The sequence below is a fragment of the Nyctereutes procyonoides genome, unplaced genomic scaffold (assembly GCF_905146905.1).
Source record: "Nyctereutes procyonoides isolate TBG_1078 unplaced genomic scaffold, NYPRO_anot_genome, whole genome shotgun sequence".
NCBI classification, from domain to species: domain Eukaryota; kingdom Metazoa; phylum Chordata; class Mammalia; order Carnivora; family Canidae; genus Nyctereutes; species Nyctereutes procyonoides.
Genome location: NW_026575032.1, coordinates 17,193,365 through 17,481,722, shown reverse-complemented (window position 1 = coordinate 17,481,722; position 288,358 = coordinate 17,193,365). Strand labels below are relative to the sequence as shown.

At 41.1% G+C, this 288,358-nt stretch overlaps 6 protein-coding genes and 1 non-coding gene across 11 annotated transcripts in view; 5 read left to right on the top strand and 2 right to left on the bottom strand.

Moving 5' to 3' along the window:
• The window catches only part of TBC1D9 (TBC1 domain family member 9), a 114,371-nt gene extending 63,662 nt beyond the window's left edge, over positions 1-50,709 (top strand). The window contains exons 4-21 of the mRNA XM_055316983.1: positions 5,560-5,788; positions 6,217-6,478; positions 8,416-8,623; positions 11,795-12,001; positions 12,917-13,087; positions 13,899-14,049; positions 16,951-17,165; positions 20,026-20,143; positions 22,139-22,424; positions 23,329-23,458; positions 34,164-34,262; positions 34,411-34,479; positions 38,165-38,405; positions 43,480-43,545; positions 44,818-44,904; positions 46,994-47,068; positions 47,164-47,267; positions 48,554-50,709. Coding sequence (XP_055172958.1) covers positions 5,560-5,788; positions 6,217-6,478; positions 8,416-8,623; positions 11,795-12,001; positions 12,917-13,087; positions 13,899-14,049; positions 16,951-17,165; positions 20,026-20,143; positions 22,139-22,424; positions 23,329-23,458; positions 34,164-34,262; positions 34,411-34,479; positions 38,165-38,405; positions 43,480-43,545; positions 44,818-44,904; positions 46,994-47,068; positions 47,164-47,267; positions 48,554-49,276 — 3,441 coding nt within the window. The 3' untranslated portion in view covers positions 49,277-50,709. The remainder of the gene's footprint in view (positions 1-5,559; positions 5,789-6,216; positions 6,479-8,415; positions 8,624-11,794; positions 12,002-12,916; positions 13,088-13,898; positions 14,050-16,950; positions 17,166-20,025; positions 20,144-22,138; positions 22,425-23,328; positions 23,459-34,163; positions 34,263-34,410; positions 34,480-38,164; positions 38,406-43,479; positions 43,546-44,817; positions 44,905-46,993; positions 47,069-47,163; positions 47,268-48,553) is intronic.
• Positions 18,121-18,227, top strand: LOC129504439 (U6 spliceosomal RNA). The gene has a single exon (XR_008663358.1). It is a non-coding gene; the product is annotated as a U6 spliceosomal RNA (small nuclear RNA).
• A 19,561-nt stretch (positions 50,710-70,270) lies between the features above and the next one.
• On the top strand, positions 70,271-78,952 carry UCP1 (uncoupling protein 1). 2 transcript variants are annotated; one of them, XM_055317031.1, is made up of 6 exons: positions 70,271-70,441; positions 70,813-71,017; positions 74,862-75,056; positions 75,156-75,257; positions 76,231-76,411; positions 78,286-78,952. In XM_055317031.1, the coding sequence occupies exons 1-6, from the start codon at positions 70,316-70,318 to the stop codon at positions 78,398-78,400; spliced, it is 924 nt and encodes a 307-aa protein (XP_055173006.1). In that variant the 5' UTR covers positions 70,271-70,315; the 3' UTR covers positions 78,401-78,952. The 2 variants fall into 2 exon arrangements, with proteins under 2 accessions (XP_055173006.1, XP_055173005.1); XM_055317030.1 differs by having other exon boundaries at positions 74,856-75,056.
• Positions 78,953-82,616: 3,664 nt separating this feature from the next.
• Positions 82,617-111,241, bottom strand: ELMOD2 (ELMO domain containing 2). Of its 2 annotated transcripts, none has more exons than XM_055317046.1 (9): positions 111,133-111,241; positions 110,164-110,328; positions 107,862-107,890; positions 98,055-98,152; positions 97,673-97,802; positions 95,152-95,285; positions 90,407-90,475; positions 89,291-89,424; positions 82,617-86,192 (listed from the first exon to the last, which is right to left on the bottom strand). In XM_055317046.1, the coding sequence occupies exons 2-9, from the start codon at positions 110,303-110,305 to the stop codon at positions 86,047-86,049; spliced, it is 882 nt and encodes a 293-aa protein (XP_055173021.1). In that variant the 5' UTR covers positions 110,306-110,328; positions 111,133-111,241; the 3' UTR covers positions 82,617-86,046. The 2 variants fall into 2 exon arrangements, with proteins under 2 accessions (XP_055173021.1, XP_055173023.1); XM_055317048.1 differs by having other exon boundaries at positions 82,617-83,262.
• Positions 111,242-125,508: 14,267 nt separating this feature from the next.
• Positions 125,509-174,962, top strand: MGAT4D (MGAT4 family member D). Its single transcript, XM_055316980.1, has 12 exons — positions 125,509-125,794; positions 136,535-136,693; positions 138,821-138,958; positions 144,303-144,436; positions 147,183-147,229; positions 153,544-153,657; positions 155,344-155,419; positions 156,968-157,082; positions 159,708-159,838; positions 165,053-165,160; positions 166,431-166,598; positions 174,719-174,962. The coding sequence occupies exons 1-11, from the start codon at positions 125,509-125,511 to the stop codon at positions 166,443-166,445; spliced, it is 1,323 nt and encodes a 440-aa protein (XP_055172955.1). The 3' UTR covers positions 166,446-166,598; positions 174,719-174,962.
• Positions 174,963-180,835: 5,873 nt separating this feature from the next.
• On the top strand, positions 180,836-227,309 carry CLGN (calmegin). Its single transcript, XM_055317015.1, has 15 exons — positions 180,836-180,924; positions 197,528-197,680; positions 199,796-199,869; positions 200,534-200,592; positions 204,406-204,547; positions 208,289-208,370; positions 209,884-210,076; positions 213,111-213,300; positions 217,776-217,889; positions 218,061-218,211; positions 220,223-220,438; positions 221,650-221,775; positions 222,000-222,159; positions 223,181-223,281; positions 225,292-227,309. Exons 2-15 carry the CDS (start codon positions 197,537-197,539, stop codon positions 225,370-225,372), a joined length of 1,833 nt encoding a protein of 610 aa, XP_055172990.1. The 5' UTR covers positions 180,836-180,924; positions 197,528-197,536; the 3' UTR covers positions 225,373-227,309.
• Positions 227,310-231,773: 4,464 nt separating this feature from the next.
• On the bottom strand, positions 231,774-273,556 carry SCOC (short coiled-coil protein). 3 transcript variants are annotated; one of them, XM_055316986.1, is made up of 4 exons: positions 273,486-273,556; positions 235,462-235,533; positions 235,047-235,130; positions 231,774-233,376 (listed from the first exon to the last, which is right to left on the bottom strand). In XM_055316986.1, exons 1-4 carry the CDS (start codon positions 273,553-273,555, stop codon positions 233,234-233,236), a joined length of 369 nt encoding a protein of 122 aa, XP_055172961.1. In that variant the 5' UTR covers position 273,556; the 3' UTR covers positions 231,774-233,233. The 3 variants fall into 3 exon arrangements, with proteins under 3 accessions (XP_055172961.1, XP_055172963.1, XP_055172962.1); XM_055316988.1 differs by lacking the exon at positions 273,486-273,556 and adding an exon at positions 241,651-241,733; XM_055316987.1 differs by lacking the exon at positions 273,486-273,556 and adding an exon at positions 237,987-238,189.
• Between the last annotated feature and the right edge of the window lie 14,802 nt (positions 273,557-288,358).

The window sequence follows — 288,358 nt, the reverse complement described above, 5'->3', positions numbered from 1 at the left end:
CAGTTGGCACCTGCTAGTTTGCCATCAGCAAGAGCTCGCTTGTCATTTATTCATCTATCTATTTTTTATAGGGACTCATGGATTCCCCCGTGTCTTCCAGTTGTTTGTTTCATTACTGGACTTAGTTATGTTGGTATTCGCGCTCCCCCAGGTTTAGCGAGAGGAAACACCTGCAGCTTACCTCCTCCATCCTTGTGACATGGCCCTGTTCCTTTTTTGAGCGCTTCTGTACTTCTGCCTTAGCAGGCTGTCCCAGGCTCCGCTTGTACTTTCTCTGTCCCCGTCCTAGAAGCAACCCTTTGTTTCAGTTTGCTTTTCAGTTTCAGGCCCTTTCTTCTTTGTTGCACTGTCGGCTTAACTTTATTTTTTGCATGCAGAAAATATTAGCCTGCTTCCAAAAGTTTGAATTACCCCAAATGTTACTCCCTTCTGCATCCTCGCCACCCTGTTCTCCCCAACGCCTTGCAGTTAACCAAACTCATTGTTATCTGGTCTAGCCTTCCCGGGTTTCTTTTTTGTAAGAAGCAGATATAGATATTTTTCTTACTTCTTTTTAACTGTTACATGTAAGGCTTCAAGTACATATGCTTCTCTGCATTTGCTCTTTTCACTCAATAACTCTTGGGTAACGCTTCGTATCATTTCATAGAGAGGTTCCACATGTTATGTTTGTTTCTTTGTTTTTTTTACAAAAGTATTTTAATAGTTTGGTTTTTATTTTGAAATATTAATGTTTAGATTTACAGAAGAACTGTAGAGATAGGACAGAGAATTCTCAGAGACCCTACCACTCAGCTCCCATTGATGTTAACATCTTCTGTAATCATGGTATATTGATCAAAACTAAGAAGTGAACATTAATGCAATATTGTTAACTACAGGGGGTCCTGGGTGGCTCAGTCAGGTAAGCGTCTGACTCTTGGTTTTGGCTCAGGTTGTGATCTCATGGATCTTGAGATGGAGCCCTTGCATCAGGCTCCACACTCAGTGTGAAGTAGATTTGAGATTCTCTCCCTCTTCTCCTTCTGCCCCTCACCCTCGCACGTGCACCTGCACGCATGCACCCTCTCTCTCTATCTCTCAAATAAATAAATCTTTAGAAAAAAAAGTGTTAACTACAGACTTTATTTAGATTTTACTGGTTTTTCTACTTCATGTCCTTTTTTTCTCCATGGTTCAATCCAGGATTCCACATTGCATATAATGCCTAACTCTTTTTAATAGGTGCATATTATGTGTGTATGTACTGTAGAGAATTCAGCACTCTCCTACACTTGGATGTTTAGGTAGTTTCCAATATTTTGTGATTATAAATAATTATATATATATGTATATATATATACACACACACACAAACATAGTATATGCATGAATTATAATTCACACATATAATAATATACATGGTGTATGTGTGTGTGTGTTTGTGTTGTGGGGATCTATCTTTTTTTTTTAAGATTTTATTTATTTATTCATGAGAGCCAAAGAGAGAGGCAGAGACACTGTATTTGGTGATCTATCTTTTTTTTTTTTTTAGATTTTATTTATTTATTCATGAGAGCCAAAGAGAGAGGCAGAGACACAGGCAGAGGGAGAAGCAGGCTCCATGCAGGGAGCCTGACGTAGGACTCGATCCAGGGTCTCCAGGACCACGCCCTGGGCTGAAGGCAGCACTAAACCGCTGAGCCACCCGGCTGCCCAGGGATCTATCTTTAAGATAAACTGGTAGATGTGGGATTGCCAGATTAAGGGGTAAATGCATGTGTCATTTTGCTTAATATTGGCAGATTCTCACCCACAGAAGTTGTACCATTTTACATTCCCACTGCCACGTATGGGACTCTTTTCCCACATCTTCACCAGAAAAGTAGATTATCAAGCTTTTGAAGTTTTGCCAATCTGATGGGGGAGAAGTATTTTAGTGTTGTTTTAATTTGCATTTATCTCACTTATGAGTGAAGTTAAACACCTTTTAAATGTTCAATGGCCATTTTTATATCTCTGTAGATTATCTGCTCAAGTCTTCACCCATTTTTCTGTGGGACTTTTGGTCTTATATTTCTTTAATTTTTAAAAGTTCTTTTATATAAAGGCCATTAGCTTTTTGTCGGTGATACATATCATGGACATTTTCCCTAAGTTTGTCATTTGTCTTTTGACTTTGCTCATGATAGTTTTTGCCATGGAATGTTTAAATGTTTTATTTAGTCAAAATGAGAAATCCTTTCCAGATTTTTAGTCATAGTTAGAAAGTCCTTTCTTTACACCCAGGCTAAGGAGGAATTCTAGGAAGTGATCTGATAGTTCGCTTCTCATTGAAATTACACAGGATGGTCCATTTCTACTTGATTTCTTCTCTTTCACTAAACTTTTACATGAACAAACAGTAGTTTTATAATCAGAAAAACAAGTGGAATACCACTGCTTTTTAGGGTCTGATATTTTGGAGGGAGAGAACTGAATTTTAACTAGACCACATAAAATCAGAGAGGGCTGCGCAGCACAAAAGCACGAATAACATAGCACCGTCTCCGTTTCTCCCACACCTTGCCCATCAAGGTGGATACTTTTCACTGCTTCCAGATGGTGGGTTTCAGTTTTTACTCCATGGTCATAATTAAAGAAACTAGACAAGTAGTGAAGAGGGTTAAAAAAAATGGGAATGGGGAAGATGTTGGGAAAGATCAGTTTGGGGCTCATGGGTGGCTCAGTCAGTTAAGCATCTGCCTTCAGCTCAGATCGTGATCCCAGGGTTCCAGGATCGAGTCTCGCTCCAGCTCCCTGTTCTGTGGGGAGCCTGCTTCTCCCCCCTTCCTCTGCCCCTCCCCTTGCGTGCTCGCTCTCTCTCTCTCTGTGTCAAATAATAAAGTAAAATAAAATAAAATAAAATAAAATAAAATAAAATAAAATAAAACAATAAAAAATAAAATAAAATAAAATAAAATTTTTAAAAGGTCAGTTTGAAGCTGGGAGGAAGTGGGAGCTTCCAAACAAAAAAGTGTTCTCAGATAGCTGAGAGCTGTTTTATTGACAAAACCCATCCGATTTTATGACTTCTTCATTTCATTTCTGAGTCATGTGTCTGAATTTCTGGGAAGTAATGGAAACGGGGAGGGTGTGAGGTTCCTCATTTGACTGAGTGGCAGGGGGGCAGCTGACTGGGGTGGGGCTGGGCGGGAGGCCTCTTTCCCATCCGGGAGCCACCCGCTGCTGAGGTTCCCGGTTAGGTTCTGCTAGCCCTCCCTCGGATGGCAGGGTCTTGGGGCAATAGACACAAGTAAGAGCTGTAGGAAGAAACAGATGCTTAGAAGTGGCAATAGCCAGGAGGAAAACAAAAACACACACAAAAAAAACAGAAAATAAAACAAGGACCAATTATGTCGAATAGCCCTTCGTCTCACTGTTTTTATTACATTTTATTACATTAAATGTCACATTTAATTCCCCTGAAACCAATTATGAGGAAGGAATTGCTGTTAATGCAATTATGTGTGAAAGAATGTCATTCATGTGCTAATGAATGGTTTAAGCATTCCCAGTTGTCCAGTAATGAAGGGAACCAACAAATTTATTTGTTTTGAGACTTAATTAACTTTTATAAATTATAAAAGTAATAATTAACTACAGAGGCAACCATAATTCAAGCCCATAGGTAATGTTTTGTATATTTCTAGATTTCTGGAATGCATTTTTATCATAATAGAAGTCTTACTGTGCGTATCATTTTGTATCATGTCTTTGTTTCCTTGACTGGCATTGTTATAGAATTTTTAGTTGTTATTTTAATAATGGAATATCATCTCACTATTGACCTGACTATTCCTCTCTTTCTAGAAGTCTCCTTAGTTTCTAGACCAGTGGGGGCAGGCACCAACAGTTATATAATACGGTGAACACTTCTTCATATAAGTTTTCCTATAGTTTTTGTTTCTTTGCTTTTGGATAGATTACAAAATGTCGATTACTGAGTTAGTTGACACATTTTTAATGGACCTTAGTAGAGATTGTCAGTATATTAGAATCCCTGTGCAGCTACACCATTGCTCGCTTTTTAGCATTCTGCTTGTTTAAATGATTTTCCAAATTTAATAGGTAAAAGTTGGGGTCTTATTGTTTTAATTTTCTGTCTTTGATTATGAGGTTGAACGTTTTTTTAATGTTCACAAAGTTATTTTTACTTTTCGTGAATTCTGTGTCCATGTCCTTTGTGTATTCAGGTTTATATCAGGCATCCGAATGTTTGGGATGTTTGTAATAATTTTTCAAAGTTATGTGGAGCTGTTGCCTGGAACCAAGAAAACCCATTTTATGTTATGTAGAACATGAAGGAAGGAGATAGTCCATCCCTGTGTTCCATCACCCAGTCCACCTGCCTAAAAAAATTACAAGCAAACTAAGGAGAGGTTCTGCATTCTGGATCCTCTCTTTTCTTAAAGGTGGGGAAGTTGGGAGTTGAATCTTATGGGAACTATTGCCTTTACTGTTGAAATTAGTCAGCAAGGTCTGGTCTGTTGATACTAGCGTATTAGACCCTCGAGTGTTCCAGAGTTTCAGTTCAGTTAGAAACATTTCTGTTTCTTAAATTTAGAGGAGAATTCTAGGAATGTGGTATTTGGTAGACTTTGGATAATGCTGTTTGAATGTTTTTCCACTCAGAACATGGGTATCCTTTGGTTTGTTATGCATCACTCCCTCCTAATAGAACATTCTCCTTATTCTGACTTCAGGTCCAAGCCCTGCTAAGTGGTCTGGGGGAACAGGTATTAGCCCATTTGGAGGTCTTCAGGCTTACTCAAGTTGATTGGCCTTTGGGATTGCCTAGAAACCCAACTGCTACTACTTATTAGTGGGTTCCAGTTCAGTCACTTTTATTTATTCATTCATTTATTTCTTCTTATATCTATTTTTTTATTCCCCTCTAAAGGCATTGATAACTTTGAAATGTCGCATAGGCTGTAGGTATATTTGCCAACTGGGAAAGGTTTTACCATCCTTCTTCTGAACTGGCAACTTCTCCCTACCCAGAGGTCCAGTGCCCTCGTGCTATTTCATGGTTGTCTAAAGTTCCCTAACGTAGCACGCTACCAAAGCCTGTTCCCCTCAAATTAGCCTCAGTTCAAAGTGGATCTCCCCTGGTCTCTGTGAAAGCCAACCATCTCTATTCTCTTCGTGAAGTAGTAATCTTGAGAAAAGCAGAAATTGACCTTTGGGGATTGTTATCATGATGAGCTAGGAAAAGCAGTAGAATTTGCAAAATCTTTACATCTCCTCATTTGTAGAACAAAACTATGGGCTTCATTCTGAGTGAACTCTTAAAATGATGAGCTCCATTAAACAGATCATCAAATCGATTGTTACTTGGGAGATCTTTTAGTACACAAATACTCTTCGGTAACAGCCTTAGAATGTGTGGGGGGGGTGTCTTTGAAAATAGTCTATCAATTAAAAAAAATCTAGCATTAGAAATTGTTTTTTTTTCTTTTCCAATATTTACAGCATGCAGAAAAAAGCAGCTCTAGTCCTATTAATACTCATCACGTGCCTCGTTTTCTCCTTCTTTAGGGAATCATTGCAGAGTATAACAAGATCAATGATGTGAAGGAAGATGATGACACAGAGAAGTTTAAAGAAGCCATTGTGAAATTCCACAGGCTGTTCGGGATGCCCGAGGAAGAGAAGCTCGTCAACTATTATTCTTGCAGCTACTGGAAGGGGAAGGTCCCCCGTCAGGGTTGGATGTACCTCAGTATTAACCATCTTTGCTTTTATTCTTTCCTTATGGGAAGGGAAGGTGAGTTGTCCATAATTTCAGAGGGAAGCTTGGGAAAGTCTGCTGAGGTTGGCCCTAAACTCACAAATCACATCAAAATGCCAAAAATAGATCTGTAGTTACGACGTGGTCTACACTGTGTTTTAACTATGCAGCAAGCAAGTCCATTATTTTTCACCCAATATTTGTTTAAAAAAGAAAAGTTTATTAAGTAATAAAGATTCCCTGAAGTTATAACCCATGTAGTTGACATGACTTAAATCCATACTAGTGATGAACTCAGAACTTATGTGGTCTGAATTTGTCTCTTAAACAAGCGAAGCAGTAATAGGTATGGATGTGAAAACTCAAAAGGAGTTCAGCGAGATTGGAGGTTGGGTTGTGAGATGGAAGGATCCTTAGGGGATTTTAAGGAGCCAGGTGTTGACCAGCTTGTTCCTTGTGCTCAGCCAAGCTGGTAATCCGGTGGGTGGACATCACACAGCTCGAGAAGAACGCCACGCTGCTCCTGCCTGATGTGATCAAAGTGAGCACGAGGTCCAGTGAACATTTCTTCTCTGTATTTCTTAACATCAATGAGACCTTCAAGTTAATGGAGCAGCTCGCCAACATAGCCATGAGGCAACTCTTAGACAATGAGGGATTTGAACAAGATAGATCCCTGCCCAAACTGAAAAAGAAGTCTCCTAAAAAAGTGTCAGCTCTAAAACGGTAGGTGACAGAGACAGAGTCTTAAACGCTTGAGAAACAGGAAACCCTTACATTTCTTTTATGAAATGTAACCTTTTCTGAACCACTTCAAGGGTTCTGAAAACGTTTCTGGGTATAGGTACAGAACTGAAAAAGGCCGTCTGAAGCACTCAAAGGTCAACAAGTGAGGCAGACATGGCCAGCTCTGGCACAAAGTGATGGGAACTCTTCTGGTCCCAGGGGCGGGGTGCCTAGGGGCGGGTGCTGTGGGGAGATGGCTCAGGGTGGTGGGAAGGGCCCTCAGTGGAGGCTGCTTGGAGTGGACTCTCAAGACGTAGTAGAAGCTACCCATGCAGATTCAGTAGGATGGATATTTCAGGCAGAGGGAATAACGTGGTACAGAAATCACAAGAGAAAAGCACAGAGGGAGTGAAGTCCATCAATGTCTGGAAAGTGGTGCGGCGTGTGATGAGGAGAGGCTGCAGAAAAGTCTGGAAGTCCGGATGTGGGAGTGGAGTTAGGGGGAAGGTGAGGGAAGAGTTAATGCCCTCCAGTGTGAATGTGTGCATGGAATCGTCCTGAACTGAGATGAGGAATGAGAGAGGGACAGCACGTCCAAGGGATGTGCTGGCTCAGTGTTGATCATGTTGAGGAGTTGTCTGCAGAGCATCATATTGAAGATCAGCCCAGTAACATATATGGAATGGAAATCGCTGGCAGGCAGCTGGTCATTGAATCTGCCAAGAGATCGCTGCAATTAAGATGTCTGGTGTTTCAGTAGAGTGGTTGAGGGTGAATGGTGTCGCTGCAGTCGACTGAATAACAAATGAAAGGCAAGGAATGGGAGTTAGGCAAGTACAGACTGCTTCTTCCAGAAATTCAATGGTAAATAGGAGGGATTGCTCTTCTTAGAATGTAAAAGATTTGAATATAAGATAGAGAAGGAAGAGTTTGTGCTGAAGGTAGGTGTGGGGAAGGAGGGAGCACAGAGCTAAAAGTATAAGAAAACCGATCATTTGAAAAGTGACATCCGATAGCGCATGGAAGAAAGATGCTTGTGTGCGCCCATAGCTCTGCCTCTGAAATGGGAAGGAAGTAAGAGTAGGTGAGGATGGAAGCAAATCGGAGGTAAAAGGGAGGGAATGATGTGGGGAGCTCCTCTTTGCTCTGTGAAGCCAGAAACTCCACCACCCAGGGGCTGAGGTGGCCTAGAAGCTTGGGAAGAGTGGTTTGAACACCTGACTTGATAAACCAAAAAAAAAACTGAACTAAGGTTGGAATCTCTAGTCCAAGAGGTGACTTATTCCTGTGTTTCTGGCAATTTTGTTGTCTTTTTAGGGCAGACAGTGGTAGCCAGCAGATTCATGAAGCTTGTTTGTATTCTCATTAGATCTTTCTTCAAAATAAGTCCTCGGGATCCCTGCATGGCTCAGCGGTTTAGCGCCTGCCTTCGACCCAGGGCGTGATCCTGGAGACCCGGGATTGAGTCCCACATCAGGCTCCCTGCATGGAGCCTGCTTCTCCCTCTGCCTGGGTCTCTGCCTCTCTCTCTCTCTCTGTGTCTCTCATGAATAAATAAATAAAATCTTAAAAAAAAAAAGATAAGTCCTCAAAAGTGGCTTTGGATAAGTGTGAATACGATAATCTCTTTAGAAATTATTGTATTCCTGCAGAAAAAGGATGAGTTTCCTAGTCAGGCCTAGTTTCCTAAGATTCTTTAACATTTAACAAAGTTTGATTGTAAAGTGACTGCACACGGGACCTAAATATATTAAAGTAATTTTATTATGCTTTTGGGTCGTGGGGTGGAGGTAGCTCCCGTAGAAAACCAGGAAGGTAGGGATGCGTCTGGCAGGATTGAGGAGCGGAGAGGTGGGCGGGGGGCCTCCACTGTTGCATCCTCTAGGAGGCATCGAGACATCGCTCTTGGATGAAGTGCCGTCGTTCTTGCTTTCCAGCGATCTTGATGCCAGGGCAAAGAGTGAGAGATACCGCGCACTTTTCCGGCTGCCCAAGGATGAAAAACTAGACGGCCACACAGACTGCACCCTCTGGACTCCATTCAACAAAATGCACATTTTGGGGCAGATGTTTGTGTCCACGAATTATATCTGCTTTACCAGCAAGGGAGAGAACCTGTGTAGCCTCATCATCCCGCTCCGCGAGGTAGGTGTCAGGTGAAAACGGGCATCTCAGGAGTCTCATCAGCAGTACTTTTCTATCTGGACTATGGATATTTGTCACCAGCATTCGTTGGCTTTTGGCCATCGGTGAATGTTCACAATTCTTTGGTGGCACTGGCCACACCCTTTGGTGTGTTGTCGTTGTGTCATTGCTCTCTTAGTGAAGCTGCAGATGAGCAAACTGCTTGTTGAGACCAGGATACGTTGCAGGGGGTGAATTCTGTGGTGGATAATTCGGCAACTCCTTACATTTGGCTCTGGGATGGATTTCATAACTTCTTCCAGCAAATGTACCTTCTTTGCCATAAACTGTCACTAAACGTAGTTTTCTTCAAGTGCCATCCCAAAGCAAGTTATCCTGCAACAGCTGGGGAACCCATTCCAGGATTAAGGATGTGCATTTGTGAGTCTGAGCGAGTCGTCGCTCTGTTTATCCAGAGGGAGATACGGAGTGGAGAGGGGTCGGTCGTAAGCTGCTGTCAAGATGCCCACTCGCCCGTTCACCACCTGCAGCTGGCTCTCTTCACCTTTCAGTGCAGTATGCAATACAACAGTGAGCGTTAGGGCAGCTGAGAGAATGGGGATTGATATTCTCCGCCCATCTTTGGCTTGCTTGTATTCCCCAACAGGTGGTAGAGCAGAAATAATTTAGTCGTATTTCAGGGTAGATCAGAGGAGGAGCAATAGTGGAGGTAGGAGCATGGAGAAATAAAGCACGTTGTGGTTGGTGGCTGCACCTTTAAAGAAGGCAGCCGTGTCCTTCGCTTTAACCCGATGAATCTCCAAGATACATGAACGATGGTTCCCTAATCCCACCCAAGGGAAGAAGCAAAGGACTCGGTGTAATCTTTACAACCTTTACCTTAGTGACAGAAAAGTGATGATGGGATGGGCCCCCTCCCCTCCCCTCTCCACCTCATACCTGGGGTCTGAGCAGAGAGCAGTCTGTCCGTGAACTGGGCACCTTCCAGAACTTGAGTTGAGCTGATTGATGAGCAACAGCCTCCATGGGAACATTACATCGTACTTGAAATGGCCACTTTAGGATTCTATAAAATAGGAATTGTTTCATTTAACTGTTTTTTTACAAATAAGCTAAAATATTGACTGGAGATTGTTAATATATATTCCACAGATAGACTTAAGGTAGATCAAATAGACACAGAATCATGTTACTACAGATTTTGAAGAAATTCCTGAGGCAGCAAAGCTGGGGAGATAGAGTGAATCCATCAGGTTCCTCCTTAGATAGAGATTTCAGAGGAAGCCTCTCTCTCTCTTTTTTTTTTAAATCATAAATTACCTTGCCAATATTACATAGTGAACATCAAGCTTTGATTAAGTTCCAGTTTATTTTTATAACCCAAGTTGGTAATGAAATGTGTCTCATTAAACTAGAATACTCAAATGTAGCTGTTACTCTTTGCTGGTGTCACAGAGCTTTTGGGATCGGATTCTACCAGAAATAACTTGTCAGCCAAAAATATTTTGTAGTGCACTTGAGCATTCATATGTTTTATGTGGGAGCTTCTGGCTGTTTCTGTATTCATGATGTAGCTGGAAGACTTTCCACTTTGACCTCATCAAGATCTACATGGTTATCTGGGTTATAGGTGTGGAACTTGAACCTTTGGTTCCCTTGACATTTATCATTTGGTCTGAGTCATCTGCTGACCAGAAGAATCAGAAAAAAAATTGTTGTGGGAAAAGGAGTTTTTATAGGTCTTTTAAAAATGGGTATCGTTTAGCATGTTTTAAGTGCCGTGGGAAAGTCTTTTTCATGAAAAGGATTTTTTTTTTCCTTTTCTCCAGCTTTTTTTGCATTAGGAAAAACACATTTGTGTGCAGCTCCAAGTACCTCAGGGGATTCCTTTAAAAATATATAAATATATGTCTAACCATATGTAGTGATAAAATCTGAGAGTAGAAGTCCCGTCCTGCAGTTCTCCCTCTGTGGATCCCAGTTGTCCCCATTTTGCACTTGGGGCCGTTCGATTTTTTAGGCAACTCCGAGAGGTTTCTTAGCCTTGAAGGGGAATTTAAAAACCCTGCTTTGGAGAAAATGTTCCACATGAAATGAAAATTCCACATGAAAATGTTGATGAAGAGGTTAAAGTTGAATCTGTCTGGGTGGCTCACAGGTGGAAATGAAGAGTGGAAGAGAAACTGAACTTCCAGTATATAGTCAGAGCTGCGGCAAATAACCACTTTATCTAGGTAGGGCTTGCCTTGAGATTTTTTTTCCCTAGTGTGCAAAAGAAAAATATTTTTATGCATGTATCCTAATTTCCAGTCGATGAAAATCCAATGATAAAGCGCCAAATGTATGTGTCAGTTCAGAGCTAAAACAAACATCCCTCTTCCCTGCTCGTCTCCTCATGTGGTAGATTTAGGTCCCCACACGCGTGCACGCACCTGCACACGCAGAGTCAGCCGGTGCAGCTGGGGTTGCAGTGAGGCTGTCTACGTCATGTCCGTTCAGAATTGAGCCTTTAAAACATTCAGGTGGTGAGAGGGGAGGGTTGCAAAGCCCTGGAATTTGGATGAGATGTTTGAAAGATTGATGAGGTTTTGAAAACCATCCCCACATTAAGCTCAGTAAAAAGGCACCAGTGTCACGGGTTGTTTCCGTCTCTTAGGGATGCAGCGGCAGCTACGAGTCCTCGCCTTCGTGACTCTATGAAATTTTCCTGAAAATCAGGGAGTTACTTCACAACCAGTTTTCTAAAAACCCATGGCCCTGTTGGCATCATGGGCCAGAGTTTGTTGGGGGCCAGCTGTCCTGTGCACTGCAGGCTGTTGAGTGGCATCCCTGGCCTCTGCCTACGAGATGCCACTGGTACCTTCCACTCGTGGTGACCGGAAGTGCCTTTAGATGTGGCCAGATGTCTCCAGGAGATCAAAATCACTCCCGAAGTGGAACCGCTGATTTAGAAAGACCAGCCCATCAGAAGCTGATATGAGCTCCAGTTTGAGTTGTTATGAGCTATTTTATTTTCTTGGAACAGAGTCAAAGAATCTCAATTTTGCCTCCGTAAAATATGGGTGGTTCCTAAAGATTATAAAAGTGTTGCGTTCCTCGTTTGGTGCTGCTCAGAGGCTGCTGTTGGGTAATCCCTGGAAAGTAACGCTCCTCGTTTCGTGTTTCTTTCAGGTGACAATTGTGGAAAAGGCAGATAGCTCCAGCGTGCTCCCTAGTCCTTTATCCATCAGCACCAGGAACAGGATGACCTTCCTATTCGCCAACTTGAAAGATAGAGACTTTCTAGTGCAGAGGATCTCTGATTTCCTGCAACAGACGACCTCCAAGATATACTCGGACAAAGAGTTTGCAGGCAGCTACAACAGTTCAGATGATGAGGTCTGTGGGATTCTCCTGAGGGTGTTTGCGTTCATCCTATTACTCTGCCCAAGAGTATTCCCCTCCTTGTCCGCTTTGTTTGATCCTTGAGCTTTGCAGCTGTGCTAAGATAAGGCACCTCCCCTGATGCCCCAAGCACTGTCTCAGCAATGGCTCGTTTAAATCTCATGGAGTTTGTATTGGGGATCACAGAGCTGGACGGAGCCCTGTAGATCATCATCGGGCCCAACTTTCTTACTCAGCAGTTGAAGAAATGAAGTAATTTGTGCTGTTTATGCAACACGCGACTCTGGTCCGTAGAGTCACGTTGTTGGGAATGTACAGAGGTCACTAAATGAAGTCTCGATCTGAAATGCGACATTATGATGATAATTTTATTATGATAAAATACATCCTGTGTCCCTATTGAATTAGGCCCCGGACCAACATCCGGGGAAATGGGAGCCCAGGGAGATGGGTGACCAGCTCAAGTGATAAGGCAGTTACGGCAGCTAAAATGTTTTGCGAAGACGGTGACCTCCCAAGGAACATCCCAGCCCCTGTCCACCCAGTCCAAGCTCACGGGGGCATCAGAGACTGGAGCAGGCGTGAGGAGCTGGCCCCATAAGCAGCTGATTCAGCCCACGCCGTGCTCTGCACGCATGCTGACCCGAGACTAAGGGCCAACCAGTTGGTTGCAAAATGCACCTAAAATAAGAGGGAACCTGTTCTGAGCATGGAAGCCTCATGGTCTGTGACCCATGCACCTGTCTAGTCTGCCAAAAAGCCAGCTTGCTGCCTTCCTCCTGGGTTTTCAGGTCACCAAGAGACATGTTGGGAACCATGGCACAGCTGTTGGTGTCTGAACAGAGGACACTGAAGGAGTTGATTCCACAGCCAAACTCTTTCAATGTCTGTCCCTCTCTGCCTCGGCAGGTGTATTCTCGGCCCAGCAGCCTCGTCTCCTCCAGCCCCCAGAGAAGCACGAGCTCCGACGCCGATGGAGAGCGCCAGTTTAACCTGAACGGCAACAGCGTCCCCACAGCCACACAGACCCTGATGACCATGTATCGGCGGCGGTCTCCTGAGGAATTCAACCCGAAATTGGTGGGTGCCGCCTCCTCCTGCCTGGAACTTTCTACATTAGAACAATAACATTAAAAATATATATATACATATATATATATATACACACACACATATATTATTTTTTAAAGATTTTATTTATTTATTCATGAGAGATGCAGAAGCAGAGACACGGGCAGAGGGAGAAGCAGGTTCCCTGTAGGGAGCCTGATGCAGGATTCGATCCCAGGACCCTAGGATCACACTTTGAGCCAAAGGCAGATAGATGCTTAACCACTGAGCCACCCAGGTGTCCCCAAAATATTTTTTTTAATTAAAGTAAACTCATAAATACCTATAAATACCTATGTAAATATTTTTCTATAAGAAAAGCAGATTCTTCTCTCATTAGATTTTAGAATGGCTTCTTCACAGAAGAAGAGGAGTTATACGGAGTACAGGTAACTTTTTTTTGTCTTGTTTTTCCTTTTTGTTTAAGTCAGCCAGCAAGTATATAATTTCTCAGCCCACATTTAAAAAATATCAGCTCACTTTCATTTGGAGATGTAGGCATAAAGCCATAAATATAATTTGCATTCTGCTGACCTGTTTCAGGGAAGTGGAGTTCTGATTCTGGTCCAGAAAGCTTCAAAGCAGGACCACAGGCTTCAAATTAGGTTCAGGAGTCCAATTAGGGCAGGACTCGAGAAAATCTGAGCTCTTTGTTCTTAGGTTCTGTCCAGAACATAACCACTCCATTCACCAGGGGAACTACTCTGACTTTTGCACCTGACTTCTCCCTTCCATCCTCGAGGTGCTTTGGGATGTTGTAATGTTTCATTATCCCTTTCAGGCCAAAGAGTTTTTGAAGGAGCAAGCTTGGAAGATTCACTTTGCGGAGTATGGGCAAGGGATCTGCATGTACCGCACAGAGAAAACACGAGAGCTGGTGCTGAAGGGCATCCCGGAGAGCATGCGGGGGGAGCTGTGGCTGCTGCTGTCAGGTACGGCCGGCTTGGGGTGGGGGCAGTGACCCCAGAGGACCTCAGCGCTCCCCTTCAGCCTTCCCTCAGGCATCTGGGCGTTTTCATATATCAGCCCTTTGGTTCAAGCACTGACTCTCCTTTCCTTCCCGGACCCTTGAAGTCCCTCAGCAAAAACACAGAACACATATATCACTGTCCAAATGTTAACACCATCCCCCAAGCCTGCATAACCCCTTCCATCCCTTCACCTACACTGTTTATGAGGAAAGAAAACCTGAGGGAAAGAGTGTAATTCTTTGTGATTTGGGGAGATTTCTTTTTCCCTCTTCCTAGCTCCGATGAGAATACCTCTCATCGAGAATGTGTAAGGTGTGGCACATGTTCAGGGTCATCGTTGAGGCAGGGGAGGGAGGAATGAGAAAGCCTTGGCGTTGGTTTTTGCCACCTCCTGAATTTACTTGGAGATGGGAAGGAGAGGCCAGAATGTGCACCAGGACCAGAGGCCTACGTAGATCACAGTTACACTCCAAGCTAGAGATGCCAGGAGGGACAGAAGGGGGTTGTCAAGGACCTACGGGAAAGATGTGCCCACCTCACTGCTCCACAGCCAGGCTCATGCCCCACAGAGCCCTGTGGGGTCAGGCGTTTGAGTCCTGCTGGAGACTTAGAGGTTCTTCAGGCTGCGTCTGTCTCACCTTCCTGCTGGCCTAAAGCATCCAGTGCATCCAGGGTCTGATCTGTTGTGAACATCCACGGCATTTTTTTTTTTTTTTTGGTGTCACCAGTCTATATAAATAAGTTGCTTCACCTGGTTAGAGGCCTGAAATGTAATCACCTTAAATAAGCTTATTTGAATATTTTTATTTGAACCTAAGATGATCCAACACAAGTGCTGCTATCAAAACCTTTCATTTTAAAAATGGCATTAAAATGAAAAGAATAGTTGCCAGACTTACAGGAAAACCTTTTTTTAAAAAAAAAAAAAAAAGCCAACCAGGGATCCCTGGATGGCGCAGTGGTTTAGCGCCTGCCTTTGGCCCAGGGCGTGATCCTGGAGACCCGGGATCGAATCCCACGTCGGGCTCCCGGTGCATGGAGCCTGCTTCTCCCTCTGCCTGTGTCTCTGCCTCTCTCTCTGTGTGTGTGACTATCATAAATAAATAAAAGAAAATTTTAAAAAAAATGTTTAAAAAAATAAAATAAAAAAGCCAACCAAACAAACTTGAAGCTCTTTGTAAAAGTAGATATAAATGGTAGTTGTCTGTAACAAGATGTATTAACATCTCAACAGTTGGGGGATAGAATCCTGAGGAATAATTGGCTTTATCCATTTCATGCAAAACTAGCTTGTTCTATCCTCATTTACACGGCTTTTTCATTTTCTTTAAGTAGACCAGCCTTAGCTCCTCATTTAGAAATCCAAATTGGCGTCGAGTGATCTCTGATTACAAATCCAGCCCAAGAGGAGCCTCGGCGAACTAGTCACCTTGAAAAAAAACTGATTCGGATCACTGATAGAGTCAATGAAAAAATTCCATTTTCATCCTCATTCAAATTAGAAGTTGCTTACAGCCACATTTTGGATGAAAATGAAACTCAAAGTGAGAGCCAAGAAGTAGTACACAGAGGTACACAGCGCTCTTGCAGAGACACGTGTAGAGCTAGACTCAGTCTTTTCTCTAATGGTGATGGGCTGAGTGGGGCCAGGGGGGTGGAGCGGTGGACCTGCTGTACCTCCGTTGGGTAGATAACAGCCCAGATTTCCACCTGGGGCGTGGGGGGTGGGATACAGGTGGACGCCAGCTTATCCATGGGGAGACCCCGCTCCTGGTAGGCAAGCCCTGCCTGGGTCCGGCTCTGCTCCCTATGACTCTTAGGGCCACCGTACCAGGACCTGGCTGGTGTACCCAGTGCACTGAAGTGCAGGCCAGATGGTAAGATATCCTTGCAAATCTCCCTTGAGAACAAAGCAAACGCCAGTGTTAACTTGCTGTCAACCAGATGCCTCTCCCAGGGTAAGGGTAACGCTGCCTCTTCTGGGTGGCTATCACTGACAAGGCCCAGGCCAGCCCAGGGACTCTAATTTCTAGACTGTGAAATACAGATCATTGTATCCTGTCATTTAGTGTGTGTGTGTGTGTGTGTGTGTGTGTGTGTGTATAGAATTTATAATTACGTAAGTTCTTTAATTAGATTTAGATTTAGTAGTTTCATACAGGGTTTTCTGTCTTCAAGTGCAAACATCTCACACCAGTGATCTCAACCCATTTCTCCGTCCTCATCGCCGCCGCCCGAGGAACCCCCAGCCGTACCAGTCCTCGCTGTGGGGAATGCCCACACCCACACCGGCCACTGCCCTTCTGAAAATCCCTGCATATATTCTAACGCCGCCTCCTCCTCTGCAGTATGGCTGTTGGAACTCCTCAAGGCTTATGCTAGCGAGCGGTTTTCAGACTTGTTTTGGGAGGCATAACTTTCCTTTTGAAGTAAAATCTTAAGGAAAACCCCAATAGAATGCCAGCAAAACTGCTATGGTTGCAGGGATGCTGAGACGAGGAGACTTTGGCTTACTCTTATTTCTTCTTCCTCTTCCCCTGAGTAGCCCCCACCCCCACCCCCCAGGATTGTCTGTGGAAGTTCTGGGGAACATTTTTAGCTTCCAAGCTTCTACCTTAGGAACTTTTAAAATAGGTGGCTTCCAGTGGGGTTGAAAGAGGGACGCGGGCCACAAGTAAATTTACCAGTCTAGCCACAATTGCAACAGCCCGCCTCATCTGTGGACTGTCATTGGTATTTTCCCAGGTATCCCTTGAGCTGGGTAAGGAATGTGAAGGGATTCAGTTCACTTGGTAAGCTGTGTTTGCAGACCGGGGGCAGGGCCCGCACCTTTGGATGTTGTATGTGTCGGGTATTTCCTAGGTGCCATCAATGAAAAGGCCACGCACCCTGGGTACTACGAAGACCTAGTGGAGAAGTCCATGGGGAAGTACAATCTCGCCACAGAGGAGATTGAGAGGGATTTACACCGCTCCCTTCCAGAACACCCAGCGTTCCAGAATGAAATGGGCATCGCGGCTCTAAGGAGAGTCTTAACAGCTTATGCTTTTCGAAATCCTAACATAGGATATTGCCAGGTAAATGACACAGATGGTTTAGATTTTTTGTTTGTTTGTTTACTAACCAGTGAGAAAGTAAGAAGAGGAAAGAAGAATGGTTAACAGAACCATACTGCACCTGTGTTTCTTGACCTCGGCACTGTAGACATTGTGGACTGGATCATTCTTTGTTTGGGGTTGTCCTGTGCTTTGTAGGATGTTTAACAACCTTCCTGTTTAATAACACATTTCATAACATCTATCCACTAAATGCTGGTCTGACTCCCTAGTTGTGACAACCAAACTGTCTTTATTTTTTATTTTGAGATTTTTTTTACTTATTTATTCATGAGAGATACAGACAGAGATAGAGACGTGGGCAGAGGGAGAAGCAGGCTCCCTGCGGGGAGCCCGATGCGGGACTCGATCCCGGGACCCCGGGGGTCACGACCTGAGCCAAAGGCAGATGCTCAACCACTGAGCCACTCAGGTGCCCCAAACTGTCTTGAGACACTGGCAAATGTCCCCTGGAGAGCAAAACCTCTCCTGGGGAGCAAAACTGTACTGAGCAGAGGAGCTAGGAGACAGAGTGCCCTTTCTGGATCCACCACCTCATAGCTGGGTGACCGTGGAGTCGCTTCTGATTACTCTCTGAGCTACTCCTCCTCCCTCCCGGAGGTAAAAGAGAGCATGCCTGAGCACCAGGCCTCCAATTCTGGATTCTAAGTTCCCCGGTGCTCCTACTTTGCATCGTAAGTAAGAACATACTTGAGGATATAGCTTTTATGTGCTATGATTGTATTTTAATATACATTAAAATAAATGCTTGGTCTGGTATTAAAAGAATGTTGCCCCCATCCCGACCAAAATTATCTCTTATACTAGTGCATATGCCACGATTTGGAGAGCTCCAAGATCATGTGATTTTAGATTTAAAGGCCACATATTCAGAGAGGCGTTCCCTGACCATCCAGCTAAAAGCTAAAGCAGGCTTGCGCTCGCTTTGTCAGCACATACACTAAAATTGGAACAATACACAGAAGATTAGCATGGCCCTTGCACAAGGATGACACGCAAATATATAAAGCATTCCATATTTTTGTGGGAGATACAGGCTTCCAGTAATGGAATCAGTAAGTGATGGGAATAAAAGACATAGCATAAGGAATGTAGTCAGTGATATTGTAATAGCTGCGTATCAGTAGATCTGTGGAGACAGATGGTAGCGACTCTGTGATGAATGTAGCATAATTTATAACTTTGTATCAACTATACTCAAAAAACATGTGAAAGGAAATCACAATGGAGTATAACTTAATGTGTTGACAAATACTTCAAACATCCCCCCAAATCCAGAACAACCATGGTGTAATAGATTTTTTACTAAATGACTGCTTAACACAAAAATGGAGAGATAGAGGGAAAGAGATAGATGATAGATAGATAGATAGATAGATAGATAGATAGATAGATAGATATAGATTAGATGGATGGATGGATGGATAGATTAGATGGATGGATAGATTAGAAAGATTAGATAGATTAGATGGATAGATTAGATAGATTGATTAGATGGATGGATGGATAGATAGGTAGATAGATAGATATTGGATGGATAGATAGATAGGATGGATAGATTAGATGCATAGATAGATGATAGATAGATAGATAGATAGATAGATAGATAGATAGATAGATAGATAGATGCTAAAGCAGAGTTAGTTCTTCTACACACACACACACTGTACAGGTCCTCTATATACCACATTATTTTATCTTTTTAGTAGTACTTAACTTAAATACACCCCAAATTGATCAATTAACCTTTACATCTTTAATTCTCTCTCTGACATCAACATTAGAGTCCTGGGAGACTTGTCACCCCTCCCATCCCCTAGTACTTAGTCCAGAGCCTGTCACAAACCTACCTTGACTACATGACGAAGGCACTAACTGCGACCCTGTACTAGAATCTGCAGGTTAATTCTCAGGTGGAATTTTAATAATGATTTCACTTGGGAAAATATTAAGACTTACAAGAAAAAGCTTATTAGACCAAAATTCCTTTCTCGGTATTTACATGGTGGGAGTCTGACGAACAATTACTGGTTCGTAAAAGATCAAAAGAAGTACAGGAGTTAGTTGGCTTCTACAATTGTAGGGTTCATGTTTATCTTTTGATCTTGCTCTTTTTAATTAAGAGGACTATTAAAGTAGTTGAGCCTTGAGTGGTTATGAGTTATGTGGTAATTTCTTTTAGTAAAGTAGGTTACTTTAGAATTTAAGTCACTGTTACTTATCACTGCCATCCTTATCCGGATGGAAGTAGTGGGCGAGGACTCCAAGTTTGAAAGGTTTTATTGTTCTCAGAGGAGAGCCTCAGGGAAAAAAAAAAAAAATGAAGAAAGAAAAAGGAAAAAGGAAAAAAAAATTAAAAAAAAAAGGAGAGCCTCAGGCTATGTGTACTTGGTTATAAAATCCATTATGGAAGATTAAAAAGGGAAACATTTATCTTGTGGATTAAGGATTAGAAACTGAGATTTTAGCAGTTAAAAGCTTGGTCAGATAGCCTTCGGGCAGAGTTTTTGAATGAGGCCTTGCCTGTGTGCGGGGGCTCGGTGCTTGGTGACTTGGTGTTCACGGGGACCCTTAAGGGTTACAGGCTCAAGGACTAATGGTTCGTACATTTTTAAGGGGTTCTAAATAACAAAAACTTAGAAGAATATGGGTGTGTAGCCTGCAGAGCCTTTAGATTCTTATCATCTGGCCTTTTGCTGAAAAAGTTTGCTGGCCCTGGGAGACCAACTCAGTAATTTTTTAGGTCAGCAAACTTTCTTAAGTTAACATGTGTTTGATGTCCGTAGAGGATATTTGATGACGCCCTTTTTCATTCCTTTAGGCCATGAATATTGTCACATCAGTGCTGCTGCTTTATGCCAAAGAGGAGGAAGCTTTCTGGCTGCTTGTGGCCTTGTGTGAGCGCATGCTTCCTGATTACTACAACACCAGGGTCGTTGGTATGTGGGGATGTAGTTAACATTTGAACCCCATGTCTCCTAGCAAAGATGTTTCTGGGGCCGGGACGCTGGCTGGAACACCATCTCCGGTCACCATTAGCCAAAGGAGTTTCCGACTACTTTAGTTTCCCAAACTAAACGGGAATGAGAGGGCTTGATTTAATGTGGCTGGGACACCGAAGAGCCCCACGGAGCATAAGAGAATACACGTGTATCACTGTTAGAGAAATCATCTTAGAAAACTTTGATGTGGGTGTCAAGCCGCTCTGTGGCATGTGAGAACCGTACCAAACACGTCAACTGTCAATTAGGTTTGACAAAGGTTTTCATGAAGTGGATGGAATCTATGGACAGCAGAAGTATGCAGAAAAAAAAAAAAGGAGCATATAAAAATTTATCAGAAACTGAGTTTCTACAGTTTCTTTTTCAGAACTGATTTCATTGCAAGACAAACAATGATTGTAAGCATTTAAATAAATTATTATTTATTCCTTTAAGTCCTTTATTCCTTATAGTCCTCCCAAGTGTTAGACATTCATTTTAGCAGGACAGGCTTCATGTTGCTAGTGTAGTAAAACGTATGCTTTATGCTTCCCTCTTGTGCTCTTCATTTCTAAACCTTTTTGCACTAATTTGATTCATTGGATGTAATTCTCCAGAAATGTCAGTAAGTTGATCCTGAGTGTGTATGTACAACCGGGAGTGCCTTTTTTTATTTAGATTTTTTTGTATATATATATATATATATATATTATTGGAGTTCGATTTGCCAACATATAGGATAACACCCAATGCTCATCCCATCAAGTTCCCCCCTCAATGCCCATCACCCAGTCACCCACACCCCCCACCCACCTCCCCTTCCACTACCCCTTGTTCATTTCCCAGAGTCAAGAGTCTGTCATGTTCTGTCTCCCTCACTGATATTTCCCACACATTTTCTCTCCTTTCCCCTTTAATCTCTTTCACTATTTCTTATTTTCCCCAAATGAACGATACCATATAATGTTTGTCCTCCTCCGATTGACTTACTTCACTCAGCATAATACCCTCCAGTTCCATCCACATCAAAGTAAATGGTGGGTATTTGTCGTTTCTAATGGCTGAGGAATATTCCCTTGCATGCATAGACCACATCTTCTTTATCCATTCATCTGTCGATGGACACCGAGGCTCTTTTTTTTTTAAGATTTTATTTATTTATTCATGATAGACATAGAGAGAGAGAGAGAGAGAGAGAGAGAGAGGCAGAGACACAGGCAGAGGGAGAAGCAGGCTCCATGCACTGGGAGCCCGACATGGGACTCGATCCTGGGTCCCCAGGATCGTGCCCTGGGCCAAAGGCCGGCGCTAAACCGCTTGAGCCACCCAGGGATCCCCGAGGCTCTTTTTAAAGTAATCTTACACTCAGTGAGGTCCTCAAACTTATAACCCCGAGATCAGCAGCCTCATGCTTTACCCACTAAGCCAGCCAGCCGGGCGCCCCTGGAATGCTTTTACATTTAACAAACACACATTAAAAAACAAAAAACAAAACAACAACAACAACAAAAAAAAACCCCACCTCGTATGTGGGGACCACGCATCCAGAAAAGCAACCTGTTTTCTAAATAAGTTTGCCAAGAAATGGAGCTACTTAGATGTATAGCTCGTGCCTGTCCAAACGATTGCATATCATGAAAACTCATTAAACTGACTTTTCCAACAACCCTCGTGGTTGTGTTATTGCTCTTCTGTGGTAGGGAAGCAGGGAAGAGAGGAGAACTCAGGAAAGAGAGGAAACACCCAGCAGTCATGTGCTGACCGCGCTGTGATGACCCCTTGGTCCAGTAACATGGTGACTGGTAACAGGGTCGCCGCAGAACGGTCGGAGAAAGGAGCCGCCTTGTCTCAGCGGCAGTTGGGAGCTGCATCACCCAGTGGAGCCGATGGGTTGGGAGCCCCGGTAAGAAGGTGTGCTGGGTTCACCCGGGCCTTCTGTGCCCCCTGCCGCAGGCGCGCTGGTGGACCAGGGAGTCTTCGAGGAACTGGCCCGAGACTACGTCCCGCAGCTGTACGACTGCATGCAGGACCTGGGCGTGATTTCTACCATTTCCCTGTCGTGGTTCCTCACGCTCTTTCTCAGCGTGATGCCGTTTGAGAGCGCCGTCGTGGTCGTGGACTGTTTCTTCTATGAAGGAATCAAGGTGATATTCCAGTTGGCCCTGGCCGTGCTGGATGCAAACGTGGACAAACTGTTGTGCTGCAAGGACGACGGGGAGGCCATGACTGTCTTGGGAAGGTAATGCACAAGGCCGCACTGGGTTGTGGTGGTGGTGGTGGTGAAGCTTGTATTTACTGATTTGAGAGAGAGAAGGGAGCGCGTGCACGCACAGCAAGGGGGAGGGGCCCAGGGAAAGGAGACAAGCAGAGTCTACCCTGAGTATGGAGCCCCACATGGGGCTCGATCTCGGGACCCCGAGACCACGACCCTGAGATCAGGCCCTGAGCTGAAACACTCATTCGACTGGGCCACCCGGGGGGCCCCTAAGCCTCACTCGGAAACACCTCTGCTTTCTTCTCCAACCTTGCCTCTGTCTCCTTAGTTTCAGAGCCTTCATTGGCTTGACTGTAATCATAATGCCCACTTCCGTCTGTGGCCGAGGATTTATTTTCATATGCTGTGTCTTTTTTTTTTTTTAAGATCTTATTTATTTATTCAAGAGAGAGGCAGAGACACAGGCAGAGGGAGATGGAGGCTCCATGCAGGGATCCCAATGTGGGACTCGATCCCGGGTCTCCAGGATCACACCCCAGGCTAAAGGCCGTGCTAAACCACTAAGCCACCAGGGCTGCCCCATATGCTGTGTCTTTAGAAGGAAAATGCCATCCTGTTCTTTTTTTTTTTATAATTTATTTATGATAGTCACAGAGAGAGAGAGAGAGAGGCAGAGACACAGGCAGAGGGAGAAGCAGGCTCCATGCACCGGGAGCCCGACGTGGGATTCGATCCCGGGTCTCCAGGATCGCGCCCTGGGCCAAAGGCAGGCGCCAAACCGCTGCGCCACCCAGGGATCCCTGCCATCCTGTTCTTAAGGAAATTCTAGTCTTTCTGAAGATGCAGGGTTTGCAGAAAATGGGTAGAGCACTGTAATGGGAGAATTCCGAAGTAGCCTCTGGTGACTATGGTGCATTTCTTTGTCCAGGTATTTAGACAGTGTGACCAATAAAGACAGCACGCTGCCTCCCATTCCTCACCTCCACTCGCTGCTCAGTGATGATGTGGAGCCCTACCCTGAGGTAGACATCTTCAGGCTCATCAGGACGTCTTATGAGGTGGGTCTCGTTTCCTGCCTGAGTGTTACCGCGCTCTGAGAGGGCTGGGAGGGCCTCCGCCAGATGTGTGGCGCCCACTTCCATTACTGACTGTGGGTACGCCTGTTTCCTTTTACCTCCTGAGAACTAATTACCAAAGCAAGCAGCTACCTTCCAGCTGACAGCTCTGAGCTCCAAAGATGGGAACTGAACAGGGCTTAGGACTCCCGCTGGATCCAATGCCATAAAGCAAGTGGCATGACACGCTCTGGCCCCCTGGTTCTTTGCCATGCCCACCTTCACGCCTGATCAAGGAGCAGCTCACATCCCACTCTGGGTATATTGAGGAGGGGCTGTCGAGAGCAGGTGTGGGGAGGTCGACCTGGACACATCAGTTCACTTCCTTTCCCGTGCCAAGTACGTAGATCTTCTCTGAAGTAGACAAGCCGGTTCTCTTCAGTCCAAGACACATGGAAGAGCCTGTGCCATCCTAGAGAAGAACCAGAGTCCTAGTATTTCTCTAGAATTGCTTGGTCTAGCTGGGAGAGGACGTCTCCTGGTTCATGATCCTGGATCTAGGCTTGAAAGAGAATGAGTTTTCTGCTGAGCGCACTGTACCTGCACAGACGCTTTGGAGTTACGTGACTATGATTATCAGCATCCCACCTCCTAGCAGCCTGGATTGAGAGAAATAGTGGGGAACAAGCTGAGGTCAGAAAGCCTCTCTTAAAGAATGAAAAATTTGGTGTTTTTAAGAATATTGGTATAGATCCTGAAACCTTCTCAGAAGTGTGTGTCCATTCACTCTTAATGGGAGTGAGACTAATAATTTATTATTATTATTTAAATATTTTATTTATTTATTAGAGACACAGAATGAGAGAGAGAGGGAGAGAGAGAGAGAGGCAGAGACACCGGCAGAGGGAGAAGCAGGATCCATGCAGGGAGCCCGACGTGGGACTCGATCCCGGGTCTCCAGGATCAGGCCCTGGGCTGAAGGCAGCGCTAAACCGCTGAGCCACAGGGGCTGCCCAATAATTTATTATTTTTTTAATTTTTCACTAACACTCAATATGTATTGAAAACAAGACATTTTTTGTATCTTTTAGAATCGTAAAAGTAACGCATGTTTAATTTTAAAAAGTGTAGAAACTATGGAGAAATATGAGGGAAAACAAACTATTCTATAAATTACATTTACCTTACTTTCCCTCAAGTATGTTTTTATATTTGCAATATACACTTAAAGAGACTTAAAGAAATAAGTCTCTACTAAAAAGTGCTTTGTAACAGCCTATTTTTCACTTAAAATACAGCACTCTCTGATATGTTAAATATTGTTTAAAGCAATAATGTGTTTTCCTTTTTTAAAAATTTAAATTCAGCTAATTAACGTACAGTGTATTATTAGTTTCAGAGGTAGAGTCAGTGACTCATCAGTCTCGTATAACACCCAGCGCTCATCCCATCACGCCCGTCCCCCAGTTGCCCCGTCCCCCAGTTGCCCCGTCCCCCCACCCACCTCCCCTCCAGCAGCCCTCCGTCCGTTTCCTATGATTAAGAGGCTCTTGTTTTACTTTCTCTGATTTTGTCTTGTTTTACTTTTCCCCTCTCTCCCCCTATGATTCTCTGTTTTCTTTCTTAAATTTCACATATAAATGAAATCATATGATAAATGTCTTTCTCTTACTTCACTTAGCATAACACCCTCTAGTTCTAGCCACGTCGTTGCAAATGGCAAGATTTCATTTTTCTTGATGGCTGAGTAGTATCCATTGGATATATGTGCCACCTCTTCTCTGTCCGTTCATCCGTCGATGGACATCTGGGCTCTTTCCATAGTTTGTAAAGCCATAATTTTAATAGATCCTTAATATTCTGCTTTGATGAAGTCCCAAAACTTATTTAACTGGTCACTTTTGTTGGACATTTACTTTGAATACTTCCAAGTTTTCAGTATTTTATGGCAAACTTACATGGTATGATTATATATACTCTATATTCTGTGATAAACTTGTATGCAAATATCTCATCTCTGATTATTTTCTTAGAGTCCATGCTAAGGAATAGATGTATAGCAGTAGATCAAAAAGTATGAATTATTTCCAAGCTCCTAGCACATACGCTGTCCAATTTCCATAAAGATTATCCCATTTATGTTTCCACCAATGGAGATTAAAGATGGATATTTCACTTCAGTCTCTCAAAAACTGGTTATCATCATAATGCAGTAAAGAAACATCATCGCCCCAGGACTTTTGGACAACACTGTTGGAAATTTGGGGTGATTATTTTTGGATGGAGAAAGAGCCCACGTGATTAAGGGCGATACTTGTTATTATAGCTGTGGGTTGTTTTTCTAAGGGCATCCCCTGAAACCTTTATTGTTAAGAAAATTCTGGACCAAAGTCATAAAGCTTAATATGTGGAAACTCAGCTTCATTCTTGACAACAGATAAGCTAACAACTGCTGAGGTCAGCACTTGAGCCATTTTTAAAGGGAAAGAGGAGAGGATGGAGGCAAGACCAAGGGCTGGTTGCCACTTACATCCTGTCCGCCTGATGCCTAGTGGTGGCCCGTGGGCTGCCACACATCCTGTTGCAGGATACAGCGGCAGTTTCCTTCCTCTGCCTGCAGGGACGACCCCTTTTCTTTGCACCCGTGCTTGGATTACCTGGTCTTTCAGTGCATAATGACTGGTTTTCTGTTTTCTCTCCTTCGTGTCACCGCACTGCTCACAGGTTTCCAGGGGCTCCCCCGTGCCTTACCGATCAACCTAAGAGGCCACCACAAACTCTCACTTACCTCTTTTTTTTTCCTCCTAACCGTTAGATTGGTAGTTCTCCATCTCACCTGTGCATTAAAATCGCTTACAATTTTTTTTCAAAGTCAGCCTTTTAAAAATGTGAATTCCCAAGTTCCATTCCAGACCCATTAAATCTGTATCTTTGGCATGAGGCCTAAGAAATAAGCTTTTTTTTTTTTTTTTTAAAGTTCCCCAGACGCTCCAGTGCCCGGTGAGGGTTGCGAATCACTGCCTTAGATGCAGAATGGGGCCACGGGTCGCAGAAGCTGGTGATAACCTACCTGGTTTGAGCTAAGGCCTGACACCCGTTTTCTGAGGCCTCCAACACAATTATTTCTGTGCTTCAGGATAGGTAGCCAGGAAGATAGAAAAGTAGGAAAAATCCTGAAAGTCCATTCAGCTTTCAGGTCTCCTCAGGGACCCTCCCCAGGTTGCTGGAGGTTGGTTAGATATTGATCAGATTTCTCTTGATGAGATAACTTTATTCATAAATGCCTCATGGAGAAATCCTTACTCATTGTTAAGTTCTCCCAAGACCCTACTGGAAGGAGTCATATGGACAGTTTGAAAGAAGACAGTGCTCTTTTTTGCAGGCTCTGCAGTTTTGCAGTTGGACGGAAGTGAAAGACAAAGCCCAGCCTTCAGGTGTGATCCATAGACCCAGATGACCCTCCTCAAAGGCACAGGGGCGCATGACCCCCACAGAGTCTCTTCATGTTCAAGACAACCCAACCCAGTGGCTTCAACCTGAGAAAAGCAGGGAAAGGACGTGGCTAATAAAACACAGGGGGAGTTTGTGCAGGCCGGGCAGTCATGTAGGTTCTGAATCATGTGTCGAGCTTATTAATGATGACCCCAAGAGTTACCACTCACGGAGAGCCCACCTGGTGTGGGCAGGGTGCTGGGTGCTTCGTAGACAGCCCCACCAGGTCAATGTTAGTCCATTTTAAGGTGAAGATGTAAGTTGAGAGAGGTTGAGCTAGTTTTTCCAGGCCACACAGCCAGAAAGTAGCTCTCTAGCATTCACGCTAGAGCCAGTGGGGTTTGTCTGGATAGAATCAGGTGGAATTGTAAATGTACATACGGACATGAGTCTGTGGGTCCAGTAGGGGCTGCTTAGTGGGGATTCTTAAAGCCACTGATTGCTTTGCAAGGCACTCAGCAGCCCGCTGGAAGCTGAGGAGTTTCTCTCCAAGTACATTATTTCTGCTCCTCGTGCAGCAAACTGGAGTGGGGAGAGCCGAAGGAATAGACTAGCAAAGAAGATTCTACGGCTGGGGCAGTGGGCGGAGACTCGGAGATGCAAGAAACACTGCTTGATTGTCCATTTATTGGAAAAAAAAAATCTTTGTTAAAGATGTTACAAGTGCCTATCAGGCATCGTGCTCAGCCCTGGGGATACGTTATCAACACCTGCTGTGATTTTTTTTCTTTCTTTCTTTCTTGATCTTAAACAATAGAAATCCAAAGGATAACCTGATGCATTTCCATTAACCCATCACACAGTCCGACAGATACCAACATTTTTCTGATCGCTTTCATCAAAGTCACTTTTTTTTTTCTGGAATATTTTCAAGCAAAGTCTAGACAGCAAGACAGCATAGTATTTTACTTGTAAGTCCTTCATCATGTGTCTCCCAACAGGAAGGCCCAGGGGGCTTTTTTTTTTTTTTTTTTTTTTTTTGCTGATGCATAGCTTCGGTTTCCAAGTTGAATTCTTAAAAGGATAAATACGTCCCTCAAAAAAGAACCGTAGACCACCGGTTGTTAGTGGAACCGTAGTGATCACATCAGTTCATTTTGCTAGATCGTTGCATATGTGCTTTTTTCCTCCTCCATTTGCCAACACAAATTGGTCATAAAATAGGGGTCTGCTTTCTGACAAGGAGTCCCGAAGGTGTTGCATGGACTTGAGTGTCGTCCCGAGCTGAGAATCCCTTAGAGATCAGAGGACCCTCGAGAGGCAGCCCGTTCGGCAAACCTGCGCCTCCAACAAGCGAGGTCTTGGCGCCGACTTCATACCTGATTCCTTCTTCCCTTCTCCCTCCTCATCCTCCTTCCCTCCCCCTGAATATTGCCTCCCCCCCCACCTGACACGTGGGTGCGCGGGACACACGGATGCCAGCACCGTGGAGGGAGGCGAGGGGGCGTGGGGGAAGCACTCCCTCAGCTGTGTGGACGTCTACACCCATCCCCTGGTCGCAGCCTCCCTCGACTTTATACCGTGTTCTCTAAGTCCAGAGGCCACATCCCTTCACGCCTCCGCTCACCCCCACCCCGTCCTCCAAGGCGGAGCCTCACTCGCCCAGACCCTCGGAGCTTTCTGGCCAAAGCAAGGCCCCTGGGCTGTGAATGGCGTTGGGTCCTCTGAACAGGAGTGAACTCCCTCCTGCACCCCAGGAAGATGAATAAAGAGACATTTCAAGGCGCTTATGAGCAGAGCTGCAGTGAACTACTTTTACGTAAAAACGGAAGCTGTAGAGTTCTGATTTCAGAAACGCCACCTTCTTTTTGTTTCAACAAAGGTCCCCGCGGCCTGCGCGTTTGCGCCGATCACCACCCCGTGGACTCACGGCCTAAGTGGTGTGTGCGCCTGTGATGTGTGTGTGTGTGTGTGTGTGTGTGTGTGTGTGTGTGTTTGAAGCTGCAGCGTTTGGATAGTTCTAGGCCCCTCTGGAGGATTTAGGAAAGGAGGAGCTTATGGGACTCGGCGGGGACGGGCCCTGGCGATCTCCTTCTGAAATCTGTACCTGGTCGTCGCCTCCATCGTCCCAGCCACGCAAGGGAAAGCGTGGAGGGGTGAGGGAAATCACAGGGAGGCCGCCCGGCGCGGCACGGCAGGAGCCCCTGTCCCCCCAGGAAGGATGGTGCGGGTGGGAGAGGCCCGAGGACTGAGCTGGGGACTTGAGACAAGCTGGTCCCCACGTCATGCCTTTCCCTCAGCCACTTGTCCCTCGTCCCAGGTCTGTGCGGCCAGGAGGGGACGTCTGCGCACAGCGAGGTGACGGGGTGTGAAACCAAGGGCTGGGACCTAGTTGTTAGCCGCGATGGGCAGCCCCAGGGGAGCGGGGCAAGCAGCAGGACCACGAAGCTCTGCCTGCCTTGAAGAGGCCTCCCAGCCCACGCAGACCTCCGCAGCTCCATCGGACAATTAGAAACAGGCCACAGGGCAGCCCGGGTGGCCCAGCGGCTTAGCGCCGCCTGCAGCCCAGGGCCTGATCCTGGAGACCCGGGATCGAGTCCCGCGTTGGGCTCCCTGCACGGAGCCTGCTTCTCCCTCTGCCTGTGTAATTTATAAATAAATAAAATCTTAAAAAAAAAAAAAAAGAAAGAAAAGAAACAGGCCACAGAAACATTCAGATAAAAACGGAGTTGGAAGCGAGATGCAAATGAGATGGGTTATTTTGTCTCTTGTTTAAGGAAGGGTAGATTTTAGAAAATGAAAGGAAAAAAATATTAGGCTCCCTCACCCCCATCACTGAATTCTATTTGTTAGAAAACAGCACTGTTGTTGCTTTAGTGAATCAGCTGTCCTCATGGGACTGAAATGCGCGGTGCTGGGAGCCGGGCTCACACCCGGGCCCTTGCTCTGGGTAAAGGGAAACGTTGGCTCCAGGGGGTCCCGAGCCACCTTCGTTGGCCCTGTTTGTAGCGTTTCAAGTGGTGGGAGAGAAAGGGGGAGCAGGGGAGAGACAGAGGGACCTAGTCAGTGCTCATTTTCCTTTAGACATCCCCCGGAAACAGCCCGTCAGGAACGTGGAGACCGTGGCTCCCTTGCAGGTCGGGACTGTTTGCTTCTGATGGAAGAGTCGCTGCATTTTCCGTTCCGTCCTTTGTGTTCTGTCTGCGCCCAGTGCCGGAGGCTCTTGGAGGGTGAGGCTTGGGGCGAAGTCATCCTTTCTTTAGCAGTCTGCAGAGATTGTCAAGCCAGCGTTTAGTATTTGTTACTGTTACCGATACTTTATTTTTTAATTTATTTTTTATTTTACTTAATTTTTTAAAGATTTTATTTATTTATTCATGAGAGACACACACAGAGAGAGAAAGAGACAGTCAGAGAGACACAGGCAGAGGGAGAAGCAGGCTCCACGCAGGGAGCCCGACGTGGGACTCGATCCCGGGTCTCTAGGATCACGCCCTGGGCCAAAGGCAGGTGCTAAACTGCTGAGCCACCCGGGCTGCCCTATTTTTTATTTTATTTTTAAAGATTTTATTTATTTGTTTGAGAGAGAAAGAGAGAGAGAGCATGAGCCGGGGGAGGGGCAGAGGGAGAGGGAGAAGAGGCCCCCGCTGAGGGGGGACCCTAATGTGGAGTGGGACCCCGGGGCCCGGGACATGACCTGAGTCGAGGGCAGACACTTAACCGCCTGAGCCTCCCAGGTGCCCCGGTTATTGCTGCTTCCCATTAATACATGCATCTCTAACAGCACGTCCACGCGGACAGTTTGGGGGCCTCGTCTTACAGAGAAATAAACCGAGGTTCGGAGGATGCGACTGGGTTGTGTAGAATCACGACAGCCAACCAGTCAACGTGAGTTTGAATCCCATTTTGTCTAGTCTCAAAATCTGGGTTGTCATCGAGGACACCGGGAAGAACTTACTGTGGGATCGAATGGTAGGTGGCGGGTTCCAGAGCTGGAGTCTGGGCCTCAGCCTTGTAGCTCAGCCCCTGTGGAACCCTGGGTAACGTCCTCTACCCCTCGGGGCCTTGGCTTTCCCGTCTGTAAAATGGAAGTAACGGGACCAACGCCCGGGGTTACTGGAAGGAGCCAGTGACCGATCAGATCACGGGCCTGCCGCTGTAGCTGCCGTAAGATTTGGCTTCCTTCGGTCTCACGACCAGCGTTTTTGCGTCGTCGGTCGAAGGCACACGGTGCACCCGTCTGATGGAAACCCCGTCCTCTGTCTGTAGCACGGACTTTGCAAGAACGCTTCAGCGGCAACGCGGACTTGGGTGGTTTCTGTTGACTTCTGAGGCCTTGTCTCTGGAATGGGGGAGAGAGAAAGCACTTCCCTCCTGGTGTTCCCAGGGCCTCCGGCACCGTCACCACCCTCCAGCCTCGTCGGAGCCACAACCGGCTCTCACCGGAGCCCCTGAACTGCTCTTGCTTCCCCGAAGCCTGGCACCTTTATTTCTCCCCCAGAAGCAAGCGCGTCCCTCTAACAGGGGGGGCAGAGGACACTCCTTCGCCTGAGCTCCAGGGGCCTTCCGGCTCACTCGGGGGCAGACTCCAAGGGCTTCCCGAGGCCTCGGAGCCCCACACGCGCTCCCTGCTGCAGCAGCTGGCTCTCTGATCACCTGCGATCGCCTGCCACCGCCCCTTTCTCACCCCCCTCAGGTCGCAGTGGCCTCCCGCCGCTCCTCAAAGGGGTTGTGCAGGTTCCACTGCCTGCGGGGGGACGTGGGGGGCCTGGGTGCCACCAGCCGCCCCTGCCTGGACGTGCTTCTTGCAAAGATCCGTGTGCTTGCTTCCCCGTGTCCTTTGTGTCTTGGCTAAATGTGACGTCACCTGAAAAGCAGACCTCCAGGGAACCAGCACATCCACTTTCTAGCCGGCTGTGCTGCTTCTTACCGGAATGCGTCATCTTACCTTGTGTTTGGTTTGTACTTATGAGACTACCCCGCTCCGCGCCCCCCTGCTTCCCGTCTCCCTGATGAGCACTCGCCTCTCCAGTTGACCGTCCTGTTCCGTCCTGACGCTCACACCGCAGTGACAAAGCCCCTCTTTACAAACAAAAAGACCTTTTCCTTAGACGGAATTATAGCTTCAAGGAGGTAGCAGAGAAGGTACAGAGTCAGGTGCACGCCCCAGGCCTTCACCCGCTCCAAGTGAGCATCCCAGGCACGCCTGGTAAGGCTTCAGCAGCTGCGTGTGCATTCTAGGTGTGCGTGTGCAGGTGCGTGTGCAGGTGCAGGTGCGTGTGCAGGTGCAAGTGCGCGCAGTTTTGTCACATGCCTCGCAGAACCACCACCACGGTGAGATACTCCCCTGTGGGTGCTGCTCCCCCGGGGCTGCCGGATTGTCCGCCTGTAGCCACAGCCACCCTTCTCTCACCCTGTCGGGAGCCCCCCTCTCTAACAGTAATCTCATTTCATGATTACCACATAAAATATGCGCTATGCGTTCTTTTGTGATTAGTCTTTTTCCTCATGACTTCTAGGAGATTCATGCAAGTCACTTTGTATAAAATAGTTGTGTTTTTTTTTTCAAGATTTCTTGAGTAGGAGCCTGTGGTATGGATGTACAAAGCCTCTGATTCACGCACCCCCATAACTGTTACCCGGACCAATGCCAGCACCCTCGAGATGCCCTTTGCGTCTCCTTCCTGTCACTGTACTTCTCTCCAAAATTAATGTGTCAGTTGTGTTTGTTTTTTGAACTTCATTCATGAATGTATGATTCCACTTCTCCAGAATGAACTCTTTTGGTTCTGGTTCCTTTTGCGTAGCGTTATGATTGTGAGATTTATCCGAATGGTTCATTTTCGTTGCTGTGTGATAGCACTACGATTTATTTATCCACCCCACTGTTAACGAGCATTTGAGTGACTACTTGCTTTTGGCTAACAGTAGCACTATGAATATTTTTGCATAGAAAAAAATAAACACTTTTGGGGGGAGGTACTTAGGAATTTATGTGTGTCACTGGTATATATTTCTCTTCAGATTTAGTAGATACTGCAGACAGATGTCCCAAATGGTCGTACCAACTGATACCCTGAGCAGCAGCAGGTGAGGGTTTTGGCTGTACCTTGCCGACACTTGACACGTCCGTCAACTATTTCTTGACCCTTTGAATGTGTTGAACCATCGCAGCACTGCTCACTGCTCGCACGGGTCGAGCTTCATGCTTTCAGCAGAATTGCTTTGTTTTCCTTTTGTACCTGTAGGAGATCGAAAGCTTTATATATATTCTTTCTCCACCTTCAGATTGAAAGACTCATTTGGCTTTTGAAATTTCATTCAACAAACACCCAGGTACTAGGAGGTGTTGGACCCTGGCTCACGGGTGCCAACGTGTCCCGGTGGACGCCCCAGAGACCCAGACCCCAGACAGGCAGATGCAATTAGCAAGAGGGTTTATTGAACGTTTGCGCAAACGGGCTCTCCGCCTCCGAGGAGGAAAAGAGCCCCGATTAGCAGTTACAGGGATCTTTTAAAAGGCAAAAGGAAAGAAACTTCCTAAAGACAAAAGAACCGCGGGAGTCGCATGGCATCCAGGTTGATTTTGGGGAGGGTCAACATGAACCTATTCAGGGACATTCCAATCAGGGTGTGTGGGGGGGGAAACGGTTTTCTTATTGTAAACAGAATGCTTTTAGTTGCTAAAATTTCAGGAAGAAGACTGGATGGGCTGCCTCTGGGTTAGGGCTGGCCCTACTTACAAGGGGGGAGGTTTCTTCAGAGGCATTTTGGAGTTTGGAGACATAGCTGGCCCACAGTGTCTGCCATCCAGAGACGACGTGGGTTCCTCAATCGGGACAAGTGCTACTGAGCTAGGGAACAGGAACAGGGAGCCTCCCACAAGCACTTCTTCTGACCTCCCAGGCTAATCGTGAGCCTCAGATATTTCCTTTCTTCCTGTCGAGAAAATCCTTCCTCTGAAGCATTTTCATTCTTACGTAAATGGCCCTTACAGCCTTATCCAACGTTTTCTTCCCTCTAAACTGGTTTATTGATTCCAGCGAGACTCATTTAACTGTGAAATTTAGCTCCAGCGTTAAGAAGCCTGAGAGTCGCCTGTTACTTACTTAACGGCTGCTAAATTGTTTTTAAAATAAAGGTCTAGTCCAGGATGCCTGTTATTTCACAAGAAATTTCCTCTATGTATCCAGCTTGTGTCTCCGTAAGTCTTGCAGACATGATACTATGTACTTGCAGCAGATTTCTCAGAAATGCCAATATTGCTCCTTTCTAGAAATTTGGAACCATCCGGGCAGATCTGATTGAGCAGATGAGATTCAAACAGAGGCTGAAGGTGATCCAGACCCTGGAGGATACTACGAAACGGAACGTGGTAAGTTCTTTGCAAAATAGCTAGCGGCCTTCTTGCTCCATGAAGTCCTGCTTGACAGACTGAGATGACTTAAAAGAAGAAAATCAGGTACTTTCCCAACTTAATATCTTTTGAGATTGTGAAATCCATTGTGTCCACCTTCTTATAGGTCCGAACTATTGTGACAGAAACGTCCTTTACCATTGATGAGCTAGAAGAACTTTATGCTCTTTTCAAGGTGAGTTTCAAAGTAAATTCGTATAAGTATATTCAGGAGAATAAAAGGGTTCACTTTAATATTTTAGTTCGTTCTAGATTTTTCTGTTAAATTGTTAAGAGACAACATGAGTATCAATGTGCATAAATGTGTAGAACTGAGAGTATAAAAATGAAATGCTCAATATGAAAAATAAGCAACTCTCACAACTCAGCTGAAGCTGATATTTTAGCTTTGTTCCACTCCATAAAATATTTCAGCTGTCTTCTTGGACTTGACAAAAAAGGGTATTACTTTATAATACTCATTGGAACAATGGCAAGTGAGTCTTAAACGCTGCCTGAAATTATTGTAAATTGTTAATTTTTTTAATATTAAGCTGTTTTAAAGCACCCCTAGAGCTCTTCTATATTAAGCTATGCTAAAGCACCCCAAAAAAGAAATATGTAGCTAGAATAAAAATAAAGCTGTTCCAATGTCTAAGGAAAAGCCTGATAGTTTAAACTTCAGTAGTTTTCATCCTATAACTCCGCCCATACCAATTTTAATCCTGAATGACAAAACATTTATTAGTAAATAAAGCCAAGTAGGGGCACCTGGGTGGCTCAGTGGTTAAGCGTCCGCCTTTGGCTCAGGTCAGGATCCCGGGGTACTGGGATCGAGTCCTGCATTGGGCTGCATCTCCCTCTGCCTGTGTCTCTGCCTGTCTCAGTGTCTCTCATGAATAAATAAATAAAATCTTCAAAAAAATTAAAAAAAAAAGCCAAGCAGAATGTTTTCTTCTGGAAAAAAAAATGCTTTCGTCTTAACTATCACAATCAACCTCATAGGGAAAAATGTGGCAATTAGCAGGACTTAATTTTCAAAAGAGGTCTTTTATGCTGAGACTAAGTTTATCCTGATTTCTGATTGGGTAGCTTCTTATATTTAGTTCCCTTTACTGCCAGAGCTGAACATGACTATTTGGAGGACTGCAAAGATAGCAGGAGGCACCAAAGGACAAACAAAGATCTGAGTTGCATACTAACAGGTCTTAGAATCGGAGGATGTGATAGCTGGGAATGTCTTTGCTAATATTCCCACGTGCTTGTTGGCTACTGCAGAGCACCAGCAACTTACGTGTTCTTGTGTCACTGGTGTTTACGCGAGCGTCTCTCCCTGCTAGGTACTCTGCACATGTGTGCTGCATACACAGGTAAATTAGTGATGGCTTACCCAGCTAGCACAACCTGTGCATATGTCTGGTGGGGGTACAAAGAGACTGAGCTTTCATTGCTGCTTAGTTAGTGATGCCCTGCGTGCAGCCCAGCAGCGTGATCAGCAGAGTGGACACCACCACCCTCACCAGCCTCCATTCGGCACTGGATGGCGAAGTCTTCATAGCGTGCCAGCCCATGCGTACTTCACTCACTCGCTGTAACCAACTGTTCAGTGTAAGGTGGTTGTTCATAACAGAAGGGTCCCCCCTTGGTTTCATAAAGGAAAAATACAATGATCCAAGAGATACTGTGGAACCCAAGATAAAAACTTCAGTTACAGGGACACCTGGGTGGCTCAGCGGGTGAGCATCTGCCTTTGGCCCAGGGCGTGACCCAGGGATCCTGGGATCGAGTCCCTCATCAGGCTCCCCGCAGGGAGCCTGCTTCTCCCTCTGCCTGTGTCTCTGCCTCTCTCTCTCTCTCTCTCTCTCTCTCTCTCTCTGACTATCATAAATAAATAACAAATCAAAAAAAAAAAAACTATACTCAAAAAAAAAAAGTTAAAAGTCAGAAGGAAAAGGTGGAAAGGCTGCCACCTTGAGGCACATTTGATGGAAAATGTAGTTCATGGACTCTTTGCCCCAGTTTCTCTGGAACTCCCTAAATTAGTCCTTTGGTCCATTTTGGACGTCCGGGTGTCAGGTCCCCGCTTGGTGCAGTACGGGGCTTACCAGCGAACAGGCTTGTCTTTTCCGTGAAAGTGCCCGGACCCACATTCAAGGCTGGTTCCAGGTTAACCTGGACGCTGTAGTTGGGAGGAAATGCTCTGCACACCCTTCATCCGGGACCTAGCTCAGCTAAGGTGGCCCCCTCCCAGGGACCCATCACCAGCCCCGGCCTCCCTTCCCGGGGCTGCTGGGCGTCACCTTCGGGCTCAGTCCTTGCGGCCTCTCTGATCTCAGCCTCCCCTGCCTCCTGCCCGACGTCCCCGCTCCGACCTCACCAGGCACAGCCAGGAATGCAGCCCCAAAGCCCTGGCGAACTCTGACCCGCATCCTTTATTCTCCTGAGGCTGCACCCCAGAAACCTGGCTTTGGCTCTGCTCTCCACCTCTCCTCCTCCCTCCGTGCTTCCCGCCTACCCCCCTCCTCCCTCTTTCAGTTTATTGGCTACGATTCCCAGGAAACGATCGGGATAAAGCCATCTGGGCTTTGCTCCTTTCTCTAAGTGAGAACGAAAGTGAAACACCGCACAGGCTGCTGGCTCCCCGCTGACACAAGTCCTAGGCAAGGGAAAAAGATCTGCTTCGAAAGTGCTATTTTTTTCTCTTGCAGTATTTGCACATTACTGTAGTGAAATACTCAGACAATGCAAGAGGGAACAGAGTGAAAATGAAGTCCTCCCTTCCATGCCCCTCCCATCTCTCCCATCTACCATCCAGAGCCAAGTGTCGGGGGAGGGTGTCCTTCTGGGCCTTCCTAGGAGGAGTTTTATCTTGTGGTCTTCCTAGAGTGAGTGCAAACATCTCCCAGAATCGATATGGCCTCATGACTAAGAGGCTGCCTTGTTTCCAAGGACAGAAGCAGGAAGCTTTTTGTTGTTTCCAGATCTCTGTTCTCGCCATACTGGTTCCTACTCATAATTTTTCTCGGGCCGTTTTCAGATGTGCTCAATAAGAACACCACGCGTTCGTAGCTTGAACAGTGTGACTCTGATATTTATGTCATTTCAGTGACCAAGAGGCAGGGGGTTTATGGGACCCTAAACTAGGAATTCAGAAACACCCCCGATGTCATCATGCTTCTGTTCTGAGTAACTGGTTGGATGACCTTGGGGGAGCCGCTCAGCTTCGGGCTTCCTCACCGTCACCTAGAAAACAAGGTGGTCACATCGCCTAAATAACAGAGCCTTTTCAGGTTAACATTCTCTCTTTTTTTAAAAAAAAAAAAATAAAGATTTTATTTATTTATTCACGAGAGAGGCAGAGACCCAGGCAGAGGGAGAAGCAGGCTCCCTGCGAGGACCCCGATGTGGGACTTGATCCTGGGACCCTGGGGTCACACCCTGCACCGAAGGCAGATGCTCAACCACAGAGCCACCCAGGCATCCCCTGGATTAGCATTCTACTTAATTTTTTTTTAAATAAAAAACTTTTGTTTATTTTCATGGGAGTTATTTTTTTGAGTGCTTTGTGAGTGTGTATGTGAGGGGGGAAAGCATGGGTGTGGTCAGGGATGGGGGGGGTCCCTTCCTCCACCTACCTCCAGTTATCAAACTGGACCTTTGACACCAGATGTGAGCTGCAGAGGTGGTTGCCGTGGAGTTAGTGGGGTGGTCTCGGCGGGGGGGGGGGGGGGGACAAGGAGCCCTTAGACCAGAACACCGCCCCAGGAGAGGCACACAGGTTGCCCGAAAGCCTTTTTCCCACTGTCAGTCGGGGCCTTTTCTTCCTGGCGTTTGCCAAGACGTTGCATCCGCAGTGACCCTCCTGTCCTTTCATTTTTCAGGCGGAGCATCTAACCAGCTGCTACTGGGGCGGGAGCAGCAACGCGCTGGACCGGCACGACCCCAGCCTGCCTTACCTCGAACAGTATCGCATTGACTTTGAGCAGTTCAAGGGCATGTTTGCTCTCCTCTTTCCCTGGGCCTGTGGGACTCACTCTGAAGTGCTGGCCTCCCGCCTATTCCAGTTATTAGATGAGAACGGAGATTCTCTGATAAACTTCCGAGAGTTTGTCTCCGGGCTAAGTAAGCACCCGATGTCGTTGCATGAGTTTGGAAGGGGACCCTGGGGCCGGAATACCTGCCCCTCTCCTCAGGGTCCTTAGAGCTGCCCTCAGGGCCCCAGCTGCCTCCAAAGATTGGGTTTGGAGGGCAGAGGGGCACATTGTAATGTTTGCAAACTGCTGGTGACGTTTTTTCTTTTAGTTCATGAGTATACTAAAGGATTAAAGCCTTGCCTTCTACATTAGTTAGTTCTCAGCACTAGTTAAGAGGCCTTCTCAGAGAATTTCCAGGACAATGAAATGCCAGCTTAAACGCTGAAACCACAGACTAGGATAACTTTACAAGGGCAAAATATGTGGGTGGGTTGTTTTTCTTTGACAAAAACTATATTTATATTATATTTCATAAAATTCTTTAAAAACATTTCATAACGGGCTGAAGAACCCACAGCAGCTCTGCAGTCTAAATGGAGGTTTTCATCTCTCCATTTGGCTTGGGGGCAGGACCGTCCATCATGAGCAAGCCACCCCCACCCAAAAGCAGCTCCTGGTCTCTGCCCGCCAGCCTCTCTGACCGTTATCTCTGTAGCAGGACTGCCCTGTGTTCTTTTGAACTCTTGTGCCATTTATAATTGAGCAGAAGAGCCAAGGGGAGTAGAGCTTGGCCTGCCGGATGGGAGGTGGTGGTCGTAGCAGGTATTAGTCAGGCTGCCAGAATGAGAGAAGCAACACAAAACTGTTCGTTCCAGTTGTGCCAGTCTGTGACCTTGGGCCGCGTACTTTAAAACAGCATGCCCCCCCCCCAAAAAAAAACAGCATACCCCAGGAATGATGAAGGGATCAGGCACAGAGCCAACCGTGATTCCAAAAAGTGCTCTAAGTCTTTAAGAAGAATTACTAGAAGGCTTAAAAGCCAGAGGAAGCTGATGGTTTTTTAAAAAGGCAAAGGGGATATAGATGCGGTGCTCTTAGGAAGGAAAAAAAGTATTTGTATAAAGCACTCACATATATGTTTATGGAGGGAGAAGGATGTGTGAGAACTAGCCCTTTTCTAAGTGCAGACGCTGTTCGGAAGCTTCAGAATTTATACTTTATCACTAAATCCACACAAAGCCATTAGAGGGGGATGTAATGATAGCTAACATTTCTTTTTTATTATTTTTTAAAATTTTTTCTGTTTTTTTTTCTTTTTTAAAGATTTTATTTATTTATTCATGAGAAACACAGAGAGGAGAGAGAGAGGCAGAGACACAGGCAGAGGGAGAAGCGGGCTCCATGCAGGGAGCCCGAAAGGGGACGCGACCCCAGGTCTCCAGGGTCACGCCCTGGGCTGAAGGCGGTGCCAAACCGCGGAGCCACCCTGGCTGCCCCATAGCTAACATTCCTACAGCATTTACTCCGCTCCAGGGGCTGCCCTAATGCTGTGTGTACATCGAGTTTGCCTAAAGCTCACAACTGCAAAGTTGGTGTTTGAACCCAGGCACTCCAGGGGCAGTATGTGCTGTTACTATCAGGCTTTATTACCCACCTGCTGACTCTTAGTAGCTCCATTTGCAGTTAAAGAGATGAAAGCTCAGAAACGTTAAATAACTGGCTGGGACGTTAGTTTTGAGGGAGTCAGTACTTAGTCTGTCATTGGACTGAGCGGCACAGTTAGTGCGTGCTGGGCCCAGGATTCGAACAAGGGCTGTCTGGGTTCGTCGCTCACCCTGTTCTCGCTACTCTGTGCTGAGGATGGCAGGCAGGGTATTTTTTTAGGGAAGGAGGAGCTATCCATTTTTATTTACACAAGTAACACATAAAGTACCTTCCACCTTTTATTTTATTATTTATTTTTTTTTTTTTTACCTTCCACCTTTTAAAAAAAAAGTGAAACGATCCAAACAAGGCTAAAGATCCTTTGATCCTGTCTTAATCTTTTCTGCCCCCAGGTAACTTATGGCCAGATGGGTGGCTGTCAAGAGGAGATTTCAAAAAATTATCTTTGGGGGAAAAAAATTCAAAAAAATAATTAAAAAAAATATCTTTGGGCGAGAATAAGGAGGAGGAAAAAGAGACCGGTTCTGCATGTAGGAAGTCATAGAAATAAATATAAACATTTAATTTACTGAAGTTCGGTGATTCCAGTACGGAAAACGCTCTTCAAAATCTTCAAGAAAAGAGAGGAAAGGGATCCCTGGGTGGCGCAGTGGTTTGGCGCTTGCCTTTGGCCCAGGGCGCGATCCTGGAGACCCGGGATCGAATCCCACGTCGGGCTCCCGGTGCATGGAGCCTGCTTCTCCCTCTGCCTGTGCCTCTGCCTCTCTCTCTCTCTCCCTGTGTGACTATCATAAATAAAAATTAAAAAAAAATTAAAAAAAAAAAGAAAAGAGAGGAAAGTTTGCAGTCCGGGATCATGAAAAACACTGGGAAGGAGTATTTAGGCTTCTCTGAAAGCAGTCAGGTTGTTGAGCAAAGTAAGCCTCGCCCTGGATCCTGGGAGAAAACTCAGAGCTGTCGTCAGTCATGTGGGTCAATTACAGTTAAGGGAAAAAAAAAATTACAGTTAAGGAGACAGACAGACAGACAAAAAAGAGAAACTCAGTCCAGGCTTTAAAAAACTAAAAAATGAATTCTGGAAAAGATGGATCGGTAGTTTTCACGGCAATCCCCACAAAGCCCCGTCTAGAAATTCATGAACAGATGGTCTGTACGGAATGAGAAATGAGGGATTAGTAGCAGAGGCCCCGGTGAGCTGTGTCTCCTTTCCCAGTCATGTTGCCGAAAGGCAGTCTCTCAAGATGTCATCGGTGTCGCGATTCAGGTGGTCGTTGGACAGAACTCGTTATACATGGAAAAGGTGGCGGTATGGATGGTGATTGGGTGACTGACTGAACCCTGGCCCCCAAAACGGGCCGGTTAGGGAGTCAGTTTCAGTGAGGAGGTCTCTAGTACTTTGGGGCTTAATATTTTACCTCGGATCATTTCTTCTTTTGCAAATGAGTTACCGTCAGGATCAAATGAAATATTTCACGTAGAGTTCCTGGACCGGTGCCTGACTTAATAAAGGGTTAGTTCCGATTGTTACTACGATGACACTTCATCCCCCTCTGCTGGCCTCAGTCAGTAAACTGAAATCATAGAAAAAAGGGGAAGGCCTACTACCAGATGTGTGGGCTACACGAAGCTGGGAAAGAGCCAACACTTTGGATGACAAAAATGAGATTAAAAAGATAGGACCGGAGGAAATGGTCGGCAAAAACGAATTGGTAAGGATAAACCAGAAATCCTAAGTTTTAAGAAATGATTATAAAAACAAGCAGGGACACCTGGCTGGCTCAGTCTGCTGGAGCGTGCGACTCTTGATCTCAAGGTTGTAAGTTTGAGCCCCAGGTTGAGTGTAGAGATTACTTAAAAATAAAAAATCTTAACAACAACAACAACAAAAAAAAAACCTAGGGTTTTTTGCATATGGTATAGTGGGTTCAGGCATGGGATCTAGGGTTAAACACATCTGAATCCAAATCCTGGGCTCCCCACTTAGGAGCCTATGACCTTGAACACGGTCCTTACCACCAAGAAGCTCAACTTTCCTCAGCTGTAAAATTAGGATAATATTTATGTCCATCTCATGGAATTATTGTGAGAGAAAAGCGAACTACACATGTTAAGTAGTTGGCATGGGACTTCGCACAGAGCAAGTCCTTAGTAAATGTCATTATTTTTGGGATGAATATTCGTTGGTGTGCAAACATCTGGGGGTTTAGTTAACCATGTGGTCAGAATGAAATTCCAGAGCGAGAGTATAAACAATCGAACGCAGACTCAAGGCTGTCCTGGTAGAAGGATCGAGAATAACTCCACTGTTATCTGAAGTAGACAAGAGGCTCCTGGAACTCTCCAGAGAGATGGTGACGGCTGACACCTAAGGTAGATGTGAGTAAACGTAGAGGCGTGTATAGACTTGCCTTGAAAAGATAAGCTTGGGTTGGGGGGGAACAGGTGCGTTGTCCCCAAAATCTGAGGAGTTGTTGCATTGAGGCAGCAGACCTATTCTGTTTGGCTTTTAAGAGTAGAATAAGGGGAAGAAGAGCGTTTCTAGATCTCTTTTTTGAGTCGTGGACTCTCTGGGGTTTATTAAGGACTGTGAACACGTTCTTCCCCACGAAATGACACACGCACGCAGAGACGACATTTTACATTTTCGGGGCTTCCGGGGCGTTCTGAAGTAGAGATTGCAGGTTAAGGATCCTAAGACTAAAAAATTGCAGAAGAACTCTCAGTGTTTAAAGAACACATGGGTGGAATGAATGCCTCTGGTGGTGATGAGCTCCCTGTCTCTGAGAGTGTTCAAGCAGGTGCTAAACTCCTGATTTTCATGGATGAGGGGAAATGCCTACATTTAGCGGGACGTTGGACAAGACACCCCCCCCCCCCGATGTTCCTGCCAACCCAGATTCTATGATTCCTCTTTTCCCAAAGCTGATTAATCTTCAACTAGGTGCTCCGAGGCTAGATATTTACAGAGGATTTTCTGATTCCTAAAATACACACGGACTTCAAAGGGAAAAAATAACAGAGTTCTTTGGATTGAAGTGATGGTGATACGGTGTCAGGTATATTAGGATGAATTAAACTGGAGAGACGTTTAAGAGACCCCAAAAAAAACAACCAAAAGGGATCTCTACAATGAGTAATTGGAAGCGATCGCAAACCTGTTTTAGGATTATTTCTGAATTCTGTTAGAGTGTTGAGACTCAGTCATATGGTTTTTCTTATTAACGCATTTATTATGTGCCGGACACTGTTAGCACATTTAGTTCTCACAGTCCTCTGATCCTGATGTCAAGACCACCAGTAGAATCTTCTATTTATTATCTGGCCTTATATAGAGGAAACTGAGGCACAGAGAGGTTAAGTCTCTGAAGGGCAGATAGTAAGGGAAAGGGGATTTGGTTCCAGAGCTCTTAGCCCAGATACGTCCTGGCCTGGGTGACCTTGTGTCCCCCGATGTCTTGATTTCAATTTGCAAAAAGAAGACCTCCCAGGGGAGTGCTCAGCCTGGAGGGTTAGTACCACACACAGTACATCCCACATTGGTGCTTGTGTGATTCTAGGTGCTGCGTGCCATGGGGACCTCACGGAGAAACTCAAACTCCTGTACAAAATGCACGTCCTGCCCGGTAAGTGAGCTACACGGAGGAGCCCCTGTGTCTGTAGCCGCGACCTGGTTTGACCTCGCTCTCTTTTTTTTTTTTTTTTTTTTTGATTTACAAAATCATTCACTGGTCACTAAGGAAGAACTGAATAGTAATTACCTACGAGCTTCCTGGCTCAGTATGTGCTTGATCCCGGGGTCGTTCACTTGTCCGAGGGAGGAGCTGTAATAGAAAAGAGCAGACCTTCTGCGAGAAGGAGAACAAATAGGATTTGGTAACTCATAGGACACGAGAGCGTGAAAGAGAAGAGAGGACCCTGAGATTCTGAGTTTAGGAGATGTTTTTTGGTTAATATTTCATCCATTTAGGGACGCCTGGGGGGCTCAGTGGTTGAGCATCTCCCTTGGGCTCAGGGCGTGACCCCTGGGGTCCCGGGATCGAGTCCCATGTCGGGCTCCCTGCAGGGAGCCTGCTTCTCCCTCTGCCTGGGTCTCTGCCTCTCTCTGTGCCTTTCATGAATGGATAAATAAAATCTTTTTTAAAAAGATTTAATTTTCTAGAGAGAGAGCACAAATGGGGAGGGGAAATGCAGAGGGAGAGGAAGAAGCAGAAGCAGGCTCCCCGCTGAGCAGGTTGTCGACGTGGGGCTCGATCCCAGGACCGAGCGGCCCAGCCTCCCCTAGAAGGAGCCGTTTTCACACTGACAGAAACAAGTGGGAGAGATGGAGCTCAGGTTTACAAAGGTTGCCCTATAAGCCGGGATATATCTAGCAGAGACTTTTTAAAAAATGAGAGATTGGCATTAAGGACAGACGCAGGGTAGATTGTACACTCGAGGATTATCTTTAATTGCATACGGTTTCCTAGAATTTGGTTTGTGAAAGCAGCATTTCACAGTAAAATTTAGGAAAATCTCATAAAAAGGAAGATGTAAAGGAACACTTTGGCGTGAGGTTGTTAAAAAGGAAGATTGAGTGAGCCCCCCACCTCCCAAAGGCTTTGGAGGCAGCGGTTGTTCAGGGCCCCTGGTGATATGCCGCCTTCTTTTTTTTGTCTTTTAAGATTTTATTTATTCATGAGAGAGACAGAGAGAGAGGCAGGGACACAGGCAGGAGAAGCAGGCTCCCTGCGGGGAACCCCATGCGGAACTCGATCCCGGGACCCGGGGGTCACGCTCTGAGCCCCCGGAGGCCCCTCCGCTCCACCTTCTTACCTTCAGCGTCTCCCCGCTCCCCGTGTCACCTCCGCTGAGTCCTGCTCTGCCGATGTAAGACGTCCCTCTCCATCCCTCTCTAGAGCCATCCTCTGATCAAGATGAGCCAGATTCTGCGTTTGAAGCAACTCAGTACTTTTTTGAAGACATCACCCCGGAATGCACGCACGGTGAGTGGGTCTCCTCCCCGGGGGGCCTCTGCCACTGGAAGGAGTTGCCCCCAGGGCTAGTGAGGTGGACACGTGTACCGATCTGGTTCCCTCATGTGTGACTTTCTGTTCACACTGGTGAAGCCCGGCAGCCGACGGTGGGGGCGGGTACTTCCCACTGGGGGAACCGTGGACACCGTGTCCCCCGGGCTCAGAGAAATCATGGCCCGTGGAGCTGCGTGTTTGGCTCCCGTCTCCCGGCCATAGTCAGACTCCTTAAGCATGTCGTCCTGTCATCACGCTGCTCTCCAGAATCAGGACATTGAGGCCAGAGTCCTCCTGTGTCTGTCTTGCTCTGCCGCAGGTGTCAGCAGACTTCGGCCCGTGGACCTAAGGTGGCCCGTGGTCTGTCTGTACAGCCCGTGAGCGCAGAGGGCTTTTTACCTTCTTAAACATTTTTTTTAGAAATCAGAAGTAGAATAATATCTCAAGACATGGGCAGATTGGATGAAATTTTAACTCGAGGGCCTATAAATAAGTTTTATTGCAACACAGCCAAGCTGTTCATTTATGCAGAGCCTCTGGCTGCTTCCGGGCTACGGTGCTAGAGTCAAGCGCGGAGAGGCAGCACGGCCTGCAAAACCTAAGATATCTACTCCCTGGCCCTTTACCCCAAAACATTTCAGAAAAGGATCCACCTGTTTCAGAATGCTTTAGCAGCGTTCACGTACCAATGGCATGTAATAATCACTAAAAGTTGCTCTTTTAAAAATGTTTTTTTCTAACTCCAAAATCACAATTGCTCTGTGTTGAAATCTTAAAAATATGGAGGTAATATACAAAATAAGCTAAAGGTATCTTTAGATTTTGTAATACAAAGATAACGGTATCTCGAAATATTTTTCTGTCCTTTTAATTTGTATAACATGTACCTATAATAATATGCAGGTACATATCGTAAGACTGGGATCAAACTGCACATACAATTTTGTATCCTACTCTTCTCACTTAAAATCCAGTGAGCACGTCACCCTGCCATTAAACATTCTCTGAAAACATGGTTTTTAAATGGCTGTATAATATCTATTGCACAAACTTACCATGTATTAAATGTTTTTTTAATGTCTGTCTCCTAAATCGTTTTCGATGTTAAGAGGAGAAGAGCTCCTCGGTGACATAGAGTACACCGGTCACGCTGTGTCTTAAACGCTGCTGAGATTCACCCGACGCTAAATTCAGTGAGGGTCACACATCTGGCAAACCAGCCACCTTCTGGATGAGGGAAGAAGTTCTGGAATGCATTTTGACAGCGGACAAAATGAATGGGAACGGGGAGCGGGGGTTGTAGACCTCTCCCTCTTGAAGTCCTTCTATGCCTTGCGATGTCCTGTTTTAAGAAAAAGGAAAACAGAAGTGGTTTCCTTAAAAAAAAAAAAAAAAGAAAAAAAAAGAAGTGGTTTCCTTGACAGTCCTATTTCTGAAATGCCAAATTATGAATGTGAAGGAATTTTGTAGGATTTTTTTTTGTTTCCTTTTATCAACATAGATTTCAATTTCTTTTCTTTTCTTTTTTTTTTTTTTTAAGTTCTTGATCTTTCGCAGGGCTTGAGGGCAAACCAGTCTCAGGTATGCAGAGCTAAGATGATAAAGTCAGAGAGGGTGGGGAGGGCCACATCATCGGGCCAACACTACCATGTTTTAAGCACGGAAGGCCACGTGACATCGTTCCTTTCATGCCTAATTCTGCACTCAACCCCAGTTGTGAAAAGTAATTCTGGGGAGAAACCATGACCGAGAAATAGGGTTGTCCGATGAAATATGGAAGGCCTAGTAAAATCTGAATTTGAGATAAATGAAAAATCATTTGTTTAGCCCAAGTACATTCCGTGTGATATTTAAGACTCACTTATGCTAAAACGTGATTTTTTTATTTATCTCCAATTCAAACTTCACGGAGTGTACTGGGTCTTGGTATTTGCTTTATTTTGTTTGTTTTACTGACTCAGGCAGCCCGACCTAGAGGCTTTTCTGTTTTCTACTACAAATGCTAAATCTGTGAGTTTATTATATAACATTGCATTTTTTTTTTCTTCTGAATATTTCTTGGCAGTGGTTGGGTTGGATAGCAGACGGAAACACGCTGCGGATGACGGCTTCGTTACAGTGAGTCTGCAGCCAGACAGAGGTAAAGGCGTCCTCCTCTGCATGTTTGCCTTACTGCAGGTGGAACACTGGTTTCTTGACATCCGAATGCTTAATTTCTTGACACTTGGGTTTTAGGGAAGAGGGCAAATTCTCAAGAAAACCGTAATTATCTGAGACTCTGGACTCCGGAAAATAAATCCAAATCAAAGAATGCAAAGGATTTGCCGAAATTGAATCAGGTGAGTGTTTAACATTTCGGTCTATTCATTTCAAACCTTGAAGTTCTGTTTTTCAGTCATAGAAAGATGTAGAATAAGTACCCCTCAAAGATCGTGGTAACTTGGGATATCTAACTGGGACCTGTTTGCACGTTCTTGTGCATCAAAAATGTGCTCAGTCATGAGAAGTCTGACCCCCTCAGAGAAAATGTGAAGCACAAAATATTCAGTTTTGAGAGACGATGCATTCTCATTTCAGTCATTAAAAATACCCTCAGATACTCAGAAGACAAGCTCGTGCTGTTTTCAAATCACTGTGTCCGGCTATAAAGATATCTAGCACATTCTCCTTAAAATAAAGCTGAAATGTAATGAGGCAGATAAAACAATATAAATAATTACAACACAGGATGACAATGCTGAGTCTCCCAACAGGAGAGACGACACATCACGTGGGTGGGGAGCGGAAGGCCTTACTTCTGTCCAGGGACACCAGCAGATGTGACATGGGACAGGGCATTTGAGCTCACCTTGGGCTGAATACCGAAGTATGTAGACGTGAAATGAGACGAGGTCTGGGATTTACTTAAAATACCTGAACAAAGGATCCCTAGGGGGCTCAGTGGTTGAGTGCCTGCCTTCGGCTCAGGGCATGACCCTGGGGTTCTGGGATCAAGTCAGGCATCGGGCTCCCTGCAGGGAGCCTGCTTCTCCCTCTGCTTGGGTCTCTGCCTCTCTCTCTCTCTGTGTCTCCTGAATAAATAAAGTCTTAAAAAAAAAAAAAACTAAACAAAGGCTAAAGGAGTTAGTGGAGGGACGCTTGGGCAGTTCAGTGGTTGAGCGTCTGCCTTTGGCCAGGGCGTGACCCCAGGGTCCCGGGATCGAGTCCCGCATCGGGCTCCCTGCATGGAGCCTGCTTCTCCCTCTGCCTGTGTCTCTGCCTCTTTCTCTCTCTCTCTCTCTGTCTCTCATGAATAAATAAGTAAAATCTTTAAAAAAAAAAAAAAAGAGTGGAGCAAGTGTCTGACAGTCATTCCAGACTCTGTGACAGGTACATGAAGATTCATTATTTCATTCTTTCTACTTTTATGGATGTTGGAAAAGTTTCCAAAAAAAAAAAAAGAAAAGAAAAAAAAAACACAAGAATAGACACGAGTTAAGAGGCTTTAACAACACGTGAGTTCATCCGACATATAGGACTTTTCGGGAGTCTTTGGGGAGCCGTAATAGTCGGTGGCTTTGCAGTTCGCAGCCTCCGCGCGTCCCCTGAGGTCCCATCCTTGGTGTTTGCCCACGTCCCCCTGCAGGGCCAGTTCATCGAGCTGTGTAAGACGATGTACAACCTGTTCAGTGAAGACCCCAACGAGCAGGAGCTGTACCACGCCACGGCCGCGGTGACCAGCCTCCTGCTGGAGATCGGGGAGGTGGGCAAGCTCTTCGTGGCCCAGCCTGCGAAGGAGGGCGGGAGTGGCGGCGGCGGCGCCACCTGCCCCCCGGGCATCCCGGGCGTGCTCTTCCCCAAGAAGGGGCCCGGCCAGCCTTTCGCCGTGGAGCCCGCGGAGCCCGCGCCCGCCAGCCTGCCGGTCGAGGCCGAGGAGCACTCGCTGGGCGGGCAGATGGAGGACATTAAGCTGGAGGACTCGTCCCCCCGGGACAACGGGGCCTGCTCCTCCATGCTGATCTCCGACGACGACACCAAGGACGACAGCTCCATGTCCTCGTACTCGGTGCTGAGCGCCGGCTCCCACGAGGAGGACAAGCTGCACTGCGAGGACATCGGCGAGGACACGGTGCTGGTGCGCAGCGGCCAGGGCTCGGCGGCGCTGCCCCGGAGCGCCAGCCTGGACCGGGACTGGGCCATCACCTTCGAGCAGTTCCTGGCCTCCCTGCTCACCGAGCCGGCCCTGGTGAGGTACTTTGACAAGCCCGTGTGCATGATGGCCCGGATCACCAGCGCCAAGAACATCCGGCTGATGGGCAAGCCGCTTGCCTCGGCCAGCGACTACGAGATCTCGGCCATGTCGGGCTGACCCGCGCCTTCGGGCCGGGGCAGGAGGGCTGGGGCTGGCGGCTTGGTTGGTTGGGTTTTTTTTTTTAACGTTCTGTGTGGGGGTTTCTTTCTTCCTTGTAAATTAAATATTTATTAGCACCCAGCTCGACGCCTAGTGTTTTCATAATACGATACAATGAAAACTGTCGGAGACACATCTCAACACCTCGACGTAGGTACAGCTGTCTTGGGGGGGGTGGCGGGATTTACCAGAATACAATTTATTCAATGATTTCCAAAAAAAAAAAAAATCTGTCCGTGATATGTGTGTATTTTAACTCCTTAATCTTGCTGTTGAGCTGTATACATGGTTCTAAAAATAGTGCTGTTTAACGCTCAATAAGGCGACAGCCCTTTGTGTATTTGGGCTTTCTAAATGAAACTAGACCCGCAAGGAAAATGAAATGCCGTGAATGTTCCCAAAAGGAAAAAGCATTGTCAGGCGAGGGAACTCGTATGCCATTTTAGGGAGCATTCAGAAATATTTTTTAAGATTTGAAATATATTTCATAAAAGTCCTCTATTCAAAAATCATTTCAACAGATGTTTCCTTTCAAGGAGAAAACACTTGAGTTTCTAAACAACTGTGGAAGCGTAAGTGATTTTTACATGATGCCAAAACAACACTTCTATTTGATCAATTCAGACCAATACCAGGCTGATTTTGCATTAAGAAGCTCTTCTGGTTATTTAAGTCAGCTGACCAGAATTCAGGGAAAATGAAAAAATGAACAGTCTCTTGTTACAAAGAATCTGAAAATGATAACAAAGATGACGGAAGGCTCGGGGAATTTTTTTTTTTTTTTGAAAGAGTAAACGTTCTGACGCTTCTGATCCTGGATCTTCAGCTTCTTGTTACTCATTGCCAATAAAGCAAAAACTAAAACAATAAACTTTACCATTTCTATACTCTACATAGATTCAAGAAAAGTTATACCATGTATTGCATATGATCATCTTTCCAGTTAAATCAATGTAAAGTAGAGATCATGTAAACTGTAAAAAATATCTGCAAGATAACGTACCTGAATGTTTTAAAGCAGAACTTGTCACTTTATTAAAAGAATAATATGCTCTATCTATTTCCTGAAGGGATGTGGAAAAGAAGACTAGCGCACCTGCACTTTGGATTCTTGCTTTTTTTAATCATTATTATTTTGTTACTTTTACAGTTTTGCCTTTTACAGACGTTGAAGGGTCTTCTTCTTGTTGAATCACCATCATGGTCACATTTCTGTCGCTTGTTCGGTGTTCCTTTCGACACATTCCTTTATGATGCATTGTGTTTTTTATTTTAGCTCTTGCTGCTGTTTTTTACTTTTGTTTACAGAATGATTTTTAAACTGTCCAATGAAGTAGTGTTAACCTCAAGTAGGACAAATGTGAACAAATAAAGTACATCAGATATTCAGATATACGGCTTTTATCTGAGTTCCTGCCTACAGGCGATAATGGGATTCTTTGGACAACGTCGCGGGGCGGCGGGCGGGGGGGGGGGGGATTATATTTAGGCAACCATTTTTGACTAAGGAAGCCAACACTTGGAGGCAAATATTTTGAGATAGGAAATACAATGTGTAGTGATGTGTGTGTGAATGGGTGTATTTAAAATAAGGAAGAAAGGCTTATGGGTCATCTAATTATTTAGCTTATCCTGCAGAAATGATAAAAGGCTGAAAATCTCTCTGTTTCATGCTCAGTAGTACACTGTAGCACCATCTGGTGCGTGTCTGGTTGAGTAACCGTTGATTCGATTTCACTTTAAGATGGTTCTACATCATTCCATCGTGTGTTTCTGTCTGTAAAGTCACCTCGGGGCACCTCAAGAAATAACTGTAAAGGCTGGCACTCCTGCCCAGCCCTGCCTTGCCACTCTCAAGGATGGATTCGGGAGGGGAATGAGCATGCCTTTAGGCGTGTTGTCCTGGGGATCCCTGGGGGGCCCAGCGGTTGGGCGCCCGCCTTCGGCCCAGGGCGTGACCCCGGGGTCCCGGGATCGAGTCCCACGTCGGGCTCCCTGCATGGAGCCTGCTTCTCCTCCCGCCTGTGTCTCTGCCTCTCTCTCTCTCTCTCTCTGTCTCTCATGAATAAGTAAATAAAATCTTTAAAAAAAATCAAAAATAAATAAACTCTCCCTACCCTGTAATAAGCCTCCGATGAACATTAGTACATCTGCACGAACATCACATAATAATACTCAATTATTTTGTTTGCTTCTTACACACGAGTCACACGCAGATGCAACAATTGAACACGAATACCCAACTTGAACAACAGAAAGTCATGTGGAAAGAAAGTTTTCCTTTATTAGCACCTCAACTTCTACTTCCTACAAGGAGGTAAGCGCTATTGATAGGTTAAAGCTTATTTGTTCTATGAATTTACATACATATCTATGAATGTGCATTTTAAAAAAAAAAGGAAAATGAGATCAAATTAAAAGTTATTCTGTGATTCCTTTTTTTTTTTCACTAAGTATCAGAAAGAGCTTTTCATGTTGGAATGTGTAGATCTACCTCCTTTATTTTCATGGCAGCACAATATTTCATAGAAAAGGAACGTCCCATACCACACGCCTACCTGTCCTCTCCTAGTTGACGGACTTTCACTGTAGTAGAGTCTTCTTGTTATAAACCCTGTGGGAGCGAATATCATTGTGAAGACATCTGGGTCATATATAAAAATATTTCTTCGGGACAAAATCGAAGGAGTAAGCTGCCCATTGAAAATTGTAACAAATATCGCCAAAACACCTTTCAAAATAATCTACTTGTGGGATCCCTGGGTGGCTCAGCGCTTTGGTGCCTGCCTTCAGCCCAAGGCCTGATCCTGGAGTCCCGGGATCGGGTCCCACGTCGGGCTCCCTGCATGGAGCCTGCTTCTCCCTCTGCCTGGGTCTCTGCCTCTCTCCCTCTCTGTGTCTTTCATGAATGAATAAATGGGGTCTTTAAAAAATAATAATAACAGTCTACTTGCTCACACTCCCATCGACAGCCAGGGCTCTCTTCTCACGTGCCTTCACCAACATTTGAAGCTAACGACCTTGTAGCTTGTATTAATCTGATCAGTGAAAGATATTTCAAGTTTAATTATTCTCAGAATGGGGCTCTTGAATATCTCCTGAAACGTTCACTGGCCCTTTAGATGTCTTCTGGATTTGTCATCCCACTTTTGGTGGCTTGTGTTCTACACGGTGTGTAATTTCCATGAGGTCAGATCTGTTTGATCTGCAATACGGTTTCTGGTTTTGTTTCTCTGCTTCTCACGTGCCGCTCATTATGCAACAACAGGAGGCTAAAATGAAAGACGGTGAGCGGGAGCAGGGTGGGAAGCATAATGAGTGGCTCCACCTCCTGGGAAGGCTGCCGGCTCTCCGGAGCAGGAGGTGGTTTTAATCGGCGTCCGTGAGAGCCGCTGTCCTTGCCGCAGAGCACATTGGACGCGTGGCCTCCAGTGACACCTGCGCGTTTGCATCCCACGTGGGCTAGTGGTGTCTGCTGTGTCGCTTCCCACTGGAGAGTAGTGTCAGGCTAAAGACCGTTCCCTGTGCTGGGCCTCGAGACCCACATTTAATAAATTCTGGTTAGGGCAGCCCGGGTGGCTCAGCGGTTTAGCGCTGCCTTCAGTCCAGGGCGTGACCCTGGAGCCCGGGATCAAGTCCCGCGTCGGGCTCCCTGCATGGAGCCTGCTTCTCCCTCTGCCTGGGTCTCTGCCTCTCTCTCTCTCTCTCTCTCTCTCTCTCTCTCTCCCTCTCTCTCTGACTCTCATGAACAAATAAATAAAATCTTTAAAAAATAAAAAAGATAAAAAAATAAATAAATTCTGGTTAAAGTCTCACTTCTCCGGTCAAAACTAAAAGGAAGGATGCATTTCCCATCAACGCTCAAAACATTTAGGGCAGAAAAGGAGGGCAGAGCCTTGAACCCAAGTGTGAGTGACCCGAGAGTATCACCACGAAGAGCTTGACAGGGGCGCCCACTTGGGCCACACCTGCAGACAGTGACCCGACTCGGTTTCAGGCTCCACGGGAGCCGGGGGGCCAGGGGAGGAGGACGGCCTGGAGAAGACAGCACGCCCTCCAGGACGCCAGCGTCACCCAGCACGGAACAGTCGGCGGCATTTTATTTGTGCTTAACGTGTCTTGTCCTCTTGGGTTCATGGCCTTAAACTGGCTGAGTTTCCCTTTCAGCCCTGCCAATGCCAGCCGGTCCCACAGGCCACCCGGGCCGCCCCGCAGCCACCAGGAGCTGGGCTGCCACGCAGCTGGCCTCCCCCAAGACTCATAAGCTCAGGACACAGTGGGTGGGAGCCCATCTGCCGCCCCAAACCATGACTCCGGGCGGCCCGGGGGGCTCAGCGGTTGAGCATCTCCCTCCGGCCCAGGCCGTGACCCCGGGGGCTGGGATCGAGCCCCGCGTCGGGCTCCCTGCATGGAGCCTGCTTCTCCCTCTGCCTGTGTCTCTGCCTCTCTCTCTCCCTCTGTGTCTCCCATGAATAAATAAATAAAATCTTTAAAAAAAAAAAAAAAACAAACCACGTACTGCAGTCGCGTACCCAGCACGAGCTAGCACGGGCCACGCTTCGACCTTCCGTGTGTCCCAGGTCACGGCCTTCCGTGGCTCACGTTCTCCCTTCTCTGCAAAGGAGACAACCCCAGCTGCTCTTACGGAAGCTCCTTCCAAAACAGGAACAATCTGAAGAAACTGAAACAAAGGTCAAGATGAAAAATCTGAAGAAACTGAGACAAAGGTCAGGTGGAGCGGGGCGTGCGACAGCCGGCTGAGGAGTGCAGGGTGCTCCTTTTAAAGAGCCCAAGCCTCGGGCGCTGGCCCAGGCCGCGGAGCTGCTGAGCCGAGCCCGCTGGGCCCGCGATGGACGTTGCCAGAGCGCCGGGGGCCGGGGGGCAGGGGGGCAGCACCAGCACGAGCGGGCCGGCTGCTCCCCGGCGCGGTCCGGGCGACAGGGAGAGGACCGCGTGGGGACGCAGGGCCCGAGAGCAGCGGGCGGAGGCGCGGCCCACGAGGGCCCCCTCCCCATTCCGAGGCCCCGACGGGAGCCGGGCAGCCGCAGGGGAGGCCACACCGCCGGGGCCCTGGGCAAAGGGAAGGGCCGGGGGACCCCAGTGCGGGCTCTGCGCCCCAGGGACTGCCGGGGCAGGGGTGGCCGAGGCGGGGGCAGATGGGGAGCCACGTCCCACGGGAGAAGACGTCCTCCCGGCCTCTGCCCCTTCCAGGCTGAGCCCTCGTCGCGTCCTCCCGGCCCCCAGCTGCCGCTGCCATTCAGATTCCTGTGAGGAGAGAGCTACCGGCCCTCGGTGACCCCCGGTGTCTGAGAGGAAGGGGGGAGAAGGTTCAGGAAAACCCCTAGAGGAGCCACTGTGTGCGCAGCCTCTTCCCCTGACACTTGTCCTTCCTCTGCCTGTATTTAAAAATACATATTATTGGGGCCCCCGGGTGGCTCCGCGGTGGAGCATCTGCCTTCGGCCCAGGGCGTGACCCCGGGGTCCCAGGATCCAGTCCCGCATTGGGCTCCCCGCATGGAGCCTTCTTCTCCCTCTGCCTGGGTCTCTGCCTCTCTCTGTGCCTTTCATGAATGGATAAATAAAATCTTTAAAAAAAATAAGTTATTGAGTATAATGCTGCCTGAAATGCCATGACTCAGCCATTTGCGTCCAGTACCGGCCTTAGACGTGGGCACCTGCTGACCTGGCCTGGGCCTCACGCTTCGTGGGGCCTGCCTGGCCGGCCCTCTCAGGCTGCGCAGCCCCCCACTAGCGCCCCAGGAGGAGCACGGACACCGGCCAGCGGGGCTGCAGCGTACGCTCAGCGTCTGGCCCACAGTCCAGGCCGAGGCCCCTCATTCCAGGCCCACACAGCCCTGAGCCCCGGACGGCGTCCTGCGGACCTTCGGCCCATCCTCCTGGGAGCAGGTCCGGGGATCCTAGTCGTGGGCGTCGTGGAGCAGAAGGGCGCCTATGAGCTGCCGGTTGGGGGGCTTGTTAATGGAGCTTGTACGTATGAGTTGGGGCGCCACAGCGTGTGCACAAGGCCACTGCTGGTAAGACACGGGGTGCGGGGGTGATAGCCCAATGTGGGACTCGAACCCAGGACCCCGGGGTCACGCCCTGAGCCCAAGGCAGATGCTCCACCACTGAGCCCCCCAGGTGCCCCTACAATGGAAATTTAAACCTCTCTGCTGCTTTTTACTATTTACAGTAAAAAAAAAAAAAAATCCCTGTTTGTTTTTAACTGGCAGCAAAAATTGCCCCATATGTACAAATGACCTCAAGTTACGACCGCAGAATATAGTATGGTCAAATTGCTTTCATTTGGATTTTGATTTAGGACGCTTCATATATTCAAACAAAAAATTCAACGAATGCATGTAAAAGGACATGCTTTACTGATTCCGATCAGTTGATGTCCTTCGGGGTTTCCAGTAGAAATCATTTGTTTGAATTCAGATAAACTATTTTAGGTTCAGAGGTATCAGTCTATTCTCATTTTTGTAGTTTAATAACGACTTTCTAACACCTGAAAGGTAAAGCAGCTGCCCACCCTTCTGTACTCTGCTTAAAGAACGTCATTGAGGACACCTGCTTCTCGGTAAGATGGACTAGCTTGGGTCAGACCAACTCTATTGCAAGAACAGGTGGAGAAGCTGGGTGAAATACCAAAAAACAAAAAACAAAAGAAAATCAAATAAAAGGAGGCAGCTAGGACTGCAGGGACCAGAGTCCTGGGAAAAGGAATATGCACGGGGCGCCTGGGTGGCTCAGAGGGTCGAGCGACTGCCTTCCGCTCACGTCATGAACCCAAGGGTCCTGGATGGAGCCCCACATCGGGGAGTCTGCTTGCCCCTCCCCACTGCTCACACACACACACTCTCTCTCTCTCTCTCAAATAAGTAAATAAAATCTTAAAAGAAAAAAAAGGAAGGAAAATCCCACCACTGCTCCGTTTTTCCCCTTAAGGAATCTGTCCGTCACTTATCAGGGAGGGTCAAGAGGCCGAGAGGCCAAGCAAAACGAGGTGGCAAAGAGGAAAGGTGTTGAATAAAGCACTCAGTAGTCTCCTGAGGCTGGAGAGACAAAATGGGGGTGCAGGCATGACACGGCAGCAAGGACATGAGGACCCCAAATTCTGGAGACAATATTAGCAAAGACAAGTAAAGTCTACGTTGTGTGCTGCTCACTGCTAAGCAGCCCAGGACCAAGAGGTTAAGAAGCTGAGCAGAACATCAGGCATGCTCACGGAGCAGGGCCACGAAAACCAGGAAGCTCGAGTGGACATCCCAGAAGGATTTGTTTTTAGATTTTTTAAATTTATTTATTTATTTATTTATTTATTTATTTATTTATTTATTTATTTATTGAGTATTCAAGTGGGCAGGGGGAGAGACCCCCAAGCGGACCCTGAACCCTGCCCCACCCTGACGCTGGCCTGATTCCAGGACACCAAGATCACGTCCGGAGCCGACATCCAGAATCAGACACCCAACCAGCTGAGCCAGCCAGGTGCCCCTCCAGAAGGTTCTTCAAACCTTGACCCCGTTGCCGCACCATTGGTAACATGGGTATCACGGCCTCCCGCTCGCCATCCTCCGCGATGAGATTCAGAAACAGGCGGACAGCTGCGGGGGCCGCGGGGGCCGCGGGGGCCTCAGGGGCCTCCTGCTCTTGGACGGGCCAGTGGTGGCTCCCCGCGGCCGGAGGCGGTCACAGCCCTGGAGGGGAGCCTTCTGCAGGGTCCTGGGAAGACAGGCAGGGTGCGTGGTGCTCTCCCAGCCCCCTCCGCGGCCCAGGCCCGCGGCCTGCTCCCTCCTGTCTGCCCGGCCCAGGCCCACGGCCTGCTCCTGCAGCCCCCTCTGCAGCCTAGGCCTGTGGCCCGCTCCCTCCTGTCTGCACAGCCCAGGCCTGCCGCCCACTCCCTCAGCCCCCTCCGCTGCCCAGGCCCGCGGCCCACCCCTCCCGGCTGTCTGCATGGCCCAGGCCCACGGCCTGCTCCCACCTGGCTGTCTACGCAGCCTCACTGTCCTTCCTTCCCTGCGTAGTTGCTCAGGAGGGTCTTCGCCAGCAGCCGCCCGCCCACCTCCACCTGTGGCGACAGTAGTAAGGGCCTCCGCGCAGCGTGGGCCGTAGCCTGACATGCGAGTCATTCCTGACCTTGCAACCACCTGGCGAGGCGGGTGTTTATCAGTCCCACGTGACGAAAGGCAAAGGTAAGGCGTGTTGCCCGCCCCGTGTAGTAGGCGACTGAGTGAGGCCAAGCTTCGGAGTCAGACCCTTCTGGCTCAGACCCTCCGGCGGCAACCGGGACCTCGGGGGTGGCAGTCACAGCCCTGCAGGGACACTGGCCGTGCACCCTAGAAGCCAGGCCAGGCCCAGCCTGGGGGCGGAGCAGTGCTGGCCACTCAGAGGGCCCTTCACTCTGCACCCTTCGGGCCCCCCTGGGCCCCCCTACGCCCCAGGAGAGGGGCCCTCACAGGCAGGCCGCCTGCAGGGATGCAAGGCGCCCAGGGAGCTCTGTCACAGACCCGGGTACCTGTTGTTCCTTCTCCCAACCACTTTCCTTGGGTCAGTCTACACCTGTGGACGCCCCCAAATCACAGGGACTAACTCAGGCCTTTATGCACAGTCATTTCAATCAAACTCCTTGAAACATTTCCTGCAGTCGGCAACGGAGCCACTGTGCTCTCCTGCCTCGCTGGCCTCTCCTGCTCAGTCCCCTCGGCTGGGTCCTCTCCTCTTGATGCCCACATGCCGATGTGCCCAGGACTCAGGTTTGGGTCCTCTTCTCTTCCCGGTGTGCACCCACTCCACGTGGTCCCAGAGAGCGAGCACGAGCAGGGGCAGCGAGGGCTCCATCCTAGGACCTTAGGATCATGACCCGGGCAGAAGGCAGCCACTTACCAGCTGAGGCCCCCCCGGCCCCCCTAAGTCCTGTGTTTTCAATACCATCTCCATGCTGATGACTCACCCTGAGCCCAGAACCACCTATGCAGCTGCTTGATTGAAATAACTCGGATCCCGAATCGATGAAACTCGACAAGCCCGAAGCTGAGTTCATCACTCATCCCTCAGATCTGCTCCTTCCACGTGACCCCCATTCTTCCAACAGCTCAGGCCATAATCTCTTGGGTTCATTACTGAGTCCTCTCTCGCCCCTATGCGCCACATCAAATTCATCACAGAGTCCTATCAGACGTGCCCGAGTCTCACCACCCCTGCCCCCGTTACCCTAGTCCAGGCCACGATCACAACTTACCTGCATTTTGCAAAAGCCTCCTAACTGGTCTTTGTGCTATAATTATTGTTCCCATACAGTTATTCTTTTTAAAATGTAAGCTACTAAATAAATAAATAAGTAAATAAGTAAATAAATAAAATAAAATAAAATAAAATAAAATAAAATAAAATAAAATAAAATGTAAGCTACGGGACACTGGGGGGCTCAGCAGTTGGGCATCTGTCTTCAGCTCAGGGCGTGACTCTGGGGTCCTGGGATCGAGTCCCATGCAGGGAGCCTGCTTCTCCCTCTGCCTGTGTCTCTGCCTCTCTCTCTCTGTGTCTCCCATGAATAAATAAATAAATACAATCTTTAAAAAACAAGATAAAATGTAAACTACATCACTTGTATTCTCAAACGTTCAGTGGCTTCCCATCGCACTAATAATTCCAGAGTCGTCATCATGGCCCAAAGGATCCAGTCCTGACAGCTGCTCTAACTCATTAGTAACTGTCTACAACATCCACCTTGTCCCCTCTGCTCCAGGCACATTGATCTCTCTTTGCTATTGCTTGAACACGTCATCAAATTCTTACCACAGGGCCTTTGCACTTCTTGCCCCCTCTGCATAGAACACACTTCTCTCAGATAGTAATTTTCATTCTGGTCTGTTCAAATGCTACCTTATTAATAATGCCTCTCTTGAGCCCCATGCAGGGCTCGATTCCGGACCCTGGATCACGCCCTGAGCCGATCACACCCTGTATCATAAACAGCAGTCCCCAACTCTGTGTCCTCTTATTCTGGCTTATTTTTCTTCACAGCACTTCTTGTCCCCTGTGATATTATCATATCGTCATTGCCTTTATTTGTCCATTATCTCTAGTATGCTGCTCCATAGGGCCCAGGATAGTTCTTGAAACATACAAATGTTGAAATGTATTTGTTTAAAGAAAAGAAAAAAAGAAAAGTGTTTAATAAATGAAATGCACATCGAGCCCTGCTTAGATAAAGCGCTATGCTGAAGGAAATATGAAATAGATATGACAAAGTCCTGTACTAATTGAATTTATAGTCTAACCATAAATGTTTAAAAAGATGGATGGGTCAGATACATTCTTAAATCACACAAGGGAATAAAAACAGCAGGTGACTCCAAGGCATCATATTTATTTATGTAGTTTTAGGATCCAGCCCCAGACAATGACCAAGATCCAGTGAGGCCTCAGCCAGGTCAGGGACAGGGCAGGCCAGGGAAGGCGTTATCCTAAATTCCCATCCCAGGAGTACCTTCCAGGTGGAAGGTAAGGCGTACCTGCAGGCCCAGAAGAGGTAAATATCCCAAGTGTCTTCTCCCACACATTTTCAGCTCCTCTGGGCCACTCTACTCGTGGTCAGTGACGATGCTTCAGGTGGCAAATGCATCGCTTGATTTTTTTTTTTTCATGAGTTGATTTTCACTAGAGAAGGCAAGCTTAAATTCTAAAAATCACAGTATTTAACTCTTGTAAAACAGAACATATAATTTACAGGGCAGAGAATTCCTTTGAGGAAGGACAAGAGGAACTCAGACATTTGGAGTTTAAGAAAATGTGCTAGAAAAGAAGGATTCCTCTTACCTTCCTGAGCCTAGGGTTTTCTCTTTCTTTTCATTATAAGCCGTGTTAATAGGACACTCTATAGTTAGTAAATTTCTACAGAATAGCAGCTCTAAGTATTCCTTCCCAGGCCGGCAGCTCCTAAATTATGAAAAATTATGATTTATATTAGTTGAAAATATGGGTTGCAGCTTAAAGAACTAACTAAATCTTTCAGTCGATTAAAATTAAGAGCATATATGACAAAGTCTATGAGCAACAGATCTGGATCCTAAAACAACTTAGAAACCAAGAGAATCCAATCCACTGAAGAGGATCAGAGCCAAGAATCTCTGAAATAGTCACCGCCAGTTATTAGTTAGCGCCTACTAGTCCCAGTCAAGTTATTTATCTACAGAGATGAGTTCATTTGAAACACATACTGTAATTTTTTTTTAAGAGAAGAAGGAGAGAGGGGCAGACGGGGGAGGGAGAGAGAGAATCTTAAGCCTGACGCTGGCTCCATCTCACAACCCTGAGATCATGACCTGCGCTGAATCGAGAGTCCAAGAGTCAGACACTTAACTGACCGAGCCTCCCAGGTGGCCCAGGCTTCCTTCTTAAACCTTGATTATGAAAAAAAAGAAAAAAAAAACCTTGATTATGCACCCCCAATTACCCCTGTACTGTGAATGTCAACTGATTCGTCTAAGTAAGCACTTTTATATGGTTTGAATTATCCTTTTCTGGATATTTTACAATTTTTTCTCTCTTTTGAATGCAAAATATTTACACTTGGCCTCCACCTATTTGGATAACAGCAAACTGTTGCAACCTATTAATGATCATTTTTTATCTGGTTTCCCATTTATTCAAGATTATGGACTTTAAATAAGACAAACTACATTTAGAGCTGGTAAATGGATATATATATATATATTATATATTATATTTGCATAATCTATATATATATATATATGTCCACGTATAATGCCTGGTTAATTTACCTTATGAAACCTACACTAGTAAACTGTGAAAATGAGAAAATTATTGATTATATAATTAATATAAAATAATATATATAAAGATATATATACAATATATAAAATATCTTAAAATATTTATATATAAAAATATATAAAATATATAATTAATATAAAACACAGTCAATGCTCATCTCAAGATAAAGTCCATACTACTAGAAAAAAAATATATTATTATCTCAAACAGTAAATAGAACGCCCAGTTTCCAAGAAACAGGTAATAAACGAGGGTGGATTACCATATAGGATCACATCCGAAATAAAACTATGGCTAGGCTCACCCATGTGGGAAACTATCTTCATCCTGTGTACCAGAGTAACAACCTCTGCCCGGGCGATTACGGAAGCCGTAGTAATGAAAATCATCCCACGATAGAAAAGAGATGGATGAAAGTAGAGCTTGTATGAATTTAGGCTCTGATAGGTAACCGGATCTTCTAAAAGAAATATAGGGAATTGCACAGCGAATTATTTCATTACATAATTAAAGTAAAATTATTTTACTGTAAGAAAATAAAGTCTGTATAATGAATATACGGATGGCTGGCGGTTTGGGGATAAATCTGCACAACAAACCAAACAATTTGCTATAAAAAAAAAAAAAAGCCACAAGTAAAGGTAGTAACCCGAGCAGACAGTCATTTAGTGACTCAAGCATAAAGATACAAAATCTTGAAACAGGATGTGATGGATAAGTCACCCAAAGTGAAAGGTTGATGAACGCTACTGAAATGCAAAATGCTCCCTAACGCGTGGGCATTTTTTCACATTCCTATCAGAAAGTTTTCATTCTGTTTCCCAAATGTGACCTCAAGAACACCAGGCAGCTATCGTGGAAGGGATGGTTTGTTGGATGGCTCCGGTGCTGGATGGCTGGTGCTCCAGAAACAGGCACACCCCACTTGTTGAGCTTTGGAAGTCCTGCTGAAATCTATGTCTCTAGCACTAAATGGCTTTATTTTTCATGTCCCGACTTCTCCGGCAGGGGTTTCTCACCCCACAGCGCGGCATTTCCTCGTCCACGATGACTCGATTTATGTTCTTCTTCCGCTGATTCTCTTACTTGTCTCTGTAGAGGTCGAGGTTGCCGCGTTTGAGAGCTGTGGACAGGTAAGGCGCCAAATCTGTGGGCTCCTCCTTGAGCGGAGTTGGCTGGGGGGTCCCTCACGAGGCCCAGGACCTCTGCACTGGGCACCGGGCATTGCGGGAGCTGAGCCCAGGGATGGCTCACTTACCTGCCCACAGGTAGTGCAGGCAGGGAACAAGCACCTCACCCCCACCCCCAGGTCCTACAGCATAGGGGCCGGGATGCCAGAGCAGGCAGGGGGCCAGGAAGGCCACACGGCCCCGGAGCCCTGGGGGGGGGGGCTGCTGCTGTGCTCGCCCAGGGAGGCCCAGGCTGCAGGGAGCCTCCTCTGCCTTCCTTCTTGGGCTCTACATTTTGGTCCATCTCTCCAGGAGCTGGCCTACCTGTTCAAGTAATTCTTACCAGAGTATCTGGATATTTCCAAGCCTTGCATATCTTATAATTGAATCATATTCTCTTGTTCATGTTTATCGTATCTCTAGTCACCTTTATTTTCCTGCCCAATGTTCTCTACGTTCAGGAAGCTATGTAGAAATTTGAGGTTCAGCTTGCCCTTGGTTTGTTCTCTAATCACTGATTGCATGCCGTCAGGGAGTGCCCGTAAGACGTCGGCGGGTTCACGGATGCAACTTCATTTCTGATTCCCGTTCCTTCCTGAAGGGCTGGGAGATTTATTCTGGATTATTCCAGGCCTTCTGCAGCCTGGGGTCATGCTGTGGATCTTACAGGGTCAAGGGTGGGAGAAGACAAGCAGCCTGTCTCTGTGGCCTTCGTGCCCCACACCTGCAGCAGGGAGCACTGCTCTGGAGCTGCTTTTCTCTCCTGGGGTTTGGTGGGGAGTAGATATGAAGGAGGGAGGCCAGTCCGCTCTGGTCCCGCAGTTCCTGGAGGCCATTCTGCCTCTAACCAAACACCCTCTCCCTTTCTGGGACTTGGGTTCTTGAAGACAAAAGCTGGGGAGAAATTTTCAGGGCAACCTGTCCATTCCATCCTACCTTAGATCTGCCTCCTAGAGCACGAAGTGTAAAGTCAGCGACCTACTTGAATGGGATAAAGGCCAAGGGGAAAATACAGGGAAGAAAAAAAAAATCCCTAAAATAATATTTGGAACAATTAAGTAGCCCCATGGAAACTGTGTATTCCTTCCACCAGACCAGATTTCCATCTGACTATTGAAATTTTGATTTCTCTGCCTTTCTTTCTTATCTCCTGTGGGTCCCTTTTCTTCTCCACTTGTCTGCCTCTCATCCTTTCAATCTGCATCTCAGCATGATTTCCCTTTGGGCTTTCTCCTCCTTTTTACTTTCCGCCCCCCCCCCCAAATTCATGTCTTCTCTACATCTTTTTTAATGGGTTACAATATTTGTCTTACATTTTCTTCTGGCTCCTGAAGAGAGAAGCTTTCTTTGCCATCACATGTCCTCTTTGTTTTTCTATTTATCCCTCTTTAACCCAAGGGTGACTTCTAAGACTTAGATTTGCCAAACGAGGCCTCTGCAGCTTGTCACTGGCACCTGCTACCGGTTGAATTTTGTCCCTCTCCCCACCAAACTCCTATGTTAAAGATGCAACTCCCAGCACCTCAGAGTATGACTTTATTTGGGAATAGGGCTGCTGCAGATGTAATTAGTTAAATTAAGGTGGGGTCATTAAGCAACAGAGATGAACCTGGAGGACGTGATCCTCCGTGGGATAATCCACACCTGGAAAGGAAAAACTGCAGGAGCTCCCTTAGAGGAGGACATATAAGAAGTCAAATGGGCAGAAGCTGAGGTTAGAACAGTGGTCACCAGGGGCAAGGAGGTGGGGGAAATGGGGACATGTTGGTCAAAGGGTACAAAGCCGTAGTTCTGCAGGAGGAACAAGTCTAGACATCCAATGTGACACAGCTGATGATATTGTATTAAATACTGGAAATTTGGGCAGCCCGGGTAGCTCAGCAGTTTAGTGCGGCCTTTGGCCCAGGGCGTGATCCTGGGGTCCCGGGATCGAGTCCCATGTCGGGCTCCTTGCATGGAGCCTGCTTCACCCTCTGCCTGGGTCTCTGCCTCTCTCTCGGTTTCTCATAAATAAGTAAATAAAATATTTAAATAAATAATAAATAAATAATTAAATACTGGAAATTTGCCAATAGTAGATGTCAGGTGCTCTCCCCACGACAAGAAAAAAATGGGAACTATGTGAAGAGAGGTATATGGTATTAGCTTGGGTGTAGTATTTCACTCTGTATATGTACAGGCGTAGCCCGTGTCACTGGGCTGTCTTTTATTGCTTCACAGATACTGCATTTTTTACAAATTGAAGGTTTGTGGCAACTCCGCGTCACCAGTTTCCCAGTGGCATTTGCTCACTTTGTGTCTCTGCATCACGTCTCTGGTAACTCTTGCAATATTTCAAACTTTTTGATTATTATTGTGTTTGTGATGGTGATCGGTGATCACGGACTATCACTGACTACAACTTGCTGAGCGCTCAGATGCTTAACATGTTTTAGCAATAAAATATTTTAAAAATGGGGATCCTGGGCGGCTGAGTGGTTTAGTGCCTGCCTTCTGCCCAGGGTGTGATCCTGGAGACCCAGGGATGAAGTCCCGCATCGGGCTCCCTGCATGGAGCCTGCTTCTCCCTCTGCCTGCATCTCTGCCTCTCTCTCTCTCTGTGTGTGTGTCTCTCATGAATAAATAAATAAAATATTTTAAAATAAATAAATAAATAAAATATTTTTAAATTAAGGCGTGCACATGAATTTTTTAGACCTAATACTATCACAGACTTCATAGACTACAGTGTGAATGTTAACTTTTATATACACACTGGAAAATCAAAGAAATTAATTTGACTGGCCTCACTGGGACATTCGCTTTATTGCAGTGCTCTCAGACCCAACCCGAAGCATCTCTGAGGTGTGCCCGTATATGAATTATCATGTCATATGCCTTGAATATGTACAATTTTTATTAGATGAAAAAATAGATGAGGTCCTTGGGGGGAGCCTTAGCCAGCGGGGCTGGTATCTTTATAACAGGGGGAAATTTGGATGCAGACCCAGACACACACACACACACACACACACACACACACACACACGCAAGCAGAACATCACGTAGAGGTGAAGGCGGAGATCAGGATGGTGCTTCTACGTCCAGCAATCGGCAGCAAACCCCCAGGAGGTAGGGGAGGGGCGTGGAGCAGAGTCTTCCTCACAGTCCTCAAGGCTTTCACCCCAAAGCCACATAAATCTGTCTGAAACATAAAACTAACTTTGTCACTTGCATGTTTAAAACCTCCTGGTTAATTGGAGATCAAAGGCTCCAGGTGTGCCCCGCCTCCCCGGGCTCGCCGTCCCTTGCTTTGCCCCAGCTTGCCTTTTAATGGTCCAGAAAGACCAATAAGCTTGTATTTATCCGACCCTACGATGCTGTTCCTTGGCTCCGCGCGTTGCTGTGCTGCCTCATCTGCCTGGCCTGACCTTGCTGTCTACGCGTCCTGCCCGGGGAATTTCCACTCACTCTTCAAGACTTGGAGCCCGTCTGCAGCCTCTTCGGGAAGCCTCCCAGATGCCCCCAGTGGGGGTCAGATGCCCTCCTCTACTCTCCAAGCACGTGGGTGCACCTCTAACACTGCACTGGGCGTATGATATGGTGATCGTGTGCCAAGGTGTCTGTCCCCTCAGGCACATGCATGGTGCATGCAGTGGGTGCTCAATAAGTGCACGTAGCATCGCATGCGTTGCGTGAACAAGTAGAATGGTGAGACAGGCAGAGCGGCTCCACCCAATGACTAGATGTGCCCCATTGCCAACCCCCTCCCGGTGCACCAGGCGACGCTGACCAGGAGAGCTAGCAGACAGGGAGCCGCCCAGGAGGCCCCTGAGGGGGCTGGACGCCAAGAGGGGGGCTGCACGTGGACTCCGGCCGAGGGCCGCTGCCCGGAGAGCCAGCAGGGGCCGATCCAGGGGGCGCGGGCACTGACGCGGGGGAAGCTGTACTTTCTGATCTGTGCAATTCACCCTTTAAAATCCGTCCCGTTCGGGATCCCAGGGGTTGGGTGCAGGAGAGCGAAGTGCTGGGGATGCCACGCACACGGTCGGATTTGCACCCGCTACCCGGTGCACGCGCCCCAGGCGTTTGACCTCATGTCGCTCCCCGGTCCAGCACCCCGGGCACTGGGCCGTGGGGGACGTCGGGCACCCTCTGCCACCGGCCCCTTGCACGTCACCCGGCAGACTCCGTGCAAAGCGAGCACAGCTCAGGCTGCCATTAAAACTGTCATTAGGGCACCCGGGTGGCTCAGCGGTTGAGCATCTGCCTTCAGCCCAGGGCGTGACCCCTGAGTCCCGGGTTCGAGTCCTGCATCGGGCTCCCTGCAAGGAGCCTGCTTCTCCCTCTGCCTGTGTCTCTGCGCCTCACTCTGTGTCTCTCATGAATAAATAAATAAAATCTTTTAAAAATTCAAAATAAAAAAATAAAAGTCATTATTTATGTATATTTGTAAATTAAGTTTATAATACTAAAATGTGTGTGTAAATGTTATTATAATTTTGGTGGAGATGAGGTATTAATTAGGTGAAAACCGCACATTACTTTACTAATGGCATTGAATATACGCCCTCTATTTTTAACATTCGTCTTTCTCCTTTTATAAATGGTCTTCTCTGTCATTTGCACGGTCAGGTCACCTACACAACTACACGGCGGTATTTCCTGCTGGGGATGAAGGAGAGCATTAGGGGAAAGGGTAGGACACTATTCAAATGCACAACATCATCCTTTTTCCTTTAGGATGGAGACATCTGGTTCAGTGACCCCTGACCACGGTTTGGGCAAGTACAGCCGTAAGTGTCGCGCTACATTTTCAAAGAGGAAACAGGACTTTAGTGCAGGGGGGACCTGTGGCCACTCCTTACCTACGTCATGGAAGGTCTGTTACCCCTGCTCCTATGACCTCTCCTTTACCTTGGCTTCTCTGGGCCAGAAGAGCGGTCTGGCCCTCTGGGGCCGCCACCCTCTACCCTACTGCTCCCGCCAACCTGGCACAACCTTTCTCCTACTTCCTCGGGCCTCTCACAAGGGCTGAGGTCGTCGGCTTCTTGGAATCCAGAACCGTTTTCAGCATCTTGAGCTCCTGTGACCCTCCTCTGGGGGGAGGGGGTCTCCGCACGGGAGGATGTTCACGTCTGCTGCTTCTTTGACCCTCGGGATTGGCCTCATGCCTGGACGTCTCGGGTACCCAGTGGCCGTCGAACTAACCCGACGCTGTGTCTTGCAGGGGTCACTCCCTGGCCACGTCTGCTGAAACCCCAAGGGCTCGGCTGTCATCCTTCCTTGTGGTCTCAGATAAGTCAGCCTCTTCATCCCGCCACGGGCCCCCTCTCTCTACCTGTTCTCACCTACCGGAGGCTCTCCTATTTCTTTTTTATTTTTTTTTAAGATTTTATTTATCCATGAGAGCCACAGAGAGAGAGAGAGAGGCCAAGACACAGGCAGAGGGAGAAGCAGGCTCCGTGCAGGGAGCCCGACGCAGGACTCGATCCCGGGACCCCGGGGTCACGGCCTGAGCCAAGGCAGATGCCCAACCCCCGAGCCCCCGGGCGCCCCAATCTTTCCTGTTTCTAATGGATCCTTTCCACATCCATTCTTCCCTTCTAGTGGCTTCCGTTTCACCCGCTGCTCCAGCTGGTCACGTCCCCCTTGGACACATGGGAACGTGCGCCTCCGAGAAGCAAAAGGACTTCAGCTCACCCGGCGCCTCCTCCAGGAACCTGCTGTCACAGTCCAAATCCGAAGTGTGCGGCCCCCATCTAGAAAGTCTCTACCCACTCGCTGCCCCCAACTCTTCCTCAGGGAGCTGGTCTTGGAAGAAAGGGTGCAGAGCATGCATGCACCCCAGAGTTCTCAAAAAAAGTGCAGGAGCTGTTCCCACTTAAAGCAGCCGCCGTTGCCTTGAATCTCGCTATTTCGCGGGTCAGAAGTGCTCCTGGCTGCACGACTCTTCTGAGGGACCCACGCGGACAGAGAGGGCAGGGGGGCTTGTCTGCAGAATCGGGTCTGGCACCTTCCGTGGGGCCTCTCCGGGTCGGCAGCCTCGGAGGGGCTGCACCTACCTGGTGGCCCATGAGGCCTGAGTGACGGAGACCGGCGCGGGAATGACAGTTGCCGTGTGGCTTGGGAAGCCACAGAGCGTCGCACGGCCTTGCTGTGCTGGCCAACGTGTGCCCAAGGCCATCCAGGTGCAGGGTAGGGGTGGAGGCCATAGTGCTGGGCACCAACACGGATGGAGCACGGCCACCGAGGCCGATTAGGGCCGGGTTGTGCTTGGGGACCACAGGTGGCCCCATCCTCGACGTTGGGTCGCACTATGCCGGATGTTCTCAATCTCTGCTTAGCCATTGGCGCAACCTAATGCCCCCACACAGTGTGCTCCCTGGGAGGACGGAGAACGCTGGAGCCAGACCCTACAGGCTTTCCCCTATTCCTGCCCTCTCTTGCCATTTCCTCTAAGCTTCCTACGAGTCAAGACCCCACGCTTCCTTAAGGCAGTGTCCATTGCTGCTGCTCGGGGATGACACACGCCCCTGGGTTCACCTCTGACCAGGCCGTTCCTCACAGACCATGACCTGGGTCCCCCACGTCCTGGCCCCCTGGTTCCTGTCCCTCTTTCGTCCCATCTGAAAGGGTAGCTGGTACCCTACCAGCTACTGGGGAGTGGTGGCTCCCACTTATGATCCCCTTTCCTCAAAGAATTTCAAGCTCTGAGAGCTGATCTGGCCTTGGGGCCGCGGAGTCACCTCTGCCCCCTGAGCCTACTGCCCCGGTTCTCAGACTTTGTGCTGTCCCTGAGAACGCTCCGTGTCCACCAAGGCTGTGCTGTCCACCCGTTAACCGCGACTCGTCTGTGTCACATTTACAGCCCCGGGGGGGGGGGGGGGCTGTGCCCGTGTGCAGCGGTACCACCACTGAACCCACATCCTGGTGGGACCTTCAGGCTCAGCCCGTCCAGTGGCCTCATTTGGCTCCGAGGTGCAGCCTTCTCCAGCTTGTTACCCCGCCTCGGTCCTTTCCCGGCACCCAGTTTCCCGGGCAGGCCCACGGGGCGCACCCCCATGCACTCGCCCCGCTGCCCCCGTCTCTGCCTTCCTGCGGGCCTCTCCGGCTCAAGTGCTCCTTAATTCAGCAGGTGTTTGCAGGGGAGGGAACCTGCTGTCCCCTCCTTCTCCTGCTTACCAGGGCCCTTGGTCTGTGGCCCTCGTGGCCCGGGCGCGGGGCGGCCTCTTGCCGGGCTGCACAGGCACCTCCCGCTCTGCCGGGCCTTCGGGGACTGTTGTCAAACGGTTCTGTATCCCCTGCCCCCTGTTCTGGAACCCAAAGGGGAAACCAGGCCCCCCCGCGGCGGGCGGCGTTCACCCCCCAAGGCGGCGCGGGTTTCACACCTGGGTGTCCCGGGCAGGGGAGCGACGGCGGGGGGGGGGGGGGTCAGCACGGCCGCCCCGAGGCCCCCCTGGAAGCCAGGCGCGGTCACCGCCCTCCGCCTCCCACCACCTGCCCACGGGCCGCAGCTCCTCCCGCTCTGGGCGCTGGGGCTCCGCCCGGGCCTCCCGCCGCCATCAGCCCCCGGACACGGCGGGGGGGGGGGGGCACCCGACGGGACGGGCCGCACCGGGAGGGACCTTGCACCCGGCCAAGGTCGCCGCGGTGGGAGGGGGGAGGGGGCTCCCCGTGCGGCCCGGGGCGCGGCCGCGGGGTGCGGGGGCAGGGCCCGGCGTCAGGGCGACCCCCACCCACCCCGGCCAGGTCCCCCCCGTCGGCTCCCTCCCCCTCCCCCTCCAGCCCCCCCAGGGCCCTCCCGGGCTCCCTCCCCCTCCATCCCCCCAGGTCCCCCCCCCGCCGGCTCCCTCCCCCTCCCCCTCCCCCCCTCCAGCCCCCCCAGGGCCCCCCCCCCGCCGGCTCCCTCCCCCTCCCCCTCCCCCCCTCCAGCCCCCCCAGGGCCCCTCCCCCGGGGCCGCCCCGAGCCGCCGCCTCTTAAGCGCGGCCGCCAGCCGGGTCCCGTCCGGGTGCTGGGTGCTCGGGCGCGGCGCGGCGGGCGGAGATGCCGCGGGCCCCGGACCCCGACGCGCCCCCGACCCTGAGCGTCCGGATGGCCGCGGCGGCGGGGGCGGCCTGCCTGGCGGACCTGCTCACCTTCCCGCTCGACACCGCCAAAGTGCGGCTGCAGGTAGCGCGGCCTCGGCGGCCCGGGCTTGCTGCGCGCTCGGCGGGGGCGCCCAGGGCGGGGCCCGCAGCGCCTGGACGCGGGGGCGGGGGGAGGGAGCCGGTGCCTCCGGGACGCGCGGGGGGGCCGGCGCCTCGGAGCCGGGGAGAGCCGAGAGGCCGGCGCCCGCCGCCACCTGTGCGAGCCGAGCAGGGCGGCCGCCGACGGCAGCCACGGGGCTTCGGGAGGGAGGAGACGCGGCCGGGCGGGCCTGCAAGGAGGAGCCCAGGGGGCAGAAGCCCCGGCCTGGGGCTTGGCGGGGGCAGCGCCCCCCCCCGCCCCCCCCCCGCCCTTGGCGCCGTCCCGGGCCGCTGACCCGCGCCTCTCCTCTCCAGGTCCAAGGGGAAGGCCAGGGCCGGCCCCCCCGGGCCCCCAGGTACCGCGGCGCCCTGGGCACGGTGGCCACCCTGGCGAGGACCGAGGGGCTGCAGAAGCTGTACAGCGGGCTGCCCGCGGGCCTCCAGAGGCAGGTGGGCTTCGCGTCCCTCCGCATCGGCCTCTACGACGGCGTCCGGGACTGGCTCAGCCCGGGCCAGGGAGGTGAGCGGGGCCTTGGGGCGCTGGCCAGACGGCTGCCCACCCCAGCTCGGCACCCACTGCTCCCACTGGAAGGGGGCGCCAGCCACATCCACCTCTGGGGGCAGATCTGTGCGTGCAGCCGTCGCCCGGGGAGTCGTGGAGAGTTTGAGGCCCAGTTTGGACACCTGGAGAAGGGGGAGGGGGGGGCTGCAAAACAGTGTTTGACCCGAGCTCCCCGAGCAGCACAGTCTCCCAGGAGCATCTGCCCAGCATGCCACAAATCCAAGAAAAGAAAGCTAGTAGTTGGGGATCCCTGGGTGGCGCAGCGGTTTGGCGCCTGCCTTTGGCCCAGGGCGTGATCCTGGAGACCCGGGATCGAGTCCCACGTCGGGCTCCCGGTGCATGGAGCCTGCTTCTCCCTCTGCCTGTGTCTCTGCCTCTCTGCCTCTCTCTCTGACTATCATAAAAAAAGAAAGAAAGAAAGAAAAGAAACCTCAAAGAAAGCTAGTAGTTCTAGGGTGCGTGGCGTACCCAGAATTCCTGTCCGTTTAGTGGGCACTTGAGGGCCTCTTATGTCCTGGATGCTATTCTAAGAGCTTCAGATCCATCACCCCTGGAAAGATGCTATTATCTGTATCTTTTAACAAATGGGGGAAACTGAGGCGCAGCTTTTTTTTTTTTTTTTTGATTTTTTAGGACTTGCCCAAGCTCACACAGTTGGAAAGGGGCAGAGCACCAGCTCAAACCCAGGCGGTCCGGCAGCTAACCTCGGTCTCCTAACCAGAGCCGTGGCCTGGGCCCCGCAGTGTGCGTGCGATTCCGTGCGTCGTTCAGTCACTTTGTGAGATACGAAGTGTTAGCCCCAGAGGCAGGTAGGGAAATGATGAGAAAAGTCAAGTAACCTCAAGACCACCCACCCAGCAAAGAGCAGACAATCCAGAGAGAAGACAGGCAATGACAAAACGACTATGTTAAGTGACTACCTGGGCATATTCCATCATTTCTGCTTGAAGTGACCTTAGAGTGGATGTGAAGGTGATCTGGCTGCGACATGGGTCACCCCATTGGTTGCCAGGGTTGCTCTGACTGATGTGGCCGCCTAGATGGGTGTCCCCTTCCTCCCGCACCGCTCCGTGTGTGTCCATCCCAAAGCTGCACGCTCTGTCAGGGGCGGTGGCCTTCCCCGAGAGAGGAGGACCATTCTCTGGCCCAGGGTATACAAGTAGCTGCACCCCCTGCTAGAAGCTGCGGACAAGCTCCTGAGGCCCACTTGTAGGAGAATGTAGGGAGCCAACCTTCCAGGCTCCAGACACATCCAAATGAGGTGCTGTCTGTGGCAGTCTGCCCTTATTATTATTTTTTTAAGTGACCTTAGGATAACATGACTTTATGGGGCAAGTTATAAGTATTAGTTATACAAACATTACCTTGAGTTTTTACACAAATAGTTTCAAAGTAAAGTCTAGATGTTTTGAGATCAATACCGCTCAATATCGATCGAATTGTCCTATTTGTAGATGTAGCATGAGAAGACTCACTAAGGATGTACAGCTGCCCATTCTGGTCGTTTTCCTCACAACTGATTGTTCTAACCACTTGTTGAGCGGGCACTTTAGGTACTAAATCAATAGGACATATTTTGGCAATATTCTACGTTATGCCTATTCCGTGCATTTCATCAGCATTTTTTGAGCTGCCGTGTGCCAGAGACTCTGTTAGACGCATAGATCAGGGGTGTCTGTCCCGGCAAGAGCTATGGGCTGCGAACGGGTTAATAAGATCACCACGGACTATGACTCATGCTCTGTTAGAATTACAGGATGTTGGGACATGAAAGAGGACTGTTTTATCTAGTCTTGGGGGCAGTTGGTGTCTGATTTGAACCTTGAAGGACCAGGAGGCGTAATAAGGTGGACTAGTGAGGGAAGCACTCCCAAGCAGAGTGAAGGTCACGTACAAAGACTCCGGGTCTTTCAGGCAGGAAGGAGCCAGAGCGCAAGGTCCCTTGCAGACAATGCTTAGAAGTGTAGATTTTGTCCTTACAGTGATGGGAAGTCATTGAAAAATGTTAAGCAGGAAAGTGGCACGAGCCATTTCATATATTTGAAAGATTACTTTGGCAGCAGTATCTAGAGGATACGTAGAAAAAGGGCAAGAGGGAGGTTAAGTTAGAAAGTGCAAAACGATCAGGGTAGGCTAAGGCAATGGCAGTAGAGGAGGAGAAGAGAAATCAGATGTAGGAAGGGCACCTGACCACCGAACTTGCTAGGCAACTGGCAGGTGTAAGGGAGGGGCTGAAAGGGGAGATGGCCTCTGAGGTTCTAAAGGTACCAGTCGTGGGGGGAGGGAATATGGACACCGGCTTGGGGGGAAGGTAAGAAATTCACTTGAACATGTGTCAACAAGTAATGTCCAGGCAACACATGAGCTTGGGAGAAATGTCTGGGCCGGACTGCAGGGAGCTACAGGAGGAACCATCCAGAGATGGTCCCAACAGAGCAGAGAGATCCAGGGTGGAAAGGACTGAAATGTGACTGAAGTGCCTGACAGTAGGAGCCCGGGGGTCTCCTCCGCAAGAACATCCAAGGGGCGGTAGCCGAGATGAAGCTGGATTGTGCAGGATGGAGGAGGAAATGGGCATCAGAAGTGAAGACAGGAAGCATGGCCTCTCTCTCAAGGGGCGGGATGGGGGAAATGAGAAGGGGCCTGGGGCCAGGAGGAGTGCATCGGAGTAAGATCATAAATGTGGGCCCAGGGTGAAGGGTGTGGTCAGCATGACCTTGCCAAGTAAAAGATGATGATCTGGTGTATGCTCAGCTCCTGGACAAGCATGATGAGAAAAGCGTACGATCATAAGGTCAGGAGAAGGATTTCTGTACTTTCCAGATGCAGGACAGTACGTTAAGTGCTTTATTGATATTAACTCACACAGTGACTCTATGAGATAGATATTATCTCTATTTTATTTATTTATTTATTTATTTATTTATGATAGTCACAGAGAGAGAGAGGCAGAGAGGCAGAGACACAGGCAGAGGGAGAAGCAGGCTCCATGCACCGGGAGCCCGACGTGGGACTCGATCCTGGGTCTCCAGGATCGCGCCCTGGGCCAAAGGCAGGCGCCAAACCGCTGCGCCACCCAGGGATCCCCGATATTATCTCTATTTTGCAGATTCGGAAACAGACAGACTGAGAAAGTCCTTGATGAGTAGATGTTCTTGATCCCTACTTTAATGATAGGAATTATTGATATGATAGGGGGAGGGAGGCTCCAAGACTATTTATAGTTTATTAAATATTATCTGTCTTGAGTACCCTAAACTCATTTTTCAGATTTTCAAATCGAAAACCACTTTCTTCACTCTTTTTTGGAATTTTTCTTCCTTTTGTAACCTGTTGTAGCCTCATACCGCTTGACATCCCATACGAAGGCAGTTTGTCCACTTGGGATTCTCCTAAAACCCCTAAGTCTGATAATTAACATTACCATTGATGAGAGGAAGGCTAAGCCTCATTGGCGACCACGAGTCCCTCGTCCCAACTGGAAAATACTGAAAAAAAGAGCTAAACCTAGGAAAGAACTAAGCACTGTTTAGATAGGCATTGTGTTTTCTTTGTCCTTGCAAGTTTTTACTGTTTAAAAACATTCTAATCAACTTTGAAGTTTCTAGCCCTAAAGTGATTTCGTGCATACCTAGTACATGATCATCACGCGCGCGAGCATTAGGGAAATAGAAAAGATATGAGCATACAAAAATAGAACCACCAAAATTAAAAAGGCGTAGAATTGTACCCTGGGTCTTGTTACAGATATATTTTTTTCATTTTTGCTTGGTAAAAATCTTTTCTCTCTGGGTAGCAACAGCTAGTTTAGGAAGCAGGATCTCCGCTGGTGTAATGACGGGAGGAGCAGCAGTGTTCCTAGGGCAACCCACTGAGGTCGTGAAGGTGAGACTTCAAGCACAGAGCCATCTGCATGGCCGCACACCTCGGTACACCGGCACTTACAATGCCTACAGAATCATAGCCACCACGGAGGGCCTGACGGGCCTTTGGAAAGGTAACTGACTTCAAGGTGAAGTTTATCGTTATTAAAACACGTACACCCTGTGAGCACCTTATCACATAATGGAGCTATTAAACATTCTCTTTTTTCTAGGGACTACTCCCAACCTGATGAGAAATGTCATCATCAATTGTACGGAGCTAGTCACGTATGACCTAATGAAGGAGGCCCTTGTGGAAAACCACCTACTAGCAGGTAACGTCCGATTATTATATATAGAAAACCCGTTGGTCTGCACGTTTACAATTTCATCTTGGAGCTTCTCTGGCCACATTGTACTGAATCCCTGAATTGTAACAGTTAAAAGATTAAGTGATTTTGAGTGCTAGATACAACTTTGAAGCAAAAACAAAAAACAAAAAACAAAAAACAAACCCACAACATTAAGTGTTAGGAGTTTGGCTGCAACGAAATTTTTTTTTTTGCGACAAAAAGTTTAACTGTGATTCTTACATCAGCATAATTCTCATTTAATACTAATATATGGGACTTTCATGAGCATGTTATTCTTTATACAGCCTGACTCAGGGGGTGAGTCCATCCCACACTGTATCCAAATGGGCTGGTTGTGTAAGGAGCTCAGCAGTGTTTTCATCCGAAAAGTAGTAGCATTGGTTAGGTCCCTGAGATATTCTAACAGGTTCTCGAGACATTGAAATGCTCCTTGGACAATGACTTTAATTCCATAAAAAAGTATTTGTGATGCCTATGTATCAGGCATTATGCCATTCCCAAAGGGCACAGAGAAGACTGACAGATTATTTTCTTAAAACATAATCCACTGTGCCATGTACTGTTTGTCATCTTTTCTGGTAACAATAAGTAGAACCTTCCTTGTTGTAATTAATTAATTAATCAATTAATTTTTAAAGATTTTATTTATTTATCCATGAGAGACACAGAGAGGCAGAGACACAGGCAGAGGGAGAAGCAGGCTCCATGCAGGGAGCCCGACGTGGGACTCGATCCCGGGACCCGGGGTCACGCCCTGGGCCGAAGGCAGGTGCTCAACCACTGAGCCTCCCGGGTGCCCCGTATTTTATTTGCTTAGAAGACATCCACACTGGTCTCCCGATATCATCACGTTTACAAAGATCTAATAGACAAATAAAAGCTAGAAGCTTCTTCCAAAAGTCTGATGCTAACCTGTTTCATTGATCCGTTTTAGATGACCTACCCTGCCACTTCCTATCAGCTCTTGTTGCTGGATTTTGCACAACCGTTCTCTCCTCTCCGGTGGATGTGGTAAAAACCAGATTTGTTAATTCTGTACCAGAACAGTACACAAGTGTGCCCAACTGTGCAATGACAATGCTCACCAAGGAAGGACCATTGGCTTTTTTCAAAGGGTAGGATATGGTCTTCTCTCTCTATGATGCTATCTTTGGGGTATCTGTGTGCCTTGTCTGAGTAGTTTGACCAGCCTTAGACTATGCTGTATACTTAGTGTCTATTTTTTCTTGCCCTAACCGTCTCCAATTCACCAATTCCACTGGGCCAGAAAATCAGAAACTGTAATATTAAAATTTTCTCAACCTTGATCAGAGACTCACTTAAATTCAGCGACCTTTTGCTTGGTCCCAACCTATTGGGAATGTGGACAGCATTTTGCCTTCTCAGGTCTAGGGAACTCTAAAAGGAAGGGAAAGCATAATAGAGGGCTACAAGAAAACAAGATGTGATTTTTCACTATTAAAATTTTTTAAAGTTTTTATTTTAATTCCAGTTAGTTGATTTTAGTGTTGTATTAGTTTCAGGTGTGCACTACAGTGATTCCACACTTCCGTATATCACCCAGTGCTCATCACAACAAGTGCCGTCCTTAATCCCCATCGCCCATTTCTCCCATCCTTCCACTCCCCTCCCCTCTGGTAACCATCAGTTTATTCTCTGTAGTTAAGAGTCTGTTTCTTGATCTGTCTGTTTCTCTCTTATTATTCTTCTTTGCTTGTTTGTTTCTTAAATTCCACATATGAGTCAAATCATATGGTATTTGTCTTCTTTGACTTACTTCATTTAGCAAATACTCTCTAGCTCTATCTGCATCATTGCAACTGGCAAGGTTTCATTTTTTTTATGGCTGAATAATACATTCTTGTGTGTGTGTGTGTGTGTGTGTGTGTGTGTGAGTGTGTATCTTCATCAATCAGTGGACACTTGCGCTACTTCCATATTTTGGCTATTGTAAATAATGCTGCTATAAACATAGGGGTGCATGTATCCTTTTTTAAAAAGATTTTATTTATTTATTCATGTATCCTTTTTTTTAAAGATTTTATTTATTCTCTCTCATGAATAAATAAAATCTTAAAAAAAACTAGTATTGTGTAGTAGACCACATTTTCCATTAAGCAGTCATTTATTGGATACTACCTTCCTAAGAAAATGCAGAATGAATTAATTCACATATATACTCTATAAGGATTAAACTAGGATAACATAGCAACCTCTATAACCCTTTAACATCGTAAGGCAAAAAAATAAAATAAACTAAAATAAAATCGTAAGGCAATGCCTCAAACTTTACAAAATAAGCATAAATGCACCATACATTTTATACAAAAGGTTCTCAATTCATCATAATCAGCATTAATGAGACATTAACACAAATGAAATACATTATAAAATTAATTTAGAATGGGATCTCAGTTATTAACCGTTAACCATTTGGTCCACTTTCTCCTCTTCTTCTTTCAATGGTCTCCTACCTCCCATTCAGAAAGCAGAGCAAAAGAAAGCAAAAATTTCCCCGCTCTTCTAAAAAGGTATTTGGAAATGCCCCTTCAAAAGGGACATGTGCTTTGGTTTGTTGGAAAAGCAGGCTGTTTATGTATTTGGGTAGATGTGATCATCTGGGTTTTTTTTTTTAACATTTTATTTATTTATTCATGAGAGACACACAGAAAGAGGCAGAGAGACACAGGCAGAGGGAGCAGCAGGCTCCATGCAGGGAGCCCGACGTGGGACTCGATCCCAGGACCCCGGGGTCGGGCCCTGAGCCGACAACCATTGAGTCCCCCAGGTGCCACCGGATTTTGTTTTTGAAGCAGTATTAGACAGCCAGATGAGACATTATCACAGGCATAAGAATAGGTTCGTATATCATACGAATAGGCTCTAAGTGCCTTTATTTGAGAAGAGTGGTGCAACGGGAAACATAAGCTGTCGGTGCAATAATAACTTTAAGAATTCTAACAGACAATGACGACCTGCACTTTTCTAGATTTGTACCTTCCTTCTTGCGACTCGGATCCTGGAACGTCATTATGTTTGTGTGCTTTGAACAGCTGAAGCGAGAACTGATGAAGTCAGGGCGGACCGTGGACTGTGCCACATAATCGTCTTCAGGAAAAGGCTGTACCACACCAGTGACAATCTGCAGACCAGACAACTGAAAACCAAAATAAACAAAACAAAACAAAAACAAAAACAAAAACACACCCAACAAAAAAACCAACAAAACAAAACCAAACCAAACAAAAATACCTCTTCCCTTTACTTCTCCCTAAGAAGATAAAGGAATTCTGATAGAGAGTTTTGGGCTTTTGAAGCAAAGCTCAGTATTTGTTTCTCGTGCCTTCTGTTCTCAGTGTTTTAGGAGGGAGAAGGCAAAAGGCTCAGCGTGCACCCCGACACAGGCAATGTGCAAACAGATGACTGCATTTGATTGGCTGTTTTGAGAGGGGGGAGTCTTACGATTGAATATGAAGAAATGTTACATATTTTAACTCTAATTCAGGTTGACAGAATTGGAAAACGGAGTGGTGCCTTTTATGTTGATAAATACTCAAAGATGAACAGTTATCAAGGAAAATGCTGCTGTTTCCTTTTAACTTGTTAACCCAGTTGTCCATTAATATATTCAATAAAGTACTGCTAATACCTTTGAACGTTTGCCATTGCGGATCTATATCTGATTGATCTGATTGTAAAACGTGCGGTTCCCCTAGATGACGAAACCGCCCCATAGCAAGTGGAAAGGTCTTTAGAATCAATAAGCATAAACTGCCTTTACATGTAATTGGTACAGATTTTTAATTTTTGGAGTCTATATTTTATGGCATTTATAGCAACTTCCAAGACGCTGTAATCACTTGGGCATATCGTTATTAGAATCGTAATATCTACCCCAGAATTACAGAATTTTTGAGCCAGAAGGCACCTTTGGTTAGATAGAAGAACAGTCAGATTTCTAGTGAGATAAAAACGAATCTTCACGGCATCTTCCCAGCAAAGCTAAATTTATCATTAACACGTGCGGTAATCTTTTTTCTCGGGGCCCCCAAACTGGGGAAAGGGGAGACAGGGAAAGAATAAACAAGGGACTAAAAAAGAAGTAGCCAAAAGCCAAAAACCAAGACTGTGAGAAAGGCCCGGAAGCCCCCGGCTTGTCAGGCAGCTCTGTTTTAATCAGCCCCACACTGTGTCTACTGCTGTGTTTTTTCTCCTTGACATTATGAGGTTTTCCTGGTGCTTATTTCCCCTATTTTCACCTGTAGAAGCATCTTGTAGCAGACGGCTGCGACATCTCTCGTCTCTCACCTTGATCTCACCCCTCTAGCGCCTGGCGGCCTGACCTCCTGTTGTCCCGTCGGCATCTCCATAGGGTCTTCTCCTGGCCCCCGAGCATCCGTGTGTTCTCCTGGGCCCCGAGCCATCCGTGTGCCTGTGCGTGGCGTGCTAGAGGAACAGGGAAATAACACAGCCCGGGAGCGGCCCTTACCCAGTAACTGATGGGAGTTTGTCTGTGAATACTTCAGTCCCCTCGCCCTCACCCAAGGACTCAAAGTCCAGTTGACTTAACACAAAAACCCTCCATGGGATGACTTGCCTCTCTCGGTTCCCCACTCCCTTAGCAGTGTTTCCTGGGATCCCCTCCCAGATGGCTGACAAGTCCTTGTTGCAAGGTCTGATTCTGGGGGAATCCAAACGAAAGCTAACCACAACCTCAGAGTAGCACGCTTCTGTCCCAAATAGGGAAGAAAACATTAAAGACCGTTTCTTGGCTGTCAGGCAACAGGCAATAGTGACAAGGTGCTTCCCCTTGATCAAACTGTAGTCAGGCTCCTCTGAGCTGCCTTTTTCTACTAAATGCTTCTTAGGCATGTCTTCAAGAGCCCAATTTTAGCAAGAATCGGGCTAAATAGACTTATCCAGAATCCCTCATCCTTGATAAATGATCACCCTTGATAATTGGTCAAAAGTTCCTCATCTACCCTCGATATCAGGTTGATTCTCTTGGGTTTCCTATATACACATTTAGAGCATTTATGAATAATAACTTGTCTTTCCTCCCACCTGTTTTACTGCTCTGGCTAGGACCTCTAACACAATTTTGAATAGACGTGCTGTGACAATTTGGATTATTCATCAAATGTTCACCCCTTAGGCCTCCCGGATAGAGCACATTTCCTTGTTCCATTGATGTTGGGTTTGACCACGAGACTTGCTATATGACCGAGGGAACGTGGACATGATGCGAGCAAAGGCCTCAAATACCTGTGAGCCACTGGGCTTCTTCTTGTGCTTCTGCTGCGCAAAGAGCATGGCTCAGGTCGCCCACTGGTCCCAGAGGAGTAAGCCACGTGGAGCTGAAAGGAACTCCACCCAGGACCTGGATTTAAGGCCAGCTGAGATCAGCAAGGCTGCCTGCCTGGTTAGCCTGCCCATGTGTGAGGAGGAAATGCTTTTTTTGTAGGCCATTAAGATTTTAGTGTGATTGTTATACATTGTTATTGTGGCAAAAACTGATATAAGTGGTGATCCCGACGTTTCACCATTAAATACATTTGCTAATGGGCAGCCCGGGGGGCTCAGCGGTTTAGCGCAGCCTTCAGCCCGGGGTGTGATCCTGGAGACCCGGGATCGAGTCCCACATCCGGCTCCCTGCAGGGAGCCTCCTTCTCCCTCTGCCTGTGTCTCTGCCTCTTTCTCTGTGTCTCTCATGAATAAATTTTTTTAAAATATATATATTTGCTATTATTTTATAGAGACGTTTTATAAAATTAAGGTGACCCCCCCTATTTCTCATTTGCTGTTTTTAACATGAATGGATGTTGAATTGTCATCAAATGCTTTTTCTGCAACTTTTAAATTATGTGATTTTTCCAATGTTAATGTGGTAAATTTCATTAATTTTATTCTGGGAATTAACCCAACTGAGCTATAATTGGTCACACATTAAAACAGCATATCTAGGGCAGCCTGGGTGGCTCAGCGGTTTAGCGCTGCCTTCAGCCCAGGGCGTGATCCTGGAGACCCGGGATCGAGTCCCACGTCGGGCTCCCTGCATGGAGCCTGCTTCTCCTTCTGCCTGGGTCTCTGCCTCTCTTTCATGAATAAATAATAAATATTTTTTTAAAAAAACAGCATATCTATATGTAGTTATTACTGATTTACTACACTTATCGCTGGATTTCAGTGTGCTTCTATTTTATTCAGGATTACTGCATCTAAAGTGACACTGGCATACAATTATTCTTTCTCATTCTGTTCTGGTTGGATTTATTAAGATTATGATAGTTTCGTGAATTATAGGGTGTCCACACTTCATTATTTAGAAGAGATTGTGAAAACTGTCATTGTTTTATTCTTAAATGTGTTAACTCACCAGTGCAAGCCACCCAGAGCTGTAGGTCTTTCCATGGAAAATTTTAATTGCTGAATCCACTCGAATAGTGCTAGAACTTTTTGCTTACCTATTTCTTCTTGTACAATTTTGTTTTGCTAAGTATATTTTTTCTAGAAATGTTTATATTTCATCTAAATTTTCAAATTTTGAGGTTATCCTTAATACATTTTATTTTCAGTATTTGCAGGATCTGTGGTGATGGTTCATATTTTATTCTTGATATCATTGTTTGCTTTCTTCCTTATTCTTAATTTATCTCGCCCAGGTTTATCAGTCTTACTAGTCTTTTCAAGCAACAACTTTTTACTTCTGATGCCATGCATCTGGGCTCTGGCCTTTAGTATTTCCATCTTTATTTTTAGGTTTATTTTGTCCTTGGCCAAACTCCTTGACATGACTACTTTCTTTAATTTTCAGCCATTCTTTCTTTAACATACATTTAAAACTATAATCAGTACTAACTTTAATAAGTACTGCTTTTGCTGTATCCAACCAGTGACATATGTAGTATTTTTTAGTTCAAAATAAGACACACACACATACCCAGAGGAATGCTCTGCAGCTGTAAATAAACAGAATAAGGAAGTTTTGTATTAATATAAAAATGTACCTAAGATACATTGCTAAGTACAGCATACTGCAGTGCAGTATGAATTACTCCTATCCTTTGTAAGAATGGAGGGTGGGAGTGGTAGCTTCTTTTCTGGTCTTATAACCTATTGTTGTTACCCAGTAACATCTTAAATAGGTAATTAGTGGATGAGTTAAAATCACAAAAATAAAAATTTTCTGTGTATTCTCATTTACTCTATAGGGACATGATTAAAGGATTAAATAAAGGCACTATTTCATGAATACAAAGGACTTAAATAAGGGATGAGGAGGGTGGGGAAACACAGAAAGATTAACAGAAAGGCTTATAACAATTTTGACACATTTTTTTATTTGTTCACAACATTCCGAACAAAATGACATCACATTTCGACTATTGCTTTTACATAAGAAGTTAATTGTTTTATCCAAAGTAGACAAAAATCTATTTCTTTAAGTTGCCAACCAGCACTTTTTCCCCCAGGGAAAGCCACTGCTTATTTTTTGAATACATTAACAGAAACATAGATTTTGCCCTATAATTTAAAAAAAAAAAATTGCCCTATAATAGTTGAGTCTTACCTGAACTACATTTAAATTTTTTTCTTGTCAAAAGCTGAAGCCAGAAAAAGACAAAACAAAACAAGCTCATTCATGATTTCTCTCAGATGTTTAAGTCCATTAATCTTTGTTAATAATCTGCTTGTGTGGAGAGGTTCATAAATGTGAAAAAGGAAAGTAAGCCTCTCCAGACTTGTTCACAGAGAAGCTGGGTGGACCATTTATCCTGAGAAAATAGCTGCTGGACCCCAATCGTTAATTCAAGGAGGATAATAAACATTATTGCTCTCCAAGCCAAACCTCTTCTGTTCTGAGCCATCACAGTGTGTGATCTTTCCTGCTCTGGCAATGAGCATTCCGCTTTTCACTCATGTAATCCTGCTCCTTTGAGCAAATCTTTGACCAAGTTCAATTTCACTGAATACAAAGGGGAGAAACAGTACATAAACAGTTATTAATACTGGAATAAAAATGGAGACTACATATGTTTTTCACATAGAAAAATACATACAAATCCAAGTAGTTGTTAAAGTAGAAAAAAAGCAGGATGGGCATTTTGAAGGAAAAGATCTTGTTTTCTCAACTGGTGCCAGTAAGACACTGATTTTATATCTAACTATCCCACCATATTTATATACAAAGAGAGGCTGGTCTAGGGTCACTGATATCCCGGTATCCCCTGATTTCTCTTATTTCCTTAAAGATTGTCTTTCAGAACATGTTTGAACCACAACCAGTGTACTTATTTTCTTACACTATTCTTGTCACTGGCACACTCTCTTCGACCTGGCACATACAAAAATTCTTTTCGGTATCGATTCACTTTTCTGATGCTAAAGCAAACATAATTTTCCTGCTACTTCAAACCTATCACTACTTTGGTATTTTATTTATTATTATAGAAACAGGTAAGATTCTAAATATGGATTTTTAAGACTACATAAAATTCTAACATACATAAGTTGAAAGCAAGGAAAAGTAGGAAGGTACACACAATTATGTTTTTCTTTTCATGTATGTCACTATGTTACATTCTAATCTACAAGTGGGGACACTTAGCTTGGCTTCCAGACTATCAAACATTAGAATTCATTGGTAGCTTTTAGACCAATTCACTACAGGACTTCTGAAATGGTTACTGATTATTTTAAGCAAAAACAGGACAATATCTATATTGTACAAACAGAGATGATTTAAAGAACATATTATTGACCAAACTTTCCAATGACATTCTTAAAGTTTTTTTTCCTCCCTAGAAGGGGAAAAATTTACTTAAAAAATTTCCCCTTCCACAGTTGGATCATTCTTTATGAGGCATACTGACAAAGGTTTACATCAGTTCAAGACCTCAGCTTTGAAAAATTAAAATATGAGTATTTTCAGCATGAAAATTAAAAAACTAACAGAATTGCTTTCCATGTAAGAGTAAACACTTCTATAGAAAACGAACTTTAATGGTTAGCACCTGATCCTTACCAGGATTTTGCTACATTTCCTATAACTCTAGAGCTGGATAATAAAGCACTGAAAACACTAAAAAAAAAAAAAAAAAAAAAGATAATCCCAAGATTGAGAGGTCTCCTATAAGAAACCAATTTTTAAATTCCTGTGATACTCAAACACTAAACCAACCATGTTTATAATAAAATGAACCCAATTTTTAAAAGTTTTATCCTGCTGAGAAAGTAACAGTTTAAATGCTGGGCTTTCAATGTACGTGCTATACAGCACTGCTTCTGTATTTTTCCTCTCGGATATTTTTTTTAATCGCTCTTCTCTTTGGCACGTTTGCAGAGAGAAGTCTGTCAATAGACATGAACAAATACTGCAAGTCTCGGGCTGTGTTATACCATGTGAGTCAGTCCTTAAACACTTGATATATATACCATGTTAAAAGATGTGCCCTTATGTTTAAATAATGTCTTTAACAGGCTGGTTTCTGTAGGATTTAAGAAGAACTTAGTTATCAGACAAATTATCTTTAAACCTTTTTACTTTTGCTAAGAGTACAAATCTCTAAAACACACAAGGAAGAAATTATTCCCGATAGAATCTCATCATTATATAATCCTTGATAGCACTTGATGCCCTCCTGAGATTTGAGAATAAAGCTATACGAAATGCACAGTCATCATCCTCAGGCTACTTTAGAATCCCACAGACCATTAACGCAAAGAATACCCATAAAATCGCACACCATTATCTAGAAACACTATGGAGGCAAAGCAAAAAGAAGCAACAGTTAACAGTAAGTAAAACAAACCAACAGTGTTTAACGGGTATTTTTTAAAAGCTTTAAGTTTTCCTTTTGTTTAAGTTCAAAGACAGCTTTATTGGAATAGCCACTGTCCTTTGAATACAGTCAAGATTTTCTTAGCAAACACACCTCTTTTTCATAAACACTCACAGGTAGAGAAGCCTCATAAAAGGCCCCACACCAAGCACTAACTACAGTCCTTTTCGTCGTACAGCTGATTGAAAAGCAAATACTGAAGATGACAAAATGCCTTTAAGTTTTAAAATACCCCTGTGATATTTTCAAGTGTGGTATTTAACAACAGAAAGGTAGTCACCAATACTGTCATTCTTTCATTATCTATAATGCTAAATATTCAGAGAAAACAAAGGGGAAGAGGTCATGATTCTTCATCCTGTCTGACATATCTATGCTTTTTGCTACTAATGAAGCGACATTAGGACATGTGATTGAGATGCAAGCAAAGAAAGCCATGAAGAACTACTCTCCCTGTTAATTAACCTAGGAAGAAAACAAGACGAAGGAAATAGACAATCACTTCCAAACTAAAACACAAGAAGACTTCAGAGTTCTGTAAAGAGACTGACTTGATAGCTACAACACATAAAAATGAAAACCGATTTTTACACATTTTAATCGACCAATTTGATACGAATACCTGATTTATACTTTTACACTAAATGGGCTAAGTCCCAAGTTCCAAACTGTAGTTCACAGGCCTCTACAGAAGGATCTTTGGAAGGATAAGGTACCTTTGGAGAACAGTGTATAAACGACTGTAAACATACACTGATTGTCCGCTAGCTTTCTTAAATAGAATTTCTGAAATATTTTTGTAGGAAAGTATATATAAGGAGTGTAATTGATCAGATAATTTCTATTACAACATATAAATTCTGTTGTGTGTGCAAAATGTGGTAGAAATAGAAGATACTATGGATGATTCATATTTTTAAAGTAAGTGATACATTACAATCCAGTAAGAGTCCTTTAATCTTTTCATGAAACTTCTCTCTATACATGTTGAAATACATAATGCTTTCTGGCTTTTCTTCAAACCAAAACTTGTCAAATTCATAGACAAGGTAACCTGCAGTTAAAGAAAAATAAAACATAAATACAGTGCTCAAGGAAATCACAACGAAAACATCTCATTTTAAAGTGCAGAACCATCTTTTAAATTCCACATTAAGTTATAATAGTCAGACCCTAGGACCCAGCAATTGCACTACTAGGTAATTTATCCAAAGGATAAAAAAATAGTGATCCGAAGGGGCACGTGCACCCCAACATTTACAGCAGCAAAGTCCACAATAGCCAAACTATGGAAAGAGCTCAGATGTCCATCGACAGACAAATGGATAAAGATGTGGTACATATATACAATGGATATTACTCAGCCATCAAAAAGAATGAAATCTTGCCCTTTGCAGTGACATGGATGGAACTAGAGGGTGTTACACTAAGCAAAATAAATCAGAGAAAAAAAACAAATACCGTATGATTTCACTCATATGTGGAATTTAAGACATAAAACAGATGAACACAGGAGAAAGGAAGGAAAAATAAAGTGAGATGAAAACAGAGGGAGACAAACCATAAGAGACTCTTAACCACAGAAAATAAACTGAAGGGCTGCTAGACAGGACTTGGGCGGGGGGACAGGGTAACCGGGTGATGGGCATTAAGGAGGGCAGGTGATGTGATGAGCACTGGGGGTTATATGCAACTGATGAGTCACTAAATTCTACCCCTGAAACTATTAATACACTATATGTTCACTAAATTGAATTTAAATAAAAAAAAATTTAAACTTTTTTTTTTTATGATAGTCAGAGAGAGAGAGAGAGAGAGAGAGAGAGAGGCAAAGACATAGGCAGAGGGAGAAGCAGGCTCCATGCACCAGGAGCCTGACGTGGGATTCGATCCAGGGTCTCCAGGATCACGCCCTGGGCCAAAGGCAGGCGCCAAACCGCTGCGCCACCCAGGGATCCCTAAATAAAAAAAAAAACTTAAAAAGAGATACAATAATCACAAATTATATTAATAAACTACTAGAAACCTGGAAAACCTCATAAATATTTTTGTATGTTCAAAATAAGAAATTTCAATAAAATATCTAGTATATTTACTATTTGCCTCAAATATCAATAAAATCCCTCAAATGTTAAGAGGTGTATGTATAGTACTGTCAAAAGATACCTTGGGAATAGGAAAAAAAGCTATCCCCAGAGACCTCTGAAACACAAATATGAAAGTAATGAGAAAACATTAGACAACGATAAAGTACATGAAAGCTGTTTTCTACTTGATTTATAAATCTAATTCTTTGCTTAGGCAGTAATGAAAAGTAGTTTTGGGCTTAGGTGGCTCAGTTGGCTAAGCGTCCAACTCTTGATCTCAGCTCAGGTCTTGATATGGTCATGAGTTCAAGCCCTGCATTGGGCTCCACACCTAGCCATGGAAACCACTTTTTTTAAAAAAGGGGCAATTTAAAGGACTTATGTGAATGGTAAATAGCTAAAACAGAATAGCCAAAAATACTGATATAAAAGTACCATAAAGTTTGGATAGATGTCTTATTTTTCATACTACCCGGATTATTATTATCCCTAGTGCCCAGAACAACAACTGACAGAATGAATGAATGAATGAATGAATGGGAGGTCCAGTAGCAGGTCCCTAGTCTGATAGGGATACTCCAAAAGAGAAGGAAAGAATAATGAAATGGACAACTGAAGAAACAAAATCTCTGGTAAGACTTCCCAAAGAAGGTCATGTCTAAATTGAGATTGGAAAGACAAGTAGTTATGACCTGGACAGAAAGAAGGAAGCAGATGGCGGTTCCAGGCAGAGTGAAAGGTCCAGAGTCAAGAGGGAGCATAATACATCTGCACAACTAACAGGGCAGTGTGCCCACGTTTCAGGCTAGGGGCAGTTGGTGTTTGGCAGAAAAATGAATCTGGAGAGGTTACCAAGGTAGGGATTATGAAAGGCCTTGTAATGGAACTTTTTGAAGAATTGCAGGCAGTGGAGCAAAATGATTCGATTTCCATTTTAAATCCTTCTATCTGCAATGTGAAGAAGAAACTGGAAGAAGGTCATCACAGACAGACTCGTGAAAAAGTTATTACTGTAACCTAGTATCAAAGGTTTCCTCCTGCACAATTACATTGGGGGTGGAGGGGTAGTAGACAAAGGCAAGAGCAAGTCAGCAAGTGACCAACCTGGAACAAGTAGTTAAGTGAAGACAGGGAAGGTTGCAGGAAGGGGAGACCTGGATGACACCTTCAATGATGGAGATGAAGAAGTTATGATCTGACCATTTATTCCCTGGCTAGTTTCCTGCATCCTGCCAACATGCAAAATGGCATTCGGAACACACAAAAAGATCAAGAAAAGAAGAATGTGAAACTAAAGCTAGGTTTACGTTCTTTGCTTCTGAGCAATAACTTCACAAGTTGATTTAATTAAACCTTCAGTGTGCAAATATCATCACAAGAGAAGTTAATGGAACAATGGTAATAATGACTGCATTAGGAACAGTTATTAAGTACCTCTAACCTAACACAAGGAAACCTCATCTTGAAACGGGGAGGTGGTGGTAGGGTGGGAATGCTCCTTTAAATTAAATTTCCTTACAAGACTAACAAAATAACCTGTGAATGGTCTGTCCTTGACTCAGTAGCATTCACTAACCAGTATTCAAGAGGTAAAATTCATTTTACAATTGACTGGAAAAACTGCGTACATCCTAAATTTACATATATGTGAAAAAACCGTATATGTGAAAAAATTGCTGCAATTTTTTAAGGACAAATATAGAAACTGATTATAAAAACACCCTTAGGGACTCATCTTCCATTATTTCCCTGTTTTTCTTTCTTTTCTTTTTTTTTTTAAGATTTATTTATTAGAGACAGAGTGCACGAGCAGAGAAGGGGACAGAAAATCCTCAAGAGGACTCCGCCCAGCATGGAGCCGCACATGGGGCTTGATCTCACAACCCTGAGATCATGACCTGAGCTGAAACCAAGAGTCAGATGCTTAACCGACTGAGCCACCCAGGCACCTCCATTATTTCCGTTTTACAAAGATTCTAAATAATAAAATGACAAGCATAAATTATATATTTAATAGAGACATTATATCTAGAAATATCTAGTTTTAACTCATTTTAATACTCACAATAAAACTGATGAAAGTGTTCCATCGTTGGTATACCAGGAACAAAGTTGTAGAGATGAAACTTCAGAGCTTCACTCTTCAGCAAGCTATAAGCCATCTCGGTAAGGTTGATTCCAACTATTGCATAAGAATACCTATGTCAGAAACATTACCAGTTATACCAGCTAGCCAAATAGCTCATAAAATAACTTTAAAATCCTGCAAGAAATTAGTGAAAAACTACTTTGATCCATTTCTAATACAGTATTCGTTTAACAATAATCTCTACCTATTAAAAAAAAAATAAACCAGAATAGATAGAAGATTTTTGTTCTTTTAGATGCTGTTGATTTTCTGGATATATAAGAGGGAATAGTGAAGCTTTGGTCGTTCAAATACCAAAAACCAAAATCCTTAAAAAAAAAATGAAAAAGAGTACACTCTCATTGGTTTTTAAAACACAGTGGGTAATCTGACATTTTCTCCTCCATTATCAGGGAATTTATTTTTATGAGATAATATTTATAATGTTTTTTCAAAGGAAGGTATCATTAGAATATAAAAATAGAATAATAATGATAAAGCTGATAGACCTTCAACTGCATTTCATTTTACAATTTTCAAAACTATTTCTCATTTTCCTATTTCTATGTCACAAAGCTATTTCCTATTCTGAAATCTATTCAAGAAACTTTCATAAAGTTCCTTACCTCCATTTTATAGACAAACTATATCTTGTGACAAAAATATATTAAAATAATACAAAATTGGTTTATGATAAGATTTTGCTTTAAAAATAATGTATCGGGGATCCCTGGGTGGCGCAGTGGTTTAGCGCCTGCCTTTGGCCCAGGGCGCGATCCTGGAGTCCCGGGATCAAGTCCCACGTCAGCCTCCCTGCATGGAGCCTGCTTCTCCCTCCTCCTGTGTCTCTGCCTCTCTCTCTCTCTATGTCTATCATAAATAAATAAATCTTAAAAAAAATAATAAAAATAATGTATCATGTAATATCTTTCACAAAGTCATTAATAAAAATAATCTCATTTAAAAATACCTTGAAATACTTTCAAATTCAGATAATCCAATCAACATCTTAAAATTCAATAAGTTAAAATTTCTTTGATATACCCAGCTTACCCTAATTTTGGATGATTTGAACGGGAAAGAATCTGGTGAGCTTCACTGGTATAATTTTCACTGAAATACCTTGAAAAAGTTTAATAATAAAATTAATATATGTTATTCAAATTGAAGATATCCAGAAGAAATTTAAAAAGCTACTGACTATTAAGATGATAGTCCCACTACTGCCACAATCATCTCAATCTCCCTCTCTAATCACTTGAGTGACTTGGAAATGCTGTGAATCGAAATTTAATTCTGAGAGATCAGGTCTATCTAGTTAGTACAGGACATGGGCCCTTGGCAATGCTTTAAAATATTTTATTTTATTTTTTTATTTTTAATAAATTAATTTTTATTGGTGTTCAATTTACCAACATACAGAATAACACCCAGTGCTCATCCCATCAAGTGTCCCCCTCGGTGCCCGTCCCCCATTCACCCCCACCCCCCGCCCACCTCCCCCTCCACCACCCCTAGTTCATTTCCCAGAGTTAGAAGTCTTTATGTTCTGTCTCCCTTTCTGATATTTCCCACACATTTCTTCTCCCTTCCCTTATATTCCCTTTCACTATTATTCATATTCCCCAAATGAATGAGAACATACACTGTTTAAAATATTTTAAAAATAAATGATTTAACAAAAAACTTTCTGCTTACCTTTAAAAAAAATCTAGTTTTTGTTATCTTACTTTTTCTTATTTTATTTAAAATTCAGTTAACATATAGCATATCATTAGTTTCAGATGTAGAGTTCAGGGATTCATCAGTTGCATATAATACCCAGTGCTCATCACATCATTTGCCCTACTTAGTGCCCATCACCCAATTACCCCCTCCCCCCACCTCCCTTCCCCTCCTGTCCAGCAACCCTCAGGTTGTTTCCTATATAGTTAACAGTCTCTCATGGTTTCTCTCCCTCTCTGATGTCATCTTATTTTATTTTTCCCTCCCTTCCCTTATAATCCTCTGTTTTTGTTTCCTAAATTCCACATGAGTGATACCAAATTTGCTATAAATTTTGTCCATGTGTATAAAATAGTCCATGTATACCTGTTAGGACATTCATCCCTTCCCCTTGGTATATTCCTTCTTTTGTAATTTATTTTTTTTAAGATTTTATTTATTTATTCATGATAGTTACACACAACAGAGAAGAGAGAGAGAGAGAGAGAGAGGCAAAGACACAGGCAGAGGGAGAAGCAGGCTCCATGCAGGGAGCCCGACATGGGATTCGATCCCGGGTCTCCAGGATCGCGCCCTGGGCCAAAGGCAGGCGCCAAACCGCTGCGCCACCCAGGGATCCCCCTTCTTTTGTAATTTAAATATATATTATTTAACACCATTTTCTGTGCATAGGGAGGAAACTCCATAACCTTTCTTTTGCACTAAACTTTTGCACTAACTTTTCTTTTGCACTTGATCAGTGGTATAATTAAAACGCTGGCCATAAAACATAAGTATTAGCAGGTACAACAGAAGAATATATAAATCTATCTATTTGTAGGCTCATACATCCTGCTGGCTTATACTAATGCAAATTCTCTGAGTTCTTAAAGATAGAGATTAAATCTTCTTCACCTCACAGTACACCGGTACTCATGCACATATACAATGACTGGATGTTTATATGAAGATAAGAAGTAGAATAAAAAGTGGATTTCCATGGCTCATTTAAATTTTAGAGGGCACAATTGTTGAAATTTTCATAAAGCATAGAAATTTCTAACCAAATTTTCCTACGGATTTCATTCCCTAGATTAACACGACAGGCTTCCATTTTTCTTTACTGGCTGATTTTCAAACCATTAAAACAAGGGTTGTTAATTTAGAAGTCCATGAATGAAGACTCATTCATGAATGAGGGTATCCATGAACTACCTGAAATTACACATAAATTTTTCTGCGTGTACATTTTCTGGGGAGAGAACATACAAAATTCTCACTAGATTGTCAAAGGGATCTGTAACTCCCTAAACAAGAAAAAGTCCTGTTTTAGTGCAATGTTTTCCTTACATACACTAATTTTTCTACTTTATCCCTAGTTTGGCTCTAAGGATATCCTTACTAAACTATTTGTATTTCTTTTTTTATATATGATACTCCTAATACAATTTAGTATTACATTAATATTTCAATAATCAAGCTACTCTTAAAATATTGTCTGTAACACCAAACAATTTTTAATTTCCTTGATGAACTTAATCAAACCCTATCTTAACAGCACCTATGAAAAACGAACATCTTTGCAATATGGCAAACTATTTTTTTACAAAAATCCATACTGGGTTCCCTCCTTCCTTACTGCCTGCTTGCCTTCCATCTTTCTCCTTCCTTCCTACCCCTTCTCTCTTCCTACATACATTTTTGGGCTTAATTAGCATATTCTTCTACTCACCTCCTCTATTTCCTCATCTATTCAGCTTTCTTCTGTCTCTCCTGATTTCATTTTCTGTACAATATCCTTTTTTTTTTCTACACCTGCCTCAACATTCGGTGCCTAGGGCACCGTTATCAAACTACCAGCTATCCTTCAAAGCAACAAAATATCTCAAGAGATTAGATGACAAAGGCCACGAAAGTTAAAAAATAAATCACATAAGGGAATCTGAAGAGCTTGTCCGCTTCTTGACTGTATCTTTACTTTGACGCTGATGATGCATAGCTCCATACACAGGACAACAAACGTAATTATAGAGGAATCAGGGCCAGTTTTTCATGTTGTCAACCATCTCTAGTATATCACCAGCAATCAAATGTAACTACTAATACATATGAGTCTTGGTCATTTTTCAAATTAGTAGATACTAACGCTAAATAAAGTATCTGTAAATCATTTTAATGTCTATCAGAATCCTTTACCATAGTCTTGAATCAAATCCTACTAACTTATTTAAATTTTAAGCTACATTAAATTCTCCTCTGGCAAATGCTGAAAAATCTTAATTTCTTAAGAAAAGAGTAAGAAGCAAGGTTATTCATAAAAGAAAAGATACAATATGGGGTGACTGGGTGGCTCAGTCGGTTAAGGGTCCAACACTTCATTTCAGCTCAGGTCATGATATCAGGGTTGTGAGATTGAGCACCACGACTGGGCTCCACATGGAGCCTACTTACAATTCTCTCTCCCTCTCCCTCTGTCCAACCCCTCACACGTTCTCTCTTAAAAAATAAAAAATAGGGATCCCTGGGTGGCGCAGTGGTTTGGCGCCTGCCTTTGGCCCAGGGCGCGATCCTGGAGACCCAGGATCAAATCCCACGTCGGGCTCCCGGTGCATAGAGCCTGCTTCTCCCTCTGCCTGTGTCTCTGCCTCTCTCTCTCTCTCTCTCTCTGTGTGCCTATCATAAATAAATACAAATTAGAAAAATAAAATAAAAAGTTTGTTTAAAAAAATAAAATAAAAAATAATAAAAAATAAAAAAGGAAACACTAGAATAGTGTGGAGTAAACTGAGGTTCAATATCTGTGATTCCAAGTACCAGAATAAAGACGGCCTTTAAAGGCTAAGAACAAAGAATCTATGTGTTCTGAAAAACAATGAGTTTTAAAATATTTTATAATTTTTCCAAGTGGAAACAAACTGCATTTATTCTACTTCAATTCCATGTTCTAATTCAATTCCAACTGGAAGCTTATCAAAGTAGAATCTCAGTTTTTGTAATTATTTTTAATTTTTTTTTTTTAAGATTTATTTGAGACAGAGAGAGAGAGAGAGAACATGAGGGGGAGGGGAGAGGCAGAGGGAGAGGGAGAATCAGACTCCCCTCTGAGTGGGGAGCCCAATGCACAGCTTGATCCCAGATTCTGAGATCATGACCTGAGCCGAAGTTGGATGCTTAACCAACTGAGTCACCTAGGCAATGCTTACAAGGAATCTTTATACTTATAAAATTTAGGTATTACAGAAAATTAAATACTTTTGTAAATGGAAAAAACTGTAGATACCAAAACCCTATTATGTCTTCTATTTTCCCCCAAAATAGCTTTATCCATACAGATCTAGTCATTTTTTTTCTCAATATAACAATTTAACAGTTTTAAGACTAATTTTTTCATAGTAGCAATTATCCAAACTTTGCTAATGGTTAGGTTTCCCATTCTAGGCATTTTATAATCTATAAATCAATTTATGGACAGACTCTAACTCTGAAATCTTTTCATTTTCATATCCGCATCCTACTAATCTTCCAGTTTATTTTCCAGAATAGTTTTGGCCATCAATTCTGATTTTAATTACGTATTTTGGGATGACTTATGTGCCCAAGCATGAGTATTCAAGAAAAAAAAAGGAAGTTCATATAAGCTCTGAAAATTCAGGGCTTTAGATAATTTATCACAGATGGTGAAGAGTAAGTGTGAAGAGACTTTATTAGTATCAAGTTATATTTCCCAAAACAGAATTAGAGAGCCAAGAGAGAAGAGGCAAGATGATAAAATAATTAAGAAAAGAGTATACATAATTCCTTAAGAGGTATCAGAAAGGGGGTCAGAAAGAGAAAGAAGAAAGATGTCAGTAAGTAAAGAAATCTCTCTCTCTCTCTCTCTCACACACACACACACACACACACACACACACACACACACACTATGTTTCCAGTGTCTTCATATTGTTGCCAGCACATTAGTGCCAGCACATTTAAGCACTGTTAAAATTCAGAGATAGTGGGAAACACCTAAATCAATTCTTATTAGAATTTAACAATATTGGAGGTTACATGTAATCTCATTTAGAGAAGAAGAAAAAGTTTATTTCACTTACACAAGATTGATTAATCCAAGTATGCCCATGCCTCTGAAGTCTGTTTTGGGATCATCACCCTGGAAACCAATGTCAGCCCACTGCTTGGAGATTCTAGCCTTCAACTTTTTCGTAGGCATTAGAAGATTCCAAAGCTGTACAAACATACTTCCATATTACAAATAATAGTAGTATTCTTAATTTCCTAAGACATTTTTCTTCTCATAGCTAACATACAACTAAGTTGAATGCTTTCAATTAAACAGCTTTAGTAGACAAAACAGGTTCAACACAGACTGTATTTAGAGAACTTTTTCAATTACCCTAAAAAATGCAGCACACTTACTCCAATTTAAAAGGCTAATATAAAGAATAGTGGATTTGGAAAAAGTGACAAGTATACAGAAATCTAAAACAATGAGAAATCTTTGTTTACTAAGTAATATATATCAGGAGTGGTAAACTGCCTCCTTAAGGAAAAAAACAGAACAACAAAAAACAGTGTTAGGCACTTGGCCCTTGGCTCAAACACTACATACATAAGTAGGCTCCACTCTAGTGGTGGGTCATTAGTCCCTAAAGAGAAGAAGGGAAATGGAAAGAATCATTAAGAAATAAGACTGATAGTATTTCAATCCATATGATTATTTTACAAATTTTCATAATTTTAAAATAAGAAAATAATATGGCTTGGTTTTAAGTATGTTCCTTAAGACTGAGGGTTTACGAACAGCAATTGAATATTAGCAACAAACTAACCAATACAAAACAAAGTTTAAAAAATTTAATCATTTTCTAAATTCAACACCACAAGTCATCAAACAAAACAGACTTACAAAAGTTGATTAAAAAGTTTGTGAATATCTGCAGAACAGAAATACTTGCATTTTTTTTTCCATTTCACTACCATTTCAGGCATTGTTGAGTAAAGGACTCCTAATGAAAGGAGTATCCTGTCACCTAAAATAAAATGTGAAGACTTGTGACCTTACTTTAAGACAGGGTCAGGATTCTGGCCCTGAAGCTAATCCAATCATTAGACTGGGTTTTTATCTGGTCCCTTCTCTCTTTACTAACACATTAGCGTCTCTCCCTGAGTTCTCGGCAAGAGGTTGGATCATACCAGTGATAGCGCCTCAGTGATGTGGGGAGAGACACAATAAGACCAGTTACAGTCAAGGTTAACACACATACATATCAAGTTTCTGGGTTCTGCGCCCCTGGGGATTCTGATGAGGCAAAGGTGGAACCTTAAATTCTAAATATTAAGACACTGGTTAACTTAGTGAAGGTCGTTACGCTTTAAGAAACTACCTATGGATTTAAGAAACTACACTTTAAGAAACACGGACCTACTTAAGGCTTTACCCACAGAGACTGCGGAGCATGTGCAGTGGCTGCGTGATTCACGCCCAGCAAATGACTCTTTGCCTTTAAAACTGAGTCCCATAATGAATCAACAAGATAAAAATTCCCTGGACTGAAATGTTAGGATTTATATCTTACCCCTTCTAAAGGGAAGGTATCGTGCAGAAAGGGTCAGAAGTTAAGGGAATAATGGTTAACAATGAGGATATAAATGGTGGTCAACCCCCAGTGAGGGCCAGGCACCATTCTAAAACTTTAAATATAAAGGGTCGGTCCACACCAACAGCCCCCTGAGGTATTTTCATTCTCATTTTACAAAATCAAGTTTTAATTTTAATTTTAAAATTAGGTGAGGTGTATATCTATACTTTTTCAGAAAAAAAGGTGTTTTTTTAAAAAAAAAACTTATCTGTCTCTTGCTGTTAGATATTACCAATGTCTTTCCACAACATTTTTAGATACAACAAACTCTTAACTCCAAGTCCAATGTGCTATGTTCTTTGATTTTAACCATTTAAAAATAAAATTGGCCCAAAAGCAAATTACTTCATTTCCCCTTGGCCTCAGAATCCTCATCCCTTAAATTAAAATGAAGGTGATAGACTAGACGATCTAGAAAGCTTACAATAATCTCTAGTTTTGGCCTCTCACTGAACTTATGTATTTAAACTTTAGAAATAAAAAAAACAGGAAAATTCAAATTTAATTTTAGTAGCTTCTTAAGCTTTAAATCTATCGTGACATTACTTGGCAATTCATACTCTGTAAATCCCAAAATACTTGATCTAATAATATGAAAAGGGACAGCCATGTTTACAATTTGAAAGTAAGCTGAAAAAAAAAATGCCTGACATATACGAGCAGTTTATATAAAAAGTAAGGGAACCTCTGAAGCTTGCGGACTCATCAGTTGAAAAGATCTCTGTAAATAAGTTTATAATTTATTTCAGAAGTAAAAGCATTAAGAGAAAATCTACGAGTATATATTTCAATGAGGCTTATCAGAAAATCATAAAAATAGTTAACTCAAAATCTTTCACCAACATAGTAAGGGGCAAAGAAACTGGATGACTGTAGAAGAGCCTCTAGAATTGGCACACTGACTTTACTAGCTCAAGTCTGATTTATTTTTTCCAGTGTCTACTAACTCCAAATACAGAAAACAAAAATTTACCTTAAGAAGCAGCTTTTCATGTTGGAGGTTTTCAGAATCATATGGTCTTTTCCTCACACTTTCTACATCCAAATAGAGCTGTTTATAACCGGATATCTGCAGCAAGCATGCCTTCATACAAATTTTAAAACTGAAAATGAGAAAGTTATTATTTTTAAAAATCATACCTTCTTATCACAGTAAAATAGTGCCATCCATGGCTTATGGTTCATATGTCTATTTAGAAAGCATTTCCTCAATTCCTCATCCAGTAGAAGTGAAAGGGTTGAACTGGATGATCTCTATAACTGTTTCACAGCTTCAATGTCTTACAACTGTGTGCGATCCCCACACCTCACAGTCAAAGGGTACAATAAGAGAGAACACCGTAAAAAGAGCGTACCTGGCATCCTTCTCAGGGTTAATATTCTTTTCCTTCATTATATCTTCTACGCATTTGTCCACTTCAGTCTGGACAACAAGTGTCGCTTTCTGCAAAATCTATTTATGTGAAAGAAAGCTGAATGAGAAAAATCTCTTATAGCTGAAACAGAACAATGAGTTTGGGGGTGTTGAGTCAACTTTACAATGCATATATTAAAATGCAAAATGAAACCAAATTTGTTTCACTAGGGCTAAAATCATCCATCCATCCATACATACAAGAGAAACAGCATGATGTATCAAGATGAAGGCTTCCTCAACTGAGAAGCAACAGGTTCTCAACTGATAAGTTCGTAACAAATGAGGTATCACCATAGTGGGTGTATGGAGCAGATACTTTCTCTAAAATTTTTAAATTACATATACGTGTACAAAAATTTTAATGCAGAAGTCAAAAAACTTTTAAAGTCAGAAGAGCAAAAGGAAGAAAACTCAAATATTATTGTAATTATTTACCACCACCAGGGACAGCCACTGGTAACCAATATCCTTAGTCTTTTTTCTATGCACATAAAACAGATTTCTTAAATCGTATGTCCTATAAATGTCCACTGGATCCTTTTTTTTTCCAACAAAAAAGCAAGTTCAGGCTTTTCTTACCCTTAAGAAATTTCTTTGACTCTTCATCTTCTGTAAACTACCACTGAAATCCTCTCGGGTATCTCTTATAACTCCAGGCAAAATAATCTCATCATACCTGGGGTTATGCCTCTGCATATCCTGGGTCTTTCTTCTGGAATGTTCTCTCCCAAGCACTTAACATATCAATGCTGCCCATTTTTAAGCTAGCTCACATACCAGGTCCAAGAAGCTTTCTCTGATTCTATTTTTCCCCCCTGATTCTATTTAAGTAGAATTAACCTCTTCTCTCTTAGAATTACCATAATAATTTATCTATAACCTTTTGATGATCCTTTCTACTTTCTGTATTATAGTTAGTTATATATTAAGTGGAAAATTTTTTGAGGACAGAGATTGCATCTAATTCATCTTTTCATATCCTGCATGTAAAAGATAACTGACAACTGTTAAACGGAGATATTTAATAGGTAAAAACCTTAAGGCAACTGTTTCAGTAAAAGACATGTACAGTAATGCATACGATGATTTAAAAGAAGGAAGAAAAGGAAGGAAAGAAAAAGAAGATTCCTCAAAGTAAATTAAAAAGTGAGAAGGAAAATCATCAAAGACTAACAGTCAGTAAGGATACACATACGGTCAACAAGGTCCAGTTGGTCAAATCCTGAGGTAAAGGTAACCTTTACTGTGCATAGAAACCTTTTGTCTCCTAAAACATGAAAAACCTGGTCAAATATCACCTCCTTTTGTGAAGCCTTCCTCGGCCCTGCAGTTAGCTACTCTCTTTTATGCTCATACTCAGTGAATGAGCACTTACTACACTATATTTACTTTCTTTTACATATTCGCCACCAGGCTTTGTCTTATTTACTCTTACATTATGGTTGAATAAATAACCGATTGAATGAACTTGCTCAAGTCTACGTAAACTTAGAGACAGAATTCAGATTAGGAATGTCTAGTCTCTCGGCAAGTATTTTTTTCCTAAAGACACTATTCTGTGACTTTTAATTTTTTTTATTTAAGATTTTATTTGAGAGAGAGAGAGAGAGCATACAAGAGAGAACATGAGCAGGGCGGGGTAGTGGGGGGCAGAGGAAGAAGGAGACCCCTCCCTGAGCAGGGAGCCCAATGCAGGGCTCATCCCAGGACCCTGAATCATGACCCAAGCCAAAGGCAGACACTTAACGGACAGGTAGGTGCCCCAACTTTGTTCTTTTAGTAGATTACTTGGGCTATAATAGATACCTTACATTTCTATATAAGCTTTATTATTTTTTTTAATAAATTAATTTTTATTGGTGTTCAATTTACCAACATACAAAATAACACCCAGTGCTCATCCCGTCAAGTGTCCCCCTCAGTGCCCGTCACCCATTCACCCCCACCCCCCGCCCTCCTCCCCCTCCACCACCCCTAGTTCATTTCCCAGAGTTAGAAGTCTTTATGTTCTGTCTCCCTTTCTGATATTTCCCACACATTTCTTCTCCCTTCCCTTATATTCCCTTCACTATTATTCATATTCCCCAAATGAATGAGAACATACACTGTTTGTCCTTCTCCGATTGACTTACTTCACTCAGCATAATACCCTCCAGTTCCATCCACGTTGAAGCAAATGGTGGGTATTTGTCGTTTCTAATGGCTGAGGAATATTCCATCGTATACATAAACCACATCTTCTCTATCCATTATCCTTCGATGGACGCCGAGGCTCCTTCCACAGTTTGGCTATTGTGGACATGGCTGCTAGAAACATCGGGGTGCAGGTGTCCCGGCGTTTCATTGCATCTGAATCTTTGGGGTAAATCCCCAGCAGCGCAATTGGTGGGTCATAGGGCAGGTCTATTTTTAACTCTTTGAGGAACCTCCACACAGTTTTCCAGAGTGGCTGCACCAGTTCACATTCCCACCAACAGTGTAAGAGGGTTCCCTTTATTCCGCATCCTCTCCAACATTTGTTGTTTCCTGCCTTGTTAATTTTCCCCATTCTCACTGGTGTGAGGTGGTATCTCATTGTGGTTTTGATTTGTATTTCCCTGATGGCAAGTGATGCGGAGCATTTTCTCAGGTGCATGTTGGCCATGTCTATGTCTTCCTCTGTGAGATTTCTCTTCATGTCTTTTGCCCATTTCATGATTGGATTGTTTGTTTCTTTGCTCTTGAGTTTAATAAGTTCTTTATAGATCTTGGAAACTAGCCCTTTATCTGATATGTCATTTGCAAATATCTTCTCCCATTCTGTAGGTTGTCTTTGAGTTTTGTTGACTGTATCCTTTGCTGTGCAAAAGCTTCTTATCTTGATGAAGTCCCAATAGTTCATTTTTGCTTTTGTTTCTTTTGCTTTCGTGGATGTATCTTGCAAGAAGTTACTGAGGCCAAGTTCAAAAAGGGTGTTGCCTGTGTTCTCCTCTAGGATTTTGATGGAGTCTTGTCTCACATTTAGATCTTTCATTCTATATAAGCTTTAAAATGATCTTGTCACTTTCTTCAAAAATAGCCTGCTGGGATTCTGACTGGAATTACATTGAATCCATAGATCAATTTGGGAATGAACATCTTAGCAATACTGTCTTCCAATTGATGGCTACCATGTACTTTTCCCCCTTTAACTTAAGGAAAAGGAGTTCTAGTACAGAAGTCTTGTGTAGCTTTCACTAATCACTGAATATTTTATGTTTTTGAATGCTACTATAAGTAGTATTCTTCTTTTGTTTTCCAAAAGTTTGTTGTTAACTTACAGAAACAGATTGTGTCCTGAGATACTGCTAAATTCATATATTAATAATGCTAATCATTTGTATAGATTTCTCAGGGTTCTCTGTACTCACAAACTATGTCATCTGTTTAAAGTTTTCTTTCTTTTCCAACCATTATGTTTTAGATTTCTTTTCCTTATTGGACTACCTAGGACCTCTAGCACAAGGCTGAAAAAAATCAAAGAACCATCTTTGCCTTGTTTCCAATTCACGGTGGGAGCATTCACTATTTCGGTATTATACATCACATCAGCTGCAGTTTTCACAGGTGGTCTTTTTTTTTTTTTTTTGATTTATTTATGATGGTCACCGAGAGAGAGAGAGAGAGAGAGAGGCAGAGACACAGGCAGAGGGAGAAGCAGGCTCCATGCACCGGGAGCCCAACGTGGGATTCGATCCCGGGTCTCCAGGATCGCGCCCCGGGCCAAAGGCAGGCGCCAAACCGCTGCGCCACTCAGGGATCCCACAGGTGGTCTTTATTAGGATGAAGAAGTTCTTTCCATTCCTAGTTGAGTTTCTAATCATGAATAGGTATTGAGTTCTGTCCAAATAGTTCTTCAGTGTCTACTGAAATGATCTTATTTTTCTCATTTACTTTGTTAATGTGGTGAGTTACATTCATTGACTCTGAAAACTCAATTGTGATGTATTAGCTTTTTTGTAGATAACTGAGATCAATTTGTTAATGAAGAATTTTTGCATCTGTGGTCATGAAGGATACTGCTTTATAATTTTCATTTATCAGACTGTCCTTGTCTGGTTTAGTAACAGGGTTATACTGGCTTTGCAAAATGTGTTTTTTCCTAGGAGTTTAGGTAATAGTGGTATTATTTCTTCTTAAATGTTTGAAAGGAATTCACTAGTAAAAGAAGGGTTTTGGTGCAAAAATTTTTTATTACAAATTCCATTTGTTAGGTAAAAAGCTATTTATATTTTTAAATTTCTTTTTGTGTTTTGATAAATTGTCTTTTTCAAAGACTTTGCCTCTTTCATCTAAGCTACAGAATTTATTGGCATAATACTATTCACAGAATCCCCTTATACTTTTAATGATTGTAGTCTGATACCTACTCTATCATTCCTGATATTGGTAATTTGGGTTTTCTCTTTCTTGATCAGTGTTGCTAGAGGGTTATTAATATCACTAAGAACCAAATCTTTCCAAAGAATCAAGTTTGAGTTTGTTATTTCCTATTTTTTGTCTGTTTACCATTTTGTTAAACTTTTGTGTTTTTATTATATTCTTTCTTCTATTTACTTTGGGTATAATTTGCTCTCTTCCGGTTTAAAGTGTAAGCACAGATCATTGATTTGAGGCCTGAAAACTTAGTTCAATTTTTTTTTAAATGTCCCTTGTGAGTTCTTTTCTGATCCATGAATTAAATTTTTAAATTTCCATATATTTGGGGATTTTCGAGGTCTCACACTTTTCTTATTTCTAAGTTAAGTACAATGGAGACAGAAAATATACTCCATATAAATTCAAGCCTTTGAAATGTATTGAGACTAATTTAAAGACCCATATATTGATGTATGTAGATGAATGTTCCACATGTACTTGAGAATGTGTGTTTCACTGTCAGTTCGGTGTAGCATTCTATAAATGTTATTTAGCTTAAGACAGTTTAAAGTATTGTTCAAATAGTGTATGTTCTTCTGATTTTTTTTTTTGTCTTTTTGTACTGCCAATTATTGAGAAAAGTATGTCAAAATTTCTAACTACAATTGTGGATTCATATATTTCTCCCTTTACTTAAGTCAATTTTTGCTTCAATTATTTGGCAACATTGTTAATAAGTGCATATACTTTTAATATTGTTATATTTTCTTGATAAATAAATCCTTGTATCATTACAAAAAATATTTAGTCACTGGTCATATTCCAAGTTTATGTTTTCTGAAACAGAGACACAACGGCTTTTTTATGTTTGTTTACATGGTGTATCCTTTTGCTTTTTATTTGTTTGTGTCTTTATGTTTAGAGTATATGTCTTGAAACAACATTCAATTCATTGGGTCTTACTTTTTTATCCATCTGTCAATCTCTGGCTTATGCTCTAACTTTTTGGTAGGTCTTTGCTTCCTTATCAAAAATAAAATAGCAGCCTGGATGGAGGATAACATATAAACCATCACAACATTTTCTGAGTTCATTTTGAAGGCATATTCAATACTGGAATATATCGTACTTAAAGAATTTCTGAAGTCAGTAATTCTAAAACTTTCCTTTTTAACCTCAAACCACGTATGCACCCAAAAACCATTTTCCCAACATCATTTACTTTATACTAAAGCAAAAGGAGGTATATGCGCTGCCAAAGTCAGCACTAAAGAAAAAGTAGGTAATAATAAAGAATAAGAGAATAAATATGAATCACTTATCATATAGTTTGAATTTTATATTGTACATATTTTATATTCAAAATATATATTTTATATATGCTTATGCATGTGATTTTAAAAAAAACATTTGATGAACATAAAAGTAAAATAACACCTACTTTTAGAGTAGGTTACAAATTACTTGATGACACATATTCATGGGCAGCAAATACCAACAGCGGGTTTCACTATGCAAGCAAATTTGGGGAGATTATACATACAGAGTATGAACGTTTCATTTGTAAACCACAATACCTATGTGGTTATATACTTAAAGTTAGGTACTTAAAGTCTAGCTTTTGCAAAATTAAAGACAAAGAAATATGCAAATGTACATCACTATATCATCGACTCAGAGACAACTAAACCGATGCCATAAAACTAATTTATTATTCAACAGCTAGAATGTTATTATTATTTAAAAGCTAAGAGAGCAGCTGCAATTGAAAAGCGCAGCCAGTCAGAAACACTATTATACTGACAAAGCGTTCTTTCCCTAAATTTCAAATTTTCAAACACTTGTATATGCACTAGTACAGTGGAGCTTTGCAACATTACCAAATATTACACAGCAGCCAGACTTGTTAGCACAATACTGAATTAGATTGCTCAAATTCCATTAAGGTTTTCACTTTCATTTATAAGTCCTAAAGTTCAGTAACCCTTAATATACGATTGATAAGTAGTCCTTAGCCTAGAATACAAGCAAATGAGACTCAATTTTTAATAATCAAAGAATTTCCACCATAAAATAGTTCACAATCCAATAGGACCATACTATCACTGCTTTAGAGAATTGGCCTTGATAGATTAAAATCACTTTTATTCACAGCAATCATCAATAATGTTAAGTATTTAAATATCGTAGAAGTTTTTGTGAATATTTTAAACTTCTAAAAATCTTGTAGTATATATTGGTTCAATCCCATTATCATCAATATTACTAATAACTATTTGCTGGATACCTATCATGTACTAGGCATTCTCTTAGACTGCTTTCATATTAGTATCTGTGATCCTGGCAAATACATGGGTATTAACGCTTCTTTTTATGATGAGAAAATAAGTAACCCGCACAAAAGTCAAACTACTAGCAAGTGATAAAATCAGGATTTGAACCCTGACTTTTCTCAGACAGATAAAAAAGAAGATCAGGATTAACAGAAATACCACAAAATTAGAATTTTATTTTACTCTACAAAGCAAATGGAAATATACAAGTGAGATACAATACATATCAGAAATGATATGTTTAAATTGATGAGGACCCCTCCATTTATTTATTGATAAGTTCACCTCAGAGTTAAAACTTCATGAAAACAAAGCTTCTGTGATTTAATTAAGTAACTACCCATCTGTTGACCATCTCTTTTTTTAGTATGCCCTACATAACATTATCAGCAACCTATACTTTTTAGTAATAAAATTGTTTAACAATACAATTTTAATGTTTACTTTTCAAGTGGGTTTTTCAGTCAGTAAATCAGATAAAAAAGCCTAAATATTCTATTTTTCTTTAACACATTACCATGACCTTAAAGGTCCCAATGAAGTTTACCTGTACCTTCTCTAAATGCCTACGCATAATTACCTTCAACACTGTTCTTTATTTCTTTTGTATATCCCAGAGACCCTGTGAAATGCTGAACATATGGCACCACTCAAATCTTTGGTCAAGGGTTTGACCAAGGCACTAGAGTTCTTAAGAAGCAACATGTTATGTATGGTCCCACTTAAGTTTGGCATAATTATGCCACACATAAAATCTTACTCGTAAAATCTGTGACCAAAACCGCTGTGATAATCGGTTGTGGTGACAACAGTTACACAGACAGCTGTGACTCTGAGTTGCTAGCTTCAGAACTTCTCTAGAGGTTCTTCCACAATTTATGATAGTTACTTTGCAAAAGTGCATCCTGAGTTTCAATTAATGAAAGGAACAATATGGGTGTTTATTCACCATATTTTTAGAACCAGAAATTTAACTTTTTAGATCCCTACATTCTTATTTAAAAAAAAAAAAAAGAACAAAAATATTAATCACTCTCTAGGATTCTGAACAAAAGGACTCCAGACTCCTGTTCTCTGATATATATCCATGTATATGAGTTATTCTTACCTTAACCATTCACAAAAGAAGACTGTTAACTAAATCAATAAGGCACTTATTTTATGGACCACTCCCCAGAACATAACTGATATGCTTGCAACATTCAACGATGTCCATTTTATTCCTGGCATGAATTAGTAACTCATATCACTATCACTAGACAATGGTAAGTCAACAGTTTTTGATTGTTTTTTATCCACATTGTACATCTTGACCAAGTACAAACATATCTATGGATATCTAAAATATAAATAGATCCACCCACACAGACAACTAAAATTAAAATTTTATAAAACAATATTTAACATTATAACCAGTATTTTCTGATTATTTTCCTTTTTTTTTAAGATTTTATTTTATTTATTTATTCATGAGAGACACAGAGAGAGAGGCAGAGACACAGGCAGAGGGAGAAGCAGGCTCCATGCAGGGAGCCCAATGCGGGACTCGATCCTGGGACCCTGGGGTCATGACTTGAGCCGAAGGCAGATGCTCAAACGCTGAACCACCCAGGCATCCCTGATTATTTTCTATTCTGTTCCTTTTGTGTTGTTTAATGCTGGCTGTGATCTACCATAGGATCTTAAGCAATGATCTAGATGATTGTTTACCATACTCTACCTTGGCCATGCCAAATAATCCATACATATATGGTTAAAATTGTGAACTACTATAGAGAAGTATAGCATGTAGTAGTTTGAATCACTGGTCCCAATATTTAACTTCCCTATAATTAAATTATATATTCACAGGTTTACCACGGCTTTATAGCGGGCACAGTGTATTTCTCTACTCCTTAACTTAGGCTGGCCACGTAACTTACTTTAACCAATAGAATGTTAATGGACAGGACAGAAGGAAACTTCAGACATGTTTGTGTGGTTGGACATTCAATGATTTGCTGTGAAAAGAACATTCTCCAGGTACCCACTACATTTGCAACCTGGGTTCCAAAATGACACAACTGGAACAGATCTGAATTACTTGAAGAAGAATCTGTCTAGCTGGCCCACAGATCATGAGCAAGAAATAAACAATGTACTGTTATATATGCCTCTGAGATTTTGTTTGTTACACAGCAAAAGCTACTAATAAGTAGTATGAGGTTATGACATATTTTGGATCAAGAGCACATAATTCAGGGTTTTTTTTTTAATAACTAAACAAAATGCTTTTTTCTCACCTAAGAATTTATCCAAAGGACACAAAGTTTTTGAGGTTTTCCTTCTAAGAACCTATTTCCCAAAGGCTATCAAGTTTTGAGGCAAACTTAACAAAACGTCAGATAAGGACAAATTACTCAAATACTGTCTTTGTGCATGAGTGGCACACTAACACGCACACAGGAAATGTTTCAAAAATAAAAAAAATACTTTTAAAGTGGGAAATTTCATGTAATTCTCTTTACAGCAAAGACTCTTCTAGTAGAACATTAAAAATAATTCGTTCGGGGATCCCTGGGTGACGCAGCAGTTTGGCGCCTGCCTTTGGCCCAGGGCGCGATCCTGCAGACCCAGGGTCGAATCCCACGTTGGGCTCCCAGTGCATGGAGCCTGCTTCTCCCTCTGCCTGTGTCTCTGCCTCTCTCTCTCTGTGACTATCATAAATAAAAAAAAAAATAATAAAATAAAATAAAATAAAATAAAAATAATTCGTTCTAGGGCAGCCCGGGTGGCTCAGAGGTTTAGTGGCGCCTTCAGCCTGGGGCCTGATCCTGGAGACCTGGGATCGAGTCCCACATCGGGCTCCCTGCAGGGAGCCTGCTTCTCCCTCTGCCTGTGTCTCTGCCTTTCTCTCTGTCTCTCATGAATAAATAAATAAATAAATAAATAATAATAATAATAATAATAATAAAATTCATTCTAAAATGGAGGCATTCTCTTAAAAATATCTCCAGGTTAAGTTTTCTAGAATTACCACTTTGGTATAATCCTACCTTATTCTTGGAGTATGTCAAGGAATTTTCTGAAATAAAGAAAAAAAAAAGAAAAAAGAAAGTTAACACTTAAATATTGTTTGTAAATTACTCGATATACAAAGAGTATAAATATCAAGCCAGTAATAAATCAGTAGCACTAGAAGATAAAATTTCTTCATGTGTAACATAGCAAACACTTTTAAATGTTATCCTCATAGTATAGGGAGCTAGGTATGATTCCAAGACCCTCAACTCGATTCAACACACCACAGCCAAAGAGGTGAGACCCTCCTAATTTTCCTAGGATTATGTTTCTATGTGAATTCCCAAGGGTCTACTAATCACTGCAAATTCATTCACTGGGTGCCTCCCAGTAGCTTAGGCCCCAGAAACTCACCTAAAGAACTTATAAGGAAAGTGCTCTCTAATACATTTTCTTCACTTGTAGCTCTTCTGGAGTAAGCATTTAGATTTGAGGAGCCAGAGACTGAATCATATGACAACAAAGGGGCAAAAATGTTGAGACTTAGATTATATTGGCCAACTATCTTCTACCCAAATAGCTTCTCCACTCCTGTCTTCTGTTTCAAGAAGGACTAGAGCTTTTTCTTAGACTATTTAAACTTGTTTTTTTTTTCTGGCACATTTACCAAGTCTCTTTATTCTCAGCAATTTGAAAAATTCAAGAAAAATGGTTTTACCACCAATCAATGCCTATGTTCTTCCCCCATAGTATAAAACGTAAACCATTACTGCTGAGATTTCTTATCAAGAGGTACTTTGTTCTGAGAGCAGCCAAAAGGGCAAATCAAAAGAGCAGGCAGGAAATGAAGTCGGCCACGAAGTTGTGAAAAAACTAGGGAAGTAATTAAACTTCAATCATCCAGCTGCCCTGAGGCTTACTCCCTCCTACTCTCTCTTATTCCTCCCACGTTGCCTTGGATACAGACACCCACTCCCCAGATCTCACCGGGGTGGAGTTCTTGGTTGAAGTACACTTGTTGGACACAAAAGAGTAAAGATTTAGTTAAGTCATGATCTTCCCTGTGACACCGTGAACGTGAACTGCGGCCAATCCCTGGTCTTCCTTACTCTGGTCCAAGAGTCCTCTCTCTCCTCTACCAGATTTCTCACTCCTCTGTGTTCTAATTTTAAGCGATATATTTTCAACGAAGCATTGGGAGCTGATGAATTTGAAAGGTAAGAAAATACTACTCTTCCGCAGAAATATGACGCGACCCAAGATGTGAGCCACGTGTGTAACTTTTTGTAACTTTTAAAACTTTCTAGTAGCCCCATTGGAATAAAAGAAACACAGAAGTTTTATAGATTTTAACCCGGTATATGCCAAATATTACCATTTCAACATAGAATGAATATAAACAATTACTAATGAGGTTTTTCTACATTCCTTTTTAAATCTAGTCTTTGAAACCCAGGGTGCATTTTATATTTCCACACATCTCAATCCACATCCATCCCATCTCCAGGGCCCATCAGCCTTACGTGGGTAACCGACCACGACACTGGTCAGCGCAGACTTTGAGTGTAAGAGTCTCTACCAGGGATCACTGGCTACCTGTTACTTTTCTTCCACGAATTACATTAAGACTAAGAGACTGATGAAAGGTGCTGAATATAAAAATGGATCTAGATTTCAGATACTCCCTCTTCCCCCATCATTTCAAGGGAAGATTTCCAAGGGCCTAGAAATGGGAGAGGTTTTTCTTCTGGAAAATAGGTCGTAGCCATAATGTAAGGTACAACTGACGAATTTTGGGGGTGCCAGAGAAGATCATTCTTTGCACAGAAGTGGAATGGAGTCATAATGTTTCTCTCTCTACAAAATCATCGTTTTAGAGCTGGAATCATTCGAAGCTAGATTTCAAAGGTCAAAAAATAAAACAAAATGAAATAAAATAAAATATAATAAATAAAATAATAAAAATAAAAAATAAAAAGTAAAAAAATAAAATAAAAATAAAAAATAAAATAAAAAAAATAAAAAATAAAAAAATAAAATAAAAAAATAAAATAATAAAAAATAATAAAAAATTAAAAATTAAAAATAAAAATTAAAAAGTACAAAAATAAATAAAAATAAAAATAAAAAGTAAAATAAAAAATGAAATAAAATAAAACAAATAAAATAAAAAATAAAATATAAAAATAAATAAAATAAAATCACTGTTTCTTGATCAGGATACACAAACGAGTACGTCTGTCACTGTGAATATGGAGGTGGAGGAGGGAGGGAAGGAAAAAAAAAAAAGATTCATTCAGAGTTAAAATCGATGTATTCTTTTTCAGATGACATTACCTATCCTGTGCGTCCTTTGTGCACCTACATAGGTGTCAAAAATCCGTTGCAGTTCACACTTGCCAGTCATGTGTCGTAAGAGCCATTTCATCCAAAACCGAAAAAAGTGCCCATAGAAGAACTCCCACAAAGAAATAAACATGGTGTGTTTGTTTGTTTGTTTTCCTGGAGAAGGAAATATATGACAGGTTTAATGGCCTTAAATTAGATCTTGAAAGAAAAAAGAGAGAGAGATGCAGGTGATCCGACTGCTCCAACCCCGGATTGCGCATCTCAGGTCGCGGCGCTGGGCTGGCCCCGCAGCGGGATGCAGGAGGCGGGATGCGGGATGCGGGAGGCGGGATGCGGGAGGCGGGATGCGGGAGGCGGGATGCAGGAGGCGGGAAAGAGGTCGGGCGTCGGGGCAGCAAGCAGCGCTGCGAGGCGTTAGGCAGTGCAGGCCCCGACGGGTCGCCGCATCTAGGAACCGGCTGCAGAAACCCCACGACGCGCTCGGCTCCGCTCCGCTCCGCTCGGCTCCGTCCCCTACGTGCGCATCTTGCAGAAGAGCGGGGCGGAGGGCTCGGCAGGCCCGGGGCCAGAGCGGCCCCAGCGAGCGCGCCGACACCTGCGAGGGGCCCGCCCCGCCGCAGCTCCTGGGAGCCCGGGGCTCCTTCCATCGCCTCCGTCCCGCGCATCCCCGATCCCCCCCGCCCTCCCCGCTCCCGGCGGCTCCAGCGCGAAGGCACCGGGACAAAGGCAGCGCGGGGCCCCGGGGAGCCGCTGCGCGGAGCCCCCCCTTCCGGGGCCCCGGCCGAGCCCAGGGCGCGCAGGCGCGCTGCCGGCGGGGGGCGGGGCGGGGGACGCGCGGACTCGCACAAAGCCTCGCAGCTCGCCGGCCCCGGGCGGCCCCGCGGGCTTCCTCGGGACGCCGCCGGGCGCGGCCGCACCGCAGCAGCGCGGCGCGAGAGGAAGAGAAACAGCAGCCACCTCACAGCAGCGGAAGAGCTACGGGGGAACGGGGGAAGCTGGAGCTGACTCGGTTTCCCCAACTGCAGACGGCCGGCCGCGGAAACGACGCCGCTCGCGGGGCGCTCCCTGCAAGCACCGCGACCCGGAAGTCGGGGAGGGAGGGCCGGCCCCGAGGCCACGCCCCCGCGCCGCTCCCGCCACGCCGATTGGCCGGAGCTCCGCCAATCGCCGGCGCCCGGAGGAGGGCGCGCGGAGACGCGGGCGCGCGTGCTCGGCGTCCTGGGACGCCCGGCGGTTGCCTGGCAACGGCCACCCGGTCGGCCTCTCCCGGTACCGACACCTTCGTCCCCTTAAACCCCGGGGGGTGTGCGCTGATGGGAGCTGTGAGCTCCTCCTACACTCCCCGCACGGGAGGAACCGCGTGCTTTCGGGAACTTTCGTAGCACCGATTGTGCAAAAGCACTTTGACCTGCAATTAATCTTAATTCCGCAAAGTAATTCTAATAGTCCTACCTTAAGGATGAAGAATAGGGATTTAGGTTTAATGATTTACCCGTGCTATCCCTGCCCCCCCCCCAAAAAAAAGGGCGGGGGGAGAGCTCTATATGTTGAGTAACGTTCAGTAAAGAAGTTTGGGCTTTGTCTCAAATTTAAGAGAATATGGAGGGAGAGTATTCCAGACCTGCGAGTGCAAAGGCCTTGAATCAAGAGCATATTTCATCAATGGGAGAAATGGCGAGGCCAGTGTGACTGGAGGAGAAAGAACAAGGGGAGAGTGCAATATAAGTCCAAAGGACAACCTCCATTGAGAAATAACTTACTGCTAGGCACCCCACAGCTCCAGATCCCTCAACCCCTTTTCTCAAAAGCAACCAGTATTAGCTTCTTGTTTATACCTCCAGGAATGTTTTATGCAAGTGTGTATCTGTATATTCCCTGCATCCCTTTGCTAACACACATCGAAGCAGCAATACACACTTTTCCACACTTAAGCAATTTTTTTTTTAAGATTTCATTTATTTATTCATGAGAGACACAGAGAGAAGGAGAGACTCAGGCAGAGGGAGAAGCAGGCTCCATGCAGTGAGCCCGACGTGGGACTCGATCCCAGGACTCCAGGATCATGCCTTGGGCTGAAGGCGGGCGCTAAACCGTTGAGCCACCCCGGCTGCCCAACATTTTTTAAAAAGAGATGCTAATTGTGGAGGACCTGGATGGCTCAGTGGTTGAGCCGCTGCCTTTTGCTCAGGTCATGACCCTCGGGTCCTGGGTTCAGGAAACACATCTGGCTCCCCACAAGGACTCTGCTTCTGTCTCTGCCTCTCTCTCTGTGTCTCTCATGAATAAAGAAAATCCTTTTTTAAAAAAATTTATTTTATTTTTTTTAAGATTTTATTTATTTATTCATGAGACACACACACACACACACACAGAGGCAGACACAGGCAGAGGGAGAAGCAGGCTCCATGCAGGGAACCCGATGTAGGACTCTATCCCAGGTCTCCAGGATCACACCCCAGGCTGCAGGCAGCACTAAACTGCTGCACCACCAGGGCTGCCCCTCCTTTTTTTTTTTTTTTTAAGTGCTAATTGTAAAACAGGCAGGGGAAGCCCCATAGAAGCAACCAATCCCTCAACTTGGTAATAAAACCTAGACATGTACTATAATAATAAAATCATAGAATCTTAGACCTTGAGGGGAACTTAAAGATCATCTCCTTGAATACTTTTTATTGTACACAAAAAGACTCAGAATGGCAAAGTACACAACCAATTTGGCAAGTTAAGAAGTAGAAACAAACTTCTATTTCAAAGGTCTCTCAATTATGACACAAGATCTTTATACAATTGAAAATGAGATGATCCTGTATTACAATTATATAATCCTTTTACCTTTTAAATTTGCTATGCTGAGAGTAGGGAGGATAAAGAGGAACTGTCTCCTTGTCTCCATGCTGCCTGTTGGCCCACTTGTATCCATGTTTTTCTCCGAGAGAAAATAATGTTGACTGTTTTGGTCAGATCCTGAAAAGTTGATCGAACTGCATTCATTGGAAGCAAGATCACTTTACATTAAAATGTCACGTGCATATGATTGCTTCTGTTTTCCACTAACTCATTTGCATGGAACGGGCAGGTATATTAAGCCCTTCTTGTCTGCCGGGGAAGATTGGCCTTTTCTCTTTCTCTCTTATCCACTCTGGTTTTCTTCTTCCATATGGCTGGCTCAATGGTGGCTAAGTTTGGATTAGAATTCTGGCTTCAGGGAGAACGTGGAACCTACTTAGGTCTCTGAACTAATCTGTGAATTTTTACCTGGCCCTATCAGATCACCTATGTGGAAAACAAAGGCTACAGTGTAATGGTGTTTGCTTATATTTTTGAGTAGTACTCAAGAATCCCTGTTTTCTTAGATTCTCACACTAAACAATCCAGCGCTGTTGATTTTAGAAATTGGCTAATAGGTTGTTTGCCATGACGTTAATCAACAGCTTGTGCAGTGTTCAGCACGTGACCCATAGAGGACACAAATTAAATATCAGTGCCCCCTTTTGGAGTGTGTAAGGTCTGGAATACAGCAAATTTATAGTGAGAAGGAAAATTGCGTACTCCTTTCATTAACAGCAAAGTGGATTATCTCTGTGGAAGCATTAAAAATATTAAGGATGAAAAAAAAAATATTAAGGAGAGTGGCAACCCTGATTATTTTTATGATGATTTGGGTCGTACTTTCCTAAAACTATTTTAAATGCCATATTAGACACTGTAATTAGGGGGACTACCTCATACGTATATGGTTCCCCGTATGATTCCTTTAGTGGAAGAACAGGAAATACAGAGAATGCCAAAGCAGACTGTTTCTCAAAGTTACCAGTACTGAGCTTCACTGATGAAAAGAAAGTTTAGACTATTCATAATTAAGTTATTGGACTAGGGTGAAAATGGTAACCAGAACAAAGGAAATAAACGTTGAATCAGGTTAAATGATTTATATGATTGTTTAAAAAAAGAAGGGGGGGATGAGAGGATATAGAGAAGCTGGAAATTGGACTGCCTACAAGGGTTTTGGTAGCACGTTTGGTAACGGTGGCTGAGAGGAGGGAAACCTACTCTGGCTCCTACATCCACCTCACCTAAGCTGAACCAATGATCTGTTCCAATGATCCCAACCTGGGAGAGTTTAAAGCCAATGATGCTAAAGGGAAATAGGGAAGTAAAGAGTGTTTAGCATAGAATAGTGATTTTAATTCATCCATTAAGGTTGTGGGAGAAAAGGACATTTAACTTGAGGGTCAAAGAGTCTTCATTTCACCCCTGGTAGGAGGTCCAAGATGGTTTAATAGAGTTAAGGTTGAGTGACAGAGGGTAGTGGAACACCTTTTGGGGATTACTGATACAAAATGTAGCATAATACCAGCAGGGGACTGGAAAGACAATATTAAGGTATGAAAATTGAAGTTTGGAGCATATGAAAATGTAGGGTGGGTAGCACCGGAGTCACCATGAAGCTGAAGATGAAGAAATAGGAAAGAACTACCCAGTTCTTGACTTTACCTGAACATATAATTAGAATGGATGTGATGATGGTCCTTGTTACTACCAGATTAAGGCCAAATGTTTTTTTTTTTTTTAGAAGATATAATATGTATTACTCTGAGCAAGAGGAAGATTCTTCAACAAGAAATATTTGTTTTTTTTATAAATTAATTTTTATTGGTGTTCAATTTACCAACATACAGAATAACACCCAGTGCTCATCCCGTCAAGTGTCCCCCTCCGTGCCTGTCACCCATTCACCCCCACCCCCCACCCTCCTTCCCTTCCACCACCCCTAGTTCATTTCCCAGAGTTAGAAGTCTTTATGTTCTGTGTCCCTTTCTATCTCCCACACATTTCTTCTCCCTTCCCTTACATTCCCCTTCACTATTATTCATATTCCCCAAATGAATGAGAACATACACTGTTTGTCCTTCTCCGATTGACTTACTTCACTCAGCATAATACCCTCCAGTTCCATCCACGTTGAAGCAAATGGTGGGTATTTGTCGTTTCTAATGGCTGAGTAAAGGCCAAATGTTTTTAAGAGACAGAGAAGTCTGCCCTTCGTGTCGTTTTAATTGGACTCACAAAATGGAAGTCCTGAGAACTTCCCAAGGCTTCCTTTGTAGTAAATATCAGGCAGTGTCAGATTCTGGAAGGACACAGAAAATCTCACCTTTCATTAAGGAAACGATGGCAGCAGAAGAGCTAATCTCCATTAATGGTTTGTATGAATCCTCTGTGGCCCAGGACTAAAAAGAGAAGGCTCTTGAAAGTCACGTGTTAAGTATTATGATTTAACCAAGGTACTTTCCATGATTTTAAACAAGTGTCTGTCGTGCTAGGCATTGTAAAAACTATAAGAGGTTCCATATGCTGACTGGGACTGGGATTTTTTGGTGATCATTTCAGCAAATGCTGTCTTCTTGATCCACTGTCAGAAGTCAAGCACAATTTTCTTGTATATGAGAAGGAATGTAATATATGTTTATGGTCCTTCCCCAAGATACCTGACCTCTCCAACTGACTGCCACGATTGGTGAGATTGGGTTTAGCGATGATGACCATCAAAATTATTAATTCACTTTTTAAAAAAGATTTTATTTATCCACGAGAGACACAGAGAGAGAGGCAGAGACCCAGGCAGAGGGAGAAGCAGGCTCCCTGTAGGGAGCCTGATGCGGGACTCGATCCTGGGACCCCGGGGTCACGCCCTGGGCCGAAGGAAGATGGTCAACCCCTGAGCCACCCAGGTGCCCTATTAATTCATTTTATTGATGACATTGTGATCATTTTGCCCTTGAAGGAAGAAACTCAGAAGATTTGAGATATGTAGTGGCAAATATGACTAGCCAAATGGTTCATCAATCCAGATATGATTTAGAACTTATTGCAATCCTTGAAATTTCTTTTTTTTTTTCTTATTTTCTTTTCTTTCTTTCTTTTTTTTTTTGCAATCCTTGAGATTTCTAGACATAACTTTGGGCTACTTTGGAGGTATTCTATGAACAGTAAAATAGTAAATAACTCTCCCTCCAGGACGCTGCCAATAAAAAGAAGGAACAACACCTTTATGAACTATTTGGAAAGCTATGAAGAATACATAATGGGCAGTGGCCTAAGTGTGCTCTGAGACCCTCTGATTCTAATACATTCACACGTAATTTTAGAAGTCTCTGACACCAGAACACAAGCAGATTGGAGGCTTTGACTAAGGTATAATACTGACGCCTTGTGGCGACCACTGGGTTTGTTTCTTTCTTCTTTTTTTTTATTCCAGAAGTTCCCGACGATGGAGCTAGAGAGCAGGTTTGCCAAGGAAACAGCCCCCATAACTTAAGAGGAGCAAATTATAACTACCTATGATGTGATATGGGTGACACCAGAAAGAAGTTGTGAGAAAGATGAAACTGCACAAATTCTTGAGTGAAATGGATTCTATGTCATGAGAGGGCTCTCCGAGGAGCTGTAACACACCTGTGACCAAGTAGCATCTCTGCATATTGGGACTAAATGACAGTCCACTTCTCTTGCCGGACAGTCTAAACCCCATGGCTTTCCTTTCACCAAAATAAAACAAGTTTCTTGCTTTCTCCAGGAGAGGTCCTGCATAGTAAAAACTCCAATAGAAAAGTCAGCTACCATTTGCTGTAGGGACAGTAAAAACTAAAACAATGCCAAGGTAAGTTCACGCAAGGGGCCAAGCTGAAGGCAGTATACTTGACAGTGGAGGAAGAACTTCATTTTTATTTATGTCAGGGCAATGTTTGCATGTTTAAACAGTCATGGGCCAATAATCAAATGAGAATGAACATAAGAATTCTTAACAGTGTAGGTGATAAAATTGTGGAAGATGCAATGGGGCTTCCCAAGGAGGATTATAGTGGATCATAGAAATGCCCACAACAAGAATTGAGCTGGTTCAAGAGGGGAATGGAATGCCATGGCGATACCCTGCCACCTTCTAGAAGTAGCCAGGTGGGTAATGTATATGGGTACAGTGGTGCCAAAGCCATGCGGTTGTGGGTGGAATAATGATATATTCCACTTGTTTCTTAGCTGTGCCACTAATGTGGTAAAAGACTGCTGAATGCTAATAACGACAAAATTAGCCATTTAAAGATGGCATTCAGGGCAGCCCGGGTGGCCCAGCGGTTTTGCGCCACCTTCGGCCCGGGGGTATGATCCTGGAGACCCTGGATCGAGTCCCATGTCAGGCTCCCAGCGTGGGGCCTGCTTCTCCCTCTGCCTGGGTCTCTGCCTCTCTCTCTCTCTCTCTCTCTCTCTCTGTGTCTCTCATGAATAAATAAATAAAATCTTAAAAAAAATAAAGATGGCATTCAGAAAAACCTCCTGCATTAAAGAATCCGAGCATAAAAGCCAGGGAGCTATACAGGGTTACTATTATCAGTCCCTACAGGATCCACATGAGTTTGACATTTATTTGCCCTGGATTAAAGCCTAAACACTGTTGAGTGCTATTTGGCTCCCGTCATACATCTCTTAATGTGAGGTGTCCCGATCGTATGGGGGGGCCCCAAACGTGGGGTGCTCTGATAGGGTGGAGGCCGGCAGCGGGGCCAGTGAAAGAGTTCACCCGAGGCAGAACAGAAGAGAGAAAAATTTATGAATACACCGCAAGGGAGCAGCAGGCAGGACAGCAAAGGAGGAGGGGACGAGGCGGTGGTGAGGGGCCACAGCTACAGGTAGGGCTGAGTGTAGAATTTTCCCTTTTCTGGTAATCTTAGGCACTGTGACTCCTTGTTTAATTGGTCATTTAGGGCCTATGGCTGTTTAGGGGTGGGTATGCTGTGTGCATAGCCTGTTTACAGTTGGCTCACTGGTAGATGGTTGCTGTGGGCCCTTTTACCTCACTCTACATTCTGGACCAAAAATGCATCCTATATTCCAAGGTGCAGAAATAGGCCCCCAAATCCTAACACGATATGGGCACATCAAGCTCTTTGGCATCTGTAAAGTAGTTGTTAAGTTGATCCCACAGCCAGTAATTGAAACATTATTGAAAATACAACGTGAAGACACGGAGGGCTGGCTGGATCAGTTAGGTGAATGTGTGTGTTGTCTGAATATAGGGGTGGTCAAGGAGGCTTTACCCAGGTTTCTGGGTGCTGGCGATGGGTCCAGTTCTGGCCGCCAAGTCCAGCGTAAGGGTTTTTCCCACACCACGGAGCCAGGCTCAGACACCAGCTGGGTGACTTCCAGTTCCATCCAGTTCTGACACAATCTACCAGGAGACAGTGTCAGATCCTACAGGGTAGGGGCTCCTCCACCCACTACTTCAGACACCAACTGCAGGTTGTCAACTTCTTCTGACCCACCCTCATGGATCAAAGGTTCCAAAGACCCCGTCATTGGGTTGGATTAATTGGCTAGAGCAGCTCACAGCACTCAGAGAAACATTTTACTTACTAGATGACTGGTTTGTGATAAGGGAACATAACTCAGGAAGAGTCAAATGGAAGAGATGCGTTGGACAGCGTGTGCGCGCTCCACTTCCCCCCTGATCGCCACGTGTTCCTCAACCCAGAAGCTCTCCAAATTCCATCCATTTTGGTTTTTATGGAGGCTTTATCACATAGGCACGATGGATTAAATCTTTGGCCCCCTTGGGGATTTTACTCAATCTTCTACCCCTCTCCCATCCCCAGAGGTTGGGGGATGGGACTGAATGTTCCAAGACTCACCCCCCTCACCCCTGCTTAGATGCTTTCCAAAAGCGGCTTCATTAACATAACAAATTTCACGTTTACCACTCCCTCTCAGGAAGTTCCTAGGGTTTTAGGAGCTCTGTGCCAGGACCCGCTGAAGACACAATACATATTTCTTATTATAAATGACAATACAGCAACGAGAATAAAGAGGTGGAGGATGGTGTTCTGATAGAACTCTCTTTTTCCCACCATACAAACTTATTTTATTGGATCCTATGTTTAAGGGATCAATAATATTACGCTTGGAAGACCCAGTGGAAGAGGGGATTGCTGTCCGAGACACAATTTCCATTCCTTTTGATATATTTTTGACGTGACGTATTTTTAGGGAACCCCCTGCCCCGTGTTGGGTAGTGACTTCATTATCACGTGGCCAAACAGAAACTGGCTATGTGTTTCATTCTACTTTTCCCAGTCGCCCCCGAGGGTGGGAATATAGCTACGTGGCACTTGACCAAGGCAACTCTATGACTTCTTCCTAGGAATGGACAAAGGGGAGGCCCTGGCAAGTTTCCAACCACCGCTGCTGTCTTTGTGGATTGAGAGTGTGGCTGAACCAGAGGCCCTGGCCTGCGGAGACCAGGTCTATTTTGACAGGTGATAAATGGGAAAAAGATGAAATTATAAACAAAGGAAAATAAGTAAATGATGATGCTGGGGAAGGAGACTGTGATTCTCAGTCCTCAAGGGTGTCTGATAGTAGGGGCCCCTGGGTGGCTCAGTTGGTTAAGCGTCTGTCTTCAGCTCAGGTCATGACCCCAGGGTCCTGGAACTGAGCCCCATGTCAGGCTCCCTGCTCATCGGGGAGTTTACTTCTCCCTCTCCCCCGCCTTGTGCGCTCTCTCTCTCTCTCTAATAAATAAAATCTTAAAAAAAAAAAAGAATGTCTGATAGTAAGACAATACCACTTATGACTGTGATCTCTCTCAGATGTAAAGCCACGTAATGATTGATGATGGGATAAGCCCTCAGGTCTGTCTGTTCTCTCTGAAAACTAGATTGAAGTTGATTTACGTGTTTGGCTTGAAAACTTTGCCAGGATAATGTGGAGAAAACCAGGACACAGGACCCCTGAGCCCCTGCCTCAATGGGAGCAGACTGGCACTGTCACTTGGGTTGTGATTTATAAGATTTGTTTTTCAGCTGCTTTTCTGGTATCTTACGTGGTTATCTAGGTGGCTTCCTAGTTTTTGTTGGGACCGACACAATGCCTCGTCCTTGTTCCAACCCTTTCCGAGGATGCTGAAGCTTCATTCAGCCTACTCGATGCTTTCATGTGAATTAATAGAAGATGCATTCCTTGCTCTGAACAAACACAATCCTGCACCAGAGTACAGGTGGAACAGGTACTGATTTCAGCCTTCACCTAGGCAGGCCTCTTTGGTAGGATTACAGTCTTTCAATTCAGGAGATAATTCTAGAAACTTGAAACTTTTTTTTTTTTTTAAGCTCCCCGCTCCCCCAATCAGGCCTGTCTTGGTATATTCAGGGATATAAGACAAATTTTTATTTTTATTAATTTTTAAGATCTTATTTATTTATTCATGAGAGACACACAGAGAGAAGCAGAGACACAGGCAGAGAGAGAAGCAGGCTCCCTGTGGGGAGCCTGATGTGGGACTTGATCCCAGGACCCCGGGGTCACGACCTGAGACAAAGGCAGATGCTCAACCACTGAGCCATCCAGGTGACCAGAGACAAATTTTTATAGACATCGTTAACTTCTAGAATATAAAGACCAGGACACATAATGGAATCCCCCTCACTGGTGACAGAGAATGTGATGTCTTTATTAAATGTGTATTTTGGTATGGTTTGAGCAAAGAGAATATAAACTCGGTAATCTGTACCTTTTTCTAAGTCCAACCTGTGATCCTATGAAGTGCAGTGATTGTGCAGTGATTCACAGAGTGTCATCCCTTGGACCAGTAGCATGCGTATCATCTGGGACTTGTTAGAAATGCAAATTTTGGAGTCTCAGCCTTACCCTACTGAGTCAGAAACTGAAAGTGGGCCCAGAGATCTGTCTAACAAGGTTTCCAGGTCATTCTTATTTAAGAACAACTGTCATAGGGATCCCTGGGTGGCGCAGTGGTTTGGCGCCTGCCTTTGGCCCAGAGCGCGATCCTGGAGACCCGGGATCGAATCCCACGTCGGGCTCCCGGTGCATGGAGCCTGCTTCTCCCTCTGCCTGTGTCTCTGCCTCTCTCTCTCTCTCTCTCTCTCTCTCTCTCTCTGTGACTATCATAAATAAAAATAAATAAAAATTAAAAAAAAAAAAGAACAACTGTCATAGATGACCTGTAAAAGTTCCTTTCGGTACTGTCATTTTCCTGAATTGCGCTGAACAGATGGCACTCACACTGGGTACAGATGACTTCTTTCTAAATAACTTGAAACAGAAAATAGGGCCAGGACAACTGGCATTTTATTAAGTTATTATCTTTCAGATTGTTTTCACCTTCAAGATCCTACGTATATGTGAGACTAGAAAAATCTGTTCCCATTAAGTTTATTTTTCTGTGCTACTAACAGTCTTGAGACCACCATTTAGACTGAAGTTAACTCAAGAAGCCCTGATGACTATCCTGCTGGTAATATGCCTAGAGGATACTCTTCCCATCCCTTTTATCATTCCTACAAATATTCCTATACATAGTTAGCAATTATTTGGTCTGGCAATTCTCTATTTGCCATGGTCTGACTGTGCACTAATTTTAGAAAACAAATCACAAAAGGGAAGTCTGAAGGTCTTTGAAAACGCTGCTGCAGGGGCGCCAAGGTGGCTCAGTCTCAGTTTAGCATCTGCCTTCAGCTCAGGTCGTGATCATGGGGTCCTGAGATGGAGCCCCCAAGTCAGTCTCTCTGCTCAGCAGCGAGCCTGCTTCTCCCTCTCTCTCTAACCCTACCCCTGTTCTCTCTCTCTCTCTCTCTCACTCTTTCAAATAAATAAAATCTTTTTAAAAAAAAGAAAAGAAAGTGCTATGATGTTCTTTATCCATTGGATTTCCTGGAGTGATGCTTATTGTTGGCTTAAATGATAGCAGGTAGTAAGTGCAGGTGGCTAGTTGAAAATATAGCTCAGTCGTGCTACAGGCTTGTGTTTCAATCAACACTTTGATCTGTAAAACACCCTGCAATGCACAGTGGGGAATATGATATAGAAATATGTAAGGCAAAAAAAAAAAAAAAAAAAGGAAACATGTAAGGCATCATCTTTCTCTCATAGGAATTTGTAAAATGGTAAAGGAAATGAAATATGTGCATAGCAAATAAATATGATGCACATTGAGTGTCCTGAGAGCGGACCCCAGTGCCACAGGATTTCAAAGAAGATAGAGATTTCTTTATACGTGGGTGATCGATGAAGGCTTCGTGAAGTGGCATTTCAGCTGAGTCTTGAATATTTTTGAAAGGTAGGGATGTGAGTGTGTGCGCACTGCAATCCATGTTTGAGCATGAAGAAGGTGGAGCCAAGAACCAGCAGGGGACCATTTATGTCCCTAGTACCTAGACCAGTGACTGGCACACAGTAGATGTTCGGGAAATATCATGTATTCCGACCCATAAACAAACCATTAAGTGATGTGTCAAGTTTTGTGTTTTTTTTTTTCCCCCTTTGGAAAAAAGACCAAGGAAAAAGAAATAACTATATAAAATGTAAAAATCAGAAGACACATGCTGATTTCAAAAGCATTAAGATGGGAGAGCAAAGTGCTTTTTTGAGTCTTGAAAACACGGTATTTGGTGAATTTGAGTGGAGCAGAACTTTTGAGGACTACATTAGAGGTATTTACATAGCTGGAAAGGTAGATACAACCAGATTGGGTACGGCCCTGGATTCCAGGCTAACGACACTTTTAACAGAGCTGCCGAAGGATTTTTGAGCAGGTAATCTGCGTGTGGGGAAAAGAATAGTTAGGGGCACCTGAGTGGCTCAGTTGGTTAAGTGTCTGCCTTCCGCTCAGGTCATGATGGGCGGTCCTGGGATCCAGCCCTGCACTGGGCTCCCTGCTCAGCAAGGTGTCTGCTTGCTTGTCTCCCCCTGCCCCTCCCACCTTGTGCACACTCTCTCTGAAATAAATATTTAAAAAAATATATTAGAATTAGTGAGAAAATTAATACTGCTTCTGATGAGCAACCACAGAGAACCAGAATGCATTGAACATTCCACGATGACAAGGGATATGCTAATTGGTTTTGCCCGTTATTTAAGCCAGCAACCTTGGACAGACCTCATTCATGCCATCTTTTGGTGGAGGAACCCTCGCCTAGAGAGGATCAGAAACTTTCCCAACGTGCTGCTAGTGGATTGTAACATCGTGTGCTATTCAATGAAAAGCTGAAAAGTGTGAAGCTGGAGACCAAGCAGGAGGACTGTGAGATGTTCGGCTCGGGGAGATCCTGTCTGCGTAGCTCCTTCCCCCAGACCAGCGGGCCCTTCCTGGGCCCAGCCCCAGAGCCCAGGACGCGGTGCTCGGGATCTAGTGCACCCCACGGAACTTCCTTGCCTTCTGGCTTCCAGGAGAGCTTGGCCAACGGGAGGCACTGGCGAGAGACCAAAGGGATGAAGGAGAATGGAGCTGAGGTGTCCTGCCGGCTCCCAATCCTGGGATCTGGCTGGGTCAGGCCCCACTCCCCGGTCACAACTCCGGGCCAAGAGCACTTGAGAAAACACAGCTTGCAGTGCGTCCTCAGGCTGGCAGGTGTTCGCATCTCTTTCAAGGGGCCAGGAGCTGGCCCGGCCAGCGGCGACGCGCTGCTCTGAAGCAGGACCCTTCTTGGCAGACGCCGCCGGGAGATTGATCAGCGTGGAGAACCCACGTATCAAACCACAGCTCGAGGAGCCCACAGTCTCTCCCCCCTGGGTTTCTCCTGTGTTTCCCAGTCTTTGTTTTTAGGGGGCTGAGAAACTGATGATGCCTTGAACCTGGCATAGCTTAGCAGGTCTCCCTTGCGTTGCTCAAGGTCCAGGTAACTTCTTCCTTTCACAGAAGTTGAATCCTGGCTCCTTCCCTGCCCTTCCCTGCGGCAGGAGGTGCCAAAAGATAAAAGATAGAGGGATGGAGCTGAGTCTCTGGCCTTGGCCCTTTCTCGCACAAACATCTAAGCCCGCTAAGTTATTTGGGCATTTGATGGCTTTCGTTTAAAGCTAAATAAAGATGCATATTTTACCTAGGAACTTAACACATTTGATTCATAAGCTTGTTATCTATGTTATCATGAACTTGTTATCTTTGTAAGGAACCGCTTGCAGCTGTGTGTCCTGTAGCAAGTCGCTCCATCTCACAATGGCTCTTTTTTCGGTGTTTTTTTTTTTTTTTTTTAAGATAAAACGAAAGCCTGTTAGAACTATTGTTACTTTGCCTTTAAAGATTTGGGATGTGGGCAGCCCCGGTGGCCAGGGGTTTAGCGCCGCCTTCAGCCCAGGGTGTGATCCTGGAGACCGGGATCGAGTCCCGGATCCAGTCCCCGCAGGCAGCCTGCTTCTCCCTCTGCCTGGGTCTCTCCCTCTCTCTCTGTCTCTCATGGATAAATAAATAAAATCCTAAAAAAAAAAAATTGGGATGTTGTGAGGATTTACTGGGGTAATATATGCAAACCACTTAGCCCAGGGTCTGGCACAGAGGTCACAGCTGCAGGAAGATGAAACGCAGATCCTGAGCCCCGCCACGGGCTGGACACCGCAGAGCTTGCCCGTAGTTTATGGCATTTAACTACCAGCGCCCGACTCAGGAGGTGGGAGATGCTCGGTGCGGAGCCCCGGAAGGGGACCCCCGAAGGCCCGGCGAGCTGCGGGCACCAAGAGACGGGGGCCACGTGGGGGCCGGGGCGTAGGGGGCCGGGGATCGGGGGCGCGCGTGCAGGGGGCGGGGTCCGGGGCGCGCGTGAGGGGGCGCAGGAGGCGGGGTCGGGGCTCAGGAGGCGGGGTCGGGGGCGCAGGGGGCGGGGTCGGGGGCGCGCGTGCAGGGGGCGGGGTCGGGGGCGCGCGTGCAGGGGCGCAGGGGGCGGGGTCGGGGGCGCGCGTGCAGGGGGCGGGGTCCGGGGCGCGCGTGCAGGGGCGCAGGGGGCGGGGTCGGGGGCTCAGGAGGCGGGGTCGGGGGCGCAGGGGGCGGGGTCGGGGCGCAGGGGCGGGGTCGGCGGCGCAGGGGGCGGGTCTGGGGCGCGCGTGCAGGGGCGCAGGGGGCGGGGTCCGGGGCGCGCGTGAGGGGGCGCAGGGGGCGGGGTCGGGGGCTCAGGAGGCGGGTCGGGGCGCAGGGGGCGGGGTCCGGGGCGCGCGTGAGGGGGCGCAGGAGGCGGGGTCGGGGCTCAGGAGGCGGGGTCGGGGCGCAGGGGGCGGGGTCGGGGCGCAGGGGCGGGTCGGGGGCGCAGGGGGCGGGTCTGGGGCGCGCGTGCAGGGGCGCAGGGGGCGGGGTCGGGGGCGCAGGGGGCGGGTCTGGGGCGCGCGTGCAGGGGCGCAGGGGGCGGGGTCCGGGGCGCGCGTGCGGGGGCGCAGGGGGCGGGGTCGGGGCGCGGGGGCGTGGTCCGGGCGCGCGTGCGGGGACGCGGAGGCGCGGGGGCGCAGGGGCGCAGGGGGTCGCGTGGGGTCGCGGCGCTGGGGGTGCGCGCAGCAGGCGTCTCCATGAGGCCCAAGCGCGGGAACGTGCTGGTCGCGCTGGCCGCCGTCCTGCTCTTCAGCTTCTCCTGCTTCTGCATCTCCAGGCTGACCCAGACCAGTAAGCCGCGGGACGCCCCCCTCCCCGCCGCCTCCCCGGAGGGGCCGGAGGCAGCGCCCACGCCGTGGCCCGGCGGGCGGTTGGGCCGTAACGGGCGCCCCGGGAGCTCGCCCCCCCCCCACCCCGGGGCTGTGCCGCGCGCGGGGCCCCGGAGCGCGTGCCGGGCCGCCGCCTGCCGCCGCTTGCAGCCACGTGACGGTCCGGCCCGGGCTCGGCTGGCGAGGCCGGCCCCCCCCCCGTGCCCCACGGGCGTACGGAGCCGTGGCAGGGCCCCGCGTGGCCCCCGCGTGGCTCGGGCGCGGCCCGCACGGCCGAGCTGGGGGCGCGTTGGCGCAGCGCGTGGGGCCGCGACCCGCCCCCCCCCCGCCCCCCCGGAGCACCCCAGGCCTGACTTCCCTGTGTCCTGAGGGTTCCCGGTTTAGCAGAGAAGAGTAGAGCTTGCCGGGGAGGTTTGAACTTTAGAGAAACCGTGAGTAAGCTTTTAGGGTGAAGGTGGCCCAAGGTGTATTTATATTCCGGCATGTATCGTCTCTCTCAAATTCGAATTTAACTAGATTTCCTTTTCTTTTTTCTTTTTCTTTCTTTTCTTTTCTTTTCTTTTTGTTTCCAGCTCTACTCTCCCAACCTTAGCTGTAACATTTTAGGGTCCAAGTACTTGGATTTTGAATTTGAGCTCAGGAATCCCATAAGTCTATTAAGCCACGGCCTTTTTTTTTTTTTTTTTAATTTTTTTTTTTTAAATTTATTTATGATAGTCACACACACACACACAGAGAAAGAGAGAGGCAGAGACACAGGCAGAGGGAGAAGCAGGCTCCATGCACCGGGAGCCCGACGTGGGATTCGATCCCGGGTCTCCAGGATCGCGCCCTGGGCCAAGGGCAGGCGCCAAACCCCTGCGCCACCCAGGGATCCCAAGCCACGGCCTTTTGAGATTGCCACTAGGCTGTTTTAGGCCACATTTTCATTCTGATTAAACACATATATGACCCAGGGTTCAACAAAGCAACCTTGGGGGTAGTGTCAAGGATCAAGTTTGGAAGTGGCTTTCGTCCTCTTAATCAATACTAAATTTTGTCTTGCATACATAATACCGACATTCTACTCCGTTTGTTTCAAAGGTTTGGGAATGCATATTGACTTATCTGATTTGTACTATTGATATCTGATCATTTAATACACTTTTCCTCTTCTTCGTTTTCCATAAGGAGCATTATCCCAATGCGTTTTCATATTTTCGGACGGTGAACAATTAGCACTTTTATAACAAAAAATAGATCGTTACTTGTAATCAGTGAAGTATAAACTTCCTTTTATAGTAATTTTGGAAGGCAGTTTCCATTGGTAACCTCAGAAGGCATTTTAATATAGCTAATATTTGTTACATGTTATAAACTGTGAACTTTGTTTTATGACCAGGAGAAAGAAGTTTAGTCCCTCAAGGCACTTCTGTTCCCATCATTCATATGTTCAGATTCAGAATATGAGCTACTATTCTTGAAAATGCGCCACTCTTAGAAGAGCAGATGAAACAGGTTTCTTGTGTTTTATGTTTCTGTGTGACCTAGCTCTAAAACAGTTACAAAATCAGTCCTAGTACAAAATCAATCCTGAGATGTTCTTCTGTCAACAAAACAAAACAGACTTCATTTAGTTTTGGAAGCAGCAATTTTTATAAGACACCGAAGATAATCCCAGTGGTTTTTAAAATTTAATCCATAGTTGTGATTCTTATCAATGAAAACTTGGGAATATTCATTATGAAGATAGCCAGGGAGTGCCTGGGTGGCTCCGTTGGTTAAATGTCCAGCTCTTGATCTCAGGTCGGGTTTGATTTCAGGGTAGTGGGTTCAAGCCCCACACTGGGCTCTATGCTGGGCATGGAGTCTACTTATATATATAAAAAAAAGTTGGTCACAACTTAGTGCTTTTATTCTTTCCCCTTTTAGATTTTTATGTGCATATAACCTTTTGTTTGTTTCTCTATGCTCATAGTATTAACAGTTCAGTAATTTGCTCGATAAATATGTAAACTCTATGAGGAGAAGAATTTTTTTTTTCTTTCTTTGCCTGTTTTGTTCACTGCTGTGTACCCAGCATCAGGAAAAATGCCTGGTATATAATAGGTATGTTAAGTATTTGATGAACGGTTGTTGAATAAATGAGTGAATTAATGAATTCAACAAATACTTCCTCATGTTGTAGGAACTAGGCAACAAAATATCTTTTTTTTGGCACAAAATATTTGTAAGCCCTCACTTTCAAGGAGTTTATATTCTCATTAAGGGAAGAAAACAACAAACAGGAATGATATTGCTCTATGATGTCACATATTGACAGGGGAGAGAAAGTGCTGTTTTAGATAGGGTGGTTAAGGAAAGTCATATTAATACTTATTCCTGAATGAATGAAGTAGGGGAGACTGTTGTGTGGATATGTGGGGGAAGAGTTTTCCAGGCAATGAGAAAAGCAGGTGCAAAGGGCCTATAGTGCGATCAGCTTGATATGTCTGAGAAACAGCTAAGAGGCTAACGTGAGCAAGAAGTGTAGACGGTAAGATTATGGAGACCATAGTGAGAACTATGACTTTTATTCTGAGTAAAATAGGAAGCCATATACAATAGGAAACATGGTCAACACCACTAATCATCAGGGAACCACAAATCAAAACCCAAGGAGATACCACCTCATACCTCTTAGAATGGCTATTTTTATTTTATTTTTTTTAAAAGATTTTATTTATTTATTCCTGAGAGACACAGAGAAAGAGAGGCAGAGACACAGGCAGAGGGAGAAGCAGGCTCCATGCAGGGAGCCCGATGTGGGACTAGATCCCGGGTCTCCAGGATCAGGCCCTGGGCTGACGGCGGCACTAAACTGCTGAGCCACCCGGGCTGCCCTAGAATGGCTATTTTTTTTTTAAGATTTTTTTTATTCATTCATAGAGACACACAGAGAGAGGCGCAGAGACACAGGCAGAGGGAGAAGCAGGCTCCACGCAGGGAGCCCGATGTGGGACCCCATCCCCGGTCTCCAGGATCACACCCCAGGCTGCAGGCGGCGCCAAACCGCTGAGCCACCCGAGCTGCCCTAGAATGGCTATTTTTAAAAAGAGAAGAAATAGGGAGTGTTAGTGAGGATGTGGAGAAGAAAATCCTTCACGCACTCTTGGTGGGCATGTAAATTGGTGCAGCCACCGGAAAACAGCATGGAGCTTCCTCAAAAAATTGAAGATGCTACTGCTCATCTAACCCAGCAGTTCCATTTTTGGGCATTTATATAAGAAAATGAAAACACTAGCTTGAAAAGGTATCTGTTCTCCCATGTTTATTGCAGCATTATTTGTGATAGCCAAGCTACAGAAGCAACCTAAGTGTTCTTCAGTGGATGAATGGATAAAGAAGTTATATATATTCTATTATCATGAACTATTATTCTTTCAATAGCAGGTGTAGCTCTGAGTCAGCAGAGTCCAGGATGCAAGTGTGGGCCATTCTAGACAATAATGGAAATGTCTTGTGGAATTTAAAACATATCTACAAAAAAAATTAAAAAAAAATATAACAAAAAACATATCTACAACAATGTATAACAATTATAAGATAAAATAAAAGAGGGGTAAATGTAGTTAAATGGTACTAAACTTGTAGCACTGTTGAAAAGTGAGAATGTGAGAATTTGTATTAGACTGTAATAAGTCAAGGTTCACACTGAAATCTCTAATCTATTAAAATGATAGTAAAATAATGCATAACAATATCACTCATTATAGTTAATGCTTCAAAAAGAATTTTGGCGGGATATAAAAACAAAACCAAACTTGATGATGTTTGCAAGAGATACATTTAAATTGTAAAGATAGAGAAATGGGCACGGTGATCCTGCAGACCGGGATCGGTCCCGCGTCGGGCTTCCTGTATGGACCCTGCTTCTCCCTCTGCCTGTGTCTCTGCCTCTCTCTCTTTCTATGTCTCTCATGAATAAATAAATAAAATCTTAAAAAAAAAAATAAAGATAGAGAAATGTTTGAAGAGGGATGAAGAAGTATATACCAGCAACGTGAACCAAAAAGGAAGTTGGTAGAGCTATATTAATATCAGCAAAATTGACCCTAAGGCCAAGTGCAACATAAATGCTGAGTAAACACGGAGGAACCTCATTAGCAATCAAAGAAATGCAAATAGCATCTCATACCATTCAGATTTTTTGAATTAAGAGATAAGACATTTGGTAAGGATATGGAAGTGCAGGAATTTGCACACACTCCTCTTGCGAGTGGGGAGTAGATACTCAATCATTTTCATTATGTGATGTGCATTTCTTGTGTCCTAGCAATTCTCCTGCAAGTCAAGACTGAAACGGGTATGCGGCCTTACCCGGTGGTTTATGGCCAGTTCCTCTTGTCACTGATCAATACCCCATGCCATGTAGATTGTTCAGTATTTAAAATAACATCCCTACCACCAGATATATCCAAGGCAAACTCTTGAACGTATTGACCTGGAAGATTCTTGGTAGCACTTTTTATAATTGTTCATCAAAACAGTAGAAGAGCTAAATGTGTTGCCGTATATTCAAAAAATTGTTCAGTGGAACAATTAACAGGAGTGGAAATGAATGGCCTAGAGTTGACTTACCCGTGTGGATGGGGTTGCCAAAATGTAAGTTAAGCAAAAGAAGCAAGTACAGAAGAATACATACAAGTATTACTTTATTTATTAATAGCTAAAAACAAATGTGAGTCAGCTTGCACAAGTGGTAAAACTTGAGAGAAAAGCAATGGATGATTAATACAAAATTCAGACTTCTGCTTACCTGAGAGTGAGGAGGAAGGGGAACATGATCTTGGAAGGAAATAGATGGAATATTTAAGGCTAAGGTAGCAGTGGGTACATGGATGTTTGTTCTTGTTATCGTCTTTCAAACTAGCTTATATATGCTTTGCGATGTCTGAAATATTTCATCATAAAACCTAATGGGGACCACTCAAAGGGCGTTCAGAGGGCGTGGTTCGTAGTGTGATTTGATTATTGCAGAGCATGCGTGGAGTGGAGAAATCCAAGATATATTTCACCTTGTTAGCTTCATCAACCACCTGCCCAAATAGTGGTTCTTTGGAACCACATGGGTACAAATAAATGAAGAATAAATTTGAAGTGGTCTGGTGATACTTCAACTTCATGCTGTTCATTCCTCTTTCTTTTTACCCCCCACCCCCCCAGTAAATACTTGCTTTCCCCTGAGTACACCAAAGCATTTCAAACTTACACATTTACGTTATTGTCTTAGTTTGAAATGCCCTTCGCTATATGGCAACATTCTGTACACTCTTCAAGTTCTCAAATATTCCCTCTTCTCTGAAACCTTTCCCCGCTTCCCCACCCCTCCCTCACTCCTCAGTCCTTACTAGTTAAGCATCTCTGCCTCTCTTTGCCTGTGGCACTTGAGGATAACTCCATTTTCACAATTACATTAATTGGTTGTTTAAATACATGCTCCTTCCTCCATCTGTCGTCAGGTAACTTAGAGCAGGAACCTCACTTTACCCGTGTTTGTTTACCTGTCACGTAGCTCAGGGAATAACACACGCTAAGTTTCAAATGGCAGAAAGCACCCTGGGATGCTTCTCATTGCTGGAGAGGCTTAGTGAATAAAATAGGGTGGAAGAGTCTGGTCATGGCCATGTCGGACAGGATCTTGTATACTAAGGCAAGGAGTTTGGACTTGAGCATTCAGGGAACCATTTAAAGTCTTTGAGCAAAAAAATAAAAAATAAAAAAAATAAAGTCTTTGAGCAGTGTTTCCAGAAGATTAATTGTGGGTTGGAGGTGAGAGACTAATTAAGAGGCAGTTATAATAGTGTAGCTAGAGGCAGTAATGACCTGAACTAGGGTAAAGCCAATGACAAGAGAGATAAAACAATTAAAGAGATCTATAACAGTGCTTAACATGTATACCAATCACCTGTGAATCTTATTAGAGTAGGTCTGGGGTAAGGCCTGAGATACTGTGTTTCTGTCCTCCCCCCCCCCTTTTTTTTTTTGAGGGAGAGAAAGAGAGAAAGCACATGGGCAACCAAGCAAGCAAGTGGGGGGAGGAGCAGAGGGAGGGAGAGAGAGAATCTCAAGCAGGCGCTATGCTCAGTGTGGAACCCAACAAGGGGCTGGATCTCAACCCTTGATCATGACCTGAGTTGAAATCAAGAGTCGACACTTAACAGATTAAGCCACTCAGGCATCCCAAGAGATGCCACATTTCTGACGAACTCAGCTGGTGCCAAGAACCTGCTGTCCCCTATCTAGGTGACTGTCCAGCGCTGAAATATGCTTAGTACAACAGAGAAAATGAATTTTAAGTTTTCTTTTATTTTGACTGATTTAAAGACTGAAGCAGTGCAAAATATTTCTCCACTAAGCAAAATTTTATTGTTTTGGTAAGACTGCATTTCACTGTTACTATTAAAATTGAGCATGTGAATTAAGATGTATAAAATATACACAAGACTTAGCAAACATAGTATAAAAATAATGTAAACTATTCCCTTAGTTATTTTCTATGTTGGTTACATGTTAAGCCATTTCAGATATATTGAATTACATTAAATACATTCTTTACAATTACTTTGCCTTTTTTACCTTTTTGAAATGTGGCTACTAGGAAATTTAAATTACGAATGTGCCTTACATTTTATTTCTGCTGGATAGTAGTGCCTTGGACTCTTGCTGTGAGAAGTAAAGCAACACTTAGGATCTCACTTGACCCCTTTCTTATGGGCAGAAGTTACATTGGCCCATCACACACATGGTCTGGTATTTGTTTTCACAATTTCACCACGGTTAACTCAAAACAACAAATCATTGTTTATTTCAAATCTTTGCAACATAGTTTTATAACATTTCACCCTCATGAAATACCTGAGTGAACATGCAAGTGATGTAAATATCTTAAATAGAATATTATTGAATAGAATCATTAAGTAAAAATATATAAGAAGCAGATCTAAGACTAGGGAATATATCCTGTAACTTTTTTGCATGGTTGTTTCTGCAAATACTACTTCCTCTAGAGAAAACTCTTTTCATGTTACCAAATTGATCCCTCAGGAACTGACTTAACACTGTGGAAACTTAGATGTGTTACATCAGCCGTGATTTATCAGCTTCAAATACAGGATTCAATTTGCAGAGAGAATATTACCCCAGGAGCCCCAATAACATAGGGCTGGCTATACTGGTTAAGCTGTGTCTACTTCTAAAGTTTGTCCACATCTTCAAATAATTAGCTATTTTATAAATCTCCGAGATTTATCTGGGATCGTTGCAGTTCTTTTGATTAAAGCACAATTCAGTTTAAAAATCACTTGGAACGCCTAGGTGGCTCAGTCAGTTAAGCATCTGACTCTTGGTTTCAGCTCAGGTCGTGGTCTCAGGGTCATGAGATTGAAACCTGCATCCAGCTCTGTGCTAGATGTGGAGCCTGCTTGGAATTCTCTCTCTGCCTCTCAAAAAAAAAAAAAAAAAGTTGTCCCCATGTCCTGTCTCTAAGCCCTGTCTTCCTGCTTTCTCCTGAACCCTCTCCAGCTAGGCTTTCACTTCACCGCTCCACGGACCCACTGTCATCAAGGCCACCGGGGACTGCACGTTGCCATCTCACGTCCACACCCTGCCCTCATCCTCCTTGTCCTCTTCAACAGCACTTGAGAGTTGATGTCTTTCATCTCCTGGATCCATTTTTCTCACTTGGTTTCCAGGACTTGACACATGGGCCTGAGTTTCCTCCTGCCTCACCGGCTAATCCGTCTTAGCTTTGTTACTGACTTCCTCTCACTTGTTCAACTTAGAACATGGGGTGCCCCAGGATTTAGCCCTTGGGCCTAGTCTCTCCTCTACTCATCCTCATTCTGCTAGTGATCTCCTGCATCTAAACACAGACAGGTCTCTCCGAATGTCTATGGCCAGGCCAGGCCCATCCTCCTGCCGGACTCACACATGGGGCTGCCTGCCTACTGAGATGTGTGTTAATCATCTCAAATCTAATATGTCTCAAACTCTACTCCTAACATTCACACCAAAACTTGTTTCCTTCATCTTTCTCCACCTTAGTAAATGGTTATTCCTTTCTTCTAGTTGCTCAGAGTATCATTGTCTCTTTTGCCCACATTCATTCTCAGCAAATCCTATCCTCTTCAAACTTTATCCAGAATTAAACCGTGCCTCACCACTTATGCCACCAACAATCTTTTCTAAGCCACAGACATCTGCTTCCTGATCCCCGACTTAGTTTCCCCAACTCTGTTTTTCACACAGCAGATAGAAAGATCCTGTTCTGATAAGTCGGATTATGTGACCGCGCTTATGGACTTCACTGGCTCCCCACTTTGCTTAAAGTAAAAGCTCAAGTCCTTACAAAGGGGGCTTTGTAATTTCATCACCTACTACTCTTCCTGTCACTCATTTTGCTTCAGCTACACTGGTCTCCATGCTGTTTCTGGAGATAATGGGCATGCTCCTGTCTCCGGGCTTTTGCACGTTCTCTTTTCTCTACATCGAAGTTACCTGCAGCATTCCTTCTTTCGCTTTGGTCTTGTCTGTGCTCACATGTTAACTCCTTAGAAAAGCCTTCTTCTGATCGCCCTGTTTACAGTTAAAACCTCCCTGCACCATCAACACTCTGTATCCTTTTTCCCTGTTGTATTTTCTTGTACTTACCATCTTCTATTAAAACGTATAATTCAGGGATCCCTGGGTGGCGCAGTGGTTTGGCGCCAGTCTTTGGCCCAGGGTGCGATCCTGGAGACCCGGGATCGAATCCCACGTCGGGCTCCCGGTGCATGGAGCCTGCTTCTCCCTCTGCCTGTGTCTCTGCCTCTCTCTCACTCTCTGTGACTGTCATAAATAAATAAAAAAAAAATTAAAACGTATAATTCAGTTATTTATTTTTTTCCATCCAGTAGGAGGTACATTCCAAGGGGGCCAGGAGTTCCTTCTGTTTTGTGCATTGTCATATCCCCAGAACATGTAGCAGTATTAAGTTTAATAAATAATTGTTGAATGAGGGAATGAATTGAGTGGCCAGGCAACTGTTCTGGCTCCACCCATATCCCTTTTTTTCAAATATACCGTCTTTAGGGGTTCTTTTAGAAGAAGGCTCTGAGAAACACAGGTGTACTAGGGTCATGTTCCACCTCTTTATCATAGCTTATCAAGAAGATCAGCAGAGAGTGAAATAATCGGAGAAGGACAAACATTATATGGTCTCATTCATTTGGGGAATATAAAAAAAAGTGACAGGGAATAAAGGGGAAAGGGGAAAAAATGAGTGGGAAATATCAGAAAGGCAGAACATGAGAGACTCCTAACTCTGGGAAACGAACTAGGGGTGGCGGAAGGGGAGGTGGGCGGGGGGTGGAGGTGACTGGGTGACGGGCACTGAGGGGGGCACTTGATAGGATGAGCACTGGGTGTTATTCCATATGTTGGCAAATTTAACACCAGTTAAAAAATAAATTTATATATATAAAAAAAAGATCAGCAGAACCAGGTTCCTCTCTTAACCTCTGAATTTCCCCGTGTTGTCCCTGAAATACTGCATAGCCTCTAGGTGTGTAGTGACCATGTTTTTGTTTTTGTTTTTTTTGTTTTGTTTTGTTTTGTTTTTTTTAGTGACCATGTTTTTGAATGCCTCCTTGCCTTCCCAGCAGTGCTCCAAATAGAACCCCTGCCCTTGCTTCCCTGGACTGCCCGACCCCCACTCCCTGCAGGGTCCCCTCAGGCAGCCTGGCCCTCCTGATCCTCGCCCAGGGGATCCCCTCTTGGGGGGACCCAATGCCTCTGTGCATTGAAACGGTCTCTAGAAGCCAGGGCTTGAAATGTTGCTTTACCTGTATTTCCTTCATGGGGAAATCTTTCCTTTCGTTCTCCGAGAAGGACCATCTTCATTGCTAAATGAATAAAAAGTAGCCCACTGATAAATAATATTTATCAGACATTTGTCAAAGCATTTTTTCTTTTTTTTTAATTTTTTTAAATTTATTTATGATAGTCACAGAGAGAGAGAGAGAGAGAGAGAGAGAGAGAGAGGCAGAGACACAGGCAGAGGGAGAAGCAGGCTCCATGCACCGGGAGCCTGACGTGGGATTTGATCCCGGGTCTCCAGGATCGCGCCCTGGGCCAAAGGCAGGCGCCAAACCACTGCGCCACCCAGGGATCCCCAAAGCATTTTTTTCATGTGCTCTGCCACGTGGCTTACATGCATTATCATATCACTTCTTCCCAATCCGGGCAAGGATTTCTGTATATCCGTTTATACGTGAAGGAACAGAGGCTAATGAATTTTAATAAAGCTTGTCCAAAGTCACACAAACACGAAGTGGTGAAACCGAGTTTCAGTTATACATGATTTAACACCAGATCCGCTGTAACTTTTAAAAAGGATATCCTGTAATTTATTTAGCCTATTTCCACCATCCAGCATTTAGGTTGTTTCTGATTTTCTTACAATGATAAGTAATGCTGCCTGTGTTAGACATCCTGAGAGCCAAATCTGTGTATATATTTCTGGTTATTTTCTTCAGATCAATTCTTAAAAGTGAATTTTGGGGTTCAATTGATTTTTTCCCCTCTAATTAGAAATCTAATATGTGCACAAAATGGAAATTTGGAAAATAGAAAAAGCACAAAGTAATAAAGCAAAAACTGTTTAGAATAATGCCGCCTTCCAGAGAGTACAATTTTAACAGCTCACTCTTTCTCTAGACTCTTGTGTGTCATACATTCATATTTATCTATAAGCCATGTACGTGTATATGCACATATATAGTTTTATGTGTAGCTACATTGAAGCATAGATTTTACTTTTTTTGTTGTATATTATAGAAAATTGTGTGATAACCTTGCTACATAATAAATATATACACGTATGTTTTCTTTGCAGGTAATCAATTAATTAATTGTAGAAACCATATTTTGGAGTTTAAGGAAAAAATGCTACGTTTAAAAAACAAGACTGAAAGAAATCGCCAAGAGCTGATCAAAGCCTTGAGTAAAATAAAGTACGAAATGACACAGAGAAAAAATATGTCAGTAAACTTAGGTTTGTGTTGCTTTTGTTTTTATGTGTGTTGGTTTGTTTGTTGGTTTTGTGCTTTGTGTTTGGGGATTTAGATTTTGCACTTTCTGATTTTAGGACACTTCCTCCCAACAAATATAACTAAATTAGTACTTGTTCTTTTATTGTGAGAGATACAAACATCAGGTAGGAGATAACACTAATAAACTTCCTCTCCTCTGTAGCTCGGAAATGGTCTTCCTATGTTTCCTGTATGAATTGCACCACCATCGTGACCCATCCCATAGATGCAGCCAGAACCCGTGCGTCACCCTGACTCCCCCCTCCCTCCTCTTGCATAGTCCCATTTCAGCCAATAAGCAATCCTGTTGATTCTCGATCTGTGTATCTCACAAATCTGTCCACGTTTTCCCATCACTGTCTCTGCTACTCTAGTCAGGCGGCCTTCATTCTTCATCTGAATCACTGCTAACATACTTCTCTGTTTTCTCTCTCTCTCTCCAGACTTGTCCTCCCCTATCTGGTTCCACTGTAGCCAAAGCGAAGCCTCACTGTCCTGTGCATCATCCTGCAGTGGCTCCCGTTACTCTAGCATAACAAGTCCTATCTCTGTCGCCCCTTTTGTAGTCACGTAGTCCTCACTCTTAATCCCTTGCAACCACCAATCGGTTCTCTGTTCTTACAGTTTTCCCTTTCCCAGATGCCATACAGATGGAATCATATGGTGTGTAAAGCTTGGAGACTGATTCTTTCACTTAGCAAAGATTCATCGAAGTTGTTATGTGACCAATTTTTTGTTGTCTTTCTATTACTGAGTAACATTTCATTGTATGGGTGTGGATAGTTTATTCTTTTACCAATTGAAGGACATTTTTTTTGGCAATTACAAGTACAGGTTCATGTACAGGTTTTTTGTATGAAGAGAATTTTCATATATATATATATGTATATATATCTTGAATACATATTGGATGGATATGTGATTTGGAAATGTTTTCTCCCAGTCTGTGGCTAGTCTTTTCATTCTCCTTATGGTGTCCCTCAGAAAGCAAACACTTTTAATTGTGAAGTCTAGTTTATCAATTTTTCTTCTATACATTGTGTTTTTGGTGTTATCTTTAAGAACACTTTAGATTCCACAGGTTCATGAAGTTTTTATGTGTTTGTTTTTAATTTTATAGTTTTAGGTTTTACATTTGAGTCTATGAAACATTTGAGTTGATTTTTTTTTTTAAAGATCTTCTTTATTTATTCATGAGGGACGCACACACACACACACACACACACACACAGAGACACAGGCAGAGGGAGAAGCAGGCTCCGTGCAGGGAGCCCAATGCGGGACTCGATCCCGGGTCTCCAGGATCACACCCTGGGCCAAAAGCAGGCGCTAAACCATTGAGCCACCCAGGCTGCACTTTTTTTTTTTTTTTTTTTTATGAGTTGATTTTTATAAACGGTGTGAAGTACAGGTCAAGATTCAATCTTTCTCAAGTGAGTGGCCAAGTATTCTAGTACCATTTCTCAAAAAAGCTGTCCTTTCTGCATTGCTGCATTGAATTGCCTTTGCACCTTTTCCAAAAATCAATTAGTAGCTGTGTGGCTATATTTATGGATTCTCTGTTCTGTTCCATTGGTCTGTGTATCTTTTTAAAATGTAATACCACACTGACCACTGTCTCGATTGTTGTGTTATGTATTATGAATTAAATAAATGGGGTGTGAGTCTTCTAATTTTGTTCTTTTTCAAAATTGTAGAGGTATATTCAAATGAATGGTACACGTGGAGTCATTAAAAGTTGAGCTACGTAACAAAGTTGTAGAGATACAAACTTTAGTGTGCTATTAATCAAAAGAGCAGAGCAGATCAGTTATAGTGTGTTTCAGTATACTTCATTTGGAACTGACACTTCTATTAGTCTCTGGTTAGGTAGCTCCTAGTGCTAGACTTAACTATGATGTTTTAAATAAGTATGAATAAGATCTGAGCTATATTTTGTAGCAGTATGATTTTAATAATTCATATTTAGTTGTATTTCTCTTATATATTGAATACTAAACCTGTTAATCTCATTGTGAAACATTGTGCCAAAGAGAGAAAAATCCCTATGGCCATGAACTTAGAAACCCTATTTTTTTTCTCTCTTTTAGTTGAGAAGAAAGTGAATACATTGGGTAAGAATGAAACCGTGTCTGATACGTTTGAAATCCTAAAGTTCTTTTTTCCTCATCTAAGGAAAGTAGGCAGGATTTATCCTGATGTAATCTTTGGCAAAAAGAGAACAGGCGGTAAGCAAACTTAGAATTAGAAAATCAAATATAGATATTTTGATCTTTGAGGACATGCTTTTAAGTTGTGTCATTTGTTTTTTAATAAATTTATTTTTTATTGGTGTTCAGTTTGCCAACATGTAGAATAACACCCAGTGCTCATCCCATCAAGTGCCCCCCTCAGTGCCCGTTACCCAGTCACCCCCACCCCCCGCCCTCCTCCCCTTCCACCACCCCTAGTTCGTTTCCCAGAGTCAGGGGTCTCTCACGTTGTCTCCCTTTCTGATATTTCCCACTCATTTTTCCTCCTTTCCCCATTATTCCCTGTCACTATTTTTTATATTCCCCAAATGAATGAGACCATATAATGTTTGTCCTTCTCTGATTGACTTATTTCACTCAGCATCATACCCTCCAGTTCCATCCACGTCAAAGCAAATGGTGGGTGTTTGTCATTTCTAATGGCTGAGGAATATTCCAGTGTATACATAAACCACATTTGTTTGTTTAAGTAGGTTCCATGCCCAGCATGGAGCTCTGACTCACAATCCTGAGATCAAAAGTTGAATGCTCCACCAACTGAGCCCGCCAGGCACCCCTTAAGTTTTTTTGAATGTTTCTCTAATTATTATTATGCATGATTTTAGGCTTTAAAATGTAACCCATTAATATAATACTCTGATATATAGACCTCCAGCCTATGTGGCATTAATTTTTGGACTGTCAGAAATCAGTACTGACCTGACAGGAAAAAAATAGTTCGATAAATATTTAGAGACTTAAATTTGAATTCAATTTTAATACAGATATTTTGAAAAGCAGTCATTTTAAGTCACATATGCATTTGGCTTATATTAAGCATCTGCTGAGTACCTGGCAACTCTTGTCTCCCTTGGTTTTGATAAACTCATTCTTACCCGGTTGTCTTCTTATTTCCTCATCTTTCTGGGGACCAAGGTCAGCAAAAGCTTTACAGAAGAGGTGATTTTGAGCTAATCCTTAAATAATGAATTTAACTCCAGCAGGTATGAAAGAAGAGACAAAGCATTTAAGTTAGAAACAGGGATATTAGGGAAGTCTCAGAATGCTTGCCATTCTCACAAGCCTTATTTATTCTAATGCGTGAGTCACTCTAGGCCAGTGGCAGCAAACTACAGCCCCTAAGCCAAATCTGCTCTTTTACAATAAGATTTTGTTGGACTCTAGTCAGTGCTCATTGGTTACTTCTCTGTGACTGTTCCCACACCACAGTGGCAGAGCTGAGTAGTTGCAGCAGACACTGTATGGCCCAAAAGACAAAAATGTTTACTATCTGGTCCTTTACAGAAAAGTCTTACTGACCTCTGACTGATGTAGGTAGTTCCTTGAGAATAAGGAGTGTTGTTCTATAGCACGTGCCTCTGCCAAGCTCACTGTGTTGGGACAGGGTTGCCATGTGGCATTGTTTAACATCTGAATTCTCACTGTGTTCTGTATACTGAGTTTACTGTGTTTTCTTTTTTTAATGTTTTCTTTCATTGTTTCATTTGACCCTCACAACACAATACAGCAGGACCTTCAATTATCTCTGTTTTATGCCTAAGAAAAACCAGGGTACATCTTGAGATCACACTAGGGACTTTAACTGTGTCAGATTCCCTCTTCAGAGTATTTTGAATGTGGCACGTGTATGTACGTAGACATGCACATGTGTGTGAATGTATAAGAAAGTGTGTGCTACACAAAGGTTATAGGGAACAGGAGGAGGCGATGAAAGACATAGGGAAAAAAAAAAAACCCAGTACATAGAAACTATAAAATACTAGATGCTAAGAATAAGCATAGCCTTAAGTAAACATCAGCAAAGATAAGCAGAAGCCCATGTCAGAAAGGATGGAAGGAGAGGTGTTTATAATTGGGAAGAACAGAACTCTTTGTATGGGGGTTTGGGGGTGTTGAGGTAACCCAGTTAGCAGAACTGTGTTAAATCCTGAATAATTTTCTAATTCCCCAACTATTTCTTGATTTCCAACCAGTGTGTATATATTGATCCTCCTTTTGAGGCCCCTTTGGTGGATTTTCATAGGTTCTTGGGAGGACCAGCTTGCACATAAACCTTCATTACCAAAGGCCATTTAAATGGAGATTCTTTTTCCTAGTAACTAAAAGACCATAAGACATAAAACACTTGTAAAAGCACTGAAGCCTGTAGCAAGGCCTACTGGGGAAGCTGTCATCAGTCTTCTTTATTCTAGATTCTGAGTATATCTCAAATAATTTCTTTTTTCTCTACCCTCTGTAACTATTCTTTTTGAGCTTTCATTTCTTCCCCAGTGTATTGAAATAGACTTGTAAATTGACTACGGTCAATCCATTCTTCATACCCTCCTCAGAGCTTGTACTAAAATGTGTAACGTCATGCTCAACTCTTGCTTAAAATCCTTAGAAGATCCTCAGTGCATATAGGATGAAGTTAGCTCCTCAACATGGAGTGTGTACAGTAGACTGTATCTTTCAAATCTCAATTTTTGCCATTTCCCCTCCTTTTCAGCAACCCTAGAACCCTTACAATCCACATGCCTTCAATGAACACACCACCTCCTATCAACCATGATTAACTTGTCATGTAAGTCCCTTACTCAATAGGACTTTTCACCTCAGTTGGCAACTTCTTTGTGCAGTCTTCCATGTCCTCAAGTAACCAGCCTCTCTCAGGTCCTAGGCCTTGGGGAAGAGCAACGGATAAGACGTGGCCTTCATCCTCCTACAGACACGTGAGAAAGCAGTTACAGTGTAAAGTGACCAGTGCTGTGACAAGGGAAATACGAGGTGGAACAAGTAATCCATACTTGCGGAATTAGGGAAGACTTTCTGGACGAAGCACTGTTCACCTGAGTCAACCTTCATGACTCAGGTGAACAGAATTGGAATAGACTAAGTAGGGAAAAAGCGGCTGATGGATAGTGGAAAAAAGTAGAGGATGTTCATCCAGGTAGAGGAAAAGAAATGGAAAGGCCTAACAGCAAGAGGACCCAGGCAAAAAGTGTGGCATGTGTGCACAATTGGGGCTAGAAGTTATTAGCAGTATAACATGGGGCAGAGGCCAAATAATACAGGGACTTGGCCATTCGCTTATTCACCCCAAATTTATTCCAATTATTATGTTTTCTAATAACATTTTTTTATTAGATGATAAGTGCTATGTGGATGAACTAAGAGTATACAGCTGGTCCACCCAACCTAGTTTAGAAAGAATGAATAATAGAATTAGCACAAGGAACCTGAAAAAGAGTGTTCTAGGTAGAGAAGGGATGATGTGTGCAAAGGCCTAGAGATGATAGAGTCCTGTTTGGTCAATCTGAGAAGCTGAAAGATACTAAGACTGACTTAGAGAGAGGATAATTGAAACAGAAAATGTAGGTCAGGACTAGGTCATTAAAAGCCTTGTAAATGTTTATAAACAGTATTTCTTACCCTAAGGCATTGGAAGTCACTTCAGGACTTGCATTTTATTTATTTTTTTTTAAAAAAATATTTTATTTATTTATTTGAGAGAGAGAGAGGCAGAGACACAGGCAGAGGGAGAAGCAGGCTCCATGCAGGGAGCCTGATATGAGACTCGATCCCAGGTCTCCAGGATCACACCCTGGGCTGAAGGCGGCGCTAAACTGCTGAGCCACCTGGGCTGCCCTAGGAATTGCATTTTAGAGTGGATCCCAAAGTTTGAAACTTGATTCCTTCCTCACGCTATCCATAAAAATCAGTTCCAGGTGGACTGTAGATCTAAATATAAAAGGCAAACAATAAAGCATCCAGCCGATATTCAAGAGAATGTCTTTATGACCTGAAGATACAGATTTCTCAACAGGAATCGAAAAAGCACTAATTTTATGTAAAGGAGGAGATGGATAAATTGTACTCTATTAAAATTAAGAATTTCTTGGGGTGCCTCGGTGGCTCAGTCAGTTAAGCATCTGCCTTCAGTTCAGGTTAGGAGTTCAGGGTCCTGGGATTGAGTCCTGCATCGGGCTCCTTGCTCAGTGGGGAGCTTGCTTCTCCCTCTCCTGCTTCCCCTTCCCCCTGCTTGTGCTGTGTCTCTATCAAATAAATAAAATCTTTTAAACAAATTAAGAATTTTTTTTAAAAAAAGATTTTGAGAGCAAGCAAGAGAGAGATAGAGCACAAGCAGGGGTGAGGGGTAGAGGGAGAAGCAGACTCCCCCACTAAGCAGAGAGCCACATGTGGGGCTCCATCCCAACCCAGAGATCATGATCTGAGCTGGAGGTAGGTGCTTAACCGACTGAGCCACCCAGGTACCCTAACAAAGAATTTCTGTTCATCAAGAGGTAAACATTGAAAAGGGAACCCAGAGTGGGAGATATTTGTAAGACCCGTAACTAACAAAGCGTTCGTATTCAGAATCTATAAAGAGCATTAACAAATAAGAAAAATCCAGACAACTCAATAGAGAAGCAGGTAAGAGCTTAAGGATTTCACAAAAGAATGTCCAAAGACCAATAAACATATGAAAATATGTTCGAACTCAATAGTAATCAGGGAAATAACTAATTCTTACTGTTCTCACTGAAGTTCAGTAGTTTTTTGTTACATTTAAATGCTTCTCAGTGTCTTGTATAGCAGAGGCTGGATTGTTTTGCTACTTTTAATATTGCTTTTTTAGGGAGAGGAATTTCTGAGTTCCCTACTTAGCCATTCTGGAAGTTCTTATCCCCATCTTGAAGGTGGGGAAATTGAGGCTGGAGAGGCTGTGTATCTTGCCCAAGTTCATACATCCAGGATTGGTGTTGAGTTTGGGCAAACTTTACTGATATAATCTTAGTATCTATATAGGATGACATGAGATCTGTTCTCCCATTGTTCCAATCAATATTGAGCAATGAAAATAACTTAGGATCATGGATTCATTCCATCAAATCACTTGGAAATTACTTCATGCATTTTTTTTTCACAGATGAAAATATTTCATAGTATTTTCTGTTTTGAGTTCCAGCATCTCCTTAGGAACAGAAGTAGAGAATCTGCCAATGTGTGACATTTTGTACCCAAGTTAAGTAAAAGCTAAAATAAATGGAGAGTGGTTAGTTTTATTTTTCACTACACTGAAACCCTCCAACATGAGAACATCTTGGAGTCTACTGAATGCATTTACTAACAGTCCTCTACAAATTGGAATTTGCTCAAGCAGAAAATGAACTTAGTGATAAAAATTAATAGTAGTTTGGGTACTTTTTGTAATATAGTTTCAGACACTCTTTATGACCAAAGAATTAACTCAAACATAGTAATAAGCATAGATATTAATGATGAATTATATTTTTTCTCTGTGGCTTGAAATGATGATTCCATGCTCCTATGTCTGCAGTCTCTTTTGCACTGGGTATTTCCACTGTTAACAGAGGGAATCAAAGTTACCTGAGTCAAACACTGAATTCTGTTGTCTCCAGGATGTCTCCTTCAGAAGAGAAGGACTCTGTGGTGATTGTCTCTGTCGCAGATGTACGTATGAAAAATAAGTGGCTTTCCTCATGCCCAACCTGTGGTCTCCAAATACCCTTCCTTGATGGTAATCACTGTATCGTTTTGGACTTTTTTCCTTAAATTTAAAAAAGCAATTCGTAGATGCCTCTTTTGGATAGCAGACAATGTATTCAGTACTAATTTGGCACCACTGAGAAGGAATTAAATACATCAGTCTAAAAAGAAAATACAGTGGTTCCATGTGGAGAAATAAGATTATGTTGTTAAATATATTACCAGGAGCCCTGCATACTATATGATACAGAACTCATATTTACAAACAGAACATTAAAATTAAAATTGAAGCTGGAGTAATAAAACTTGCCAGCCCAATAAAAGGTAGGTATATGAACCGAGATAATTTATATTAACTCAAGTAACAATAACCGTCATGAATATTGAGGGACTCCTTTCTATGTGTGAAGGATTGTAGACAATTTTTATATACATTATTTGTGGCTCACATTGCATCCTTGTAAAGTAGGTGTAGCTATTTTACAGGTGAAGAAACTGGAGCTTATAGAAAGTAAGTTGCCCAGTAATTAATACATCAGATTCAAATCTATGTCTAATGGCACCCAAATTTTCTATCTTCTAACGCCACGTGAGAGCTTATATAAAGCACTGTATAAATATTAAACTCATAAAGCCTTTTGGAGAGGGAGTTTGGCAACTTGTATTAGATTTAAAATGTGTATATCCTTTATATCAGAAACCTCAATTCTGGGAAGTTATCCTAGGGAGATAATCAGGCAAGAATTCCAAAATAATAAAAAATTGACAGAATGTACGGTAGTTGAGAACACTTACACTAGATCTGGATTGCCAAGGTTCAAATGCCTTGGCTGGTTCAAAAGTCATTTTTTGGCTTGTGAACTTGAACAAGTTCCATCATTTTTCTATGCTTCACTTTTTTTCTTTGCAAAACAGTGATAATAATATCATCTATGTCATAGGGTTGTTTTGTCAATTAAATTAGCTATTTATTTAGAATGATTCATGGTATGTAGAGAGTGTCCAATAAGTAATTATTTCAAGGATTTTCAGTGCACTGTGCTTTTTAAAAGCATAATATTGGAAACCACCAAAAATGTGTATCAGTAAGAGGCTGATTAAATCCTTATGTCTACATTGCAGTAATCTGCAGTGCAATTTTAACCTCGGAAAAGAGAATTAATAGCTACGTATATTTACTGACATAAAACGATATCCATATCATATTGTTGAGTGGGAAAACGTTGCAGAACATCTCATCTAACATAATATTATCCATGTAAAATGTGATGGAAGGAGGTAAAAAATATACAGAGAAAATATATAAAGAAAAAAGAAAATGAGCAAACCTTGGAATAATGGTCTCCAAAATATAAATAATGGTTATCTCTGGATTGGAGGGATCTTTATTGTCCTTTCTATATTCTTTTCTCTATTTGAATTTTCTATAATAAACATGTCTTTGGATGCAGAAAAAACTCAAAAAACAAAAACAAGCAATAGAATAATTAAGAGGAAAATATAAATAAAAGATTAATTAATAAATAAACATTCTTGTTTATTAAACTTGTTTCCAAGTTTAATTTCTTAATATTGAAAGCATATACATAATCTCCAAATGTTTTGTCACATTTCTGTACATTAAATATTACAATCTTTATTTCTTTGCTGCTGACACAGTGCACATGTACCTAAAATGTTTAGGCGAGTAATAAAATATTAAGGACAAATGTTAAAATGGAATGTAGAATGCTTAAGAAGTGTAACTTTAGTATTAGGTTTAAAATACAAAATATTTCAGTGTAACAAATAGCTGGTGATTCAATTGGTGGCTGTCTCAAAAACCTTAGGTACTGTCAGAGTTATCTGCATACATCATCATGATGGATATTTTAAAATAAACAATCTGACTATATACTTTTAGAGTACTCGGATTTGACAGTAGAACTGTCATTATTCAAAAATTTTCATAATTTTGTATTAGGAATGCTTGGGGCCCTGAAGCAATGTTGTGTGAAGGCTATCATTTTTGTAAAAAAAAAAAAAATCTGAGAATGTACTATCAAAAGCTATTTACATAGAATCTTTTCATCTAATATAGCACAGAATTTGATAAAGAGTAGGCACACAAGGTTTGCTGATGGAAGATAATTTGGGAATTAAGCTGAGTAATACTGTCTGGAAAGCTGGTATAATTTTGAGTACTTTTATTATCCTATCCTAAAATGAAGACATTTTCAAAAAGAGCAGCTTTTAGACAAAACTGTTTTAGATACATAGGTTTTTGCATGCTAATTTTTATTTTATTTTAAAGATTTTATTTTTTTATTCATGAGAGACACAGAGAGAGAGACATAGGCAAAGGGAGAAGCAGGCTCCCCGTGGGAAGTCCAATGTGGGACTAGATCCCAGGACCCCAGGATCATGCCCTGGGCCAAAAGCAGACGCTCAACGGTTGAGCCACAGAGGCACCCCGCATGCTAATTTTTAAGTGTCAAATAATGTATAGTGATATTTTGTACTGTCACAAAGGAAGAATGAAATCTTTTCAGTACTGAAGTCAGATCTTTTAGACACATGGATATTTTAAATTCTTTTATAGAGGGTGAAAAAATAAAAAATCAGGACACGATAACATTCCATATATAAACTAGACTTACGTGTAGCAACCATACAGTAGCGAAACTATTAAGCATGCTTAATTTCAGTCAAATACTTTTCTCATTTTTAGAGAAATGAAGATTATTTAAAATATGTTGTGGACATGATTACAAAAAGGTAAGTACTGTCTGATAAGTTTAAAAATAGCTCTTCTTTCATTTTTCTATTTTTTTCTGCCCAGTTACATTACTTTATTAGTGATCTATCCATTTTGATGAGTGTAGCTGTATAGAAAGAACTACTGAGATCTGCAGGTAGTTCTAAGCTGTAATCAACTATAGCTTATGATTTTCCCCAATTTTGCAGGTTGTCTGCGTAATAAAATCCACCTTTTTCATGTTATTATCATTGTATCTATTTTCCATGAAATCCACTTCCTCTAACAGAAGCCTGCTAGATTATTTTTTAAGCATTTTTGTGTACCTTACTGTATGAAGTGACGTTCTCCACTTCTGTTTACAATCTCCTGCTGGATGTAACCCTGGAGATGCAAGCGCATGATGATGAACCAACATTGTTAGTTATCAAGCAAGATGCTGTGGAATGGACCGAGCCTTTCAGATCTTTATGTTCCAGTGGGTAATACACCTGGTAAAAACCAATCACAACAGGGACGCTGGTGTTTTGTGTTGGTATAGGGAGGGCAGTGGAAAACATGTAGAGGAGGAAGCATTTCACTCTGCCTGCAAGATACAAAGAAGGTAATAATTGAGCTGAGTGTGAAGGTGTAAGAGGATACTCTTAAAGCAGAAAAAAGGAGAAAGGGAATGCTTGGCAAATAGGATTGCTTGAGAAGGCAGAAAGGCCTAAAAGGAGCATGCTAGATTTATGGAAAAAGAAGTATATCCTGGAGTGTGAATATTTGAGATTAAGGAAGGAGTATGAGTAGGAGTTAATTAAGACAGTCTGGCATAAGGTCATGAAGAGCCTTCGGGAACATGCTAAGGATCATGCACTTGATGCTATAGAGCCGGGTTGCAAGCATGGCCTTCAAGCTGAATCTGGGCAACAGACCAGACCAGTTGGCTTCACTAGCAAAGTGTTTTGTTTCCTTACCAAACAGCTCAAGGGGAGGAGGCAAAGTTGTTTTAGTCAAAAGAATTCCAGCTAATAACTGTAGAAAGAATTGAATCAGAAAATCACCGTTTTGAAACAGTTGGTTCAGGCAGGTCATTAAGTGACATGTGGCTGGAGAACTTTAGGAGGAAGGCCTGCCTGCCAGCATCCAAACAGGAAAACCCCTTGGTAGTTGAGATGGAGGGAATTCAAAGGATTGGTCAAAAAAAGTGTTTACAGGGGCTGAGAGAACAAAAGAGAAGAAAGGAAATGGGAGAAGCCTAAAGGGAGATGGCTTACAGCTCAAGGTCTGACGGTGGCTGCACCCTGCTGCTGTGCTACCCACGGGGGGGCTCTGTCGCAGGGCCACCCCCGTGGACCCCACTCCTGGGGGGCCTTCACCGAGCCCCAAGGTAGGAAGAACAGCCTCTCTTGCTGCCCCCCCGCAGGTGGAACCCAGCAGGATCCAGCTAGCGAGGGCCCGGGGTTGGCGTGCAGACCCCCTGCCCCTGCGATACCGGCAGAGCACAAGTGTGAGACTAGGCTGAGGGCAGGCAGGCAAGCCCGAGGGGGGCTCAGGTGCCCCCAGCTCAACCCCGGGTCAGCCTCAGTGTCCCTGGATGCCAGACAGACGTTTGGGTCTTCTGATGTGTAGCCAGCGAAATACACTGAAATCACGGCGGGGCATTATTGCCCACCACCCTCCAAAATACAATATAACACAACACAAGACAGAACAGGCTTTTTAAAATGTTTGTGAGTTTCAGAGGTAGAATTCAGTGATTCGTCTGTTGCATGTAACACCCGGTGCTCATCAGATCAAGTGCCCTCCCTGGTGCTCATCACCCAGGGACCCCATCCCCCAGCCACATCCCCTCCAGCAACCCTGTGTGGTTCCTAGAGTTAGGCTCTCATGGTTTGCTTCCCTCTCTGTTTTCTCCTTATCTTATTTTTCCTTCCCTTACCCCATATTCATCTGTTTTTTTTTTTTTAAGATTTTTTGTTTACTCATGAAAGAACCAGAGAGAGAGGCAGAGACACAGGCAGAGGGAAAAGCAGGCTCCATGCGGAAAGCCAGATGGGGGACTCGATCCCAGGACCCCGGGGTCACGCCCTGGGCCAAAGGCAGATGCTCAACTGCTGAGCCACCCAGGCGTTTCCCCTCCCACCACCCCCCCCCGACCTTTTTAAAAAATTTTATCTTTTTGTTTCTTAAATTCCACATATGAGTGAAATCATATGTTCAAGACTGAATGACCTTTAATCTAAAGTCCGGTTTAGAGTGTACACAGTGATTAGAGGAAGCAGTCTGTAGTAACCACTAGGATTCAGGACATTGTAGAATACAGTTGATCCAGTTCTTTTCAAAAAGATAGTTGAGGGAAAAAAAAAAAAAAGAAAAGCTGAAATAACTGGTCTGGAAAATAAATTTTAAAAAGAACCCAGAGATAACAGCTTATAATAAGAGGATCTTATGTGGTTACTTATTTGAACACCATCCCCCACCCCACCTTTACCCATTCACCTGTTAGATACTTTTTAGGGTACTGAGGATATTTGAATATCAACTGAATATTATGTGATATTAAATAGCTATTCTTAGTCTTGTAAGGTGTGATAATGGCATGTAGTTGTGTAAATAAATGTCCTTTTTGATTTGACACTGAAGAATTAAAGGGTGAGAAATGATACCTAGGATTTGTTTTAAAATACTTCAACACCAAAAAGGGGGCTGTATGGATGAAACAAACATAGTAAAAATGAATGGTTGAAATCAGGTGATTTGGGATTCATCGTAGTCCCACTTTTCAGTGTGTGTGAGGTAATTTTCAAAATAAAAATTTAAAGAGTTGAATTAGACTGTTCTCAACAACCTCGACTGATGGGGAGAGGTGTTAAAACAGAGCAGCCTAAGGGTGTTTGGGGAGGTCTGGAGATGGGAGACCAGGAGTGGTTTTATATGTGCTCTCATCCCCCAGGAGGAAGCTGATGGACAAGGTCTAGGGGGAGTTGGATCCAAGATACACATGGAAGGATTTAGACAGGACTAAGCTAAGATAAAGGGGGGAAAGATAAGAACAGGTGAAGGAGCAGAAAAAACATGATTAGTCTGAGAAAGACGGTGAAATGAGAGCATTCCCTCCTTAAAGGGTTTTTTTTCCTCTGTGAAAGAAAGCTGGTGTGCTGAGAATGAGGATTTTATTAGCAGTGAACTTGAACTTGAGAGTGGTGGTGAAGCCTGAGAGGAGTAGATGATGTTATGGAAGGAGATAGAATTGGGCAAGATCAACTAAAACATCCTTGTCTGTCTCGTTTTACCCAAAAAAGGTTCCCCAGGAAAAAAGTTGCCTCATACTTGAATCCTTAAAGTGTTCTCATATTCCAGGACGCCTTCTCTTGGTTGCTTTATTCTGCATAATAGACCACTGTTTGGAGAAGACACATTAGCCTGAAATGACTTAAGTCTATGCTGGTTTGGTGTCCTTATAAGGGAGTCTTCACAGAATCAGTTACAAAGCAGGCAGAGGTTTATAAACAACTCCTGGAGATATGTTTGCATACTTGCAAATTTTTTGAAGATGACTTTCAAAAAGTATTATAGTATGTGGTTACTTGTGAGGACCACAATAAAAATACTTCTTGATGTAGACAGATACTTGTGTTTTCTATGAAATGTGCAAAGACAATGTCACTAAGTAGAATTTTAGTTAGACTTGATGATCATATGTTAGATGATTCAAAAAGAGATTCTCATGGTGATAAGAATGTAATGTTAACAACGCAGGATAAAGAGTTGGAATAAAATTGTTTTATTTTTTTGTGAGAATAGAGTAAAACTAATTTTTAAATAGATATTACAGAATATGCAATTTAAATGAGATTGTTAATATAGATTCATAACTTTTCATTTATATACCTAAATTTTATATATTTAATTTAGCCAAGACCCTTTTTCTAGGTCTTCTCATCGGGGTTAAGAGAGATTGCTCTATATTTTATTGATCCTACATTTGAGACCAAATAGTAATTGTTAAAGGACCACCTAAGGTTATGTATGACCTTATATGAAGTTGTGTATAACTGTGTACTTTATATAAAATGATAAAGCTGTAAAGTTTCCACTTTTTTATAACTATAAGCTAAAATCATTCATTTATAATGGCAACGATGTACAGTTTATACTATTTCTCTAGTCATTGACAACTAGCAGGCCTGGTATCATTGTCTCAAGGACTTTTTATGCTATCCATAACCTAACAAGCTAGAAAAGATTTGAAGAATCCTAGAAAGGTGTCACCACACAGAATTTCAAAAGTCTTGCTTAAGACAGACTAAATAAAGCTGAGCCTCGGATCTTCCTCTTTATCTATAATGGGAAATTTTACCATCAAGATAGAAATTACTTGTAACTTGACTTTTGTTGCTTTGGGACTTTGTATGAAATTTTCTAGAGGACAAAATTTACTTAGAAGCATCTGCAATCCAAACTTTCTGATGATTGTATATACTGCAACTTGATGTTATTTTTGCTTGTCTCTGCTATTCTAAGTTGCTGTATGAAGTTATGCGATTTCATTTTTTAAAATGTAGATATTATGTTACTAACCCCAAATCAACTAGAATTCCTGTTTTTCTTCCATACCAACATTTTCTGCTCCTCAAGGAACATACTAAAATAAGCTTTTGGAAAACTTTCCATTTGATATACCATAAAATATGAAGAGCCAATAAGACTTTCATGCTCCCCATGTACACTTCCCAAATAAATAAATAAATAAATAAATAAATAAACAAACAAATAAATAAATAACTAGGAAATCTTCCACTGTTGCATAGAGCCTGGGAGTATTGAGTGCGTGTAGAACAGTTCTTTTTCTGCAAGAGTATGTAGTGCTGTTCCAGTTTTACAGATGAAGAACCTGAAGGTCAGAGAAGGTAAATGACTTGCTTAACGTTTGTCAGTGAAGGAAGCAAAGTTGGTAGAGACCCTTTTCTGGGTCTAAACCCTATATCCTCTCTAGTGGGTAGCTGCTGCTTCCCCAGGCTCCTGACACACGCCTATGATGAAACATTTGGAAATCATTTAAAAAGCAAATGAAAGGAGCATAATTGTCCACATTCCAATGGCACAGGGAGGCAACACAGCCGCATGTTCTCCTGTCTGTAGGTGACCTAACAACAGAGTCACAGGGATTGGGCACCAACAGACTTTGAAAGGAACAGTGAGACGACGATACGCATTTGTCATTTATGTAGTGATTTGTGAGCTGAAGAGCCCGAAGCGAGTTTGTACTGTATGGGCTTGTTCACGGTTAATACAGTAGGATGAGCCAAATTCGAACAGTGTGGTTGAGGGAGACATGTCATTTAACTAAGACATGGTAACTGGGGTTCCCATAGTGGAATTGCGCAAAGTGGGGGCTGCCTATTTTGCACGTAATTGAGATTGTGCATATAAAACTCCCATCTTGCGTTTTCACTATTAGCACAGAACTTTTTCTTGAGGTTTTAACATTTTAATAAATATTCTAATGCCTAGGTTTTAATCCCATTTAAAGTCATAATATCTATCTCCAAAGGAAAACCGTTTAAAATGCTTTACTTGGTATATCCCATCCTTTACCTTGATGGCACAAGATGTGTATTGCAGCTTTTGTGAGCAATATTTTGTGCATTTTAATGGTGTCCTAGTTAGTCTATAAATATTAACTTTTAAAAATAAAGATTCACAAAGCATACATAGTCATCCAGGGAATTTTGGACAAGAGTCACACTGAATCCTTGCTTGCTATGAGGAGTCTATACTTTCAGCAGCCACAATACTAGTCGGTAGGACTCTTCCTGCTCTAAACAATGCACTTTATTTTTATTTTTATTTTTTAAGATTTTAGTTATTCATTCATGAGAGACACAGAGAGAGGCAGGCTCCCTGTGGGGGCGCCCAATGCAGCACTGATCCCGGGGCCCTGAGCCAAACGCAGGCGCTCAACCACTGAGCCACGCAGGCATCCCAAAACTATGCACTTTAAAAAATCATCTAATGTTTTATGCTAATTCGTTAGTTCCATTATTTTGAATCTTTTAGAGTACATATCTAATTGTAAACTTGCAAAAAATTAAATGCCTGTAATTTTTATGAGACTAAATTAAATTTATATTGTATATTTTAACTTTTTGTTATGTTGCTCACTAATTTATAAAAGAAATACTCTGGCTAAAAAGTATTAGTTTCATAATGTGGATATCGTGTATCAACGTGAGAAAATTCAAATAAAAATATTATGTGGACAGGCATGAGGACATTCTTTTGAAGTATTTGCTATTTTGGTAAATCAAAAATTGAGTTGCAAGCTTCCATTTACTTCTGTTTACAGATTCAAAAGGCAACTTAAGTCTGGATCCTTAGAAGTCATTTCAATACCTGCCTTTTTTTATCCAAACATATTACCTCTCACACAGTCAACTGAGGACTTGGGAAAATTAGAGAGGTATGACATATTACCTTAAATAACTTCATCCGTTGTAATGTTGGAACCAGCCTCTAATAGATCCCATTTCAAACACTGCCAGCTCCTACTAGCTTGCAAGAGCTGACTGTGCGCATTACTTCCCAAGCTGCATTCAGCGACATCAAGTTGGTAGCATGAAATCAGCCCTGGTAAGAGCATTTACACCATGGAAATGGGCAAAAGCTAAAAATCGTGGCTCACCCCCACCCCATTCTGGGAAGAATGAGTTGTTAAACATATACCAACAGCACACCATTGATTATCTATGTTCACGTTTTCAGCCAATAATTAGCAAGGGCATAAGGATGGGAAAAAGAAAGTGTGGGGTTATAAATTATTACATGTACATTCTAGTTACAACTTTTTTTCTGTTTGCTGGTCATGCTAGACAGGTAATGTAGCCTTTGTATTCTTAGATTCCTCACTTTTCCAGTGTGCATGATAAAATCTACTTTATACATTTGGAAAAGTCATTGTAAGAATAAAATATGATCGTGTTTATGAAAGAATTTTGAAGAATTTAAAGGTCTATACGTGTATGTAGGATCACTCTTGTTTTATTATAAATGTATTATAAGAAATGTAATAGTTTGGTTTCTCGGAACTTTAAATAGAGTAAAAAGAATGTCAGAATTAAGAAAAAAATCCGATCCCAGGAAACTTGTGAACTTTCGTTTTGTTTCACAATAATAAATGGCATGTCAGAGTTTGGACATCTCTTAAGGGTTTTGTTTTGCTTTGAATTAAGTAGTCTGTTCTTAGATCGCAGGGAGACATTCTAGATCCTGTTTTTTCTTTCTGCTCTTTCTGTCTCTATCATCATCTCTTCTTTTGTAAAAAATCTCTGCCTCATCCCTCTCATCCCCATTCCTCTGCCTTCGACTTCGTTCAGGCCATTCACGATCTATTTGTTTTCCCTAAGCCTCGCCTAATCTGGCCTCTCTTCTAATTCATTCTCCGGAGGGTAACCAAGAATCCCTTTTCATAGGAAATCAGGTCCAACTTTCTTCATGATCTGGCCTTTATACCCACCTTACCATCGTCAGATTTTTCCATCCACTCCTGGTGCTCTGGATCTAAGGTGGCACATGCTCCCACACATTTCATGCCTTTGCAATTCCAGTCCTCTCACTGAATGCCCGGCTTTCTGAGCCACCCGCCCCATCTTATTTTACATCATCATTGCCAGTGTCTCTGGCATATAGCAGTTCTTTCATTGTTCTGATTTTATTATTTTTCTGTCTTTTCATACTGGATTATGAAACCCAGAAGGGCAGACCTGCATCGTGTCTTGCTCTTTGTATCTTCGGGAACTGGGCTAATACTTAGCTTAGTAATAGATTAGAATAATTTAGTTTCTTCTTTCTTTTATTTGAACAAGACCTAAGATTAGAAAGAGTATTAACTTTACTACACAGATCAAAATTTAACTGACCAAAATGTAGAATAAATAGATTGTGCTTATCCTAGTTTAGTGATGGCAGATACGGTACACTGGGTAAAGATGGGAAACACTGTAATATAACTTCTCAGCATAACATATTCAATTTTACTTACTGTAGATAGTACTCTATATTAGTAAAGGGTAAAAAATTACTGAAATGTGCTTATAAATAAATTACATAATAATGACAAATATTAACAGATTTTATTACTTATCTTTAGTTGGCGCATCAAACAAGTACTGGATTTTTGTTTTTTGATGTTGTATGCCCAACCCAAGGCTATGTATTATTTACAGGTAAGACCATGGTGTGTGTGTGTGTGTGTGTGTGTGTGTGTGTGTGTGTGTGTGTGATTTAAAGTGGAGGTATGTTCTCCTTCCCTTTTGGTTCCTTCCTTCCTCATTATATTCCTCCACCTTACTTTTTATTCAGGAAATAGAAAATAATCGCTATATCAAAGTTCCAAAAAAAAGTTTAAGGTTGATTTTTTTTAAAAAAGATTTTGTTTATTTACTTGACACACACAAACACACACACAGACACACAGAGCACAAGCAGGGGAGCTGGAGAGGGAGAAGCAGACTCCCAGCTGAGCAGGGAGCCCAGCATGGGGCTTGGTCCCAGGCCCCCGGGATCATGACCTGAGCTGCAGGCAGATGCTTAACCGACTGAGCCACCCTGGCATCCCAGAGTTGATTTTATATAAGTCTTCTTGCTGGGTTTACTATTAACAGAGGAGATTATAGTTACCTGAAGCAAACTGAAAAGAAATTCTCAAATTAGAAAAAATAGAAACTGTACTTCCTACATTTCTCTTCCCACAGACTTATTACATTAGGCAGACCTATTTGAACGCATCTTAGATGTCAGATAGTGTGTCTGCCTACCCTGGCTCGCATTGTATGTTCTTCCCAGTTCTACAGGGCCTCACCGTATTTCTGAAATAAATCAATTATATATCACTGGTACTCCCTGAATTGTGGCATACTGTTAAGCAGTAGGGTTATATTTCCCAGCAGTGAGTCTGTGCCTTACTACATGTGACAATGTGCAGTTGTAAGAGGAGTTTGTAAGATACCATTGGAGAAGAGAGAGTGTTATAAAATCTCGAAGCAGGATTCTCTCTTTTACTGGCAGAAAAAATAAATCCCTTTTGATTCCTAGCTAGTGGAATGTAACAGAAACACGAGATCCAGCCAGTGTGTTCTTCCCAATTTGAAAAAGCGCCAATTCTTCTTTGTGCTTAGAGACTTTCACGTTTTTGTGAGTCATTTAGGATGGCCTCTTAGTGCATAGATTACACATAACATATATGAAATTAAAAAAGAAAGTTCTAATTTCCCCTTTCCCCTCTTATTATGGAGAACTATTTTTAGGCTTGCCTGCACCATCATTCTACAGAGCTAGTTGTGGATGACAGTGCCAATTCCCCCTTTGTCATCTCTATGCCAGCCACATTTCCTGGCAAGAGGACATGGCACCTGCCATCTCAAACATAAACCTGTGTGGCCTTAAATTAGAAACTGCAGTATTTGTAAGGATGAAAATGGATTGAAATATTTTTTTTTTCAGTGAGGAGTTAGATTGAAAAAAAAAAAAGGAGTTAGATTGAGCGTTCCATATTAGTGTTTAGGAAACAAACAGATCATCTCTGGTCTCAGAACCTGAAAGTGAAAACCAATTAACAGTAAATACCCTAAGTGACTTGAACTAAAAATAAAATTTACCTCATAAAAAGATTTTCTTCAATGTATCCTATTGAAAGTTTTTTTCAATTCTCAAGCTAATACAACTTATTCAATGGAAGTATCAAAGGTACTAATGACCTTTTGGTTTTTTTCCAGCTAGAAGATGATATCATAGCTAAAAAGATGTACTTTACGAAAATCATAGATTTTGTGCATAGTGGTACTTCAAATAATTGGTTTTATATTGAGTTTTCAATTCTTGGATTCATAGGTAAGCAACATACCTATTTTTTAGCATATAGGTTGCATAGGTAAGCAACATATCTATTTTTTTTTGGTAGATAATCTTAAAAGAACTTACCAGTTTGTTACTAAATGAAAAGGAATAACATGATTTCTATAAAAGATAATACTAATTTAATAATAAGATCAAATTCAAGTATCTGGATTTCAGAAAATGTATTTTTAAACCAATTTTTCCTAGATGGGAAATATAAATGAGCAGGTTGACATATATGTTATAAAAACATAAGAAAGCTACCACTTGCTAAATGCTCGCTGGGAGTCTGGTGCACATGTGTTATTAGCTCAGTGACAAAGGTGTATTTCTCTATTTTATATGAAAAAATATTCTGTTTAAAGAATTGAAGTTATAGAGAAATGAATTCCAACTTAGAACTACCCTACTCTAAATTTCCTGTAATTTCCAGTATGCCAAAGCTGACATACTTAGAAAAGTATAAAAATATATGAGTCAGACCCATCATGGAAAAGTTTCTAAAATTGTGCCCATGATGTGATTTTTAAAAAATGTCTTCTATAGACTTTCTTTTTTCTTCCTTCCAGTCTTTCCACCCTTCCTTCTATACTTGTCCTTTTATTTGAATCCTGAGGCAGCAGGCTGAATGACCATACTTATTTCACGGTGCATGTCAACTCTTCATGTGGGAGCCCTCTCTTATTTTATTCTTTTGTTTTATGCCCAGTCCATACTCCCACTTCCTCCTGCCCCTCAATAGGTTTGCACTCTACTATGTTCAAAGAATACACATAAATATGCATGTATCCGTGTCACATACTTGGTGTTTATCATGTTTGTAACTGTTTAAAGTTTACATCAATGGTGATGTGATAAGCCTATTCATACCCCTTATGCTTCTGTCCTCAAAACTAGATTTTAAAACTGCCAACATGTCGACTTATGTCCTTTTAGTTTATTGTTTCTTACTGCTGTTGCATAAGTCCTATGTAATCATTTGATTTATGCATGATCAGAGCGGTTGACCTTGATTGCTTCCAACTCTTTGCTGTCACAAAGAAATGAAGGGACATGTATATCCCTGGAAGCAGGATCACTGAGGGTGAATATAGCAGTGTCTCTACATGGTGCCAGATTGCTTTGCAGATTGTACAATTTATACTCCCTTGGGCAGCGTCTGAGTTCCTTCTTTTCCTTTTGCTTGACAACATTTGCATTTGATCCTATCCGTGACTTTTTTTTTTTTGGCCACTGGGAGTAATGTAAAGCATTTCTTTGAATGCTAGGGAAATCTGTTATTCATATACTTACTTGACATCTTCTTTTCCATACTTTCTGTCAAGTGTTATAGAATCCAATTTTAAGACTCCAGAGGTTTTGCTCAGCCTTGCTTTAAATAAGAAGAGAAATTGTAGGTAAAGTATAATACCTGATAAGCTTGAAGAGGAAGTCATTTTGTTGATACGTTACTTTGTGAACTATAAATTCCTTTTTCTCTTTCTTAACAAAGTCAGGTAGGAAAAGGATAGAGGATATTCATGTTCTGATCACAAGACCACATTGACAGGTGAAGTCTTACTAGAGCTTAGGTTTACAAGGGCTTTGTGTTTTGTTGTTATAATAATAACCATTTTTTTAACTCAATATTACCAAAACTATGAGTTTGCTAAACACAATTTTATAACAGACTGATAGCAGATGAGGAAAACATAAATACTGAATCATCTGTTTCCATCATTAAATCACTTGTTTTGGTCACTACATAAATGGGTGCCAAAAAGTTAGAATACAACCATATATTTGATTACATAACCCATACAGACTCAGCCCCTGGTGGATAAAATGAAGCATGCTTATTTCATACTATCGTGTTTATTAAATGATTAGATGTATTTTATACTATTTACTTTAAACTGGCCATTTACCTGACTCTTAGACCTTCAACTTCATTTAAATTAATTTGAAAATTAAAGATGCAGTATGTTAGGAAAAAAGCAACTGGGCCTAATGAAATATATTACTTTAAAATATAGCATAAATAAATAAAAATTAAAAAAAATAAATAAAATATAGCAAATCCTTGAGAATCACAAATATAAAACAAAATTCACATAAAATGATGCTCAAATATTGAAATAATACTGTATTTTAATCAAAATTAAGTACTAAACATAAAAAATCTGGTAGATTGATAAAGTTCTACTAAAGTCAAGTTATAAATCAGTTTATGCAAAATTAAGTAAAAGATTATACCTCCTATGCTTTTCATCCTATTTATATATCTTTTTTATTACAATGTATTTATCTTTCATGTGACTTGGAAAATTGATCTCACTGGTCATGAGAAAGTTGATTTCCTGAGAGTAGTCACTATCCTAAACCTGCCTTACCTTTTCTTGCCCAGAAGTGGTAATCCTTAATACTTAGGCAGATATAGTATTTTGTTTTATTATCCTTCAACTTCACTAATACTTTAAGCCTTATTTATTTTGAAGGAATATGATGTATTTAATTTTTAATGATTTTTTTGGTCCTTGCTCATGTTAATAGCATGAACAACTATATATAAGTGTTATTTTATGATATGTAGTGTAGACACTCAAGAGTTATTTGGATTTGTTTACTTTTTCTCCATAGGAAAGCTGTTTAAATCTGAGGACTTAACTGACTTTGTACGTTTTTTTTTAATGTTCTACAAAGATAAACCCATAGATTTGCTCTTGGGGGACATTTTTCAGGTAAAGATGTGTGACCCAGGAGAAACTCCTGTGAGTATTTCTTTACTTTGTAAATACAAAATATTTTAGGAAAATACTCTCTGTCTAATGTAATTCCCTAAAATTTGTTTACCTCACTAATCCTCCCTATACTTCACTAATACCTCACTAATCCTGACGAGTGCATTAATTTTTTTAACTTCTGGTATCCAGAATTTTTACAGAAACCTATACTTACTTAATGAAGTAATGAGAGGCCGTAAGTTAGTGAAAAGCAGAAAAAGGGGGACAAAACAATAATAAAATGATGGATATAAATCTAAATATGCCACTATTTACATCAAATATAAATGACCAAAATATACCAATTAAGAGCTATTTCATCAGAATGGATTAAAAAACACTATGCAGTTACTTTCTGTCTATACTCAGTTCAAATATAATAATATTCATAAGGAAAGGTGAAGGTTAAAAGGAAAAGGTGAAAAAAGAAAAACTATGAAGACACTAATCAAAGAAAATCTGTAGTAGCTAAACTAATATCAAGTAGACTTTGGTGCAAAAAAACAAAAAATTTGACCAGGGATCAAGAAAGATACTATATACTGAGAAGAGGGACGAATCATCAGAAACATAAAACAATCCTGAAAGTGTATCCATCTAATGACAAAGCCTCAAAATACATGAAGCAAAAGATGACAGAACTAAAAGGAGAAATAGATTAGTCTACAATTATACTTGGAAACTTCAACACTCCTCTCTCAGTAAGCAACAGAACTGGTGAGTAGAAAACCAGCAAAGCGATAAAAGAATTGAACAACACCATTTACCATTTGGATTTAATTTCTGTTTTAAAAACACTATGTCCAACCACAGTAGAAAACACATTATTTTGAAATACACATAGAACATTCACCAAAATAGACATATCTTGTATCATAAAACAGAGCTTAACACGTTTTTTTTTATTTTTCTTTTTTTCTTTTTTTTTCTTAACACGTTTAAGATGAAATCACATACACACAAAAATGAAACTAAAATCTGACAGACAACAATGAAGTAAAATTAAGAAACTAACAACAGCAAGATAACTGAAAAATCTACAAGCGCTTGTAATTTAAATGGTATACTCCTGATAAGCCATGAGTAAAAGAGGAAGTCTCTAAAGGAAATTAGAAAATACTTTGAATTGAATGAAATGATAATACAACCTATCAAAATTTGTGGGATGCAGCCAAAGCACTGCTTATGGAGAAATTTATCCTAGAAGAAATCATTATCTTAGAAGAAAAGAAAGATCTCACATAAATAATCTCAGCTTCCACCCTAAGTCACTAGAAAAAGAAGACCCAAATAAACCCAAATCAAGCAGAAGAAAGGGAATAATAGCTATGAAAGCAGAAAGAAAGAAAATTGAGAACATAAAAGCAGTAGAGAAAATTAATGAAGCCAAACTCTGGTTCTTTGAAAAGAGCAAGAAAACTGATAAATTTCTAAGAGTGACAAAGAAAACCCCAAAACATAAATCATCAATATTAAAATTAAGAGAGAATGTCATGACACTTATGTATGTGTGTGTGTAAATATAACAAAATATTTAGGTTATCTGTATGCTGAAATCTTAAAAATGCTGATGAGAGAAATAGACATACCATGATCATGATTGTATATAGTAAGTAGACAAATGCTTCCTAAAATGATCTATTGATTTAGCATAATTCCAATCAAAATCCCAGCAGGATTTGCTATGGTAGATACAGACAAGCTAATTCTAAAATTTTTAAGAAAGGGCAAAGGAACTATTTTAGCTAAAATGATTTTGAAAAAGAAGAAAAAAGTTGGAGGCATCACATTATTCAATTTGAAATCTTATGATAAAGCTACAGTAAGCAGGACACACATTTATACGTAAAGAAGTAAACAAATAGACCCATGGAACAAAACAGTTCAGAAATAGGTCCAAAAAATATGGCCAATTGATATTTGACAAAGGAGCATATGCAATTCAATGGAGAAAGAATAGTCTTCTCAACAAATGTGTATTGGGGGAGCTGAGTGTGTGTGTGTATATGTATATATATATATGAGATTGTGTATATATACACACCCATATATATCTCTATATGATATATACTATACATCCGTATATATCTCTATACATATATATCTATATAATGTAAACGTAACATCACAGTTGATACAAACATTTCAAAATAGATCATCTGGGGGCAGCCTGGGTGGCTTAGTGGTTTAGTGCCGCCTTCAGCCCAGGGCCTGATCCTGGAGACCCGGGATCAAGTCCCATGTCCAGCTCCCTGCATGGAGCCTGCTTCTCCCTCTGCCTGTGTCTCTGGCTCTCTTTCTGTGTCTCTCTTGAATAAGTAAATAAAATCTTTAAAAAAAAAAAAAAAACAAAATAGATCATCTGTCTAAATATAAAACATAAACTATAAAACTTTTAGAAGAAAGTGTGGAAAAACATCTTCAGGATCCAGGACCAGGAGAAGAGTTTTTAGATATGACACTAAAATTATGATCCATTTTTTTTAATTGCTAAGTTGGATTTCATCCAAATTAAAATCTTTTGTACTATAAATTTTACTGTTAGAGTATAAGACACCACAGAGTAGGAGGAAATATTTGAAAATTCCATATAAACAAGGATTTGTATTCAGAATATATGTAAAACTCAAAATTTAACAACAGGAAAACAACCCAATTAAAAAATAGGCACAAGACTTCAATAGACACTACCAAGGTATTTTCTTCTTTACTGCAATAAGTAATGAACTCAGCTTTTCTTTATCAACAGGTTATTTGAGGGATTTGGGGAAGCCAGAATTTGATAATACCATCTCATTGGTACTTCCTATTACTAGCTTAGCAAATGTAAGCATATTTCCTAAATTTTAATTCCTCAACTAATTTTATCTGACTTTAGTTTCAGATTAACTCTAGATTATTTAGTTTACAGTTTTAAAAACAATCATTTAATATAATATTTTATTACATGTTAGTACTGAGTAGAAATGCATTTAAGTAAGTAAATGCATTTAAGTCTGCTATTTAAAAAATAAAACAAAAAGGCAATCTACTGAATGGGAGAATATATTTACAAATAATATACCTCTGATAAGGGGTTAATATCCTAAATATATGAAGAATTTATACAACTCAACACTAAAAAAACAAGCCAATGAAAAAATGGTCAGATAACCTGAATAGACGTTTTTCCAAAATACATGACATGAGTCATCATGAGAAAATGCAAATCAGAACCATAATGAAATAGTACTTCACACTGGTCAGAATGGCCAAAATAAAAAAATCACAGGAAATAACAAGTATTGGCAAGGGTGTGGAGAACAAGGAACCCTCGGGCACTGTTGGTGGGAATGCAAACTGGTGCAACTACTGTGGAATATAATATGGAGGTTCCTTAAAAAATTAAAAATGGAATTACCATATGATCCAGTAATTCCACACTGGATTTTTACCCAAAGAAAACGAAATACTAATTGGAAAAGGTACACGTACCCCATGTTTTTATAGTGTTATTTACAATAGCCAAATTATGGAAGCAGCCCAAGAGTCCATTAATAGATGAATGGATAAAGAAGATGTGGTGTGTATACACAACGGAATATCATTCAGCCACAAAAAAGAATGAAATATGCGCATTTGCAACAACATGGATGGAGCTAGAGAGTATAATGCTAAGTGAAAAAAATGAGAGAAAGACAAATACAATATGATTTCACTCATAGGCCCAATCTAAGAAACAAAACAAATGAGCAAAGGAAAAAAAAAGACAAACCAAGAAATAGACTCTTTCTTTGTAGGGGAGGCCAGAGGGCAAGGGAGACTCTTAAGCAGGCTCCACACCTACTGCAGAGCCTGACATCACAACCTGAGATCATGCCCTGAGCTGAAATCGAGAGTGAGACACTTAACCGGCTGAGCCATCCAGCTGCCCCAAGAAATAGACTCAATGATAGAGAACAAAGCGGAGGTTACCAAAGGGATGTGGGTGGGGGGTGGGTGAAGTAGGGGAGGAGAATGAAGAGTACACTTTTCATGATGAGCACTGGGTAACGTACAGAATTGATGAATCACCACATTGTACGCCTGAAACTAATCTAACTCTGCATGTTAACCATACTGGAATAAAAATTAGAGAGTATGGGATGCCTGGGTGGCCCAGTCAGGTAAGTGTCTGACTCTTGATTCTGGCTCAGGTCATGATCTCAGGGTCGTGAGATCCAGCCCCTCATCTGGGTCTGTGCTCAGCAGGGAGTCAGTTTAAGATTATGTCTCTTCAAAAAAAAAAATTAAAATTATGTCTCTTCCTCGCCTTCCACTCCTCCCCCTGGGGTGCTTGCTCTCTCTCTCTCTCTCTCTCTCTCTCTCTCAAAAAAATGAATCTTTTAAAAATTATTGAGTATATAAATTTGAGATGCATTTTTATGAACTTTCTACATATACAGTATACAAAATCATTCTCAACACTCATAGTAGTTTCAGATATTTCCTTCAATAGGATTGCTGTCACAGGTCATCTTTGTTATTTTTATTTTTAATTTTTATTTATTTTTATTTTTTATTAAAGATTTTATTTATTTATTTATTCATGAGAGACACACAGAGAGAGAGCCAGGGAAACAAGCAGGCTTCTCTCAGGGAGCCTGATGCAGGACTCGATCCCAGGACCCTGGGATCATGTCCTAAGCCCAAGGCAGATGCTCAACCTCTGAGCCCCCCAGGTGTCCCTTATTTTTATTTTTAATGAGATTAATCAAATATTTTTCCATAAAGTATAATATTGGTTCTTTGTTTTAATCATGTTTTTTTCCTACTTAAGAAACTCAGGAGGGTGTACCTCAGTGTAGGAATTAATGACTATGGAAAGAGAAAGAACACTGTAGTCTGAAAGAAATGGATAGAAAATACAAAAGATTTCATCTATGTCATTGAAATAAAAAGAAGGAAGCAGAAAATGATAGCTGGTACAAAAGTAGAAAATACATGCTTTAACTGAAACCTTTTTGTATCTCAACTTGTATTTTATTATACTTATGAAGAAAAAGCTAAAAAGTAAAAATAAAGAGATTTAAAAAGCTAAGAAAGTTTTATTTAATTTTTAAATATTAAAACAGAATTCTGACATAAAACAATATAACCCAAAATTCTGCCATCATATATGCAATAAAAAGGGAGTATATTTGGCTTATTACAGAAGATTGTTGTTTCTCTTATTTTTCCCAGGAAAAATGTGCAGAACGAAATAAGCACATTCGTATTCGATATAAACCTTCTCTTTTCCAGCATGTGGGTATACAGTCATCATTCCCTGGAAGAGAACAATATTCCAAAGTAAGATTTTGAAATGTAACTTGAGTAATATACAATGTCTCATGAACTTACAGTGTTTAGAGAAGGGGTGATGAAAATACAAGACTGTAAAATATGGTTTTTTAAACATAATTCATCTTATGGTAACTATATGTTGTGAAGAGCCATCATCTTTTCGAGACCCTAGTGATCTGTCATGGAAAGAAAAATCCAGCCTATGTAAACTTCTTTGCCTTACTGTTCCCAGCTGTATGATTCAAGTAATGACTACAAATGCGTTTTAAAAGTCATGATAGAATTCACTATTTTAGTTTAGTATTTAGAGTTATAGAAGAATATTTCTAAATAAAATGCCCCTGTTGTAGAATTTAAGTGTATCGGCATTCTTTTTTTTTCAGATCACTATTTGCCATGTCAAGAAAAATTCGGTATTGTTTGATTTTTAATCATTCTTTAATTTTCCATCATTTTTGGAAGCAATGTTATTTGTAATTGACTTAGCATCTTGGTACGGTAGAAAAAGCAGAGACTTTAGAGTCAAAACAACTAGTTTTTAGTTATGGTAAGAGTGGTTTAAATTAGGTGAGCCTTAAGATGTTTCCTACCTTTGAAAGAGTCTCCCTTTATAGTTTCTTCATACAAAAAAACAGATGATTGCCTTACTCTTTTGTCAGTTGAAATGAGAGACATTTACATACACGTACTCCCATCATTTCATTCATTATTTATGACCTGCCCTCTTTCCACTTTTTCTACTCCTTATCTCTGTGTATTTGTTGTACTGCACTCCTTGGAACACTGCCTGAAAAATAGCGTGAATTCAGTAAATTTAGCTATTAGCAATTAGGCAAAGTGAAATTCTAGATTAAAAGTGTTCATTAAGCAAAACAAACAAGTGCCAGGAATAATGAAAATTTAACTGTTATGAATCTTGATGCAGAAAATAACACCATGAAAATACATAAAACATAGTCGCAGGTGATGCAGAAAGAAATTGATCGATACCATTCTATTTGTTGGTGCTATCATAGTGGGACTCTTTCTTCCATTACAGTTTTTGCTGAATAAGGTATTTTAGCCTTACCTTTGTAAATTCACAACCTACTAAGTAGAAAATTTAATCACTCATATTTCATATTATGATCTAGCTTTTTCCCTTTTTATACCTCACCCAATGTAAAATAGAAATAAATAACAATTTAATGACATGTCAAAGGTAGTTGTACATTTTAAAAATTTATACTGTTTTGTTACAATTATTTAATTATATTATTTTTAAAATTTCTTACAGGATATTTATTATTAGGAGTCTCATAATTCAAACACCTTCTTTGAAAATGATCGGCATCATTCTTTGGAAACAATGGCATAATAAGGATTAGTCTTAGTTCTCAATTTTCTTCATAGTGGATAAGAGACTTTATCATATACAAAAATTTAAACCTTTGACAATATAGTGGTAAGTATAAAAATTGATATATAGCAAATTATCAGATACTCGTTAGTTTTATTTTATATATGTTGTGTCCTTTAAAAGTTTATACAGATAACTTTTTGATATACTAATATTTTGTCTTAGAAGAGTGAATAAGTGTTTTCCTTTTTTATCTTATACTGTAGACATACAATGAGTTTGGAGACAATACATCTGAGTTGGAAGCCTCATTCTTTCTTTTTTTAGATTTTATTTATTTGAGAGACTGAGAGAGCATGAGCAAGGGGAGGGGGAGGAGGAGAAGTAGAGGTAGAAGCAGACTCCCTACTGAGCAGGGAGCCCAATGTGGGACTCGATCCCAGGACCCCGGGATCATGACCTGAGCCAAAGGCAGACACTTAACCCACTGAGCCACCCAGGTGCCCCTGAAGCCTCATTTTTATCAATAGATGCAACAATATGGATGAATCTCTAAAATTACATTATGCTAAATGAAAAAAGCCAGATGCCAAAGACTATATACTATACGATTCAATTTGTATATTCAATTTGTATGGAGTGCTAGAAAAGCCAGATCCTGATACCTCATTTATGATTTTAATTTGCATTTCTTTAATGACCAATGATGTTGAGCATATTTTCATATGCTAGGTGCTAGTTGTGTGTGTATCTATATATATAAAAATATAGATCCTTATGAAATATGGATTTAATGAAATGTATGTATATATTTTGTGAAATGTCTTAAGTATTGGTCCATTTAAAAAATTGGGTTGTTCACCTGTTTTTTTTTTTTTTTTTGGATTGTTATAGTTCCATATATAGTCTGACCACAAGTCTCAGTTTATGGCTTGCTCTTTCATTTTCTTAGTAATGCCTTTTAATGAACAAAAGATTTTAACTTTGATAGAGTGCACTCCACCCAAACCTTCACTCTGTCCATATAGTTATGTGATTGGTTTGCTCAGTATTCAATAATGTTATAACGAGAGCATAAATGCTATTTACACTTAAGCTACAAAGTATGTTCTATTCTTTTATTATACAACTTTTTTTTTAGTTTTAAATCAGCTTTATTTCATGTACTTACCACTAATTCACCCTCAGATTTCCTGTGAATTATCCAAATCTGTTCTCGGTGTATTCAAACATTTTAAAAACCGTGGATGAATGCTGAATGTTTTTCAAATGCTTATCTGCATTTCCTAATGCCGCTTCCTAATCTTGAAAAATATTTCTCTTGCAACCTGACAGTTCTAGCAGGTATTTTAGGAACCGGGGGTTGATTTTCCTGTTTTCTGTATCCCAAATCTGCAACATACTTGGTCTATTTATTTGTTTTAGTAAACCACACCCCTCAGTTATTTCTTGAGAAAGATCATATGGGAGGTAAATTCTTGGAGAACTAAAACATCTTAAAATGACTGCAGTCTATCAGACTTAATCATTAGGGTGGCTAGGCAAAGAATTCTGAATTCTGATTTTTGAAGGTATTCACGAGTGTAACCAATGAAAAGTAGTGAAAGCCATTCTGATTCCTGTTTCTTGGTATAGGACCCATTTTCCCCTCCGTCAACCTTTAAAATTTTTCTTGTATTTAGAATTCTACAATTTCATGATGGTGGTATGGGTCTATTTTTGATTGTTCTTAATATTTGGTAGGACTTTTTAATCTGAAAACTCATGTTTCAATTCTGGAAAATACAAATTATTTTGCTGATACATTTTCTGCTCTATTTTCTATGTTATTTTTAAGGAACCCTATTTTGGGGGGGAAAGGCAGTTTTCATTGATTGGTTGGTTTTTGTCTTTACTATTATAGCTTTAATATCAAAGGACCCCTTTTATGCTCTCCTACTGTTATCATCCCCTTTTATAACACTTGGTTCTTATTTTATGTTTGAAATGGTTCACCTTAACCCTCTCAGGATTTTAATAGTTGGGGTTTTTTTTTTTTAAGATTTTTAAAAAATTTCTTCTTCCTGCAGTTTCAATTTCCTCTGAGTTGTTCTCTTGTTGTTGTTGGTCACTGTTGCTAAGGGCTTCGTCATGTATGTAGTGGTCAGAGATTGTCTGTTCAGGTGGAGAAAGCTGGTTGGAGCCTCCGAGCACATGGCCGAACCTGCGAGTTCCACTGTAGGGCAGGAGCGGCTCGGCTCTTTCCCTAAGGAATTAGCCGGTTAGTGCCTGGGTCTTGCTGCGTGGGCCAGTCAGATTGCTAGAGAGTCTGGGAGCCGAGTGGGCAAAGATAGCTGGGCCTCTCAGTGTTCACTTTGTCAGTATTTACTTATGTGTCCCATTGTTGTTTTAAAGATTTGTGTGTTTGTTTGTTTATGGGGCGGGGGGCAGGTGGGCTGAGGCAGAGGGAGAGCGAGAACTTCAAGCAGACTCCCTGCCAAGTTCAGAGCCCAACGAGGGGAGGGGGGCCAGATCTCATGTCTTGAAATCCTGACTCTGAGGTCACGACCTGAGCCTAAGTCAAGAGTCGGAGGCTTAATGGGCTGAGCCACCTGGGTGCCCCTATTTGGCCTACTTAGCATTCTTGTCCCTCCCCTGGTTTGAGTCTAGATACCATATGTTTGCCTTTTCTGAGAATTACCCTTCAAGAGTGAAGGAAAGCTAATCACCTGGCTCCGTGGGGTGGGAGACGATCTTTAGAGCTTTCCCCACTGCCGAGACTCGGAGCCATCCTCACGGTTTGCCGCCTTCCCCTCGTTTGTAGCCGTGGGGGGCTTTCTGCGCTGCAGACTGTGCTCCCTGCTTCCCAGCAGCTTCAGTCAGCGCCCTCAGACCTCCGGCTGGTCCGTTGTCTGCTCTCCTGTTCCAGCTGTAAGATCTCGGGTCTTTAACCGGCCCTTATGGCCAAGCCCTTTCTAGAAAGTAAAGATTTGTGTCTGACCCGCCGTCCTTATGGGGGCCTGCTGCTGTTTCCTTCCCGAACTTTTACTTTTCGGCCCGTTTGCTTTTTAACCTACAGAAACAAAATTTTAATTACCAGGACTTTCCATTGATTCTTTTGATGCACACAGTAGCCTTGCTACCTTTCGAAGAAAGTTCCTTATGCCCAGGCATTAGTCCCCAGGGCCTGTGTCATCCCCCATTGGAACTGCTCCCCGAACCCGTCGTTGCCGTCCTCCTCCTCACTCCCTGCTTTCCGGGGCGAACCTGGGGCGCCCCCCCCCCCGCAGAATGCCCTTCCCCACCAAGGGCCCGTGTCGGGTGGCGTCAGCGGGGACACCCCGGCAGAGCTGCAAGGGGCGCCCGAGAGGGCGCAGGCCCCGCTGTGGGCAGGAGGCCGGGCTCAGCACTGGCGGCTCCCCTGGCTCGCAGGGTTCTGGAAATGGCCCGCGGCCCTGCTGAAGGCTTCCAGGGTGGCCCCCTGACCTCTGCCCCCCCCCAGCAGTTGGGTTCTAGCCGCAGCCAGTCCATTTCTTTATTCAGACCCAAACCTCAGGGGCCGTGGGCCTCCTCGCCTGACCTCTGGCCTCTACTGTGCACGGTTTCCTGTGGCCTTCCTCCAGGACCTGGGGGTGTGGGGCCATCTGCTGCTCACGGTGTACAGAAGCTCCTCTTCTGAGTGGGGGCGACCCCAGTCTTGAGGGGTATCGACTCCATCTCCACCAAGGCTCCAGCCGCGGCCCGCCTGTTCCCCTTCCCCGGCACCTCTGGCTTTGGGTCAGTCCTGAGGGCCGGGCCCACCGCCTCCCCAGCTGGCTCTCCTGTGTTTCCGGAACTTGAATTCTTCCCCTGCTAACCAAGTTGCATCCGCTTTCCGTCTAACGCTCCCTGTGCACGGTTTATGTGCATGGAAGGGTGTTCGTGCAGGGTTTCCTTCTGACGCTTCAGCAGGAAAAGAGGCACAGAACACAGTCAGCAGCGTGCGTTATTTATACACGTACCACTCCACGGACACGTGGGTGCATTTCCATAAAGACGACCTGCGTTCTGTGCGTTTCAGTTAGACCTGCATCAGGCTAAAAGGTTTTTTCTTTTCCTTTCTTTTCTTTTTTTTAATGGGACTGAGATCAGCAAAAGTTTGAAGAAGGTAGCTCGGGTGGCCAATTTCCCAGGAGCCTTTATCCGTCATGCTCTCAGCCCCCTGTCTCTCTCTTCTACTGGCTCCTCTCAGGACGTCTCCCTTCTTTCCTGCAAGAGCAAGAAGACCGCCAGCACCTCGTGGTTTCCCTCCCACGGTAGGGATTGGAGACGCCTTCAGCACCCTGCGCTGCAACCACGTGGCCTTATCAAAAACAACTTCAGGGAACCCGGGAACCGTCCGTTTGCTAAGTTTGCTAAGACTGTTAGATATTTAAAATTAGATGTTTCCAAACTGATGAAAGAGCTGCAGAATGGATTACTACCCCTTTCATTTTCCAAAGGGTGTATTTCAAAATGGAATAGAATTCAGCCGTACCAGATTTTTAGCCTTGTATGTATTCTTCAAGCAATATGCACATACCTGGCGAAGAATCAGTAAAAAGAGGTGCTCACAATAAGAGGAAGCCACCGCCTGCACTTCCCCAGCCTGGTCTCACTCGCCAGAGGCAGTGGCGCTTCACCATTTCTGGTTTGCATGCCCCTGGCAGTTTCCTTCATATTGCTACCTAATATGCTTCTGCTACTAATTTTTATTTATCCGCACGATTTCTCCTGCAGTATAGATGGGTACTTAGCTCAGATGCTTACTCATTTTATTATGTCTTAGTCGGTTTGGGCTGCTATGACGAGAAAGAACACAGACCAGGTGGCTGTTTAGGAAAGAAATTCATTTCTCACAGTCCTAGAGGTTGGAAGTCCAAGATCAGGGTGCCAGCGCGGGGCTTTGGGTGAGAGCCCACTCCCTGCTTTGTAGACTGTTGTCTCCTGACCACATCCTCACACGGCCAGGAGTAGACAAATCTCTAGTCTCTTCATCCCCTTATAAAGGCACTAAACTCATTCACGAACGTTCCACCCTCGGGACCTAATTATCTCCCAAAGGCCCCATTTCCAAATACACTGAGGATTTAAGACTTCAACGTATGACTTTGAGGAAGGGGACACAAATAGCCGACAGCGTATCATGACTTTAATGATTTTGCTCCTTTCTTTTGTAACTACTCTTTTCTGAAAGAATAATCAAATCTGAAATTTACAGAATTGATCTTCTAGATGTCATAGCTCTTATCTACTGTCACCTGTTTTTCTACGTACTAGGCGGGTTCCTTGACTAACTTTCCTCACGAATGTTTCATTTTTATTGTTCCTTTTTTCCTACCCGGTACTCGTTTTGCAGATACAGTTTTCCTCAAATCTCAAGAGTATTAATTAGATCTTCTCGTGAAACATTTTTAAAGTTCTCTTCTGTATTTTGAATGAGCTGGGTTTTCCTGTGACCAGATCACTCTGCTTGTCTATTTTGATCTGTCCCCCTCAGGTTTACGCTTTCCTCAAATATTCAGCGAGTCTCCGTTGTCTGGTGGCAATATGAGTAATTTATTTCCTCTCCTTCCTCTTTCCTCCCCTGACACTGCATTTGTCTTCATATTCCTTCCTAAAATTGAAAGGAATGAGATTTCCTGAGTCTTTGGTACATGGGTAGGATGTGTTGGCCTACACACTCTGCTTTAGAGTATGCGGGTGCCTGGGTTGTGATTGTTTTGTGTTGGTTTTTTTTTTTTCTTTTTTTTTTTTCCTGTTTTTTTTTTTGTTTTGTTTTGTTTTCCCAGTGATTTGAGAGAAGGGGCAACAACATAGCAAAATGTAGAGCTTTGTTCTGGGGCATCAGTTCACACACTGCCTGCGGTGGCTCCATCCAGGTGGCACATTCGGCTTTCCTCAGGTAAGACTATGTGTGTGAGTGGCCCAGGGCTTGAAGGCCTTCCTGTGGGGTGCTCCTGACACAGACCCCCTTCCTTCTCCAGGGTCAGGCCTAGTTTGGCTCCTCCTGTCTTTCATCAAACTTGCCACCTCCATTCCAGCCCTGTCCCCGGTGCTGAGGTCGCAGATTCCTCAGCTCTGCTGTCATTCCCCACGTTTCCATCAGATTTATATCTTTTGTTTATTTGATTAAACGTCTCCTCAGCTCAGAGCCCCCTCCATGCGCTCCGTTGTCTGGAGTTACATCTTTCCTTTCCTGTGCATTTATAATCATTTCAGTGGGGCCTAGCTGTCCACCACCTAGAACCAGTTTAGATATGACATTTTTTCGACTTTTCTTTTTATTAAGTAAAATAAAATCTACACTCATGACCCCAGCAAGATAAATGTCACTCTCCTTTCTTTAACCCGGTCCAACATAGCAGCATGAGTATTCCTACACTTTCCTAAATTAAGCCTTTAAAATATTTTTTATGTAAAATTTGTGCCTTTTTTTTATAAATTTATTTTTTATTGGTGTTCAATTTGCCAACATGTAGAATAACACCCAGTGCTCATCCCGTCAAGTGCCCCCCTCAGTGCCCACCACCCAGTCACCCACCCCCCCGCCCACCTCCCTTTCCACCACCCCTTGTTCGTTTCCCAGAGTTAGGAGTCTTTCATGTTCTGTCTCCCTTTCTGAAATTTGTGCCTTAACCAGTTTATGCTCCTCATAAAACTTTTTAAAACATAAGATAAATTTTCTAGAGCTCATTATGGAGAAAAATAGTTTGGTTTATTTCTATTCATCATCTAGCTTGTAGGTCAAAAATGATAATAAACGAAAAATTTGTCTTAGTGATAAATTAGTCGAGTTTTGAGTTTTTAAAAATTTTGACTATTTCATAAGTTTAAGTGTTCTTTTATCATCTCATGTTCTATACCTATAATGAACATAAAATAAATTTCTTTTAGAAACAAATACTTCTGTACAAATAATTTCTGAAAACTCAAATAAGATAGTTACATTTTGTGGAACGTGGGTGGCTCAGTCAGTTAAATGTCTGACTCTTGGCTTCAGCTCAGGTCATGATCTCAGGGTCGTGGGATCCACACACACCCCCCCGCCCCCACATCGGGCTCCTCACTCAGTACAGAATCAGTTTGGGATTCCCTCTCCCTCTGCCCCTCCTCCTGCTCTTTCTCTAAAATAAATAAATCTTTTTTTAAAAAAAAGATACTTAAAGTTTTTCTGTTGATAAGCAAGAGAATAGTGTGTTTCTATAAATTAGCTACTGCTTCATTCTACATGAAAAGTTAACTTTTGTTTTACTGCAGTTACTGGGCAACAGGGCAAAATGTTTCTGTGTGCTGGAAGTAGGGTTACCAGGTAAAATACAGGATACCCACTCAACCTTGAATTTAAACACAGACTTTTTTTTTTTTGTATGTATGTATGACCCATTTGTTTTATTGCTGTTGCAAAATCTGGTAAGCCTATTGGAGGGATGGAGGGAAAGGAAGTAGATGGATATGTCCCATCAAAATGCTTTAACTGAATTATTTGAGTTTATGCGTTTGACTTTCATTAAAGAATGATGTACGGCATATTTGCATTTCCTTCAAAACTGTTATTTCAAGTTTTATGTTTCTTTTCTATGTAAAGATATATGTGACAGCTTTCTCTTAGAATTTGGAGCTAAAAAAAAAATGTTCTTTCCCAAAGAATTGTCATAATTCCTTTTGCCCATTGTGGGTATTTTTGTTCCCTTTGACTGACAAGAAATTCAAAACTAATTTCATATGAAATGTAGTACACAGATTATCTTATATTCACAGCAAAATTTCTCCAGTTCTAATTTTATAATAAATCTTTGATTTTCTTTCATATGTTAGTGTTAAAAGATTATTACGTTTTTACTTTGTTATCCTAAATATTTTCAATATTTATTTAATTTAAAATTCAAAAAATAAAAGTAAAGTGAATGTTTGAAAATATCCATACCTTATTTATAACAGTTAGTTGGCTTTAATGATAATCCAACAATATAGATTTTCCAGGTATCCCAGTGATGGAAGTCTACTTTCAATAATTTTAACACCGTGACAGTATTAAAACTGATATTGTCTAATACATCTTAAGAATCAAATCTTTTGCCAATGTAAAATTATCTTCTCTATAAGGGAAAAGTGTGGTCAAAAGGACGTAGTAAGGAAAGAATATTGTCAAAAATTTTCATGAAAATAATTACATCCTTGTGAATTAGTTATTTCTAGATGTTACAGATATCTTGTTTTTATTTCAGAAAATATGAAGAATAATAAGTGTAACAAGAAAAAAACTCTGTAATACCTTGAAACCTCAGATAACCTTACTTGCTCATGGCATCTTTCAGAAATTACAATAATGAAAATGCATAATTGTATAGAAGAGGAGAAAATAGAACTACTAGGCTTGGAAGTATTAAACTACCTCTTATGTCAAGAAAAATTAGAATGTTTATTTATGATGTTTGTACCACTACTATTACAATTTAATTTAAAAATAGTAAAGGCAAGTAAGTTTTTGAAAATTAAGAAATGTATTTTGTTAAAAAAAAAAAGAGAAATGTATTTTGTTGACTTGGATAGTGATGCTACCACATAATCTCAATAAATAACTACAAGTTTAGAAACTTGCCATTGTCATGAACAGGTTCTGTGTCAATTAGTATAGGTTCTTATCCATTTTGTTAGGATATCTGAAGAAATAGAAGGCACAATTTAAGCAAGCCTGAGTCTGGCAGTGCCACAGTATCTTCTTGTCTTTTAAATAAATGCATTTGAAACTAAAAACTTACCCCTAAGTGCCATTTGAGCTGATTACCAACCTCTTGATATTTAAGTATTCTGATAGCATTCAGTTCTAAAGATTTTATAATTTCTCATATTATTACCTTCTTAGCTCATGGGTTATTTGGGAGTGTGTTCTCTCTCTCTCTTTTTTTTTTTTCAAATATATTGGGTTTTGCCATCTTTTACTATTGATTTCTCAATTATACTATTGTTAGTGAATTTTATCTGTGCGATAAGATTTGAGAATTGTTATGAATTCTTAGGTTTCATATGAATCTGAAAAGAATGTATAGTCTCTGTACACTCCCTTTAAAATATGTTGCATTCATTTGTTTTTTTAATAAGTGTTTTATGCCTTTAAAATGTTTTCTTAAAATATTCCTATTTAGTGGGTAAAGGATTCTCTTATATCAGGCTTTTTAATTTACTTCAAGTTTTTAAGATTCTTACTAATTTATGTGTGCTTGCTTGATCTGTTAGTTTCTTATAGGAGTCTATTACCCATTGTCCATTCTTCTTGTTATTCTATTGAATTTTACTTTATTTATTTTGTGAAATAAGAGATTTTTTCTTCTGATTCCTCAATAAAATATGAAAATTGTACTTTATACTGCTGTATTATCTATCCTTGAGGGCCAAAACTTTACATACTTACCTTCGTCTGAACTGCATTACATACCAACATACAAGAAGAATATGAAAGCTGAACTGTTCAAATGTGTCCATCTCATTCTGCCCTTTTAGAAGAGAAGCAGCAATATGTCAAGTATATTTCAGTAAAGCGGCTGGTGGGGGACATCACGTTACATGTATGTTACAAAAATTTTTAATTTGACTTAAATTTTGGACCAAAGTACCCTGAGAGTAGCAGATGGTAGAAGGAAAGAGAGAGAGAGGGAGAGAGAGAGAGAGAGAGGGAGAGAGAGAGAGAGAGGGAGAGAGAGAGAGAAGTTGAAGAGCAACCTTAAAGATTCAACCCAATAGCTGCGTCCTTAATGAAATAATTCCAGGACAGAGAGTTGGATGGTCAGCACAAAGCATTTCCAGAAAACGTTCATAGTGCAGCCAGGACAGATGCCCCCAGTTTCCATCCTGCTACCCAAATGCTGATGTTTGTTTCACTCACCACCCATGGTGTCTGGTCTGAGGTGTATGAGGAAGGGGCAATTTGGAGAACCCCTGACACCCATCTGGGATATAGCACAGCAAAAATGCTTATTGCTTGGTTTGGGCGTTTGTTTTATAGCATTCATGGTGATTTTGTTGTTTAAAATCACTTTCCTGGGAATCCCTAGGTGGCTCAGCGGTTTAGTGCCTGCCTTTGATGCAGGGCCTGATCCTGGAGTCCCGGGATCGAGTCCCACGTCGGGCTCCCTGCATGGAGCCTGCTTCTCCCTCTGCCTGTGTCTCTGCCTCTCTCTCTCTCTGTCTCTGTCTCTCTGTCTCTCTTGAATAAATAAATAATAAAAATCTTTTAAAAAAATCACTTTCCTTTGAGCATATACACAAAGGCATGTGATGTATTTATGCCCCTGGCTCAATATTGCAGATGAGTTTGGAGAAATCCTATTCAGACAAGATTCTAATGAAAAAAAATTTTTCCGTTGAACACTGTGTTTGAAGTAAATAGAAGCTCTGCAAACTTTGGAGACGATAGGTGAAATTCTCTCAGGTATTGAGATAAGCTACCAACAACTGCACCATCAAAGTATAAATAGATGGTGATATTACTGATGTTAGTAGTAATAGCAAATGTGACAACACTCTTGGTTCGAAGAGCAAATTAACCTTGTATATTTTTATATGGACCTTCCACTCTGTGGCAGGTTCACCGCCCATTGTGAACAAAGAATGGGAGCTAAATCTGGGCAGGCATTTTTCCCATCAAAACCATCATCTGACTTTTTCCCCCCTTTCTTTACCTTCCCCCCCCATTACATTTTTAGATGCTATGTTATTAATAGCCAGTCACAGGCAATGAATCCCCATTGACAGTATACGTCAATATACTGTCAATATACAAACTTCCAATGAGGAAGTTTATGTAAGGGGTTTTTGTTTTGCTGATACTAGTTTTCTTTCTAAAAGTCCAGGTAAGGGGCGCCCGGGTGGCTCAGCAGTTTAGCTGCCGCCTTCAGCCCAGGGCGTGATCCTGGAGACCAGGGATTGAGTCCCACGTCGGGCTCCCTGCATGGAGCCTGCTTCTCCCTCTGCCTGTGTCTCTGCCTCTCTCTGTGTGTGTCTCTCATGAATAAATAAATCTTTAAAAAAAAAAGTCCAGGTAAAATGAGGATTTCTTGGGAGAATTTAGTTTACTGAAATTGATGTGAATAGAGACAAAGTATAAATCAATGAATTTTCATAGAAAATAGAAAAAGTTATGGAGACATAGGGACAAAGAGACAGCAGGTACAGATGATTGCACAAGGGAACCTAACTGAACTTTGAGAAATCGGAGAGTCCCAATGTTTTAAATTGTTTCAGGAGTGCAAGAATCTGGGTAGGATTCTTAGTAATAGGCTTAAGGAGAAAAATCGTATGATTACAGATGCTGAAAGGGCCTTTGAAAAATGCAACACCTATTTTTAACTATTTTCTATAAGAATATTAAAGGGGCGCCTGGGTGGCTCAGCAGTTGAGTGTCTGCCTTTGGCCCAGGGAGTGATACCAGGGTCCCGGATTGAGTCCAACATCAGGCCTTGCAGGGATCGAATCCCACATCGGGTTCTTTGCAGGGAGCCTGCTTCTCCCTCGGCCTGTGTCTCTGCCTCTCTGTGTGTCTCTCATGAGTGAATAAATAAAATTCTTTAAAAAATATTAAAGTTGCAATGAATGGATACTTTCTCAACACAAAATTATGGGCCAGATGAATTTCACATATGAGAAATATACTAAAAATTATTTGTTTATATGAAATTAGATTCTCATTGGTTGTCATATTTTAACTTGCTAAATATGACAATGATAGACACAGTGCATGTACCTCAATCCTAAAAATGTCTTTTTATTTAATGGGGAAACGCAAGGCATTTCTACTAGCCTTTCTAAGCTACTGTTAGCATTTCTACTAATAGGGCAAATGACCCCCACTATCTCTAGGACTGTTAGGTTGTTCTGGCAATGTTAGCCAAAACAACTGTAGGCACAAGAGTTGGAAAATAGAAAGTAAAGTTCTATTTAAAGATAGCATGATACTCTAAGTGGAAAAAACCATGGGACTTAATCACAAACCTAAATAATTCAGCAAGATATCAGAATATAAATTTAACATCCAAAAATGAATAAGTTCTTAAAAGTGATCATAAACCCTTAGAATATGTGATGAATGAGAAAACCTCTTTTATAATAGCATTGAAAAACATATTTAGGAATAAACCTAAGGAGAAATGTACAAAAGCAGGAGACTTTTAGAAGTGATAGTCCATCTTTTGATTGTGGAAGTGGTTTCAGAAGTGTGTACACTTGCCAAAACTCATCAAATTGTAAACTTTAAATGAATGATGTTTACTGTATGTAAATCTCAGTGATCTAGAGATATAAACGTGCAAAACCTATACAAAGAAAGCTATAAAACACTCCTAAAGTTCCAAGAGACTCAAGCCAATTTCTTTCTTCTTGGATAGGACATCTCATCAAAATGTTCTTTTTAAGTTGACTTACAATTTTTGTGATCCTGATAAATATGCCAACAATCTGAAACTTGGCATATTGATGTTAAAGTTCATATGGGGAAAAAAAAACATTCAGAAATATCTAGAAAAGCTCTGAAGGAAGAGCCAGAAGGGAATCAAGGGGAACCAGATGCTAAAATATTTTTCAAAGCCTCTATTATTAAAACAGTGTGGTACTTTGTACTAGCACTTGAGTAGACAAATCAATGAAATAGAATAGAAAGTCCAGAAATAGGCTCAACCACATATGGTTATTTAGTAAATGATAAAAGCAGTATCTTAAATCAGTGGGCAAATGACATTGGGACAACTGGATGGGCATTTGGAGAAATATAAGATTCACATGCTCTATGAAAATAAACTTCAAGTGAATCAGAAATAATAAATTTACACAAGGATTAAAAGAAAATATGGGTGAATTTCTCTACAACCTGGGAGTCAGAAAAGGTTGTCTAACTATGACTCAAAATCTGGATGCAATAAAAAAGAAAACCTTGCCCTTATATATAAAAATGTATCCAGCCTCACAAGTAAAAACTAAAACTGCAATTAGATATCAAAAACTGCCCCACCATCAGGTTGACAACAATTCAAAAGCTAGCCAGTGGATTCCGTTTGGGTGAAGTCATGTAGAAACAGACACTCTCATATACTGTCAATGGGGATACAAAATAGAGCTCCTACGGAGGGGATTGGGTGGTATGTGAGACAACTACATAGCATTTAAAACCACAGTGAGGGGGGCCTAGGTGGCTCTGCGGGTTGAGCAACAGACTCTTTTTTTTTTTTTAAATTTCTTTGTATTGGAGTTCAATTTACCAAAATATAGCATAACACCCAGACTCTTGATTTCAGCTTAGGTCCTGATCTCAGGGTCTTAAGATCCAGCTCTGCCTGGGGCTCTGCACTCAGCGGGGAGTCTGCCTGAGACTGCCTCTCTCTCTCTGTCTCTCCCCCTTCCCCGGCTCGCATGGTCTCTCAAATAGATAAATCTTTAAAAATAAAAATAAAACTACAGTGAGGCATCATCGATTGACCTCTGGAAAGATCTAGACTGCCCTGGTACCAAGCAACGGCGAAAATGTAGCAGAACTGGAGCTCTCCTACGTTACTGGTGGGAGCATAAAAACAGCCACTTTGGAAAACAGCTCAGCACCTTCTCAGAGTCCAACACAGGCCTACCACGTACATCGCAGCCATTCAAATGCAGTCAAGATTCACTATCAAAGATCGGTGAAAGCTACATGGTAAACTGGAAGGGGGCAGAGAAGCCTGCGATGATCCAACCCCACCTCTATGCTCTACTTTCACGTTGGGTGTGTGGGTTAAAAGTACAGGCTCCGGGACGGACACACCTGGATTCGAACCCTGCTTGTCAATCCAAGGCTCAAGCAAAATGAGGATCTTCATTCAGTCCCTTGCCTGGGGGGCTGTGACGGTTGTCAAGCCCCTGGAGTACGTGAGCACAATAAGGTCACCGATTCTTACTAAGAGCATTTCCGAAAGGAGAATGCGTGTTATGCCGACACTTAATAGATCCGTATTTATCACCCCCCCCCATAGGAAGGCTCCCCGCGGAGCGCGGGGACCTGGCACCCCTGGACACCCAGGGCTCTAGGGAAGGCCTGGGGCACTAACTGGGCGCTGTTGGGGGGGCGGGTCTGTAAAGCTCCATCCCTTGGGAGCCCGGGGTCGGGCGACAGGCGCTCCTCGGGGGGCAAAGCCTGGGGTCCTGAGGGCCCGCCCCCTGCCAGGGGGCCCGCGCCTGCCGCCGTTTGCGGGGCCGGGGGGCGGGGCGGGAGGGGCGGCCCCGCGGCGGTTGGGCCCCCGCTGCAGGTGCACCCGCGCGCCTCCCGCCGCCGCTCCCCGCCGGGGCCGCACGCGCATGCGCGGTTGGCAGTCGCTGCTGGGCGGCCGCCGGCGGGATTGGCCTGGGGCGAGCGGGACCGGGTGGCAGCGCCTCGGACATCGGAGCTGCCGCTGCCCAACACGGGCCCGCGACACAGGTGCGTGGGGCCGGGGCCGCCTCCCCGCCGCCCCCGGCGCTCGAGCCGGGGTGCCGAGTCGGGAGTCCGGGCGGGGGCTCCGGGCCGCTCCCCTGGCCTCGGCGACCGCGGGGCCCGGCAGGGGGAGTCAGGCTCCGGGATGGAGGCGCCCGGGCGCGGTGCTCGGCGGCGCTCCGAGGGGGGTGGGGGGTGGGGGGAAGCCCGCGCCGGGCGGCCGAGCTGGTGCCGCGCTGGGTCCCGCGTCCACCTGGCCCGTCCACCTGCCGCGTCCACTTGCCGCGTGCACCTGCCCCGTCCACATGCAGCGTCCACCTGCCCCGTCCACCTGCCCCGTCCACCTGCCGCGTCCACTTGCCGCGTGCACCTGCCGCGCGCACCTGCCCCGTCCACCTGCCGCGTGCACCTGCCGCGTCCACTTGCCGCGTGCACCTGCCGCGTCCACCTGTGGCGCCGCGCCGACCGCGCCCTCCGCAGGCGGCCTGGCCCGGGGAGGGCGGGGGCGCCGGGGCCGTTACCCCAGCGGTTACCATTTCAGCCCCGTTCCAAGCTCGAGCCCCGGGGCGCGCTCCCGAGGGGTGTAGGGCCGGCCGGGGCGTGCGAGGGCGCCGCTCCCTCCACGCGCCACTTTGCACAAAAACGTGAGCAAGCCCCCAAAAGGCTCCGGGCACGCAGTCCGCGCCTCCGTAAGGGCGGAGAGCCCCCAGGGGGAGGGGGAGGGAGCGGGAGCGGGAGCGGGAGCGGGAGCGCTGGGTGGAGTCCAGCCGCGCCCTAATTACTCGACTCCTTATCGCCTAAAGCCTGTTTACCGTCAATGGGACACTTTAGCCGATTTTATTTATAGCCTCGCCCAAGCAACCAGGAGGCATTTGCTTGAGATTTTGAGATTTTATTTTATTTTATTTTATTTTATTTTATTTATTTATTTGTTTGTTTATTTATTTATTTATCTATTTATTTATTTATTTTACTTGCTTGAGATTTTAAAAGCGAGTGGCAACAAAGTTCAGAAGGGGGAGAGAGAAAAGTGGCCCTAGGAAAATGTCTCAGATTAGAAAAAAAAAAATTGTTTTGAAACTTTTTGATGCATGAAAGCCATCAAAACCCTGATCTGGCCCTAAGATTTTGCTTGCTTTAAATTTTTTTACATTACTCTAGGCCATTTAGTCACTGCAGGTAGCCTTCCTTTGGTAACTGCAAAGTGGCCTCTTTTCACTGTACAGTTTCGCCCTCACATCTAGTTGGTTTGATCTTCCATTTATTTGGACCAGTCCCCAAAGCCTTAGAACAAGATCATCTAGATTATGTAGTTGATAAAGTTAATTACTGTGCATGAGTGACCTAAGTATGTTGATGGATCTCCAGAAATTGAGCAGCGTTCTAAGTTAGCCTTACTGCTTTCCAGCGCAGTGCCTAGTAAGTTTTAGTGCTCTTAATTCGAAAACTAGAATTGTCCATTTTCATGGAGCTTTAAATCCCCTATTTTAACCCTTTCACTTGGCAAACGAAGAACAAAACAGGCCCGAGGCAGTTTTAACCTCCTGCCTTTTTAATATTAGAGCTAGGAGCCTGGTGTGATGGTGCCAAGGTCAGTGTACTTTCTGTTGTATCATTCTGTAGTTGAGTTCCTCCTGAGGCTGCAGGACAACGAAAACTCTAAAAATTATGATTTTCAAAGACATCTTTTGAAGCATGCCAGTGTTGGATGAGTCCTCCTCAGTCAGCCTCTGAGACTGAACCGTAGAAAGGCATCACAGTTAGAAGACATAGAGTACAGAAAAGTATTCACGTATTAACGTAGGTGAGTGTGGCAGAGGGTGAAAGGAATGAGTCTTACAAGGACGGAATTTATCCTGAGAACTACACAGAAGTACTGCATGTTTCTGTGAATGGTAAAATAAGACTCCTCCTAGGGGCGCTTGGGTGGCTCAGCCAGTGAAGCGTGTGCCTTTAGCTCAGGTTGTGATCTCACGGTCCTCCATCCCACGATGGAGCCCAACAGAGCCTGCTTCTCCCTCATCCTCTGCCCTCCCACCTGCTCCTGCTCTCTCTCTCTCTCTCTCTTACTTTCAAATAAATGAATAAAATCTTCAAAAAAAAATAAGAAAACATGCTAGGGAGAAGGTGGAAGATAGATTTAGAGATTGGCAAGACTGAAAGTCAAGAGGCAAAGCGAGAGTTTGCTAATCCACTCCAGAAAGGATAGGTTCCTAAGGCTGTGGCTTGGGGATAGAACAAGACATTTAAGAGATACCCAAATGCGTTGGGCTACCAGTGACGCAGGGGATCAGTGAGAAAGAATCATCTTAAGATAATGGCAAAGTAACTTAACTGATTTGGGTGACTGGAGGTAGTTAATGGAATAAGAGCATTCAGAAGACAGAGAAGCAGGGTTGGGCGGAAAGACTGTGTTCAGATTAGCAGAATTTTGGGACAACCTTGAAGATATATAGTGATTTGAGTGAAATCAGTGAAAGGAGTGACTTTTGAGCTGCAGATAAGATCTGGGAGTCCCTGGCTAGCTTTTATAGGTAGAAGCCAAGAGTATGTGTAGTGTAAGAAAAGGGCCTGGGGCCAGAACCCGAAGGAATAGCAGCATTTAAAGAATATTGGAGAGAAAGTGCCTGTGAACAAGGCAGAGAAAAGGAAGAGAATCAAGAATCAGGAATGACAAGAAAACCAGAGGAGGAGATGGTTCCAGGAAGCAGGCTGTTCCGGAGGGGCAGTAGGCAATAGAGGTGAAAAATGTTATTGCGCTCACCAACCAAGACTTGGTGTGTAGCAACAGTTTCAAAGAAGCTGTAATCAAGGAACTCGGGAAAGATAAAAGTATTCATTGCCATTGCTGCCATAACTAATTACCACAAACGCAGCATCTTAAAGCAATATGAATTTTCCCACAGAATTTTCCTGTAGGTAGAAGTCTGAGCCAGGTTTCACTGAGCTAGCATCAAGGTATTGGTCAGCGAGCTACCTATCATTCCTTCCTAGAAGCTCTGGGGGAAAGTCTGGCTCATTGAGTTGGTGGCAGATTTCAGTTTCTTGCAGTTGTAGAACTGAGGTTCCTGTTTCCTTGCTGACTGTTGTCAGCTGAGGGTTGTTTTCAGCCTCTGGAGCCACTCACCTTCCTTGGCCCATGGCTCCCTTCCTCCATCTTCAAAGTCCCTCTGGCGGTGGAGTCCCTCTCACTCTTCAGATCTCTTCTACCCATCTCTCCCCGACTTCCTCTTCTACTTTTAAGGGCCCATGTAACTGGGCCCATCTGGATAATCCAGGAGACTCCCCCTATTTTAGGGTCAGCTAATTACCAACCTAAATTCCATCTTGAAAGCCCTTTATGCTATGTGAGGTAACATTCACAAGACCCAAGGATTAAGGTGTGAACATCTTGGGGGGGGGTCATTATTCTATCTACTGTAGGAAATTAGAAGTATTAACAGTTAATGAAAACATTTTAGCTTTTGTATTAACAGTTAATGAAAACATTTTAGCTTTTGTTAAGGAGAGGAGATAGCTAGAAACATTTATATTGTCTAGTATGTGATAATTTTTGTTCCAACAGTAAGCCATTTATCTTAAATATCCTGAAATTTATGTAAGCAATTTATAAAATTTTATTTTATTATTATTTATTTATTTATTCATGAGAGACAAAGAGAGAGAGAGAGAGAGAGAGAGAGAGAGAGAGAGAGGCAGAGACACAGACAGAGGAGAAGCAGGCTCCATGCAGGGAACCTGACCTGGGACTCGATCCCGGGGCCTCCAGGATCAGGCCCTGGGCTGAAGGCAGGTGCTAAACTGCTGAGCCACCTGGGCTGCCCGCAATCTATAAAATTTTAAAGGATCATAGTAATGTAAGGAATTAGCATGAAGTTGTTGGCTTTTATATTTTTATATAGCCTTGAACTGCTTTAAAGTCTTTGCTAGAAAGATTTTAAAAGCCATTTTTTAAAAAGATTTTATTTATTCATGAGAGACACAGAGAGAGAGGCAGAGACACAGGCAGAGGGAGAAGCAGGCTCCATGCAAGGAGCCCGATGTGGGACTCCATCCTGGAAATCCAGGATCAAGTCCTGAGCCAAACACAGAGGCTCAACCACTGAGCCACCCAGGCGCCCCAATTTTAAAAGCCATTTAAACTAAATATATGTGCATCAATCATAGTTTGGATACATATAAAAATATGGCTTTTCAAATATAAAAGCTACAGAAAATGGACTGTATGTCTGGAGGATGGAATATAAAATATTTAATCTTATATTTTATAGACCTAGAACTTTAATCCTTTTTGGCAAGGATTAAATTATTAAGCAGTCTAACCCTAGAGCCCAATAAAGGGAATGTATCATGGGAAACTAGACCCAACTTTGAGTCTTGTCCCTTCTACTTAGTAGTATTCTGTGTTCTTGAGTAAGAAAACACTTTCTTAGTATAAGGGAGTGAAGCATAATACCTCCACCACAGAGGGCTGCAGAGATTGGAATTAATGCGTTTGAAAAATCCTGTGTACTCACAACAGCACGTGCTCTCTCCTACCACTCTTCCCCCTTCAGTTCCTTCCTCACATGCTGCTTCCTTTGTCCTTGGCTTAGGGAAATCACTCCTTTATCTTTAATAAAATTAAAATATTTTCAGATGATTTTATTTACTTATTTATTTATTTATTTATTTATTTATTTATTTATTTAGTGCATGCGAGCAGGGGAGGGGAAAAGGGAGAGGGAGATTCTTTTTTTAAGTTTCTTTTATTTATTTATTTTTTGTATTTTTTTATTGGAGTTCAGTTTGCCAACATATAGCATAACACCCAGTGCTCATGACATCAAGTGCCCCCCTCAGGGCCCGTCACCCAGTCACCCCCACCCCCTGCCCTCCTCCCCTTCCACCACCCCTAGTTGGTTTCCCAGAGTCAGGAGTCTCTCATGGTCTGTCTCCCTCTCTGATATTTCCCACTCATTTTCTCTCGTTTCCCCTTTATTTCCTTTCACTATTTTTTATATTCCTCAAATGAATGAGACCATATAATGTGTGTCCTTCTCCGATTGACTTACTTCACTCAGCGTAATACGGAGAGGGAGATTCTTAAGCAGACTCCCCACTGGACATGGAGGCCCCCCTGCCCCCCGCTTGATCTCACAATCCTGAGATTATGACCTGAGCCGAAATCAGGGAGCCCGATGCTTACCCACCTGGGCCACCCAGGCTCCCCTGCATCACACTTGAACTTTCTTAAGGAGGATTCCTCTGACCTCTCCCCCTACCATGTAAATTCAGTTCCTCAACTACCAATTCTTAGAACTTACTTCCTTTTATATCACTTACTATGGTTTACATGTAATACCTGGGTTGTTTGTTCGATGTCTGCTTTCCATCCTAGACCATAAGCTCTTTGAGATCGAGGACTATGTGTGTTTTGCTAATGACTGTAAATTCAGTGTCTGACATAATTCCGGACACATAACTGGCAATCAGAAATATTTGTTAAATGAATTTGTGAATGATGAATGTTATTATATACTGGCTGACCTCCCCTGAATTTCTGGACACATCAGCCATCGCAACATTAATAAAACCCTGGTGCGGCTCATTCTGAAGGATGCTGGTTTCTTTTGTGGAAAATAGCTGCATTTCACATGGAGTCTTGTAGCATCTTTGGAAGAAGGCCGCTTTCTGAGAGGCCAGTTTCCTGCCTCTCCACCTCATCTGTGATCCTTCAGAGATCCATGTAGCACATGGAGAATTCCAAGAATGCTCTCTAATTTTGGTGAGAATTTGTCCCATTTTATTTTTGTGATATGGTAACACAAATTCTTTTAATATGATTTTTCTGTTTACTATCTTTTCTAGTAAATTATAAATTGGGTTGTTAGAATGAAGTCTGTCTGTAGCAAGATTCTGAAATAACTCATAGTAAGGATGCCTCTTCGTAGATATAGAGTAGAATTTAAAAATATGATTAATTAAAAAAAATTAAAATATGATTAATTTTCCCATATTAAATTAGATAATAAAATGCAAACTTTTGGATCAGTATCTCTCTCCTCTATAGAAATGCTTTAATTGTGTTAGTTTTTTTTAATTTATAATTTTTTTTAATTTTTATTTATTTATGATAGTCACAGAGAGAGAGAGAGAGAGAGGCAGAGACACAGGCAGAGGGAGAAGCAGGCTCCATGCACCGGGAGCCCGACGTGGGATTCGATCCCGGGTCTCCAGGATCGCGCCCTGGGCCAAAGGCAGGCGCCAAACCACTGCGCCACCCAGGGATCCCTAATTGTGTTAGTTTTACCAGTGTTCCAACAAACTTTAAAGGGCCAGTGTTAGAAGTATTTATATAACAATTATTTTTCTCTCTTGACAATAGTTACAGACATCTATTACATAAGGATTTAGTCCATAAATTTTTCTAGCAGTTAATTCTAAAAAAGGATTTTTCTCTTTGAGGATCTTGTAGACTTTTGTAGACAATGAAAACTCCCTCATTTTATTTCTGGCTTTCCTCTAATTTCATGGAAACCCTTTTGCTAAATTTATTGCTGCAGTACTGCCTCGACAACAAACTCATTCTAGTCGGTTGCTTAGTAACATCTATTTCCCTCCCCTACCTGACCTTTTTTCCCTCTCAGGCATTCATTCATTCATTCTGTAAACGTGTATCTGTTCCTATTCATCATGTGCTGGCACTCTTGGATAGTGTGAATATAGAAATGAGAAGGAGTTCCAGTCCTCAGCAGGCTTATATTTTTGTCTGTTTTGTATCTTACATGATGCCTCAAGCTATATTTTTGGAAGTGTGCCAAGGTAGTGTAAATCCTAAATACATAAGTAAGTATATCATTATAATGTTCATATAAACATGATTTTGAAAATGACTTTAGTATATAACTCAAATGATATTTTTATATCCAGGATTTCAGCTCTGTTTCTTCCAGTTATCTCAGAACTTTAGTAGTTTGTCACATTAGGATCAGATCCAGGCTTCTTGGAATGTTTTATAGTACTGCACTGTCTGAACTGCCAGAAAGTTGTATTTTCTATTATTTCTATCTCTTGCATTTCTATTATTCTATTGTATTTTCTATTATTTCTGCTGGTATGGTTCTTTTTCTACTTTTCGCTATATTGCTTGAGGTGCTTTCATTATTTCTAGGTTTTTCTGATTAAAAAAACAACAACCCAGTATTAGTCAAAAGTATGTATTAGTTAAGATAATGCTCAAATAGAAAATAAAAATATCCCGGAGACCTAAGATAATTTCTGGTTGCTGCCATTCTGGAAGAGTGGGTGGCTCTGGTGGTTAACTGTGTGTATCAACCTGACTGAACCACAAGGTTCCCAGATACTTAGACATTTTTCTGGGTGTGTATGTGAGGGTGTTTTGCGATGAGGTTAGCATTTGACTGATAGGCTGAGTAAAGCAGACTGCCCTCCCTAGTGTGGGTAGCCTTCATCCAGCAGCTGAAAGCCTGAATTGAACACAAAGGCTGACCCTCCAGCGAGGAAGAGGGATTCCTCCTGCCTGGCTGGAGGAGCTGGGATTTCTGTCTTTTTCCATCTTGGGACTCAGAGCTGAAGCATTGGCTGTGTTTGGGTGTTGCACCTGCTGGCTTTCAGACTGGAACCTAAACCATTGGCTTCCCTGGCTCTCAGGCCTTCAGACTACACCTACGTCATTGGCTTTTCTGGGTCTCACCTAACTCCAAGGAAAATATAGTCCAGTCACGTTCGCTGGAAAAAGAGAAGAAAGCTTGGTGATCACAGCCAGCAATCTCTCTCTCACACTTGACAACAACTATTAGGTTTCCTGTGATTGTCTTTTCTTCTAGTGCTCCAGCTACCTTTGATGTAGAAGTGAGCATTACTTCAATACCAGTAAATGAGCTGCACTTTATAATTTGTGACTGTGGGCTCACAGTGGAGATTGAATAGGGCTTTTAGGTGATGCTGGTGAAAACTCTTGGAGGTTCAACAGGCTGCTTGGTCTTGGTTTCAGATATTAGCAAGAGTAGTATCTCATACTTAGCCAGAGTTACTTAATCTGTTATTGCATCAGCCCAGAAGGAGTACAGAGAACATACACGAGCTCAAAGACACAGAAAAATGGATGTGCTTCTCTAGTGCCTCCCTTCTTCCCCAGGAAGGTGCAAATGATGTTTGGTGATTTCAGCTATCTGTATGGAGTAAGGAATGCATGGGAAGCTTAGAATCCTGGACCTGCTAGCTTTTCTGTGTTTGTAAGCAGGGAAAGGGGTAGCATTAGCATTAAAGGTTGTACCTTATACTATATAAACAATTGCTTGCTGCACTAAACTTGGGTAACTTAGGACAACCATTAAAATCAATAAGGACACAGAAGACTTGAACAACACTATATACCAATTGGACCTAATAGACCTACATAGAACAATCCATCTATCAACAAAGAAAAATTAATACCAGTCAATTGAAATAAATATGAATATCAGTCTTCCTCCCAACTCTTCCAAAAAAACTGAAGAGGAAGGAATACTTTCAAACTCATTCTATGAGAGCAGTATTACCCATATCTCAAAGCCTGGCAAACACTGCATGAAAAGTACAGACCAATATCCCTGATGAATATTGATTCAAATACATTATTTTTCTTGAGTGCATATGGAATATTTTGTAGGATAAACCATGTTAGGCCCAAAACCAAATCTTTTTTTTTTAAAGATTTATTTATTTTATTTTTTATTCTGGAGAAGCACAGAGAGAGAGGCAGAGATAGGCAAAGAGAGAAGCAGGCTCCATGCAAGGAGTCCAATGTGGGACTCGATCTGGGACCCCAGGATCATGCTCTGGGCTGAAGGCAGACACTTAACTGCTGAGCCACCCAGGCATCTCGCAAACCCAAATCTTAATAAATTTTTAAAAACTGAAATTTTACATAGTATTTTTTCCAATAATAATGTAATGAAATGAGACATCAGTAGCAGAAGGAAAACAGGAAAATCCATAAACATGTGGAAATTAAACACTCTTAAGCAACCAAAAGGCCAAAAAAAAAAAAAGAAATCATAAGGAAATTGGAAAATATCTTGAGGTAAATGAAAACAGAAATCCAACATCCCAAAACTTATGGGATACAGTGAAAATTTTCCTAATAGGGAAATGTTTGGCTGTTGACATTTACAATAAAAAAAATCTCAAATTTACAACTTAAATTTACACCTTAAGGAACTAGAAAAACCAAAGCTAGTAGAAGGAAGAAAATAATAATGATTAGATGAGAGATAAACGGAATAGAGAGTAGATAAACAATAGATAAAATAATTGAAACATAGAGTTTTTTTAAAAAATCAACAAAATTAACCTTTAGCTACGTTGAATAAGAAAGAAGACTCAGCTAAAATCAGAAGTGAAAGACTGGACATTTCACCTAATTCTATAGATGTATAAAGGACTGCAAGAGAATACTCTGAACAATTATATGCCAACAACTGGATAATCTAGATGAAATAGATGAATTCCTAGAAGATACAATTTATTAAGACTAAATCATGATGAAACAGAAAATCTGAACAGACCTATATATAGTAAGGAGATTGACTCAGTAATCAAAAACCTGCCAAGTAAAAGCCCAGGAGCATATAGCTTGACTAGTAAAGTCTATCAAACATTGAAAGAAAAATTAATTCCAATCCTCCTCTAATTCTTTTGAATAATTAAAGAGGAAGGAAAACTTCTAAACTTATTCTGTAAGGGTAGTGCTATCCTGATATCAAAGCCAGACAAAGAAACTACAAGAAAACTATGGACCAATATCCCTGATGAATATTGGCGCAAAAATCCTTAACAAAATACTAGCAAATAGAATTCTGCAGCACATTAAAAAGATAATACACCAGAGCGTGTAGGTGCCTCAGTCGGTTAAGCATCTAACTCTTAATTTCAGCTCAGGTCATGATCTCAGGGTTGTGAGATTGAGCCCTGCGTTGGGCTCCATGCTCAGTGGGGAGTCTGCTTGAGCTTCTCTCTCTACCTCTCCTTTGCCTTCCCCTCCACTTGCATGTTCTCTCACTCTCTTTCTAAAATAAATAAATCTTTAAATAAATAAATAAATCTTAAAAAATAAAAATAGAAATAAAAAATAAATAAAATAAATCTTTTAAAAAAGATTGTATGCCATGAACAAGTGGGAGTTATGATAAAAGACATTTGACAAACTATGAACAGAAAGAAACTACCTCAACATAATAAAGGCTGTACGTGAAAAGCCGACAGCGAATACCATACTCAGTGGTGAAAGACCAAAAACTTTTCCTCTAAGAACTAGAACAAAGTAAGTATGCTTCTTTTTGTCACTTCTATTCAACATAGTATTGGAAGTCCTAGCAGGAGCAATTAGGCAAAAAAAGAAATAAAATTTAAAAGGAAGAAATTTATTCATGGATAACATGATCTTCTATGTAAAAAAAAAAAAAAAAAAAAAAACCCTAAAGACTCTACCAAAAAACATGTTAGAACTAATAAAGGAATGATGGTTTCCAGGGGCTTGAGGGAGGGAGAATGGGAAAGTTGTGGTTTAATGGTACAGAGTTTTAGTTTTACAAGATGGAAAGAGTTCTGGAGGTTGGTTGTACAACAGTGTAAATGTACTTTGCACTACTGAATTGAATGGTTAAAATTGGTTTAAGTGGTAACTTTTGTGTATTTTACCACAATTAAAAAAATGTCTTTAACTGCATAATTTAGTTACTTGTGTTTTGTAGTATTATCTCACTGTCAGGCCTCTCGAAGCTCCGGTTCAGTCCTGGCCATATTTTGCCCCTTCCTTTAAGAAACGATATGTCCAAAACCTCACAAGCTTGTTTGGAGCTTGATGACGTATTGGTACCATAGAGTGATGATGTTCAAGTGAGACTGTGACCTTTGTGGCTTAATTCTTAGTTGTCAGCTGGTGCATCACTGAACAGTAAATAGAGCACTCAAGAATTAAGCAGAAACTATTAGGTCTGTATCTCTTATTCTTTTTTAAAAGGAATAAATAGCCTCAGTTACCTTGAAGTACATCACTTTTAAATGGAGACTATTATCTGTAGAACCATATTGCCTGCAGGATGTTTTGTGACCAACAGGAATTTATTTTTAACTATTTCACTTCTGTAAGGTAACATGGTCATTTCTGGGTAAATATCTTAATAGCTTAATACTAATAATCTAAATTTGAGAAATTTAGATTATTTTAGATTATAATTAGATTACAATTATTAATTGTAATTAGATTACAATTATTTTATTATTGTAATTAGATTACAATAATCTAAATTTGAAAATTTAGATTAAATTGAAGTAAATTTAGAGGTTCAAAAGTATATGCTGTTATCATATTTGTAATTTCTTTCCATTGCTTTATCAAAATCATATAATAATGCAGTGGGATAAGATTAAAATAAGAGGTAGCATGGTATGTTGATGTACATTCTAGATTCTGGTCTTGTTTCACATTTCCAACCTATGTGACTTTGACCAAGTTTTAAATCTGTTTTCAGTGTGTAGGTTGGAAGTAATAATGCCTATCCTGTTTGTGTCCTGGGCCGCAGAGATCAATTTAGCTCATTCTTTTATGCAAATGCATGATCATAGTCATAGAAATTTAGAGACAAGACAGACTTTTAAGATGAAAGGTTTTCTAGACTTTTTTTTTTTCCTGAAGCTTTGTCAACTATTTATTCCTGAAGGAAAGTTAGGAAGAATTGTAATACAGAAAATAGAATGGGGTTGCTCTGGCTGAAGAATAGGGTTCCAGAGACAGCACTGTGTGCTTGATTTCCTTTTAACTTTCCCAGCAGCTCAATACACCAGAACAAAGCACTTAGAATATATTTTTCCAACAAATTAATTATTAAGAAGGTAAAGTGTGTGTTCATTTTGAAGGGGAAGATATGGATCACAGTGATATTAATGGTCATTATTGCTGCTATTATGCACTTCTGTTTTACTTAAATGTTACTGATAGCGAGTCAAGCAAAACACTTTATTACATTATGGAAATAGTGGGACTCTCTTAAAACTTGAGAACTGAAGCTTTTAGAATCATTAACAATTCATAAACAATTTGCATATGCACTTATTCCTGTGCCAATAAGTAAAAATATTTAAATAAACCAAGCTATGGTTATTGAATCAAAATGATCTCCTTAAATTTACTTTCTACCTCGGGGCACCTGGTAGGCTCAGTGGTTGAGCATCTGCCTTTGGCTCAGGTCATGATCCCGGGATCAGGGGATCGAGTCCCACGTTGGGCTCCCTGCATGGAGCCTGCTTCTCCCTCTGCCTGTGTCTGCTTCTCTCTGTGTGCCTCTCATGAATAAATAAAATTTTTTTAAAAATTACTTCTTATGTCAGTTACACCTCTTACTTATGATTCAGGAAACTCAAACTCTTCTAGCACATAACAGCATACATCATTTTTTATGTTGTCCATAAAGAGGGTTGTATTAATATACTTGTTAATATAGAATATCCTTATTATGGGTGATTGGTGTTGATTTTTTTAAAACCATGAGTTTTTCTTTTTCTTTTTTTTTTTAATATTTTATTTGTTTATTTATGAGAGACACAGAGAGAAGCAGAGACACAGGCAGAGGGAGAAGCATGCTCCTTGCAGGGAGCCCGATGTGGGACTCGATCCCCGGACCAGGATCACACCCTGAGCTGAAGGCAGACGTTCAACCGCTGAGCCACTCAGACATCTGAAAACATGCGTTTTTCAAAGTAAATTTTAGTGTTATATAGCCAGTGTTCCATAGAAGAAATCAAGACTAACTGGCCCACATATTCACATAAAGTTTTGATCTCATTAGGGAGGGTTCTAATCGCAGATCAATGGAAACAGGAACTGGTTCTCTGAAAAGACAACAAAATTGATAAACCTCTAGCAAGATTTGTTTAAAAAGAGAGAAAGAGAGAGAGAGAGAGAGAGAGAGAGAGAGAGAGAGAGAGAGAACCCAAATAAAGAAAACTACCAATGAAAGAGGAAAGATAACAACTGACATCACAGAAATATAAACAAGAGTATTCTGAAAACCTATATGCCAACAAATTGGACAACTTAGAAGAAATGGATAAATTCCTAGAAATGTGTAACCTACCAAAACTAAAGCAGGAAGAAATAAAAAATTTAAACAGACCAATCACCAGCATTGAAATGGAATCAGTAAAAAAAAAAAAAAAAAAAAAAAAACCTCAACAAACACAAGTTATAGGCCCAGATGGCTTCACAGACAAATTCTGCTGAACATTGAAAAAAAGAGTTAATACGTATTCTTCTCAAATTACTCCAAAAAATACAACAGTAAGGAAAACTTCCAAATTCATTCTATGAGGCCAGTATCCTGATACCAAAACCAGATAAAAACATCACCAAAAAAGAAAACTACAGGCCAATATCTCTCATGAATATAGATGCAAAAATCCTCAGCAAAATATTAGCAAACTGAATCCAACAATATATTTAAAAAATGATATACTGCAATCGAATGGGGTTTATTCCTGGATTGCAAGGTTTAATAATCATAAAACAATCAACATGATACATCACATCAATAAGAGAAAGTATTGAAACCATGTGATCGTTTCAGTATATGTGGAAAAAACATCTGAAGGAGCACAACATCCATTCATGGAAAAAAAAATGGTCTAGAGGGAACATATCTCAAAATAATAAAAGCCTTATATGAAAACCCCTGCTAACACAATACTCAATGGTGAAAAATGGAGAGTTTCCCCCTAAGGTCAGGAACAAGACAAGGATATCCACTCTCACCACCTTTATTCCAACGTACTACTGGACGTTCAAGCCACAGCAATTAGATGACATAAAGAAATAAAAGTCATCCAAATTGGTAAGGAAGAAGTAAAATTCACTATTTGCAGATGACATGATATTATATATAGAAAACTCTATAAAGACTCCACCAAAAAAACTACTAGAATTGATAAATGAATTCAGTAAAGTTGCAAGACACAAAATCAATGTATAGAAATTTGCTGCATTCATATATGCTAATAATGAAGCAGCAAAAAGTGAAACTAAGGAAGCCATGCCATTTACAATTGTACCCAAAACAATAGAATATCTACGAATAAATGTAACCAAAGAGGTGAAAGGCCTGTACTTTGGAAACTGTAAAGCACTGATGAAAGAAATTCAAGACAACACAAGGGAACAGAAAGACATTTCCATGCTCATGGATTGGAAGAAAAAAATGTTGTTAAAATGTCTATTTCATCCAAAGCAATCTACACAGTTATGCAATCCTTACTGAAATACCAACAACAGTTTTCACAGAACTAGAACAAACAGTCCTAAAATTTGTATGGAATCACAAAGGACCTTGAATAGCCAAAGCAATCTTAAAAGAGAAAAATAAAACTGGAGGCATCACAATTCCAGACTTCAAGTTATATTACAAAGTAGTAGTAATTAAAACAGTATGGTACTGGCATAGGAATAGACACATAGATAATGGAACAGAATAGAAAACTCAGAAATAAACCCACAATTCTATGGTCAATTAATCCTCGACGATGGAGGAATGAATATACAATGAAAAAGTCTTTTCAACAAATGGTGTTGGAGAAACTAGACTGCTACATGCAAAAGAATGAAATTGGACCACATGCATAAATAAACTCAAAATGGATTAAAGACCTAAATGTGCAACCTGAAGCCATAAAAATTCTTGAAGAGAGCACAGACAATAATCTGACACTGGCCACAGCAATGCTTTTCTAAGTATGTGTCCGAGGCAAGGGAAATAAAAGCAAAAATAAGATATTGGGATGACATAAAAATAAAACATTTCTGCATAGTGAAGGAAACAATCAACAAAACTAAATGAAAACCTATGGAATGAGAGAAGATATTTGCAAATGGCAAACTGATAAAGGGTTAGTATCCAAAATATATGAAGAACTGATACAACTCAACACCCAAAAACCAAATAGTCCATTAAAAATGGGGAAAAGATTTGAACAGACATTTCTCCAAAGAAGACATACAGATGGCCAACAAATATGAAAAGATACTGTCACTCATCATCAGAGAAATGCAAATCAAAATTGCAATGAGATATCACCTCACACCTGTCAGAATGGCTAAAATCAAAACACAAACACAAATGTTGATAAGGATGTGGAGAAAAAATAACCTTCTTGCACTGTTGGTGGGAATGCAAACTGATGCAGCCGTTGTAGAAAACAGTATGGGAGTTCCTCAAAAAATTAAAATAGAACTACCCTATAATCCAGGAATTGCACTACTGGGTATTTACCCCCAAAATGCAAAACCACTGATTCAAGGGGTATATGTGCCCCTATGTTTGTTGCAGCATTATTTATAATAGTCAAACCAAGGAAACAGCCCAAGGGTCCATTGATGGATGAATGGATATAGTTGTGGAGTTGTGGTGTACGTAGACAATGGAGTATTTCTCAGCCATAACAAAGGAACAAAAATCTTGCCATTTGCAACAACACAGAACTAGGAGTATTATGCTGAGCAAAATAAATCAGAGAAACACAAATACCATGAGATCTCACTCATATGTGGAATTTTAAGAAACAAAGGGGAAAAAAAAGAAACCAAGAAGCAGATTCTTTTTTTTTTTAAGAAGCAGATTCTTAACTTGAATTTTAACACGTTAGTGGAAATAGAGCAAAACATAATTATACAAATCATATGTTTCTGCCAAGGGGCAGCCAAATTATATTTGGTTTCTACTCAAGTAATACTATAATGAGGAAAAGACATTTTGCAGTATTTAAATGGGGAAATAGTTTGATTATTGAGTCTTCAAAGTATTATGTTAAATGTAAAAGAACATTATTTAATACAGTCAACCTGATAAGTCCTATATTTATTTATTCGTTTTTTTGTTTTGATTTGTTTTTTTAGCTGTGATTTGATTCAGGAAAAGACTGTCACATTAAATTGTGATAAAATTATTTTTCTTTAGTTTTTTTTGGTGCTTATATGTAATATACTTTGGTTTAATAATTATGAAACTCTATGTTTATATATATTTAAGCAAGATTGTAATAAAAAATAAACATTTGAGAATCATGATACTCCTTTCTTTTTTTAAAAGGGTCCACATATTATTTGAGTTTGATAATCACTGTTGTTGATATCTTTAGGTGTTATGTGGCTCTTGGGTTTTTTAAGGATTTTATTTATTTATTTATTTATTTATTTATTTATTTATTTAGGAAAGAGACCATGCACAGGGGCAGAGGGAGAGGGACAAGCAGACTCCTTGCTGGGTGGAGTGGTATGTGGGGCTGGATCTCATGACCTGAGCCCAAACCAAGAGTCAGCCACCTAACTGACTGAGCCACCCAGGTGCCCCTTGGCTCTTTGTTTTTAGAGGCAGGTAGGTAGCTCTAGAATCTGTGTCCTGTGGGATTTGAAGTTTGTACTTTCATTTGTTCAAGGTATAATTTAAATAATTTTGTTAATGAGTCATTTTAAAGGCCATCTTAGATAGAGGAGGTATTAAAGAGAAAGTATTTCTTTGTTAAGTGTACATACATATTTTTCACAACTTTTATTTTCACTGATAAATTTTTAACTTCACAGGTAATCAGTATGCATTTCCAAAGCTTTTGGCTATGTCTGGGACTTCTGTTCATCTCAGTTAATGCAGAATTTATGGATGATGGTGTTGAGATGGAAGATTTTGATGAAAATTCAGAAGAGATTGATGTTAATGAAGGTGAACTTCCCTCAGAGGTATGGTTACTGAGAAATGAGTTGTAAGTTCTTTCTTTTCAGGATACCGAGGACAGTGACCTCTTAAGATTCATTTCAGTTCTAATAGTATTCATTTTCTAAACAAATAGAAAAACACTGTTTTGTTTTGTTTTGTTTTGTTTTTTTGGCTAGTTCTTGCTGTGTTTTATTTTATTTTATTTTTTATTTTATTTATTTTATTTTTTTCCTGCTGTGTTTTAGAGTGCCCATGTATTACAGAAATGTATGCATTGCACCTAGCACAGTTTTATTGCTAAGTAAATATGGGGAAGGTTTTTACTGTCATAATAGGAATTTGTCCCTGGCTGAAGAGGACTGAGGACTTGTGTCTAAGAGAAAGGTTTTCAACCTTATTTCTGACACTGCTAGTCTTCTTCAGATAGAAGATCGTATAATTTGCAGTTCTTCCTAGAAGTAAAGTTAAGTAGGTTTTCTTACTCCTCTAAGGAAAGGAAATGTCAAGTAGGAGGAGGAATCAGAAAGGGAGGTGATCATGCAGGGGGCCTGTCATAAGGCTCATCTGGGTTTCTGGTTCAGCGTCAAGATGTGTTTTGAGGCGGTGACTAACGGGAGTCTGAAAAACCTTGCAGAGATTTTTGTACATCCTGACGATCCAGAAGAACTTTTACATCGAGGAGTCGTCCTAGGTAATCTGGGGACAATCAGGAAGTTTTTCAGAAATCTTTTTGAGGGTAAGGACGCCCGCTTAAGGGGCCGAGGGCCATAGCCTTGAGCTGGTACAGACTTCTTGGCCTCACTTACCATGAGAGCTTTTTATTTGCAGATGAAAGGTGTTGTTTAGCTGTTTAAGGTCAATATTCTGCTTCTTGTTAAATTTTAAACTCCGTAAGGGCGTTTCTTTTAAAGACCCAGCTATGCCATCTAGAGAGAGTAAGGAATCAAAGAGCTGATGATGGACTTAGGTACAGTCCCTGCAAGGGTCTCTGGAGGTTAATACTTCAAAGGAGTTAGGAGATACCTACCACTCTAACTGCATTTGGTGACATTTGAGAAAAAAAAAAAACGATGGGACGTGGAACCTTGACCTTGTCAGTAATTACATTACATACAGTTATGTTTGATTATTGATGTCTACCCCCCCTTAGACAGGAAATGTACTATCAGGTTAGGGTAGGGGTAGTGAATAGAAAAAGCGCTTCATCCTTTTCCCTAAAGGCTGAGAAAAGAAATCTCATAGTCACACAGATTGAATCACAGAGATTGATTCAGAAAGGACCCAACTTGATCTGTTACTTTAGGCAGAATTTATTCATTCATCATCAATTCAAATTATCTTTTGATAATTTGTCAAATAATCTTTATAGTCTTTTAAATGGTTTTGGTGGTGTGTTCTTTATGGCATAGTGGTTAAGTGTATGAGCTTTGAAGCCAGACAGCTGGAGTCCCATCATGGCCTGTAACCATCTAAGTGCGCAACAGTTGATATAATATGAGTGCAATGATAGTATTTTGCTCTCAGAAGTCTTATGAGGATTAAAAGAACCACCGTGTCACTAGCACCAATTTAATTACCACCATCATAGCAGCTAACACTTATAGGGCACTTGAAGCTGTGCTTTGCAGATCTTTCTCTATTGAATCTTTTTCTTTTCTGGGTTCCTCATCTCTCAAAATGGTATCCTCCTCCTCTAACCTGTAACAGTAAAATGTAACAGTTAATCTTAAACCAGTCTATATGCTTGCTAAGTTTTTCATCTTATATGTGTTGGATCATGCTATTTCCTGTTTCTAATGATTTATATTTCCAAAGATTGTCACCTGTTAGGACCCTTTCAAAGCGATGTCAGCTGTGTCATGAGGCCTTCTCTGGTAGAATTTTTTTCCCGTCCCTCCTGTATTAGAAGGAATCAGTGTATTCTCTGTTTGCGCTTACAGTTTTTTTTTTTCTGTCATCGTATCTCTGATATTCTCCTGTATGTTAGTGCAAAAGGATCTGAAGTTTTGAGGCCATGTCATTTTTTATCTATTTTACCTATATGTGCATTACAAACTAGGTTCTTAACTAGTGAGATTATTTAATGAAAATATTTGCGAAGATGATTAACTTTAGATTTTAAAAACTCTATTTTCTAGATTAATTATAAGACACCTCAGCCTATGGGAGAAGTATATTTTACAGAAACTTTTGATAGTGGAAGGTTGGCTGGGTGAGTATTCATTCAATTCTCTTGATTTGTTTTCTTTGATTTAATTAGCTTTTTTGAAGTTTTTGGTTATTGGCCTATGAAAATTGCCTCTACTACAGAACTATAAAAAATGTTAAAGTACTTTATTTGACAGTGTAAACCAGTACCTTAACACATTTTTGTTGTGGATAGAAATGTTTAACTTGAAGCCATTTATATAAAGAAAATAATACAAATGAATTATGAGAATAGTAAAAATTTATGACATTTCTTCATTCCTAAAGACAGATATTATGAATCTGATTTCAAATGACATTCAAACTACTGTTCCATCCTAAATATTGGTAAAAAAATAAATGTTACTATTTATTGATTATTATTTACCAGACACTGCCCCAAGGGGATAGGTAAATACTATCTTTATCTTCATTTTACAGGTGAGGAAACTGAGGCTTAACATATCTTAAATATGATCATACAACTAGTAGATTGTGGATTCCAAATATGATTTAACTGTAGCCTTGCAAGATTCTATATGGGCATCTTTGTGCAGCCTCTAAGCATTTATTTTTTAATGAGAAGTGACTATTGGGTAGTCTTTTGTTATATTTCCAATATTCATTGTGTCTATAAATTGCTGGTTTTATTTTTAATGATACATATTTGCTTTCACCTTTATTTACAGGTGGGTTTTATCAAAAGCAAAGAAAGATGATACAGATGCAGAGATTTCCATATATGATGGTAAAATATTTATTTAAACTTTCGATAAAACCAGTACGAGTCCAGAGTTTGCTAGCTTTTGAGATTATATTTCTCTTAAATATATGTAGTCCGGGGCCCCATTGTGCTTCACAGCAGAATGTTCAGTCCTTTGTCTCCTTTCTGATATTTCTGGAAGTCTCTGGGCGATCCATGCTTAAGTCACCATCGGGTTTCCTAACTCGGAAGAGTTGAATTTTCATTCCACTGCAGTTAGTCACTACATGTCCAGCAGCAGTATTTCCCTGGCTCCCGCTGTTCTCTGTTGTTTCATCTCAAGCATGGGCACACTTATATCAAGTTGTAACTGAGGGCAAGATTGTCCTAGCCAGAGCAGAATAGAGGGTAATTTATGAGAGCTACAAGAAATGTGGCTGCTCCTGGAGCTCGGATCTCAGGGCCTTACATCCACTACTATTGGGTCTCTGCTAGGGTTATCTTGAGGGTTAACCATAGAAAGAAAGGTCCTGTATGCAAGAGTCATCTTTTCTTCCCCAAGAGGACTTTTTGGAGTATGAAGGAAGAATTTCTTTCTCTTTGTAGTCTAAAATCAGCCTCCTCCTTGGTTGTATCCTAAGCAAGATCAGCCTTTTCTCAAGGTGCCTGATCATGGGAATTCCCTCTCTCAGAGGACCTCATGCTTATAAGGATGTGACCTCACACGCAGACTCCAACAGGCTGTTACATGAGAACAATAACAAGAATAGTACATGAGATAATAGCATGTGTAGGATGTCACCTATTGACTTCCTTTTCATAGTTTATTTTAGTGTGAGATGAAGATTGTACCTGCATGTCTCCCTTTGCAGTGTTCTCCATCCCAGCACTTCCTTTGGGTTTGTATGTGCTTATATTCTCCATAAAGAGCCCTACCATACATGGATCAAGCAATATTGCATTTAGTCTAAATCCATTTAGAGAAAAGAATAATTTTCCTCAAAGAAGCAGGAAGTCTGCAGAGATGTAATGCAACCTAAAATATGCCCACGGAAATGTACATTATTAAACAGAATGTTTGGCTTAAAACATCTGTGTTTAGGGATGCCAGGAATGGCTCAGTCAGAAGAGAATGTGATCCCTGATCTCAAGGTTGTGCATTCGAGTCCCACACTGGGTGTAGAGGTAACTGAAGCAAAACAAAACAAAACAAAATATTTGAGTAGATATCTGTTTCACATTTAAGTAGATATCCATTGAGTTTGGTAAAATTAAGCTATGGTCTATCTTACAAGTGAGTTTAAATATCTATTTCTTGCCAGACAAAAGTGGCTTTTAATGTTTAAATGAGTTTTTTCTCCAGTTCAAAATTAAAAATCGAACAAGCAAGCAAAAGACCAAACTTATCATCCAGATTTTGTCTATAGTCTCATTAAACAAATATCCATGAAAATAATTTTCTCACAAGTTAGATTTAGTGTAGTTTCTGAATGGCTTTTGTCAATGTCTTGAAAGCAACTTCAGAAAATATGGAATCTGCTAAAGTTCTAGATCCTGAAAATGGTATTTTGGGTATTGATAGTAGTAGCATTGTTTACAAAGTGGTAGGTTGAGATTAATAATATTAGATTCTTTTGCAGGAATATTATTCACGGTAGTTAATGGCAGCTTCTTCAGGTGCCACCTGAATAAAGCTCATTCTGAACTTTTCAGGAGTAAGCACACCTATGAAACATGCTGGGATATAGAGTTTGCATTTGGAATAAACTCACATTTTCCAGATTGAGTTATTAATAAAAGTATAAATATCGAATAAATACCAGTTATTTAAGTGACCAATTTTCAGGATGTAAAACCATGTGAAATCCTTTGAAAATTTTTATTTTCACCAGAATTGGGATTCCTGGGTGGGTTAGTTGGTTAAGCATCTGACTTTTGGTTTCTGCTAAGGGTCATGGGATGGCTGTGCACTCAGCATGGAGTCTGCTTGGGATTCTCTCTCTCCCTCTGCCCCTTCCCCCACCGACACACTCTCTTTCTCTCTCTCTCTCTCTCTTTTAAAATAAATAAATAAATAAATAAATAAATAAATGAAATCTTAAATTTTTTTATTTATACTAGAACTTCTATTCACTGATTGCCTAGAATTTGGCTATGTGATCATTTAATAGAAAGTTATTGATTATTTGAAATTGGGGAAAACCTCTTGTCATTGAGCAATAATTTCCCTGTCACAAGTTTTCTAAAAGTGCTAGATGGTGCCTTTTGCATAGCTGATAAATATATGTGCATAATTGCAAGAAAAAAAGACAAGATAGTTTTAAAAATTCTTTAAATATTCTGAAGATCCTGAAGATAAAGTTATTATTTCCTAAAAGAATACCTTTTCTTTTGCTGAAACCGCAGGTTAGTAGTGATAATACAATTTATTATCAATGTGAGAGAAAAAATATCAAATGAATTCATCTTTCTTAGAGAGGTATAGTATAACCAAATTAGGGAGAGAAAAAGGAATAGAAACCTATGAACTTTTAAAAATGCATTTTATAAAGCCCAATAAATTCTGCACAGTGATAGACCAAAAAATACTTTCTGGCTCAGGACTGTTGAGGTTCTTGCACTGTTGGTTTTTTGTTTTTTAGGAAGGAAAAAAAGTAATATAAAGAGCAATAGTGATTCATAAGTGCCTGTCAATATTCAAAGTTAGTATAATACTGGAAAATAGCTAGTTTTTGCTAATTTGATTATCCTTGGAAAAGGCAATACCTATAATTCTCAAAACTAGAATATTTTATACAAATTAATATGATTTGGTTATTTTCTGTTCTAAAAAAGGAAAAGTCCAACACACAACTTTTGGGCTACAGGCAGCCCGTTGAACTTTACAAGATTTGTAGCCCATGATCTAATTTCAGGAGCTTTCTGATCTAAAACATGGAAAATCCCAGCCCAGAGAGGAGCTAACTCAACTTTACCATATTACAGCTACGTGCTTATCCAGTGCTTGCTACTTTCTTGGCCAAAAGTTCTGAGGACTAACTGGCCTAGCCTGAGAAGGGTGACCTTAACTGATGTTCATTAGCCATATGGTTTTCAAAATGCCCACAATAACTTTTTTAAATTTATTTTTTATTATTTTAACTTTTGTTTATATGAGTAATCTCTACACCAACATGGGGGCTCAGACTTAACAACCTTAAGATCAAGAGTCACATGCTCTTTCAGCTGAGCCACCCAGGTACTCCTAAATCCCTGTAGTAACTTTTGCAAAGTAAGAAAAGTAGCTGATGAGTACCATATATTTCAAAATAAATCGACTGTTGCAATCTGTTTATTTTGTGTTAAGAATGCTCTTTATCTTATCTGTAATTTAAAAATATCTCATTCTGTTTTATTTTAAAGACTTTATTTATTTGTTCACGAGAGACACAGAGCGGCAGAGACCCAGGCAGAGGGAGAAGCAGGCTCCATGCAGGGAGCCCCATGCGGGACTCGATCCCGGGACCCCCGGGTCACGCCCTGAGCCAAAGGCAGATGCTCAACCACTGAGCCACCCAGGGCCCCCTAAAATATCTCATTTTAAAAATCCAGTGTTGATACATCCGTGAGACAGACCACGTTCTGTAATTTCATGGATTGAAAAGGCAGAGAAATATAGTCCAATTTTATCTAAGAAAATGGAACCACTCTGATAGGAGCCGAAAAGAGCAGACATGCATACAGTTGCAGATATTATTTCTTGTTTTAAAACTTTATTTTTCCTAAATTAGTCTTCATGAAAATATTGGTCACTGCTGGTCAGTAATTTGTAAGGCAGTGTTTTGAGTTTTAGTTTAATTGCTTTGCTTTATGTTTTAGGAAGATGGGAAATAGAAGAATTGAAAGAAAACCGAGTGCCTGGTGACAGAGGGCTGGTACTGAAATCTAGAGCAAAGCATCATGCAATAGCTGCTGTATTAGCAAAACCCTTCATTTTTGCTGACAAACCCTTGATCGTTCAGTAAGTTGTATTGTGTTTTTCAGTACTTTTTCTGAAATTTGTATTAGTTTTATATATTTTGGCTTCTGATTATAGCTATGATGGTTATAAAATGGGCATAAAAATCCAGATTTCGATTTCAATTTCACTTACCTAAATATACAATGCGTGTATACACCTAGATCCTCTGAGGATTTGAGGGAACAGCAGGTTAATTTAAGAATTATGTAATATATACTGTTATATAAAAAATTCTGCCACCATAGGCTGCATAATACAACAATCACTGTTTTTATTTTAACTCTTTTCTTAAAACTACTTGCTCTGCAGATATTAACTTCAGTAAATTCAGACTAGAACCGGAAATATTACTGTTAAACCAGTTATAAGATTCAGAGGAAACAAATTTCTCTTAGAAAGAATACGCATATGTAGATCAGTTATCTTCCAAGCATAGAGCCCTTTTATTTTTTTACTTTTTAAAATTTAAATTCAATTTAATTAACACGTAGCGTATTATTAGTTTCAGAAGTAATTTAGAGATTCGAAGTCGCATAGAACACCCGGTGCTCATCCTATCAGAGGGCACACGTTTTCAGAGACAGTCCTTCTCTCCCCTCCGCCACAGCGTGACATAAACTGGCTTTATGATGATGTTGCTTATATGTGTACTGTCATAAAATCAGGTATAAATTCCTCAAGATTCACCTATATAAAATGGGTCTAAAACAAAATAAATCTATACAAATCGAGTTACAAAGCTGATAAAATTCATATTAAAAACAAAAGAAAATGCATAAATGTTATTTTCTCCCTTATGTTAGAAGATTTGGCTGTCCAAAGTTAAGTACAACACAAAGAAATATCATTGCCCATAAAGTATATCACTCTAGAACCCCTTCTTTTTTTTTGTTGTTAATATGTTAAACATGTTCCTACATAGTATAACTAGAATGCCATTTTGTATTTTAGAATTTTTTGGAAATATGGCATTTGGTATAATTGGCTTAATTTTTCTGTTGTGTTGTTTGGCTTTAGTTGCACTCTCATGTCCATAAATCTAAAATTTTAAATGTCAAAGATTATATGACTATTATTTTAACAAAAATATTTGTATAAGTACTTACTGGAACTAATATTTGAGCTTGATATTATTTGTCATTATTCAGGGTTTGGTTTTTCTTTTTTCTTGGAAGTTTGAAAGTAATCTTATTCTTTTGAAACTTAGTTGAATATAATATCACTTTCTATTTTGACTGTGGCTTAAATGAAAGGGTAAAGAAGAGTAATAGCGTAATATTTTGAGTAAAATGAATCACATTTAGTACTTGTGAAATTACTGAGTAATTGTGAAATTATATCTTGAAAAAAAGAAGAGGATGGCCAAGAAAAATTGAATGGCAGTCTTTGATATGCTTAAAAATAACTCAAAGAAGGAGAGTGAATGTCTTAATATTGATAAAATGAAATGGGATAAATAGATTTTAAATTAATAAAAATACTATGAATTCATAATATAACTTTGCTCTAAAGCTGCTTTTCTCAAATGGTGTATGTGTTAATATGCTTTATGGGATCACGTAAGTTTCAGATATGAAGAGTGTCCTATCTGCAGGCCTAGGGAAGCGTATTTGCTTGCGCTTTAAAGAGTTGGAGAAGTGCTGCGTGCAAAAACCTGTTTCTGACTTCAGTACTGTGTTTTCCAGACGTATCTGACCACAGAACTTTCCCCGTAACCGTAATTACTGCCTCCTAGGACAGTGTGGGGAATGATGCTCTGACTCAAAATAAGAGTGCCACATCCTCTTACACGTCCTCCTTTTCCGTGTGACTAATGACACACATTTCACTGATCTCTAATCTGTGAATCCTTTCACAGTCATACTGGGCACAAGTTAATGGTTTGAAAACTCTGAAAGTTTGCAGTGTTGAGAAATAGACACAATAATTGGATCTAGGCATATTACAACCACAAAGCCATGTTTATATTTAGAGACACAGTTTACAAAATTGTCTTTTTCAGTTCTTAATGTTTTCACAGAACACTTTGTCCTTAGATCACCTATAATAAAACTATCTTTTTATTTTATTTTACCTAAAATAATTAACATTTACTGTTAATTGCCCCTGTGCACCATTTGTTTTACTTTATATAGTCTTTTTTTTAAAAGATTATATTTATTTATTCATGAGAGACACAGAGAAGCAGAGACACAGGCAGAGGGAGAAGCAGGCTCCAGGCAGGGAGCCCAATGCGGGACTCGATCCCAGGACCTCGGGGTCACGCCCTGGGCCTAAGGCAGGCGCTAAACCGCTGAGTCCCCCAAGGGTCCCACTTTATAGTCTCTAAGAACATGTTCCATGAGAAAAAAATTTCTTTGTCGCTGCCTAGAATAAAAATAGTGACAAGGCTTTGAGGAAAACAAACTGTCCTTTATTTAAAAAGTAGAGAAGAACAAACCCTTTCTTCTGGTCATAATAGCAGCTAACATTTTGGGCATCTGTCCAGCGCCATGTGTGGCATTATCATTTAAGCATCGCAATCTTTTGAGGTCCTCGAGCTTGAGTAACTTGCCCTACCCTAGGTGTTGCTAGAGTAAGTGGCGGAATTAAGAATAAACCTCAGGTCTCTGGCTCCACAGTACATGCTTGTAACCACCGCTTGTAGGCTTCTTGAGAAGCAGAGGAGAAAGTGGGGGGAAGGATCACCCCATAATCTGGCAATGCAGACAATCACTTAAAATTTTACCGTATTTCCTTTGTTCTTTTCAGTGCAAAATATATACACTAATTAGGTTCAAACTGTCAAGAGTTCTGTATGCTATTTTTCTGTTTGTTTATTTTTACTTTGTATCACTGAAGTTTTTTTAGAGACATTTTTAACTGCAGCCCTTCCTTAAAATTAGCACTGGTTCCTGTTGCTTCTCTGGTTTTCATCTCTTTCTTTTAATTCACCAAACCAAGTAAACAACCATTTTGGTTCTTCCTGGTTTTCACCCTGAGGGCTCTTTCATTGATTATTTCACATGTAATTCATCAGTTTACCAAAAATTTCTCCCAGATACTGCTTCCTATGTCTACTGCCTAAACAAGACTATTTCCTTTACAAACACAAAACAACAAAAAAATCTTTTGCTGAAAATCACAGCGTTGCAAATCCATGAAAAGGCTCTCACATCAGCTTAGTCTTTCAGTTGTTTTTCTGTATTTCCTGACTGCTAAGGTCTGAAAGTAGTCCAGGTTATTGATTGAGATCATGAAATCTCTTTGCTGGAGGTACTTAATTAAATGTACAAGTTATTTAATGTGGTTTAGATGTAGTTGAACTAAAATACAAATTAGTGAACTGGATGTATCTATCAGAAATTTCTTAGAAATCTGTTACTATAGCTATGGTCATCATCATTTTTGTTTTCTTTAATAAAGAAATATGCATAGTGTATACTTTATCTAAATTTGAAATTTCCTATTATATTTTTAAAGTATCTTATTCTTAATTCAGCAGTTTTGATGGAAAAAAGTATTTCAATAAGTTGGTTGGCTTTTCTATAGTTGATGGTAATCATTCTATTTTTAATATTTTAAGGATGTGCATAGAAAAAACATTTCAGCTTATTCCCTACATGTTGTTAGATATGCTTTGTGAGAGCTTTCTGGTAATGTAAAAACATTTATGTTAAATGAATTGAGAGTAATACATAGATTTTGAAGAGCAATTAGCAATTATTTATCAGCAGTATGATTCTTTTTCCCTTCATTTAGATATGAAGTAAATTTTCAAGATGGTATTGATTGTGGAGGTGCATACATTAAACTCCTAGCAGACACTGATGGTTTGAATCTGGTATGATATTTTAATGTTTAAGAAAACCTTATTAAAGTTAATATTTTTAAGGAGTAATTAAGAAAACTGAAATTTCTGTTATCAACTGAAATAAAAAAGAACCTTAAAAATCTTTAGCCAGGGTGAGTTTGTATAACTTTAAGAGTGTGCCTTTAAGTTTCATACATAGCTATGTTACTTGATGGCATTGGTTTTGTTTTTGTTTTTTGTTTTTTTGGTTTTTTTTATGGCATTGGTTTTGTAATCTTTAGCAACATAATAAAGTTTGCCCTATAATACAGTAAAAAAAATACCATGGTGCTTATAAATGTCATTGAGAGATCAGTTAGTTATTATTATTATTATTATTATTATTATTATATTTATTTTTTTTACGAATTAAGAATCGAAAGTTTGCTCAGATAAGTAAAATAACAGAGCAAAGCACTAAAATGAAATGGCCAAAGAACCTAATAAAAAGGGTGGGCCGGTTCAGGAGTTGGCAGTCCACAAAAAAATAACCGGGTTAGAAATGTTTTCATAATGAAGCAAGTGTATTGGATTGGAGACATTTCTTGTCGCATTCTTCTGCAGGGCGGGGGGCTGTGTCGGGGCTTCTGCGTAACAGAATAAGGAAAATGGGACACCGGTGACATATTTGTCAGAATGCAGGGCCATGGCTAGGCTGTAAAAACATGGATTAGAGAATCCATGTTACTATTATTAAAATTAGTTAAAGGGGAGGCCAGTGTATGTTGCAATGTATGTTGAAGCTCTTGTTTTGGGTACTGTAAGGGGACTATGACTCAGAGGTATAAGGGCATAATAAATGCTCAGCATTTCTCTAAGCGCTTTATCTGATTAACTCAGTTAATCCTCAGAGAAACCTTATAAGGTAGGTACAACTATTACTTCCATATATGAGAGGTAATGGGAACAGGACAACAAAAGCTAAGAAAGTTACTCAGGGCCACATACAGCTGGCTAAGTGGCAGGGGTAGGATTTGAACCTCAGGATCTGACAACATATCCCATGCTTTTAACTAACAGACCAGGCCAAATAAAAAGAAACTACTAGTAGTAAAACAGGGAGCGTGTCTCTGTGTCTGTTTTTGTGTCTGAATCTCTCTTCACTCTGTGCTCAGGAAGGTCGTTTCCTGGTGTTTTCTTGAAAAACAGTAATGGGTAATTATTGTAGTCATAAGTATGCTTTCCTCTATACTTAATTTTCTTAACAAAATGTTAATAGTACAGAGTTATATAAAGTAATTAAAGCTTATTAGGATGTTGCTAGGGTGGTTTCAGCTTCTCCTACATTTTCAGGAAGGAAGGAGCATGTGCATTTTTTTTTAAATCTGTTTTTGAAGTAAAAATGGTCTTTTCTCTACATCCTTTATTGACATTTGTGTCAAATAATTCTTTGGTGAATTAGCATTTAATACATTTTTATGACCTCTACTCAATTGGATACAATAGGAAGATTCATTAAATTCTCTAATTCTGGACTAATCCCAACGCTCATCTCTCTTTGAAGGAAAACTTTTATGATAAAACATCCTATACCATTATGTTTGGACCAGATAAATGTGGAGAAGATTATAAACTTCATTTCATCTTCAGACACAAACATCCTAAAACTGGAGTTTTTGAAGAGAAACATGCCAAACCTCCAGATGTAGACCTTAAAAAGTTCTTTACAGACAGGAAGACTCATCTTTATACCCTTGGTATATCCTTTTAATTAATTCATTAACTCAAAAATATTTACTGACTACCGATATTTTCATGGCAGGTGCTTTGGGGGAAACCAACATGGGTCCTACCCTTAAGGAGCTTCTCTTTTCAGGATAATTATAATGCTTATAGTGCAGGTAGAAAGTGAAGTGCCGTATGAGAGGTGCAGATGAGGCGAGAGTTCAAAAGCAATATTACTTCCAGTTTGGAGACTTGGAGAAAACTTAGTAAAGGAGATTATATATGAAATAGTCTTAAAGAGTGGATAGAACATGGAAAATAAGAGGAGAAAAGGATGTTTCACGTGCTGTTGACATTAGTGGTGACGTAAGAACAGGAAACTGGAAAATAAGGTGAAAGAGGAAGTCCTCGATGCCAAGTGAAGAAGCTTAGACTTTACAGACCGTTGTGATTACGGTTCAGTCCTACCTCATGGTTGTTGTGGCACAGATATTTAAACTTTGAAAGAGAAAACATTGAGCAACCATTATGTCCCCATACCCAGCTTTACTTTAGGAAACAGGAGTTTCCATAGACATTAAGGGGAAGGAACATTACAAGGGCTTGTTTCTCCTCTTCCCAAGTGCGTATGGTTGTGGAACTTTGATGTTTCCGTGATTGTTTAAAATCCTAGCACGTCGGAACCTGACTAGACATCTCTATCCAGGACTAAGGTATTTTATTTATTTATTTATTTATTTATTTATTTATTTATTTATTTATTTATTTATTTTTGGTATTTTAGTTTCCTTTCCAAAGACTACAGTTGTAGAAATATTCATGTCCATCTGCCAAGGCAATGACCAATTTTATTTTTAATGTCAGCGTTGATACCCAAGAGCTTTTTTTTTTTTTTTTGAAATTAGAAAACAGAAACTGGATGTTTTGGGGCACATAAGCTATAGAAGTAGTGAGAAATTATAACTAGAACAGAAGAAATGAATTTCATTGGACTTTGTACAAATTAGGTGAAAAGCAACTTGGTGTAATATATCAAAGGCTGTAAGTTTATGTGTTTAGAAACCACAATTCCATTTTCAGGAATTTATCCACAGAAAATAATCCAGAAGAAACAAAATGCACTATGTGTGAAAATATACTGCAAATTTATTTTTTATTTATTTATTTTTTTTATACTGCAAATTTAAAGCAGTTCGAATCTTACAGTGGGAATTTTACATACGAGAATAATAACTGGAAGTATTTAGCAACAGGGGAAAATATTTATAATTTTAAAATGTTAAAAGAAAATGAGATTCAAAGTGGAGGTACATCATCATAGTGGCCATTAGGCAATTTATGCAAACAGAAAGACCAGGAAAAAAAAGGATTAATTTTCATTAGTTACCTGACACATAGCACGTACTTAATTTAGAGTCATCATGTGAGGTGAGAAGTTTCTATTTTACCTTAACTTAGGGTAAGTAACTTGCTCTAGGAAGTAAAAGTAACTGGTAAGACTGGACTTGAAATTCAAATCTGACTCTTAAACATTTTTTTCTTACTACTATACACAAAAACTTTGTTGTATTCGGATTATGGAATGACTTTTAAAACAATTTTCCATATTACTATTATATTATTATAACATCATTTTGTAGTTGTTTTAAGAACCTTACGGAGTACCTTTAAATTAAAGGCTTTATAATCCAATGCCTTTTATTGCAAATTCATGTAAAATATTTAATAACAGTTTTAGACAAAGATGGCTTTTCACATATGAATGCTTGTCAGATGCTTTTTTGTTTTAACTAATTTTTTAAGAATTTCAGTTGCAGAATCTATTCAGCACATTCTTTTCCAGATTTTTCTTGCGAAATGCCTTTTTTTGAATCAGGAAAAATCTAATACTTTTTTACATTTAAGATCTTACTCTTAGCTCTGCTTAAATCTTGACTTTTTCCTTTGTGTATAGTATAGTTTTATACTCTCGGCTATAATAGTAGAGGAAATATTGAAGGAAAAAGGGAAGGGAGAGAACATTGAGTGTGTTTGTGTCATTTGCGGGTTTGAGTATAAATTGCAGTATTTAATTCCGAGATAAGTAATAATTTGGGGTTGTAACTAAAACCTCTGGAAATTGGTCTTGCCTCACAACTATTCCTTCAGGAAGCGGTAGCCCACTTACTAATTAAGTCAGGATGGCCCTGACATTCATTGACAGCTCTACTGCCTTAGTTTACTGAAAGGAAATCCTAGGTATCTGTTTTCATCTAATCCTTTCCAAAGACACAGAGTTTACTTAGTGACCCCATCTCCCAGATTTACAGGAAGAGGAGAGAACTTTTATTTTGTCATTACAATAGAAAAGGGGGTTCTTTATGAAACTTTTGGCTTGAATACTTTTAGAGAGTTAGAACTCACCTCCGAACAAACGTGTGAGCTTGAATATTCTCAGTCAGCCTTAAGATACACTACAGTGTATGAATCATTGAATTTGAAGTGTCAATGAACTTTAAAACTTTCTAGGAAATGGTAGTAATGTATCAATGTGAATTTTCTGATTTTGGTAACTAGATTGGCGTTACGTAGGAAAATGTCCTCGTATGTAGAAAATATACATTAAAGCATTCCAGGATGATGTATATGAGGTCAGTAACTTACAAGTGGTTCTTGAAAAAAGCTCCTTATAGTGCACTTGGTGACTTTTGAAGTTTGAGATGGTTTCAAAAAAGTTATTTTGAAATGCTGAAGAAGATTGGGTTGCATTCTGTAATTACACAAAAGTGAAGTTGACTGGTTGTGTGAGTGCCAAACTGACTTAGCTATTGGATATTCTTTACTTGAGAAGTAATGGAGGATTTTATTAAATTATTATTACTTAGGACAAAATTTTATCTTTGGTTTTAGAAAACATTATACCTGGTGATCTCAGGATGTTTTGATTTAATATATTGTAATTCCTCTATTTCTGGTTGAGAAAAATATTTACCCATGGAATTTAGGGTAATTTTATTATTTAGAAGATGGTCTTGAAAATGTCAGTCATTCTGATAAGTGTAATAATATATTTAAATTGGTCTTTAGTAATGAATCCAGATGACACATTTGAAGTACTAATTGATCAAGTAGTTGTAAACCAAGGAAGCCTCCTAGAAGATGTGGTTCCTCCTATCAATCCTCCCAAAGAAATTGAAGATCCCAGTGATAAAAAGCCCGATGAATGGGATGAAAGAGCAAAAATCCCTGATCCTTCTGCTGTCAAACCAGAAGACTGGTAAGCGAAGAATTCAGTAGCAAAGCATTAGCTGGTGTAATTCAGTGATGAGATGCTGCATATAAGCGAAGTTTACAACCAGTGAAGCATACTCTTTTAAACATCAAAATTATATATTTTGACTATTTGGGGTGAAGCATTTTTCTACGATAGATTTTGTTGGGGCATCTGGGTGGCTCAGTCAGTTAAACATCTGCCCGACTCTAGATTTCAGCTCAGGTCATGATCTCAGGGTTGTGAGATCAATCTCAGGGTTGTTGGGCTCTGCACTGGGCATGGAGCCTGCTAAAGATTCTCTCTCTCCGTCTACCCTTATACACCAGCCCTCCCCCCCCGAAAAAAAACAAAATAGATTTTGTATATCCTTACCTTTTAATTATCTTAATTTTCATTCTAATTAATATTTTTATTTTGTTGTCTTTTTCAATATTTGTTATGTTTCTAACGCTGAGGATAGGGAGGATTCCGTGAATCTAAAACACCAACACTTTAATTTTAATTCCTAGTTTGATCTTTATCATGTATACTGTATAAAATATATAGTCTTTTCAGTTAATGACTACTGGCCTTAAAATGCCCATATGTTCAAGATTGTGTACAACTATATAGGACTCACTCATACTAGATTGCTTAGCTGAGTATTTGTGTTGTTTTCATTCTACAGGATTAGGAGTTTTTTTCCTTAAATGTACTCAGTTCCTGAGTTCCCATAGCTTTGAGCTCAGATGGCAAGAGATACCATTTTTGTTCACCCTGGCTCATCCTAACTCACTCAGTTCCTAGGGGTCGGGAAACTGGGAGTGGCTAGCTGACTGGTTCTGCTCAGGCTCTCTCCTGAGGTTGGACTCAGGCATTCATCTGAAGGTTTGACTCTAGCTACTGGAGGATCTGCTTCACATAAGCTACCACGGGCTTATGTGGCTGTTGTCATGAAGTTTCAGTGCCTCGCCAGGTGGCCTCTCCTTCTGGCTCCCCCGAAGGGAGAGAGAAAGCGCAACCACAGAAATTGTAATGTCTTTTATAACCTATCTCTGAAGTGACCTGTCCTCACTTGAGCACCTCAGCTGATTCTGTTTGTCACATTTCGGACTAACCTGCCTGGTACATTTGGGAGGGGACTACACAAAAGTATAGATAGTAAGTATGATCTTATTTTTTATTATTTTGGAGGGGAAAGGGGCAGAGGGAGAGGGAGAAAGAGAATATTAAGCAGGATCCACGCTCCATCTCACGCGCCTGAAGTCATGATCGGAGCCAGAATCAAGAGTTGGACATTTAACTGAGCCACCCAGGTGCCCCACTCACTGTGATTTTAAAAAGTTCTGTTCTTAGTTTAATGAGTTTTGTGTTTTTTTTTTCCATAATTGGGTGTTGGATTTATAAAGTGCTTTTGTATAGCCATTGAGATGACCATGTGGGTTTTCTCTTTTATTTTTTTAGTATAGTGTATTATAGTGATTGATTTTCAATATTAGGCTAACGTTGCAGCAGTCCTCGTTGTCAGCAAATATTGACTTTTTATATTTCCTGGATTCTAATTGCATGTCAGATTTATCAAAATATGATTTTCATGTAGGTTAATTCATTTATTTTAGATATACAGTTCCATGTGTATTGACAGACGTGGACAGTGATGTAACTACTACCACAATCGTGATATGGAATATTTCCATCACCCCCATAAGGTCCCTTGTATTTGTAATCAGTTCCTCCCACCCTTATCTCCTATAACCAATGATCTGATTTCTGTCTTTTTTGTCTTGATGTCTGTTTTAGTCTCATACTAAGTCAACAGTCCTGCTTTCTTTTAAATCATGTTTCCATTGAATATTATTTTCCATTGTTTACCTGTAAGCTATGTATACCTTTATTTTTAAACTGATTTTCTAGTAGGCAACCTATATGTGGAGCTTGTCTTTTAAGTGGAGTGTTTTAAACCATCTACATTTAATGTAATTATTAATATGGTTGGATATAAATTATGCTTATTTTCTTTTCTTACTACTTGTTTTCTGTTTGTCCCATATATTCTGTGGTCCTTTATAAGGTTTTTTCCCTAAATTCTTTTAGACTAAGTTATTTTGTTTTATTTTAGTCTCCTATTTTTTCTTTTCTCTTGGCATATTACCTTTTCCTCTGTGGTTTACTGTTTTAGGGTGGCTGTAAGATTTATAATGTTCATCTTTAACTTATTTCAGTCTACTGTCATCATACCACTTTACGTCTAGGTTAATCTTATAAGGGCCTTATATTTTCCTCTTTCATGCTGCTATCATACACTTCCTTCTATCTATACTATGAAGGCCACACATATTTATTTTGCAGTCAGTGTCTTTTAATCAGACAATTATTAGGGGAAAAGTTCTTTTATTTACCCTCACAGTTATCATTTCTGGTACTCTTCTTTTCTGTAGATACACATTTTCATCTGTTATTATTTTCCTTCTGCCTAGTAAACTTCCCAACATATTGTGGCATATGTCTGCTGTCATTGAATCCTCTCAACTTTTAATTATCTGAAACTTTATTTTACCTTAATTTTGGAAGGATGTTTTTACTATTGAATTATCGGTTGATAGTTATTTTATTTTATTTTTTAATTTATTCATGAGAGACACACACACACACACAGAGAGAGAGAGAGAGAGAGAGAGAGAGAGAGAGACAGGCAGAGGGAGAAGCAGGCCCCATGCAGGGACCCCGATGTGGGACTGGATCCCAGTCTCCAGGATCACACCCTGGGCTGAAGGCGGAGCTAAACCGATGAGCCACCCTGGCTGCCCGATAGTTATTTTAAAACCATAATTTCTTGCGTTGTCTTGAGGAAGCTTGAATTGTTTCTGATAAGTCAGTTGTTATTCTCATCCTTTTTCTCCTTTACCTAATATGTAATTTTTTCCTGTTTGGTTTTAAGATTTATTATTACTGATTTTCAACAGTTTGGTTTTGTGTGTATGTGTTTGCTTTGGTTTACTTTGCTTCTGAGCTTTTTGGGATGTAGCTGTATAGTTTGTATCAAATTTGGGTAATATTTGGCCATTATTTCTTTAAATATTTATATGTGTCTCCCCTTTCTTTGGAACATTATGTAAAATGTATGTTTACATTTACATGGTGTCACAGGTTACTGAGGATCTATTCATTTTTTAAAAGATTTTATTTGTTGTGGGGGGGGGCGGGCAGGAGCAGGATGGGGAGGGCCAGAGGGAAAGCAGACTTCCTGCTGAGCAGGGAGCCTGATGAGAGGCTCAAGGCGAAGTCACAGGACCCCGGGATCATGACCTGAGCCAAAAGCAGACTTTAACTGACTGAGCCACCCAGGCACCCCTGTTCATTTTTTTAAACCAATTTTTTTCTCTCTGCTTCATTTTGGAAAATGTCTACTCCTATTTCAAATTCTTACTTGTTTGTAAACATTGGGGTTACTACGTGCTCAGAAATAAGAGTGTTGCTTCTGGATAACCAAAAGTGTTTACTTGTTAACTCTCTTGTAGATAAAGAGAGATTCTTATTAGTGATAAAAATGTCTGCCTTCAAGCAAATAGTATAATGGGGAAAAAAACCTTTATAAGGTAGGAAGAACAGTATAGTTTTTTTAAAAACTAATAAAAAGTCACTTATTAATGCATAACTTTCATGAATTCACTTTCAGAAAAGGATAGGACTGCATCCCTTCATGTGGATTGTCTTACATTGCTTCATATTTGTTTACCCATAAAAACTAAGGCTGAGAAAGAAGTTTGCCCTTAAATAAGAGAAATGGGTTATGATAACCTCTTTCTGATTGGTGATACCTGTTAGAATTTGTTTTATAAACTGCTAAAAGAAATGTTCCCTTAAAATTTTAAACTCTATTAGTTACTCTGAACCCAGAGAGACTTAAGATAACATTGATATCAGGCAAGTACAAGTCTTTACATACAGGGAGTTGATTATTTGAGTTTATCTTACTTAGGTTTGTTTGAAAAATCATACTGTAACCTCTTGTTTAAAATTTTTACTTTTCTAAAAGATGAAAACTATCATTAGTAGTTCTATTCAGTACTTACTATGATTATTTTTATATATTTTAGAATTTGTTTTCTAAGTGTTTTTAAATGAAAATACTAAATTACGGGACACCTGGGTGACTCAGTGGTTGAGTGTCTGCCTTTGTCTGAGGTTGTGATCCTGCAGTCCTAGGATCAAGTTCCACATCAGACTCCCCAGGAGGAGTCTGCTTCTCCCTATGCCTGTGTCTCTGCTTCTCTCTGTGTGTGTCTCTCATGAATAAATAAATAATTTTAAAACAAATTATAAAAAATAAAAAGTGACAAGTTAGCAGAAGATTTTGGCGAATGAGAGATGGGGGAGGTAGTAGGCACAAAAGACAGAAGGGTAGGAAATACCGGTTGAATATCTTCTGAATTTTGTAACATATGTATTTTTAAACTTTGTGAATAATTAACACTTGGCACAAAATGCTCTATTTCCAGGGATGAAAGTGAACCTGCCCAAATAGAAGATTTAAGTGTTGTCAAACCTGATGGCTGGCTTGATGATGAACCAAAATTTATTCCAGATCCAAATGCTGAAAAACCTGATGACTGGTAAATATTCTTCATCTTCAAATGTCAATTTCTTTCTTGCTTTTTGCTACTAGTTCATGTGACTTACAGGAGAGACTTGAAGCTACTATACATGAGGTCACTATAAATGCGTAGATACACATTTTCATCTGTAAAGCTTTTATGTTGAATTTTTTCCCCTACTTTCCTAAGGAATGAAGACATGGATGGAGAATGGGAGGCACCTCGTATTTCTAATCCAGCATGTCGAATTGGGTGTGGTGAGTGGTCACCTCCCATGATAGATAATCCCAAATACAAAGGAGTATGGAGACCTCCAATGATAGATAATCCTAACTACCAGGTAATATCCACTTCTTCCAATTCCACAGTAAATTTAAAATGCTGTGATATTTCTATTATGTATCTAGTTGTTATTAATGTCATGTTGGGAGATGCCTGGGTGGCGCAATCGGTTAAGCCTTTGGCTAAGGTCCTGATTCCAGGGTCCTGGGATTGGCTCCAGCTTCCTGTTCAGTGGGTTGTCTGCTTTTCCCTATCACTCTGCCAATACCCTGCTTGTCCTCACTCTCTTAAATAAATAAGTAAATAAATAAATAAAATACTTTAAAAAATAATGTTAACTTTTAGAAATTTGATTTGTAATGGTATGCATTAACTATTTAAGAAGTCAAAGAAAATAGACTCCAACTAATTTATATTTAAAAAGTAAAGTATTCTTGGGGCACCTGGCTGGATCAGTCCATAGAGTATGTGACTTTTGATTTCTGCCTCATGCGTGCAGGCCCCATGGTGGGCATAGAGTTTACTTTTAAAAAAATTTTAAGTATTCTTTATGTGATTTTTCTGGGGGAATGATATTAAGAACTAAAGATCAGTGACTTCATACTATATTTTTCCCTGGTAACTGATGATCACTCTGATTCTATTTTAGAATTAGACATAAGAAATGAGTACTGATCAGAAGACCTCACGTTGTACATTTTCGTAATTAATGCCTGTATTTAATTAATGTGCTCCTTACTTTCTGGTGCTGTTAAACTATAGATTTTTTAAAATATGAATTAGATATCTTTTGATTGTACCTAGATTTTTGGGTAGAAATATCTGTGTTGTCCATTTAACCCTGTAGTTTCATTTAATTACTCATTGATATTTTCTAATATTTATTATATGGATGCAGTGACATATTCCAATTTGTTTACTGTGGTTTTTTTTGTAGCATTTATCACAGAATATTTATTTTGGTAACTTCTTTGTTGAATCTCTGTCTCCCTCATTACTTTAGATTTAATAATAGAGGATCCATGTCTTTCTTGACTGCGCCATTCTGTCCCTAGCATCTGGCCCTGTGCCTGGCACAGAATAGATACATATGATGGCGGAGTGAATGAGTAATCATATTGTTGAATTTTTTTGATTTGGTTAAGTTTAATCATTTAAAATCTAGTGGAACTTTTATGTTGAGGTTTTTTTTTTCTGAGGCTCAACCATGTCTGATAATTGATGCCCATGGTGAGTATATGGTAAGAGGAGTGGCTTCACGTCTGCCTCCGGCTCAGGTCAGGATCCTGGAGGTCTGGGATAGAGTCTCACATCCATCTGCTTTCCTGCTCGATGAGGAGTCTGCTTCTCCCTCTCCCTCTGCCCCTACCCCTGCTTGTGCTCTCTCTCAAATAAATAAATAATTTTTTAAAAGGTACTTTATAAAAAAATTAAAATAAGTGTCTTCATATTTTCCATACCATGATCTCTCTGATTTGGGCAAATGACTTCTTGCCTTGAATAGCTTTACTAAATGTAAAAATACTTATCTAAAAATAGTATCAGTTACTAGTGAAATTTAATTACCCAAGTTTCTGTGTGTTGGATTTTCACTTTGCCTTTTTTTTGCAGTTTCAGGTCAGTTTTATTCATAGGGAACATTGTGTACAGAATGAGAAGAAACATATTTATTTCCAATAAGTTGCTAATGAATTCATGTCAGTTAATGTTTTCTTTTTTTTCCAATTAGTACTGCTGATTTCATTCAACAGTAATGCCTTTTTTTTTTTTTTTTTTTTTAGGAGAGATAGAGAGAGTGCATGCTGGGGTGGGGGAGGGGGGAGAGAGAGGCGAGGGAGGGGCAGAGGGAGAGGGAGAGAGAGAACCCCAAGCAGGCTCTACATCCAGCTTGGAGCCTGACATGGGGCTGATCTCACAACCCTGCAACCGTTAGCTGAGCTGAAATCAAGAGTTGGATACTTCACTGACTGGGCCACCCAGGTGTCTCCTCGACAGCAATGGCTTCTTGAATAGCATTTATAATGAGATTATTTTATTTGAAAATGTCTTTAAATTATATTTTCTTCTAGGGAATCTGGAGTCCTCGAAAAATCCCGAATCCAGATTATTTTGAAGATGATCATCCATTTCTTCTGACTTCTTTCCGTGCTCTTGGTTTAGAGCTTTGGTCTATGACCTCTAATATTTACTTTGATAATTTTATTATCTGCTCAGAAAAGGAAACAGCAGATCGCTGGGCTGCAGATGGGTGGGGAGTGAAGATACTGGTAGCAAATGCTAACGAGGTACAGTATTTACCGTAGAGTAGTCACAGGACTTGGTCCTGATTATAGGTTATACAAATGACCCTTTAAAGGTAAATGAATATGTAGTCATTACTACATGTACTTAAATAAATTTGTCGGTAAAATATTTAGCCTTATTATGATGCAAGTTCATCATGAACTATATATATATGTGTGTATGTCTTCATTAAATTATGATAGCATAATGGGATTTAATTGCCTACTTGCTGTTTATAAGGATACTACTTAATATCCTGATCACGTTGTCAATTCAAGGCCGAAGTGTAATAGTAATCTAAATAGTATTCTTTATGAATTTTAACTACTTTTCACTTAGAGGAGTACAGAGAATTTTAAAATTCATTATTATTATGTTCAGTGCTTTTTTACTCAAATCTTAACACTATTTACAAATATTTCAACACAATGCACCTTGGAGAATATATCTTTAAAATCAATTACTATAAGAAAAAAATACCTTACATTTGGTATCTTTGGACAAAAGCCATCAATAGAGTAGGTAAAGGGGTTTTCATATGGAAACTTTTTAAATTAAAACATTTAATCATTTTAGATTTTAAGAGAAACAGTTTCCTCACTGAAGGTTGCGTGTGAAATTTGTTAATGAAAAGGAAAACACCATAATTCCCAGGTTGATCTTATTAATAAGTTCTTTAAAAGTACAGAATGAATTATCAGAGCATTGTATACATCTAAATGAAGGAGTAGTTCTATCCTTAAGCTTACTAAAAAATAAAATTATAATTCTTGCTGGTAGGTTAGTGATTTCTACCTATGTAGTAACATATCTTCTGCTACAAAAATCTCAAACAGTGATACGTACTAATAGAGTTTAAACTGTACAGTATGTTGGGACGCCTGGGTGGCTCCACAGTTGGGCTGAGGGCGTGATCCTGAAGTACCAGATGGAGTCCCGGGATTGAGTCTGCATTGGGCTCCCCATGGGGAGCTGCTTCTCCCTCTACCCATGTCTCTGCCTCTCTCTCTGTGTCTCTCATGAATAAATAAATAAAATCTTTAAAAAAGAAATAAACTGTACAGAGTATAAGATGGGAAAATATTTTTAGCCTACAAGTTCATCACTCCTTAATAAACACCTGTGTAAACTAAGTTGGCTTTTTTATAGGCTGTATTTCCTAGTGAATGTTTATAAAATCTGAATTTTATTTTTATGCTTATTTCTTCTATAGCCTGGTATATTTAAACAGTTAATGGCAGCTGCTGAAGAGCGCCCATGGCTTTGGCTCATTTATTTTGTGACAGCAGGGCTTCCAATAGCATTAATTGCTTCATTTTGTTGGCCAAGAAAAGTCAAGGTAAAGAAATGGAATTTTCTTCAATGTAAAATAAATGTCATAGTGTTTAGGAGTTCTGTTGAGCAAGTATAGACGCAATAAGCTAAATGTCCTCTAGGTTTTTACTGCTGAGTCACTGTATTTGATATCAGTTGTTGCAAAACAAAAACAAAAACAAAAACAAAACCCTTTTAAAAAATAAAGCTTTGCTTTTACTAAAAATAGCTTATGTTAAACTACCACAGAAAAAATATGAAGATTCAGAGTATAAAAAGACTGACATATGCAAGCCACAAACAAAGGGAGCACTAGAGCAAGAAGTGAAGGAAAAGAAAGCTGCCCTGGAGAAACCAGTAGACTTGGAAGAAGAAAAAAAGCAAAGTGATGGTGAAACTGTTGAAAAAGGTAGGATAATGATAGTTATAATGGGGACAAAGGTAGGATAGTGTAATAGTGAGTTATAATGGGGACCCTAGTTCATGAAAAGAGCAGAGTATTTGGTAAACAGTAGCTGTTACACTTGCTTATTGTCAAATATATACCATCTGAATCCCCATGAATCCGCGACTTTGGCAAGGAGGAGTGAGTAATGCCCCCCGCCTGGGTGTTGTACCCTGAGCAGCCATCCTGCTTACAGTTCTTGTTTTCTAGGAAGAGTTTTAAGAGCAAGTATGAGTCCCATGTGTTGTAGCTGTTTGCCCGGACTTTTCTTGCCACCAGGAATGTAGGTGAGATGGGAAGTACAGACAGCACAGCCTCTAGGAGAAGAATAGGTTTAAGGCCAGTTAATTGTGACCATAAAATCAACACCAAGTCCTTTAGTGACTGTTTATTCATCAGATAGTTTATCTTATCAAATGAATAATTTAATGGCTCAAAAGAACTGCTAATCATATGTCTCCTTCCCACCTTATACTAAACTCCTAAACATGTTAGAACTGAAGAAGTGAGGTTTTTGGTGGGTCTTGCACTCATCTAGGTAGAAGTAAAACTGTTGATGTTTGCCAGGTGTCCCAAGCCAAGCTCCAGATTGAGTCCTTACAACTGAAATTATGTCTTAAGCACTGTTTTTAACTTCATAGTTGATGAAACAGTTGACTTAAAAATCATACTCTGAAAAAAAATTTGGACATATATATATTTATATTTGTGTCCATATACATGCACATACATACATACATGCTTTTTGCATTACATGTAGACTGAATACTTAAGAATTTCTTAAACATGTCTCTTCCCTCAAACATAATGATTCATTTACAAAATGTTATAAAATAATATTTGCAATTAATTTTTTAGAAATTTCAAGTGATAGAAATTGCTTTTAGATATTGGAATTTAAATAAATCTTCCTTATCCTATTTATGCTTCTCAGTAGCAAAATTTTAATGCAAGTCTTTGCCTGTAATAAAAATCTGTATTCTAGAAGAGGAAGCTGAACCTGAGGAAAAGAGTGAAGAAGAAATTGAAATCATAGAAGGACAAGAAGAAGGTAATAAATCAAATAAGTCTGGATCAGAGGATGAGGTAAGCAGCTCTTTAACAGAAAATACACTAGATTTTATGTACAATTATCCATGAAAATTTATTTTTTTTCATGAAAAATTATTTTAATCAAAACAGTCTGGTTATAGAGAATATTTTTCACGGCCATACTGTGCAAATATTGGCCATATTTCTCCCAAGTTTTCATAGGTTCCTGCATATTGTTTTTAAAATGTATCCATGAAGAAGGCGAGGGCAGCCGGGTGGCTCAGCGGTTTAGCGCTGCCTTCAGCCCAGGGCCTGATCCTGAAGACCCAGGATTGAGTCCCGCGTCGGGCTCCGTGCATGGAGCCTGCTTCTCCCTCTGCCTGTGTTTCTAGCCTCTCTTTCTGTGTCTCATAAATAAATGAAATCTTAAAAAAAAAAAAGGACAAGAAAATACTGTAATTTTTATCATCTTAATGCCTAATGAGAAACAGTATAAAGTAAGCCAGGGGTTTACAAAATACAGAGAGCTGCATCTGTAAAAAATTATGACTGTATCATAAAAATACTCTCTTGAAAATTGTAATAAACAGACCACTTGAATATTTAAAAGGTAATTCTGTTTATTATAAGATGATTTTCTCTTTACCTATTATAAAAACATTCTCATGGTCTGAATAATTTATTGTCACATTTTGTAATATTTCATTCATTGGGTAGTTGATTACTATCTGCCTGATACGGTGTTTTTTTTTTTTCTCTCAAATCTTTAATAAACTAGTTTTTCCATTACCTTAATATGTCTACGCCTTCCTGCATCCTGATGCAGAACTTTCCACAGTGCCCGTTTTTTAGTCAGTTATTACGGAATCAGAAACCATCCAGGATGTGTTTCAGACCCAGAGCTTTCTCCTTTTGCCCAGGAGAAACCTATCGAAGGCCCATTCTATCTGCTAACCGTCAGGGGCTACATCACCCTACCGCGGTCACCATCCTCATCACCCTTCTTACTCAGTGCTAGGTTAGGGTAAGAGCACAGTTTTGCCTGTGCTCCTGTACGTGATGACATAAACTTTCTGTTTTATCTGTTTGAAGAAATCTCTCAAATTTTGTTTTATTGTTGTTGTTTGTTTTCTAAAGCTTATTCAGTATATGTACTTGGTTACTGGTCTTAATTGCTTTGTGAGTTTTTAAAGGGGTTTTGGGGGAACATTAGTCTGAATGTCCATAATAGAGGAAGCTGAGTGAAGATGATTTCCAGGACAGAGTTTTTAAACAGTCATAGTTTCACCTGTCACTCTTAATAATAATACTTGCAATATCGATACTGATTGATATTGATTGCAATTTTGAAAACTTGCAGTATTCATTTGAATATGTAGTTATATTTTGCTTCATAAGATATTTTGTGTACCTTTTTCTGTCTTTGTCTTTTAGTCTTCTTATATGTTAGGGAGTTAAAGTAAGCCAACTTTTGTATAGTATGACCTTGAAAAATAATAAAAACTATCTGTAAAATACCATACAATACCTTCATTATTTCGTTTTGTTACACAAGTTTAACTTATGTACGAGTGCTTATTGGATAAGGAAAGAAAAAACCCAAACTATAAACGTGATGTTTCCTTTCCCCTCTCCTAATTTTCTCAAAGTACCATGTGCCAGAAGTTCTGAAAAAGTCTCTGCAAATCTAACTCAGCAGTTCATTACTTATAGAGCTATCACGATGAAGTTAGTGTTTAAGATCCCACAGTGAAAAGATCATCTAGCCCTGAATTAACCAGATTAAATTCTAAATGATAAAATCATGAATTCAGTTGTTAGTAGTATTCCCTGTCAGAGACATATTTGATAAGCAGAGTTATTCTGAAAATGTAATCATGCCAAAAGGTGAGCAAAATAAAACACACTAATTTATGTATAACACTTTTGATCAGCTTCATGCATTAAAGACCACATGTATGGTAGCATTTGTTAGAACTTGTATTTTAGAGGATAAGAAATCTGTTATTTACTACTATTCACCCATTGTATGAAAACAAGTATTTGCACAATTCTTTCTTCTAGATGAGAGAAGCGGATGAGAGCACAGGATCTGGAGATGGGCCAGTGAAGTCAGTGCGCAAAAGAAGAGTACGGAAGGAATAAACTATATTCAAGTATTTTTAATTCCTGAGCGAGATACTTGGCATTCTAAAATCAGTGTGCCAGAGCTGAACTTGAGTCAGTCTGCACATGTTTCTAATATCTAGCAATGTTATTCTTTTAGACACTTATTTTAGTCTTTCTTTTCAGGAAAAAAAAAACTTTCAAGTTACCTGGTCTTTGAATTTAGAGTAAAAAAGAGGGACATGTTACGTATCAGATTTAAGAGACTAATACCATTAGAAGTTACCAAATTTTAATAGTTGGAGAAAGTTTTGGTTTGTACAGAGCAAAATAATATGCAGCTTTGCTGCTGTTGGAAAATCAGTTATTGGAATTTCCTCTTAAACAGCTATACAACAATATAACTGGTAGTTCTATAATAAAAATGAGAGTGTGTTCTGTTGTACAGAGCTAACTGCAATAAAGTTTCTGTATGGTTGTTTGACTCTATCAACAATTTAAAGAGTTGTATGTGTCCCCATTTGCTTAGTTGTGTCAAATTACAGTTATGACCTATTGTTCACTTAAATTATAGATTTCTTTAAAGAGGTGCTTTGTTGACAAGTCAGCAAAACAGAAATGTCTACGTGTCATTCATAGAATCACTGGTTAATAGTGCAGCATATTTTACATTTGAATTCAAAGATAATAGGTTCATCACAATATAATGGTGTACAGATACTTTTTAAGCTTTTATAATTGCTTTATGCCAGAAAGGCTTACCCTACACTCAGAAGATTGCTTATGCATACGTTGTTCCTGAAAGTAAAATTTAGATATTTTTTCTTCTTTAAGTTATACCCTCTTAATAGGTAAAGTATCAAGGGGGAAGCTTTAAATTATTTTCTCTTTCCTGGTCATTAAGAGATTCTAATAGCTAAGCCATCAATCATCATGCTTTGTATTTTTTATCTTTTTTCCTGACAAATTCAAATCTATTCTTAGCTTCAAAGCTGCCTCTCAGGTAGATAGTAGGTATTTCTCCTCTTTTTTAAAATAGTTACCAGAAATCACAGAACTACATTATAATGGAGCTGTGTTATTCCATTTAAAATATTTTAAGAACTTTTTATGTTTGGGTAATAGGCTAGACCCTTTGGAAGGGGATTTGAATCTTTGAGACCATGGAACTACTTTGATACTATCTAGGGAACTTTACACCAACTACTGGGTAATATTTTGGATTTCTTTGTGTGCATATACCCTCCATCCTTGGGCAGGCTCCAGCTCCGTTCCCATACAGCCTGCTCCCTAGCAGTACAGTTAGAGCCCATGTATAAGGAAAATGAGTCTCGCGCTTCTCTTTTTACTTACGTTAAACCAAACAGCCAGTAATACTATTCTCTCCTTATTTCAGAAAGTGAATTGAAAATAAGTGCTTTATTCTCATTGCTATGTACCGACTTCGTAATTGGTGGTGGAAAATCTTAATAGTTAACCATATTTTATGTTTATTTAATACTAACTGAACTTTACACATCTTGCAAAGGCTCCCTTTCTTGCTTTGTATTTGGAACATCCAAATGAGCTAGACATATTGAGTGATTCTAGAGGACACTGTTTCTGAAGGTAAACTACTTCAAGAGATAAATCCTTAATTTTATGGAAACCTTTTTGCTTGACAAGTGTCTTGTATGTGAACATTTTTTCCTATAGATTTATTAAAGTTTTTTTCTTTTTTTTTTTAAATTTTTTTAAAGTTTTTTTTCTTTCTTGGTTGCAGATTCATTTTACTTTTAGTGTTTGGTTAAACTCCATGAGCTTGCACTGGTAAAATCTGAGCAACCTGTTTTGCCAGCGCACTGCTACTTCCTGTGGATGGACCCTCTATGGATGTATCACGGCTGATAGGTTTAACCAAAACGTAAACTTTTATTTATATAAGTACATATGCTAGATCCATGTAGTAGACAAAGCACAGTCTTCTTAATAACAAGCAAAATTCTTTTACCTTTTCCTTTTACCACCCTATTCTGTTTAAAATGACTTAATTTTTATCCTTTTCTCTAATAAAGGAGAAAAATAAATGTATTTTGCTTTTCTTTATTTTAGTTGGCCTTTTCAGGGGCTTTTTAACTTGACCAGGCTAATGTAGCTTCCGTTTTCTTCAATATCTTTTTAAGATAGCCTTGCTTCCATTCCTCGTTTCTCTAGGAATACCCATATTACTAGAATTAGTAGCCTTTTTGAAGTGTCAGGCCATGTTTTTGAGATACAGGATGGAACTGCTTAGACCTCATAATTAACCACTAGCAGTGGGTTTATTGTATCTTAGAAATTTAGAACATTAATCCAAAAAATAGTTTTGTATTCGACAAAACCTATTCAGAATAGTTAAGACATAAATATATTACACTTTAGGCATGTACAGTTTTTCATTCTCTTTGATCATGACTACATATTGACGTTGCAGGAATTAGGGATGCATATCACATAGCTACTATCTGGTAACTACTTCAGTCTCTGATGTAAATGAGTGATAACATTTCTACTTAAGTTTTAACAATCTCATCCTAAGTTTTAGCTCTCATGCATTCCCATATATGATGTCCGTGAAGAGTTTTGGAAATAAAATCCTTAATCTGGCATGTCAGAGGATGTAGGCTGATGAGAGGAAATGTATCTTAGAGTGCAGTTGGAGTTTTTCTCTGGAAATCCAAATGCATGCAAGAGTAATGGCAGTTTTAGAGAAGGTGGGCAAATGGATTATTGGATTATTTTAACCCCTAGCATAGTATCTTACCATGTAGTTGGAGTTTGTTAAATGAACACAATTTTACATTCTTTGTAAAATTTGGGAATATTCTCGGTTTTTTTTTTTGTTTTTTGTTTTGTTTTTTTATTCTCAAGTTTTAATAATGTAAACACTTGGTAAGCCATCTATAAATAATATATAAAACCTAAAACGAGGTAAATACATTATACCAGTGTTTCTACTGCATTACTTTACTTTTGTCCTCACTCCTCACCATCCATCTCCATTATAAGGGAAATTAGATCCTAAGGCCAACAACATAAGTTCTTGTTATGGTAAATTTGTGTTTAAACACCATGAAATCTACGATTTAAGAGAAATAAACTGTAGTTGTTTTGCAGACAGAGTAGCTAAGAGGCTGTAAAGTCATTCTCTCTACCAATTCTTAAATTTGAATGTAATCACATTTTCTGTTCTTTCGTGATTTGCAAATGGTCTTAACTGAAGTCATCTCGGTCTTAGCTGGTAATTGATTATTTCAGTGCTGGAGAAGTGTCTACGGACAACCACTAGAGGGTGTTAACTCCAGACAGGGAGAAACTGCCCGGGCAAAGTGAAGAAAGATTTTACTTTCTTCAGATTTAAGATGGTTTTGTTTTGCCTTGGACCACAAAGTTAGTTTTGGATTCTGTTTTCTATTCTATCGTCTCGTTTTTCTTTTGGAAAAAAGGGCAAGATCAAAGGGAAGAGTGACAGACAGGAATAGAAATGTGACATTATCAACTGGTAGGGGTTACATGCTTAGATGATTTTGGTTATTTTTCTGCACACATTTTTGTTGCAAAAATCAAAAAGTCTGTGAAAAGTTGCAGGGTTTTCATGTTTGACACCAAAATTCATTTGGCAGCCAAACCTGACCTCTCTGCCGGGCCTTTATCGTACCTAGTATTAAATTCATCTATTTGCTATGGAAATGTTAATGTATTTGATTATAGGTGCTTCTCCAAATCTTGTTCGTAATACTTTGTGTAATATGAAAAATTCTAAATTTTGAAACATCTGGTCCCAAGAACTCCAGATGAGGGATATGATCTATAGTTAACTTGCTATAAATAAAGTCCAAAGGGTATATAAAGAGGACAAATTCTGGATGGAATGCTATTATCAGTATTGAGGGGAGTCCTACTGGGGAAGAGGTGGTTTAGGAGAGAAGTGTGCTGGTTTTCCTGCCAGTCATCATTCCACCAGCATTTAGTGCTACAAGTATTAAAGAAAAAATTGATCCTGACCCTTGTTAAACAGTGAGGAAGACTTTATTCTACTACAGGAGGTGCCCAAGACTGTAGCAGTAGGGCAGAGGTACTTGGATCAACTCCAGAGACAGCAAAGACAACTGGGGATTTAAAGTCAATTAGCAAAATCCAGGGAGAGGAAAATTACTAAGAGGAGACATCAAGGGTAGAGGGATGCTTGCTAAACTGTTTTCACCTTGGCAAACCAGGGTGATCAGATGCTGAGAGTGGGGGGGGGGGGTCTTTCTAAAGTGACTTAGCAGCGTTCTTTCGAAAACTGGCATAGGCCAGAGAGAGGGCCTATGATGAGGTCCAGGCTACAAGGCTCAGAAGAGCCTGGTTGAAGTTTGGTCTCGGAGAGAGTCTATGTCAGATGCAGTCCCTGTGCATACAGCTTACCCTCTATATTTTTTTTCTTGCCCTTTTTTTTTTGTAAGAATTTATTCATTCATTCATGAGAGGCGGAGACACAGGCAGAGGGAGAAGCAGGCTGCCTGCAGGGAGCCCCACGTGGGACTCGATCCCGGGACCCAGGGTCAGTCCCTGAACCTAAGGCAGACACTCAACTGCTGAGCCACCGAGGCGCCCCCCCCCCCGTCTATATTCCTAATACAGAAATTGATAGCCTGAAGTGAGATGCTGAAGGAAAACAAAATGTATATATAGCACGGGTTTACCATTCACATGACAAGCAGGTGGGACTTGTATTTCAGGTCACATTTTGTCACCCACTGAGTTGATAGCTCTATGGGTAGCAGTTGGAAAAGTCAGAATAAAATGAATTGCCTGGTCCTTGATGTTTTTAGCAAGACATAACATGAAAGAAGTGGGCAGTCTCCCAAGCAGAGAGGAATAGAGAAACATCAGCTATTAGGAACTCCAAAGGATGAGAAAAGCCAAGTGCTTTTGTACCCTGAATAATAATAATAAAAAAGTCTGATTGTCTTCTTTTTGAAGTGTGGGAGGCTGCGAGGGAAGCCCAGAAAGTCCTCTTTGCCCCTTGTTAAGCCAAAGGGATCCACCCCCTGCAGTGATGAGCTGGGTGTAGCGTTCCCAGTGCAGTCTTCCTTTCAGTTGGTCTCAAGGTAGCCTCCACTGAAGAGAGGCAGGGTTCTGGGACAAGGAAAGCACACTTGGAGAATTTGGTCTAGAAAAGTGCTCTGCTCGATTGTGATTCCTAACATGTGGAACTAGAAACATAGAGAACTTTTGAGGGAATTTTACTGCTCAAGAAATGTGAGCTTGGCCCTAAAACAATGGGCACCAAGCTCATGCCAGCAATAAGTGCACTGTTTCCACAACTCCCATACAAGGCACACTCCCAGCCCCTACTTCAGATAGAGCCATGGAGAGAAGTGGGTAAGAGTGAACTTTGCAGAGTGGAAGCCACTGAGGGTAACAAACAAGGGAGTCCCTTGCCAGGGAGCAGGATCAGGGTCTGATCAAGGTACTTGTTGCTCCACCTTCGGGGACAGACTCTACTCAGGGTTTCCCAGCAATATCCTACAGTTGATTTGAATCTTTGAATCAATACATGTTTCCCTTTATTCCATTTTCCAAGTTAAGAGTTTTTATTTGGGGTTCCTGTCCTCACCACCCCATTATAAATGGGCAGAGGAGAGGGTGAGACCAAATAATTTGCACATCAGTTTAGAAGTTGTCAGACTATTAGAAGCCACATCTATAACTGAGGGACCTTGTCGGAGATCCTGGATTTTGAGTTGAATCACTAACTGGTTAAGAAGGGGTTGGGTATGTTCTGTGTGGGGGAAGGTTGTGCACAGAAGCTCATTAGCAAGAGAAGAGGGCTGCGGCTGCTAGTTGCTAGCAAAATCCTCTACGTGCTTTTATGGTGATAAAGTTGTAGCTGGAGTCGGTGGCTTCCAGCCAAAGACATCTAGATGTGACTAAGTCTCTGTACCATTGGAATGTAAGAAAAACCTATGTGCCATTTCCGGGGAGGCCTGACCCTTACAACTTTGTATGTGTCCCATGCGGTTTCTCTGAAAATGAGAGATCAGAGTGCTTTGGAGGCCATGGTTGAAGATGGCAGAGCTATCCTCAGCTCATGCCCCTGAATCATTATGGGAATAAAGCCTGCTAGTCTGCAATGCTTAACCTCAGAACCGTTAGTTGGGAGAGAAACTTCTGTATTATTAGTGTATCTCTTGTTATAGGAGCTTAGCCTAATCTAAAAATTACAACCACCTTTCCCCTGGCAATCTTGGATCTTTTTCTGAATTCTTTTATTTTAAAATTTATGTAAAATACCCCATAACATTTGTTTAATAAGAATATTTCCCTACACATACAGTAACTGGTATTTAAATAAGATATGCTAGTCCCCCTGTGGCTTTGAACCACCCCAGATACACCACTACACCATTATACACGCCACAGTTACTGTATTAACACACACACAATCTCTGAAACAGCTTTTTATTAAACAGCAAAGCAAAATTGCAACACAATTTTAAATGTTTGTAAATTAGGTCACAAAAGGGATGCAAAATATTTGCAGTATAACTATTATATTCCTACAGCTAAAGTCATTCATTGAATCTTACACCAATACAAACATATTATTCCATGATTAAAAGTAGCCCAAATCTAACGACCAAAACTATATTAGTGGACGTCTTTACCTAGTTAATATTTTAACATTACTTCCGATACTAATTTCTTACCAAATGGAATCTACAAACTAAATTCTTACAAACTGTCAAAGGGTGACTAAAACTCTGCAAACCAAGCAGTTAGGTTTACAGAAAATTCTGGGATAAGTAGTGAGATTAAAATACTGAGAAAATATCAATTAGTATACATGTAAAACTCCCTTTTATTATTCATGATTCTGATACCAAAACACTCTTCTAAAGGGATTTTGCAAAAGTTGATCTGCTGGGTGCTACAAATAAATGTTAAGACTAAACTCTGTAACTGTTCTCTTCTACATGTGGTTGACATAAGGTTATTCACATTTAATCTACCTTCTTGTGTGTGTGTGTGTGTGTGTGTGTGTATCACCCAAAATACCTAGTCTGTGCCAGAGATCACACAAATCTGGAGTAAAAACATTTGGAGTTGGTTACTACTGTTTGCCAAGTATCTTCCCATCCTATTAATATTTTTCTCAAAATACTCTATTCCAAACGTATAACCACAGAGCTCATTTTTTTCAGATACCAAGTGGGGTTATTTTGTGCAAAAGTTAAGTTTTTAACCAAACCTTCCCAATTTGATAATTCAGTTGCAAAGAAAAGTCTTCATACTTATAGCCTCTGTTTTCAACTGATGAAAGAAAAATCAACAACCCTATTACTATGACAAACCCTAACTGAGAAAGTATCTTAGTTAAGTTTCAACAATTCAAGCTCAGGTTACTCTCACAGATGATTAACTATTACCTTTACAAATGTGAAACCAATTTTTTCCTTAGAGGAAGGGAAATGAGAAGGAAGAAGCAAATGGAGAAGAGGCACAACATGGTGGGCAGGGTACATAAAGCTGTGCGTTCAGTACATGATTTTGGTCACTTTTCACAACACGGTGGTTCTTGTATCTCTTATGCTTATAATAAAAGATAGTGCTAAACCTATAAATCAAATTTGATAAAACATTCATCTTCAAGTTTCATAAATATATGCATTTCTAATTATAAAGTCTCTACAATACATTTGCACATTTTCATAGACTAACATATTATACACAAACTCATGGAAGTCTTCTGTTATGCTCTTAATTTTGCCTATATCTGACATCTTCATAAATATTCAATTAAGCCACAAACAAAAGTACTATAACTTTTTAAATCTATCCAAGTTTTAAAGAAAGATCAGCAGCAATTCCATGAAATAGAAGGGATGTCAATCCCTTACTTTCTTTTGCTTTTTGTGTCAGTTGTTTGAAAAACACTAGAAGCGGACATGAGGTTTTCTATATATTGTCCAAGAACTTGGTTTTCTGATTTTAGCTTCAGATTTTCTTCCTTAACCGCATCTACTCTTGCAGAGAGGTCTGTATTTAAAAACAAAAAAAGCCCATTATCAATAAAATGATGGCAATGACTTCATATTATAAAATAAAGATTCATTCTTAAAAGAAAACAATCTTTAAATTTTGTTTTTAAATTCAAGCAACTTTAGAAATTAGGGCAAACAAAGTAAACAGTGCAAATAAATGACCAAAATTCTTAAAAAGAGATTTCACATTAGGCTAAATGTTATTCTTGGTAAATAGCATCTATGTTGAGTAGTTATTTCCTAAAATTGTGATTTCTATACAGACTTGGTTTTTAAAATGTGAATTTTGATTCATGTCTTATCAACATAGAAAAAAAACTGCATCTTTGTTAGAAATGCTTTAGAAAATGTGGTAGGCAAACACACAACTCCAATTATACACTGGATATAGAAAGTTTCCAAGCAATTGAACATTTTGTATTTTTACATTAGCAAGAAATTCAAAAGACACAGCTCTTAATGATCAAGTAAAACATTACCTCCATTCATTCACTGAACAGCTAAGTACTGCGTACCCTCTAGGAGCCAGGCACGGTTCTAGAGGCAGTAGTAACAAAAGCCCTTGCCCTCACAGAGCTTACATTCTAATGTGCATGTAGGCACGGTGCATCTAGGGGGCACCAACCAAGTAGGGGTCAGGAGAAAAAAAGGATAAAAATCAGAGGAAGCAAAAGGGAAGTTGCTCTATTATACAGTATAGTCAGCAATAGCTATAGCTATTTTGGTAAAGGAACTGACCAGAAATCTAAAGGAAGTGAGGGAATGAGCCATATAGAATGCAAACACCTAAGGGAAAGACATTCAGAGAACAGCAACCACTAAGACCCTGAGTAGAAGCTTGCTGAAAGAATAGTAAGGAGATCCGTGTCTGAGGTAGGATGTATGAGGCGGAGAGTGTGACATGACTGACTCTGAAAGGAGGTAACGGACTTCCAGAGAGTAACCTGGCTTTTATTAACTGTGAAATGGGAAGCCAGTGAAATGACATGATCTGCTCACTCTGCTATTAAAGAAAGAAAAAAAACCCACAACCTCTTAATTTTATTAAAACCCAGATGTTTCAGTGGTAGTATTTTGTGCAAGACATTTAGGAAATGAAAAAAACTCCTATCAATTCACTTTTAATCTCTGAAGCTAACATACTCCTTTAAAGTAAAAACTTTAGTATAAGCTTTATTATTATTTTTTAAAGATTTTATTTATTCATGAGGGACACAGAGAGAGAGGCAGAGACATAGGCAGAGGGAGAAGCAGGTCCATGCAGGGAACCCAATGTAGGACTTGATCCCAGACCCTGGGATCACACCCTGAACTGATGGCAGGACGCTCAACCGCTGAGCCACCCAGGCGTCCCAGTATAAGCTTTATTAAAATGGACTCAGTAATAACACAGTGCAGGGGCTTAAGAGAGACTCTCATGTAATAAATAGCATTACATTAAACCCAGAGGATGCATAAGAACACTATTTGACTTTCTTATTGAAGCACATCTGTTCTTTACAATCATTAGCCAAAGCTGCAGGCAGGAGGGAAAAGAAACTATTGATATAGACCTAAAGTTTTATACTTTTAAAAACTGGGGGCACACTAACAAAATTTAGCAAAATAAATGCTTACAATTTCAGCTAATTAGATATTCAAGAAAACTACAAAATGGAAACTAACCTTCAAGTGTGTGTTGCAGTTCCAACACTTGGTTAATAAGTCGTGTTTTTTCCTCCAGTTCCACCTGATTTTCAGCATCAACTGCTGTAATACAAAGGTTCAGATTTACTATTAACATTAGGTACCATTTGTGTCATGTAGCACTTAAAGATATACAAAATATTTTGCATTCATTATCTTACTTGAACAAGAGCCCAACAAAGGAAAAAGTTAGATGCCCACAAGACAGATAAGGACACCAAGGTGGAAGAAAAATTGTTTTGCCATTACCAATCCTTTCTACAACTAGGTAAGATATAAATATTAGTCAAATACAAGCTTTCTAAATATTGCTTCCTGTTCTTTCCATTGCTTAATTAAACCAAAAGCATCCACAAAACCAGGAATACACAAAAAAGGAAAATAAAGAACATACCATCCATGTCGGCATTCATCATCTTGGGTAACAAGCTTTTAGGCCTTGGATACAAAATCCTTGATGAATGGTCTGCAATAAGAGTTAGAAAGACACATATACAGCAATAAAATATCACTGTACATTTATTAAAAGTTTTAAATGGAAATAATGATCAATGCTAGCAAAGTTATGGAACAAATAAAATATTAGACACAAATTTTAAATATGTATCTTCTCTGAAAGCAGTATAGTAACAAACTAGATTCATAAAAACATTTAAATATTTTTTACTAAGCAATTTAGCTCTTGGAAATTTAGCCTAAGGAAAATCACAAAGAAGGAAAAAAATTAGATACATAAAATCTTCAGCTTTATTTACTACCCACTAAATTGGAAACAACATGGACTGCCCATTCAGAGTCCATTCAGAGTCTGGTTAATTACCGTAGTTTCTATTCAAGAGGCTATACTCTGGTTTCTCTTCAGATCGTATAAATCTGTCTATTCAAGTGGCTACTAAAAATAATTATGATGACTATAATAACATGGAAGAATGTTTATAAAATTGTGTATTTACTGAGGTAAATTATGTAAAGTATACATAAATACAAATAGCAGCAAAATTAAAACAGCTCTTATGTTAAGGATGATGACAGGGATGAAGACCAGTCTCTCTAAAAATATTTTTCATTATTAAAGTTTTACTTTACATATACTGTTTAATACTTTTTAATTGATAAAGTTCAAGAGAAAAATACGAGTTATCTGAAACACTAATACGGGATAAATGAAAAATATCAACTTGTTACTTCCTAGTTAATTGGGATGTGAATAAGAATATAAATATGAACATTTTATTGTTTCTATAAAAGCTTCCAAAATATTGGGGCACCTGGTTGGCTAAGTTGGTAAACGTCCAACTCTTGATTTTGGCAGAGGTCATGATCTCCGGGTGGTGAGATCCAGCCTGATGTCAGGCTTCACACTTAGCACAGTCTGGTTAAGACTCTCTCTACCTCTCCTTCTCCCTCTCCCCCCTCACCTGTAGGTACAATCTCTCAAAAAAAAAAAAAAAAGGAAGAAAAAAAGTTTCCAAAATACTAAGGCAATAAAATTCCTGTGAAACACGTTCTGCTCTATAGCTAACATTCATTTCATAGTCAGTGTGCTCAACATTTTAAGTAAACCAGACAGATTTGGTAAAGCAATCTAATCTACTCACTGAAGCAGTTTAGACCTGTTAATATTGTTACTCTTTCTACAAATTACTTGCGGAGTACCTACTATATACCAAGGCGTTCTTACGCTTCTATATGCTAACTGGTGGAACCCAGACATACTGAACAAGGATATCTACATGCTAGAACTCGAATCACAAGAGTTATCAGTGTATTGAATATTCTCTCACAGTTAATAAAACTGACACTTCAGACACTGGCATGAACATGGAGATAAAATGCTTAGTGTACGAATGTATAAACTCCCTTTGAAATAAGAGATCACTTGTTGGTCTAAAGAAGCAAGACATTAAACATCCTTTACATGGCATTATTAAAGAACTAGCTACAAATGGTATAATATTGACAATGTTTAATACATCTACTCTGAGTCTTCTAGAATCTTTCTATTTATCTAGCATTAGATTAGATAGATTTATCTAGCATTAGAGCATTATCTAGCTCTTCCTCACACTGTTTTCACATGGTTTTAATTCTCAGCTTCTTTGTACTTCAGAGAAAGTTTATATGTATATTACATATTGTGTACATATTACATATGTATAACGCAGATGTAATATATATAATGTGTACATATTGTATCACATACATGTGTGAACTTTCTCCGAAGTACAAAAAACCTGAGAAAACCACATGAAAAAGATGTAATACCGGGCTCCCTGCATGGAGCCTGCTTCTCTTCTCCGCCTGTGTCTCTGCCTCTCTCTCTCATGAATAAATAAAATCTTTAAAAAATATATAATTACATATATATTACATATTATAATATATAAACATATATTAATATGTAATATATATTAGTATATCTACAAACCCAAGTAGACCGATTACTAAAGATCTTTTCAAAAATTCTTCAGATTATTCAACTTACTATATTTGGAGACCACAGTCAAAAATTATCCCTCTCCATTCAATCAACAACATATCTCTTTATAATTGAAGAGGAAGAGTGTTAGCAGTGAAAACTTTATTTGGCACTTGCCAGAGCAAAGAGCACTTTTCCTTTTTTTTTTTAATAAATTTATTTTTTATTGGTGTTCAATTTACCAACATACAGAATACCCAGTGCTCATCCCGTCAAATGCCCCCCTCAGTGCCCGTCACCCATTCACCCCCACCCCCCGCCCTCCCCCCCTTCCACCACCCCTAGTTTGTTTCCCAGAGTTAAGAGTCTTTATGTTCTGTCTCCCTTTCTGATACTTCCCACGCATTTCTTCTCCCTTCCCTTATATTCCCTTTCACTATTATTTATATTCCCCAAATGAATGAGAACATACAATGTTTGTCCTTCTATGACTGACTTACTTCACTCAGCATAATACCCTCCAGTTCCATCCACGTTGAAGCAAATGGTGCGTATTTGTCGTTTCTAATGGGCGAGGAATATTCCATTGTATACATAAAGCACTTTTCCTACCAACCACAGACCCGGCTAACACAGGTCTGGGATGGATGACATAGGCAACAGCCCAAAAGCAAAAGCGATCTTGGGAGGACTCAGCAACAGTAGTGTCTGCAGCTTGGCTATTTCGCCTGCTAAATAATGTACAAAAGTGCTTCAAATTTCTAATATTTAGTGCTTTTAAGAATACAAGCTAAAACAAAATTTTCACGACAGCTGAGAAAAGCTATACAGAAGCCAAAGCAATCGTACGATCAAAGCAACCGACTTTGAAATCAGGTTTAGTATATGGATGTGGTGTACTTCTTTTGCCTATGTTTCAGTCTAACACTGAAACCCAAAAGTCTTCTACAAAAGCAAAGTGTTCCAAATTGATCAGTGTCATAATGAAGCCAGTTTCTGAAATTTGGCCACGTGTAACCCAAACCATAGAAAATCTTTGTATGGTTTATCAATAGTCTGATTTCATCTGAAAAAGTGAAAGAAAAAAAGGCTGAAAAATGGAGAAGGGGCTTATTAGAAGAAAAATGAAGTTTAGAAATACACACTGAAGATGGGGGTGGAAACAAGGGCACAAAAGCCTGGCTGGCACAAGAACAGTGCTATAGGATACACAACACAACCCAAGAGAATACTATTCACCTCACAGCCTGTGTAAGATTGCACCCTAAGGATTGTACAGTGCACAATCTGCCCAACACTATGTGGCTGCCCTGGGCAAAGCGTATTTCATGACTCTCTAATAAAGCAGACAAGAGCATAGCCAGCTGCTTCTGTACAACAAAAAGATGAGTAGCAATTTTCTCTTATTCCGATACGGTTAAACAGGCTGGCCTCAAAATGCTATTCTTATCTATATTCAAGGTCTTCCAGGAAATTTAGACTAATAAACTGATTTATTTATATATAAGATCAGAAGGTTCATTGAGCTCTTTATATCAAAGTATTTTAGCCACAGATTTTATTTTCTTTTAAAATAAGATCCTCAAACCTCACAATGCCTACATTAGTACAGTACTATGTAATAATATGCACTTAATACCAGATGAAGTTTTTCAGCTATAAAATCCTTTTTTCAGTCTATAGTTGCTATTGTATCAATCCAATTTTATGTGAAATTTGCTTTTAAGAGTTCACTTTTGGGGTCCCTGAGTGGCTCAGTTAAGTGTCCGACTCTTGATCTCAGCTTGGGTCTTGATCTCAGGGGCCTGACTTGACGCTCAGCATGGAGCCTACTTAATTAAAATAATGAGTTCATTTTCAATTCCTTCTGTTCCTGGACATAAATGCAAAGCCGATGTGAAAAGAAAATCCAGACCAAAGTCTCTCAAGTGTGAGAACATTGAGTGTGGGATATTAAGGCTGATCTCTTTATCCTAAAGCTGGAAATGGATATATGGCTGTCACTCTGTCAATTCTGACCGAAGCCTAGGTTGGATCTCAAACCTTCTTCAAAAATCACAGTAAGTCTTGGGGTCTATCTTCATCTAGCCTTGGTCAGCAGAAGAAAATCTAGAATTATTCTGATAATTTAAGTCCAGGAAGCAAAAGGAACGGAGAGAATAAGGGTTAAGAAGTGTGACAAACATCAGGATGGACCCATTTTCCATGCTCACACACCTGTGACCAAAGACTACTGTTTTATCAAAATAAACCTTTATCAGGCAGCCCGTATGGCTCAGCGGTTTAGCGCCGCCTTCAGCCCAGAGCGTGATTCTGGAGACCTGGGATGGAGTCCCACATTGGGGTCCCTGCATGGAACCTGCTTAAGCACTCCCTCTGCCTGTGTCTCTGCCTCTCTCTCTCTCTCTCTCTCTCCTGTGTTTCTCATGAATCAATAAAATCTTTCAAAAAAATAAAATAAACCTTTACCTTCCCTTCTAGTACCTTGAATAGTACCAGTTAAGAAGCAGGTTCAAAACAAAATAATTAAGGACCAAATGTATATTACCTGGATTTAAATCCTAGCTCTGTTATTTATAAGCTCCGGAACCCTGAGCAAGGTTAACACCTCGGCCTCAGTTTCCTCATCTGTAAAATGAGGGTAAGAGTATGTACCTCATAGTTTCGTTGCAAGAATTCAATGAACTGATCTATAGAACGTGCTTGCAATGGTACCTCATGGGTAGAAGGTATTCAATAAGGTTAGCTGGTATCTTCTCTTCCTTTTGGTTCTAACTCAGGCCACAAAAATCATCTGATCTAGCGGCCCACCTTACAAATAAACAAACTGAGGCCCAAGATCACAATGGCTTACCCAAAGTCACAGAAGTAGTCACCGGCCAGGCCAGGACTACCCAGGCTAGTTTTCCCACCGCACCACCACACCTAAGATTTTGAGACTGTTTCCTGACATCCATCCAACCTCAACCAACCAACTTTTCTGCATCTAAAACTGATTTTCACGTCACCCACTTACTGGTGAACGAGTAAGGCGACTAAAATGTCATTGTTCATTAATATGCTAAATGCTTCACGGATACTACTAACTCATCAAATCAGCACAAGGGCACTGTAATTTATATTTGTGGATACCGCCCCTCAGAGGGGCTATGCACCTGCCTTAGGCTTCACAGCCAATGGTCTGTACCAAGATGCTGCAGGCGGGTCTAACCATGAAGTCTGTAAAGTCCCTGGTTTTTGGCTGTTTTTTTTCCCCCCGTTGTATGATGCAAATGCAGCCCTCATCTAAAAATCGCCAAATTATTTTTTCCCCGCCATCTTTGACGTTAAATTCCCTTGATGTTTCACTAAGCAACTTGAAGGTGAATTTCGTCCCATTCACAGCTGCAGCAACTTCCAACGTGGGTGTGTCCGTGCAGGCCTGTTCAAGTTCTCAATTGCTGTGGTTGGATGAATCCAGTTTCATGGCCCGGGGCCAGAGAGGACTGGAACAGGGGGGCGGGTGGGGGGGCAGCCAGATCCCCAGAGCTCGGCGAGGATCGTGGTGGGTTCAACCCCCGAGGACCGGCACAGCCCTGGGCGCTGGGGGGGCCAGGCCCACGCTGCCGGGACCGCGGCGCAGCAGGTCCCTAACATGCTTACGTCATAGGAGTGGAATGGATACATTGTATAACTGAAGTCCAGCCTTTCCGAGACGCAGCCTCTTGTCTCCTTTTCCAACCGTTAACTCCCCAAAACTTGCTGGGCGGGACCCTTGGGGGAAGCCCCGGTGGAACCTAAGCTGGGGGCTCCGTCCAGCACCCCCCCCCCCGCCCCGGGGCGCCCGCTCCTCCCACCTGCCCGGCTCCCGGCAGAGCAGCCACCGACACGTCCATCCCGCCCAGACGCCCCTCCGCAGGCCCCGGTGCCTCGAGGGAGGAGGCGGGAGAAGGCGCGGAAGGCCCGCCTCGGGGACACGGACAGCCCCTCCCCGAAGGCACCCCCGGCCCAGAATGGGAGGATGGGGAGGCGGCTGCGCAGGGGGCTGCAGGGAGGCAGGCCTCAGCATCCCTCATGCCCAGGCCCTCGGCCGCTCCTCCCGGGCCCCCCGTGCGCCGGGCCGCGTCCAGCCCACCCCGCCCTCCACGCCCTTGCGCTTCCACTCGCCCGGGGCCAGGCCCTCACCTGCCGTCGGAGGCGCCGGGAGCCGGAGGGAACCGGGAGGACCGCTCAGGCCCCGACGCCTGGACCAACTGGCGCCGGCAGCTCCGCCCCCTGAGCCTACAGAGCATGCGCCGAAACCGGAGCCCCGCCCCGTCCCGCCCCGTGGCCTACCAATCCCCACTCGAGAAGGCACGCCTGCGCACTAGCGGCACGACGCCCCAATCGTCCTTTGTCAAAGCCCGAGGATCCGCCTCCCGCCCTAACAAAAGGACGTGGGCGTCCAATCAGGAGGGACGCTGCTGTGGGCGGGGCCGGGGGAGCGGCAGCCAATGACAGTGCAGGAGCGCAGCTGGGCGTGAGAGAGCCGGTCCCGTGGGAGCCGCGAGACGCGGGTTAGAGACCCAGCGCGGAGAGCTCTGGCCGCTGTCGGAGGGAGGTTGGTACCACCGAGCGCTGAGGGGGAGGGGAATCATGCGAATTGAAGAAAAGGGCACTTGCGGACACAGTAAAGAGAGCCGGTACAGGACCGTGCTACCCCAATTCTAAAAGCACACTTTTTCCCTATTTTTTAACTTCCCAAATCGGAAAGTCCCTAAGTACACCCCTAGTGCATTGTTGCCCTTCACCTCCTTTCCAAGCGATTATTATTAGGTCCATAGTGCAGTTGACCATTTTTTTAAAAAAATATTTTATTTATTTATTCATGAGATAGACAGGCGGAGGGACAAGCAGGCTCCCTGCAGGGAGCCCGACGCGGGATTCGATCCCAGGACCCCGGGGTCACGCCCTGGGCTGAAGGCGGCGCTAAACCGCTGAGCCCCCCGGGCCGCCCTAATAATGCTTTAGGATTGAGAAAATATCCTAACAGGACTTCGGTGTGTAGCTCTTTCGCCCGCCTTACCTCATTTTGATTCTCACGGCTGCCCACGTAACGGGAACAGAAGCTTAGGAATAAATGTCTGGCTCAAGGCCGTAAACGCCGCGTGAGATGCTGCGGCCAGGCTTTGGGATGTCATGTAATCCGGCTTGATGGTGTTCATTGACGCCTAGCACTTGAGAGGAAGCAGCCTCCTGCTTGTGTTTTATATTTGTCGAGTGCAGGATAGTAATACTGTATCATTTTGGCTTCAGCACGTTCTCCTGAGTTGTGGACAAGAGCCTGTGTCTCCCTGTTTCTTGATTTTTCACTTCTGGTTCCATTTGGTGACCCACTGCCTTAATCCATAATATATATCCTTAATCCAATATATCCTTAATCCAATATATATCCTTAACCCAATATATATATTAATACATATTATATATTATATTAATATATTATATATATTATTAAATATATTATATCTTTAATCCTATATATAAATATATATTCCTTCTCTCTTTTTTTTAGTTCAACTTTCTTTTATTAAGAGTGAGAATGCATCTAGATATTTTTGCTTCACATCTGGTAAAGTACAATTCCACTTAAACTTATTTTCCTTTTTTTCAACTATTTCTTATTAACAAAGTCAACCATAAAGCAATTCTCATTAAAAAGTTAAGAGCTGTAAGTGTGTCAGGGTTTTTCAGAACACAAAGGTTTGTTCCAGAAAGCTGGAATATTTATAGTAATGAAACTAACTGCTGATCTCATATAAAAACACAGCAGCAAACCCAAATGACGGAACAGCTGCTGGAGCAGATTCACTAAGTGATGGGAGGACAAGTCACTGTGGGGCTTTCTAATGGAGTTGTGGTAGCTGGTTTTTACACTAATGATGTGAATCTGCTCAAACTTTGTTCTTACTTCAAAAGCGTCCACCTTCACCACTCCGACGTTTGCAAGAATTAGGGTGGAAGAGAATGCTACTGTTACTGCATATGCAGTAACAGAACACACACACACACACACACACACACACACACACACAAATCTTCCATTCAGTATTTGAGAACTAGACTTTTGGCGGGAACTCTGACACGTAACTTGAGAAACTATACTAGAATGCAACACAGGACCTAAATAAATGGAAAATTAAAAAGAAAGGTCCGGTGTCTATCCAGTAGTGTCAGAAAGGGAAACTAGAGAGAATGGCTGTGAGCTGTTCTCGAAGAATAATAACTGATAGTTTTTCAGACTTGTGGAATATTTGAACGCTCAGATTCAAGATGCACTTATTCTTGAGCAGGTTTAAAGAGTTCCTGATCAAACTGCAGAGTACCAAAGAGTAAGAACTATTAAAAGGGACTTCTTTTGTCATTGTTGCTAGAGAAGGCTTTTTAAAAAGTAGAATAAAATATATATATAACGTAAAACATTTACCATCCTAACTATTTTAAAGTGTACGGTTCAATATATTTGCGTTGCCATGCAACCAATCTCCATGACACTTTTCATCTTGCAAAACTGAGACTCTATACCCATTAAAAAACAGCTCCTCATTTATCTCTCTCCCCAGGACCTGGCAACTGCCATTCTTTCTGTTTCTACAGATATGATTACATTAAGTACCATATGTATGTGGAATTTCATACAGTATTTATCTTTTGGTGACTGACTTCACTTAGCGTGACATCCTGAAGGTAATCCACACTGCAGCATGTGTCTGAATTTCCTTCCTTCCTTTTTTTTAAAAATAGATTTTATTTATTTATTGATGAGAGAGACAGACAGAGAGAGAGAGAGAGAGAGAGAGAGGCAGAGACACAGGCAGAGGGAGAAGCAGGCTCCATGCAGGGAACCCAATGCGAGACCTGATCCCGGGACCCCAGAGTCATACCCTGGGCTGAAGGCGGTGCTAAACCATTGAGCCACCCAGGCTGCCCATTTCCTTCTTTTTTAAGGCTGAATAACATTCCATTGTATGTATATATCACATTTTGTTTATTCATTCGTCTGTTGGTGGACACTTGGGTTGCTTCCGACTTTTAGCTATTGTGAATGCTACTGTGAACATGAGCTGTGCAAATAGCTCTTTGAGACCTTGTCTTCGATTCTTCTGGGTATATATCCAGAAGCAGAATTACTGGATCTTATGGTGACTTCTATTTTAAAAGCAACTTTTTAAAAATGTGGTAATGACACAAGAAGAAACAAAAATAATTCAGAGAATACCTGTACCTGGAAGTTGGTATGCAATAAGGGTGTCTGATAAGAAATAAGTGTTGGTCAGCCATTAGAAATGACAAATACCCACCATTTGCTTCAACGTGGATGGAACTGGAGGGTATTATGCTGAGTGAAGTAAGTCAATCGGAGAAGGACAAACAGTGTATGTTCTCATTCATTTGGGGAATATAAATAATAGTGAAAGGGAATATAAGGGAAGGGAGAAGAAATGGGTAGGAAATATCAGAAAGGGAGACAGGACATAAAGACTCCTAACTCTGGGAAATGAACTAGGGGTGGTGGAAGGGGAGGAGGGCGGGGGGTGGGGGTGGATGGGTGACAGGCACTGAGGGGGCCACTTGACGGGATGAGCACTGGGTGTTATTCTGTATGTTGTCAAGTTGAACACCAATAAAAATTAAATTTATTATTTAAAAAAAGAAATAAGTGTTGGTGAGATTGTGGGGAAGAACTATTCATGACCATTGAAACTATAAATGGTACAATAACTTTGTTGCTGCTGTGGGAAAGAGAGAGGGAGAGAGAGAATCCCAAGCAGACTCCATGCCTAGTGCTGAGCCCAGCATGGGGCTTGATCCCACAACCTTCAGTATATGACCTGAGTTGAAATCAAGAGTCAGGCCTTAACCAACTGCTGAGCCACCCAGGTGCCCTCGTACAATAACTTTGTTAATTGGCTATAGACAAGACAAATTAGGGGCATCTGGGTGGCTTAGTGGTTGAGCATTCACCTTTGGCTCAGGTCGTGACCCCGGGGTCCTGGGATCGAGTCCCACATCGGGGTCTCTACAGGGAACCTGCATCTCCCTCTGCCTGTGTGTCTGCTTTTCTTTCTGTGTCTCTCATGAATAAATAAATAACATTTTTTTAAAAAAGAAAAAGACAAATTATGGTGGTTCTAGTTAGACTATCCATATAAAAAATGAAATTGGATTCTGACCCCCACCACAAATAAAACTCAATTCCAAATGAAGTAAATGTGGAACAAAAACCCTCTAAACTTTTAGAAAACAGATGTATTTATGACATAACCATAAGGGAGAAGTTAAACCAGACAAAACAGTATCATTTGTTATCCAAAAAGATTAAATTTTGATTGTTTTATAAACAGAAGAGATATAAGTTTTCTAAACAGAAGGGAAGACAATTTTAATCAAGTGAAAAACCACAGACTGGGAGAATATAGCTAAGCTCTGAAAATATAAAGAATTCTGACAGTTTGAATAAAACCTTATTCATATAACCCAAATAAGCAACTCACAGAAGACGAGTATTGAATAACCAGAAAGATTTTTTTTAATGAGTACTTTACTAGTAATCAGGGAAATTCATATTAAAACCAGATAATGGCATCAGTTCATTTAAGAAGATTCAAAATCCTAATAGTGCTATAAAGTAGTACTGAAGCAAAAACTGAAAACTGAAATAAGAAACCTCAGGGAGCCTGTTTTTCTCTCTGCCTGTCTCTGCCTCTCTCTGTGTGTCTCTCATGAATAAATAAATAAAATCTTTAAAAAAATAAAAGATACTAGCCCACAGTGCATTTGGAAAGTTCATCACTCCTTTCTCTGTATATTTGTAAAATAAATATACAGAAAATTATTAAGGATACAGACCTCAGGTCCCAAGGTTGGCTTGCACATTAGAATCACCTGGGAATCTCTTAAGACTTCTAAATAACAGGCCAAAACCCAAACTCATTAAATCACAATCTCTAGGGGTGGAATACAGGCATTAATATTTTTGGAAGATACAAAGGTGATTTCAACAGAGTGCAGGCAAATTTGGGAACTGTTGATATAGAAGATCCTATCAACCAATATGACCTAATTGACATTTATAGAAAATTCCACCCAATACTTAGAACATACCTTTTTTTCAAATGTACATGGAATATTCAAGAAAATGGATCATATTCTCTGTCATGAAACAAACCTCAACAAATTTAAAATGGTGAAATCATAGAAAATATTTTCTCTGCCCACAAGGGAATTAAATTAGAAATTAATAACAAAGATATTTGTAAAATATTGGGAAATTAAGTAATTATTTAAATTCTATACAAACTCAAGAAAATAAAATAGGAAAGAACACATTCCAACTCATTTTATAAGAATACTGTTACTTTGATTCCAAAACCAGACAAAGACATTAAAAGATATGAAACTGAACATAGACACAAAAGTCCTTTAGGAAGTCAAATCCAACAATTGCTCCTAGACAAGAGCCTGGCTTCATGAGTTTCATTTTTCTCACAGATTATGGCCTAAAGCTGATTCTAAAATTCATATGGAAAAACAAACGATCCAGAATAACACTTTTGGAACAGAACCACAAAGTTAGAGGACTTATACTCTCTTACTTCAAGTCTTATTAAATGAAACAATAGAATCTGGGAATAAACCCACACCTAATATGGTCAATTGATTTTCACAGTGGTATCAAGGTATTTTCATGATAAAGGATATATTTTTTTTCAATAAATGGCCCTGGAACAATTGCCTATCAGAAAGAAAGACTGAACCTCAACCCCTACCTTATGGCATACACAAAAATGTTCATTCAAATTGGATCATAAACTGAAGCATAAAAGCTAGAATTCTAGAAAATAGCCAAAGGAAAAAATCTTCATCCCTTTGGTGTTGGCAACATTTTTTGAGAAAGGCCACCAAAAAAAAAAATGCCTATAAAAAATAATTAATTGAACTTTATAAAAATTAAAAATTAAAAAACAACAAACACATAGGATCTTTGAAAGGCACCATTGAGAAAATGAAAAGACAATTTATACACTGGGAAAAATAGTCATAATATGTTATCTAAAAAAGGACTTGGATTTAGAATATTTAAGAACTCTTTCAATCAGTAATAAAAAAATATTCGAGTAAAATAATGGAATGCTAGTTGGCAGTAAAAAGTAACAAACTACCAATATGAATGAACCTGAAGTATATTCTGACGGAAGATAGGAAAATGTACAGACTTTATGATTTTATTTATATAAAATTCTAGAGCAGACAAAACTTATCTATTGCAATAGTCGGATCAGTGGTTGCTTGGGGTTGAGGACAGAGTTCACTACAGAGGGGCATGAGGGTACTACCTTCTGTTGTAGTGGAAATGTTCTATAATATTTTTATTGGTAAAGTGGTTACACAGTATATACAACTGTCAAAAGTAATTTTCTGTAACTTAAATTGTATTTGATTCTATATTATTTTTCCTCAGTGAAACTTAATTTTTTTTAATGAGAAGACTACCCATGATTTCTTTAGAGTTTGAAGTATGCTAAATATGATACATGAGTTATTTTACTCAGTCCTCGAACAATCCAATGATGCAGGTATTGTCAATCCCATTTTGCAGATAGGGAAATTACGGCTCAAAGAGTGTCTTGTCCAATGTCATACAGCTGATGACAGCTGTATGACCTGATGAAAAGGTAGGTTGAATCCAAACCTACCTTTTTTATCTGTAAAGTATGTATCATAAAACCTACTTTATTGAATTGTTATTAGGATCACTAGAATTAAGTAAAAATAAAGCACTGCAAAGACTTTCCAAATTGAAGTGATTTTGAAACCATGTTCCAAAGACGGTGTAGGTTAGAACTTGCAGCCTCTACTTAACCAACTCAAATTCCCACAAAACAAAAATATTAACATTCTCCATAGGACTTAAACCAGACCCAGGGTCTCATAATGTAATGATTATGATTGGATCCACAATTATTCAGCTCATGGAGAACCAGGAAAATCTAATTCACATGAGTTTCACAATCAACAGATGCCAGTACTAAGATGGCACAAATGTTGGAACTATCCAGAAAAGATTTTAGGCAGCTTTTAAAAAATACTTGGATGAGCAATCATTAAAAATCCTGAAACAGAAGTTATAATTAAGAGTATAAGCAACATAATAGAAAGTACAAATAAGAACCAGATGGAAAGTTTATAACTGAAAAATAAGGTAACTGAACTGTAAACCTGCAAGGATCAGTGGTAGGGTGAAGATGAAAGAGGAGAGAGTTGGTGAACTTGAGGAAACCTCAGTAGAAATTAACAGGGAGAAATGATGGGAACAACCAACCAACGAACCTCAGGAATGAGAGACAACAAAAGAGATGCCTTTTTGTGTCACCGGAGGCCCAAAAGGAAAGGAGAGTATGGCTCTAAAAAATACTTGAAGAGAAAATGGTTTTCCAAATTTCACAAAAGACAATTTCACAAGGGGAGGGTGTGATGAGGAAAAGGTCTCAAAGACTCTGGGGGGTGGAGTATAATGAAAAAGACTGTTGAGCAACACTGATCTAGAGCACCAACATCACTAACATCACAGAGAGAACCTACTAAACAGCATTTATTTCCTAATGGAAGAAGAATGTACCACCACCTATGAAATAGTCTTGCCAACTACAAAACAAAAATTGCAACCTGACCTGATCAAGCCCATAAAGTAGCAATTTAACAGGAAATACAGAGGACAGAGAGATGTTAAATCTACCACCTAGACAAAGTTAGCAAAATGTGGCTCTGGAAAACAAAAACAATAAAAAACAACAACAAAAAATTACACTGGAGGAAAAAGAATGGAAAGAAATCTGTAGATAAAACACTTAAAATACATATTTTTAAAAACAGACAAAAAAAACCTGTCATTTATTTTGGATGCTAAAGCCATTTAAAAGATGCATGAAAAGGACTGCCATTAAGTAGAATGTAATTATTTTAGAGTATTCAGAACCTTTTTTTAAATATTCTGCAGCCAAACTTATATCTTGTAAGATAATTTAGGCTTTAAAGGGAGGCTTTACACAAACTATTTCAAGAAATGTAACATACCAAAGATAACCATAAAGTTAGAGAGCAACATATCAGAGACTGTTCCAAGTTTGATAGGACAGTGTTGCTGATAATGAAGATCTGCCCTTAAATATAGAAAAAGAAAATCCTTGAAATAACAAAAATGTGACCAAAAAGAACAGTACACCCAAGGGGGTATAAAAAGGGAGTTGAAATTTTAGCAAAATAGGACGTGAACATTCATGAAGTTATACATTCATTTTTATACAGTGTTCCATATTTGCATTATATTCTTCAATTAAAAAACTGTTTAAAATAGCAATAAAAGTTCCCTTCTTCTGAGTGAGGCAAACATACACATACAAATAGAAACTACTTAAATTGCACAGAAATATTTGATTATAAATGAATATTTGTTATCTGGGATATGCATATATTAATATTATAAACCATCTAAATGAAATTAAAATACTCCTCATAGAGAATGGAGAACTCCAAAGTGAAAACTATTGTTGCAAAGCAACGTATTATGTGAGGAAGAAATGATAAATAGTAGAGAACTTCAAGATCATTTTGATGTTCCAGACTGACATAGTCTCATCATGAACATGAAACTTCTAACTTGTCTTAAGTAATTAGAGATTTCTAAACATGCTGTGGGTATTTTAAAGTGAAATATGCTAAATGGAGGCATTTTGATAACTTTCAAGTGTAACCAGGTGTGTTCCCTGATACTTTAAGCTCATTAATTTGCAAAATGTGTTTCATCTCATTCCTAAATAAGAACTCACATTTTCCTTTTTACTTATTTTTTTTCCCTCGAAAGGTTATTGAATTCATTGGAGAATGAATGCTGTCCTAAATTTGGTGAGTAGAGAATACACTGTACTTGTTGAAAATTGTTTGCAAAACTAGACTTAATAGTATACCATACTGGGGCACCTAGGTGGCTCATGGATCAGGTCATGATCTCAGGGTCATGGGAGCCAGCGCCACATCAGGCTCTGTGTTCAGTGCGGAGTCCGCTTGTCCCTCTGCTCCTCTTCTCTCCCTCTGTCTCTCTCAAATAAATAAATAAAATCTTTTTTAGGAGCACCTGGGTGACTCAGTGGCTGAGTGTCTGCCTTTGGCTTAGGTGGTGATCCTGGGGTCCTGGTATCAAATTCCACATTAGGCTTCCATAGGGGAGCCTTCTCCCTGCTTCTCCTTCTACCTATGTCTCTGCCCCTCTCTCTCTCTCTCTCTCTCTCTCTCTCTCTTTGTGTGTCTCTCATGAATAAATAAAATCTTAAAAAAAATAATATACCATACTGCTATTTGGTCAATTACCTTGTTCATGTAATTTCCTCAAGCTTGTAACTTCTTGATAATAACCAATAGTTGGCCGTTTTGATCAGTTATTTTCATTCATTGGTTTAATAGAGAAAAAGTAAGAAATTACCAGTGTTATTTTTAGAGCTTCTCAAATGAGAATTCAGAAGGACTTCAGGGTCTTCATGGAATCAAGCTTTGAACTTTATGGCAAAAGTGAAAGTAATTGGGAATGATTATACAGTCTTGATGCTTATTTTTCTCTTCACAAAGTAATGTTTAATCATTTTCCTAAAGATGGGTGCTTATATCTCTGGCTGTACAAGATTAGCTTTTAAAAATTGTTACATACTTTATTGTAATTGAAAAATATGAATAATACAACCAACCCTCAACTTGCAGATGTCATTGCCTAGAACGAAGCCAAGTTAAAAAATGATGTTAATTATGGGGTGTCTGGGTGGCTCAATCAGCTAAGGCCGTGATCTCAGCTCAGGCCTTGATCTCAGCGTTGTGAGTACAAGTCCTGTATTGGGCTCCACGCTGGGTGTGGAGCCTACTTAAAAATAAATTAAGAAAAAAAGATGTCATTTGAGTGGTTAATTTAATGTGGCAAAAAAGTGTGATGCAAATGACTGGCTTGGAAAACCTGATCTACCAGCATTACAAGAAGCGTTGGCTTGAAGAAGAAGCGGCCTGGGTTCCAGCTCTGGCTCAACCTATATTCATCCGTTCAGTTCTTCATATATTAACTAGTTGAAAAGTTTATTTCAGTGTTCATTATGAGGAGCTAGATACTTTAGAATATCCAAATATTTGAAATTGACTGTCTGTGGGGGATGAGTCACTTTACTATAGACTCAAATGAGGGATTGTAAGAAAGTTTGTTCTGCTTCTCTAACACCACATAAAATACCACTGAATTTATCAAGTAACGATAAAGTGAGCGATAACAGACAGTGCCCATATTTAAGAGTCAATCTGTGATGGTTTGATTGTGTCTGACCATTGAGCCCTTAGTAACAAACCTGCTATAAGTTCTGAAAGCTTTCTCCAGTGATTTATTTTGGGGTCACTCCATTCCAGCTTCTATGATTTTCGGTTTCTGTGGTTCTCTGTACAGAAATCTACCATTATCAATCATTTCGGCTGGTCACATGTTCCACTAAATCTTTATGAAACAATCTGCTTTAAAATCAACACTAACCACTGGGCTCTGGGAGCATAAAGGAGATTCTGTTTAATAGGACACAGTGCTTCTTTGAAGGGCACAGGAGTCAGGATAATAGTGAAAGTGATGTTTTGTATAAGAATGCAAGTGAGTTGCTAGCAATGCTCTAAAATGCCAGAGTGCTGATGGATTTTCTCCCAGTATACAAGCATAATCCTCCTCGTTTTTTTGTTCTTCTAGTAACTGTTCACACTAAAAATAACCAACTTGGGAGAGCTCCTCTGTCAGGCTTTAGGATTTTACACTACTTATCAGGTAACAAGTTAGCTTGTTATGTACTGGTGAACGCTGGAAGGAGGAAGGAGATGCCTGGTCAGAGTCCAAGGACTCTATTATGCATAGCTCCCCAGCAGCATGAGCTTCATGCCAATGTGCTTCTGTTCTCCATGTCCCCAAGTCCTGCAGTAGAGAGGCTGAGGGCCCAGATAGGTGCTTGCACGCGCAGTGGGTTACGGCAGGGGGAGGAACGCTGAGCTCAGGAATCTATCACTTTGCAGCTAGTGGAAGCAAGCTTGCTCTTTAACCAGGGAGAGGCATGACCTCAGCCCTTAACGTTGCTTCTGCAGGGGCACCTGGGTGGCTTAGTGGTGGAGCATCTGCCTTCAGCTCAGGGCATGATCCCAGGGTCCTGGAATTGGGTCCCACATCCACTCCCTGCATGGAGCCTGCTTCTCCCTCTGCCTGTGTCTCTGCCTCTCTCTGTGTGTCTCTCATGAATAAATAAATAAAATATCTTAAAAAAAAAAAACAGTTGCTCTCTACAAACACACCCCAAGAAATGGTCTAGGTAAAGACCTTGTGCTCTTGACATACCAGCATGTATTGTCACTCAGGGCTCATTATGGACTGCCTCTCCCCCCAAGACTTCTAACTTGAATAATCTTTAGTTCTGTGACAAACTCCCTATTTTTCTTCCTCCTTCCTTATACAATTATTTCAGGGAAATACTACAAAATGTCTCATAAAGTGATAGTGGGATGTCTATAAGTCAAAATAGGAGAGAACTACACTAGCTGGGATGGAAGAAGCACCATTAGGAAAGTCAATGGCACAATAACAGGAGTGTTTTTAAAATAAATCAAGTCGTGTTTTACAGTTATTTTAGAGTCCTACCCTTCTTTTTCACTGTTTCACCACACTTTGCAACAGTCGGAAGGAAGGATTTGAAAATAATGTTTAAAATGAATAATTTTCAGGATAGTAATATTCATCACAGCAAAAGCAGATAAAAGCATCCTCGGTTTGAAGCAGAGACATGTCCAGGCTCCTCTTTTCTTCTTTTCTAGTGAAGGCAGAAAACAGGAGCAAGCCTCGCTGCTAAGGGTTGACGGTTTTGCTTGTGTCCCTGCTCAGAAGCAGCTTCTGTGTCCGGTCTAAAGTCTGGTGACAACTAATTTAAATCAGTTCAGAACCCCCTAAAACTGTGTAAGAAACAGGCCCTCCAATTATGGAAAGAGCCCAGGATGCCCTGTGACTCATCCTTGATGATAGAATTGTGGATTTTAGTTTCTCTATATACAACAGGAAGTGAATTATAAGAAAATATGTAGATTTCCTTTTGGGAGAAAACTTGACATGGCCATCAGAGGTGTTCTGGAGTTCATCCCTCTAACAGAAGTGCCCTTCAGCGGCGATCTCTCTGGATCTTTATGTTTCAAAGCATTAATTTCACTTAGAGCATTGTTTCTCCCATCCAAAGAGTTTTCTGTTGAAATGAATTTTAATATTTTTGTCTAACAAGCATCACCAGCCACAACCCAACTCAGCATTTTAGCATTTCTTGCAAGTATCTCTGTGGTTCAGTTTTGGATTTGATGTAAAAGGTGTATAATCTACTCCAAGCATCACCTCATAAAAGCCACTGACTCTTCTTGTGCCACAAGTGGCCATCCACAGGAATGGGAATTATAGTGCTTCTCCTAAAGGTCTGTTGGAAAGATGAAGCAAAAATAGCTGAGGGAAATTTGCCTGGCATCGTGGTCTATAAGAACTAACTGTATCCAAAACCTCTGATATCCGATACCTTAAATTCCTTAAATTCCTTGAGGGCACCAGTTGATCCAACCGATTGTGACCTCATCGCAACATATGTCTCTGACAACTGTCAGGAGATATTCAGAATAAACCTAAAGACACCAGGAATGTCATTTGGGCGCCATCCATAGAGAACCGCTAGTGACCTGATTGCCTGTATTTGCTTGGAGATGGTACATTAGTGACCTCTAGTGGCAAAATTGATTCAAGATAAGTTTCTACTTCAACAGAAATTTACTTCGTTATCTGGAAAACCCAAAAGCCTCCACCCCAAGATTGCTAGAACTCATACAGCAATTTGGTAGCGTGGCAGGATACAAAATCAATGCCCAGAAATCAGTGGCATTTCTATACACTAACAATGAGACTGAAGAAAGAGAAATTCAGGAGTCAATCCCATTTAAATTGCAGCCAAAAGCATAAGATACCTAGGAATAAGCCTAACCAAAGAGGTAAAGGATCTATACCCTAAAAACTTTTCTTTTCCTGAAAGAAATTGAGGAAGACACAAAGAGATGGAAAAATATTCCATGCTCATGGATTGGCAGAATTAATATTGTGAAAATGTCAATGCTCCCCAGGGCAATTTACACGTTCAATGCAATCCCTATCAAAATACCATGGACTTTCTTCAGACAGTTGGAACAAATTATTTTAAGATTTGTGTGGAATCAGAAAAGACCCCGAATAGCCAGGGGAATTTTAAAAAAGAAAACCATAGCTGGGGCATCACAATGCCAGATTTCAGGTTGTACTACAAAGCTGTGGTCATCAAGACAGTGTGGTCCTGGCACAAAAACAGACACATAGATCAATGGAACAGAATAGAGAACCCAGAAGTGGACCCTGAACTTTATTGTCAACTAATATTCGGTAAAGGAGGAAAGACGATCCACTGGAAGAAAGACAGTCTCTTCAATAGATGGTGCTGGGAAAATTGGACATCCACATGCAGAAGAATGAAACTAGATTACTTATCAATCCTGTTTTCCCTTCATTTAGTAACATTTTCTACTTGTAAAATAACCTTAATTATGCACAGTGATTTGTATCTGTTCATACCCAAATATTACTTTTGCGTTTCATAGAATCACAGAACTTCTGAGCTGTAAGAATTCTCAGAGGGATGTATTGGTTTTATTTCACCATGTGCCAAAAATGAGTCCCATGGAAATGAAGTGACTTGCCTGAAGTCTTACCGCAGAGGTGGGACTAAAAGTCTGATCAGTCTAAGGATCTTTTCAAACTTTAGAAAACGCCCCCCCCCCCTTCTGACATCTGACCTCAAGAACATGAGAGACTCCCACGGGAGAACTACCCAGCTAGGCCCTTCTGAATCTCTGAAACACAAAAATAGTGAGCAAAATAAAGTGAATGTTGCTTTACAACACTAAGTTTTTGGGTATGTTACACAGCAGTGATAATCAGAACAAAGAGTTAATTTAGGAATTTTTTCGGGTCCTATAAAAAATACCAGTTGAACAAGGCAAAGTGACATGTGCTTCTCAAATACTCATGGAATCACAGTTGATCTATTAGCAGGCAGTAATAACAGCCATAAGAAATCAAAGAACTCTTGGTCCAAATGAATATTCTAATCGATGGAAATTTAAATTCTCCTCCCTTCATTAGACTTCAGATTTTAAATATGTAAATTTTGAAAATATGGATCAAAAGGAGGACATGTGTTCCGTATTCTATAAAAATCTATGAAGTCCTATGAAAATAAGTCATTGTCAATTGAAAAGTATATTTTGAGCTCCTCATGTTCATCACTTAAGAGAATATAGAAGTCTCTCAAAGAGTTTATTATCTATTTGTTAAGATACATAGAACCCACGTTAGATAGAATCAGTGTAAAATAGGATGGTATTAAACATGATAGAATTTTTAAAAAATATTTATTTATTTATTCATGATAGACACATTGAGAGAGAGGTGGAGACACAGGCAGAGGGAGAAGCAGGCTCCATGCAGGGAGCCCGACGTGGGACTCGATCCCGGGTCTCCAGGATCGCAACCCTGGGCCGAAGGCAGGCACTAAACTGCTGAGCCACCCAGGGATCCCCAGCATGATAGAATTTTGAAGAGCTGAGAGAGCTGTTGGGCTGGGTTAGGAACACATAGGACATGTTGGGGGCATATGAAGACATTTTTTTGGCTGGTATATCTTTTATTCTTCCAACTGTAAATTTCCTGAGAGTTAGTGCTTTTGCCCTAATTTCTACCTGCCCCATAATGGGGATCCAGTATAACATATCAAATTAATGGTTGAATGATATGTGCTTAGAAATAGTAGGAAATAAGGTGGATATCAAGAGTTTGAACCAAAGAGAAGTAATAGATGAAAGAGTAAATGAGGGGCACCTGGGTGGTTCAGTAGGTTAAGCAGCTGCCTTTGGCTCAGATCAGAGTCTCAGGGTCCTGGGATCGGGCTCCCTGCTCAGCGGGGAGCCTGCTTCTCCCTCTCTTTCCTGTTCTGCTCCTGCTCTCTTACTGTCTCTGTCGCTATCTCTTTCTCAAATAAATAAAAATATTTCAAAAAAAGAAATAGTGAATGAATTATTCAGCTGAAGAGGGTATGGAAAGCCAAGCAGGAATTTGATAAAATAGATTCCTAAGGTGGTAAGTGACATGCTTTCTAGAAAGATTTGTATAGATGTAGTAGGCAGGAGGGATTTGGTAGGGAGACACCTTAGCAGGAAGAGTACATAATAATAATAGCAAACATTTATTGACTTCTACCTATTTGTAAGGTGCTGAATTGAGCACTGAAAAGAACTCATTCAATCCTCACCATAATCCTGTGAGATGGATACTACGATTCTGTTTATTTTGCACATGAGCAAACTAAGATGCTGACATCCTAGATGCTAAGTCATCTGACTGTATTAGACTGTTGTAGTAATTCAGGGTGAGAGGTAGAGGCAGTAGAAATGGAGAAGAGGAAACATTACCAAAAACCAATTTAAAGAAAGCAAAAGCAGGGGGGATCCCTGGGTGGCTCAGCGGTTGGGCACCTGCCTTTGGCCCAGGGCGTGATCCTGGGGTCCCGGGATCAAGTCCCACGTCGGGCTCCCTGCATGGAGCCTGCTCCTCCCTCTGCCCGTGTCTCTGCCTCACTCTCTCTATGTCTATCATGAATAAATAGACAAAATCTTTAAAAAAATAAAGTAAAAGCAGGATGTGTTAACGATTAAATCAACAAATAATGGTGAGGGAAGGGTCAAAGAGGACTATGGTTTTTAGTTCCGGGTTCTAGAAAAAATGATAGTGCTTTGTTGCAACTCTACCCTGTGGATGGGTTAGCCTCCAGTGCCTCCCGTGCGTTTTAACCTAAGGTTCTGAGAGAGAATTAAGCCCTCCTAAGTTACCCACTGTAGGAAATAAACGGTCTCTGTGCATCTAGAGAGGTACTAGTTATATGCCATCCTTGGGAGTGTTGAAAAAGTAGTCACAAATCCTTTTCTGTGTTCCATGGTTCATTTCCCAGTTAAGAAAGGCTGTAATTATTTAGCAGAAGATTTCCTTTGGAAAACTGTGAAACGTTTACTTAGCCTATTCACTCTTGTCCTTCGCTGGTCTAGAAGATAACCTCAAAACTGTGTAACTTTGACCAGGAAAGTACTGCTTCCAAAGTTCTACCTTTACTAAGTAATTTCCTAGCTCTCAGACCATTTATGCCCCCAGCTGATTGAATTTAATTGTTTTGCTTTGTTTTGCTTTTCTGTTTGTTTTCTCTGTAAAGAACTTTCTTGGAAAGATTTTTCTCTTCCATCAGGAACTTTGCCTTCATAAAATGATGACTACAGAATCTCGACCTTGTTGGTTGGTCACACTGTACCACTATGTAGACAGCCCAGAGCTTACAGGGCTCTGCAGGTCTTGCCTGAAGTGCTGAGTGATTTCCCTCTCTGCACCCCCACCACGTCTTGGGGTTGGTACCCCTTCCTCTGCCTTGTAATCTGCTGAGGTTGGGAAGGGTTTACCTCATAATGACATTTCACTGGGGAATCCTGGGCATTGACCAGAACATCTGCAAACTCCTTTAGAGGTCATTCACCAACCTGATGGAGCAAGATTTCTATAGCCTGCCAACCACAAGTCATTCAGCTTCCATATCTTTAGTTTTTTAAAGATTTTACTTCTAAGTAATCTCTACACCCAGTGAGGGGCTTGAACTCACAACCCTGCAACTGTATGCTCTACCGACTAAGCCAAACAGGTGTCCCTATATCTTTAAATATTTTAACTTAATGGAATTTTCTGAAGGGGGTTGTTAGGACTGAGGTGGTGACAGAAAAAGAAAAATAACTGTTCTTTCAGGTAGAACTATAAAGAATGTGGGTGGATTTTAGCTAATTACAATACAAAGTTCGTATTTTAAGCTTATTTTTTGCATATTGGGAGTGAGAATTTTGAGTGCTTCAAAAATAATTTACTTAGGAATATTAATTTAAGGGAATTTCCATGATATGTCACACGTATTTTTTTTTACTATATTTCTAAATAGATTTTCTTTTTATAAAAAACCATATAAGAACATTGTACCATCTAGTGTCATCTATAATAATAGATCACATTCATTCAGCTTTTGCTAGGTGCCACACACTTTCACAAGAACCATCTTATTTAGTTCTTACAAAAGATAGACACTTGCTGTCTCTATGCTCTGGATGAAGAAGCCAAAGTTAGAGAGCTTGAAGAATTTGCCCCGTGTTGCCACTGCTAGCTGAGCCAGGTTTTGATTCCAGAGACTTCAACTGCAGAGTTTGGGGACTAATCCTTACTCAGTGCTGCCTAAAGAAAAGGCATTTTCACTCCACACAAGACTAACAAACAAGAGAAAACAAACAAACCTTAGTGGCGGTGTTTGCCTACGAGCAGTTCAAGACTTAGCAGCAATGATTATTAACTATTGCAAATTATAAGTGCTTACGCCTAAATTTACCTGAGCCACAGTCTTCCTTTCCTTGTACTTAAAGTAATAAAACTAAAACTTTTCAAAAAGAATTATTCAACTCAGATTAGGGAAGTGTTGTGTCATCTCCAAACCCTTAAGCCAACAACCAATAGCGAGTGTAGCCAATGTCAGAATGAGAGGAACAAAAAGTGCAAAGGTCAGCTCATGAGATCAAGATGGAAAATAAAAGGAGGACCTAGCACCTCTTGGATGGGAGAGAAAGAAGATGGGATGGAGGATAGAACAAGGTGTGGAAGGAAGAAACGAGGCCACAGAGCACAATCAAGAAAGGATAAAAAGGAAGGTAAAGACAACAGAAAGGATAAGAAAAAATGTGGAGGGAATGAGGAAAAAGGGAAAAAAAGAGAAGATATGTGGTATAATGAATTTAAGATGCTACTATGGGGGTGCCTGGGTGACTTAGTTGACTAGGCGTCGGCCTTCAGCTCGGGTCATAATCCTGGTGTCCTGCCTGCCCCAGATCCCCTGCTCAGGGGGGGCGTCTGCTTCTCCTTTTCCCTCTGAACCTCCCCTCTGCTCAGGCTCTCAATCTCTATTTCTTTCTCTCTCTCTCTCTCTCTCTAATGAATAAATTAAAAAGTTATTTTTTAGAAAAAGAGGCTACTACAAATTGATTTTTATTACTGTTGAAAATGAGACCAAATGTGATGAAGTGTTTTTCTTAAAACAAATGTAGGAAGAAGATTATGAAAAGTAGTGTAATGAAATGACAAAGACAGCTAGCTTTGGTCTGTATCTCTTTGTGACACTTTGTAAGGATGTTGTATCTGATACGTGGAAGTTAAAACCATAATCCTAACCCGAGTCCTGAATTTGAGATCCATATGAAATACCAGCGTTTGGTTTACAATGATCCCATCTCCTGAGAGAAATAAAGGTTCACTTAAAGAAGTTAAGACTGACACCTTTGGGGATCCCAGACACATGATACTAGGAACAAGTGCTGTCTATACCCAGTGGCCATTCACTTCAGGAAGAGTGCAGCTTGAAGCTCAAACCAGATGCACTGAAGTTACAGCCCAAATTGAGTGCCTGGTACATCATAGGCTCTATTGAGTATTTGTTAAATGGATGAATAAATAAAGGAGTATTCAGTTTTTGCTTGCTGGCCATCCTTCCCTGTCTCTCTTTTCATATACTAAGAATTATAACCCACTCAATAAATTAGGACATTGAGTCTATTTTCATATAAATAAATAAATACTTTGATGTGAAAGGAAATACTTCATAGTCTCAACATACAGAGAAGCAATAAAGTGAATATAAATGAGAATTTTAATAGCCCAGGGTGGTAGGAATAGAATATATGTGTACTTGGCTTAAATACTACATATAGGGACGCCTGGGTGGCTGGACGGTTGAGGGTCTGCCTTCAGTTCAGGGCGTGATCCCGGGGTTCCAGGCTCCTTGTGGGGGAGTCTGCTTCTGCCTCTGCCTGTGTCTCTGCCTCTCTCTGTCTCTCAGGAATACACACATACATACATACGTACATACATACATACGCACATACACACATACTACATATAAAAGATTTCAAAATACTATGTAGCTCTTCCTCTTTTCCTTCTCTAAGCATATACTGAGGATTGTAACCCATGCAGTAAATTAGGAAACCATGAGTTTACTTTGATATAAATAGATGATGGATGGATAGATAGACAGACAGATAGATAGATAGTTTGATATGAAATGGGATATTTTCATAGTCTCAAAAATATCTCACCCCAAAATACTAATTGATTACTAACAGACAAAGGAGTAAGATACCACCATAATCAAAGGATCAAAGTTAACCTCATTTATAAAAGTGTGAAATTATGTACCACCTGATAGGATGCAGTGAGAAGGACACAGCATCACTTCTGCAATATTCTTGCCAAACTTATTAATCTTGAGGAATATTTTACAAAATAACTGCCCTATTATCTTTAAAAAATATCGAGGTCATGAGAGTCAAGTAAAGGTTGAGATTGTTCCAGACCGAAGGAGACTAATGCGACATGATGACTAAATGCAATTCATGATTCTGTCCTGGATACTTTTGCTGTAACGGATGTTATCAAGGCAACTGGTGACACAGATTCTCTTTGAAGATTGGGTGGCAGTAATGTACAAATGTCATTTTCCTGTTTTTGTTCTCTGTGTTGTGATTATGAAGGAGAGAGCTTCTGTTCATAAGCACACGCTAAGGCATCCAAGGGTGGCCTTGCACTGGGTTGGCAACTGACTCTCAAATAATTTAGGAGAAAAGAATCCATTTTAGGGTACTTGCAAATTTTCTGTAGTTGAGATTGTCTCAATATAGAAAATCAAAATAAGATATGACTGTGCCGAAGGGTGGCATCTATAATTTATATCTTATCTCCCCTGCTCTTATGTACCTGTGTGTGTCGTATGCCCTGTGTGGCCTCCACTTAAGTTTGCCACTCTCTGCATATTATTTTTCTAAGACAGCTTTTTCTGTGCACATCACTAAAAATGCAAAAGTCAGTTAGTGATGTTTTGATAGATGCCCCTAATCCTAGCATTGGTAATTTCACATGCCTCTCAAGATGAGCACTCAGTGTTAGGACTATTATCTTACTTCCATACACTAGGAAAACTCTTCAAGATAATCTTATTGCTAAAGAAGAAATTATTGCATAAATATAACATGAAAATGTAATAATAACCTGTAATCCCTTCTCGCTAATAAATACGTTTTTCTAAGTTCTCTTCCCATCCTAGTCCATATATATAAATTACCTTTACATGGCTGTAATCACAGCATAGATACAATTTTATATTCTCCCTTTCTTGTCTACACGTACTCCAATATTGTCAGAGAGCCTCTGGGGCTCTTCTTGCCCTCTGATTCTATGATTACATTTTTGAAACACTGACCTCATAATATAACTAGGGGACCACATTTCATTATTCAATAGCTGCAGCATGGGCACCTTATTGCTTCCACCTAGGTCAGTATGATGTGGTTATGCTCTCTATCTAGTAACTTCTATCCAGATAGATAACGTTGTCATTTGACAAAGGCTTTGAAGTCCCTGAGACCTGGGCTGGAATGCCAGCTCTGCTTTGTACGAGTTATTAACCCTTTCTGAGCCCCACTTTTCAATTTGAAAAGTAGGGATAATATTGATCACATGATATTTTTGAGGATTGAATGAGATAACGAATGTGGAGTTCTTGGCATAGTACCTGGTACGTACTCAGCTCTTAATAGATATTTGTTATCATTGTTGATCTAGGAGATACATGACTAGTTCGTAAAGTGTGGGCTTACTTCAGGTATTTAATTTTGTAACTCTCTTGAGTTGTAGGGAATGGTGGGTTATTTTTTAGATGGTACCAAGTATCCAAAGAGCTAACTAGGATTTCTTAAGTAACCAACTGATTTTCTAAGCATCACCAGAATTGAGAACCTATAGAAAAACTAGAGTGACAGCTGATTAATCCTCTTTCTCTGACACCTGCTTTGGTTTTACTGTATCCGCCCCCCCCCCAAAAAAAAGAAAAAGTTAAAAAAAAACAGAACCTTTAAAAGATATAATTGTTGGAACATGACAGAAATATTACATATGCAGTTTGCTTATGAAAAGTGATCAGTTAGCTATGAATTTGCCTAATTCTTTCACAGTCAAATGATTACATTCAGTGGAAAAAGGATAATGTCCCAGCTTACAAAATGGGCCAATAAAGGAGCTACTATTTATGTTAATACACAGTCTGCAAAAAACTATTCTTTGAGAAATCCCTTGAAATAGAGGCTTTCCCTGGGCACTTCTGTGCTTGGGGATCACAGTATGTAACAGAGAGACCTTGGTTGAGAAATCTAGTGTTTAGGGGCCAACAGTCACAGCGAACTGTGACTGAGTCTCTCAAATAATACATCAATTACATTTTATTTACAGAAATTCTGTTTTTTTTAAACCATTTTAGAGCGGAAAGGGCAGGATTCCGCTGTGTAAGTTGAGGAACACTATAATAGACATAGCTCAAGCTGTTTAAAATTCTAAAATTAAAAAAAAAAGATAAGAAACTATTGAAAAATCTTCTGAATATTTTTATAAACGAAGCTTTCTAAAGAGTTATCATGACCTTAGAAAAGCCCACTAACCTCTCCATTAAGAAGGAAAATGAAAGCAGAATTTCACATGGACGAACAAATAATAGCAGTCTTTTGTCCACGGGGAAAAGATAGTAAAGATTCTCAGGAGGGATAAAAAAAGAAGACTGTGTTTTAAAATGCAAGCTTTTTCAAACAGCTTTCACTAACATCATGCTACCAGCCATGGGAGAACCACGCATGTGCACAGCCAAGTACTCTGAGCCAAAGTCATTAAGCTGACAATGACATGTGTGTGTGGAGAAACAAGGGAACAATGATTAAATGGGGAAGAAAGCCAGCGAGGGCTGAAAAGAAGCGGTTGTTGGCCACGTGCAACCCAGGAAGGCTGGTGGAGGGAAGACCCAGGTCACTGGGAGAGAAAGAAAGCACGGGAGGCTCACTGTTCTCCTGAACCATTCATGTGGGCTGCCACTGAGTCCCTTCCCTCCCCAATGTCGGGGATTGAAAATGAATGCTGATGTCTGTCTGTGCAAGCAAAAACGTCTTTCTAGAACAATTTTCACAGTAACTCCGGTTCTGTGATGGACGTACATATTATTTCCAGTAGGGTCCACTTATCGCTTTTGGATTATTGAAAATTTTTATTCCTAGGGTGGAGGAGTTCAATGGAAGCTGATTCATATGGTTTGTCCTATTTTTTTAGAGTTATCCTCCCTCTCTATACACTTCACATCTCTTTGAGCACTCAAAGAATTGCTTGAGGAAACTCCAAGGGTCTTTGAGGCAACCAGGCCATGACCCTCAAATTCTGAACAAGGCAGGCAGGCAGGAGACCTGTGAGAAGAAGTATGTCCAAAGCTGATCCAACCCAACTGGAGCCTTGGTGAAAGAAAGGTCCCAGTGTTGGAAACCAGCTACCTCGCCCCCTTCTCCGTGGGAGAAAGACCAGGGAAAAGTCAGCATCTCACTGGATCATGAGCTCAGGTAAATACAATTCACTCCTGATTTTTTTTTTTTTTAGATCACCTGCAGATTTGTCTTTAGAAAGAAAATTAGCACAATTATGAAGGATTTCTTGCCTTTTTTTTTTTGATGTTAATCTAACGAAGAAGAAAAAAACACATCGCTGATGCAAAGCAACTGATGGGTGGTTTTGTCTTTTAAAGGAAGAGTCAAAATATTAATACTTATCCTTTGATGAGAAAATGAGAGAACGCTCAAGATTCCTGAAAACATTTAGATACTGTCCTAACACTCTATTTCTTAAGCTTGTTTATTAAAACTAGTTTTTGCATTATGCTAGATAATTTATTTCAGTTAAGTGGATTTCCTCTGATTGAAGATTTTTCACGGACAGAGCACTTACAATTTCTAGCAATACGTTAGTGACCCCAGAGCCATGCCACTCTCAGAAGCTACTGAGAAGCAGAGTTAATCTCCTTTTTTTTTTCATCGAATCTCTTATACTAAGTCTCTAAGGCATTTTTCTGGGCCAGAGGAGGTATTCCTAATGCCACAGTCCATATTATCTTCAGCTTACAGGAACAGATATTTCGCTCAACCAGTGTCATTATCTATACTTATATGGATCCCACATGCCAATTAAGATTTGCTGAAACTTTCTGCCATTGCCGGTGCAGCAAATACACTTGTTCAATTCTTTTACAAAATCATTTCCACCGTGCTAGAGATGATCTTTTATTTTTTTTGACATCCCTAAAGATGTCTGAATAATCTTTTCAATTAATATTCATGGCCTAACTTATTGGAGAGGGTAGGCAGAGATGACGTAGGGAAAGCTTCCCTCTTCCTGACCGGCACACATGCAGACCCTTGCCACATCCTTGTGTACTTATTCAATGATTTCTCTACTCCTGGACTCTCATCCACACACTATCCTCCCAAGAGGTCCAGTGTAACTGGCAAAGCCATCACCATCAGCGCAGCAGACACTCAGGAGCCTGGTGCTAGCTGCAAACACCAGCTCCATTCACCATCAGAAAAGAAAGGCCGGCTCCCTTTTCATGGACAGCACTCCTGCTATGGCTCAGTGTGTCTCCCAGCTGGATAGCCACAAGTCTGTTTCCTTCTTTAGCTGTATTATAATGGAGGGTGAGATGAAAAGGAATACAGGCCCTTGATACCTTTTACTTGGAGTGCTAACTAATGCAGGGCCTCGTGTCTGATCTTCTGCTTGGCTGAGGGGATGGCAGATGGCCTTGTGAAAGCTTTTCAAACCCAGGCTGCTTTCAGCCGGGCATGAGGAGGGTATTGTTACATTTTCCATATAGTGGTAGGAAGCAGCACCGAATAAAAGCACACAACAATTGTGCCACTTCTCTGGGAGGCTTATTACAACCTTACAATGAGGGCTAATTGGCTGATGCCAAAAGCAGACGCAGAAGCAGCTTTGAATATTATTCAGGAGAGGTTTTGGAGAGCAGAGTCAGGAAGGAGGCCGAAGCATCACGGAGAGCAGTGACGGGAAGAACAGTGGAGGAAGACACGGGGGCCAGGACGAGAGGAAACAGAGGAGCTGTATTATTTTTATCAGGAAAAAAACCCTCATGCTCCTGTTTACAGTTCATTCACATCCACCTCCTCCCTCTTCCATAAGCCGCCTTATCAGGAGGATGTCAACAGGCAGTCCTGGCTCACAGAGCAGCGTCCACAGGATGCTGCCGTTACCATGACAACCGATGTGGCCAAATCTTGGAGCCTTTAAAGAAACTTTTGTGTGAGCTCCTTGAAGGGGGCAGAGGACGAACTAAAATGTACTGCGCACTTGCTGTAGGCCAGGCTAGTTCAAGAAGCTTCCTTTATTCTTTAATCTTCAAAACGATTCTGAGACATATTCTTACAATCACTTTGAACTGAGGAAACTGAGGCTCAGGGATGTTAAATAACTTGCTTAGAGTCTCACAGATTCAGATCCAGGCATTTCTGACCCCAAAGTTCTAGCCCTTCCCACTACACCACCCTGAGCTAATTGTTCAAGCAGCCAGGTCCTGTCTTCTACCCGGCAGGTCATATAGTAGGTGCTCAAGAAATGGCTTTTTGAAAGCACCACTAAACTGATCCATGAAGGAAGATAGGAAATAAGCTCTAAAAAGTATAAATAACTTCGGAGAGCTGACCCTAGGAGATGATTTTCAGCTAGGGACTGGCCTGCGTAACTGACCCTCACCCCAGTATACACACAGACTCAGAATTCTTTGGCAAAAATGTATTGTCTATTTTATTTTATTTTTTAAAGATTTTATTTATTCATGAAAGACACACAGAGAGAGGCAGAGACACAGGTAGGGGGGAGAAGCAGGCTCCATGCAGGGAGCCTGATGTGGGACTTGATCCTGGGACTCCAGGATCACGCCCTGGGCCGAAGGCAGGTGCCAAACCGCTGAGCCACCCAGGGATTCCCGTGTTGTCTATTTTATACCAGACACTGCGAGGTTCTGGAAGCACAGACATTTAAAAACCCAGGCTGTGTCGTGTAGCAGCTCACATTCTATTGGAGAGGACATATACATCAAGTACAATATGCTGTGGGAAAATATAGGTAGAGGTAAGCTTGGGGTTCTCAAGAAGGAGAAAGGAAACCTAACTCAGCCTGGGAAGGTCAAAGAAGGCTTCCTGGAAGAGGCAATGCCTCAGCGGGTTCTTAAAGGATGAATAGGAATTAGCTAGGCAAACGGAGGATGAGTGATATTATTCCAGGCAAAGAGAACAAAGTCCAGGGGCATGAAATAAGAGTGTGAGTGGCACATGATTTCCTACTGAGCCCAAACCACGTGGCAGGAAATGGCACTGAAGAGAAAGCTAGAGCCAAGCAGAGGGAAACTTTAAATGCCATGCTAAGAGTCTTGGACTTCGTCCAGCAGGGGATGCAACACATTGATTGTTCTCTGCAGGGAGAGGGAATGATATGGTCAATGTGGAGGATTGATTTGAAGGGATAAGAATTGAAATAGGAAGAACAGTTGGGAGGTTGATGATGTGGTTTATGTGGGAGATAATGAAGGCCTTGTTGAGGAAGTGGTGGTAGGGATAGAGAGAGAAAGCCAGATTTATTTGAGAAACAGTTTCAAGGTCAAGTGAACAGGAATAAGTGATTGACTGGATTGTGAGCGATGAGAATGGAATGATGACATATGAATTTCCAGCTTAAGGAACTAGGTGGATAATGGGACCATTCATTAAAATTGTGAATCAGAAATGGGAGCAGATTTAGGGGTCAGGGTAGGCAAAGATAAGTTCCTTTGACACGTGGGACATATCTGGTTGCCTAGCAAGCAGTTGGATTATGAAACAAACTCAGAAGAGAGCTAAAGACAATTAATATAAGGAATAAAGATTCAAGACCAGATGTCTGAAAATAGTTTTACTGTGGTCACATCTGTCCTGCAGAAGTGTTTTGTTTGGACCTCTGTGATATCATTTCTAAAATTAGAATTAGGTAAAAACCATGGAAAAATAAGGAAATCGCACACACACAAATCTTTATGTCTGATGTCTCTTGAAAATTCTGCTTCTTTGCATTCTTTTTCTTTCATGGCAACAGTCAGCTAGAAGTGGGAAACAGCTCTGCATTCTGGGCAGGCCATGTGCTCTCCAGGGAGCCTGGGCCTTCACCTGCCTGGACTTCTGGCCCTGAGGCTCAGCACTGGTTACCATTTTCCCAGCACAATTGTTCTGTTGCCTTTCTTACAGTAGAGTTAAGAGCAAAGTAAACTTTTCTTCTTCTTTTATCTCAATCAAAAGTAATAAATGAAATCTAGTCTAAGACGACTATGTGTTTCAAGATAAGTAGTGATAAGGAATGAAGAATATTCTTATATGTTTGATATGCAGAGAAGGCATGTCTTTCTTGAAAGAATTACAGTTGAGATACCATTATGAAACAAATTTTATTATGAACAGTATCTGCTTTATTTAGAAGACGCATGATGACTTTCCATTTGTTTACACCCTTAATTTCTTTCATCAGTGTTTTGTAGTTGCCAACAGTTAAAATGTCCATACTACCCAAAGCAATCCACAGATTCAGTGCAATCCCTATCAAGATTCCAAAGGCATTTTTTACAAAGATAGAAAAAAATAATTCTAAAATTTTTATGAAACCACAAAAGACCCCACATAGCCAAAAACAGTCTTAGAGAAAATAAAAAGAATGAAGCTAGAGGCTTGGTACTTCCTGATTTCAGTGTAGTAAAAATGTATTACAGAGTTATAGTAATTAAAACAGTATGGTACTTGCACAAAGACAAACATATAAACCAATGGAACAGAATAGAGAGCCCAGAAATAAAGCCATGCATGTATTGCCCTCTGATCTTTAACAGGGGTGCCAGGAATATACAATGGAGAAAAGATAGTATTTTCAATAAATGGTGTTGGGAAAACTAAACTTCCACATGTAAAAGAATAAAATTTATCCCTTACATTACACCATTTGCAATGGTGTATCAACTCAAAATGGATTGAAGACTTAAATGTAAGACCAGAAGCTGTAAAACTTATAGAAGAAGGTATAGGGAAGAAGCTTCATGATATCGATTGTGGCAGTAATTTTGTGGATATGGCACCAAAAGCACAGACAGCAAAAGCAAAAAATAGACAAATGAGACTACATCAAACTAAAAACCTTCTGCACAGTAAACAATAGAAAAAGGCAACCTACAGAATGGGAGAAGATATTGGCAAATTATAGATCTGATAAAGAGTGAACTTCCAAAATATATAAGGAATTCCCACACTCAATAACCAAACACAATAATAACCCAATGAAAAATGGGCAAAGGACTTGAACAGACATTTCATCAAAAAAGACGTAGAGATGGCCAACAGATGTGTAAAAAGATGCTCAATGTGACTAATCATTAGGGGAATGAAAATCAAAACTGTAATGATTGGACAGCTGTTATTTAAAAAAAAAGACAAGTGTTGGTGGGGATGTGAAGAAATTGGTACACTTTTACTCTATTGGTGGGAAAGTAGAATTGTACAGCTGCTGTGGAAAACAGTATGGAGTTTCCTCAAAAAGTTAAAAATAGGTGCAACTGTCTGCCTCAGTAAAGCACGCAGCTCTTGATCTCAGGGTCTATGCCCACTGGGCATAGAGATTACTTTTAAAAAGTTAAAAATACCATATGATCCAGCCACTGTACTTCTGGATATTTATCCAAAAGAATTGAAATCAGGACCTTGAAGAGATATGAGCACTCTCACATTCATTGCTGCATTCATTATTCACAAGAGTCAAGATGTGGAAACAGCTTAAATGTGCATCAGCAGATGAATGGATAAGCAGAAAATGTGTATACATATGCAGTGGAATATTATTCAGCCTTTAAAAAGAAAGAAATCCCACAATATGCCAGAGCATGAATGAACCATGTGGACGTTATACTAAGTGAAATAAGCCAGTCCTTCTGTGACTGACATACTGTATGATTCCATTTATATGAGGCATCTAAGATAGACTCATAGAAGCAAAGAATAGAATGGTGGTTGCAGGGGTGGCTGGGGAGAAGGGAGAAGGGGCAGCTGCTAATCAGCGGGTTTAGAATGTCAGTTGTGTAAGATGAGTAAGTCTAGAGATCTGATGTATAATGTTGTGCCCATAGTTAACAATACTTTATTGGGCACTTATAAACCTGTTAAGAGGGTGTATTTCATATTAAGTGTTCTTACCACATTAAAAGAAAAAAAAAGATGCACAATGAGAAAGCCAATAAACTGAAAAAAGAATAGAAATTTCAATAGCTTTTTTAAGAAATTGAAATAAATGGTGATATACCATGAATCATTGCCTGGCCCTAAAGGCGTTTGGATTTGCAACCTGTATTGTATTGTCACTGGTATATGGCCTAGATGGGAGGATGGAACTAGGAGGCATGGATGAGATCATCCAGGGAATGTGTCTAGAGAGAGAAGAAAAGTAGGTCAAGGGCAGAAGTTTGGGGAAACACTTGAGGAAACAGATTCCCAAAGGAGCCTGATTAAGGATGAGAGAGGTTGAAGGGGAACCTGAGAAGTGTAATAGCATCAAATCCAGGGGAGCTGAAACATGAGAAGGAAGGAAGCAAGGGAGGGAGGGTGGGAGGAAGGAAGGAAGGAAGGGAGGGAGAGACTATCAAGTGTCTCTGTTCTGCGTTGTAAGCCTCCAACCCGGAAGGGAGGCCCGCCCAGCTACAGACAGTACAGCTCAGACCAGACATCCCCAAGCTACCTTGGTCCACAATGCCCTTGAGTATAGTGGTTTTTCTTCACAGCGCTCCAAGGCCAAGAGGAATACCAAACAAGTTCCATGTATTAAGTATTTAGGTTCAAACATGTTAAGTATTTATGTCCTTAAAACTTAATAACCATTTGAAAAAATACTATACCTAAAAGAAATTTTTAATTTATTTTTTTTATGTCATTCTTAACCACGATGACTCACTTATGGGATGTATGCCCCTGTTGGGCACTGTAAAACTTCACCAACCTTCTCAAACTGACATTCTCATTAACTGATCTACATTGATTTTTATACAGAACTTGCTTTTTATCACAGCAACTACAGTAAACCTGGCATGGAAAGAGAAGTCATTGGAAAAAATGTAGCTCTAGCTCATGTGAAATTGTGAACAGTCTCTAGCGGGCCATGCTCACAATGTCTGCTAGAGGTTGGTGTGCCCCATAGAACCCCTATAGGTTTGCTGTGGTGCCCTGAGACACCTTGGCACAGAGTCTGGGAACTATGGGGTTAGACAATAGGAGCTGGTCTAGAATCCTGTCATTTATAACTGCCTTTCTATGGAGTCGTTTGGTCTGAAATCCATGTGACTAACCTACAAATGAATTTATGGAGTCTTGACTCGTTTCTGATTTGAGTAACTGCTACCCCGCTAGTTGTCAGAGCTTTATACTAACTTGGGAAGTAGGATTACCTAAATAAATCCAAAGTTCAGTGCCTTCAGTGCTCTCCCCAAACTAACCTTTCCCCAGAGTTTGCAAATATATTCTTCTCCTTCCTCTGATTAGAAAAGAAACAGGGGAAAGGGGTGGGGAGGGACTGAAAGGAGACAGTGACTGTCTAAAGCAGCCAAGGTGGGACTCAGCCCCAGGGCACCTGAGACCTGACTGTATACTCAAAGACCCTGCATGAGAAGCTCCGTTATCTAGCAGCTAGCAGCTCCATTCAAATAGCACATGAGGCTAGCCAGCGTGCACCTTGGGCAAGTCACCTAGCCTCTCTGGGCCTCTTTCTGTGTGTGTGTGTGTGTGTGTGTGTGTGTGTGTGTGTGGCCTGTAGCAATACAAATATCATAATATATATTGAAAGAGGACTGAGAAATTGGATTAAACTTTTCCTAATATAAGCAATACCCTTCTAATGCTTTGCTCCTTTACAGACTCCACGATTTGAATGATGTCTGCTAAACCAGGTGCATTTATTTCAGAATAATTTGTTTCCCTGTTTTTATTTATCAAAGACCAAGGAACCCCTTATTAACAAAAGCAAACCACAGGGTCACTGCATCAAATTGATAAAATTATCTCCAGAAGCCAAAAACAACGCGGTGCTTCAGTGCATTTTTGTCACAAGCATATGAACAATTTGTATTTGACATCTTGAAACCGTGAAGCAGCACAGATGAGCACTCATGGCTCAGCCCACCGCCGGGTACCATGCTGGACCATCCCACCCCTTAAGGCCCTTTGCCCGCCACGATGCGGCCTCCTCTAACCAAGGAAGGGGGGGCAGCAAGAGGGAGCAAGGTTCCTGCGGCCACCACTCATGGCCAGCCTGGTGGTCCTGCTTACCCTGCCCCAGGGCGCTCAGGCTCAGCAGGCAACTCCCCAGGGTCCCTCTCCAAACCTTTGCCAGCAGAGGACGGGACACTTCAACCCCCCACACCCCCCCACCCTGCCCTCATCTGCCTTTGTCTGCGCTGCCAGCATGGGGGTGGCCGAAGCTGAGACCTGGACGGCCCGAGGGCTGGATGAAAGAACCGTTTCACAAAGTCTCATTTCCCTGCCACAGCCCCGTCCCTGCTTTCAGGCCCAGCCCACGCTACCATCTAGAAAGAATCGTGGATTGCAGTGAATTTAGAGCAGGCAAGCACTCTGTATGAACTACACCCACCCACAGCATATACGGCTCCCCACGCATAGCCTTCTCACTCATCGTGCCTTCTAGAAGCTAAGAGACAGGTTTCCCTTGGTCTTTGTTTCCTTCCCTGCCTTCTGCAGCCTGTCATTTGCTCCAGCACCCCGGCGGGAGCATGTTCAGGCCAGCGGTGTCCCGTTTCTTCAACAGCCCGCGTACCTTGTACCTTGCCTCTCCTCATAAAGGCTGAAAATGCTCCTCTTTGATTTCCAAAGCCCCCAGCATGTTTATGCGGTGCCAGGAGGGGAAGCTTAGCTCTGGCTGGCTGGCTGGCGGTTTGTGCTAATTGTCTGGCTGCACTTTAGAAAGAGGCTTTTTGAATCTGAGCATTTAGGGAGAAAGTGGAGAAGCGTGGCTGTATGAAAGAGCAATTGATGTTAAATATTCATGCTCTGCTCTCTGTTAATCAAAATCAGTAACCCCCATTGCTTAGCTTCTGTCTTGCTGGCTTCTTACTATGATTGTGCTAAAGAAACTTGGATACAAAACAATGCCAAGAACACACACACACACACACATACACACACCCCAAGATGTGGGTGCTTATGGGTTTGAAGTGTTTCCAGTTAACATTGTGCAACTCAGCATTGTCTCATTTCTCTGGGATGTTGAATGAGCCATAGTTATCCCTTCCATCAGAATTTTAGAACCACTATCCTCCCCTTTTATGCTTCTCTTGTGTTGAATTCACCAAACTTTGCCCTTGCTTAAAATCAAGGCATTTTTCGGAAATAATTCTTAAAGTGAATCACAGCAAATCCTAGTTTATTTTTCAGAGATGATCAAATTATTTTACAAAATAGAGAAGAAATTGACTGTAATTCAACAAAAAATGGTGATAACATAGGTTGTTTTGGTTAACAACTTTAAGGTTATATTTCCTGGGCTTTTAGGAAATAAACATTTTATATTTTTGCTTGCTGATTTATTTCAAAAGAAGATGTAATGCAACCACAGAAACTTTCCAAATAATCACTTAACTTAAAAGGAAAAGAAAAATAGCTCTTAAAAATTTTTTGTTTTATTTTGGTAGCTATATTTTTTTAAGTTTTCGATAATGAGCGTGTTTTAGCATTATAATAAAAATAATAAGTTATATGTTTTTTAAAAACTGAGCAGTAGCTGGATTTTATGTTTCAGAATTCATCAAGCTCTTCCTTACCTATGTCATCTGTAAGAGGAATGCTGGTGAATGTGCTGTCCTCCTCTTCCTCTTTGCTGGACCCGTCCATCTTGTTCACTTTTCTGGCCTGTTAGAAAAATGAGGACAGGGGAAACGGCTGTTCTCCATGTGATCGCCCGTGTTAAATCATTAATAAGTGAGCGTCCACGCTCATTTTTTTTTATCTGATCCTTGCACTAGCCCCTTTCTTCCTGCTTTCCACCTGAGAGGTTCTTACCTGAACAGTGTAGTCCTAACCCGGAAATAGAGACCCAAGTTAAAGAGTTATAATCCTTTACCTGGAGCTGTTGAGCTAGCATTACTGCTGTACCCTGGCCAAAAGCCAAACCTTACCTTCAGTCCAGTGACAGTTTGCTTGAGCTGAATTGCCCAGGAACATTGCCCAAAAGGCGCTGGAATGAGGCTGGGGGAAGAGATTAAATTTTATGTGGTTAGCATATTTTTGGGACACCAACCATAAATTTGTCAAGGATTTTGGTCGGTGACCTAGCAGCAGGACTCGTTCACAGAGCCTCAGTTTCCTGTCCTATATGATGATAAATCTTTTGTAAGAATTAAGGGTGAGTAACATTCACTTGATAAACGTCAACCACAGTAATGACCACAAATCATCAGACGTATGCGAGGAAGTAAAATTCGCTATGTAGTGAGCTCATCAGTGCCCTCTCATATTACCGTGTTTGTACCTGACCCTATGAAGGCTTATTAAAATGATAGATCTCCCTTCTCTATCCTGGAGGAGTCCAAGGGAGAGGATGGTAGCCTTGCCAGCCCTTAGGCCGATAGCCCTTTGTTAGGGGAGGAAGCATTCTTTTATAACTATTTTTCTTGGTCATCTCATCCGTAGTCAGATATGTAGACAAACCCAAAACTATCTTAGAATGTCATGTCATCGTTCTTTCGGGGGGGGGAATAAATCAGCAAGTTTGATGAAGAATTTTAAGCAGATATCAAAATTGAGTTACTACATAATAAGTTCTACCTTAAGTGCTTTGATACATAGGATTTTTTTTTTATTCACCTGAGTTCATTGTTACTATATCAAGTAAAATGCATGTGAGCTGTTGGAAATCCTGAATGTTAAAAATTAAATTCACTAGAATAGAATTCCCTCTAATTTTCTAATGACAGTCTATAAATATTGAGTGCCTGTTCTATACAACCTAGGGACTTTGGAGGGTTCAAAGTAACAGATGGTTATTGCTGTTAATAGGCTTATAAAAGAGCTCAAAGGCAAGAGTTCTGGAGGTTTACAAAAGGGAAAGAGTATGTCTGGTTAGCAGATCTTGAAAGGCTAGAGGCAGTGACATTTGAGATGCATGATCAATGACAAATGGAATCCAATAGGCAAAAATGGCCACTGGTAAGCACTTTCTCAGTGAAGGAACATGGACAAAGACTCAGAGATGGGAAAAGAGTAAGCACATATGGGAACCAAGAGTGGAGGACGTACATAGCTAAGGTGTAGGAGATAAGGATGAATATGGGGTAAGGCCATATCTAAGAGAGCGTTGAATGCCAGACTGTGTTAGTCCCAGTCCTCTAAGAGTTGGACACTTACATGGGATTAAAAGGGTGAGAAAAAATAAAGAAAGAGCAAAGGAAAGGCTGGGAGAGCCATCAGACAATGATGCAAGACTAACCCAGTGAGGAGAAACCAGGAGGGAAGGCCTAGCTTATCTTTCACATTAAGGAAGTGTCAACAAGGTTGTCAAAGAATACTCTAGTCAAAGCTGACCATAAGGGCAGTCCTGTGTCTCCTAGGACATTCCTGCAAGCACTTGCTCTTAACCTCTATATTAACTACTCCTAATAAAATTATTAGGCAGAGGATGGAAGAGAAGAATTAATTAACCTGGCAAAAGAATTTAGATATCAAAGGGCACATTTGATTAAATTGCATATTTGGGTTTTATTTTTATTATTCATGGCCAATTGTGCTTTTTTGCTAGAATTAGCCTATGTTCTTGATTCTTTGCCTTCTTTCTGATTATATTTTTTTTAAAAAAGAAAAAAGGTCATTTGTTATGAAATATCTATCCTAATGGACAGGGGAATGAAAAGAGATAAAACTCAAGTCCATCAGCATTGCTACTATCTCCATCGTCTTTGGGGCAATAGTTATGATGGAATGTTCACTTTTAACTGGAGTGCAGAATTACCTATGGGTTGGGGGGCGCCTGAGTGGCTCAGGGGTTGGGTGTCTGCCTTCGGCTCAGGGCACGATCCTGGAGGCTCAGGATGGAGTCTCACTTCAGGCTCCCAGCATGGAGCCTGCTTCTCCCTCTGTGTCTCTGCCTCTCTCTCTCTCTTTGTGTCTCTCATGAATAAATAAAATCTTTTTTTAAAAAAGAATTATCTATGGGCTGAAATTATCAATAGTGAATATTTCCCCCTATGTTTTCTCCTAATAGTTTTATTGTTTTGGCTCTCATATTTAAGTCATTGAACCATTTTCAGTATCATTTTTCTATGTGGAGTAAGGTAGGGATGCAGCTTCACTTCTTTGTATTTGGATATTTAGTTGCCCCAACACCATTTGTTGAAGAGAACATTTTTTCCCTTATTGGATGGTTTTGGGATCTTTGTCAAAAATCAATTGGTAAAAAAAAAAAAATCAATTGGTCATAGATGTTTGGGGTTAGTGTTGGAATCTCAGTTCTGTTCCGTTGGTTTATATGTCTATCCTTATGTCAGTACTACACTGCTTTGATTACTGTGGCTTTGTGGTAAGCTTTGAAATCAGGAAGTATGAGTACTCCAACTTTGTTTTTAAATAATGTTTTGACTATTTGGGGTCCCTTGAAATTTCAGATGAATTTGAGGATTGACATGGATCTGGCAATGTACTCCTGGATTTGACAGCAAAAACATGAGCAACGAATTAAAAATAACTTGGACTTCATAAAAATGTAAATAGTATGTACATCAAAGGACATTATCAGAGTGTGGGAAGGCTATCTACAGAATGGGATAAAATACTTATTGCATATTTGATAAGACTTCAATTTCTAGAATATATAAAGAACTCTTATGATTCAACAACAAAAAGAAAACCTAATTTTTAAAATGAGCAAAGAACATGAACAGATATTTCTCCAAAGAAGATATGTAAATGGCAAATAAACACATGAAAATATGTAAAATTTTATTGGTCATTAAGAAAATGCAAATCAAAACCACAGTGAGAGGGCAGCCCCGGTGGCACAGCGGTTTGGCGCCGCCTGCAGCCTAGGGCGTGAGCCTGGAGACCCGGGATCGAGTCCTGCATCGGGCTCCCTGCATGGAGCCTGCTTCTCCCTCTGCCTGTGTCTCTGCCTCTCTCTCTCTCTCTCTCTCTCTCTCTCTCTGTGTGTGTCTCTATGAATAAATACATTTTAAAAAATCTTTTTAAAAAAACCACAGTGAGATACTACCTCACACCTACTAGGATGGCATTAATAAAAACAACAATAACAAAAATGGAACCTAATGGCAAGGATATGGAGAAATAAGAACTTTCATTCATTGCTGGAGGGAATGTACAATGATGCAGCCACAGTGGAAAATATCTGGGCAATTCCTCAAAAAACTAAACATAGGGTTATCATATAACCCAGAGATTCCACTCCTGTGGTATATACCCAAAAGTTACAAAAATATATGTCCACACAGAAAGTTATATATATGAATGTTTATAGTAGCGTTATACATAGAAGCCAAAAGGTGGAAACAACCCAAATGTCTGTCAGTGCATGAATGGATAAACATATTGTGATATACAAATACAATGAGATATTATTAATCAAAAAGCAGGATCACAGTGCTAATACATGCTATGACTTAAATGAATCTTGAAAACATGTTAAGTAAAAGAAGCTAGACACAAAGAGTAATATATTTATATGATTCCTTTTATGTGATATATTCAGAATAGGAAAGTCTATTGAGGCAGAAAACGTGGGATGGGAGAAGGAGGAAATGTGGAGTGATTATTTAATGAGTATGGGTATTTTGGGGATGTCTGGGTGGCTCAGTGGTTAAGCGTCTGCCTTTGAGTATGGGTATTTTTCTGGGATGATGAAAAGTTTGAAACTAGAGAGAGGTGGTGCTTGAACCATATTGGGAACACATTAAATGCTGCTGAACTGTATACTTTATAATGGTTAATTGCTTATTATATGAATCTTGCCTCAATTTAAAAAAAGAAATATTGAGAAAACTCAATTAGGAAAAAAAATTATCCATGGTTTGTCCGTCTACAATGTGAATGAGAGAACTGAGTTAAGTACCCCAAATCGTAACATACTTTACAATTTCAAATTCAACAGAAGACTAGTCTACAATCTATCATAGAATTAATAGGGTTAGAATAAACCTTGTATCCTATCTACCACATCTCACAAAATTGATAAGGCTAGAAAAGTTAAGGGCACAAATCTTTATTATAATAGTCTACCCTAAAACAGGATTCAAAAGATAAACACTAAAGCAAATATGGGTATGGAACAAATCATCTTCTCTCATTTTTTTAAGTGGGGAGTGTGAGATATAAATGCATGTGTATATGCACATTAATGGGTTTGGGGGGTAACAGAGCCGAAGAAAGTATAAAATGAAGAGAATTCATTAACTAATCAGGATTCTCACTGCCTTTGTCATAATCTCAAAATATCAATATCAATAATGAAGCACATCAGAAGCTAGTACCTACTATTGGCTTTCTCAGAGCTTTTTAAAAGCAATAACTCGGGAAACATCTCTCCGGGCCCTGAGTACCAATTATGCCATCTGAAGTGTATGTAATCAGATTCCTGGAGAGAAACTGGCATCTTTAAAGAAGGTGCTAAGCATTCCTCTGCTGTATAAAAGGTTCTCTTTCTTTAGGAGTAATTTCACATGAGACTATTTGGATATTTTTGACAAATTAGTGCAAATTGGATTAATTCAGCCCATTAGCTACAAAGGGGTTTGTGAGGCAGAATTTTATTTTCATTATATATAGTTGATAATAATAGCTAGTATTTATTGAGTGATTACACTCAGTGACAGCCTAAGAGTTTTACCAGGAGGCATCTCATTATTCCTCACAACAACCCTATAAGGAAGCAGAAACGTGTGGACAAGATCATTTGCCCAAGACCCACAGTCAGGAAGTAGCTGAGTCAGGATTCATACCCAGGGAGTCCAGGTCTAAAGCCCATGTTGCAACCACGCTGGTGCGTGGCCTTTAAAATGCATAAGCATTAAAATATCCTATCTGATTCATACTGTATTTTTACCTCTACATGTTCATTTCATTTTTTTTTAAAATATTTTTTTTAATTTTTTTTTTTATTTATGATAGTCACAGAGAGAGAGAGGCAGAGACACAGGCAGAGGGAGAAGCAGGCTCCATGCACCGGGAGCCCGATGTGGGATTCGATCCCGGGTCTCCAGGATCCGCCCTGGGCCAAAGGCAGGTGCCAAACCGCTGCACCACCCAGGGATCCCTACATGTTCATTTCAAAGATAAAGATCAAACACTAAAATACATAAGAAAGGAAATATTAGGAGATTTTAGATTTGTGTTTTTCTTTAGGCTACTATAAATCAGACTAGCTATTAATGTGGGCCTTTTTTTTTTAATAGAAGCTTTTTGTTAATTATACCCTGTTTTAAATGAGTTTGTCTTTTGGCTTTCACAAGTGTATTTAAAATATATGTCATTTAGATCAGATATTCAATTTCAAACATACTTGAATATGCTAACAGCTCACATCAAGAAATTTTTACATATAACAACTGGTTTTGGCGTCGAGTGATAAATAGAAACAATTCCTGACTTCACTGATGGATATTCCCTCAGAAGACATCAGCCTGGATTCTTCAGCATCTGCAATAATGTACCATGACATTCATAATACATGCATTTTAGGTGAGCGTATAACATGTATGCAAATCCTGATTAGTGGTAGAATTTGATGGCACGTGGTTAAAAGAAACAAACGTGTAATAAATATAATGCTTTGTGATTCAACACAAGGCCAAAAAGGGTCAAGTAATGTTAGTTAACAGCTTCTGTTTTGCCCAATTACCTTTAGACGATCTACTCATGGAGCATAAAGATGGTAGATTTCACTCCAATATTCAAACATTATGTGGCCTCATTGTACTTCAAGGGTAAATACTGCATCTCTAAATGCCTTTGGTGATGCCCAATCCTGCTTGGGCAACCCAGGAAAATTTAAGGAAATTTTAACACATTTTATTTTATATATTGTATGTAACTTTTAGTCAGAATAAAAACTGCCTAGATTTATTCAACATTCATTCAATAAATATTTATTTATTGTTTATTTATTTATTTTAAAGATTTTATTTATTTATTCATTCATGAAACACACACAGAGAGGCAGAGACATAGGCAGAAGGAGAAGCAGGCTCCTCCTATAGGGGGCCAGATGCGGGACTCGATCCCAGGACCCCAGGATCATACCCTGAGCCAAAGGCAGACGTGCAACCGCTGAGCCACCGAGGCACCCGCAACAAATATTTATTGAGCACTTACTATGTGCTAAGCATTTTCCTAGGCACTGGCAGATATAGCAATGAATGAAACAAAATACTTTCTATCATAGAGCTTATATTCTTGGTGGGAAGACAGTGATCAAACACACACACATATACATATACAAATGTATATACTGCTTGTATGTACAAATACATATACCCAGACACATATCCATACAATGAAGAGAGGTGTTAGGAAGTGCTAGGAAAGAAAATAATGCAGGGTAAGGGAGATAGACAGTGACAGAAGTGTGGTATTATTTAATATAGTGTGTTAGGGAAGACCTATCTGTTAAGATGATATTTGAACAGATACTAGAGTTGAGGGAACATCTGAAGGAAGAGCATTCCTGACAGACCAGCAAGTACCAAGACCTGGAGGTGGGAGCAGGTTTGACATATTCAAAGAAGGTGCACAAAGCACAGTGACGCTTGAGCAATAACCAAAAATATAGCAGGGGGCTTTGGGATCCGTGACCCAAGGTTCATTGACCATGTACAGTCTTCAAGTTTCTTGGGTTTCACTCTCTGAAGTGGGACACATTATGACCTAGAGGAGACACGATCGCTGTTAGGTTCACTTAGAATCACTCTGATCATAGTAAAGAATGTTGGGGAGGGGAAGAAGGGCAGAACCAGGGAAGTGAATTAGAAGACTGTTGTGATAATCCAGGCCAAGAGGTGGTGCTGATTTAGACCTGAGCAATAGCTGTGGAGGTGATAATAAAGTAGTCCAGTGCTGGACATATATCAGACTGGGAACCAACAGCATTTGCTGGTGTGGGGAGTGAGAGAAAGAGATGAACCAAGAATCACTCCAAGGTTTTTGGCATAAGCAACCAAAAAAACAAAAAAGGCGGTATCATTTGTTCAGGAAGAAAGACTGAGAGAGAAGCACATGGTAAGGGGAGAAAATTAAGGGTTTGCTTTGGGGCATGTCAATTCAAGATGCCTTTAAACATCCAGAGAGAGGTGTTGAGTAGGCAACTGAATAGGAGTGTGAAGTTCAGGGCAGAGGCTGGGGGTGATAGAACTTGGGAGTTGTTCATGATGAATGGTGTGTAACACCATAGGCCAGGTAAGATCCCTTAGGCAGTGGTGTAGACAGAGCAGAGGAAAGAATGATTCGTGAATGTCAACCCTTAGAAATCAGGAATATGAGGAGTAATCCATGCAGGGGCTGAGAAAGAACAGCCAGCGTGGAAGGAGGAGAAGCCGAAGAGCTATGTCCTGGAAGCCAAATGAGAGATTGTTCTCTAAGAATAGAGTGATCAACAGAGTTAAGAGCTGTTGTCAGGTCAAATAAGCTAAGGACTGAGGAATGATCGCATATAAGATGTTTAACGGAATGCCTGGTTTCAGTTTCCTCCTACATAAATTTTCAACCAACGAGAAAAATTCATGGCTACAAAAATAAGAAGACGAGGAGAGATCAGGAAATGGAAATTATAAAGAAAAAGACAAATTGGAAAATATGAGCAAGACCTGTCCAGCAGGGCAGGTTGCAGCCAAGGAGAACAGGATGGAAAATGTTCATTTCCATAGCTCAGTAGTGAAACCAGAATTCCTTTATAGCAAGAACTCAAGGTCAGCATTTGATTGGAAGGGGGCAGTTGCCCACTTGTCTTGGAACTGCATTTTACATGATATTAGGAAAACATCATTGTCCTTATCAAAGCATCATCTAGGGCCACCATTGCCCAGACCTGAGACTGCAAATGTGCCCATGTACCTGTCCCAGTACAGAGCCGTCTGGTAGGGTGTGTGGGCCCTGAAATCTATCCCATGCTCTGCTGGAAAAACCATGCCCTGGACCTCACAGGTCTAATTTGCATATATGCTAATGATAGCCCAACATCAATGCAATGGAAACTGCTTTTTCATCTCCAAGAGGCGCAAACTATAAATTCCTGTATTAAGAAGAAAAATTGTTAAAAACTCATTTCTCATTTCTGAAGATTCTTCATAATCCATAACGTGTTTTTCAAAGATGAGCTATCCCGACACTCACACACCCTTATCCTTAATAGGCATCTATTAGCGTTAGTGCCTCCAAAGTCAATTGCCTCTTATTATTAGATGTCTACATCTGAGGAGAGAAATAAAGCCATGAATGAAATCCGACTTCAGTAAAATTTCACATGCTTTCCTAGGAACTAAGAAATTCATACTTGCATGTATTGAAACTCTGCAGTCCTTGTCTGAAAAGCTTGATTGGTGGTTTGCTAAGGTCAGTATGTTATTATTCCGGCTGTGCTGGCTCCCTCTGGTGGATAGATGACATGAACATTAATTTTGGGTGCTCTTGTAACAAAAAGCTCCCGGGCATTGAAGCCCTGAGGGCTTGTCTATTCAAAGTGAGTTCTAGGAGATTTCCCATGATTATTTGCTGTGTGTACACAGGATGCCTTTGGGAGCAGTAGGTTCTGAGGTACCAAGGGAAGGACACTCAGGGTAGCAGTGGTGATCTTGTAAACAAGTATCAGGTGGGATTGCTACCGATGGGCTTTTTAAAAGTTTGTTTTAAGGTATAATATATATGTGTGTGTGTGTGTGTGTGTGTGTGTGTGTGTGTGTGTGTGTGTATGTAGTAAAGTTGCAAAATAGAAAATTACAGATACGTAATATACATCCAACATCGAGACCAAAACATTTCTAGCACCTTACAATAAGGTTTTTAAAAAATTGGTTTGCTTCTGTAGCATTCAGGTCTATTTTGCAGCAGAGAAAACAAACTCTAGGTGCAGAATTCTGACAGTAGCCTACCCAAAGGCACTTTGAGGAATAATTTGTTAAAAGCATCGAGATGAAAATATGTTGGGTACAGAGGTTGACTCTGAAGTAGCACACAGGTCTTAGTACCCTCCACCCCAAAGCAGAAGTTGTTCATCTCCGTCCTTTAGCTTGGTTGCCATCTCTTAGCTCTCTCTCACGGATGATTTTCCCATTCGATTCTCCGTCTTCAGTTCAAACACCTCAATGGAATGTTGTATGGTCAGACCTGTGGATACAGAGAGGACGAAGCTGTGGTCCCTGTCCTCCAAGAACTCACAGAATCGGAGGAAATGGGTGATGACAACCCAGTGTGTTAAGTGTGACAGTAATACTACCTGACGTTTATGGAGTACGTCCCGGTATCAAGCTTTTCTCTCAAGACATTACCTACATCTCCTCATTTGAACCTCGTCACTATTACCATTACTTTACTGAGGAGGTGATGAAAGCACAGAGAGGCTGGTGATTTGCCCAAGGACGACATAGCTGGTAAGTGTGGCTGCCAGGACGTGGTGCCATCACCTACACGTGCATCCGTTTCCCTGCTGCTGTTTCTCAAGCGTGGTGTTGGAGGCACACGAGGGAAGGAAGGGAGCAGGGAAATCTTTGAGTGTCCTGTCTGTTGGGCTCTCCAACCAGGAATCACGCAAAGCACTACAGGAAAATATGCCAATCGTTGTCCTCCTCTGACACAGCCCTCATCCAGCCCCCAGCTCCCTATCTTACAGACTTGAGCAAAAACTGGCTGCATCATTGTAAAAATTCAAAGGCATGTTTACTTTTCATATGAAATACATCAAAAATTACTCCAGCGTACACGTGGCTATCCATTGTTATGACATGAATTTCTCCAAATCACAGGTAATCAGAACCAGGTGTCAGACAATTTTTGTAGATTTCTAGTTAAATTGACGCGCTATGTTATTGAGTTATCACCATCTACGAGTGATTTTTTTTTCAGTCTTGAAAGCACAGTAGAAAGCATTATTGTAAAAAAAAAAAAAAAAAAAAAGAAGAGGAAGAAAAAAACATTATTGTAACCTTAGGGAATTCCAAATAGTTCAAAACAGATCAGTGTAGTGGTGCAAGAGTTTGAAATCCCACCTGAAGGTGGTGTTTGCATCTTCCTCCTGTCAGAATTTTCTAAAGCAGACAAAGACTTCTGACAAATATGCTGAGCCTCCCCCCTCCCCCCATAATCGCCAACACAGTCTTTTCTCCTCAAACACAGACAGATTATGTCCATCTGCATCACTGTGATGTCTTCACACTTAGGCTCCTCAGACAGCAAGGACCAAGTGTAACTTACATGGAATTTTATTTATCATAATGGGAATAGAATCATTATAACAGGGTCTAGTAGCAGTTATGGTTGTGTTACCATGGGAAGTGAGTCCCAATCTCTTTTAGGCTATCTTATATGACATTACAGTATGCAATAAAAAATGAGGTTTGTGTAACTGAAGAGAAAATAGTGGGGGAACATTGAGTAGTCTCTACAGTCGTCCAGCCTGCGCACCTCAAAAGACCCAACCACATTGTGGGCAGTGATTGGGTTTCGCCAATTTACTGTGACTAGATTGAGCTTTATTGGGGTTACAGTTTGCTGTTACAGTTTCATAGCTGCCTAAGAATCATAAGCATAAAAATCACATATTTGGATGTTTATACATATTCTTAAAACAAGATGATAAAAGATGTCAACATTATGAGTGGACAACCGATGAGAAATTTTTCTTTTTAAAAGGGGGGTCTTGTATATTCTCCGTGTGAGAAATACTGTACTGTAACCCTGAGGCCCACAGAGGGAGACAAACACAGGCCTTGCTCTTTGGAGTTTACATTAACACAGCATTCCTCACAGTGGACGAGAGTGAAAAGGTCATACAGCAACTTTTTTTGAAGTCATGATACTACATTTATTGGTGTTTGGTTTTGTTTGTTGTTTTTTTTTTTTTTTTGAACTCTTTGACACTATTCAGCAAATAGGGTTTGGTTTTTTTGTTTTTTTTTCTGTATTTTTTTCTGTATTTCCTATTGGGATCTCCCTGACATCTTGGTTGATTTTTTTTTCAATGTTATGCAGTAAAATTCATTTTTTTGTAGCGCACAGTTTTATGGGGTTTGACAAATGTATCTGTCACCCCAATACCGTATAGAGCATTTCACCACTATAAAAATTACTTGGTGTGGCCCCCTTGTAGAAAATCTCTCCCCATTCCCCCAACCTCTGGCAACCACTGACCTGTTTTCTATCCCCGCAGATGTGCCTTTTCCAAATTTTTATAAAGATACGGTCATATCAGATGTAGCCTTTGGGGTCTGATTTCTTTCACCTTGAATTCATTTGAGATTCAAACATGTTATTGTGTGCGAATCAATGGCTCATTCATTTTTATTGCTGAGTAATAATCCATTGTATGGATATCAAGTTAATTTACCCATTGCCCTGTTGAAGTATATCTTGGTTGTTTCCAGTTTGGGATGACTGTGAATGAAGTTGTGATCAATATTCCAATGTGTTTCAACTCATTTGGAATTGAAATATCTAGTAGTAGGATTTCTGGGTCATGTTGGAAGTATATACTTAACTTGATGAGAAATAACCAAACTGTCTTCCAATATGGTTGTACTGTTGTTTTCCATTCTCACCTGCAATGGATGAGTGTTCCTGTTGTTCTACCTCTTTACCAGAATTTGGTACTGTCAGGGTTTTTTCACTTTAACAATCCTAATAAAGGGACACCTGGGTGGCTCAGCGGTTGAGCATCTGCCTTTGGCTCAGGGCGTAATCCTGTAGTCCTAGGATCGAGTCCCACATCGAGTCCCACATAGGGCTCCCTGCATGGAGCCTGCTTCTCCCTCTGTGTCTCTGCTTCTCTCTGTGTCTCTCAGGAATAAATGAATGAAATCTTAAAAAAAAATTCTAATAAGTTTGCAGCGCTATCACAACATGATTTTCATTTACATTTTCTTGGTAACAAATGATGTTGAGCATCTCTTATTTTCCATTAATATCTTCTTGGTGAAATATATGCTCATATCTTTTGCTATTTAAAAAATGGGTTGTTTGTTTTCCTATTGTTGAGTTTTAAGGTGTTATCAATTCTGGATACAAGTTTTTGTCAGATATGTGATTCATAAATATTTTTTTCCCAGACTGTGCCTTGTCTTTTCATCTTTGGCAGAGAAAAGATTTCAGTTTTCAATAAAGTCCAATTCATCAGTTTTTTGTTCTGTAGATTGTGCTTTTAGAATTATATCTAAAAACTCATTGCCAAACTCCAGGTCATTCAAACTTTCTGCTATGTTTTCTTTTAGACATTTACAGTTTTACATTCAGGTATATGATCTATCTTTAGTTAAATTTTCTTCAAGATGTGAAATATACGTAGAGGGTTTTTGTTTGTTTTATTCTGTTTTGTTTTTTATATGTATGTCCAATTGTTTCAGCATCAGTTGTTGAAAGGATTCTCGAATGTCCATTGCATTGCCCTGACACTTTTGTGCAAAATCAGTCGTCTGTATTTCTCTGGGTCCATGTGTGATTTCTCTGTTGTGTTCCATTGTTCTATGCATGAATCCATTAGTCAATACAATACTCTCTTGACTATTAGAGCTTTATAGTAAGTCTTAAAATCCCATAGTGTGAGTCCTCCCACTTTTTCAGAGTTGTTTTGGCTATTCTAAGCCCTTTGCCTTTCCATCTAAATTGTAGAATTGGTTTGTCATTACTATAAAAAACCTACTGGGACTTTTATTGAGTTTGCATTGAATCTGTAAGATCAACTTGGGGAGAAATGACCTCTTAATAATATTGATGCTTCCAAACCCCAAACACAGTATATTTCTCAATATATTTTCTGTAATATATTTCATCAGTATAGTTTTCAGCATCCTTTCTACATCTTTTGTTAAGTGCATACTTAGGTACTTAACTTTTTTGTTACAATTGTAATTGGTCTCGTTTCTTAATATCACATTCTAATTATTCATTGCCAGAAGATAGGAATATGATTGACTTTTGTGTATTGACCTTTTAAAACTTACTCGTTTCAGGAGTGTTTGTTTGTTTTTTAGATCTTGGGAATTATCTACATTGACAACCATATTGTCTTCAAATAAAGGCAGTCTTATCTATTTCCTTTCAAATCCATATGCCTTTTATTTCTTTTTCTTAGCTTATTTCACTGGCTATAACTTCCAGTATGATGTTGAATAGGTAGAGTGAGAATGGATTCCTTGTCTTATTCCTAAACTAGGAGGAAAAGCATTCAATATTTTACCCTTAAGTATAGTGTTAGCTGAAGGTTTTTGATAAATTTCCTATATAAGTTTAAGAAAGTTCCTTTCTATTCTTAATTTGTTGAGTTTTTTCATGCATGGATATTAAATTTTGTTTTTGCTTCTACTGAATAGAGATAGATAGATAGATAGATAGATAGATAGATAGATAGATAATGGTTGTTAACATGGTAAATTATATTGATTTTTTTTTTTAATTTGAACCAACCTTATATCTTTGTAATTATTGTATTCCTAGGGTCTGGGATAAATCTCAATTGGTCATGTATTATCTTTTATATATATATCACTAGATTCAGTTTGCTAATATTTTGTTGAAAATTTTTGACTTTATATTTGTGATCTATCTTGGTTTATGGTTTTCTTGCAATATACACTCTGGTTTGGGTCTTAAACTAATGCTGACTTCATAAAATGAACTGGGAAATATTCCTTTCTCTTCTGTATTCTGAAAGATATGGTGTATAATTGTCATCATTTCTTTCTTACATGTTTTATTTAAAGAATTCACTAGTGAAATCATTTGGGTTTTCTTTTTGGAAGTTTTAAACTACAAATTCAATTTCTTTAATAGATGTGGGACTACTTGGTTTAAGTATTTATTCTTGAGTGAATCTTGGGCCTTGCAAGGAATTGGTTCATCTTACCTAAGCTGATGAATTTATGAACATGGACTTGTTTGTAGTATTCCCTTATATATTTTAATACCTATGCGATTAGTTCATTTCTGATACTGGTAAATTGTGTCTTTCTCTTTTTGAGGGGCAACTGGACCAGAGGCTTACTAATTTTATAACTTTATCAGAGAATCAGCTTTTGGTTTTCTGTTTTCAATTTCATTGTTCTCTGGTCTATATTATTTTCTTATTCCCTTTTTTCATCTGCTTGCTTTAGACTTAATTTCACTTCCTTTAATGTCTTAAGATGGGAGAATACGTTGCTGAGTTCAGATCTTTCTATTGCTCTTTTCTAATATAAGTATTTAAATAAATTTCTACTTAAAGATGCTTTAATTGCATCCTACAAATTTTTGATATATTTTTATTTTCTTTTAGTTCAAAATACTTTAAATTTCCCTAAAGGCTTAATCTTTGACCCATGCATTATTTAGACATGTATTGCTTAATTTCCAAATATTTGGATATTTACCAGATATCTTGATATTATTATCTATTATTATCGATTCCATAAGGTTTGAGAGTATACTTCATATTTTTCATTTTTTTGAATTGTGAAAGTTT

What these genes read in the sequence shown, in the direction of transcription:
- SCOC (XM_055316986.1), bottom strand. Translation starts at nt 273,555, where the DNA reads ATGGACGGGTCCAGCAAAGAGGAAGAGGAGGACAGCACATTCACCAGC. An exon ending in GATGAATGCCGACATGGATG is followed by an intron (nt 235,131 to 235,461) that starts GTATGTTCTTTA and finishes TTTGTATTACAG; the next exon opens with CAGTTGATGCTGAAAATCAG. An exon ending in ACTGCAACACACACTTGAAG is followed by an intron (nt 233,377 to 235,046) that starts GTTAGTTTCCAT and finishes TTTTAAATACAG; the next exon opens with ACCTCTCTGCAAGAGTAGAT.
- MGAT4D (XM_055316980.1), top strand. Translation starts at nt 125,509, where the DNA reads ATGAGGCCCAAGCGCGGGAACGTGCTGGTCGCGCTGGCCGCCGTCCTG. An exon ending in TGGCAAAAAGAGAACAGGCG is followed by an intron (nt 138,959 to 144,302) that starts GTAAGCAAACTT and finishes CTATGTCTGCAG; the next exon opens with TCTCTTTTGCACTGGGTATT. An exon ending in TTCAATTCTTGGATTCATAG is followed by an intron (nt 157,083 to 159,707) that starts GTAAGCAACATA and finishes TTTTCTCCATAG; the next exon opens with GAAAGCTGTTTAAATCTGAG.
- ELMOD2 (XM_055317046.1), bottom strand. Translation starts at nt 110,305, where the DNA reads ATGTTTATTTCTTTGTGGGAGTTCTTCTATGGGCACTTTTTTCGGTTT. An exon ending in ACAAAGGACGCACAGGATAG is followed by an intron (nt 107,891 to 110,163) that starts GTAATGTCATCT and finishes TCTTTATTTCAG; the next exon opens with AAAATTCCTTGACATACTCC. An exon ending in ATGAAAAGCTGCTTCTTAAG is followed by an intron (nt 95,286 to 97,672) that starts GTAAATTTTTGT and finishes ATGTTTGTACAG; the next exon opens with CTTTGGAATCTTCTAATGCC.
- CLGN (XM_055317015.1), top strand. Translation starts at nt 197,537, where the DNA reads ATGCATTTCCAAAGCTTTTGGCTATGTCTGGGACTTCTGTTCATCTCA. An exon ending in AGAGATTTCCATATATGATG is followed by an intron (nt 200,593 to 204,405) that starts GTAAAATATTTA and finishes TTTATGTTTTAG; the next exon opens with GAAGATGGGAAATAGAAGAA. An exon ending in TAGATAATCCTAACTACCAG is followed by an intron (nt 218,212 to 220,222) that starts GTAATATCCACT and finishes ATTTTCTTCTAG; the next exon opens with GGAATCTGGAGTCCTCGAAA.
- UCP1 (XM_055317030.1), top strand. Translation starts at nt 70,316, where the DNA reads ATGCCGCGGGCCCCGGACCCCGACGCGCCCCCGACCCTGAGCGTCCGG. An exon ending in CCTGACGGGCCTTTGGAAAG is followed by an intron (nt 75,057 to 75,155) that starts GTAACTGACTTC and finishes TCTTTTTTCTAG; the next exon opens with GGACTACTCCCAACCTGATG. An exon ending in CCATTGGCTTTTTTCAAAGG is followed by an intron (nt 76,412 to 78,285) that starts GTAGGATATGGT and finishes GCACTTTTCTAG; the next exon opens with ATTTGTACCTTCCTTCTTGC.